At 46.0% G+C, this 288,358-nt stretch overlaps 1 protein-coding gene across 8 annotated transcripts; it reads right to left on the reverse strand.

Annotated features, from left to right (window-relative positions):
* Positions 1-4,178: 4,178 nt before the first annotated feature.
* Positions 4,179-161,934, reverse strand: ACHE (acetylcholinesterase (Yt blood group)). Of its 8 annotated transcripts, none has more exons than XM_086945926.1 (4): positions 161,783-161,934; positions 49,761-51,298; positions 38,891-39,057; positions 4,179-7,607 (listed from the first exon to the last, which is right to left on the reverse strand). In XM_086945926.1, exons 2-4 carry the CDS (start codon positions 51,275-51,277, stop codon positions 7,486-7,488), a joined length of 1,806 nt encoding a protein of 601 aa, XP_086802052.1. In that variant the 5' UTR covers positions 51,278-51,298; positions 161,783-161,934; the 3' UTR covers positions 4,179-7,485. The 8 variants fall into 8 exon arrangements, with proteins under 8 accessions (XP_086802052.1, XP_086802053.1, XP_086802054.1 ...); XM_086945927.1 differs by lacking the exon at positions 161,783-161,934 and adding an exon at positions 126,914-127,178 and having other exon boundaries at positions 5,616-7,607; XM_086945928.1 differs by lacking the exon at positions 161,783-161,934 and adding an exon at positions 126,926-127,089 and having other exon boundaries at positions 6,866-7,607.
* Between the last annotated feature and the right edge of the window lie 126,424 nt (positions 161,935-288,358).

Here is a 288,358-nt window from a genome sequence, read left to right on the forward strand (position 1 = left end):
GTGAGGGGACAAACAGACACCAGAGGACCTACAGCAAGTGGGACACAAACACCAGACCAAAGATAGTGAGGGATGTACAAACACCAGTGGATCAGCAGAGAGTGTAGAGCAGAAGAACAACAGAGAAACAACTGGGATTGAGTGGATGACCACCATACCATCAGTAGATTAGGAAGAAGAATAAACACTAAAGAAACAGCAGATAAGAATGAATAAACAATCACCAGAGGATAGTCAAAAGTAAGAGGACATTGAGACACTACAAGATGTGAAGAGTTGGGAGAAGGAAAACACCAGATGATAAAAGTAAAAGGAGATGAGGTAGAGACCACACATGATAATTAGAGAGTAAGAGGACAGATACATGCCTGCGGATCATGTAAAGGCAGGAGTACACTGAAGCAATAATGCACTGTGAGATAGTATTATAGGAGAGAGGGCGTCAGCACAAAGCTACAAAGAGAGTTAGGAGACAAAGACACACAAATGGAGCAGTAGAGATACAAAGAGAATGGAGAAACCAATGGTACAAAGAAGCACAAATGGATCCATAGAGTGAAGTTGCACACAAAGTCCAGAGGCTTGGTAGTGAGTAAGAGGACAACAGAGACACTGAATGATAATTAGAAAGTAAGGTAAAGGTGAAACATCAGAGTATCATCATAAGAGGAAGATAACAGAAAACCACAAGGATCAACAAAGACCAGCAGCACAAGAGGATTAGGAGAATGCGGCAAGGGAGAAGTGCAGCCTACTATAAATGAGCGGAGGACTGGACAAACTCTACATCAGCTAAAAAGAAGGAAGGGAGGGAGGCCTTACATGATCAGCGAGTCTGTAGGAATGAAGAAATATCTAAGAATCATCACAGAACAAGTGGACATAGATAGATCAGTGGAACAGATGGTGTGGGACAATAACTATCTAGAAGATTGGCAGAGAGGGATAGAAAGTGAAACTCAAACGTATGGCTGAGATGGTGAGGGAGTAAAACTAACAAGGACAGAGCATTGCTAGTGGCCTGATTCCCAGAGGTAACATACACTCTTGAGTAATTTACACTTTTGAGTACATTTACTACCTTTTGATATTCACAAACTGTGTAAATTTCCTTCAAAAGTAAGCTACACGTCTCCAGCAGTTTGCTTACTCTTGTGAGGATGGAGGACGTCCTTCCTTAAAGTCCTCCCCGGCCATCTCTAAAACCATCTTATCCCTTCTAATCCCATCCCTGCCCATTTTTATAAGCCACCCCTGTGTACCTCCAACATTTTCTACTACAAGAAACTATGTATGCAGGAACTCTGCAGTCATGGTGGAGAGCTCCACATACATAAGTAGGTAATGCAGAGGTATGAACTCTGCAAGTAGTTTGTGAATAGAACATTGCTGTATGTATTGTAGTACTATAGAACATACAACAAAGTGCAGTTTGTGGATCAGGCCCACACTTTTTGACAGCGACCACTGGCAAAAATAAACAAATGCAGATCACCATAGATGTATACGAGGGAAGAATACTAGAAATTCATAGAAATGAGAGAGAAGAAGCCCTAGAAGTTAGCAAGGGGTGCAGGAAAGGAGTAATATCATAGGAGAGTGCATGAAAATAGACACCATTGAGGATCTCCTCTGAATGAAGAAATGGAGGATCATCAGAGAACAAAAAAGGCAGAGCAGAGATTGTTAGAAGGGAAAACAACCAAAGTATCAGCAGAGACATAGGAATCATAGAAAAACTAAGGGATCAACAGAGGCCAAGAGGTCAGAGAAAACAAAGGATCAACAGAGACTGACAGGTTATGCAAACACTAAGGGATCAGCAGAGAGCGGGATGTCAGAGAAAACAAAGGATCAACAGAGACTGACAGGTTATGCAAACACTTAGGGATCAGCAGAGAGTTGGATGTCAGTGGGAACAAAGGATCAACAGAAACTGACAGGTTAAACAAACACTAAGGGATCACCAGAGAGTGGGATATCAAGGGAAACACATGATCAACACGGACTGAGAGGAGGAGAAATACTACAGGGCCACAGATCTGAGGGGTCAGAGGCACATTAAATGATCAACAGAGGCTGAGCAGATGGAGAAATATCTAGGGATCATCATTGACGGATGAGTCCAGCAAACACCAAAGGATCAGTAGAAACTGAGGGGTTAAAGAAATACCAAATGAACTACAGAGACTATGGGACCTTAGCAACACAAAAAACCACCAGAAGAGACTCAGGGGGTGGAGAAAGACTAGAGATCAGCAGACATTTAGGGGGTTGAGAGAAACACCAGAGGATCAGCAGAAACACCAAATAATACTAAATAAATAAGAGGGTAATCACCTGAGGCTTATTTCCACTGTATCCTTCCTGCGGAAGATGAACATCCACAGATAAAAGAGTGAGAGAAAGAAACAGATGAGGAAGAGAGAGGTGTGGAAGAGGAAGAGGGAGCGCAAGTAAGGAAGACAGCGAGGGATAGAACAAAGGGTAAGCCAAAGAAAGATGGATAGAACAGTAGAGAGGGACAGAAAGAGAGAGAGAAAAAATTAGATGAAGTGAAAGTCAAAAGCACAGGACAGAGAAGAGAGGGAGAGAACAAGGTAGAGTAAACGAAAGAGAAAAAACAAGGCACATGAAGAAAAGCAGAGTGAAAAAAATCAATAGAGAAAAAAACAGAAGGAGAAAGAAGAGGAGGGTAGGAGGGAAGGAGAGAGGGAGTGAGGTGGGAGGAAAGGAGAGATTGAGAGAGAAGAAAGAGTGGTAGATATGGGGAGATGACTCATAAGGAATTGCCTGAAGTACAGAGCACCAAGGGGTTACTAAGAGGATCATAGTCATAGTTGAGCAGGACATCATATAGAGATCGATCATAAAGAGCATCACACAGAGGGATTCCAGGAGAATTTGGAAGTATCCTGGACATCAGAATTGAAGGTCCGGGGGGGCAGGAGGACAAATTAGTTGGTCCAAGGATATCTGAATCAAAGCAATCGGGAAATCAGAGAAAACCAAATGGGATCCATGCTTGGATATAAAAAGATTGTTGGTGGACTGGGAGAAAGCAAAGGAGCCAGGCGAGTGCCCAACAGGGAGAAGTGGAGCATGGAAGGAGGAAATCAAGGAATGCATAGTGTTGGTTAGAAGGTGAGGGCCCAGGGCACTCAGAGAAATGAGAGGCAGTGGTAGAAGGAACAAAAGAGCCATGGGATCCGGAGGGAAGCGGGATGCCACTGGCGATTAGAGAGAGGGTCTGGGTGTTATAGGAAGAGAGTAGAGTGAGGAAGTGATTTGACCCCCTTGGTGTTTTGAGGTGCAAGACAGGAGCAGGAAGAAAGATGGAGGTAAAATGCATGGGGCAAGACTGTATAATGGTGAGAGAGTGGGAAGGCATGACTCGAAGCACCCATTTCCGGAGAGGAATTACATCTGCAGAGAGGCACCATAACGAGACCCGAGCCTCATGGAATCCTGGTCCTACTCCCTCCGACAGTGCTGAAGATGTGGTCATGAAGACCTTCAGCCTGAGCAGGTACCACTATCGCAGTGGAGAACGTGTGCATGCCACCACCTGCAGCGTTTCTGGCAAAAGTAACTCCGTGACTCCTGCGTGACTGAGTGCCAGTTCATAGGGAACCTTTCTGCAGAGGAGGCCAACTCCAGAGAAACCTTAAAAACATCTCAAACAAAATAAACAAATAAAGCCATCCTAGTGAAGACCAATGAGAACAGCATAAGCAGTCAATTCAAGACCCCAAAATAAATACACAGATGTTTGGAGCTCCTCCATTTTATATATATATAATATATATATTTATATAATTTCTCACAAATCTTTAAATCAACAGTATATACAAATAACCGTGCAAAGAGAGGCAGACATGTTCAGCGCAGTACTTCAAAGGGAAATAAAGAGTGCAATTGGCACCTCCAACATTTGGTGACACTGATAGCAACGAGACAAGAGGAACCATTACAACCGGTGACACTGAAGACAGTAATAAAGAGTAGGATAGTTAACCCTTGAAGGGACTAGTGTAGTGAAACGTGGGAGTCACCTCAACATACTCAGAGGGGACAGTGTGCTGAGATCTGCTAAGAACCCACATGTATAGACCACAGTATAATGAGGTGCCAGGTCCAGAGCATGAGAACCAGAAAGTACCACAATAGTTGCTAGAGTTGGGTAGGGCAAGAAACCAGGATGCAATTCAACATCTCCTGGAACAGAGTGGGGGAGGGGGAGGGGGAGAGTCAGACAGAGACACACCATCAGCAGACGCTTAGCAAATCTTTTGTCATGAAAAGTTTTCACGTCTTTTGAAACTGAGCTAAGGAAGTACACAATTAAATCCAATATTCATTGGTGTTTGCTCTACAAATTGGAATAAACTGCACATATTCTACTGAGGCCTTGCCCTAGATAGGAGCAGTGAAAATTAATGTACTTACTGAGACTCTATTGCGAATCAACACCAAGATGAAAGGGGAGCTTAGAGTATGGTCAAAAGAATTCTGTTAAGCCTTCTTAGTAAGGGGAACATTTGGCATCTAAGAAGGTTTTGTAGACCCCTTGAAGGTTGAGTCCCTGCATGGCACATGAACTGGACAGAGATTCATTTTAAAAGGCAGAGTTTGGTGCTTGGAAGCCCCATTCTGCTGACCACCCCTTACATGTAGGCCCACATACTTGAAGGCAATGACCCTGGAGGTGTCCACTGCCCCAAAGTAACCAAATAGAAGAATCCAAATGAGGGATGGTTGCCTGCTCATACCTGTAACACCAGAGTGCAGGTAGGAGGCATGGATAGCGCATGGGTCCTATCAAAGAGAAACCCATGCCCGGGATGATGGCACCTCTCCGATCCATAACACCGCAGATCATCTATAGAGACAGCGATAAATAAATTGCTCTTCTACAGTTAAAATGAGTCTGGGATGGGAGTCCCTTATAAAATCTATTTATTCTACCTCAGAAATCCGAACCTGTAATAAGTAACTGTTCATAATGCCGCTAAGCATGCTACTTCATCCAGTCTACCACAGAATAAACTGAGTCTGTACCAGGTGCAACCACCATCCCAGTCAATATTGCACTGCTTTTCGGAAAATTGCTATAGCACGGAGCAAACTGAGTGTGGGGAGAAGGCCACCTCCATCACAGCCAGCATTCCGCTTGACAATTACAATGGTGGCAGTGGTGAAATTGCTATTCCACAGATTCAACGGAGTCCAAATGCATGCCTCACAGCTCTAATACCACAGGACATATAGAATAGTGGTGGTAGTGAACCTACCATGCCACGGAGTAAACCAAGCCAGAATGCACACCGCCTACCTCTAATACCAAACATGCATACTGGTGCAGAAGAGGTGGTATTCGATCAATCTACTGCAGGAAAAAATTATGTGAGGGTGAGTGCATCCTTTTCAACATCATAGCTTATGCACTCTCTCTGCCCATACCTTCCAAACTAAACCCACCCTCTGTCCCTTTAGGGACACCATTGCAAGCACTAGGAAAATCCTTGACAAAATACACACAGCTTTGGCATTTTCAAAAGACTGGATCAACAAAAAATGTAAACAAGTTAAAAATACAAAAACATTAAAACAGATTTGTATACAAGTGCAACATGTATTTTCCTACTTCCTCCGGATGTTGCCATGTATCTGCCTCATTCAAAGAGTGCTTGGCCCATGAATGAGGTATTAGCTTAGACATGATTTGGAAATAGACATCGGTCCAGTTCTCATCACAAATCCAAATGCAGATGGTATTCTATACTCAGAATCCTTTTCAATCCCATGGTCGTAACACAGCGCTCCACAACAGTACTTATGTCCCCTGGTGAGTAGATGATTTTTACCCTCAAGATATTATCAGCACATTGGTTGGCCATTCATATAATCAGCAGATGTTGAATAAAGACAGAATATCAGAATTATGGAGGGAATTAGTTGGCCCAGTCCTCAGGCATAGGGTTCTTTGCAGACACGCTGTGGCCTTCGAGGCAAATAATGGCAAGAAAATTATCAATAGGCCAAGGTGCACTGAATATCTGGGCAGGGATCAGATTTTTGCCATAGGACCAGCCTTGGAGACCCTACACAGTCAAGGAATGGCTATCACATATCAGATAACTGGTAGCAGGCATGTAGAAATTGACCAGCCGTTAGGCCCAAGACCATGCAAAGAAGATTTAGAACACTCTAAAGATATCACTTACTAGGGTTTCATGATCAGGAGCATTACTACTGGTTGTTGGACGATCTTTGGGCTTGATGCCTTGAAAAGACAATCAGGAAACCTCTATGGTTAATGCTATGTACGTATGTATATGATATTCTATAGCACAAGCATAACCAAAAGGCAGCAGAGTGCTATACGTAGACATAGGCAAGCTTACAGATGGTGAGGCCTACTTGAGTATAACCACTAAAGTATTAAATGGTGGGTGATCATTAGGGACAAGGCCATAAATTGAAGTTTGGGAACCCCTATGATCAATGCATGCACTTCCCAGGACATTATTACCATCAGAGTAGATGCTGGAAATCAGCAACCTAAAGGCCATGGGAAGAAGTTCTGGAACTTGCAACAGTCAATACTACCCTTAACTTGTGTATTATTATCCTGCACATGCATGAGGCTCAAGGTAATGAGAAGCATCTTTGGAATCCTTATGGTAAATATTATCCCATACAGTGCTAGATACTGGGCAATCATGAGGCTCACCACCTTAAGAATGAGCCTGGGTTCCCCATACAGTTAACAGAATCACTTACTAAGGTGTTATTACCAGTAATGCTAGATGTTGCACAGTCATCAGGCTTAAGGTCACGAGAAGAAGCTTAGACATACTCTGTGTTCAATGCTATCATTTACTAGGGAATTATCATGTGACATACACTAAGGGGTGGAACTAGAGACTCTATCTTCTGATCATTACTAAATGCAGGATGGATCCAATGAGTGATCAGGGAGGTACACATGAAGGTCAAGTGACAGACGTTTCCAGGTAATGGGGAAATGCTGGGTAATGTCCCATAAATATTGGCTCAGACTTAGAACCTTCTGGCTTAACAGGGGTGTTCATCTGCAACGTATGGCTGCTTTTTGAGAAAGCTGTGGATTTGCAGGACAACGTATGGGAAGGGGTGACCTCTTGGCCACGGTGGAGTGATGAGAGGAAGACGATGATGTTTCTACTCCAGGTGTGTGTTGTGTAGTTTCTCAAAAAGGGCTGCATGCTCCAGAGATGTTCCTGGTTTCTTCGGCGACCTTCGTTGACTGGTTGTGTGCAGAGATAATTTGCACTTCCTCCAGGGCTGAAGATACACTTTGCTAAGAGGGCTGCCACCAGGGAAACAGAAGGTAAAGAAGTTACCTGAGATCTGTGTGTGAGTTGGAATGGGAGGGGCATTGGCCTGGGGAGGGGTATTGGAGCTTTGACCAAAATGGCTGTGAGAGGGCTCGGGGTCTCCTCACAGATCGGAACATCTCTCTTGCTTACTGTAGTGATCAAATTGGTTCTTCCAGTGCATCATGTAGGCGCTCCAACGGTGGAATTCCAGCTTCCACTGGCGCTCCGCCTCATCAATGTTATCTACAGAGGTAGAGAGAGAAAGAGACGGGTTCAAGAGGAAGAGAGGGAGAGGCAGTGGAAATGAATGAGAGGAGGTACAAATAGTGGAAGGCAGGACCAGGAGAGGTTGTGAGTGGAACAAAGTTGAAATATAGTGGGGAACAAAAATGACATGAGTGAAAGAAGGAACAAATTAGGGGGAGGCAGAACCACGAGAGAGTGCGAGTGGGTCAAAAAGATTAAATAAATAGGGGGAGGGGCAGGGGAAGTGAGTGAGAGAAGGATTGAAGAAGGGGAGACAGGACCAGGAGAATGTGTGAGTGGGACAAGGAGATGGAATGAAGTGTGAGAGGGGGGGTAGATGAGTGAGACAAACAGGTAGGATAAAGAGGGGGAGATAGGTGAAATAAATGAGAGAAGGAACAAAGAGAAGGAGGTAGGATCAGGAGAGAGTGTGAGTGGGACAAACACATGAATTAATGATAAAAAGTTAGGGGAATGAGTGAGAGAAGGAACACATAGGTGGAAGCAGGCCCAGGAGAGGTTGAATTTCAGACAAAGGGATAGAAAAAGAGAAGTGATAGGGGAAATTAGTGACAGAAGGGACAAAGAGGAAGAGTCACCACCAGGAGAGGGTGGGAGTGGGAAGATATGGGATAAAGAGGGTATGAAAGGGGAAATAAGAATGAGAAAGAATAAATGGGGGTAACAGGCATAAGTGTAAGAGCGACAAAGGGATGGAATTTAAAAGGAATAGACGTTGTAGGAGAGAGAGACAATGAGGGGGATAAAAATTGAGGCACATCCAATGGGTGCGGAAGGACAGAAAGCAAAAACAAGGAACAGAGGAAGACATAGCAATTTAAAGAAGGGAGGAGTAATCAGGGGAGATAAGGAAATGGAGGATATGAGTTGAGTAGAGGAGGAACACAATGGAGTGGAGGCAAAAGATGGCAATGAAAACAGAAAGATGGAGAAAAAGGGAATCAATGCGAATCATAAAGAGAAGGTGGGTGCGGGCGAGAGGTGAACAGGTGTCAGTTAGGAGGAAAGGCATGAATGAGTGGAAGGATGAGTGGACGTTTGGGGTGAGATGAGAGGGTAGTTATGAGTGAAAGAGGAGGTAGAGTTTGGATTATGATAACAGTTATTGGAATTCATATACAACTGTTAGTTCAACATACAACACAATATAGCAACCAAATAAAGTTGACTTTAGAAAAATGCATGAAAATAAACTCTTTTATTAAATCTTTAAAGTACAAAGCAGAAATCAACGGAGATAAGAACATCAATCAATAAATACTGGTAACAAAAATATATATCTGAGGAGTACAAAAGAAGCAAAATTGGTACAGAAAACACCAGGAAAGGGAAGGGCATAAAGGGGCACAAAGCCAAGGATGGAGGAAACTACATCCTGTGATGGAGGAATATATCAGAAGGGGAGGGGCATAAAGCCTTAGATGAACGGCCATTCAGGAAGGGGAGGAGCATGCAGCGTAGGTCCTTCCTACAGAAATGAGAGGGGCATTCAGCGTGATATGTAGGGCATACAAGAAGGTGAGGGGCATGCTGCATATAAAGAGCGAAGCACCAGACCCGGCAAAGTTGGGTGAGGGGGAACTGAGTGTAGGATATTCCAGACAAATCAAACATCTTGTAAAGCTGGAACATACTACAAGGGCCTTTGTGTCTCAAAGTATGAAAGAGGAGAATGGGTCTATTAGACAGCCTGGAAAAGGAAAGGATATACAGAAAAAAAGAGGGAAAACACAGTTTGTGAGGAGAGTGGAGGCCATTTTCTGGAGAGGACGGACGAGTGTACTGAAACAGGAAGGCGTAAACAGCCTGATAAAGAAGAACCTATCAGGGACGGCACACTTTCTCTATACAATTAAACATGAATGGCAAAGACAAAGCTTCAGTTAGAGGATTTTAGGATTAGGAGACATGCAGATGGTAAGGGACATCGCTACCAGGTTTGGAAGGGCCTACCTGGAATGAAGGAGGGGGCTACTGGAAGGAGTCAGTCTGGGAAAGTTAGTAAATATCTTTGGAATGATGGGGTTGCATGAAGGGTATTGGAACTTAAAAAGGAACAGCCTGCTGGAAGAGAAGAAACCTCACTGGCTGGGAATGGTGAGCAGGGGATTGGGTAATAGAAATGTATCACCAGCTTGGAAGGGTTTGGGAGGGTCTTATGGAATGGACAGTATCTTGACATGACAACATTTAGAATATTGTAACCATGTAGGATGAAAAGCAGGGTTCTTGGACAGGGTGGGGTCTGGGAAGGGGTCAGAGCTAAGAGCCTATTTCTGACCTTCCTGTCATGGATGGGGCCTGGGAGCGGGCTTCAGGTTTTGAGCCCATCATTGCCCTTCCAATCATGGAGGAACCTTGGAGTGGGAGGGGCTTAGAGCCCAAGACTGTGTCAAGAAACCTCCCACCCTCGCTCTAAAAATGTAAATGTTTTTGTTCTTCTTATCAATACCCTGGAGAGGTTGCAGAACCCCTGATGGACATGAACTGTAATGCAGAGCATCCAATCAGCTGGAAACTTACTATCTGCAGTAGTTTGCACCTCAGCTTGTGCACATTGTGTGGTAAAGGCTCTTCAAATGGTGATCCTTTGAAGTTTGCCAATAATGTGGGACTCACAATGGAACTGTGTGAGTTGGCAGTTCTGGGATTCACAGATGAAGAAGAGGGGATTGTCGGAAATAGAATGGTATCAAAAGCAGGAAGGAGGGGGCTGCATGTGGGGTAGTACCTTGAAGACAGATGGGACCTGCGGGAATTTGAGTGGTGTCACAGTCTCTGAGGGAATGACCATGAGAAATTCAGTGATGCCACATGCTGGGAAAGAGAGGCCTGAGGAACTAGGGTAGTATCCGAGTTTGGGAAAGAATGGTATCACAGGCTAGGAAAGAGGGGGTCTGGTAAATGGAGCAGTACCATAGGGCGAGAAGGGGGGGGGGCTGCTGGAAATGCAGTGAAACCACAGATTGGGAAGAAGGTGCCACAGGAAATGAGGGGCATTATAGAGTGCTTGGAAGAAGGTGCCTCAGGAAATGAGGGGCATTATAGAGTGCTTGGAAGAAGGTGCCTCAGGAAATGAGTGGCATTATAAACCGCTTGGAAGGAGGAGCTGGCAGGAATGAGAGGCATTATAAACTGCTTGGAAAGAGGAGCTTGCAGGAAATGAGTGGCATTATAAACCGCTTGGAAGGAGGAGCTGGCAGGAATGAGTGGCATTATAAACTGCTTGGAAAGAGGAGCTTGCAGGAAATGAGTGCCATTATAAACTGCTTGGAAAGAGGAGCTTGCAGGAAATGAGTGCCATTATAAACTGCTTGGAAAGAGGAGCTTGCAGGAAATGAGTGGCATTATAGAGTGCTTGGAAGAAGGTGCCTCAGGAAATGAGTGGCATTATAAACCGCTTGGAAGGAGGAGCTGGCAGGAATGAGTGGCATTATAAACCGCTTGGAAGGAGGAGCTGGCAGGAATGAGTGGCATTCTAAACTGCTTGGAAGGAGGAGCTTTCAGGAATGAGTGGCATTATAGAACGCTTGGAAGGAGGAGCTTGCAGGAAATGAGTGGCATTATAGAGTGCTTGGAAGAAGGTGCCTCAGGAAATGAGTGGCATTATAAACCGCTTGGAAGGAGGAGCTGGCAGGAATGAGTGGCATTATAAACCGCTTGGAAGGAGGAGCTGGCAGGAATGAGTGGCATTCTAAACTGCTTGGAAGGAGGAGCTTTCAGGAATGAGTGGCATTATAGAACGCTTGGAAGGAGGAGCTTGCAGGAAATGAGTGGCATTATAAACCGCTTGGAAGGAGGAGCTGGCAGGAATGAGTGGCATTATAAACTGCTTGGAAGGAGGAGCTTTCAGGAATGAGTGGCATTATAGAACGCTTGGAAGGAGGAGCTTGCAGGAAATGAGTGGCATTATAGACCGCTTGGAAGGAGGAGCTTTCAGGAATGAGTGGCATTATAGACCGCTTGGAAGGAGGAGCTTGCAGGAAATGAGTGGCATTATAGACCGCTTGGAAGGAGGAGCTTGCAGGAAATTAGTGGCATTATAGACCGCTTAGAAGGAGGAGCTTGCAGGAAATGAGTGGCATTATAGAACGCTTGGAAGGAGGAGCTTGCAGGAAATGAGTGGCATTATAGACCGCTTAGAAGGAGGAGCTTGCAGGAAATGAGTGGCATTATAGAACGCTTGGAAGGAGGAGCTTGCAGGAAATGAGTGGCATTATAAACCGCTTGGAAGGAGGAGCTGGCAGGAATGAGTGGCATTATAAACTGCTTGGAAGGAGGAACTTTCAGGAATGAGTGGCATTATAGAACGCTTGGAAGGAGGAGCTTGCAGGAAATGAGTGGCATTATAGACCGCTTGGAAGGAGGAGCTTTCAGGAATGAGTGGCATTATAGACCGCTTGGAAGGAGGAGCTTGCAGGAAATGAGTGGCATTATAGACCGCTTGGAAGGAGGAGCTTACAGGAATGAGTGGTATTATAGACCGCTTGGAAGGAGGAGCTTGCAGGAAATGAGTGGCATTATAGAACGCTTGGAAGGAGGAGCTTGCAGGAAATGAGTGGCATTATAGACCGCTTAGAAGGAGGAGCTTGCAGGAAATGAGTGGCATTATAGAACGCTTGGAAGGAGGAGCTTGCAGGAAATGAGTGGCATTATAAACCGCTTGGAAGGAGGAGCTGGCAGGAATGAGTGGCATTATAAACTGCTTGGAAGGAGGAACTTTCAGGAATGAGTGGCATTATAGAACGCTTGGAAGGAGGAGCTTGCAGGAAATGAGTGGCATTATAGACCGCTTGGAAGGAGGAGCTTTCAGGAATGAGTGGCATTATAGACCGCTTGGAAGGAGGAGCTTGCAGGAAATGAGTGGCATTATAGACCGCTTGGAAGGAGGAGCTTACAGGAATGAGTGGTATTATAGACCGCTTGGAAGGAGGAGCTTGCAGGAAATGAGTGGCATTATAGAACGCTTGGAAGGAGGAGCTTGCAGGAAATGAGTGGCATTATAGACCGCTTAGAAGGAGGAGCTTGCAGGAAATGAGTGGCATTATAGAACGCTTGGAAGGAGGAGCTTGCAGGAAATGAGTGGCATTATAAACCGCTTGGAAGGAGGAGCTGGCAGGAATGAGTGGCATTATAAACTGCTTGGAAGGAGGAACTTTCAGGAATGAGTGGCATTATAGAACGCTTGGAAGGAGGAGCTTGCAGGAAATGAGTGGCATTATAGACCGCTTGGAAGGAGGAGCTTTCAGGAATGAGTGGCATTATAGACCGCTTGGAAGGAGGAGCTTGCAGGAAATGAGTGGCATTATAGACCGCTTGGAAGGAGGAGCTTGCAGGAAATGAGTGGCATTATAGAACGCTTGGAAGGAGGAGCTTTCAGGAAATGAGTGGCATTATAGACCGCTTGGAAGGAGGAGCTTGCAGGAAATGAGCGGCATTATAAACCGCTTGGAAGGAGGAGCTTGCAGGAAACGAGTGCCATTATAAACTGCTTGGAAGGAGGAGCTTGCAGGAATGAGTGGCATTATAGAGTGCTTGGAAGAAGGAACCTGCAGGAAATATAGCAGTACCACATGCAAGGATGAAGGGGCCTGTAGGAAAAAGAATGGTGCCCCAGGGTGGGAAGTGCAGGCCTGCAGGAAATGAACACAATCGGATAGTAAAGATGGGACATACGAAACGCACTGGCATCATGCAGTCCCAAAGCGGGAGATGCAGGAACAACAGAGGTGCCTCAGGTTGGAAGCAATGGCCCTACAGGAAATGAGGTGAGACCACAGGCTATGAAGGGGTGGTCTGCAGGAAATGCAATGTTATAATAGGCTGGAGCCACACATCAGAGTTTGACTTGAGACCAGGGAATAGGTGAATCTCTTCAGTAAAGGTTGTAGGGAGAATGTGGTGATGGAACGGTCAGCATGGAAGAGAGCAATTTGGCATGCAATGGATAAAGAATGAGATGAACAATGTTCTCAGTGCAAATACAACAGAGTCTGTCTACCTGAGGTTTCATTTCTCACAATATAAAGTACATCTCTATCGGCCATTAGTGATACAAACACAGAGAGGTCACTTTGTTGGTGTCATTGTTCTAGCTCATTGGCACTTGTGATAGTATCACAGAATCACAACATTGAAATTAGAATCTCCTTACTCCTTGGCACTAGTGACAGAAATCACATTAATGGTAGCAGAATCTTCCCAGTCATTGGCACTCGTGACAGCATCATGCAGTTCACGTTATTGATGTCGGAATCTCTCTTCTCACTCGCATCAGTGGTAGAATCAGAGAAGTCACATTATTGCTGTAAGATTCTCCTCACTTGTGGGCACTGGTGATAGTGTTACACAGATCACATTGGCACTAGTGATAATATCGTAGAGTTTAGGTTATCAATGTCAGAATCGCCCTACTCACTTGCACTAGTGGTAGAATCACAGGAATCACATTATTGCTGTAAGATTCTCCTCACTTGTGGGCACTGGTGATAGTGTTACACAGATCACATTGGCACTAGTGATAATATCGTAGAGTATAGGTTATCAATGTCAGAATCACCCTACTCACTTGCACTAGTGGTAGAATCACAGAAATCACATTATTGCTATAAGATTCTCCTCACTTGTGGGCATTAGTGATATTATTGTATCATCACGTTGGCACTGGTAATACGGTCATAAAGTTCACGTTATTGATATCACAATCGCCCTACTCACTTGCACTAGTGGTACAATCACATAACTCACATTTTTAATATAAGAATCTCCACACTTATGGGCACTAGTGGTAGTATTATACAGATCACATTGGCACTAGTGATAATATCATAGAGTTCAGGTTATCATTGGCAGAATCCTCCTACTCATTGGCACTGGTAGTTGAATCACAGAACTCACATTATTGCTATAAGAGTCTCCTCACTTGTGGGTAATAGTTATATTATTATATGATCAGGTTGGCACTGGCAATAAGGTCATAAAGTTCATGTTATTGATGTCACAATTGCCCTACTCACATAACTCACATTTGTACTATAAGATTCTCCTCACTTATGGGCACTAGTGAAAGTGTTCTACAGCTCACATTGGCACTAGTGATAATATCAAGGAGTTCAGGTTATCAATGTCAAAATCCCCCTATTCATTGGCACTAGTGGTAGAATCACATAACTTACATAAATAATATAGGAATCTCCTCAATTATGGGCACTAGTGATAGTGTGATACAGTTCATATTGGCACTAGTGATAATATCATAGAGTTCATGGTATCAATGCCAGAATCTCCCTACTCATTGGCGTTAAAGGTAGAATGAAATATCTCACATTATTAATATAAGAATCTTCTCACTTATGGGCACTAGTGATAGTGCTATACAGACCATATTGGCACTAGTGATGATATCTTATTGTTCATGCTATTTATGTCAGAATCCACCTACTCAGTGGCTCTAGTGGTAGAATCACAGACCTCACATTATTAAAAAAATTATGTGCACTAGTGACAGTGTTATACAGATCACATTGGCACTAGTGATAATATCATATAGTTCAGGTTATCAATGTCAGAACCCCCCTACTCATTGGCACTAGTGGTAGAATCACAGAACTCACATTTGTAATATAGGAATCCCCTCACTTATGGGTACTAGTGATAGTGTGATACAGTTCACATTGGCACTAGTGATAATATCATATTGTTCATGGTATCGATGTCAGAATCTCACTATTCCTTGGCATTCGAGTTAGAATTAAATATCCTACATTAGTATTATAAGAATCTGCACTTATGGGCACTGGTAATAGTGTTATACAGATCACAGCAGCACTAGTGATAATATCATAGTGTTCATGTTATTGATGTCAGAATCTCCCTACTCATTGGCAATTTTGGCAGAATCACACAAGTCACACTACTGATATCAGCATCTCCTCACTTATGGACACTATAGCCTGCTTTCCTGTATCCGAAGAATGATCACAATCTTCTCATCGATACTAAATGTTTTTCGACAGTCTCTGGCAAATTCTTTCTTGAGCATCCCCTGCTGTCCCCAGGCCAGATGAACCGCCACCTGAATTAGTGCCCAGATTTTCAATGCAGCAGTAGGCATTGTGAGCCCATTCACCACTCCCTCAACACTTAAAGTGTCAGCAACACTTTGTTGCAGTCCTGAATGCCCCTTTAACATCCTGATGCATTGTGGGAGTTGAGGTAAACTGGAATTAAATTACTTGAACTAAATATTTAAATTGCAATGAGATGTAGAAGAAAACACTGGCTTGGGACATGGTGTCCCTAGGGACAGGAGGTCATAAGTAACCTTAAAATGTAATGGTTTCCTTCCTGATAACCTAATTTACAGGGGATACAAAGAAGAATGTCATGGGTGAGTAAATGTAATTACTGATGTCCCCACAGAATAAGCCGCAAATGCTTGCATGTTGACTCGTCAAGCATCTGAATGATATACTGATTTTTATGAATTGCTTGTTCTAAATGTTTTAATAATACTTATTGTGGTTTTTTAAATGCACTTTTATGAAAACTTTTGCACCAGAATAAAGAATGAATTGAATTGAGTTGACTCAGCTCAGCAAAGCTAGCAAAATATCATTGGCTAGGGGCACTCAAAGGTAGATACTGTGGGGGTAGCAGAATGAAGCAGTTCAGCGCTGGCCATGAGGCGCCTGAAGCCAGTCTCTGCACTGGCTGTTTGTGTGAAAGAGGAGTGAGTTCAAGCGCTTGTGCTTTTTACAGTGCTAATTTGAGCCGGTGGTTTCCGGTGCTCAGCACCGGCACTTAATTGTCAACACCTGCACTTATGATAGTCTGCCACAACGAGGCGCTGTTTATATAATTTAAAGACGAGTAAAATAACAGTTAAATCAATGTGCATAAACTATGACCAATACCTGTTTCCCAAGCCATTCTTATGGCTTTGGGGTCTGGAATAGTGTAAATTGTTACGCTTGTAGCCCAAAAGCTGCAGTGGCCTCCTCACAAGTGCCCGCCACTTATTTTTTCACAAACTAAGCACTGGCTTTGCACTCTCTGATTTCTATGGCATCGAACAATGTATCAGGGCAATGATATGACGCACCACATACATAGCTGGTCACTGGCGCTATGGCATGCCTCACACCTCCAGCCAGTCCTGCCTTTTACGCCTGCATTACACTGCATTGTGGGACTTGTAGTTTGACTTTTAACATTGAAAGTATTGACTGAAAAATCCCAGCTTGCAAGCTGCTTTTGGATGAAAGCCTAACACTGGTGAGATGGGGCTTTGTGCAGCTTTCAACACGCCTGGGAGATGCCGGTTTTATCCACCGTGCTGCAGCGTGGAGACTGCATGGAAGGAACATGTGACATCTGGAGGGATATTCACGGTCATATTTTGCTGCTAGAAAATGGTATTGCTTTTGGTGACCACAGATGGCAGGCCATCTCCGGTTTAAGAAAGCAAAACCCTTACAACTGCTCTGTCCACTCATTAATTGTTTGGTATCTTAATGTTATTATTTTAATTATCTGACAATGCCAAGAAGCCACTAATCGGACTTTGCATGCTATGCAGATACACGAATAGAACACAGACGTTCAAGAATTCACGTGCCCTTTAGACGGGACTGGCTAACGTTGTCACACAATGGGCAGATATTAAGACCCACTCTGAACGCTTCCCTGCGGTTTTTGGAGCAAGAGTTGAATTTCTGGAGAAAAGGAAACGCCGATATAGAAATTGTACATAGTAGAAGTGATGCAATGAGGTCCCAATTGTTTTAGATGGTATTTGTGCGCCCTCTAGCGCTAATGTAACAGACTGCAGTGCCAGAAGATCTGCTCTTAGCAGGATGTCAATAGGACACCAAGTCATAGGTTCTCCACTTGTTTTTACTCCACTTGTTTTTACTGTCTTAAGATTTATTTCAACAAACAAGAGCAACATATGAGCTGTATTCTTGGTTACTTTCCATTCAATCAATTAGAATTCGTTTTCTTCATGAAAAGTCCACAACTAGTTTAGTGGTTTCCCAGAGAAAGTCATGAGATCAGGCCAGGCAGATTTTATGACTGCATAGTGCCCATATCGGCGACACTCGCCATCCCTCCCACAGCAATACTCTGGAGAAATAATCAGACAACACATTTTTTAATTTGAGAAAATTGCTGCATGTTTATTTGCATAACAAATATGCAAACATGGTGGGTTATCTTACGGGCGATTCCAGGGCAGGCAGCCCCTCGCCGCCTGCCCACCTGGTGGCCCTCACTAACCTGTGTTTGTCTATTAGGGGGAGGAGATAGCCCCTCCCACCGGTGGACCGCCAGTCCACCCCCTTACTCACACCCCTCCTAACTCAGGGGGCAGAGAGTTGCAGGTAACCCCTGGTTGCTCAGGTCCACAACCGCCCGAAGGAGTAACGGGGCGCCGTCGCTCCTCCAGGGTCCATCGTGAGGACCTCCCTGGGGATTTTGGCTTTCGCTCCCTTACTGTGCTCCTGCAGAGGGTACCCTTCTGTACCTTACAGCCTTTGGATCGCCCTGCAACTCCGCCTGCAACACAAAATAATAAGTTAGTGAATCACACCCCCCTGCCTGTACGCCGGGTATGCGGTGGGGAGGGAAACGGCGACAGGGCAGCAAGAGAAAAGAGGGAGATCGGTGGGTGAGAAAGGTATAAGTACCTCTCCCCCGCCCTCTCCTGCCCGGAAGTGACACAGGCCTGGGGGACTCTTGAGAATCCCCTAACACAGGGAGGCAACCGTGTGCCATCCCGTGGCACTAAGGGGGGCCACACTCTTAAGAGGGCCCCCTTCGAGGGCCTGGGGCAGCCCTGCATTGTACATTTAGTGAGATCTCACAAATCCTTGCCAAGTCCTGCATATCTGGTGAGAAAAATAAAGATGGAGATGGAGGGTGCACCAGGGCCACTGACAGGTATATCAGTATGGAGTTCCACTGAGGAAGCAGCCTCGATGACGTTTCATCCAGGACCAGCCCTAAAGCTGATTGACCAGGATAGCGCCCTGGGCGACAAGAACATTTCTTGTTTGTTATTTGGGCATAGGGTCGTTGTGGTGTGACAGCAGCAGGTGTGAGGAAGATGAGAGGAGAGCAGGGGGTTGATGGTTAAAAATTACGCCGAGGTACATTATAGGCTGATTACAAAGTCTTTAACGGGCTCAGATTGAGACCAAGTGGGATGGACATGCTGCTCTTTGCATACCATTAAGTCAGGCAGCTCCATGCCACGCCCCTCGAGAATATTGCTGCCTGTGCGAAATACAGGAACACTGTCAACAAAAATGTATTCAACTAATCTTTAAAATCTCCCATGCTTTCTCCCCAATGGCCAGTCTCGTTGTGTGTAAAAGTCTTTTGATTTATATTGTTTCTAATAACAGTTAGTGAAAACCATGTGGGTTGTGACTACCAAAATGACCAAATCGAACCCATGGCAACATTATAGACAGAGTCGACATTTTCTATTGATCATAAACGTATGATATTCAATGCACCTTCGTTGTCTCTAAAACAAATGATGAAGTATCCCTGAACTATAAACAAACTATAGGGCCCAACTCAATTGGATCAATATAATCCCTTAACTGGTCAAGTAATATCAATCATAAGTCCCTGGAGTTAGATGCCAGGGGCAGTGAATCGTGTCTGGGACGAGCATATGAGCAGCTTAACTTCAAAGCTGATGCACCTACCTGCAACAGTCGCTTTTCTGCCTGGACGTCTTCTGGATCAACATACTTTGCATTATTCCGCCAGTTACTGGCTGGACCCGGAAATACCAGAGTGAGTAAAGTTTTTTCTTTTGGGGGTCATCCATAGGCAGAGTCTATAATATCCACAATAAACCCAAAATGCTCCTGTGCATTTCCTCCATCTTAAGATTCTTTGTTCTGTGTATAATTTAGTTCTTCAAATAGTTACTTTTCTTTTCATTCGCTTGATAGATTTGGTATTACCAGCCACTCACCGAGGACATGGGAGGGTTGCATGTGAATCTAGAAGAGTTGTCATTACAGATGAGAAACCAGTTTCATGCACAGGTTGAAAGTACTCTAAATTTACGTTGATTATTTAGAAGTTTCCTTCCTTTAATGGGGAAATGTGTGAATGGGAAGGAAGTACTGAATACATGTTTCAACACTGGCTGTTGGTAAGGTGTGGTGAAGGTGAATGTGGACGATGATGTTGCTGATGTACATATAGACACATTACCCACATATGCTAGGGTTTCTCCCCCTTCCCTGTAGACCGTGATCAAGGTTTAAATTCTAGTGTTTTTCCTGCCTTTGAACAACTTTTTGAATAGTTTAGAGTGTGGAAACTCGATGTTGTGTCTTTGATGTCCAACTAATGGATTTGTTCTATTTGTGCCTCCTCTGTAACCTCTAACCTCTAAAATGAGCGACCCATCATCATTGAGCAGAATGTATTCAGTCAAACTCTTGTTCTTTGCTTGGGCCATGGCACTGTGTGCCCACTGCTGCATTTCTCCTATCTTTACAGGCCTCAGTCTTATTGTGCTGAGGAAGAAAGGAATTACATATCTTCTGACATCCATTTCAGCAAACTTTCAGTGGCACTTTGCGCAAAGGTTAAATGGAGTGTCTTACATGACCCTTAGACTGAGGGTGTTGAACTGTTGTAAAGATCAACAGAACCCCTAGAATGTACATTCTCTGACCCTGCTAACGTTGAAGCTCCTTAAAAATCCTGTTTTCCTCACAGATGTCTTCGGTGTTGTCTCCTCTGGTCATGTACGTCTTTGTTCCTGGTTACGATCTTCTTTTCTCATACTTATTTGTCAAATCTTGACTCCATCTGCACAAAACTGATCTTTTCCCCACCAACACAGTGGGGAAAAAAGAATCTGAAGATGGAGACTTTGGCGTAGGGGCAATGCGGGCCTAAGTGCAACACCATAATAACTTTATTTACTCTTTACTTACTCTAGATATTTCTGGGCTCAACCACTACATTATGTAGTAATTATAAACAAGTGAATTTAAAAGACGAACAGACAAAGTACCTATCCCAGACTTGCACTAGGCCACATATATCACAAAATTATGTAGGTGCTGTGAACATGGAACCATATCCTAATCCTTGGAGGTATGAAGAGATGATGAGAGGATTAGGGCACGATGAAAGACACATGTGGCTCTCAACTGTTTCTAAATGCAGTAATTTGAAAATACTTCCAATTCAAGATGACCAGCACAATTACATGCTGCTATGAAGGACTCTGTCATCCCATTCTTTCGTGCATACATTTTGATATGGTCAAAGAGTAGTACAGCTGAGATCTACCCCACAGAAGTATTTGCTATCATTGGACACTGCCAGAGATTGTGTGACTTGGACCAAACATGCAAATCCTTTGATTCACTTCATAGAGTTCTTTGCGTCTACTTAACATTGCCATGGAGGTTACTAGTCTAGATCAAAGTATACAGCCACTGCGGCCTTCCCCATGGAGGTCTTTGCTTCTACTAACTTGTGTCATTGAGGCCACCTAACAAAAGTTAAAGAATAGCAGTTCTTTGCTACAAATGAATAAAACCACCATGCTCACCTTAGGTCAAAGGATATAGACTTGTGGTCTTGCCCATAGACGACTTTGGTACTATTGAACAATACCACAATGTTTTCTGACTAAGGTGAATGGATACAAGCCATGTGGTCTCCCCACGGAGGTAAAACATTGTGACTAGTATTTCCAAAGTAGGATCAAATCATACAAAAACTTTAGTCTTCCCTATAGAGGGCTTTGTTATCACAGAAAATTGTCATCTAAGTCAAGTGACTATATGTCAATCAAATAGGCCATGCATTCTTCTTAATAGTGAGCTTTGCTATTACTCAAGAGTGCCAATGAGAGCCTAAAGACAGGTCTGTAGTTTATGCTAAAATTGTGTTTTCTAACATTGGACAGTGCCAGAGACTCTAAATATGAAGGATCTGAGCTTGTGAGACACCCATAAAACTATGAAGTGCAATATATGGATAATAAGGCTTTCCTGTTTTCAGTTTCTATTGTTATGAATTCCAGAGATTTTTTCAGTGTTTTGCAATGTTTTCACAAATTGTAAAAATCGGAAGTTATCACGGTTTACTCTTTCTTGTTCCTAAAAAAAACCACACAGATGGTGTTTTTCCAGCGCTTATAAAGAATATAGTCTATCTTTCCTTCCTTTCTCATTAATTCCTATTGTCAAATCTTGCTTCCTTCTTTCCTGCTCCTGATTCCCTTTTCTATCCTTTTACCTTAAACTTGCTCTTACAAGTTACTTTTCATTATATCCCCTTCCTCCCTGTAACTTTTTTTCAGCAGTCCAGACCTCAACATGTCCATGATGTGCATAGATGGGAATATGTTTGCACCTCAATAATACTTGACTTCAGCTGATAACAGATTAATGGTTAGCATTTAACACACCTCCTCACCTCCTGACTTTTCGATTCTACCATAAAAAGTAGCAAAGAGCAACTGAATTAAGATTGCCTACTTAGGGCATTATATATATATATATATATATATATATATATATATATATATATATATATATATATATATATATATATATATATATATATATATATATATATATATATATATATATATATATATATATATATATATATATATATATATATATATATATATATATATATATATATATATATATATATATATATATATATATATATATATATATATATATATATATATATATATATATATATATATATATATATATTTTTTTTTTTTGAAGAAGCCAAATCGGTGAAACGCGTATGTCAGGGGGGCAGGGGGGTATGCCAATAAACCATTGTTGGAGAAAACAACAACTTGGAGTGCCGTCTTTTCTTGACCTTCGCAAAGACCACGGAGGTGTGTGCTAACATATATATATATATATATATATATATATAAATATATATATATATTTGGAGTGCTCTGTTGTTGCAAGCCGTTATCACACTGCCATGTTCTCAGTCTACAGATACCAAGAAAGGACTAGGCAAAAAATGAACATGCGGCATTAGTATCTGATTTGGGGCTATTCCTGCTTGACCTGGTCATACGTAGAGTCTGCTATCAAATTAATATTCACACTATTGCCAGTTCTGCTGCTGTAGAAAGATGCGGCTCAGGTGATAGTGAAATTTGGATGAAATGAGCCATTTGTATGGGCAGTGCACATGGTGAATGGAATTTATTTTACATTGTTTGGCTATGTGCATGGGATTTAATGACTTACTATGGCTCATGCTGGTGATGCTGGGAGCACCCACCACAGAAAAGTGTGTAAATGTAGGAGATGCAAGTATCCTGCTTTGATACCTAAGATGTACAACTACAGTCAAAGCTGATGTTTTCAGATTTCCATTGAAAATACAATCATCTCTTCAACGGTGTTTTATCAGTTATAATCAGTTTTAACTGAATACCAGAAACACTACAGATAATATATGTCTCTCGGTGAAGCTATTGAATTCAAAGGGTAACAGCCTTATTGTCTACTACACAGAGGTCTTTGTTAACATTGCATTATGCTGGAGATCATGTTGTTTATCTCATAAAGCCTCCACCTGTGCCTTGCCCCATAAAGGCCATTGCTGCATATCAACAGGCCCATGTAGATCTTGAAACTGGGGTTACATTGTACAAGCAATGTGGTCAGCCCCAAGAAGATTATTGCTACCATTGCACAGTGCCACAAAGATCATTCAAGTGAGGTAAAAATGCCCATTATGTGGTTTACCCTTTAGAGGTCTTTGCTACCATTGCACAACAAAGGGTTTCAACTCTGACATACTCTACTGACTTTGCTGCTATTGTTGGGACAGCAGTGCAGAAAACACATGGCTGTTGAAAGAGTATGGTCAAGTACAAAGAGTTCAGTGGAGCTATGTGAGAGTTATATAGCGATCATACAACAAAAGTCAAAAGGCATGAGCCCCATGTACTGCCCTGTAAGGGCTTATGCTACCATTTTCCAGTGCCTGAGGTATCATGTTGAAAAAGGAAAGGTATAAAACGTCTGGTCTGTCCAGTAAGAGTGTTTTCCACCAATGGGCAGAATTATAAGTCAAAGTACATCAGTCATGTGTTCTACCTTAGTGAAGGTCATCAGTACTGTGTGACATTACTACAGAGATCATGCGAATAAAGGCAAAAGGTAATAAACAAATGGTCTGCCTGATGTAGCAGTGGTATCTACTATTCTGAAGTGTCTGTGTCCATTTTCTGAAGATCTTAAGGTGTGGATCATGTGCTCTGTCCAATAAAAGTCTTTTCCACCACTGGACACGACCAATAGTCAAAGCATATCCTGTTGTCTACCTCCAGAGAGTTCTTTACTACTATTGGACAGAGCCAGAAATAATGTGATGGATGTAAGTGTGTTTTTCTTCAGACACCTTAATGATATCCAGAGAGCACATTGTGGGAAAGTCCTAGTATCACCTTTTTCTGATGCTCGCAGCACGGTCAGGGCTGATGAAATTTGTAGGAGACTGATATTTCTTACAGCCTGCATGACATTTCGAAGAAGCAATGCCAGAGAGGTGAAAGTGACATTTGTTACGGTCACTGTGAGCATTACGGGAGGGACCATACAACTTCAACCAGGGAGCTGCACAGTGTTAGCCATGCATCCCTGGGGACTCACTAATGGAGTTCATCTCTTAGAAACTATCAACCCTTAGGTGCCATTCAAGTTTTGATGTTCATGTAAAAGTCTTCAGTGCGCTGCGAGTCCATTTGGTTCTTAGAACAGGAACCAAAGAAAGAGCAGCATGAGGCGAAAGACGAGTGCCCAGCTGCTGTGCCCCAGGACGCAGTTCAGGCAAGGCCTGTCAGTCTCTACAAAGGAGCAAGAAACAAACAGAGGCACGTTAAAAACCCACCCGCGCATCAGTGTAACAACAAGCCAAATAGCAGGCACAGGCGGGTTGTGAGGGAGAGTCCACTGACTGTGAAGGGAACCCAGGGATGTGAATCAAGCCCATGAGGCACTTGGTGGGGACCTCAGGGGTCTGTAGGGTAAGCTCCAAGAAATGTGAGGCGATCCCAGGGGTTCGAGGAGAAACCGTGAAGTGTGAGGAGGAAGCAGTAGTAATATATGACACAATCAGCCTAATTTACAGGTGGGAAGTCTAAGAAAGTCCTAAGGATTCTGGAGGAAGTGCTAGTTCTGGAGGAAAATCTACTGGTCGAATATTCACCCCCCATAGTCCTAATATGGTGGAGGATATTCCAACACTGTACTCACCTCTGGATTAGCAAACTCCTTACAGAATCTTCTACTCAACCCAATTTTAAATCAGGTTTTAAATTAGAAGAATGAAGTCTGTTAAAAATGCTCATGTCTACTTTTGTCCTCTGTTGGTTGCATGGGGAGTAGTTTGGAAAGTTTTATAAAACAACCCTATAGGCCATCAGGATCCCCTGTGCAATTGAACCAATGCCTAGAGTCCCCTCTGAATCAACAACATCCTCAGAATGATTTTATACTTTGAATTTGATCAGGTCAGCATTTGGTTTACGAACAAACTCGCACGCGGGTGCAGCGTGGGTGTTGGTTGGGTAGACTGATTACCTTTGAATCAATAATAAAGCATTAAGCTACAAAAGTAGAGTTATTTGTAATTAACTTCATCCTTTTGCAACATGGATTTGTTAAAGCTTTACGTGCAGGACACAAAGCAACAAGTAGTATATCACTGAATTCACAGAATTCCTGTATTGAGGCATGCACTTAACCTGAATTGTTTCTAAGAACAATTTTCCTACATAAACATCTGTATGGCCTAACAATCCCAACAGTTGTGCTCACTGAATGCACGGATGGGTGGCCTTGTTGGGGCTTTGAATATCTATGTGAGTGGTATGTTCTCTGGGAATACAGCTGTAGTCACCTTCCTTTTTATGAAATGGGCTCTGGCTGTTTGGCTTTAGCTAACTATTATAAAGGGTATACTGGAGTATCGTAGTCAAATTGACCAACTACATATAGCATTCTCCACCTCTTCTTTAAGTAGGGGGCAATCAGGAAGCCAACCTTCATCACCTAAGTAGGGACTGTGAGAATAATGACTCCTATGAAGTGGATGCAAAGGCCTAAGAAAGCTGAGGGGTGACCTATGTAACTTCCGGTTTGGACTTTTTATTTGCTGCTCTTCCATCAAGAGAAACGCTAATGTGTCAAACTTTTTTAACTTCAAAACTTGCACCCGTACTACCTTGTTCCCTCTCTTGTCCCCGCAAATGGATACATTGGCACCTTAACAAAAGCATTATAGAGAAACTTACCCTCTCAACACAATCTAGAGAATCTACTTGCAGGAGTGCTTTAAAGTAGTCGTAAGTGACACATTTCGTAGAGTGCCAAACGACAATTATCAGACAACAGGGTCAAATTTTTACAGTCTTTTCTCTGTTTGATCGCCCATCCTGGATCGCCAGAGATTTGATGGTCTCTGGTTAAGCGATCCTCCCCGAAGCCTGCTGCGTGCAGGGAACCGGAAAAGAAAAAAAGGCTAAAAAGATAAGCTATAGTAAAGAAAGGAAAGTATCACTGAACATTTATTCCCAAAGGTTGGCATTTCCAGATTGAATCATTTGATGGCCATTTGACCCTAAATTTGTAATGTTTATATTTTGTGTTTCATTCAAACGAGTCATACCACATATATGGATCTACTGAGATGGAGCAAGGAGTCTCTTTTTCACTTATCTAATGCTGTGTAGTGCTACAGTATCACCACATACTAAGATATAACGACGGGGAAGAGAGCTAGACAAGGATGGAGTCCAACAGCATGTAAAGAAGGTTCTTCTATCTGACATTCCTGAATTGCAGCTCTTGAGTCACAGCTACAAAGTCAAAGGCGATCCTGATTAGTTCCATTTTCAGGATTTCTTGAATTGAAGGAGGTCGGGTTCCGCCTGAAGTTTGGGGTCTAAGTCGTTCCACTGTTTACGACCTTGAAAAACATAGTCACTCCTCCCCAGTCTTTTGGCTTTTATTACAGGAATAATATGGCCCACAGTATAATAGGCTGATGAAAGGACAAAGATTACGAGTGTGGTTTGCTTTTCTTTACCCAGGGTGGTGCGGCACCCCTCCCCAATATCTACCAGAGTGATTTAAGTACCTCTTTTTAATCTGAAGCCCAAATCAAGCTTTGTTGCTTTTTCACTATCCTTCCCAATCTTTTGCTGGAATCAGGTAGCTTTGGGAGCACCTTGTAATTCATGATGTCTGCTATCGGATTCGGTGGAGTTTTGAATGCATTTTTGAGAGTGCTCAGGGTCGCATCCTCTGCGCGAGGGAAGCACTGACCATATTTGTGATATCAGCTGCAAGAGCTGAAGAGAAGCGCTAATGCAGGCTGCCATGTAATGTGTTTTGGTGTCTTAAAGTCTTCGGTTATTTTAGAGCAAGCCTCCTAACATCCTTGGCTTCAGTGGTATACAAATGGGAAGACTTGCAAGTATATATGAGGATAGGGGACGGTGAAACAAGGATGGGTCAGGCTTTGTCCTACCGCATTAGTGGATTTTTGACTAGCAGAATAATAGAAGATCCTCACTTTGCTGATAGATTGAGAGTGGCTATTTTTTGATGATGCTTGAGTTGGTAGATTCCCTGAATATATTAATGGTTCTTTTGTTTGATTAGGGGGCTCACTTACATGTTGAGTGTTTGAGGATATTTCTTTTCGAAGGAGTGCCCTATGCGAGCCCCCTCATCACAGGTCGGCATCAGCTTGGTCAGTGGAAGGTACGGAGTTCTGCATCTTAAGGGCAGAAGATTTCTCAGTGCTTCTGAAGGGGTTGGGTTTAGTAGTTTAGATCTTTATGGGCTGTAGATTTTGTGACATTGATTATGATGATTAGGATTATGGTTTGAGCCAAGGCCTCCATATAGATGGATTTGGTGCTAAATTTGATGTTCAGGGTAAAGCTTCGGGCCAGCATTTGCATCGACCAGTGTGTGTTGATTGATGAAAGTGGTTGGTGTGCTTAATGTTTTATGCAGAAGACAGATCAGTATCCACTCTTCTCTTACCCACATTCCCAAACCCACATTAGTTTGGGTAAGACTGATCTTTTTCTCTTGGCAAACTTTTAAGATAATTCTGATAGATTAGCTGAGAGACAACATTATTTTTTTTCCCACTACTTTGCAACTCACTGTTCATGCTCTGCCCTTTCTATTGCTCCCACGTCTGCTGCAACCAAAGTCATATTACTTACTAATGTTAACGTTTTGTTTATAAAGTATTTCAGCTTTGCATATTGACACACAGAAAGACAGTGGCCGATAGTTTTTCAAATAAATCCTTAACACTCACTTAGTGAGTTAAAAACCCAGAGTTTCCAGCTTTTCTGTCACTGACAAGACCTGTTTTTTGTCTTGGTTTTTTAGCCATATTCTTTATGTTAGGCTGCTATGAATGCAGTAGGTGTAATCTTCTTAGGACAGCAAACTGTTAGTCTATACAAAATGTTTGCAGTTCAATGAACAATTTGGAGGTGACCGCAGCAATGAATATGCGTTCTGACAGGCTTCTGGGTGGTTGCAGATGGAGGTTCTGTGGGTTCAGGTAAGAGTTAGTTAAGCTACTAAAATGGGGCAGGTCATTTTGCTGTAGGAAGTTCCTCTTAATCCCTTCCAAAAGATGCGCGCTTTTGTTTTTCTAAATAATGACCAAGCGCTACATCCTTTCCTGTGTTGGACTGATGTTTTCAGGCTGGATGGGAGCACATTGTCTTGTGTGTGTTAAATGAAGTACATACAGACACACAATGCTGTTTCCATATACAGTATGACATTGTCTATATACATGCCTTCTGCCTCCATCAGGACTGCCGTGAGCTACTTTAAACTCTGGAGCTACGTGAAAGCCATACTACCCTTGTCTAGACTATCTGCATTCCAGAGAAGAATCCTACCATGCGCTCAAACGAGGCATATCAAGATGGATGCATGGGTATGGATGCAAAGGATGTGCAGACATGCGCATAATGTCTGAAGCACTGGTTATCTCATCCATGCTGAAACAATGTGGATCAGCAACAAGCCAGTTTTAGAGACACATAGCAGTGCTGTGTCTGCTATGTCATATCCATCAAATTGGCTGCCTCTCGCCGTGCTGGGCTACTACCTGATGTACTTGTCGCAATCGCAGAGGCACTAACTACACGTGATTTTGGTTATAAGCTGTTGCTTCCATGCTTTTTGAGGTCTCCAATGGATGGCATCTTTCATTACTGAAGATATTTCACGTTTCACTAGTTCGCCTAATAGCCTGTTCACATTAAATGGATGTTTACCTAATGCACCTACAATCCTGGAATAAATTCTGATATTCGGAGCCATGAATGTCTGTGCAGAAGTTTGCCCTTTCTATAAGACAGCCACAGCCCCTTCATACTTAACATCTGTCTGGAACTTTATTAGCCATGACTTTTTGTGCTTGACAAGGGTATTGGCTGTTTAGGTCTCGCGCCTAGCGGTGCAGTGCGCAGCATTGCGAGCGCCGCGCGCGAGCGCCGCAAGAGACTTTTTGTAGGGGTTTGGAAATGGACCTAGGAATCGCACAAGCTTGTGCGTGTGCGATTCCTTTTGGTCCACGCTTTTGGTCTTTGCGTGCGTCATTTTTAAAAAAGACTGCACGCAATTGGCCAAAGGCGGGCGCATTGCTCCGCCCCTGGCCTATTGGTGTCTGTTACGCATAGCAGCAGCATATGTTTCCAATTATCGTGCCCAGACACGGGCGCGATAATTGGAAACATATGCTGCTGCTCGCAACCGCGCGTGCCCACCAGCAGCTCCCGCATCTCAGGGGCGACATGTGTTTTACAATATCCAGCCCCGGTGCGCGCTCTTGTTTTTCATTACTTGGTGTGCTTACAAACATTCACAGAATGCTACACACGGTAGATGGAGGTCAATGCGTGCCACTAGGTGCGCAGGATCAGTCCACGCTTCCACCTTGTTTGGTCACGCGAAGCGCAATCTTGCTGGCCCTGCACCCTGCAGGTGTGCCAAGTCCCTGCTGGGACATACCACAGTGAATGTGGCTGAGGGGACGTCTCTCGTCTTGAGGTACGGCAGAGGCGCTGCCAGGCACCACAGATGGCATTTCTACATCACGCACGCCGACAGTCTGTGCCAAGCTGAAGTAAAATATGCCCTTCGGGGACGGTCTGTGAACCGAGGAAAGAGCTGGCAGAACACCGCTCCCCCTCCAACTAATTTACCCCGCACGAGTTTGATGCACCCCAACACCCCAGAGTTGATATAAAGGTAGACGCGTCGGCTGCTAGGTCAGGGAAGAAGCTGTGCCGGTGGCAACAGAGTTAGACCCTCCTCCTGCGCATTAACATCTCTACACCAGAGCAGCCAGGGGCTCGTCATGAAGACCCTCATCGCGGCATACTCGGGAGCCCTGGGAGGTACGCACTCTAGTCTGTTTGTGTTATATGTCGGTATTTCTATCCACTGTATCAAACCGCACTCTGTAATCCAATTGCAAATGAGGTGTCTATTTTTGGTCCCATTTTACGGGATTAGATAACAAAAAATATTTTCCTCTTATTTCATTTATATGTGATCCAGCCCCACCTCCGAACCTTTTTTTGGTCCATTCCTAACTGTCAACCTTGCATCATCCTGCTTGTTTATATTCTGCGTGGCGCTCTATTCAGGGAAGCAGTACAGTCGCTTGTAAAATTCACAAGCTTGAAGGGTGTTTTGAAAGGTATTTTTTAGAAGACTCTTTGGGTAGTTTACTACAACTAAATGGAGGGAGCGTCACCACAGTGGAGGAAGGATGCTCTTGGTGGCTGTCTGTGAATAAGTCTGTGAATAAGTAACGGGTAACAGAGCTGTTATTTTGCCATAGACTTGAGACATGAGGTGGTGTGCATCTTGAGAGCCTAAGGCCGTGGTGACCAAATTGCATGTTTATAGCGACTGGGGGTGAGGGTCTGAAAAGTTTCAGCGCCTCGTCCATCATCTCCTTGTGTTTGCTATAGCGCTTACTACCCCTGCCCGACGAGGCGTGGACGTGGAAATTGATATGTCATAATATAGAGTAGGTGCCATGGACCTGCTACCCCTTTTTCCCTGCTACCCCTTTTTTAAGAGTTGGGGAGCCAGCAGCAGAAACAGAACGGGCTTACAGTGGGCGTGCTTCATTTGGACATGGTTTTCGAGTGATGAGTACCAGCACTCTTTTTTTGAGACCCTCAACCTATTTTTTGTCAGACTTTGACCCATAGTTGGAGAGAAAGGCAAAAGGGGGAGGAATAGAAAGGAGGGGACCTGGAAAGAGCGGGAATGAAAAAGAAATTGCATGAGTGGAGTGTAGAATCGGTAAGTGGGGAAGATGAGATAAAGCAGCCTGAGGTGGGCCTAAGAATTAAGAACCTTGGCCTTAAATAGCTCCAGCAGGGGGGAACTAAAATAACTTCATGGCCATGGACCCTTTTTAGTGTTTAAAAAAAAACAAAAGTAAGGTTTTTTGACTGTGCACAGGCGTGATCAATCCACTCTTGAATTTTTGAAACGTGCCACGGAGGTATCACCGCGTCGTCCTAGAGGTGTTAATGTGAAACAATGACAAACGCGTCCCTTAAAGATTTAAGTTGGATCATTTGTTGTATTTGAACCTTGGACTCATTAGATTCTGACACAATTCGTTTAGTTCAGTACAATTGTGAAAATCGGCAGATTATTCTTGAGTGATGGTTGGTGGAAACTCTTATAATGTAATAAGTTATTCCGATCCGTTGATTTTTTGTATAAAGTAGTGGTAATTTTATTGTGTTCAATTTGAAGTAAAACATCAAGATAAGCAATCGATTTTTCATGGACTTGGTGACTGAATTGTACGCGATGATTGATTTTGTTCAGATTATCCAATTCTTGTATTAAAGTTGCGTGAGGGCCCTGCCACAACACGAAAATGTCATCTATATAACGGAAAAAGATCCGAGATGAAGTGCCACTGGCACGAAATGCATTGGGATCATGACATATTGAAATAAGAATGCATTTGATGTGATGTACAACATTTAAATGGATCTCATATACGTTTGAAATAATAAACGTTTAAGGAACTATCATGGAACTGTTCAAGTTATTAACCTCATGAAAAAGGAGTGAAGCACATATTGTTGTTAATTTAAAGAATTTCGCTGTAGCGATTGATATAGCTGCGCCCAGAGGGTCGCCCCTTAAATCTTTAAGGGACGCATTTGTTAGTGTTTAAAAAAAAAAGATTATTCACTAGCCACGATGGTAAGTTACTATTTTGTAGTTTATACTTATTCTCCGGTGGCTTCACAGCAGCAAACAGGAGGTTACAGGTGGCATAAAGGGTCAACCTTACTATGCCAGGTGGCTCAGAGCTCTCTTGTCTTTACTCTTGCCACTACTTGTTGGTATTCTCACTGTTATTGTACCACTATCTTTCCCCTAATGTGCCATTTTTTATTATTTCACCTTAATCCGGATTTTATTGCTTAGAGCTCGCATTTGTAAGAGTTTAAACTATTGTTATTGTAAATGGCAATGCCTTTTATTTATCTGTTTTAAAAACAACACATAAATAGAAGATATTGTCATTTACAATGCCAATAGCTCAAACTTTCATTAATGCGAGACCTATTGCATTGCAAATGTTTGTTTTAAGGTGGGAGAGGCTGAGCTGTGGATATTCCCTCTTGGTCTCTTTATTTCCCTCTTATTGAAACAGCAGTAGAGAGAGAGAGTTGAAAGATCTTCTTTATGCATTGGACACAATTATAGCCTTATATCACGCCTTAGCAGGCTATACCTGTCATTAAAGGACCGCTCCAGAATTAAAGGTGTGAGCTGAAGGCTTACATTCTGCGAGTCCTGGACCATATTGCAGACTTTTCGGTGTAATTTCCATTTTGTACCAGGTTTTGGTGCCAGGGGTTTGGCATCAGGCGGTGCACGACAATAGCTCATTGCTGGCTAAGTGATATTGACGACATTACAAAGCTGATGCAATTGAAGGCATAAGGCGATCTGAAGACCCTATAAAGAAGTTATTATTTATTGAAGCAGTAGCTGAAACAATGCAATGTGTTGCTGTCGCTCCCTTTATAAATACGTTACGCAAACAATTGATGGACGGAATGCTGAATAAATCAGACATTTATCCCTTTATGAATATGACAAAACTCACCAAGCAGAACATGTCTGTGATTGTGGAATATGTATTGGAGAGCTCTGTATTTGTTTGACAAATTCAATATGTTCAGCATTTCATTGACAAAGCAGCACTCAAAGAGATAATGCTTTAAATTGTCAAGGTATTCTGAACTTTTAACACTCAAGCTAAAAATGTTTGAATCGGCTGTGAAAATATTTCTACCCACAACTTCCCTCTATGCCTTTTTTTCAGGGGTGAAACCCCTATAACAGGGCTGTAGGGAGTCTGTGCATTTCATGTCTGAGATCGCTTCTGCAACCTGTGAATTACGATCTTCCAATAAATGCCAAACACCTGAGAAACCACACAAATTTTCTTTAAAAATACTGTATTAGCTGAGGCCATATTTTATGCCCATGTCAAACATGGTTGCCCAGGCTGCTTCACCTCTGAAGTATTAGACTCACCCTTTTTCTTGACAATCCTAAGAGAGGATTTGTATTTCCTAGCTCAGCATCTAAAACTTATTATGTCTGTATCTCGTGAAAAGTCCTTTAGGATGAAGCCTGAATCACGCTGTGCCTTTATGGTGCCAGCAATATTACAAACACCTCTTTAGCAAGCATTCGTTCAGCAAGCAAGTCGTTAGAACCACTTGCTTTAGGGGGCCACATTAGTGGAACGGCGTTTGATTTAAAGTCCAACACCTTCCCTACTGTTGCGCAGACTGAAGTGTGTATGGTAAGTAAACCTATTCCAAAATCTAGCGCCCCATAAAGGCAACTCGTTATAACGACTTGCATGCTGAACGAAGGCGTGCTCAAGAGGCATTCGTACTAATGACGGGTTCAGAAGGCATGCGTGCTAAATGCATGTGGAATACCATCATACAATCCTGAATCTCTTCTCTGCCTTCATGTAAACTGTGCCTCTTTGGTGCTATCTATGTTTTTCTCATAAGTAGTTTATTTAAATTTTTTAAGGCAAAATGTCCAACCCCTGGCCATGTAATGGGAGGGGGGGGGGGTGCAAACAGCTTTAGCTGCTTATCTGCTCTGAGGGGGAATATTTGAAGTTTGCATAGCGATATTGCATTTTGCTTAATAAGTATGTTCAGACTTCAAATAAGCTGGAGAGCAGATTTTCTTTAACACACTCATAGGAAAGAATATGGACTGTCAGCGCGCACAATATGGTGCGCAGATAATAAACACAAGCCTGACAAGTGTTTGGGTTTCCTCTTCACAGCTTATCCTAGCGAGTCGCTGAGATATGCTGCATGATTAAGGAAAAAGAGACAGGGCTGCCATCCAAAGAGTCAGGCCTGGCACCATCATTCTTACCACTCTTGCTTCCAGGAGGTGGGAAACAGATGGGCCTGTCAGCCCTGCAGACAGCATACTTGCAAATGGTGCTTGATTTGTAAACGAATGAGAGTTGGTGCCCAGAGCTCTGGACAGAAGCCAGAGGCTGGTGCAATTACATGTCTGTGTGCCGAATCCACTTTATGCCTGGTAAACCCAATACCAGACACTCCCTGCTCATTTATATCTCTCTTTGCTTTCTCCCTTTGTGCTGGCTGTCCTGTCTGTCTCTTCCTCTGTCTCTCTGCTTCGTTTTTCCTCTGTTGCTATCAGTAAATGTCTGATGCAGAAAAATAAGTTCCAGTTCCCACAAAGAGTGGCTGTGGCCACCTCTGGAGACCTCTGGCTCAAAATTAGCACTGCTTGCAGGGTAAACCAAGCCTGTCTTTTTGGAAAACATGTGATAAAATAAGTTACTGCAGAGATGTAAAAAAAAAAAGAGAGTGCTCTCTTATTTGCGAAAGGTTACATTGGCAGCACACACAGCACATTATGACCTACTGTGCAATGAACCAATAGTCAGGTAGAGATTGCACTAGTGATGGAAAGTGTGGCCATCCTGCATCTTGGTCAATTCACAGAGAAATAGCGTTTCACAAAATGGCGCCTAAGCGTCTGCTTAGATGTGGGTGCTCTGCGCATATGGCCCAACTGTTCTTTAAAGTTCGTAAGTACAGTTTGAATCCAGTTAATTAAGGCAGGCATCATCAGTGTATCCTGTCGGCTGAACCGCCTCCACTTCGATGAGAACCATTAAAGTAAGGATTTTCTACACCGCAAGTGCTAAAATGTGTGGCATAAACTGTTCTCAACTGTGATGCTTTCCAAGTCAACAAAGCATGTCTCCAGTGCTCTCGATTCATGCGCCTCTCTTTCGACGTCAACAGTTATTTTGTATAGAAAAGGTTGCAGCCAATGTTGAATCTGAAAGTGCTGATAAATTGGTACCTTTCTTCCATGGCTTGGGTCAACAAATGTTCAGCTTTAGATATGGTCTAAGAAGAGCCTGCGGCACATTGATGGGAGTGAGACAGACTCACTGCTGGACCCATTTTACTCCGTATTAGAACATTGGAATGTTGGGAGCTCCATTGCAGACAATGGAGTGCTCCCTGCTTCTATGGGCCGGTAAAGGCCCGCAGAGCAACATTCCAATGTTCTACAAAGGATTCTCGAAGCTAAAGGGGATTTATATCCCCTCGAGCTTCGAGAACCCTTTGTTTTATTTGTTAGAACATTCTGCCCTCTAGTGGCAGAATGTTCTAATAGCCTTATAGCCCTTCGTAGCAGGGCTATACCGGCTATTAAAGTCCCGCTGTCTCGTTAAAGGCCCTCGCCTTCGGCTCGGGCCTTTAACGATTCAACAGGCCTTTAATAGCCGGTATAGCCCACTACGGCGGGCTATAAGGCTATATTAATGAAGGTGGCTCTCACACACATGCGCCTGATTCCAGAATCGCCAAGGAAGAATCCATTTTAGGCTTGTGCGTACAAGCTGGTTCTTGAGATCCTTGGCAATTACAAATCCCCACTGGGTTACGTACACCATTATCTCCCCATCTATCTTCTTCATCCCAGTCCTTACTAATAAAGCTTCTGCCTCCAACGACGAGGAGGACAACGACTCAGATTAATGAAGATTACCGGTAAATAATCTGAGCATTCTGTCCTTCAAGCCCTTTTATTTATGGTTTCCTTTCACCTTTAGAGCATTGATTGGGAACCTATCCTAAGCGTTGACACGCTCACCATGATCTGATGACAAACAACAGGCTCTCAAGCTGATGACAACACTGATCCCATGCTTATAACGGCAGCTGTGGCACAACTTGAAAGGTAAGCTCTCTGTGGCCCAGCACCTTGGCATAATCAGGAAAGGGAAAAGAAATCACAATACACCACTAAACAGGGAACCAAAATCAGCCCTGTTAAGATAGTGAAAAACAGCCACAACATTGCAGGGGCCTGTGACGAGAATGGGTCCACGGGTTGTGGTCATGTCGCGGAAACCTAACCTGCTCTGAAAGCAGCTCCCGAACCTGCAGGCCGCAAGCAAAGTGCCAGCGTGACAGAATAGCCAGGTCACCTCTGATCACAAAATCAAATACAATTGTAGAGCCTGCATCTGCCCTCAATGCAAATGAAGCCTCTGAGGCCCATTCACAACAGCATTACGTGTACTTGAAATGGTACTAAAGGAGTAATGCCACACAAACTCGTAAACGCCTCTGAACTGGACCCAAAAAGTCCAGCTTCAGATTAGTAGAACTGTAAGGAAGGCGCAGACTTTTCTGTTTCTACTAATTGTATATGAATGTTCTCTGAATACTCCAATTTTAGATATTTAGGGGGCAGTTTACAAAGGCACTTACGAGTAATTGACGCAGTATTACTGACCTGCTACTTCACATACTTACTCATTGATGCCTTTGTGAATTGTCTCCTGTGCTCTCTACTTTTGTGATGTTCTGTTGTTGCAGAAGTAGCTCCAAATTATTTTCGGCTCAAGATCCCTTGACTGAGTGGAATGGAGAACTAAGAGACATGAGGATGTTTTTGAATCAGAGGGTGTTCTGGTGTTTACAGCAATGACACAGGGGACAATTGTAGTTTTTGCAGAACTTTTTGGCCTATTCTGCACCCAGCCACTAGATGTCAGGAGTGTTCAAATGTGTGTGCAAGACTGTGGCTAATGCTGAAACATTCCACATTGGCTGAAGGAGATCCCCTGGTGACTGTAAAAACACATACCCTGACAGTACTCTCAAGAGTTGAGCATAGGGTGTTTTTTTGGAGACCGTGAAGTGCTGAGAAGACATACACTAGGAGGTAGCAGAGACAATAAGGAGCCTGCAGTGCCAGAATCAGATAATATGCATTTAGTGCTACATGCAGAGTACTATCCCACGAGGCAGCTGTCGGGGCACAGACACACCGTGTGTAGTGTGCCATGCCGGGATGCACCTGTGTCAGTGTGATTTACTGTTTGCGTCAGCAGCCGTGTACAGGTATGCCAATCACAGAGCAAGCAAACTGTCAGTCAGTGCCATGCCCCCAAAGCGTAGAGGTTCTGCCAGCCTTCCTTTATGATGCACCCCCTTTGCTCTCCACAGACCCCTCTTTCTCTATAGCACCCTTGTCCCTGTACTCACCTGTCTAGCGTCCACCGCACGCCTACTACAGTGCAGCACTCTGTCCTCTTGCACCCATATCTCCCCGCCTCTGACATCTCCCCCTTCTCTACTTCTTTCTCCAGCATTGCACTAACACTCCTGTGTGCTGATCCCTCGCTCCCCACTCTGCTATAAAGAACTCCTCTCCCCACCACTCATGTCTAATAATCTTCTCTCTGACACGTGTCTCTCCTGCCCTCTGATATGCAGCCCTAGGTTTGCACTGGTCTGTCCTGCACTGCTCTCTCCTGCTCTACCCTGCTCTACCGTGCACTGCCCAGCCCTGCACTTTTCTATCCTGCACTGCTCTGCCATGCAGTCCTCTACCCTGCACTGCACTGCTAAGCCTTGCACTGCTCTACCCTGCTCTCCTCTGCCATGTACTCCCCTTTCCATCAGTCATTCTCACATCTGCACTGCACTGATATAGCTCTCACCAGTTACTCTCACCTGAGCTGCACTGCTCTATCACTCACCGGTCATTCTATTACCTGTGCTGCACTGCTCTATCACTCACCAGTCATTCTCTCACCTGTGCTGCACTGCTCTATCACTCACCAGTCATTCTCTCACCTGAGCTGCACTGCTCTATCACTCACCAGTCACTCTCTCCCCTGCGCTGCACTGCTCTATCACTCACCAGTCACTTTCTCACCTGTGCTGCACTGCATCATCACTCGCCTGTCACTCTCTCACAGTGCTGCACTGCTGTATATATCACTCACTAGTCATGCACTCACCTGTGCTGCAGTGCTCTATCGCTCACCTGTCATTCTCTCACAAGTGCTGCACTGCTGTATCTATCACTCACTAGTCATGCACTCACCTGTGCTGCAGTGCTCTATCGCTCACCGGTCATTCATTCATGAGAGATGCCCTTCTCAGTGCTGCACTACTCTACCAGTTATTCCCTCACAAGTGCTGCACAGCTGTATCTCTCACTAGTTAAGCACTCACCTGTGCTGCACTGGATCATCACTCACCTGTCACTCTCTCACAAGCGCTGCACTGCTGTATCTATCACTCACTAGTCATGAACTCACATGTGTTGCACTGTTCTAGCACTCACCTGTCATTCTCCCACAAGTGCTGCACTCTTCTATCACTCACCTGTCATTCTATCACAAGTACTGCACTGTTCTATAACTCACTAGTCATGCACTCACCCGTGCTGCACTGCTCGATCTGTACTGCACTACTTTTCCTGTACTCTGTTCCCCACCTGCTTCTGTGCTCCTTTACTTACACCTGCCCCTTGGGCCTCCCCTCTTTAGTCACAGAATCCTTCTTCATTACAAGCCTCTAGATCACACCTCTCCTCTATGTACAGGGTCTTTGCTTTTCTTCCACGCCTTTGATAACCTCTGGAGCATCTCAATCTGGGACAGAGCTCTACAGATGGCTATGGTGATGCAATGAGTTATGCACAAGCGGTGACATGAGATGCAAGGCATGGACCTGCCGGGCAGGTGTTGGCGGTGTTTACCTGTCATGTTCAGAAGTTTGGGGAGGAACCGGTTCCAGAAGGTGCACATCTGCACGCGCAGTCCGCTGTGGATTTGGACGGGCTTGGTGTTGAGTTCAATGAACTGCTGGTCATTCAGATTATACAAGGGCCACCTGTTCTCATGCTCGTTCGCCTCATTGGGGTTCCTATAGGAGGATAAAGCAAGTGGGTACTCACAGGATTGATCCATGCCATATTATTCTATCTCCATCCCAATCTCCCTGCCCTTAGCTTGTCCCCTCTACCTTGAACTCCCCCTTCCAAACATTTCCACCTTTAGAAAGGCAGCATCTTCTGCCACCAAAGGACCTGTCTTGTGCCCCACCTTCATCATGCACCTTTAAGGCACCAGACTGGATCCAGTGTATCTTTTTCCCTAGCAATACCTCCCCAACACCACCAGGTGGCGCTATGCAACTCCACTCATAGCTTTGTCTGCCCCAGATGTGATGACTTCAAGCTATATGGGGCGACAACAAACACACACTGGCATCAGTTCCTGTTTATCCAAAGCTTTATGGATGTGGGACCAAGACATTTACACTTGTGTGAGAACAGGAATGTTTTCAGTGTCCTACAAACAGGAAAGATGTCAGCCAGGAACTGCAGTTAACTGAAAAGAATTCCAGGGAAAGGAAAACAATTTGTCTCTTTGTCTTGCTCTCTTACTTAGAGGTTGACCAAGGAGGTATAAATGGATCTGTCAAGGAGTACACATACAATTTATTTTTGTTTAAATATATTCAGATTTTGTTGCATGTTCGGCCCGATGAACAATGCAGAGGCCTTTAAAAGCAGAGCCACTGGAATTATGCAATTTTACGGCTGCAGCTTTTCTTTTTGCATAATTATGGATTTTCAGTGTTTGCCATATAATCCATCATCTGGTGCATAATTTGCCAATTTGACCAAAGAAAAGTTGATGGTGGCTCAAACAGATCAAACTTTACTAAAAACATGGCAACATGTATTCACGTGCAGTGGAAGGCCCTGTGCAAAGGTTAACTGGTTATCTTTCTGTTGCTTTTTTCTGAATTTGGTTGTTGAACTGGTACTAATTATGTGAAATGTTTGCCCGGACAGTAAAATGACAAAATAATGAAGCAATACTATCAATAAAATTGTCAAATTATAATTCATAATTTGCGCTTTCTTGCCGCAACTCTGCTCCATAATGTGGCGCTCCCATGCCGCATAATTCCAATGGCTCTGTTTTTTTGCATTTGCCTACCAGCAGCCACTGTAATGGGGCTATTTGGGATTTTACAGTATCATGCTTCCTTAAATCTAGTAAGAGTCTTGCTGCCATATTAGAAATAATTTAAATTCTACCTATCAGCCACATGTTTGGCCAAAATGGAGAACGTTTCCAATCTGAGCAAAACAAATGCCTGATTTTTTGGCTTCTTGCTTCAGGAAAGGAAGCATTTTCCTCAAAGATTTTAATAGCAGAAAGCAGGAGACATTGCATTTGTGTGCAGAATATACTGGTACCGGTATTGTGCCCAATTCAGAAGTAAATGTCTTGTTAAACTAAGTCTCAGGAAGTTTCCCAACAATCATTTGGCCAAGACTGAAAGGAACTTTTGAAAATCAGAGGGAGCTGTGCCAGTAGAGTTGTCCAATCATACAAGAATCTGGGTTTTGTCAGAGTAAGTAAACATTGAAGGCAGAATATTGTACAATAGCAGCTAACAGTGCTGCATATGTGTTGAAGAGCATAGAGATCAGTGCAGATGCCTGGGGTGGGGGGCACATTGCCGCGCTTGAAGCTCCAGTTGGGATGGGGATGGTAAGTGGCACACTATCTGGTACCAAGACAGAAATGCTCCCACCCTTGAAGATAAGTTGTAATGCTCGTAGAATCAAGCCTTGACATTAGTGTGTACCATGTATATCGATCCCAGGATACCAATGTAACACAATATGGAGGACTAAATATAAAAACAAATATTGACAGGCAAGTAATTCTGGATTTTCTATTGCTACCCATACATATATATATACATATGCGGTACATACATCTTCAAGTCACATAGATGTGGAGTTAGCCCTGAATATTTACATTTTTCAGTCAGAGTGTATGGATTCCTCAATGATTGAATTTTAACTTTTTGGCCTGCAAACTCATGTACCAAGGAGCTGCAGGGAAGGCGTGTCTATGTAATACCTGCTTAAGAGAAAGAACAGAATGAAACCCTGATTGCACCCAGGTATGCAGATGTTCTGTGGTTACATTAGGGTTGTCACCAAGTTGCTGCCAATAATCGACCAAAATAGATTAGAATGTATCTGTAGATCGCGGAATTCATGTTCTGTAGTGATATCAGGGCTGTCTGAGGGTTGCGGCTAGAAATCAGAAAAAATAGATGCATGCCAGCTGTCTGAAATTAAATGCAGACAAGACAGAGGTCATGGTGTTCGGGAAACAGCCTTCAGTCTGGTCCTTCGCATGGCGGCCTTGGGAACTGGTCGCTACTCCGCTCCTTAAATCGAAAGTGAAAATAATGGGCATCATTTTTTGATGCGCAGTTATCATTTGAAAGTCAGATCAAGGTCACGGTGGGCATTTGTTTCAGAGTGCTGAGGCTATTGAAGAAGATTATAGGTCTTATACCAGACTCAGTTACAAAGATACAAAGATGGTAATACAAGCTCTTTTGGTGTACCAGCTTGACTATTGAAATGTGCTCTATTTGGGAGTCAACAAAGACAGACTCGGAATGCTTCAAAGAGCACAAAATGCAGCAGCCCGGATGTTACGGAGAGTTCAGAAATGGCTTACCATTAGTCTGGGTCTTGCTGAACTACAGTGGCTCCCCATTAAGCATAGAGTCTCTTTTAAAGCACTCTGCTTTGCGCAAAGGATACTGAATCAGAGGGGTCCTGGCTACCTTTATCCCCTGTTTATGGCTTTTATCTCCTCTAGACATCTCAGATCCAGAGAGGCAGCTTTGGCAGTGATCCCAAGAGTCCCCAGTTCGATTGCGGGCAGCTCTTTTAAACTACGGGCAACCAAGCTGTGGATTTTAAAGCCACTGAACCTGAGACTTGAACCTTCAGAGGCGAGGTTCCGCAAAAACGTCAAGACTTGGATCTTTAGGCTGAGTTAGAAGAACGAGTGGGCATTAACCGTTTCTGACTCTATCTGACCACGATATGGTGCTATTGCATAGAGCGGGGACACTATTTGGAGTAACCAGTTGCTCTACAAATCCTTTAAATAAATAAATAGATGGAGATTTATCTGTGAATCCAGGTCTTCGTGTATTCAAATGCAATATAAGTGTTGTCTGAGAGTTGTGGCAAGGAATTGGCTCAAATGGATTGGGATTTTGCCCAAACTCATTTGGAAGATGTTATCTGTAGATAAGTTGGTTGTGGCATCTTCACTCTGAAATAATTTGTCAAAGGAATTGTGTTAGACGGACCGGGAGGGTCGGCCGAGATTACGGGGAGAGGTCTCCAGGGAGAGCCGTCTCCAACGACTGTACAGATAAGTAACTTCCCCCCCACAGACGGACACCACACAAGATTGAAGGTTAACGAGACTTTATATGCACTTCTTAGGTTACGTTGATATAATACAAGGAGGTCTGGACTCAGGGGTCCCCTCGGTTCTGATCTCTGGTTGAGGAAAAGGGTAGCGGGACAGTCTTAGTTACCAATGAGTTCAATAGCTCTCAATCCTCGAGCTCGGCGTGGTTGCTGATCGGGCCGTGGAGGAGCCAAGCAGGTCCCGAGATGGATGAAGGGTGGTCGGCGGGCCGTGGAGAAGCCAAGCAGGTCCCGATATGGATGATGGATGGTCGACGGGCCGTGGAGAAGCCAAGCAGGTCCCGATGCAGATGACAGTTACAACGGTCCGCGGCCTCGCCAGCAGATCCGGACGACGGTGAAGGATGAAGGTTACGACGGCTGTGGCAGCGCCAACAGGCAGGATGATGGTGCACAGGACAGAGCTACGGCAGCGCCAGTAGTCCGTCCAGGATGAGTTCTTCTTTCGTCTCTCGACTCCAAGATACAACTGCCTTCCTGTTCTGGAGCTGCCCCAGTTATAGGGCTGGCGTGCTTTGATGTCCGGACCCTCGCACTTGGAGGTCGGGAGGTCCGGGATGAGGGAGTCCAGACACCCAGCAGGGGGGTGGAGCCAGCGCCCGGGGAGGCGATGGGCGAGCGGCACTGGCCGGGGGAGAACCATCGACACCTCTTTCTCCCATTGACTGGCCAAGTAGCTCGCTCGCCTCCTGGGTGGAGGGTGGTGCCGGAATGTCTGAGGCCGGGCTAGGCCCAGGGTTGAGGTCGATCGGGGGCCAGGCGGCCTCGTGGCGAAGTGTCCAAGATGGCGGCCCGGGCTGGGCGCGTGGGTCGGCCGTGGATCGGACCCACGAGGTTATCATGCTCGAGGGCAGGTGTCCCTGAGGGGACGTAGGACGTGCAATGGTGGTGTGTGGTGCTTGTATGACTGGCTCGGGCTTGGTCGAGCCGGGGGAGAGCGGCCCGTCATGTGGCCTGTCCAACATGCGTCCCCCCCAGCTGAAGGCGGGGAGAGTTACCCATCCTCTTGGGGACTCTCTTCGTCGAGGCGGAAAAACCGGGACAGGCCATCCGCGTTGGCGTGGTCAGACCCAGGCCGGTGTTCAACGGTAAAGTCCATACCTTGCAAGGAGATGGACCAGCGTAGCAGTTTTGGGTTTTCCCCCCGCATATGCATCAACCACTGCAGGGGTCGGTGGTCAGTCTGCACCCGGAAGTGGGTGCCAAAAAGGTAGGGTCGGAGCTTCTTGAGGGCCCATACCACAGCGAAGGCTTCCCTCTCTATGGTGCTCCAGCGTTGCTCCCGTGGTAGGAGTCTCCGGCTGATGAAGGCCACCGGTTGATCAAGGCCTTCGGTGTTCACCTGGGACAGGACCGCCCCAATGCCCTGGTCGGAGGCATCCGTCTGGACGACGAACTCCCGGCTGTAGTCTGGGGCCTGGAGTACAGGAGCGGAACACATGGCGGCCTTTAGCTGTTCGAAGGCCGCTTGACACTCTGGGGTCCAGTTCACCTTCTTGGGCTGATTTTTCGACGTGAGTTCGGTGAGAGGCCCCACGATGGTACCATAGTCTTTCACGAACCTTCGGTAGTAGCCCGTGAGGCCCAGGAAGGCTCGCACCTCAGTTTGAGTGTTAGGGGGTTGCCAGTTCTGGATGGCGGCAATTTTCAGTTGAAGAGGGGCCACTAGACCGCTTCCCACTTGGTGTCCGAGGTAGGTCACTGACCCTTGTCCAATTTGACATTTGCTGGCCTTGATCGTGAGGCCAGCTCGCTGAAGGGCTTGCAACACTGCTTGGAGGTGGTGGAGGTGCTCGGTCCAGTGGTGGCTGTACACAGCGATGTCGTCCAGGTAGGCGGCGCTGAACTCTTCGAGCCCCGCCAGGACCTGATTGACGAGCCGTTGGAACGTCGCTGGGGCATTTTTCATGCCGAAGGGCATGACCGTGAAGTGATAGTGGCCATCGGGGGTGGAGAAGGCAGAACGTTCTTGTGCTCGGGGTGTGAGGCCGATCTGCCAATATCCTGCCGTTAGATCGAAGATGCTGAGGTAGCGGGCAGCGCCCATTCGGTCGACCAGTTCATCTGCCCGGGGGATGGGGTGTGCGTCCGTTCTGGTGACTTCATTCAGGCCCCGGTAGTCGACACAGAACCGGAGTTCGGGTGTGGTTCCGGGGGCGGCTGCTTTGGGGACCAGTACGACCGGGCTGGCCCATGGACTGTCGGAGGGCTCGATGACCCCGAGCGTGAGCATCTTAGTTACTTCCGCCTGGATGCAGGCCCGTACCCGATCAGGTACGCGGTAGGCCCGGTGGCGGATAGGAGGGCTGTCTCCGGTGTCCACATCGTGCACACACCAGGAAGTGACACCTGGGGTGAGGGAGAACAGGCTGGCAAACCGTGATAGGAGGGCTTGGCACTCTTGGCGTTGTTCCTGGGAGAGGGTCTCCGAGAGTCGGACCCCATCCATGGAGCCGTCTTGCTCCTGGGTCCGCAAGAGGTCAGGGAGAGGCTCGGAGTCGTCCTCAACCCCGTTGTCTGTGGCCATCAAGAGGCTGAGTTCTGTTCGTGCAAAGTGGGGTTTCAGTCTGTTGGTGTGGAGGACTCGGAGCGGATTCCGGGCGGACTCCATATCGATCAGATAGGTGGCGGGTCCCTTGCGCTCGATTACTTTGAAGGGTCCCGTCCATTTGTCTTGGAGAGCGCACGGTTCTGTGGGGGACATTACCCAGACCTGTTGCCCCGGCTCGAATTCAATAGATGAGGCGTTCTGGTCATACCATCTCTTCATGTCCTCTTGACTGGCCTCTAGGTTGGCTTTCGCTAGGTCTCTGAACCGCTGGGACTGGTTGCGGAGGGTGAGGAGGTACCGGAAGACATCTGGAGGACTCTTGGCCGGAGGCAACTCCCAGCCTTCTTTGATCAGGCTGAGTGGCCCCCGTACTGGGTGCCCATAGAGCAGCTCGAATGGGCTGAAGCCTAGGGACTTCTGTGGGACCTCCCGGTAGGCGAAGAGGAGGCACGGCAGCAGCACGTCCCACTGGCGACGGAGGGGTTCTTCCAATCCCCCGATCATCCCTTTTAGAGTGCGATTGAACCGCTCAACAAGTCCGTTTCCTTGGGGGTGATAGGGGGTCGTGAAGCGGTAGGTGACCCCACACTGTTGCCAGAGGGACTTCATGTATTTGGAAATAAAGTTCGTGCCTCTGTCACTGACGACTTCTCGGGGGAACCCCACACGGGAGAAGATCCCCATCAGGGCCCTGCCGACCACTGGGGCTGTGACGGTCCGGAGAGGAATAGCCTCAGGGTAGCGGGTGGCGTGGTCCACTAGTACTAGGATGAAGCGATGGCCTTGTCTTGTACGTGGGTCTAGGGGTCCCACAATGTCTATTCCGACCCTCTCAAATGGGGTCGTGACTACGGGAAAGGGTTGCAGGGGGGCCTTTAATTTGCGGCCGTTCTTCCCACTGGCTTGGCACGTGGGGCAAGATCGGCAATGCTGGTGCACATCGTTTCTCATTTTTGGCCAGAAGAAGTGGGTCACTAGGCGGCTGTAGGTTTTATCTTGTCCCAGGTGCCCTGCCAGGGGGACATCGTGGGCCAGATTTAGCAGGAAGTCTCTAAAGCGGAGTGGCACCACTAGTACTCGGTTGGCCCCCAGCTCGGCGATTCGTTGCTCGCTGTACAGTAGGTCATTGTCCCAGTAGACCCAATGAGTTCCGGAGGTATCCCCTGCGCTTTGGGCGAGCGCTTGTTGTCGGAGTCCCTCAAGGGAGGGACAGGTCTTCTGCTCCTGACGAAATTGTTCTTGTGTGGGCCCCCCTTCTTGAGCCCACTGGTCGAGATTAGCAAGGTCGGAAGGTTGAGCAGGTTCGAGGGGGATGCCCTGGTCGGGGGTCTCGGCGGGGGCGACCGGAGGCGGAGGCGCCGGCCATTCTGGTTCTTCCGGGTGATGGTTGGCACGGGCGGCCATAGACCGGGTGGTGACGCACGCCCAGTCTGGGACGCCCAACATCCCCAAGTGTTCTTTTCGCTCCACGGCTGCCCACGGGGAGCTTTCCAGGTCATTTCCGAGGAGGCAGTCCACGGGGGCGTCGTCTCGGACCGTTACTTTCAACATGCCGGAGACCCCTCCCCACTCAAAGGGGACGCAGGCCATCCGACACAGACTCTCCGAGTTGTCGGCTGATCGTACAGGGCAGAGAATGTTCGGTAGATATTGTTCTGGGGTCACCAGATGACAGCGGACGGCTGTCACACTGGCCCCGGTGTCTCGAAGGGCTTCGGCCCGTTGTCCATTGATGCTCACCCATTGGCTGTACTTCTGGGTGTTAGCGGGTAGGGGGACCCGCGGGACCATGTCTCTTCCCCCTAAGCACGCGAGAGTCATGGCGGCTGGCTCCCACCCTTGATACTCTTGCTCGTCTGTTTCTGGTTCCTCGGAGATCTGTTCTTCCCCTAGTGCCGCGGCGGCCACCTGGCGGGGTCTTGGGCTCGGATACTGCGGGCAGCTTGGGTCATTTGCATAGTGGCCTACTCGTTGGCATCGGTGACATGTAACATTGGCTCTGTATCCCGGTCGCGCCGGGGTGCTGCCCCGGTTGGCCGGGGGGGTGGTGCTGGTAGTGGGGGCGGCCGGAGTGTTGTCTCTTCCTCGTCCTTGGCCCCCTCCTCCTCCTCTGGATCGGTGGTGACCATTGTTGTTCCTGTTCTGCTCGTAGGACCCATTCCGGCCCACTCGGGTGATCTCCCACCGGTCAGCTTCGGCTGCGAGCTGCCGGGGATCGGTTAACTTGCTGTCGAGGAGGTGTTGGCGTAGTTCAATGAAGCAGTTGTTGGACAGATGCTCCCATACCATCAGATTGAACAACTGCTCGTAGGTCGTGACGTTGTTCCCTCTGATCCAGCCTTCGAAGGCTCGGCTGAAGTACGTTACATAGTCCACCCAAGTTGTACCTGGAATGCGTGTGCAGTCTCGGAACCTCTGACGGTACATCTCGGGCGTGAGGCCATAGCGAGTGAGGAGGGCCGCTTTCATATGGTCGTAGGAGGTCATCTGGTGGTCTGGGAGCTGTAACAGAGTATCGCGGCCCTCATTGAGGAATTTGCCCCATAGGCCGGCTCCCCAGTCGGCTCTATCGATCCGGTGCGCAGTCATCGCGATTTCATATGCCTTAAACCATTGCTGGATGTCGTCTTCTCGAAAATATTCTCGGACCACATCCTTGGGGATGTGCACTTTTTTGTCCGTGGTCCCGGGGGTGGACGGTCTGTCGGGCACCCCTAATTCTTTATTCTGTTTGCGCAGGTTGATCTCGGCTAGGTTCCGCTCGTGCTCGTACGTTAGTCTTTTTTCCTCGAGCTCCCTTTGCCTCTGTTTCTCCTCTCTTTCTTCTCGGAGGCGAAGGTGCTCTAAGTTTATTTTTTGCTCGGCCAATTTGAGTTCTATGTCCATCTTGAGTCGGGCCATTTCAAGTTCGTGTAGTCGGGCTTTTTCTCTTTCTTGGATCTCGTCTTGCGAGAGACCCGTTCTTTGCTCTTCAGGGGCCGTGTTGGTCTTTTTCGCGGTGCTTTGCTCCGGGGCTTCGACATCCCCGGTCTCTGCCCAAGATTCTAGGGCATGCTTAAAATCGTCCTTGGTACTTAGTCCGGTGGTAGCGATACCTAGTTCGATGCAGAACTGCTTTAGTTCACGATGGCTGTATTCCTCTAGCTTTTCCATTTGGAACTTCTCAGTTGATCCGCTCTCTTTAGTCGACATTGTTGTTCGTTGTGGGGTGAGCTACTCTCTGTACGTTATGCGGTGATTCGGATCGCGCCGCTGGCCACCAATGTTAGACGGACCGGGAGGGTCGGCCGAGATTACGGGGAGAGGTCTCCAGGGAGAGCCGTCTCCAACGACTGTACAGATAAGTAACTTCCCCCCCACAGACGGACACCACACAAGATTGAAGGTTAACGAGACTTTATATGCACTTCTTAGGTTACGTTGATATAATACAAGGAGGTCTGGACTCAGGGGTCCCCTCGGTTCTGATCTCTGGTTGAGGAAAAGGGTAGCGGGACAGTCTTAGTTACCAATGAGTTCAATAGCTCTCAATCCTCGAGCTCGGCGTGGTTGCTGATCGGGCCGTGGAGGAGCCAAGCAGGTCCCGAGATGGATGAAGGGTGGTCGGCGGGCCGTGGAGAAGCCAAGCAGGTCCCGATATGGATGATGGATGGTCGACGGGCCGTGGAGAAGCCAAGCAGGTCCCGATGCAGATGACAGTTACAACGGTCCGCGGCCTCGCCAGCAGATCCGGACGACGGTGAAGGATGAAGGTTACGACGGCTGTGGCAGCGCCAACAGGCAGGATGATGGTGCACAGGACAGAGCTACGGCAGCGCCAGTAGTCCGTCCAGGATGAGTTCTTCTTTCGTCTCTCGACTCCAAGATACAACTGCCTTCCTGTTCTGGAGCTGCCCCAGTTATAGGGCTGGCGTGCTTTGATGTCCGGACCCTCGCACTTGGAGGTCGGGAGGTCCGGGATGAGGGAGTCCAGACACCCAGCAGGGGGGTGGAGCCAGCGCCCGGGGAGGCGATGGGCGAGCGGCACTGGCCGGGGGAGAACCATCGACACCTCTTTCTCCCATTGACTGGCCAAGTAGCTCGCTCGCCTCCTGGGTGGAGGGTGGTGCCGGAATGTCTGAGGCCGGGCTAGGCCCAGGGTTGAGGTCGATCGGGGGCCAGGCGGCCTCGTGGCGAAGTGTCCAAGATGGCGGCCCGGGCTGGGCGCGTGGGTCGGCCGTGGATCGGACCCACGAGGTTATCATGCTCGAGGGCAGGTGTCCCTGAGGGGACGTAGGACGTGCAATGGTGGTGTGTGGTGCTTGTATGACTGGCTCGGGCTTGGTCGAGCCGGGGGAGAGCGGCCCGTCATGTGGCCTGTCCAACAAATTGGTTTAGGATTAGGAACGTTATAGGTCTAGTAGCATGATACAACATATTAAATAATAATGTCAACAGAACCAAACTATGAGCAGAAATTGAGCTATAAATTTCCATAAGATGATAGAAAGCATGATATCAAACACTTTCTGTGACAAGCACTATGAAGTCTACAAACCCTTCTTTGGCCCACAGGTCCATTAAAGGCACATTTGTAGCTTTAACCACCATACCTATGCCTTTCTTCTCTTTTTTAATACTGATCTCAAAGAAAATGCCCAATTCTGTTCCTCATTCTATTGGTACCTCCAGGGTGATTGCTTCCAACTTTTTCCCTATCCAACCCACCACCTAGAGCTCCTGAATTCATCATGTTCTTACCCAGTTCTGGCAAAGTTGGCCCAGTAGCGCATTATCTTCCGACTCAGCATCTCCTCTTCTTCCGTGTAGTTGAGCGTCCTATCCAGTGGCAGTCCAAACACAAACTCGATCTCATAGCCATGAAGCACACCCATCCACTTGGGCCACATTAGATTAGATGCTTGATGAGAAAACAAATATGTGTACACTTTGTTGCCGTGCTCCACATACTTTGATGCTGTTTGTACCACAGGGCATATGACATTATGGTCTCCTACAAGATCGTCCATGGCTTTGCGGTTCTTTAAGCCGTTGTTCTCGTCTGTCCAGTCTGTATACTGGAGGACCACAGCTTCATTAGCAATTTCATTAGCTTGGGGGACGCTCATTTTAACACCTCCTAAAAAGTCCTCTCGTGAGATGAGGCTGTCATTGTCTTTGCTGAAGCCTGGAGCACCGTACACAAGGAAGTAGGAACCCTCATTCGAATTTACACCCACCAGGATATCCGTCTCCTTGAAGTTACCCAAGTTCAGCATGGATTCTGCAGGCTCAGGAAGGAAATCCCCGTCCACAACTGGGACGAATGCAAAACGAAAGACGCTTGGTTGAGGTAGGACAGACCACTCTTCATCGATGAGCTCTTGGGGGTGCTTGGTCCTCAGGCAGTTCACTAGGTCAGTGTCATTGTTCCTCTCACACCCAACCAGCTTGGCTAGCAGTTTGGTTCTCCGACGAATTTCAGTTTGAGTAAGAGTGGCCCAGGGGGCAGTGGGTCCCCCGCTCTGCAAGATCGCCCGTTGGAACAGAGACCTGCTGTTAAGTGAAAGAAGGTGCATTCCCACAGATGCTGCCCCTGCACTCTCTCCAAAAATGGTGATTGATTTTGGGTTCCCTCCAAAAAACTGGATATTGTTTTGAACCCATTGCATGGCCATCCGCTGGTCAATCAGCCCGACGTTCCCTGGTGCATCATGGCTTCCTGGAAGGGCCAGAAAGCCCAATGGTCCAACACGGTAGTTCATTGACACCACCACCACCTTTTCCGTAAAGCTGAGGTACTTTGGATCATATACATCTAATGACGTGGTGCCACTGTAATAACCACCACCATAAATCCAGACCATCACAGTTGCATTCTTAGGTCTGGGAGAGGGTACCCAGACATTAAGGTAAAGACAGTCCTCACTCAGGTTCCTGTTAGGATTCCACATTTCAGCACCAGAAAACCCCGGAAATAGGTTGTCAACATACTGATAGCATGCGTTGGAATATTCCGTGGCATCCAGTATCCCATTCCATGGCTTCTTCGGCTCAGCCGGACGAAATCTCATCTTACCAACAGGTGGTTCCGCGAAAGGGATCCCCAGAAAAACAGAAAGATGGCCATTAAGAAGTGGAACTCTGGCACCTCTCAATCTGCCAGATCTGGTGCTGACCACGAGCTCGCTGTCGGTCTGTGCCGCAACCAGGGTGGAAGAGATGACTAGCAGACAGAGCCCAAGCAGAGGGAAGGAGTCGTGTGCGGAGGCCACCATTGCTGCTCGCCTGTGGATTATCTGAAATGTACAGTGAGAATAGAAGTTAGGGGTGAAGTGAAAGAAAAAAACTAAGTACACCTAGAAAAACAGGGAACAACACAAATAAAAAAATAAAAAAACAGGAAGTAAAAATGATTACTTTTGTGTTTAGCAAAAGAAGGATGAAAGAGTATCAGAATAAAACACAAGGTGAAAACTCACCATTACACTTACATCTTGTTCCGCGAAAGCAGTACAACATGAGAACAACCCTAAGCTGACTTTGCATGTGACTAATTGAACGGCAGGACTTAGCATATGGTGCCACTAGATTAGATGAGAGAAGTTTTTTCCATGCCTGCATTTACCCTCTTATGATTTGGCATCTGGTCTCTGCAAGCTCACAAGAACCAAGAACTCAGGCCAGTTTCACAGAAGTTAGGGACAGTTTGAGAACATTCTAATTTCAACCTATATAAATAAGAATAGGCAACGCTGTTAATGCTGAATTATAACTGAAAATGCCTGGATGCCTCTATCCATGCAGTAACTCGTTTGTTCATTCATTTATTCATTCATTTATCCACACATTCACTCCTCATACTTGCTCGCAGCCACTCATCTGTGATCTCATGCCTCCATTCACTGACTCGTTGAGTCATTTTTGCTTTCACCCACTCACACAGTACAAACTCCCCAATCGAATTAAGAGGATGTGGCCTAATGGCTAGAGCGGTCGACCTCGAAGCTGGGGAACTGAGTTTGAGACTCAGAAGGGACGCTCAACATCCTGTGATTCTGGGCAAATCACTTAAACTCCCTGTACCCAAAAACAAAATGAATGTGTCCATCTGTAACTCAACTGGTGCTCATGTATAGCGCTTTGATACCTTCGGGTCAAGTTCACGCTATATACAACTCTGGAGAGAAAAAAGAGGCACTTTCAGCTATTGGCCAGACTTACTGGCTTTGCTGTTAGTTTGTTAGGGGTGGGAAAGTGCTTCTTGAAGTATGTGACTGGTAGTTTGTGAGAGTGCTTCAGGTGGTGTGTGACTACTAGTCTGTGAGAAGTGTATGTATGAGTGCTTCCAGTAGAGTGTGACTGCTACTCTATAAGGGCTGCGAGAGTGCCTCTAGTAGTGTGTGACTGCCAGTCTGTGTCAGCTGTGAGGGTGCCGTCAGCGGTGTAGGACTGCAACTTATTTAGGGGTGTGAGTGCTGTCGATAGTGAGAGCAGACTAGTGTGAAGGAGGAGAGTCCTTCTTAAAGTATATGACTTCTACTGTGAAAGGTGTGAGAGTGCTGTCAATAATGGAAGATGATAGTGTAAGAATGCTGCTGTTACTGGTACTCTGTGAGGAGCATGAGATTGCTTCTGGTTGTGTTTGTCTTCTAGTTTGTGAGCCGTGAGAGAGCCGTCAGTGTTTAGGGTGCTTTGCTTTTCCACCATAAGGGCTTTAAAAGTTGCCATGTTCTGGTTGAGGCCATGGAAGAAGGCACCTATTTAAAGATGGTTGACACTTACGAATGGTCTCTGCCGCATTATTTCATGGGTAAGCGCAGCCGTCTTCCTCTGCTTGTGAGCCTTGGTTGTATGCTTCGACTAAGGAGGCTTGCCAAAGACTAGGGGCTTGGGTGGTGCAATAAAAACCCAACCTCACCATCTATTTACTTTCGAGACTCTTTTCCCAGTGAACGCTGTCCCCACCCACCAACCCGACACATGGCTCACTGACCCACACATCATGCACACAAGCAGTTGTGTATACTAGCATCTCCCAGGGGAGAAGCAATGAGGAGAAATATCTTTATTTCTCCTAGTTGCTTCCTCTTTCAAAGTGTGCACCACACTTAGAAAGAGGAGAATGCCTCCGAGGATTGATTTTTGTGCAGAATGATGCCCCTTCCTGGACAAAAACAAACCTGCCTGCAAAACAGGTACCCTTGCACCATGGTGCAAGGCGGCCTGCATTGGTGCTAGGCGGCCATTGCAGGGCAGAGCAAGGAAAGGACAGGAATGCGCTTCATCATGTTAAATACTTCGCATTCCGGCCCATTCCCTTTATTCGGTGCAGCAAGGTGGCTTTGAGCGCTGTGTGAAATAATTATATATCTGCCCCAAATATATAATTACAAACATATACAATGAAACCCGGGTCTCTTTTGCCGCTCCGCAACAAGAGATCTATGTGAGAAGATCTGTTAGTTTTGACTCAACGTAAAGTCCATTCCTATGGTATTTTACGTGCAGTTTAGAATGTAAAACCCCCTTGAATTGTATTTGTCACAGATAAACCATGGAAAACCCTTCCTACTGTATTTGATGCAGGGTCTGTGCTAAAATGCCTATAAGTTACTAGCAACTGTACTATGCCAGGAGCCGGCTTATATTACTGTTTCCCCTATCCAATGCCCATAAAGAAGATCAACATATTAACAAGCCAATATGCCTCTTTCTATACTGTTTGTAGTGATTACATCGGCTTTGGTAGAAGGCTAAAGCTGTCTCTAGCCAGATGCAAAAAGCAGCCGCACAAGCACACAACTGAGGAACAAATATTAGCATAAACTTCCTATCCTGCACAAGAGACCCTTGCAAAACCACAAAGTGGCACAGGAACAACAGCAGGAACATTCACCTAAATATGTTCTGTAATACCTGCAAACCCATCCAAGCAAACAAGGAACAACAATCTAACCTCAAACTGAGTAAAAGACACAACCAAAACCACCCAAGTGGAGGAACAATCAAGAACCTAATGGGTTATACACTAGACTAGGCACCTGCCACCAGAAAGTGACATAGACGGAGCAAAAGAGATTGCAAAGACACAAAACTGTACAAAAGGTACTTAGGAAACCGCTCAGTCACCTAAGGATCAAATTAGGATACACTAACCCCAAGCCGAAAAAAAATCCCCAACACAACTACCTCAGCGGAGGCAGGAAAATCACTTGCACAATGGTGTAGTAAAGGATGTATGACATTACAACGAATATTTTTACCACGCATGCCTTTACAACGCGGTTTTTACATCGCAAACCTTTACAACGCATAGCGCTTTGGGGTGCTGGATAGTGAAAAGTTTAATTTTCTATTCCAACTCCAGTCCCCGTGGACACTAGGGAAGGTGTTGGATAGAAAATTAAACTTATTCCCTATCCTAGAGCGCCCCCCAGCACAATGCGTTGTAATGGTTTGCGTTGTAATGCCTGCGTTGTAATGGTAGTGCGTTGTAAAAGTTTTGTTGTAAAGGTTGTTCACCGTGTAGTAAATTATGCAGGCCACAAATAGCCCAGAGAAACTGAAAATCCATACAAGCAATTAAGGAACAAATGTGAACACACTGAGCCCAAAACTAAAAAGAAGAGACCAGCAAACCGACCAGAGCGGAGAAGGACCAACCACCTTCACAATGGTGATGCACAAACCAGAAAGTGGCTAAGGAGAAAGTGCGATTGTGCTAAGCCAAGTTGTATAAAAGAACCCTGTAAACACCAAAGCATCTAGGGGAAAAAATGAAAACATGCTGACCCAAAACTAAACAAAAGCACCATCAATCCACTTGGGCACAGAAGGAATAACCAACAGATTAATGAGTCATAATGCACCGTGGGCAACTACAAAGTAAAAGTTATTGAAGAAACAAATAGTATTGTAATACCCTCAACTTTTAAAAGGTAACCGCAAATCCCCGCAATTTCTGCGGAATAAGTCAGAAAATAATGACCCAATCCTGCCCAAAGGGGATCTGTAAAACACCAACAGTTGAAAAACACATGAATGTCAAGTTTACTTCAGTTGAAAACCACAGAACTATACAATTTAAAGAAACCTACGAAATCTACAGAGAAGCAATATGTACACTCATAAGAACATGAATAAATAAAGTTTAATTGATCTGTACGTTGTCGCAGTTGGGTCCAATTATTACATGTGTGGTGTGGCTCTAGTAAATTAGAATACACTATGGATTAGGCCTGTAATATAAGTGTACATTATTTGATAAATGTATGAATTGCACCTGCACTAATAGCACTGGTGTATGAAAACAATCCAATGAGAGTTATTACTGCAAACCTGCACTCTCTGGCAAGATCTTCAGAAATATCTTACAAACTTGGAAAAACTGCTTGGTGTGCTAAGAGAGATGAGCCAGTGTCAAAATTCAAGCCCTTCCCCCAGTCTGCAATCACAGTCAGTTTGATCTTTGGGATTCACCTGCCTTTTCCAGAATCTAAACAAGTTGGGCAAAGTAGGAAATGGGGTAAGATGGGTTATACCACTGCAAAACTGCCAGAGATAGAGGGTGGGTGCCAACCACCCCATTTCTATGTAATCTACATAACAGTAATAGGAGTGTTGTCAGGTAATAAATGCAACATACAACAACCCAACCATTGCAAGTGGAATGAATGAACAGCACAATTTGCTAAGGCACAGCAGTGAATTGGTAGAGATAGTCTGGCCCAAGTCCAATTACGCAGCAGGTGGCATGTACCAAAAGGATAAAGGTACTGGATAGCCATGTTTCACTAGCCTTCTGAACACAGGAAGGCTGCATGATCTACCGCCACGCCAAGAAAATGTTGTGAGACAAAAAGTTGGGCACAGTGATGTAAGACAAACTGATGGCCACAGAAGATGCCAGCTGATGGACTGGCAGTGATTGGACTGGTTTTGGGGTGAACACCAGAGCAGAAGTGAGACTGGTTGTTGGGCAGAAAGAAGGAAAGATGCAAATGTCACTGTTCTTTGTAGAGTTTGGCTGTCCCTAAACCATATTTTGTGTATGGAAGAGAATACCTGTGCAAAGACACCTTGGAAAGAGTTTGTCAGTGGGCAGACTTTCTGTTGGTAGAGAGGACAGACATCCTTACCCATTCTGTTGATCAGTAATATCTGCAGGTGTCAGGTCATTTATTGGGTTTGCGAGTTACATAATTTTAGACTGGTACCTGAGTATACAGGGTGGCAGGAGCGAGAAGGGCTGTTGGGCATATGCGAATGTAGTTGTGACAATGGATGCTGGCTGCAGAGGATGGGTATTTTCCATTTTGGGTCTAAAGCATGGCAACTGTGAGAGTGGCGGCTGGCCACAGAGGATGGCAAGCAAAAGGCTAGCTGTGAACCATGATGTTGGGCATGCATGACAGTAGCCTTGTGGTTGGCTGTTGAGTACAAGGGTTGGACTGGCTGCTGTGTTTGTGGAATTTCAGCCGGGGAAAATCTGTAGGGCACAGAAAATGCGCAGAATGTAGAATTTCTGTTGTGGGAGTGATTACAACTGGTAAATAAGCTGCAAAGCTGAATGTTGAGCATAATGGATGGGAGAGGTAAGATGGGATACGGGACATGGGCAGTAGCGGCCATAAGGTTGGCAGATCTGCATCTCAATGAATTGCGCAAAGGAAGACCAATGTTAAGGTGGCTCCCGGTCACTGCTGATGTTACTGTGAAGCAGGATGTTGTGTGCAAAGGATGAAGCGATACAAAAGGGGATGATGGACGGTGCGCTTGAGCAAATCAAACACTCACCCCCAGTCAACTACTCTGGGTTTAATCCATCACCATTCTTTAGCTCACTCCGCCACCCCAGTTCAGACATGGCCATATGCAAATCAGTCTGACCCTGTGCCTCATGGGAACAGTCCAGCCCAAACTGTCAAAGCCATGTCTTCCCTGGACCGGAAACAAGCACCCTGGGACCGGTTTCTGGCATTTCAGCCGTCATCAACCAGGCTTGCTTTAATTCAGTGGCTAAGTGAGCGAGGGACTCACGTCTGAGCATACCCTGCCAATTTAGGGTGAACAAAGCGATACAAAAGGGCGTTCTGAAGCTGGCTGTTGGGCATGATTGATGGTGGCTGTAAGACTAAATATGAGTGAATGGAAAATTACAACCTTGTTGCTAGTTGATTGGGGTAACTAAACGTGTCACTTCTTTTACTTCACAAAATGTTTGAGTAGGAGCCAGCTTATGAAAGAAGGGTTTTACAAACATGTACTGAAAAGGGTAATGATAGAAAGTGTTGGAAACTGGATTATAGGTGAGGGAACACCTTAGCACCCATAGAGGTGGAAGAATGTACAGAGAGTGTCAAGAGTGGTTTCCATAGAGACCAGCGTGAGTGTGTTAGTACACACATTGCCAGTGCTTAATTTGAGCCAGTGGTTTCCGGTGCTCGGCACTTGCACTTAATATTCAACACTGGTGGGTGTGACAGTATGCCACAAGGTGGCAATGTCTGGCTAATTTAGAGATGACCACAACAACAGTTAACTATTAATTCACAATACATTGAAAATGACTATTGCCTGCCGCCCAAGCCATTCCTATAGCGTTGGGGGCCTGGAATAGCCTGAATTTTCACCCTTGCAGGGGTGTGATGGTTAGTAGCTGTGTTGTTACTATCATTGGCAGCTGGCAGGGGTAATGTGGGGTGCAAGCTGCAGTGGCCTCCTGACGAGAGCCCTGACACTTATTCTTTTACAAATTAAGCACTGCATTGGACCCTGCTTCCTGCACCTTGCCACAGGCAGGGAGACTCTACAAATGGCAGACCGCGGCAAAGTGAAATCTTCATGGGGCAGCAGGCAGCATAATAGTTAGTTGTGAAACTGCTGTGAGGTACAACCAATGGCTGCTGTCAATCTGGCAGCTTGGTGTGGATTATGGACATGGGCACACTTTACTATGGGGCACAGAGAGCACATCTGACTGGTTGTTCTGCACCATAGGTAGCTGCCAGTGGGAATGTTGGGTGGCAGCAGTGAGACTGGCTGTGGGGCACCGCTGAAGTCATTTGACAGACAGCCTGTAAAATCCAGAAGACGATAACTGTGCAGCTGTCTGCTTGGTTACAGCAGTCACTTCTCTAGACAGGCTGTTTATCACAGAGAGCGCCAGTGTTAAGTCTGGCTCCTGGCTGCTGGACAAGGAGGCTGCCAGTTCACAACAGTGTGTAGGGCATAGAGGAAGGAATGTGTGGAAATGGCTGGAGGGCACAAAGAAGTCCACCATTAGGCTGGCCGTTGGGCACAGAATGCCACATGGTACTTTCCTTAAAAGCCTTGAAGGTGGAAAAAATTAGACCGGCATTCGGTCATGGGCGACGGTGATGGCCATGGGGCACAGCGACGGCAGCTTTTAGACTGGCTGCTGTTCGACTGGCTCCTGGGCACTGCAGATGGCAGCTGTTAGACTGGTGGATGGGCACAGAGAATGTCAACTGCCTTACTGGCACTCGGACACAGAGGATGCCCCCTTCCACCCTGGCATTTGAACATACAGTATAACAGCTGTGGGACTGCTTGAGAGTAAAGCGGGCAACATCTGTGAGATTGGCTGATGGCCATCAAGAGTGACAGCTAGAGTGGTCGTTGGGCACAGAGGGTGGCAGATGTGAAAGCGACTGTTGGTTACAGACCATGGCAGCTGTTTGACTGCTTGTTAACACAAAGGGTGGCACAACATACCGCTGGATGGGTTTTGGCACTAGACTTGCCAGTTAAACTAGATGCTGGGCACAGTGGCTGGCAGCTGCTGGGCTGGCACCTTTTTCTGCTGGCACTGAACTTCTGGCATTGGACTTGGAAGATACTTCTTGCTAGACTGGCATTTGGGTGTAGAGAGTGGCAGCTATTAATCCTGTTGTTGGGCACGGGGAATGGCAGAGCCGACTGTGGGAGAGGGAGTATGCCGTTAGTTTGTGAAGGATATGAATGGAGTGTGGGCACCAGAGTGACCCGGGAGCAGCTGCCTGGCGGCTATTTAGGGCACGGAAGACATGCCATGTACATGGCCGCAGTTGTTCCACTATCAAAATACACAGGGCCCAAAAGCCCTGCGTCTGGGGATATTAATATGCCTGAATCGGAAAGAAAACATGACCGAACCGACATCCTAGACGCACCTAAAATAACCCCTCGGCGCGCCCCCCGGCGCATGCGCACACGCTACTGGCGACGCAGCACGTAGGATCTCTCTTTGACCCCAGACCCCATTGGACGTCTGTGGGGCTTTGCGTGTCAACTCCAGTCGCGCGACACAATGGACGCGGGCCTCGGCTGGAGGGGGAGCCTGTATCCTTGAATTGGGGGCCCAAGATACGTAATCTCCGTAGAAGTTCGAGTGCCTGTGACATCCTAAGGGACCTAGGATCTATAACCTCAGGGGGCGGGGGGAGCTTAAAGTGACGGCGGAGGGTGGCAAGGTTTTTACTCACTACAGAAAGCAGAGGGTCTGCGGCCTCCTTTTGGTCTGGCAACAGTGACCCCAGTTGTCTGTGTGTCTGAGCGATCTGTATAGTTCGCTGGGGAAAATAGGACACTTTACCCTGCACAGTATTACTCCGCGTGCCTATTACCCTGCACAGTATTACTCCGCGTGCCTATTACCCTGCAGTTTTTACTCCTCAAAATCTTTTACAACGGAAGACTTTACACCACAAACTATTACAACGCATTCCCCTTTACAGCGCAATTTACTATTCTAACTCCGTTGTGGCGTTACCTTGGGGAATGCTTTGTAAGAGTTTGCGGTGTAAAGCCCTGCGTTGTAAAATAATTTGCGGAGTAAACACTGCAGGGTAAAGGCACTGCGGAGTAACGCATGCGGGGTAAAGAATGTTCCCTGCTGGGGAAGCCTGTTTTTTAAAACTCTATAAGGGCCGAAGCCAGGGCCTTGCCCCCTTTGGAATGTAGGATCTGTAACCGCAGGGAAGTGGTCTGTACCCATCCCTGAAGGACCCAGGGATACTTTATAGTAAGCCGAAGGTATAGGACATCCTTAGGGGCACAAGGTCAGAAACTTCTAGAGCCAGAGCGTCTAAACTCTAAAGGAGGGTGAGGGTCTGTATCCACCCTTGAAGGCTCAGGGTCTGTAACCTCAACTGGTGGGGGTGCAGTCTGACTTTTTCTATCACGAGGGTATATGTAAGTTGGGTTGGGGTCCAGGAAAGTAAGCTTCATTGGCCCATCAGTGGCCATTATCCCCATTGAGAGGCCAAAGTCCACAACCTATATTAAGAGCCCAGAGTCTGCACACTTCTGTGGATGTCCGGGGTCTGCAGCCTCCACTGATGACAGGTTCAGCACCATCCGCTGATGTCTGAAAGTAGGGTCTGCAATGCTGGCTCTGTCTCTAATCTCTCTTGCAGGCACAGATGTTACCTGTTTTTGTTGGGGCCAGGCCAGTAAAAAAGCGTTTGGGCCCACTCACACCACTGTTGCCCCCAACCCTGTCTCCAAATGCCACCTGCTCTTAAGACACAATCTGTTAATGTTGCGACACTGCGACAATCCAGAAAACCACGGTTGTGAAAACCAAGGATTCATGCATGGCCTGCCAGCTTCTAGACTGGCATTAAGAAGAGGGTACCAGACGCTGGTTGCAGACCACAAGCATACTGCCAGCATCAGTCTGAAGGGCATGAAGATGCAGCCAAGGCTGGCTTCGGCTCAGATAGCGCCATAGGTGAAACCAAATGTAGCCCTCCATCCACACTTCACCAAATGCCCTGGCATGGGTTGGGACATCAGGGACGGACCTGTGTATGCCCACTCTGAATGGTGGCGCCCTGGGCAGGGGCCCAGCTCTCCGAGTCAAAGTCTGTTCCTGCACGTTCCGCTAAGAACTTCAAAATGGCGACAGCTTAGGGTCCCTGGCGACCAGTGATCCTAACACAAGAGCTGCTGTGGAAGGTGGGCTTCGTTGAGCCCCAGCACTTTCCAGGGATATATCAACGAGCATTCAAGCCCTAGATCAAGAGAGGGGTGGAGTGCTGATGGAGCAAGGATTTGCCCGTAAACGCCTTGCTCGTATGCAAAACCCTTGTCTAAACTGCATAATAATATTAACCTCGTTATTCGTCATTTATAAAGCGGTTTTCCCAACACGCGGGTGTCCCTAGGATGCTTGCTTGTTTGTCTTTTCGTACTAAAACGAAGCTTGCACTGAAAATGGCTGCTTTGCCGAAGTTCAGTCTGCGCATGCGTCGGTCATACCCATGTGATGTGACGCACTCGCATTCTGGAGGGATTCTGTGCTCATGCGCATTGATGCTAAAAATGGCTGCTTGTCTCTCACCACGCTCTTTGCTTACTGCAGCAGCTTTAGCCTATCTGTCTTTTCGCACTAATCTTTAACGCAATAGTCATTATAAAGTAAGGGTTGGTTAAGTTTTAGCTTGGTATACAGTGCGATCATTTTTATGTATGATTTTAATTTGTTTTCGCTTACTTTTCATGTACCGCGTCTTTGTGGGCTGGGGCGATCATGAGCGGAGCCATACTTGAAGCTCTGCTGGGTACCGTCACATGACCGGAGAAAGTTCCAACTGCGCAGAAGCTAAATCTAGCCAGCTGGCTCCTGAAGCACAATGCGCCTGGGAACATCGCTGGGAATACGGAGTCTTACCTTGAAAGAAGCAATACTGTTGCTACCTATTGTAAAACTGTCCTGTACTACTGTATTCTATGCATGGGAACGTGAACCCGGGGGGCGGGTGTATAAAATTGAATATTAAACATGTGAAAGCTGAATTCTAGGAGGTGGTAATGACCGCACCACCTCTCCTGACCAATCACAATGTGGGAAACTGTCACTTGCAACATTAGTGGGTGGTCTAAGGGTCCCCAAAATAGTATAATTACCCTAGTTTAGCTTAGGAAAATTGTCCGACTTGTCCGAGTAGCAGACCTGTCACTGACCCTACGATCTCAATAGGTGCTCATTCCGAAAGCGCTGCGGAGCACTTTGTCCATACTTTCCACAATCCCCTAAGGGGTGGAAGATCCTAAGTGCTGGCGAAGCACTTTGCTGGGGAATTCGAAAATCCAATCGGGGTTTCTGGCGGATTACTTGCAGGAGGGGGTAACGCAGGCGTTGCTGTCCGAAGCTGTGGGTGTTGGTCGTACCCTGGGAGGCCCAGTCCTTGACCTGAACCTGAGGGGTATCCTGTCCTTACTGTCCGTGAGCTGTACCTGCTCGCATTCTGGCATTCCTTTTCTGAGGGTCCCTGTCCCCGTCTTCCCAACTGACCCGTGGCCAGGGTTGGTCTTCAATCTGAACTAGGTAAATATAGATTGTGGGTTTACGTCTCTCTCTCTCTCTCTCTCTCTCTCTCTCTCTCTCTCTCTCTCTTTTATCTGATACCTGTGTTATTGCTTTATTGCCATTGCAATTATATGTGACTGAATTTTAGTTGGTTCCTTCTCTCCCCCCCATCCTTTAGAAACTCATTGATTTTATAAAACCATAGCATGTTCCCGTTTTTTCCCCTTTCCTTTAGTGGTTTGCAGTGAACTTAGCAAGAATAGCTCAAATACTTAGGTTAAGTACATGTTCTAGGTCTCATCCCCAATCCTACGTTCTAGTATAAAATTGCAGTGACTAGTTTGTTCTAAAACGTCTACCTTTAGTTTCCCATATATCCTAATGGTCTTATTTTTGATACAAAGTTACCTATTGGTGTTGATCTTAATGTTTGATATATTACTCTGTGTATCGCTTATTATCTTGGCATCTTCTCTTTGAATTCCTATATAAATATTTTAACTTCATCAGGTGTCTGTGGTCATTTTACAGAATTGTGGAAAGTATATTACTGATTTTAAAGTGTATTGGATGTTAGGCCTGTCTACTGTTTTCCCTAATAGCTCCAGGTCCGTCGTAAGAATTGTGCCTGTGGTAAGTCGGGTACATGGTAAGCAGAGGTAAATCCAAACTTTATTACTCTTAGCAGCGTGCAGGAGGAGAAATCCTCACCCGGATCACCCAATAAAATTAGTGAAATAATAAATAGTGTCTTTTCACGCCAAGGGCCCAGGGCGTGTGAAGGAATTGGTAACTCGGGTGACCTGGGTAAAACTGCGCGCTCTAGCAGTAATTTCTGGTAGCCAGAGGATGGTTTGGACTAGTTAGATTAGGTAGACAGGATAGGTCATAAACAAACCGTGAAAATAAAACGTGCTGCTGATTTCTACTGTATTTTTTTTCCCAAAAATTATGAAATGTGTTTTTATATATAAATGTGCATGATTTTGCATTTCTGCTATAAATATTGCATGTTGAATTAACCCAGAATTGTTTGTAAATGTTCAGTGTAGTCCGAATCCCCGGGGAAGTATTTTAGCTAACGGTGAGTAGAATCCGGTTAGCTGTTGAAGTCACTAAGTTTGAATCATTAGTGCAGGGTTAAAGGAGTAACTGGAAGCACTAATTAGGATTTTTTTCTGGAGTGAATGATAGCTACGAGTCCATTATAAAACTTTCATTGCGATATCACCTAGTAAGGGTCGCATACGGAAGGAGTAGTAGGGTCTCCGAGGCTTGTCTGGTAAGTAAAATAGTTCGCTGGTGAAATCCTGGCTCAGTACATATCCCCGACTAAGGTGGATGAGTCAGAAGAATAACGGGTTCTATGTTACTAGTGTGAAGGGACAGGCAAAGAAGTCTATCCAGAGTGAATGAAAAGTAGACAGAAGTGGTTTACTAGTAGCGAAAGAAAAGTCTTTTCTCTCTTTAGAACACTCAGACATAGTGGCAAACGTTGTGTGTTATTGACTAAAACTTGCACTCGCACTTTAGAGAGAGTAAAAAGTTTCCGTTACCTTGTGAAGGAGGGAGTCAGTCGGAGAGCTGCTCTGACGTCACTCCGCGCCGCGCTGGTATTGGTCAAAACAGCGGGTGGGTAGCGGAGCTGAATTTGTAAAGGAGGGGTGAGTGCCGAAGCGTGAGACTCTGTCTTGCGAAAAGGCCGCGCACCCATTGGTTAACCGTAGTTGTGTTCTCTGACCTGATTGGGTGGTGCGAAATAAAAGTCGCGCTAGCATTGGAAGCACAAAGGTAAACAAAATTAATCCAGCCGAGATAGAAGCGAATCTGGAGAGTTGTATGTGGTATCCAGATTTCATACCAAATCCAAAATACCTAGGATTTTATAAGGAGCAGACTTTACGAGGTAGACCGCACATGATGTATGGAATAAAGAGAAAATTGTCGTTTTCCGATAAAGTAAAGAATTTTTTCAAAACTGACAAGCCCATTAGAACGAGGGAAGGCGTACTCATTCCCCCGCCAAATACCCCTGCCTCTTTCATGTTGTTTGATAAAGGGTATCACACTTGTGTCTGGCTAGAAAATTGGGCAAAGTATACTGTAGATGACGGAGTCCTAGCATTCCCTGTTGAAGGTACATTTAATGGTCGGATCCTGTTTAACTTAAGGACCCGCATGAACGAATTACACCCTAGACCTAGGTTGACCCAGTACGAAGCTTTGGAAGAATGGGAGATTGAGGCTGCAGAGCGAGATAAACCACGAATGGATAAGGGAGTGAGTAAGTGGTATCCCAGACTTCCAACGCCAACCAAAGAGCAGAAAATGAAACAGTGGAGGCAGTCTATGTTAACTGAAGGGCTGTTCCCCATGATGGGGGTATTAGAGGAGAAAAGAGGAAAAAGAAAAGAAAAGACCCATCACCTAGCACCTATGGGGGATATGGAAGATGAACACCTGGAAGACTTGTTAATGAAGGATCCACCTCCCTATGTAGCAGAATCAGATTCGGTGCATTCTCAAAATTCTGTTACCAATTACCCCCGAAGTAGGAGGGAAAGTGATTCAGACGGGACAGCTACAAGCAGTAAATATAGTGGAAGGGATGAGTTTTGCAGACCTAAGTCCACAGTCCCGAATTATCAGCCATTCGGGGAAAGTCCCCCTCGATTGGTCGCCCCGACTGCCCCGAGTATCTATCCGTCCTTAGTACCTCAGGTATTGCATGGCAACTCTGCTGAAAGGGGGTTGCAGGAAAAAGAGAGAGAAGCCCTGACTAAACAGCGAGAGGAATTAGTCAGAACCATTGCCCAGATGCATCCCCATCCTGATTCCTTGACCATTCCGGTAACTATTGGTCCTGCTATCCCAATGTATAAAAATGACCTGATTAGTCCCCTTCCTCCTGTTATCACCCCAATACTGCCTACTCCCAGCTTCCAGACCCCGAGGAAGGAAGTATTCATAGATGAAGATCAGGAAAGTGAGTGTGAATCTGGAAGTTTGATGGATCTGCCCATAAGGGAGTCAAGGGCCAGTGTAGTAGGGACAAGAAGTCAGCCCAGACAAAAGGAAGTGGTGATTGAAAGTGCATCTGGAATTAGGAACGCCTCTTTAGTTTCCCCTGAAGAATTAGACAGATGGACAAAGGAGATAGAGAAGGAGACCGCTCCCCAACCTAAAGCATTGGAAATATATAAATTAAGAATAGAAATAGAAGAAATGATGGCTGGGAACGTGGGAGTTGAGCGCCTGAGCTCGTATAATGAAGAAGAGTTACTATTCATCAGTAAAAATCTTACCCGGAGTGCTAGGGTGCTCCATGAAAAGATAATGGATGCCGCCACAGAAATGGGAGTTGATGTTAGTCGCTCCAAAATTCTTCAGAAACCTTACAGAGTAGACTTCTCAGACAAGGATTTAGAAAGCCTGAATGTGATGGGAAAGCAGATCCAAGTAAGAGAATTGTTGAAAATCCTGCAGAAATGGGGCGAAGTGGGGAAATGGAGAACACGGTGGGCAAAGAAAAAGGAAGGCAGCAGGGCTGGGTCCGTAACTTCAGAATTCGTATTAAAGGAAGTAACCCCAACAGAAAAATTGTGCCCCATGAGAGAGGTCCCGGGAGGAAAATATGTCCATGTCCCTTGGTCCAGACAAGACATTGTGTCATTTACAAACGACTTCCCGAAATTACGTGAAAAACCAGTTGACTGGTACAGACAGGTAGAACGTTTCATAAAAGTTCAGAAATGTCTGCTGAAAGACCTGGATGGGTTTTTCGACATTGTGGTCCCTGTAGATCTGTGGACCGAATGTAAGATAGAAATTGATTGGCCGAATGATGAATATCCCAGAGATGAGAGAACGGGGGCCCCTTCACCGGATGTAATGAGGAAATATGACCAGGTCATCCAGTACCTTAAGAAAAAGGTGCCAGCAAAGGAGACAGATTGGACCCGTATAGATAGAACCACCCAAGAACGTGATGAAACGGTGCATTCATTTTATGAAAGGTTACTGCAGGTATTCAAAACTTACAGTGGTATCGATAATGTAGACATGAAAGACATGACGCATTTCAGTTATAGGTTTGTGCTAGGATTAAGGCCTGAAATCTCACAATGGATTCGAGATAACAAAATAAGTTGGCAGGGAAAACCCATAGATGATGTCCTGAAATATGCAAAATACTGCGAAGATGAAATCGAAAATAAAAAGAAAGCCCTCAAGGAGAAAGTGATGTGGGCACAGGTGAAATTAGCTGAACAGCAAGAAAAACAGTTAAGTAAAATGACTTCTGATAATAATGTTCCGAATACCAATTCTGGGGGGGGAGGAAAGCCCAGACCTAAAATGAGTCGTGAAGAGGCCATGAAAAAGTTTCCGTGCCATGGGTGCGGCCAGATGGGGCATTGGAGAGACGAGTGTCCACACCTACAGGCCGGTAATGCCCCTGTAAATGGTTTAAATCCACAGGTGCCGAAAGAGGGGACAAGAAAAACCCAGCAACAGGTAAAATTACCTCCAGTACCTCGCGCTCCTAGACAGAATTTTAAGAGTCAGGGTCAGCAGAATGAGAGGGCGGAAGAATGGGAGGTTGAGAGTGGAAGAAATGCAGTCATTCCACAGTACTTGCTAAATGATACCTTCCTTTGTGAAGATCAAGATTGACGGGGCCTGAGAGGGGAGGATGAGGAGTGCGTGCTTGGCGCCTCCTTACCGGTAGACCAGACTGGACCATACATTGAAGGAAAGGTTGAAGGCAAAGACGTCACCTTTCTGTTGGACACTGGTGCTACCCGATCTACTGTAAGAACAGTGGATGTTCCTAACCTACCCCTCTCGGGAGAAGCAATCCAAGTAGTGGGCGTCTCAAATCAGATAATAAGTACCCCTGTAACTGAGCCAATGGAGATTTCCATAGGAAATTTCAAGGAAATGCACAGATTTGTGGTCTGTGATTCCAGTCCTGTAAATCTACTGGGACGTGATTTGTTGTGCAAGATGCGTTGTACCATTTACTGCACACCAAATGGCGTTGAAATTCAGACCCCCGATGAAGATGGCCTGTACAAACTGATGTTAGTCAGACAAGATGCCGATATCAAGCCTTTGACAATTGAGGATTTACCTGAGGAACTCCAGCTAAGAGTGGTACCAGAAGTGTGGGATTTCACAGGAAAAGATGTAGGCCTGATGGCAAATGTGGACCCAGTTAAAATAGCAATAAAAACAAATGCTGTATACCCCAAAACCAGACAGTACAAAATGAGTGCAGAAGTGAAGGCAGGAGTAGCGACTGAAATCACGAGGCTACTAGAAGCAGAAATAATAGAAGAAGTGCTGAGCAGCCCCTGTAATTCGCCTATCATTGGGATCAAAAAGCCTAGTGGGAAGTACCGGGTGGTGCAAGATTTGCGCAAGGTAAACCAAATTGTTGTGCCTTGCTGTCCTATTGTACCCAACCCTGCAGTGATACTCTACCAGATTCCCTGGAACGCAGAATGGTTCACTGTCATCGATCTGTGCCACGCATTCTTTTCCATCCCATTGCATCCCGAAAGCAAGTTCCTTTTCAGTTTTGAATTTGACAGCCATATCTATGTCTGGAATCGTGTCCCCCAGGGGTACACCGAAAGTCCATCGATTTTCAACCAGATACTGAAAAGGTGCCTTGAATCCCTAGTGCTGCCAAGAGAGTCTGTTTTGGTGCAGTACATAGATGACCTGTTAGTGGCATCTAAAACCCAGTCTGACTGTGTCACTGACACAATTGCCTTGCTGAATCACCTAGGAAAAGGAGGACATAAAGTGTCGCCTGACAAATTACAATTCTGTAAAAACTCAGTAAAATATCTGGGGCACCAGATAGAAAAAGGAATCAGGAAGGTCACTACCGAAAGGATCAAAATAATTAAAGCAATGGAACTGCCCAGAACGCAGAAAGAGGTGAGAATGTTCTTGGGAGTTGTGGGTTACTGCAGACAATGGATTGTAGGATTTGCAGCTCTAGCCCGACCCCTGATAAATATGACAAAGAAAGGAGTGGAAGACCCCGTCCACTGGGACAGTGAAAGCATGAATGCTTGGGTAACTCTGAGAAACTGTCTATGTACCGCACCTGCATTGGGTATGCCTGAGTACACTAAACCCTTTGAACTGTTCTGTGACACCAGAGAAAATTGTGCTCTTTCAGTCCTGACCCAGGAGCACGGATCAGTCAGACGACCAGTAGCCTACTTTTCGGCCACCCTAGATCCAGTGGCCGCTGGATTGCCTGGATGCTTGAAAGCCGTTGCTGCTACTTGCGTCAGTCTGGAACAGAGTGAGAGCATTGTCATGGGACATCCCGTCACTGTCTATGTTCCTCATTCTGTTGTCATCCTACTGACTAGAACTAAGACCCAGTACCTCACACCTAGTCGGCTGACTAAGTATGAGAGAATTTTGATTGGTGCTGAAAATGTAACTATTTCCCGGTGCAATGTCCTAAATCCTGCGACACTGTTACCTATCCCTCTGGATGGAGAATCTGATGAGGGCGGGGAACATAATTGCATCGATCTGACTGAATACAGCACCAAGCCCCGTCCTGACATTCGTGAAATAGCACTACGTGACGGGGATAAAACAATGTTTGTGGATGGCTCGTGTTTGAGACATGAAAGTGGGAGTCTGAGTGCTGCCTATGCTGTGGTTACACTGACAGGAGTCGTCGAGGCATCTTACATGCGCGAGGTGAAATCTGCACAAGTGGCAGAGCTCATCGCGTTAACTCGAGCATGTAAGAGGGGAAAAAACAAAAGAATTACTGTTTACACAGACAGTCAGTACTGTTTCGGGGTTGTTCATGACTTCGGCCAATTGTGGTTACAAAGAGAATTCATGACTTCCTCTGGCACACCCATCCGAAATGGGAAAATAGTGCATGACTTACTGGAAGCTATCCAATTGCCCAAAGAATTGGCTGTGGTCAAGTGTGCGGCTCACAGATCTGGAAATGATGACGTGACTGCCGGTAATAGGTACGCTGACCAAATTGCACAGTTTTGTGCCCGTCACCAGATGTCCCTGCAAATTGCCCTGTGGGATGGAACCAGCTGCCAACTTATGTTGTTTGATAATGTGTCAACGTGGGAAGAATTAAAGGAGATACAACAAGCCACAGACAGGCAAGAAAAGGGCAGGTGGGCCGCAAAGGAATGCGAATTGCGAGAAGATGGTGTGGTGGTAAATCCGGCTGGGGTGCCTGTACTGCCTGATAGCTTGATCGACCCCATGATCAGAATGATACATGAGCCAACACATATGGGAAGAGACGCGATGTGTCGGGTGTTTGAACAAGTGTTCTGTAATTCAAAGTTCAGGGACCAGGCGGAAAGGCTTTGCCAGAGGTGCCTAGTGTGTCAGCAATTCAATGCAGGAAAGAAGACTGTAGTGAAACAGAGTACTATTGGAAAGGCAGTAGGTCCCTTCGTTAGAATGCAGGCAGACTTCATAACCATGCCCAGATGCAAAGGATATAGATATGTCTTAGTCGTAGTATGTCTATTCTCCAGGTGGGTGGAAGCGTATCCAGCTAAGAAAAATGACGCTATCACCACAGCCAAATTGTTGCTCAGGGAGTTGATACCTAGGTATGGGATCCCAGAGACGATCGAAACAGACCAAGGTGGGCATTTTGCCAACAATGTCCTATTGGAACTCTGTAGAGCCTTCAAAATGAAGCAAAGATTGCACTGTGCCTACCACCCAGAGGCTTCTGGGGTAGTGGAACAAATAAATGGCACTCTGAAGTCCAGACTGGGAAAAATGTGTGATTCCACAAAAATGAACTGGATAGAAGCTTTACCCCTGGTGCTGATGAGTTTGAGAAGTATCCCGAATCGAAAGACTGGCCTAAGTCCCCATGAAGTGTTGATGGGAAGAGTGATGCGCCAGGCATGGGTACCCGGAAACAAACTGCTAAGCATTTCTGATGATATGGTGCTAGAATACTGCAAGCAGCTGGGTGACCAAGTGCGTTCTCTCTCTCAGCAGATTGGAGAGACAGAAGACGAGTGGCCAAAGACTCCAGCACACAATCTGCAGCCAGGAGACTGGGTGGTGTTAAAGAAACACACCCGGAGCAGTTGCCTGAAGCCAAGGTGGGGAAAGCGACGACAAGTGATCCTCGTCACTACCACTGCTGTGAAGTGCGCTGGTGTACCGAAGTGGATCCACGCCAGCCACACAAAGCGGGTATCTGGAGAAAACGCGACTGGAGCTGAAGGCAGCACAGCTGAAGAGACTTCCGAGGAGGAAGGTCCGGAACTAGCTGACATCGAACTGCCGAGCACAAGTCGAGACGTTGAATGGTATCCCGCCGACGAACCAGTTCATGACCCAATACGAACCAGGAAATATTCCTACTTAGACAGTGAGTGGGATAGCCCAGGTGAGTCAGAAATAGAAGAAGCAGGTCAGGTCAACGAAAGCCACAACACACCTGATCAGGACATAGGCCAAGTAGGGTCAGACCAAGATCTCGAGACTCCTCCTGAAACTCCGGAGCCGAGAAAGGGACAGTTAGAAGTTAGAGCTGACGTTCATGCAGAAGAAAACGAAGAGATCGAAGAGCATGAACAGGAACAGATAGAACTAGATCAAAGTGCTCAGACAACAGAAACAACAGTAACCAGAAATAAAAAGAAAGTGCGATTTGAATCTGAGCAGGGACAGAATAGGGACCAGGCAGAAGAAATAGACGAAAGACCTGGAACCAGTCAGACAGGCAGGGAAACAGAAGTGCCACATCAAAAAGTGAAAAGAGTACACGAGGAAGGCGAAGTCTCCTCAACCACTGGGAGGCACGGAGGAAGAAGTGAACCCCGATACGTCAAGAGACTAAGGCTCAGATTAAAGACAGTCGGAGAAAACGATAAAGACCGAAAAAGGGCTCAAAGTGAAAGAAGTGCAGCCCAAGGCAAATCGCTGAGAAAAAGCGACAGAATAAAGAAACAGAACCGACTGTATCGGAGCCCTGAGTGGACGTACTTTGTGTTGGAAGAAATTGACGAGCCACACCACAGTGGCAACAGTGACAACGAGTCCATTGCTGATCGGAGTTCGGACGAAGACCCTCCGTAAGAGAACCCCTGAAGTGAGCCTTTGGTACAAAGGAACGAAGAGGGGTAGCAAAAGCCACCTGTAAGCTAAAAATGTCTGATCCGAGTGTCTCTGGGAAATCCCGGTGTGGGTGTCTCAAAACCTGTTGTAAGATATGCTTGTGTAGTGTAGCTATGCTAATAGTAATGTGGATAGGACTAACAGTTTTTCTACCCTTTATGATAAGTAGAGATCCAAACTTGTCCCCTACTGAACCCGAAGCAGTAGATGTAGGGGTTGTACAGACTGCAGAAACACCACGAAGACTAGAAAGACGCGACAAAAGAGTAGGACTGACACACACACGACCTAATTTAGAAGCACCAGATGAGGATGGACTGCATTTTCACAAAATGAAGAACAGAACGCATCTAAATGTTTTTGCTAACTTGTTAGTGCATTATGTAGAAGCTATGGAAATAGAGGACTGTTATGTCTGCATGAAGCTACCAACATCAGTGGCTGAAGGCGTGACATACCACCATCTACCTTTGACCTATGGAATCTCCTGTAGTATATTAGCTAGCTTGTTCTATAGAAGCACTTTGCAGTACTATTATTCAAATGATGACGTAGTATTTTCTGAACTTCCTGTTAGAGGACATTTGAACCGTGTACATACTACAAGTGACGTGACCCGCTATATGGGAGAATATTTCCTGACTATAGGTAACATAGACTTAGATCAAGCAAGAGAAGACAATCTGACCTGTTCACTGCAAGAGCAGGAAAAGATGTTTATAAAGATGGCAGACAGAAGGAGAGAAAAGTTTCAGAAGAAGGCAAATGACGAGAAGGATAGAATCCCTAGGTGGGCTGAGCACATGGATAACACCTCAGAAGGCGAAGCCAGTCCTGCCTTGTTGCTGGATTTTGAAAGAAAGGGGAAACTTTGTATCCATAGGGAAAAGACAGAGTACTATAACAATGTATTCATCGGTTCCAGCGAGTGTGAACATAATTATAAGGTAATTGGAGGCTGGGGATTCAAAAATGGGTCAGAACCTGTGTTTCCCGGAATATATTATATATGTGGGAACAAGGCTTATTTCAAATTGCCAGATCACTGGTATGGAAGCTGCTACTTTGGCATTGTTTTCCCGAAAGTATACCATGTGAATAACGCAGCTGGAAGCGATGATGAAACTAATGGCTTAGTGCGTAGTAGACGCGAAAGTGTAGGCGAAATTGTAGGTGATATCTTTAGTGCACTGATACCTGGAATGGGGGTAGTTCTGAACACCCATAGAATCTGCAAACTGTCTACAGTAGTGGACCGGTTATCAACGGACACTGCTGCTGGTTTCCTGCTGGTCAATACTGAAATGGTTGCGATCAGATCAATGGTTTTACAAAACCGTCTTGCCCTTGACACCCTATTAGCAAAAGAGGGCGGAGTCTGTAGAATGCTGAAAGCGCAACATTGTTGCACCTACATTCCTGATAAAAGTATCGAATTAAAACAATATGTGAAGAACATAACTAATTTGGAAAGGGAACTCAAACCATTGGAGGTTGACAGTGCCTGGACGAGACTGACTGGAGGTCTCTCCTCTATAGGTAGTTGGTTTACTAACTTAGGTAGAAATATTTTGTGGAAAATACTGATGCCAATAGTTATAATAGGTGTGGTTGTATTGATCATTTTTATCTGCTGCAAATGTCAAAAGTACAAAAAGAAATATACAGTAAATCCGAGGGGGGTGAAAAGAAATATTGATGATTTAGAATTAGAAGAGTTGAAGAGTGCAATTTACAAAAAGGCGAAAAATGACCACTCTCATAGAGAAGCTGCAAGAAAACTAAACGACAAATTTGTTGAAATTCGGATGAGTGATGTGGATGAATGAGAAAAGTTGGCATCTGTTTCCTTCATGTAGTGATGATAGTAAATATCATCAAAGAGGGGATTGATGGAGCAAGGATTTGCCCGTAAACGCCTTGCTCGTATGCAAAACCCTTGTCTAAACTGCATAATAATATTAACCTCGTTATTCGTCATTTATAAAGCGGTTTTCCCAACACGCGGGTGTCCCTAGGATGCTTGCTTGTTTGTCTTTTCGTACTAAAACGAAGCTTGCACTGAAAATGGCTGCTTTGCCGAAGTTCAGTCTGCGCATGCGTCGGTCATACCCATGTGATGTGACGCACTCGCATTCTGGAGGGATTCTGTGCTCATGCGCATTGATGCTAAAAATGGCTGCTTGTCTCTCACCACGCTCTTTGCTTACTGCAGCAGCTTTAGCCTATCTGTCTTTTCGCACTAATCTTTAACGCAATAGTCATTATAAAGTAAGGGTTGGTTAAGTTTTAGCTTGGTATACAGTGCGATCATTTTTATGTATGATTTTAATTTGTTTTCGCTTACTTTTCATGTACCGCGTCTTTGTGGGCTGGGGCGATCATGAGCGGAGCCATACTTGAAGCTCTGCTGGGTACCGTCACATGACCGGAGAAAGTTCCAACTGCGCAGAAGCTAAATCTAGCCAGCTGGCTCCTGAAGCACAATGCGCCTGGGAACATCGCTGGGAATACGGAGTCTTACCTTGAAAGAAGCAATACTGTTGCTACCTATTGTAAAACTGTCCTGTACTACTGTATTCTATGCATGGGAACGTGAACCCGGGGGGCGGGTGTATAAAATTGAATATTAAACATGTGAAAGCTGAATTCTAGGAGGTGGTAATGACCGCACCACCTCTCCTGACCAATCACAATGTGGGAAACTGTCACTTGCAACATTAGTGGGTGGTCTAAGGGTCCCCAAAATAGTATAATTACCCTAGTTTAGCTTAGGAAAATTGTCCGACTTGTCCGAGTAGCAGACCTGTCACTGACCCTACGATCTCAATAGGTGCTCATTCCGAAAGCGCTGCGGAGCACTTTGTCCATACTTTCCACAATCCCCAAAGGGGTGGAAGATCCTAAGTGCTGGCGAAGCACTTTGCTGGGGAATTCGAAAATCCAATCGGGGTTTCTGGCGGATTACTTGCAGGAGGGGGTAACGCAGGCGTTGCTGTCCGAAGCTGTGGGTGTTGGTCGTACCCTGGGAGGCCCAGTCCTTGACCTGAACCTGAGGGGTATCCTGTCCTTACTGTCCGTGAGCTGTACCTGCTCGCATTCTGGCATTCCTTTTCTGAGGGTCCCTGTCCCCGTCTTCCCAACTGACCCGTGGCCAGGGTTGGTCTTCAATCTGAACTAGGTAAATATAGATTGTGGGTTTACGTCTCTCTCTCTCTCTCTCTCTCTCTCTCTCTCTCTCTCTCTCTCTCTCTTTTATCTGATACCTGTGTTATTGCTTTATTGCCATTGCAATTATATGTGACTGAATTTTAGTTGGTTCCTTCTCTCCCCCCCATCCTTTAGAAACTCATTGATTTTATAAAACCATAGCATGTTCCCGTTTTTTCCCCTTTCCTTTAGTGGTTTGCAGTGAACTTAGCAAGAATAGCTCAAATACTTAGGTTAAGTACATGTTCTAGGTCTCATCCCCAATCCTACGTTCTAGTATAAAATTGCAGTGACTAGTTTGTTCTAAAACGTCTACCTTTAGTTTCCCATATATCCTAATGGTCTTATTTTTGATACAAAGTTACCTATTGGTGTTGATCTTAATGTTTGATATATTACTCTGTGTATCGCTTATTATCTTGGCATCTTCTCTTTGAATTCCTATATAAATATTTTAACTTCATCAGGTGTCTGTGGTCATTTTACAGAATTGTGGAAAGTATATTACTGATTTTAAAGTGTATTGGATGTTAGGCCTGTCTACTGTTTTCCCTAATAGCTCCAGGTCCGTCGTAAGAATTGTGCCTGTGGTAAGTCGGGTACATGGTAAGCAGAGGTAAATCCAAACTTTATTACTCTTAGCAGCGTGCAGGAGGAGAAATCCTCACCCGGATCACCCAATAAAATTAGTGAAATAATAAATAGTGTCTTTTCACGCCAAGGGCCCAGGGCGTGTGAAGGAATTGGTAACTCGGGTGACCTGGGTAAAACTGCGCGCTCTAGCAGTGCGAGTCTACATACAATAACCCACAATTATCGCAGGTGCACTAAAGTTGTGAACGTCCAGCCAGAGTTATGTGATAACAGCAAAGAACCATAATATATTAACATTACAGAAGCATAAACGGTGGTTTTCAAAATGTAACTTACAGAAAATACAGTACTCAAGACAAATCTCAAGGAACGTAGAGAAAGAAATACTGCAAAGAAAACTAGAACCCCTGGCCACACACAAAGTTCGAATGGTCGGAATACACCTGGAACAGAAAGACCAACACAGAGCAGTGTGGAACCCTTAGCAGAGTTACACAGGATTCACCAAAGGCCATTGTTTGAGGGCCAATAATGATAACAACACAGGATAGTGAAGCAAAGGGACGATTACAACCTTCGAACAAAGGGGTTACTTTGTTACCAGTGGATAACATTTAAGGTTTGCAAACCTGGTGGCTGTAAACATTTAACCAGCACAAAGCAAAGACCATGGTCACAGTAATTCTAGTTACAGTACACATTGTACCTACAAGTAAGGGGTCACTGTCTTGGACTTTGTTTATCCTTACACCAAAAAGTTGACAAACATCCCTGGTGCCCACAATAAGTCAAAGTGGTGCAAGTCCAAGGGCACACAGGGCTTGTAGCTGGGTGCTGAACCACCACAAACAGCCAAGTAGGACACAAACATGAAACATAGGTGCAAGTGTGGAACTTGCTCACCAGATTGAGTTGCCGCCCATCTCACCTGCACTTGGAAGTGGTCAGTTTCTCTAGCAGCATGCCTTTGGTACTGGTGATGGGCCTGGCGGATGTCCGCATACTCCACCAGTTGTCGAGTTTTCCTTTTCAACTGCAAGCCTCTGGTCTCTTGTGCGGGCTTCGAGACTATGCTAAGCATCTCAGCATCTCAGGTCCCCTTGGACTCCCTGCGGACTTCCACACAGCTATGCGGTCTTCCTGCTTAGCCCTGGTCAGGATAAAGTGGGCAGCCAGCAGCTCCACACTCTGGACACACCACCAGCAACAGGCTTCACACAGGTCCGAGTACAAAACAACAGCTTTCATCAAGAAAAAAAGTCACTTTGGCAGATGCCCATTTCCAATCAGGGTCCAGTGCATCCTTGCAGAATGAAATTGCAGACTACCAGGCTGAATCATAGTCTCCCACCTTAGACAGGAGCCTGGGAAGGCCCATGACCCAGAATGCAATGCGGTGGCATCCTCCTTCAATGCAGACTTCAAATTAGAACGCTTAAAAGTCTATTCTTTCAGGAATGTGTGTGAATTTCCTCCATACAGACTCTCAAATAGGAACAGGGAATAAGACATGGGTAATTACTTATCCTCTAAAGTGCAAGCCACAGTTGTAACTAAAGTACTTGACCAACTAGGGGCAGCCCTAACGACACATGCACTCGAAGTGTTTGCGAATAATTTACCTTGCACATTTTATCTAACGTTCACTAATGATTACAGCAGCAACGACTGCCCGCAATATTCCCAAGCATTATCGCCAAGGTATATAATGATGTAGGGCTTCTCACCTGCCTAAATCATAAGTACCTAATTTACAGATAGGGGCCAATAGACAACTCCCTTGCTTGGCACCAGGTACCACAAAGAACAATATGAAGCTGCTGGTTCTTGTGCAGAGCACCTCAACAGAGGCTAGCGCAAAGAGACAACTGGGTAGAGAGATCCAGTGAAGGGCTCCAACATCAGAGTACACCCACCCTGAGGAGCACCAGGGTGCATTTTTAGGGGTCCATGGCCTTCAACTTTCAGGGACAAAGGAATAACAGAGGGATAGCACAGCCGCAGAGTGTTTTTGTGGGACTTCCGCACACACAATCGTTAAAATTGAGGGACAGGTCAGCTGATCGCAGGCCAAGAGCACACTGAGTGTCCAGGCTTTGGCAGCGGGCTAGAACCCGAATGCCGCTAAAACTGGTGGCAGCAGATCAGGCTCTCATTTCAGTATAAATGAAGGCATGAGCAAGACAGGGTCCATTGCCATGAAAGTTGAACATCTGCTTGTATGCAAGTAGAAGCGAGCAGAGCCTTTAACATATTTTGTACGGTTCCATCATCATGCAGTTTGTCACTTTCTGGACCAAAACCAGTTTGCAGTTGAGTATTTGCCAGTAAGAGGCCGAACCACAAGAAGTGGGACCAAGAACAGGAGCGGCTGCCAGGAGTCCTCCCTTCACCTTAGTTTCATTCGTTTCTGTGAAAGAGTCTGGCTGCAGCAACCTCATCACAAGCCAAGACTCTGCTCACAAATATCTGGCACTATCGGGCCATCGTGGGCGTGGGGTGACAGACGCCTTCACATCAGCAGAAGGCGAGAGCTTTGCAATGGCTCAATATGAATGAATAAATAACCCTAATCACCGCTCAATGAAGAAGGCAAAATGAACTGCCTCTTGGCAACCCGCAATGTTTAGAGGGTAAAGGAACTAAGGCACATGGGCATAAAGTAAATTGCTGAGGATCACTCAATTTGATGAAAGCACTACTGAGAATCCACAACATTCAAAGTTTCCGTTGGGCCTCTTGTATATCCTAGTGGCTCTGACTGCCTGACCTCTTGTCTGTGTGTCCCTGTCACATTATCTCCTAGTCCCAGTGCTCCCATGTTTTAGCGTCTTTCAGTGGACAAGAAAGATTTACACTGAGACAGGTGATAACAGACACAAGGACAGAGGAACAAAAACTGGGATAAAGAAACCCAGACTCAGAAGTTGAGATAGGACTACAACAAGACAGAAACAGGGAGACGCAATAGTCAGACCAAGCAACACAGAGGCAGTCGAAGGGAGACAGTATCCTGCTAAATAGAGCATGATCTGTAGGAAAATGTACATAGCTACAAGGCCTACCTGTTGCACAACTGTGCTATACAAATATCTAGACCTCCTGATGGGCTGCCTATGAGGTTACAGTCCCTGGCACCAACTCAGGGTGCATGACCTACCGTTTCTTCAACCTTTCAATGTTCATTACAGGCGTCTGTGCTGCTCATCTTTATCAATGTCCTATGCCTCGTGGTCCTGTGCATTTTGTTCAGGTGTCTTCCTCTCCAAGTATTTTTGACTCCTTATCTTGGTGTCTAACTGTTCCAGTGACTCTTTTTTCCAATGTCCCATACCTTTGGTTGACTGTCCCAATTTATTTCCCAGTCAGTGTTTCACTGTCCCCTTGCCTGTGTTTCCATGTCCCATTGTATCAATCCAAAAAGAACTATTGGTGGACAGAATGAAGAACAATGTCATACATTCACCCCAGTACGGAGATCTGGGCCTAAATCTATTGTTTTTTTGCTCACCATGCCATTCCAATTTGGACCCAGCCATGTGCAAATCAGTCTTAACCCTGCACCCAATGGGAACAGTCCAGCCCGAACTGCCAGACCAGGTTTTCCCTGGACTGGAAACAAGCATCCTAGGACCAGTTTCGGGCTTTCAGTCATCATCAGCCAGGATAGCTTGACTGCAGTGGCATGGAGAGCCACTGGATTCAAACTAGCCTGGCTGATGACGGCTGATTAGCCAGAAACTGGTCCCAGGATGCTGGTTTCCGTTCCAGGAAAGACATGGCTTGGCAGTTCGGGTTGGACTGTTTCCATGAGGCACAGGGTCAGACTGATTTGCATATGGCAATGGCTGAACTTGGGTGGTGGAGTGAGCTAAAGAATGAGGATGGATTAAACCCAGATCAGTTGACTGGAGGTGAGTGCTTGCAATGTTCAACACTCCGTCCATCATCCACTTTGGTTTTTCATTGTTTTAATCCACATCCCATTGTCTGTGTTTCCATGTCCCACTATGTTGTTCCACATCCCACTGACTCTGCTTCTGTGTCCCACTGTGTTGTTCCACATCCCATTGCACGTGTTTTATGTCCCATTGTATTGTTCCACATCCCATTGTCTGTGTTTCCACATTCCTACGTGCTGCTCGACATCCCATTGTCTGTGTTTCAATGTCCCACTGTATGGTTCGGCATCCCATTGTTCCCATGCCGTTAATGTGATTTTCGTTCTGTTAAGAATGTAAACTGGAATCGGATTAACTTTCCCCCTAACTGAGAATGTAACAACTGGACAACTTCTCTACCCATTACATAGATTTTGTGAGAACGCTCTGCTTTTTATTAAGAATTCGAGCTGGGATCCGATCCATTTCCCCCTCAATGTGTTTCGAACACCAGGACTACTCTGCGGTGTATTAGTAGGTTTTGTTGTGAACACTCTACATTATTTATTAATGCCTGATGAAGTTTCTTTTGCACAAGGAACGAAACGCGTTGGCTGTGGGCCGGTTTGAACATATGTTTTGAATAAAGAAGACTAATGGACACAATTTGTTCTCTTGAACATTTTCTTGGTGCACCTTCCATTCCAAAGAATCTTTTCGTAACAGTGGCACTCAACGACAGCGAGTGCTGGAAGTAGTTGCACAGGACACTTATTCCAAAAGCAACAGGGATTGAAGTGCTGAACCTTGGTCATCCGTTGTGTACCAATACATGGCAAATGCTACCGATTTAGGCAGGAAACATAATGTTTTTAAAAAAACACATACTATTATTTTACCTTTTTTCTGCTTAAAAGATCACCCACTTCACTGAATGCTAATGGAGAAATGAAATTCCCCCGCCGACGATTTTTTTCCATAAATAGATTTTGCCTGTGCCTAAACGTTGGCATCAGGGATCTCTAGCTTTCCTGGTTCATGAGGGCGCAGCTCACGCACGGCAGCTTCTTAATGTGCATTGTGGGGCATGCAGTCCTGATTTCATGATGGAATCAATAGGACTATAGCTCCCACAGTGCACCACAAATATCTGGACTGTATAAGCTCATTTACGCATGAGACTGGGGACCTTGCGAGGTCTGAGCATGCATGTAACCTCCATTGGGGCTTTTCCCCTGACCTGGAAAGGTCACACGCGTTGACTCGACTGTAGCTGGCGCTCCCAAGGCTGAAACACCGCGCCTATGTATCCGGAGGCCTCAGCTGCTCGGGCCCGGGGCGCTTATCTGCTTCATCCATGCATCTCTCGTGGCTCGTGCCTTCGTGGAAGGAGAAGTCGCAGATCCGAGGCTCCCATTGGCGCAGACTAACGCACGCGCTGCCCCGCCCCCTCCCCTCCCTCGTGCTGGAGAAGATATGAGCCTTCAGGGGGGCGGCTAATGGCCCCGCGCGCGGCACAGCACACTCTGTCTCCCCTAATGAAATCCTCTCAGATTGAAACAAACGATTGCTGGCAGTCGGCGGGCTTCCCATAAAAGGCCGTGGTCTCCCTCGACGCCCGTAGCCAGACTGGGAGGTCTGAAGGCCTGAGGCCTGCCGGGCAACCACCTCGCCGCCGCGGTCAGGGTCACCCAATGCCTGCGCCACAGTCACCTGCTGAACCATCCGTGGAGCTGGCACAGATGCCAGAGAGCCTCAAATGGACGAAGCAAGAGCTGGGAAAAAACATATGCACTTGAGAAAAATAACATTTGAGCTGGCACAAACCACCGGCGCTGGCACAAGCGTAGCTTGCACCGTATGAACTGGCGCATATCTGGCATGAACCTTAAGTTGGCATGGGAACTGTGAGTTGGACGAAAACCTGGGAAGTTGGCAGAAGCTCTCAACTGATACAAACCCTATTAGTTATAATAGCTTGTTTTTATATAGCAATTAATACCGCACGGCTAGCGTTTCCAAGCACTACAATTAATACGTCACTAGCACCCAATTTATCTTGCTCAAGTTGGCCTCCTCAGAGAGATGGAGGAGGAGTGTTCCTTGCCAGGTTCAGTTTGATGACCTCCGGAATGCCTCATTGGTTAACAGCTAATGTTTAGCTCATCGAGTCGTCCTTCCATCTGAGCTGGGACAAACCCTTGGAGCTGAGAGTTCCCATGATTCGAATGAGGTGGCATAAACCCTAGGGGCAGGCACAAGGCCTGTGACACAAACCCCAGAACATGGCAAAAAAACAAAGAGCAGCGGCGACTCCAGGAGCGCGGGTTCCCTCTGGCTCAGAGCCAGCAGCTGAAAAAGAAAACAATATTTTACTATCGTTTTATTTTTCATCTGCTGGCAGAGCCAGCGTATGTAGAGAGGGGCGGGGCTGGGCCATGGGAGGGAGAAGGAATGGAGTGCTTTGTGCACGTGTAAATGCGCATGTCTGTTTGGCTGGCCAACTTAGGTCGGCCAAACAAACATGCACACTTGGGTTTCTCGAACCCTGCTGTATTGTACAGCTGGGTGGAGAAACAGCACAGGCTCCCTGTGCCTGAGTAAGAGTCAAGCCAGCCCTCTCAGACCAATCCTGGCACTACTCTCATAGTATGAGAGAAGCTTCTGGATTGGATGGGGAGTCTGTACCAGGGACTGCCAGGAACAGCAGGAGAGTGGAGGAGCTCCGCGAGGTGGCCGCAGGATCAGGTACGTTTAAAAAAAATTGTATTCAACCCTTGCCGCCTACCCGCTCCACCGCCGCTGCCCTGCCACCCCGCCACTGCATATTGGCAGCAGCCGCGACTGCCAAGGAGTTGACCCAAAACCTATTTGGAGTGGTCATATTCACCTTTTGGGATTCACAAAACACAGAGTACTTTAATCAATAGATTTTTCTCTTTGGAGAAACCGAATCTGGTGGGCAAAACTATCCTTTGGCATCGAGATTGTGGATTGGGACGCTGTTCCACTTTGTATAACTTTCCTCAAATGGGTGTCTGGAAAGCATACATGGTTTGGCCTAATACACTCTACCTAAAATGTATTTCAGGTACAATGCAACATCACCATCCCAACTTCAGGATCTGTATTTTCTATAAACCTTGCCCTTATCTATTAAATGCTGTCAGAAACTGATGTTCAAGGTCTCCTGACTGTTGACTCAGAGTTAGATCTGAATATTTTTTCACTCACCAGCACACATTGAATTTACACAAAAGGTTTCCCTATTATGGTTAAAACACAATTAAATGTATCGTAATCAAAACAAGTAAGTAATCAGTAATTCCATCCAATAATTTGTTGTTTTATTTTCTCGTTCTTGTCTTTCTGGTAGTCAAAAAACAGCTACAGCCTCTGAATAGATCTGAATATGTTCAGGGAGGTCCATATGGCTGCACCTATAGATAATTATTCTCTGTCTGGCCATGCCCTAGGCTCTGGGATCTCCACAATTTAAGGTACACATTGGAATACAAATTATAAGAACAGCAAAAGTATATAGAATAAAATCTAAGACATTACTTGTTACTCAATATTAGCTACTAGAAACTCATTATTTTTTGCTCTGGATCACAACAGGGAATTTAGTAATTCGCTGGTTATCTAGAGCTCGGCATTACAAACACACACGAACCAACAAATCCTATAGTTTTCCCTCTGTATGTGAGAAGGTGTTGACAAGCTGTGATAGGTATAGCAGTGGGGCAAGCTTCCATCACTCAACACAGGCACCCAATGGGAAGGCTGCACATGTACACACAGCAGAGGCAGCAGAAGTGCAAACGTCTTTTGTCCATGAGCATTTTGGATTTATCAGATGACCTCAAAGTGGGTAAATAATATGACGGTCACAGGGAAAACAAGAGTGCTGGGGTGCAGAGTAAGTAATACCACTTTAAGAAACGCTAGCTTGTTTTACCACTGTAGGGTAAACACATCTACAGTAAGGCTTCACATTGAGTATTGTGTCAATTTCAGGAAGCCGCAATCGGAATGTTGTTCCTGTTCTAGTTCTCTTATCTAAATTATTCTGGCCAGTTCTGGGTGACTCATCTGGAATTTTGTGGTCCACATTTATGGGTCACTTCCAGCATAGCATAGTGTGACACGGTCTAGGAATCTACCCTAGTGCACTGCCACCAGTTCTGAATGCCACATCTGGCATGCAGTGTCCGGTTCTGAAGGTTGCATCTAGAATATTTTCTCCAGTTTTCACTGCCTCCTCTGTCATATTGTGTTCAGTTCTGGAGGACGCATTTTAAGGTTTATTTTCAGTTCTACACGTTTCACCTGGGGTACTGCTGCACTTTTCAGAACCCATATGTGTCCAGTGCTAAAAAAACAACACATTAGGAATACTGTGATCAGCTTGATGTAGGTTTACTTTGCAATGTTGTCATTAATTGGGGGAAGAGAAAGGTTTATAAGTTGGGTCAAGTAGGGTTTTCAGCCTGTGTAATACAGTTCCCTGTTTTAAATTTAAATAAAATGTTTTGCTCTCAAAACTGAAGGTTTATACAGTGTCTATTATTTAAAGAATGGTGCACTATTTGTCATAAGTTCAACCATTATGTCTTTGTCCGTCTTACTTATAATATATATATAAATCACCAGGTGTTTATTTACTATGTGACGTGGAGGCTCCATGTATTGAAATACACATTCACATTATTCAAAAGATAATGTCACAACAAATTTAATATATGTATATAAATAAAGTAAAGTGAAACACAAAAGACACCTTATTACGATTCTGTGGTTTTTCACATCAACCCATATCTGACTTTCAGCTAGTCCTCACCAGCTTCTATTAGCTCGAAAATATAACCTTGGGACAAATAAACACAAATTTCACTTTGTCATCATTTATTAAACAAAAATGGCAGACAACCTTGGCTGTCCAATGTCTGCTTTGACTGTTCTTGTCCTCATTTATAATACTAACCCCTTTGCCATGCTCATGTCCCTATTTGCCCAGACACCTCTCTCCCTGTCCATATTTATTCTCACTCACCTCGTGATGGACGGTCGGTGCACCACTAACATATACTTTTTGAGAGCAGGCAGCTACTCATTCTCCGCCTTCATATAATGTCAACGTGCCACCTTACCTAACAACTGGACTCTGGAGCCTCCCTGTGCACAGCCAAAACACACAGCTATAGACTATAATTGTGTTTTTGAGAGTGAAAGTTTCACACAACACTTGAGTCCCGGACAACAGAGCATTTAACCCAGCAGCCCATTGATCTATCCAGTCGTAAACCAACATATTAATTCAACCACTTCTCCATTCACTCATACGTTCACTTTTCAAACTCAATCTAATGAGAGGCATACACTCATCCTTTTCATTATCTACTCCTCCACCAAATCACTGGGTAACTTTCACTCACCTATCCGCCTCCACACGCATTCATGCTAGGACTTGTACGATCATCCATCCATTTACTTCAGTCTATCTCACACATGCACACATACATCTGATTCTCTAACCTACCAAGAAGCAAACACTGAATGCAGATATTCTGCTGCTGACTGGGCCAACCCCACCTTCCTCCACTTCCAATTGATGGCCCAGTAGACATGGAATCACAGCTTCCCCTATGGATTCATTGAGGAGTCCTGGGGCGTTCTGTGACAACAAGTTCTCTTGCAAACCTCACAATGCAGCAGTACTGAATACAGTGCATTTCCATCTCTGCTAGTTTTCCACAATGAGTACAGTACTTTTAAATAGCAGCCTGAAGCTGCTGCTTCAGGCTGTATTGGTATTGTGTCATCTGTACAGCACAATACATGAATGTTACCAAACTTCTGGCTATCAAAGAACAGGCTTAGTAGGATCCTTCATGTTCTAAACATTACAACAATCTTCCTCCATGGTGAAAATATCTAGGTTGGTTGTTCCTGGAGTCACAAATCAACTCTTATTTCCTGAACATAATAGAGAAATTGATCAACAGTTCTTCCTCTTGTTACTGGTCTGATTTAATAATTTCTTTTCATAATTATCTGTATCTTATGATCAAATTATTGTAATTGTAATTGCATTTATATAGTGCTTACTACCCCTGAACCCTAATCCCGACCAGGTTTATGGGTCACACTCCTGCTATCTCTTACAATACTACCCCTGACGAGCACTGAAAAGCTTTTATGAACCCATCCTAAATATACTAGTTGCTAGAATTTGTTTGGGTGACATGCAAATGGATAATATTTATGAAATCTACTCCTGAAAAATCGTAAGCGACATTGTAGCTCTTGCCACATTAAAAAAAGGATAAATACTGATTACTTTTAAAAGATATATAAACAATTAGGCCACATAGGTGGCATGGTAGGTCATTACATATTGCAAACCATTGCGTTTTTAACTTGAAACATTTATGGATGTCTCCATTATTAGACATACCTATTATATAGATATCCTAGATTTTTAGTTTTATTTGTTCATTTCTTTATTAATTTTATTTTGTATTATTCATTGTTTGTATTCTATCTATTAGCTACTCTGAGTATATTCTTATCTTTTTGAAGCCTGTGCGGTAACATCTTGAGACTATCCAGGAACTTTTAAATACAATTTAGGAAATACTTTTCTTTTTAATTCATAATTTTGAATCAGATGTACAAATAAGGTACACAAGCCATGCCATCTTACAGTGAACTCAACATAAAACTGCAGAATGGCCCCTCACACCTAAAGCCGATGCTTAGAATATGACATCAGAAGTTACTATATCTCAGCGGGGAGAACAGGAAATATAACTAGTAGCTTTTACGAGAAACTATAGACATATGACTGGTAGTAGATTACTTTACAAAACTCACATTTCATATTTTAGGAAATAAGCCAGATTACTTCAAAGCTGGCTAGAATATTACTGCAAGAAATCATCAGCCCACGTGAATTGTCATCTAACATTTTTCATATGGTTCTCACTTTACGGTTTATGGGTCATACTAATGCAATCAATTGGCACTGAATCTCATGACATAAATCCTCTATTATCCACATTTAAACAGATATTCAGAAAGCATAAATGAGTATTTAGTATCAGACTATTATCCACAATCAAAAAGACAAACGGAATGAGTTAATGTGTAGTCAATTTCACAAGCCATCAATTAAACACAATTCAAAAGACAATCAGAGTTAATTACATCATAGAACAACATTTCCATTTCTTAATTTCACAACAACAGCATTGATGAGTTCTAACATCCACACCAGCTGGAAGCGTTTACTAATGATGTGGTGGCAGCTCCCCAACATGTAAGCATCATTTATTGTGCCTCTGGAAATCACTGTTAAATGCCCATCATCAATCCGCCTACTGTGAAGTTTCCTTGAAAACAACAGAGACTACTATGTCTAGAAGACATTTATGCTCCTGCTAGATAAAATGTGTAAGAAGGCAATGCAAGTCAAGGATAATGGGAGAGTGTCATATATTGCCTACAACCAGTTTCTTGTTAAGATTTGGCTCTACAGAACAGCCTCCATAGTCCATTTTCAGGAAAACCTATACATTTTTGGGGCCTTTTCGAGTAGGAAAAATAAACAATTATTTTACCCATTGTATATTGGTTGTAAAAGGTGTGAAATTGAAATGCATCTGTCGTTACTTATCACTCCTTGAGTCAGCTGATTGTTGCACAGAATACAAAAACACATCTTTTACAGGGTGGCAAATGTATTATTGGATCCTGTGTCTTATTTATTGTATTATTCATTTGTTTGATTTGAGCCTAGCAATGCACAGAAGCCCTACATATATTACACATGGCAACAAGATAAAATCTTAGGCATATTTTACATAGCAAAATGATAAAAAGATAAAACCATTATCATATCATTCATCTCACAAACCCACCCTCATCTCCGATAGATTGACCGTAGTTTCCTTTGAAAATAGACCTAATATAGCTCAAGAGTAGCTAAACTTGATAAATAGTAAAATCTTATACACTCATCCCAGACCTAAGAACTTTGTAGCATAGTACACGTGCAATTCCAGTAAAACTGGAACCCACATATATTATATATATACAGATTTTATAAATACAGCAAGATTTGCTTCTTTTGAGATCTTACTGTTATCACCGTGAGTAGTGGTGGATGCCATTATTATAATTGACCATCGACTTCTTTACTCAGCCTATTATTTACTGTCTCTAAACATTTGCTCGCGCTGGAACATAATTTTATATTGCTACACTCCAGTATTAGGGGTAGTAAATTTTGAGTATGTCGAATCTGTAGCTCTCTATTATCCAGCAATAAAAAAAATATATATATGGTTTTAAAAGAACCACAAAAGATTACAATATGGATTTGGATTAAAGTGTACTGTGCGCAACATGGACAGAGACTTTCTGTTTGACGGTCCCTGATGAAGCTTCCATAGCTCTTTCTCCATTTTACAAATAACGGCACTTGACCGATTCTCAGCTTCAGCAGCCACTGCCAAGAATTTTGTGCTTTTAAATCTTTTAGATACGGTTGTAGTTTTACTTTGTAGTCTTTATGTATTAAATGTGCCACCTGTGGTCTTTTCCTACAATCTGTTATATCTGATTGCAGGGAGTAATTTTTAGTGTGTTTTGCATCACAATTTTACTAAGACCCAGCTTTAGTTGCTTGCGGTTAAAAGCCGAAGACAAATTTAGGGCATGCAAAACATTTCACAGATTCAAGGTCCACGGGGGGATGAATCCCTAAATCCAAAGCGACCCTGTGTCTTCTATAAATGCACTGTTGCTGGTTGGTGTTGCCCTGCCACGTCTTAAGGAAACTGGGACCAGGAGCGCTGTCAATTCAATTCAATCCAGTTAATTGTATTTGATTCAGACCTCAACTGAGGTCAACAAATACAAATACATCAATATAAGACAGTTATATTTGTACTTATAAAACAGCTTTAAAAACTCATAAACTTAAGCAGGTTATAGCGAATTGGGGTTGGCAAATATAGAATACATGACTTTAAGACTGATACATTTATGCGTTTTTAAAACAGCTTTAAAAAACTCTTAACAAACTTAAACAAGTTATAACAAACACATTCATTTGGGGGTGACTTACCCAACATAATTAAATCTTGAGTTAAAATAGCATTGTATCTAAAGCAAATAGGCTTTATAAATCGTTGCCGAGCCTCTACCAAAATCGGAATTACCTGAGGGATTTTCAGGGGAGTTCCATCGGGAGGAATATACTTTTAAAGGAAGAATTCCTAATCGCAGAAGAAGGATGCAGCGCCTTACTCTATGCTCCAACTGAAACTGTAAATAGTGCTCGGGGTTTCATATACTATATACAGGAGCGCTGTCATATACTGTCAGCTCAGTGGCAGTGTTGTGACTCAACCTTAAGTATCTTAGAGTGAATGATGATGTATCACCAGCGTAGGCTGTGGGAGTGAGAGAGATGCCCAAGAGGTAAATGTAACTCAGCCACATGGATCTTTCGACTTGACCAAAGACACATGTATACATTAATTGGGGGCATCTATATGTTTCAGAATTGCACGCACAAATGATTATGTACGGTAAGGGATTCTCATTTGGTTCCTTTAAATCTGACTGCAGTTTATGCGGGCTCAGCAGGTGCATAGTTGGCTGCCAACACTTTGTGCTACTGCATCAGTTTGTGCTGTTCATTTTGCCCTTGTCGAGAGCAGGGCACTCTTACTAGTCCTGCCTCTTACTCAAGAAAAGAAGACCCCTGCTAAAATTCATCCTGTTTGTCCCAAAAGAAATAGGCATTGCAAACGTATCCCTTCAGAAAAGTCCAGCAATGAGAACCAATAAGAAACAAGCATTGGCATAGCCAATAGGTCTCGCCTTTAGGACTTTATAAGTGTTTAGCCAGAGCATGCCTTTCCCACGTAGATGCCTTTACAACGCATGCAATGTCTTCAAGCTATGTTGTAGAGCAGTGTGGCTGTTGTACCACGAGTGTGACACAAGAATAATAAATAAACCCATTATTTGTAAAGCGGGAACTACTCACCCCTCGGGGACTCAAGGTACTGTGGGTCGTCGGCGAGATTATGTGAGCTGATGCCCAGAGTCACAGCGTGCTGAGCAGAGTTGCAGCCGGTGATTGAACCGTGAGCACTGCTATCCGGAGTCAGCCGCCCTTGCCACTGCGCCACACCTCCCCCGTAAATCACCTAACAATATTTGCTTTCTTTCCAAGATGTTTTTCTGTATTTGTTCATGCAACACATGACTCTCTCCCGTAGTGAATACTGACTCGTCATTTGTCTGAGTCATTTCAGGTCAGCATAGGTGTTCATAATGGTGCAGGAATGAGAGTTCTGAAGCTGAGGCTTCTCATGGCTCCAGTCAGTGGGTCACAGATGTGTACATACTACATGCACATCCAAATCTTGGACTCTCTGCGGAGCGATGGATCTATATATTCCAATTGTAATTATGTTTTTTTTTTGCCACAGCCCTTTTGAAGAGCCACAACTTTTTCATCCCACTTAAAGCATTGACAACCTGCACTTTGCCTTGATCATTCAAAATGCACGATTGTAGCCCCAAGTCTTCGGTATACAGTACTGACACTGCAACTACAGTTACTGTATGCGACAAAACAATAAATATAGCCAGGGTTCCACAATACTCTCCCTGCCACTGCTGCCGTTCAGTGCTCTCAAGAGATTTACCACGCCTGGGTTCTGGAGCCCCATACATCCCCGGGGGGGGGGGGGGGGGGCTCAGCAACAAGCCTGCCATACCCCCCCAGCACCAAGCCGCCCACACCAACTGAGAGAGCATGTGCAATGTCCTAGCAGAACCCCAGAATGAGAATGGGAACCACACTGCGTGCTTGTGCATAGGAAGAATAGAGGAAGCCAGGGCAGAGGAAGAGGAAGGTGACGCCCTACTGACCCCACCCAAAGCCCATCCTACTTAGAGAGAGGTTGGGACGGAGGGCTGCTGCCTGCTGAGTGTCACAGTGTAAAAGAGTCAAAGTGTGAAGCAACCACTTAGGTGTCCGTGGACTGGCCCCTGTACTGCACCCTCGTCACTGTATTTTCAAATCACATTAGTATGTTCTTTAATCCATTTCGCCTGCTTAGGATAGGGAAAGCCTAGAACATGTTCACAGTTACTTAACCAACCACAACATTAGAAGCCACTTGAGCTCCACTTTCAGAGAAAAGCTCTCTTCCTAGAGGCCTGAGATCTTGGTGGCACCCGTTTAAAATAAAAACAAGCATTTACAATGCAACGGTTTCGCCTTTGTAAAAGTTAGAGCTATTGTCATTGTAAATGACAATTTTTTTTATTTATGTGTTGGTTTTGAAAACAGATAAATAAATGGCATTGTCATTTACAATGCCAATAGCTTAATCTTTCGCAAATGTGAGACCTATTGCATTTGCACCCACACGCACACACACACACACACACAGAGCCACCCACACACACACAGAGCCACCCACACAGGAGTGAGGGCGGAGGGATGGAGGGAGAGAGCAGCGTGAATCTCTCCGAATCTAATGAAAGCCCTTCCTAAGCCTGATGTATTGCACCTGGCAGTCACTTGGTCTGCTCTAGCTATTGAATAATTGAAAGGGTCTGATCGGGGGGAGGGGGGACCTTCCCGAGGAAGTGTCTCTACACATGTACATTTTCAGGCGGACCTGCTCGGCTCCCCCTCTCTGGAGCAGCTTTAAGTGTTCCACTCTTGGTTGTGTGTCTTTCCTTCCCTTGTTTATTCGTTTCCTGTCCCTTGCGCTCTTTCTATGGCGGGCGTTTTTGCGGCGGTGGGAGGCGCTGTCTCTTCTGGTGACCAGAGAAAGCAGACACGAGGGGCACAGATTGAGCGAGGAAAGAGGAGGGGTGAGAGGAAAAGAGACGGCAGGAGGGGAGAGAGAGTGAGAGAACGAGAGAAACCGAAACTGTAAGAGGGAAGAAAGAAAGCTGAGAGGGAAAGATGTGGAGAAAGCACAAGAGAGAGGGAGAGAGAGAGAGAGAGAGAGGGAAAGGGGACGGAGTAAAGGAGTAGCAATGGAATGAGCCGAGAGGGCAAGAGGTACATTTGGAAGAGGAAAGCAAAAGAAAGATAGGGCGAGTACAATGTATCAATGGAGGATGTGAGAGGATGGGAGGGAGAAAGGAAAGAAGGGGGCATCCGAAATGGAGAGGAGTGTGTGAGGACAACGGTGAGCGGGCAGGAGGGACGGCGAATGGAGGAGGTTGAGCTGTGTAGGGTGCGAGGAGAAGAAAGAGAGGGAAAGGCAGAGCGGGGAACCAACAAGGAAATATAGGGGAAACGCGAGAGGGGACGGCTGGGGCAGAGGGGTGAGTGAGGGCAGAAGAGAGGGAAGGTAGGGGGACATTTAAAAAAGTGTGAACGGGACTGATGAATTGGGAGGAGCTGGGGAGGGAGTCTTATGGGTGAAAAAGACGCGAGGGACAGATAGGAAAGAGGACGAGAGAAGAGAGCCAACGGCGGGCAGAGGATGGGGATGGAGTGAAGACAGGCAGGAAAGGATCACCAGGGAAAGAAGAGAGGACCTCGTGACCCGTGATCATTTCCTTATTTCCCCGCACCAGAATTACCATGACCTGCCTGGGATCCTGGTTATTAGGGGACAGGAAAGTAACAGCAATTCGGAGTTTTGGAGAAACAACATACGGAAATCGGATTTACTGTGCCGATTTTACGCTTTTGCCCAGGTGCTGCATTGAGACTCTGCGCGCGAGCAGGAGGTGAAAGACCGTGGAACTCCAGTGTTGCCTCACACTTCTAACATTTGTATATATTTTCCATATGATGAGCGAGGCAACACATATCTCATTAAAAGTGTCTCGAATCGCTGCCCCCATCATATTTAGGATTATTTTCTTGCAGGACAATTTGTGCAAATAGTAATAGAATAAAATAGCCGCTATTTGTCCACAGTAATACAAAATGCTCTATACTGGAAAACAGAAAAATATGATACGATATGGTATAGCCGAAGAGTTTTATTTGTTTTTTAGGTTCGGAAAATACACTTAAATCGGTTGACTAATACATCAATTTATCGGCAATTTTTTTGTGTCAGACTAATGGTTTCAGTCCCTGTTTGTCTTTTGGCTTTGATGGTGGCTATTTTTCTCACCCAGCCCGATTTGTGACGCAGGGGTGAAATAAGCTTCTGGATTTTTTTTTGTATAGAAGGCCGCAAAAAGAAAAACGTTTAAATACTTTATTCTGCTACTAAAAATGGGGAAAATTATAGGAAGCTGCTCTGGAGATTTCGACATTAATTTTAACGTTGTAATAGCAAAGTAATGACCTTATTGATTTGTTTGTATATGTATGTACTCACGTTTGCCTTGTTTGTGTGTGTCTACTGCCTCAGTTATATACGTTTCATAATACAGTTTTGCAGCCTGTCCGTTCCTGTGATTAACAGGTGTTATTACTCAATTTAAGAATACGCTGAGAGCTGAAAGAACGGCTTTTCAGATACTGCATATTCTCCGAAACTGCATATTACATTTGAAGTTGGGATGTAACCATTTCATAAATGCAAGAAAATCAGTAAAACAACATCTTCTTAAAACTGCACTTTATGTACCAACCTCGGAAGAATGGAAGGTTGAGTTGGCCTTGCTGGGATATCAGCCCGTGACCTGCAGGTCGCAGCAGATGTCAGTGCCAGTTTGACTCAATGAGCCCTCTTGAGAACTCTATGTGGGGGGTGTACTGTGGTGTATACAGTTTGCTTGATCAAGAATCTCACCTAACCTGGATAACTTGCCCTCTCTCTTCCTCGATAATATAGATAGATATATAGTTGAAAATGAAGAGCCATGCTGTTTATTTTGGAGATGTCATGAGCCCTGGGAGGCCCTGCAGCTGCCTCAGAGCGCATGGTTGCCCCTCTCATTAAATGCATCAGAGCTTTGCTTATGTTTATATGTTTAGAACCCGGGTAGACACAGTGACCCGGTCCTGCACTCCACGACCATCCTTGCATGACCCCTGGTTAGGAGTCTTGCAGCAGGGGGGAGGGGGCTCGGCTCTGCAGAGACGAGGCCTGTGTTCCCAGGGTCCGGCCTCCGTGGATTTGTGGTTGAAAAGTTCCTTGGTGGCTGGGTTGGTGCTGGTGTAAAAAGTGATTTACACGGGTCCTGGGCACTATAGCAACGAGGCACTGAGAGCAAGATCTCCTACATGCACAGTGTCATGTTTACCTGTGTGATTGTACATGTTTTAAATCACTCGCCTCAGATCCTAAAGGTGGTATTGACCTTTTCTTTACAGAAAAAGTACTCATTTGCACCAAAACTCATTTTTTCACTCGCCCGCTTCTTTGTACCCTAGCTAGTTATATTGTTCGTCTAGACTAAATACAAATAAATTAGGATAAACTAAATATGTATTTACTATATTCATTAATATGTAGAAGTTCATTCAGAATGAATGGTCTTTAATACATCTAGGTGCCTTACATTAGTTTTAATAAAATACACAGAGTTGAACTGGGTCACGGAGGCGGCAGCAGACACGATAGATGTCCCCTTTATTTAGCTCTCTATGTGGGGGTGGTGGTGCCCCTGCGCCCCCTCCACAGGCAGGCTCGTGTGCCCCTTCTGGCTTCTGCCCCTGTTCCCCGGCAGCCCCCTCCACAGGCAGGCTCGTACGCCCCTTCTCCTGGCCATGCCTGAACCGACTCCGCTCCCGGGAAAGTGGCCAGTGATTTATTTGGTTGCATTTTCGATTTCTCTGGTCGGCTCTCCTTTCTCCTCCTTTCAGCAGAGATGTCAGCTGTTATTACTCGGCATCGATCTCTTTGCAAAGTGAGAAGTGAACTAAAATTAATGTCAATTCCACTGGCCGGATCAATAGCCGGAGTTATTTTAATCTGGATTTGCACGAAGTGCTAAATTAAAAAGATTCGGCGTGCATGACGGGAGCTGGGGTTAGCCCGTCCTTAACCCCCTGCCACATTAGAGGTGTCATGGGGGCCCCTACCCTCGGTCTGTCTCGCTGCCCTGCAGCCGGACCCCAGCTGCCCTGCTCTGAGGACCCGGCCCTCTTGTGCAGTCGGGCGGTGTCATGTGTGAAACATGACGGCCGACCTGGTCCTGCCTTCTTCAGGAAGAATCCGTGGGAGGATGCGATGGAGGCCGGTGGGTCTATTGCTGGCCTCGTGAGATTTTCTAAGTTTAGACCCCTGGTTAAGGCAGAGCCCGTCCCGTTGGGCGGGGGTGCTGAACTTAAAGGGTGTTAAACGTTTTGCTTATCTGCATACACAAGCAACGAGAGAATGCCCGTATGTCCATCCATCCATCCATCTATCTCATTCTCACTCTTTCCCTCGGTATCATTCTCTTTCTGCCTCCGTCTCTTCCTTTTTCGGCGATGTGTTTCTCAATGTGTCTTTCCTCTGTGAGAGTGTTTGCTTCTGGGGGCTGCGAGTGACCAGTCGTGTCCCCGCCGCTCTTGTATTTGACATTTCTACATCTCCCCGTGCTCCTCACAGGCGTGGATCTTACACTACTCCTGTGATCTTAGCCATAGGGCGCGCTTCACCGTCTGTCAGTGCACCGTACAAAGATTGTCACATTTGTAATCTCACCCAAGCACATGTGACGTGCGGAGATGTGTCCAGCTGCCTCCCGAATAAGCCCGTGGACAACCTCCAAAAGCGCCTAACAGAGCCTACCCCGGCAGTGGTAAAACAAGAGAAATATACCGCGTCTAAACGACGTGAAGTGCAGGTCTGATTGTGAAAAGGGAATAGCGTCTGCAACAAAACCCCAAATAAAGCAGAAGCAACGTAAGTGAAGTCATAAAGTGGATAACACGGTTTCTAAACAACAATAACACATCGGAATCAGAACATCTCCCAGCCCCTGAACGAGATCTCCGAAGATAGTGCCTCAAACAGGGCTGCTCCAAGATCTGGTAGAAACTATTAGGACATGAGCTGGTGGCGAGCAGAAACTTCTGGCCTCAGGCCCAGCTGAAAGACACCTTTAAAGCACGCGTGGCAGTTGGAAAGGCGATGCTTGAGCCGGGAATGCACCCGTTCTTCCTCAGGAGCTAGTTAAAGCGCTCATCTTTAGCAGAAGTCTGTGAGCGAAAGGTGTCGAGTTTGCAACTCGCCTCGCCTTTTGCTTGTGATTACAGGCACGCGCGTGCCAGGCTATGCACGGCCCGTGCAAGAAATGCCACCTAAGAACGAACGCAGCCTTGGCATAGAGCAGGCTGGGATGTATGCGAAGCGCCCTCTTCCCCCTCGCCCACCCCCCTCTGCTCATGCAGGCTAAGTGGCCAGCACCCCAGGACGACAGCAGTCGGAAGTGCTGCTAACATGTTGTGCTAAATGTTAATGGTTCATCGGAGGCGGCTTACAAATCTATTTAGGAGCGCCGAGTGGCACCGCAGATCCATTCTCCAGAGATGTATCGTGAGCTGTGCACCCGAGGGGGCAGCAGCGGGGGGAGCCCGGATACGGGCACACGGCAGAAAGGCTGCCAGCCCCCTGCGTGGGATCAACAGAGTGTACAAACACGCTGCACACAGCTGTGCGACTGGCTGCTGGGATCCGCGGCTCTGCGCTGACACTACTCTGCATATGACCTGCGTTTGCAGACACATCCGTACACTTCAGTGTCTCGTTGTTTACACGGTGTTCAGCTTTCCTCGGCGGATAAAGGACCTGAAGCGTGGTGAGATACACGAATCTGCCCAGGATCCCACAAAGTGGTGTCCCAGGGGAGCTGGGATTAGAGCCCCAGCCTTTGATTCACATTCCATCCTCGATGCAAATCTCCTCAGCTCCCTCGTCTGTGTAGCGGCCCTCTGTTTCTCTGTGTGCTGGGTGCCGTTTCTTTCACGGTACAGAGTGTCTGTTAACGGTGTAAGAAGCACGAACATTTTCGCAATATTTACATTACAATTCTGCTGTGTGAGTTGTCATTTAAAATACTATTTTGGTTCTGATGGCGACGCCATTACGCAACCCTTCACTCGAGTTTTCATTTCCTTTATTGATCCGACTCGTTGGCTCCTTCTGAAGCTGGTTTGGAAGGCTGGTCATTACCTTGAAAGGGGAGCTGCAACCACCACACGGCAACAGTGGTGACGCTGCGCCGCACGGGCCAATCCCGTCGCGGCGTTTGGTGAGGGGGCTCGGCTCTCCCGTCCAATCGGAGAGCAGCGGGCTCGTTTTCGGTCGCGTTGGTACCAGCAAGGTACGGGGCCCTTGTGGGCGCTCGCAGACGCCATGTTTCTGTAATAGGTGCTCGTAAGTGCATAACAAGCCTGTACCTGGAGTACCAGAGGAAGCTACGGGATACCACAATTTGTGAGGACAGGGGGGGGCGGGAGAGGACGAGGGGGGCGGGAGGGGGGCGGGAAAGGACACGGACGTCGGGAGGGAGGCGGGAAACGTGGGGACGGCGGGAGGAGGGACACAAGGCAGGACAGCAGCAAGCACGGCCCGGCCGGACCAGATTCGGGGGCGTTCCCGGCGTCGCGTGACGTCGGCAAAAGCCAAAGAATCTCGGGAACGCCCCCGAGTCTCCTCCGGCCATGACGGACGCCTCTCTGTTCCAATGGCTAGCCTCCATTTATGGAGCTAGCCAATGGGACGGGGGGGCGTATTCCAGAGTCACTACTGCAATCAAGAGATTTCTCTGGAGGCGGAGCCTAAAGGCTCCGTTCCCCAGCGAAACCTAAAAAGTAAGCGGACCTCGAAGGCGTCAATGTCCTTCCGGGGCTGCGGAGCACAAAAGCACCAGAAACAAGAGAGTGTGGCATCCATAATGAACGATGACGTGCGGCAAATAGAGCGGACACAAGCCTTTCTTTTCTTAACATGGTGCCTAAAGTAAATAAAAAGCAAAAAAGCCTAACAAAACAACAAGTGTGGTCGCTAAAGTGAAAGCGACCATGCTGTGTTTATTTAGTAACTTGATCCACGATGAGGGAGGAATGCCCTTTGGAGAAGAGGTGGGACATGCACCCGCCTTTGGCCATTTGCGTGCTTTCATCATTGAAAGACACAGGCAAAGGCCAATCCAATGTGTGGGAGGAGTCCAACCCACACAGAGAAGTTTGGAGTGCTCACAAGAAGCCTCCCATAGAGCAACGCATGCATGCTGCGCTAGGCTCGACCTTAAAAGGCATACAAAGTTCCCTGAGTTCTTATCCATCTAGCTGCACAAGTTCTCTTCGATGACTTTGATTGTTCATAAATTCTGGACTGGATTACCAGAATTGAGCCAGAACCTTCTGGTTGGGAACTTCTGTCCTGAAGAATCTAAGACACCTGTTCTGCGTACTAGTGGCAATTAATGGATCAGAAGAAGTCAGGGCTCGAGCTGGATTTTTAGATGCTGGGATCCTCAGATGCCGCAGCACCAAGGTGCCAAGGTTGTTAGCAGGGTACATATGAAAGTGGTTCTGAGCAATTTCAAGAACTTCCAGTAAAAGCATGTATTGAATTTAAGGTGTGGCCCTGAACTTTTTTGTACATCAACAGCACCTCATCTGACTATTGAAAGAGACAGACCAAGTATAACCAGGGGGTGGCTCCTCGGCTAAGGCGGAAGACTGTTGCACCACTGCTCTCAGTGCTGAAAAAATGAAAATTATAATAACCTCGTTATTGTCATTTTATTTTTTTGTTGCTGCGGGGCTGGGTTAGGGCAGTGAGGAGCTGGTGGCACAGGGAAGAGGGTTGATTCATACATGTTAAATGAGCATGACCTCGTGGAGTACCGTCTTGGGCCGGCCAAACAGTTCTGCACACTTTGCATGTCCCCCGCCAGGCTGTAATGCACAGCCTGGTGAGGAACATGCTAGCTTTCCCCGGCTGAGCATTGTTTCACGGCACTCAGACCAATCACAACACTGCATTGCAGCACTGTGATTAACTTTGGGGAGCCGGGGTGCTTCCTAATTCTGGGACTCGCCAGAAGAGAAGCAAGGATGGCGGTCATGAAAAAGTTAGTGTTTTTCTAAAGAAAAAAATTCAACCCCATCCTCTACCACCCACGTTCCCTGCTAGCCACCCCGAGTTTAACAAGCCTCTTACACACAAGAGAGATGCCTGGAAAATACATTCTTGTGGCTGCCCCATGGGTAAGGAAGATGAGTGCAGACGGGCAACATACCTTCAAAGCTCACTGTGGAAAAGTCTCTCTGAATTAATTACAAAAACAGACAATTAAGCCTTTTAAGATGTTAGACTTTTTTAGTCAAACTTCCATCTGTTCTTTAATACATTGGGAGTCGTGTCGAGAGACCAGATTTCATGATGGGTCTTGAATACAGTACCAGCTTGATTAATTTGAATTGCCGCAGGAAATAGGACTTTGGAAATCAAGGGCTAAAATCCTTGAATAAACAAACCATAATGAGTGGAAGCAGTGAACCGTCATGCTTTTTCGTCTCCCCCCCAAAACAATCTACTGACATCCTAGAATGGACCAACTCCATCACAGCACGAAACTGCTCCCCTACCATTGTGGACTTGGCCAAATCTCTTGGGATTATTTTGGACCGCAACCTGAATATGATGGAACACATCCACGTGATGGGAAAAACTGCCAGATTTCATATGAGCTACTTGAGAAAACTGAAGCCCTTCCTGCTGTGCAGGCGTTAGTTATCTCCAGAATCAAATATGGCTGCTCCACACTATCTGGCCTACCTAAACTACGACTGCCCCCTTAAAAGCGTGCCTCAACGCAGCAGCCAGACTCTTATCCAGTTCAAATTTTTTTTACCATATCTCCCCACACCTGAAGGCCTTGAACTGGCTTCCCCTTGAAGGCAGAATTCATCTCAAGCTGGCCTTCATCACTCACAAATCCTTCTACACGAACTCCCCGGCATATCTTGCCCAGAAAATCGTGGTATCTGGGAGATCCAGAAACTCCAGATCCGCCAGAGAACGCATGCTTCGCCACCCCACTTCTGCAAGGCAAATAAATACAATTGAGCATTCTCCAGAGCTGAACCAAGAATCTGCAACTCGCTTCCTTCCTCCGTCAGAAGAATACCGTCTCTGGCGCTCTTCAAAAAAGAAGCTAAAACCTTCTTAATGAGCAAATTCCTCCAATAACGCCCCTTGGTGCACTTTTGTGTGACCGGCTACCTGCAACAACTCTTTCTCCTTCCAATGTTCCCTGTTCCTGTTTTTGTACACATCGTTTTCGTCCTATTGTAATTAAATCGCTCGCCGATATTGGAACTGTATTGACCCTTGTATATTTCCACTGCTTGTCCTACTTTTGCCATTTCCCCAACTCCCATCCATGTATTCTGCCCACGCCACCCTGTACTTGGACCTGCACCATTTATTGTATATATCTCCTCCTTTTGCTTTTTTGCACTCAGTCATCGCAAATTATGGAACTGCATTGACTCTTGTATATAGCCACGGCTTTGTCCCACTATTGACTTTTCCCTATCCCTGTACTTTGCCCCTGCCTTCTTGTACGTATCATATCTTTCCTTGTAAAGCGCTCTGATACCCTAATGGGTCATGTTCGCGCTACACAAAACTTTAAATAAATAAAATAAAATCAGATATATAGCCTCACAGCAGCGAGCATCCTACAGGAAAGCTCAGCCCAATGGGAAGTCACGTTGGCTTATATCTTTTTAACCCGTTGCGTGCTCATGACGAGCTCCGCTCATCATGAGGCACCGTTGAGCTGCACTCATGACGAGCTGAGCTCGTCATGACCGTTGGAACGTTCACACACGGGGATCATTTCCCCTCTGTGCTGAACGTTCCAAAACGGGTGTGGTCGTGACGAGCTCAGCTCGTCATGAGTGCAGCTCCACTGTGCCTCATGACGAGCAGAGCTCATCACCAGCACGGCGGCGCCGCGCGCGGCCCCCCCTCCCCCCGCACAGCAGTTGAAAACGCCCGCAGCCAAGGGGTTAAGGGTACGCTCTAATACCAGATTGACATGGGAACACACACTGGCCTTTGCAAACAAGAACTACCTCCTTGTGTGTACTGTACTCTTGTTGGATCTCATCCTGCCACCTCCACAAACACGAGGAATCTCCGCCATAAGCAGAAAACCCTCAAAAAGATAAGCATCAACTGGGTGTAGCCATCAGGGCACAAGTTGGAGGTGGTCTTGGGTGGATGGAGTCCCTCCACTATTTCTTTATTTATTTGAGAGTTTTATATAGTGCTGGCAAGACCCGATAGTATCAGAGCGCTTTACAACTTATAATATATACAGAAGGATCCGTAAGGCAACACAGTATAGCGAGAGGTAATCAAAACAGTGTTACATAATATATGTATCTCAAAAGTAACAAATAATCCAACACTGTCCATCCACGTCTGAGTCAATAGTGATAGATTAAACACTGACTTGGGTCAGGCTACAGTGTCAAATTATCCAGCTGGTATAGAAAGCTTGGGGAGAGGATGTAGCCTTACGACTAGAGCGGTCGACCTCGAAGCTCGGGAACAGGGTTCGAGTCTCGGCAACGACGCTCAACATCCTCTGATTCTGGGCAAATCACTTAATCTGATACCTGGTGTCTCGGGTTTAGTTTACGCTATATAAAACTTAAAAAAAAAAAGCTTCATTGGGCAGGCTGAGGTATTTATTCAGCAGTAGAGTTTTTAGATTCCTTTTGAAATGAGACTAGTAAGGATTGAGGTGGAGGTCTTTGGGGAGTGAGTTCCATATCGATGGAGCGTTACCCTAATTTTAGAGTGAAGACGCTGGCAGGCTCGCTGTGCTCTGATGCAGCAAATTGGTTTTCATTGGGTTTACCCCTTCAGAATATGTGCTGCTGCTAAGGGTCCTAATCACAAAAGGGCCACAATATCCAGGTGGTTCTATGTCCTCTGGGCTTTCACTGTTCTGGGCAAGAAGGTTTATTTTAGCTCCCTTTGTCGAAAGGTGTATTAAATTCTGCACTTCAGTGCCATCGCCTCGCCCATCCTTGTCTGCTCTGCAGGTGATTTCCCTGCTCCTCACATCCACTGGATTCCTGTTAGAGCAGGGTCCCAGCAGTAGGCACAGCTAGAGAGCATGGGTAGTAGTAGGGTGGTCACCAGGAATATTATCAGGGTTTTTTTTATACCAAATTGCAAACGAATGGCGTATTCCAAATAAAATGTACATATTAGTTGGTGGAGGAGGAGACAAAACGCATCAAAGAAAAAATAATTTTAATTTTGATTTTTGTACTGATGCCAAGTAGCTCCACGTTTACAGCGACACCTGACTTTTCAGCCAACTGCATGTTGGACTCTGGGGCCTGTGGATTTTCCTTTAACACTTGAATTATGGTATGGTATCAGAAATGTTATTATGCAACGCGATTTTGGCTAATAAGCCAGGAATGGCAAGGTTTTCACACGTAAATTTGATGACAGTGATTGCTTGCTTCATGTGCAACAGCAAACTTTGTTCACGTTTTGTGAGACTTACATTTTTTCATCATGCATTGAGGAGAGCATTCACGATACCAATAGTTTTTCCATTTCAACGCTAAGGGTAAAGTCAAGCTTCATTGATACACAACATGGGTACTACTAAACAGGCATCAGACAAGCTTCCCTTGCACATAAAATAGGTACAGAATAGACGTCGGCAGTACGAGTTATTAAAATACAAATGTTCTTAACTAGGAAGCCATCAGCTATTTGTATACAAAATGGCCAAATCAATCAATATATTATTTTTCAAATTTATGTTGCATTGTTCCAAGACATGTAGAACGTGGCACAGATGCAGTACATTTGATTCTTTAATATTTGAACTCATTTAAAAATGCATGTTTTATATTTGTATATATGTATACAAGGATGTTATGAGACTTCATAGATAAGACAGGGTGCTACTTATGCTTGTATATTTTGTAAAAAATGTTGTGCAATGAAATATTAAAGAATCAAATGTACTGCATCTGTGCCACGTTCTACGAATGTCTGACAAAATATAGAAAGACATAATATCGAAGTACAAAAATATCCCAGCATTAATATCGATGTCAACAATATCGACATCCTATCTACAACAAGGTAAGTACAACAATATCGAGAAAAAAAATATTGATGTCAAAAATATTGTTTAAAAAAAATTCGTTTTTTAAATAAAAAAAATGTAAACTAAACTAATTATTATTAAAAATATAATAAACAGTCAAAAATATTTTATATTATACATAATTTAATAAAATAAATAATTAAACATATACATGTAATATATAATATATACTTGCTTAATAATTTTTAATAGTTATTGTAATAAATTATAAATAATTACAAATATAATACATTACAAATGTATCTATACACATAAAATATCAACATAAATAAAACAAATAATTATGCAAAACAAATTACAAAAATGAAATTTACTTTTAATATTTTTTTTTAATTAATTATATACTACATTAGCTAAAACTATACAATATATATTAAAGAACAGAGTAAATAAAATACTATTATAACTCCCAAAAAATCAACAGTAAGTAAAATGTTGGATAGCGTAGGGGTAAACATTACTATTCCCACTCCAAAGAGTGCAACAGTAGGGAAAGTGTTTGATAGCGTAGGGGTAAAAATTACTATTCCCACTCCAGAGAGTGCAACAGTAGGGAAAGCGTTGGATAGCATAGGGGTAAAAATTACTATTCCCACTCCAGAGAGTGAAACAGTATAGAGAGTGTTGGATAGCGTAGGGGTAAAAATTACTATTACCACTCCAGAGAGTGCAACAGTACGGAAAGCAGGGAAAGTGTTGGATAGCGTAAGGGTAAAAATTACTATTCCCAATCCAGAGAGTGCAACAGTAGGGAAAGTGTTGGATAGCGTAGGGGTAAAAATTACTATTCCTACTCCAGAGAGTGCAACAGTAGGGAAAGTAGGGAAAGTGTTGGATAGCGTAGGGGTAAAAATTACTATTCCCACTCCAGCGGGTGCAACAATAGGGAAAGTGTTGGATAGCGTAGAAGTTAAAAATACCATACTTAAAAATAAATTATTATTTTAAAATATTTAAAAAAGTAATTATTAAATACATCTAAACTATTTACAAATACGAATACATAATTATTAAAAACATAATTACCAATATATAATTAAGAAAAAATTAAATACCAATTAAAAATAATTATTAATTAATCACCAATATTATAATTAACAAAAACTGGTAATTAAAATCATTAGTACCTAATTACATTTAAATTACTTCCCACCCTATTCCCCATAACACAATAACCCCCTACAGAACATAATTATAAGTTAATCTATTAATTTAAATTAATTAGCAATTAATACAAATGTATTACCAATTAATTAAAATTATTTTATAATTCATAAAAATTATTAATTAATTTAGTATAATTAAATTACTTCCCACCCTTTTCCCCTATAAACCCACAACCCGCTACATCACATATTTACCAATTAATCAATTAATTTAAATTAATTACCCATTAATACAAATTAATTCAAATTAATTTATAATTCCAAAAAATTAATAATTACATAAGTATAATTAAATTACTTCCCACCCTATTCCCCTATAAACCCACAACCCGCTACGGTACTAAAATACAAATTTTAAATAAATTACATTAAAAAAAATACATATTAAATACATAATATACATAAAAATAAAAGATCGATATTAGTAACATCGATATTACTAACATCGATATTACTATCATCGATATTAGTAACATCGATATTACTAACATCGATATTACTAACATCGATATTACTAACATCGATATTAAAAGTTTCGATATTACTTACCTTCTATATTCTGTCCCTTCGATATTTAAACATCGACATTATTGTATGTCGATATTTAAAAATCGATATTTTGTCTGCCTACCGAGTTCAAATTGCTGGTAGCAGAGATTCTTTCTCTTTTGAAAAACTGATGATTTTTGTCTCTTTAACTGGCTAATCTGAGTCTGTTTTTGATGTATTTGACTGCCCCTAGAGTAGTCGACGTCTTTCAGCCCCTATGTCAATCCCGGGTCTCCTGCGGCAAAGCTAACAGGACATTAGCACAGAGAGTGATCCATTGTCATGATTCTAAGATCCCTTTGAAGTAGTGGTTCACGTATGTTTTTGATTAAAATCCACTCAACAACCCTGGATAAGGACACTTAGAAAGAAATAGCGTTGGCACACCAAGCCAAAGAGATTGAAATGCCAAGGAGTTCACGGCCACGGCTATCCACTACGCTACCTTTGGCGCAGACCATGGGTGTGCCCCCCATGCATCTAAAATTATGACCCCCTGGAGGTCTGGTACTGTGCTTCACATTCAGCGGAGCTATTAATAGGGAGAAGGTAGAGTGGCATAAGCTGACGTCACACAGAATAGGGACCCTACAGCAATAGTGCAAAATTCTCTTCATCACGAAAGAGGTGCACATCAAGCAGGAGTCATTGCGTTCTTTCTCTATTGAACGAGTAAAGCAGTAACAGTTCAAGGTTCTCGCCCTTCTGTAAATCCGTCTGTGGTCACTGCGTCCACCCCCATTGGGGTAACTCCCATTGTTGGAGTACTTAATTTGTAAAAGAATAAGTGCTGGACCCTTGTCAAGAGGTCACTGCAGCATGCACCGCCCATTGCCCCTGCCAGCATTGCCAATGACAGTACCATCACAACTGCTGCCCTCACAGCCTACTAGTGTGATAGTGAAGACTATTCCAGGTCACAAAAGCTATAAGTATTGATTGGGCAGCAGGTATAAGTCATTTTAATGCATATTGAATTAATAACCAACTGTTGTTGGGGTAATCTTTAAATTAGACAAACAACGCCACCATGTGGCCGTATCATAAGTGCGGGTGTTGGCAATTAAGTGCCAGTGCCGAGCACCGGAAACCACTGGATCAAATTATGCACTGCATTGTTATCATATCATGCCATCTTCCCACTGTCACTGAACCTGCTGTTGCAATTTTACTGATGTATATTTAACCAATTAGGTCATTTTTAATTGGAGCAGTCCTGCAATGTCCTAAGTAATTTATCTTACGTGGTGCACACCCACACCAAACTCTTCAAAAATGTTTTAAATGAACGTGCACCATGTAATCCCTGCCTTGGTGTTGCACTTTTTCAGATTGTTGAGAGCCACCTCTTAGGCTACAGGTTTTGTCTTGATAAAGGTTACATAGCTGAGAACTAGTAAGGAAAACTGGCCTATCTTGTTAAAAGAGAAGGATTTACTCTGTGCAACATCATTGTACATAGGTTCTGCTATTTAGTCTCCCCACTATTATTTTTAGGACTTGTGCCCTGGGCACCATGTAGAGTGTGTGCAAACGAGACACGTTAATGCATTGATGGGGCTGCTCTTGTTTGTGTGTGAGCCCAAAGAAATAACTCTAAAATGAGTACATAATCATCCTTTTGCATATCATGGTTACCCACTTCCTGTCTGTTACTATGAACCCCAAGAGAAAGTACAAGTATCCCTGCAAAACCGGTGTGACAAGCCTGGAACCAGCCATGCCGAGACGCTGAAACCGAACGTCTTCTGATACAGTACCGCAATTACCCTGAACGAATACGGCCAGGGACGGGTCAAGCAGTGGATTACCGTAACTGATTTGTGGACAAGATATATAGAGTCCATGAAAACGTGATAAGAGAAGGGAAGACAGATACTGCAGAATCTTAAGAACCATGCCGGAATGAATAAACATATGGCATTAAAAAAACTAGTGTGATTATACAAGGAACCCTTGAACACAACACACCAAAAAGATTTGCATCGCCCTGAAGAAACTCCTTGGTAGGGAGTGAAACGCGTTGGCTGAACTCGTGACATATTTTACTGATGACGTGTATTTTAATGGATAAAGATAAATAAAGAACATTTTTCTACTTATTTCTTCTCGGACTTCTATTTTGGTGCGCCCCCATGAACAGTAAAAAATTGTTTAGAAAGTACAAGTATCCCTGCAAAACCGGTGTGACAAGCAAATCTCTATCCCAGATTGCAAATGCATACACCAATCCCTAGCAACTCAAATCAATAGAGGGCAAACCAGGGCGAACAATAACAGAACCTACCTTTCTATCTAACCGGGCCCCTTTTTAGGTCTCGACTATTACATCCCACAGGGGTAGATAGGTGAGATTATAGTAGGCAGTTCAAAAACTCTACCAAACATGCAGATCGCGTACAGTTCATGTGAGTATGCGCGTGCACGCCATCGCCAGCCATGTCACACCACCATTTGTCTGTGTCTCGCATCAGACTTCAAAGGCTGCCGCTCCCCCCGGCCCCCCGCGTGCACATCTCACACCACCATTTGTCTGTGCCTCACATCAGACTTCAAAGGCTGCCGCTCCCCCGCACACCCCGCCACAGCAATGCCGAGAGCTTGTTTTCCTCTGTCCCTTTGTCCCCCACCTGTCACGTTCTTCTCTTCCTTGTTTTAAAAGGCGGTTTTATGATGCTTTAGCATTCTTGTCCTTGCATGCTTTTTTTTTATTTCCCTGCCCTTTAAACAATGCCTTGATTTTGAAATATACCCAAGCTGGTTTCAAATATTAACAATCTAACGGTTTATTTGCTTTTTATAACATCATTGTAACTGACTATACCCCGATAGTGTGCTTGGTGTCTTGGAGTACGTATCTTTGTAGCGGGTGCACTGTAATTACACCATGATTATGATCCCCCAGCCCCACTAAAGAGGCTGAAAAGATGCTTTTTTTTTTTGCGTAGGATGTTCGATAGGAAAAAGTCATTTTAAAAACACTATCAAGCAGAGTACGAATAACGTTTCCTTTTTTGTGTGTGTTTTTTCAGTCATACCGTGGCTTAAAATGTTCTGCACGTTTGGGTTTAAGTACAAGAAAAGATAAAACGTAGGAAAGCAGCAAGAAAGGTTATACTTAAAAGGACCGAAGCAAGAAGGTGTCATGGTATAAATGTTCACACAGCACCATCATCTGCAGTCTATTCAGCTTAAGATGTTGGTAAGTAAATCAGTTTGCCCTTGCAGTGACAAAACAGACCAGGCCCGTGCAGCAAGTCTTACTGTTCACACCCGGTAAAGTCCAACTGTGGGCAGTAAAACTATTCGTAATATTTCATGGCGCTATGGTGGATACAGAAATGCCTTTTATAAACATTCTTTTCCTTTTTTGTTTGCATACGATTTAGGCGAGCCATTTAATGATGGGCATACTAGTATTAAGGCACACTATTAGAACTACATCGCTACCTACTCGTCCAATTTGGAAAATGAATTACTACATTTTCATTTTTCCGTATTTTAGCACGGGTGTAATTTCCTTTTACGTTGTCCTCAACTGTATTACTAGCCACAGTGAGGCAATCCATGACATCCTTTCGCCTTGTTTCGAGCGTCCTTTTCTGGACCACTGCAATGGAACATATCCAACTCAACACATTTCAGCAAATATGAAAATATTACAGCCAACAACTTGGTTGTGGGATTTCCAACTTACATTTCCCTGCCTCTGGGGGAGGGGTAAGAAAAGTACCTTTTTCCCTACTGGAACTTCTTTTTTTGCAGTAGATGGGTTGGCAAACTCGTTCCTTGTTTTTGTTGCAGTGACTCCCATGTAAGTCCCACACTATTGTGCATAGTCCATTGTCCCCAAGTTTCTGTGCAAATTTCAATACCGCATTTCTGTGCCTCATACATTTATTCATTTATTTTTCGTTGCAGTTACTCCAATTTTTATCCCCACTTTTCTGTGCACTGTCATTGCAACTATTCTGTGCCTCGTACCGACAGAGCCCACCTGCAGCCCCTTGGAGTCTGCTTGTTTTTCCATCATAGCAGATGCTGTGACCTGTGACCTCACATGCTCTCCACTCCTACCCCACTGTGACTGTCCCGGCAGGCACGCGCATTTAGAAATTCCATCTTTTCCTTCCACGTTTCTATAAGACGCGCTTTCACAGTCCGCAACTTCATTCAGTGGCCCCTCTCCCTGCGCCAAGCCTTTGAGGACACAGCGCTGCAGAGCGCACCTCTCAGCCTTCCACCTCCTCCAAACACTCCCAATGTGGAAGAGCTCCTTTCCTGCGACCACTACCCCCACCCCCCCACAACCCCAGCCCCCAGCAGGAGGCTTATGCAGCACTGAGGCGCTCAGGTAGTGCAACCATCCTGCACAACCATAAGCACAGAAATACATGTTCACTTGGGATCAACGTTACTGACAAACGCTGCTTTCTTTATAATTCACCAGCAGTAAAGTAATCTTCAGGTCTCAACTTTAGAACACACAATGCTAGCCATGGTAATGCAATCTAAGCCTATACTTGTACAATTGTAAGGGAATGAGGAGTTCTGATAAGTAATGAAGAGTACTAACAAGCAGCAATGCATTTACCTCCTCGTCGTCTGCCTTGTTATTATGTAGTATGCCCTCCCCCACCACATATCGCGGCCGCTCGCGCGCGCACGGCCATTGCTAGTCTCAAATGTCACGGCGCAGTGTGCAATTAACATCAGCTGGTACCTTGGGGTAGTGACGTGCGCTGTGGGGCTGCCCCATCCTGGCCATTTGTTACCACATAGAAAGACTCCTCTGACCCCCCCACCCCTGGGCTTCTTCCGAGTTAAGACTGCACCTCCTGTAACTTAAGTGTGCTGAGGGAGGGACCCACTTAAACAATGGAAGCTTCAGAGGATGCTAAAGAACTCTTAAACTGCACGTGTGTTTAGGCGCTCACACTTATTCACTGACTAACACTCTATCTATCGCTCTCACTCTATCTATCGCCCTCACTCACTCTATCGCCATCACTCACTCTATCGCCATCACTCACTCTATCTATCGCCATCACTTACTCTATTGCCCTCACTCTATCTATCTATCGATCTCCCACTATCTATCTAGCGCCCTCCCACTATCCATCTATCGCACTCACTCTATCTATCTATCGCATCACCACAGCATCACTCAGCACCACCAGAGCATCACTTAGGGGCACCACAACATCACTATGCGCTACCACAGCATCACTGAACGCCACAGTATCACTCGTCGCCACCACAGCATCAATCTTTGCAACCATTTGAACAACAACTGGTTCAAATATGTTCTCTCAATGTTTCAAGCTTTGTTACAAATGTCACAAAAAGATGTTAATATTTCACTTCTGTTCTTGGATTTTCGTCACAATAAAATACACTGAACATAATCTTCACAAAAGTAATTTACAAACGTTTAAGCTATTGCCATTATAAATTAAGATAACTTTTATTTAAGTATTAATTATTTAAAAAAATTAAAAGCCATTGTTATTTGTAATATCAATACATCTAAGCCACGTAAATACAACACATATTGCAGTACAAATGCAATAGGTGTCACATTTGCGAAAGTTAAAACTATTGGCATTGTAAATGACAAAGCTATTAATTTAGCTATTTTCAAAACCAACACATAAATAAAAGAAATTGTCATTTACAATACCAATAGCTCAAACTTTCCTAATGTGAGACCTATTGCATTGCAAATGCTTGTTTAGGTCTCCTATTCTTCAGACTACTCTTAGCCATCTGTTGTTGAAAGAACTCTTGTGGACCAAATCAAAAAACCTTACAGTGAGTGTTGTGTCAGACCATTGCTTATTATTAGTTGGCTTTCTTGTCCCTTTCATTTAATTTCTTATTATGCTATAGCTTTCCTACTACTTCTTTTGTTTTTTGATGCCCTTAAGCATAAGTTTCTTTAGCCTCATTTTGGTTGGAGACTGTATTCTTCCACTGCTCACATTCAGGGAACTATGTTTTCATTTTCATTCAGCACTCCATGAGAGTGCACGCATTTCCTTGTTCTGACCAACGAGATGCTTCTGCAATGCAAATGCACTCCATGTTCTAAGTGTTGGTCCCTTTCCCTCCCAGACTGTTTGTAAAAGCACAGCAAGAGGAATATTTTTGCCATGGTATGAGTAGACTTTAACGGTTCTTCATGTTTTATCTCCTGCATTCAACATATTGCAAAAAAGCATAGGCATTGGCATGCAAAGGCACGTTGGCATACAAAGGCTTTTATTGCACTGGCGAAGGGGCCGGGTGCTGCTCACTCATTTGGCGTTTGAGGCAGAAGGTGTAATTAGCATAACTGAAAAGGACATGTCTCTTCCACTGAAGGCCAATACATCTGCTCCCTGGGCTGCTGCAGGGGACCAAATGGCTGGAGCAGGTTTCATTTCTCAGTCCTGTGGAAAGCAAACTAGGCCTTGACAAGTGTTCTCCTTTAAATTTCCACAATCTTTTTTAATTATGTTAAGAATTTTCTTGGATGAAAAGTATTTGAAAAGTAAACCATTAATAAAAAAAAGTGAACATATTGGATTCCGTTTACAGATTTGAGACTTAATAAGATATGGGTTTGCTCTTTATCCAGCATTTTGAATTTTTAAATTTGTTTTCCAATCAATGCTTACAATCGAGCATTGGCAGAGGAAATACCTTGCTATGCTCATTATAAAGACAGGACCTATTGACTTTGCCAGTGCTTGTTGTGTGACTCCATTTTCCACTGTCCTGCTTTTCTATGATCTGTTGCAGTGTCCCTGACCTGTGTGAGTCTGACCTGCTTCTCGATACCTGCCTCTTTCGACTAGAAGCCATGCCTCCTCGCTTCACTTCTATTCCTTCTACTCTCCAAGTTTGCACTCTCGCCTAATTTCCGCTAACCTGCCCTGACGTCTCCCTTCTACTCCTCTTTCCTTCCCTGCCCCTTGGGCTCCATTTTGCCTCTCCTCCTCGGCCCATTCTGTCCTTCTCCTGTTTGCCATGCCCATCTATTTCACTTTGCCTTCCCTACTTTAGTCTGACTTCTCTCCTCTGCATTATGCACATCTCTCCCTCATTGTACATCTTTCTTTCTTCTGACCCACATACTCCCTTCTGCATCAACATCCTCAAACCTGTCTGTCCCCACTGCCCCTTTCTGCTCCTCCGTTCTGCCCCTTTCTCAGTTCCACACTTAGGGGCCCATTAGGATGGCGGGCGGATTGCCCCCGCCATGCTGGCTGTAGTCACCGCCAGCCTGGCGGGAGCAATCCGCTCGCCATCCGCACCTATATTCCCCCCCTCCATATTAGGATGGTGGGGGGACCGCGGCGGATGGAAAGACCGTCTGCCGCTTTTCCGCCCCGGTTGCCTTGCGACCGGGGAGGAAAAGGTTTAATATGGTGGCGGTGTCTAATAGACACCGCCAGCCATATTATGATGGGCTGCTTTGGATGCCTTTCCGCGGCGACGATGCCGCCATGGAAAGGCAAGTTCAAGTTCGGGCATTTGTATAGCGCACTGCTCACCCAGAGGGTCTCAAGGCGCTTGGGGAAGGGGTTCATTATTTGTCGAATAGCCAGGTTTTGAGATCTTTTCTGAAGGAGATGTGGTTTTGAGTAAGGCGGAGGTGAGTGGGGAGTGAGTTCCAGGTCTTGGCGGCAAGGAAGGATAAGGATCTGCCGCCCATGGTGGATTTTCGGATGCGCGGGACAGCGGCAAGGGCTTGATTTGACGATCTTAGTTGGCGGGTGGGTTTGTAGAAGGACAGGCGAGTGTTGAGGCATTCGGGTCCTAGATTGTAGAGGGTCTTGTGTGCATGGGTGAGAAGGCGGAATGTAATTCTTTTGTTGACGGGAAGCCAGTGGAGGTCTCTTAGGTGTTCGGTGATGTGATCTTGGCGAGGGAGGTCTAATATGAGTCTCGCTGCTGCGTTCTGGATACGTTGGAGTTTTTTCTGTAATTTAGCTGTGATTCCGGCGTATAGTGTGTTACCATAATCCAGTCGACTCGTGACCAGTGCGTGGGTGACAGTCTTTCTTGTCTCGAGGGGGATCCAACGGAAGATCTTTTTGAGAATGCGAAGTACGTTGAAGCAAGAGGATGAGACTGCGTTGACTTGTCTGGACATTGAGAGAGAGGAGTCTAGGATGAAGCCAAGGTTGCGTGCATCTTCACTCTGCGGGCCCCCTGAGTGAAGGAGAGGTGGGTGGTGCACACGGGGGGTACCTGTGGTACCCCCCTGCATTTGCAAAGACAAAGCAGCAGGCACCACGCTGTGCCTGCCGCTTGTCTATGCAAATGCATTAATGCATTTTTAGCATTGTGGCGGGCGTTGCTGAGAGCACCGCCCGCCACAATGCTAAAAATGCAGGATGTGCCCGCCACCGTGGCGGGCACATCCTAATACCCCCCACGGGACCCCTGCCCTTATGGCGGGCGTTCCCAATCCCCGGTAGGATGACGGGCGGACAAAGTCCACCCGTCATCCTAATAGGCCCCTTCCCCTCTTTCTCAGTTTTATCCCTCTCCCCTACCCTCCGTGCCTTTCATTCTTCATTGCCCCACGTTTTTGATCCACTCTGCCATCTTTCCCTTACAACTCCACGTCCCCCCCACACTTTTTCTCTTGACTTTCCCTCCATCTTACATTGTGTCCTTCTCCCCTTCACCCCTCCCTCCCCCTTCCCTCTGTCGCTCTCTCCTACACTCCTCCCTCCCTTCTTCATCTGTCCCTCTCTTCTTCCCTCCCCCTCCCCGTCTCTCTCTCCTTCACTCCTCCTTGCTTCTGCCCCTCTCTCCTACATTCTGCCTCTCTCTCCTTCCCTCTGTCCCTCTCTCCTTCCCTCTGTCCCTCTCTCCTTTCCCTCTGTCCCTCTCTCCAACATTCTGCCTCTCTCTCCTTCCCTCTGTCCCTCTCTCCTTCCCTCTGTCCCTCTCTCCTGCATTCTGCCTCTCTCTCCTTCCCTCTGTCCCTCTCTCCTACATTCTGCCTCTCTCTCCTTCCCTCTGTCCCTCTCTTCTACATCTGCCTCTCTCTCCTCCCCTCTGTCCCTCTCTCCTCCTCTCTGTCCCTCTCTCCTTCCCTCTGTCCCTCTCTCCATCCCTCTCTCCTACATTTGGTCTCTCGCTCCTTCCCTCTGTCCCTCTCTCCTACATTCTGTCCCTCTCTCCTTTCCTCCGTCCCTCTCTCCTACATTCTGCTCTCTCTCCTTCCCTCTTTCCCTCTCTCCTACATTCTGCCTCTCTCCTTCCCTCTGTCCCTCTCTCTTTCCCCCTGTCCCTCTCTCCTTCCCTCCGTCCCTCTCTCCCTCCGTCCCTCTCTCCGTCCCTCTCTCCTTCCCTCTGTCCCTCTCTCCTTCCGTTTTCTGTATTCCTCCCTCCTTACACGCCTATTGCGTCACTGAGCCCGCGGCCTTCCAGCTTGAATTAGATGCTCTATTTGGGGGACCAGAAGGGGTGGGCCCCGGCCTTGGGGAGATTGAAGGCCCCTCCACATACACACAGCTGTTTACTCTGTTACCCCACCCTCCTCCCCCTGTCCTACATCAAAGAGATTCCAGGACAGACAGCAGCCGAGAGGGAGCCGGCAGGAGGTAAATGAGATGGAGCTGAGGAAGGCGGAGGTGGGGAGGGGGGGTCACTTCCTCCAGTCCTAGGTTTCACCACCTTCAGAGCAGCAGGGACTCTCCGACTCCTCCCGGCATAGAATATCTGCCTACTCCGCAGACTGCCCTTCATACTCCGGGTGACCCCTCCACATCCGCCTTCAAGGAAGCCCCTCCTTCCTGCAAGTAGGTGTCCACTGTCATTTCATCATGGTTTATGCCCAACTAAACCATCCCCAAATACAGCAATGCGCCCTTGCGGAAGGGATTATTCTTCACTAAATATGGGGCTCCCGAGCCTTACAGCTCCTTCTCTCAAGGAAACGCTCACAGACAGACAGACACAGGGACAGACAGACACAGGGATAGGCACAGAGTAACATTGTGCAGTCAGGGACCCACTTCCAAACAAGCATTTGCAATGCAAAAGGTCTCGCATTTACGCAAGTTTAAGATATTGGCATTGTAAATGACAATGCCTTTTATTTATGTTTTAATAAAGAAAACAAAAATAAAAGGCATTGTTATATACAAATTTCAATAGCTCAAACTCGCGTAAATGTGAGACCTATTGCATTGCAAATGCTTGTCAGATTAGTGAGTAGAAACGCTCCCTTTCGGTCAGTGCGTCAAATTAATTAAATAAACAAGCGCAACCGCTAAAGTGAAAGCGGACTGCACTGAAAATTTAAAAAACATTGTGCTTAGGGCAGTGCTTAATTTGTAAAATATTAAGTGCCAGAGCTCTGACCAGGAGGCCACTGCAGCTTGCACCACCCAGCACCCTTCTCATTGCTGCCAAAACATCTACTTATCATCTCTCTCGCATGTAAATGCGACAGTTCAGATTATTCCAGGTCCCCAAAGCTAAAGGAATGGCTGGGGAGGCAGGTATTAGCAATTTTTTAATGTATAATGTTTCCTAAACAACATTTGGACTGCTCATCGTCAAATGATATAGGCAGCGCCACCTTGTGGCAGACTTCCCAATATGTGGTGTTGACAATTAGGTGCCGGTGCAGAGCATCGGAGACCAATTAAATGCCGGTGCTCATCACCGGCAAGTACTGGCTCAAATTAAGCACTGGCTTAGGGACTTATGAAGGAGACTGTATAACGCCACAAGTAAAAGATCCAGTTCTCATGGGCTGTAACAAATGACGACAGGGCGGTAACAAGAAGGGACTAACAAGCCTCATTATCAATCGGAAGCCAGCATTTACCAAGGACAAGGACACCAGCCAATCAAAAATATGGGCGGAGAAAAGGAGAGGCTTCTACGTCGACTACTGCATGCCTCGCAGAGCATGCACGCTGCAGCTAGGCTCGACCTAAAAGGCCAGGTCAGAGACAAGGGGCTCTTCAAATTCATACCTACTGTCCTTCCTCCCTTTCACCCCCTCACTCCCTTCTCCCTGCACCTCTTATCTCCCACCAACCTCCTTCAACCTCCCCACCCCCAATCCTTCTATCGGATAGCTGCATCCTCTCATATCCCCCACCCTCCTACTTCTCCCCTTCGCACCTTACCCTCACTTCCACCATTTCTCTTTAGCACCCTTCCCACCTCTCCTCCGACCCTCAATTACACCCTTTCTCACCTTACCTCATGTCCAGCATCTTTCTCCTAAGCCCCCAATCCGGTCCTCTCTTCCTACCCTTAGTTTCACCATTTCTCCTTAACCCCACTTCCATTCTTTAACCCTGCCACATATCCACCCGTTAGCTTTAGCCCCAGAGTCCTTCCTTTCTTAATTTGCATGCAATACCTATTATCTGCCAATCTTCGACTGCCCTGCTCACCCCCACCTTCTGTCTGCCTCTGACACAACTCCCTCTCTCGACACACCATCTCAAACAGCCTTCTCGTCCTGCATCTCCCCCTTCCGTCAACCCCCAACTAGCAGAAACACATCTGTAAAGCCCCTAAGATGGTGACACGTGTTAGGCCTGGAAACAACCTTTACAACGCAACTTTTACAACGCAACATCCATTACAACGCATACCATTACAACACAACCATTACAATGCATGACACTACAACGCATACCACTACAACGCATGTCATTACAACGCAATCATTACAACGCATACCATTACAACGCATAGCATTAGAACACATAGTACCCTTACACTATCCAACACTTACCCTACTGTTGCACCCCCTGGAGTTAGAATGGTAATTTTTACCCCTACACTATCCAACACTTACCCTACTGTTGCACCCCCTGGAGTTAGAATAGTAATTTTTACCCCTACACTATCCAACACTTACCCTACTGTTGCAACCCCTGGAGTTAGAATAGTAATTTTTACCCCTACACTATCCAATACTTACCTTACATGCAATGTAATGATATGTGTTGTAATGGTATGCGTTGTAAAGGTAGTATGCGATGTAATGAAATGCGTTGTAAAAGTAGTTTTTAAAAATTCGTTGTAATGGCATGCGTTATAATGGAATGCGTTGTAATGGATGTTGCATTGTAAAAAATGCGTTGTAAAGGTATGCGTTGTAAAGGTATGCGTTGTAACGTCATACATTCGTTAGGCCGGATTCACACCATAAAGGAAACCTAACCCGGCAGACAACCTTCAACAAACCTAGGCCTGTAGACACAGAAGCAAATGTCCTCACCTGGATAACAACAGAAGATGCATGCACAGAAACGTAGTGGAAGATCACAAAACCTGATCTGCTGCCGAACGCTTGTTTTAGGGAAACCCACACACACAGAGCGGGCTGCACATCAAGGAATGAAGGTACCAACCATGGTAACTGGATGGGCACAAGACTTGACCCTTCTTCAGAAACCCACTTTTTCAACCGATTGCAGACTGTACACCGAGACAACCAACACCATTAAGAGGCCAAGGAACTGACAACCATGCCCCATATAAAAACCTTGTACCATAGCATAACATAACATAGCATAGTATAACATAGCATAGTATAACATAGCATAGTATAACATAGCATAGCATAACATAGCATAGCATAAAGAAATGTAACATACCATAAAATATGCCAAAATTGAACAGTAAGAGACCATTTATGACAGAATGGGGCTTATCGGTCGTGCACGACCGCCAGCCTTACCCTTGCATACCAATACTGGGCCTTCTTTGGAACTTCTGCCAGGAGTTGTCCATCACATTCACTACCCTTTCTATGAACAAAAAGTGCTCTAATGTTACTTCTCCCTTGAGTACCGTCACCGGCCTCTGGTCTGGATGCACTTATCTTTGGTTGGAAGATTCTGCCTTTAGTAGGACATTTGTTCTATTTGGAAATGTTAATGTCTCCACCATTGGACACACATTCATGCCTTGACGTACGATCCCTGTTATATGATGTGATAATCCCTCACCTGGGACATAGCATGACCACAGATTGCGGTATTTAGCCGCTGCCGTATGATCACATCTTTCCAAGTTCACATCTCTGAATGAAGGATAACACAGAAATACCATGTATGACCCCACTGCAAAGTGCAAATACTAGAATGTTTAGTATTTTTCCTCGCACAAATTCCATTGTAATTTCACTGGTGAAATTTGAATAGTGAAAAAATAGCTGGGCGGGGACTCTTTTGGAAGGGCAGATGCAAGACACCCCCACACAAGCCTTTGTGGCGTCTTGGTTCTGCTGTAGCTACCAGCCTGCAGGGTAAGAGAATATGTGCTGGAAGGAAAGCCTCCCCTGCTTTGACCACCCTGCTTCCACCCCTCCCCCCCTCCAAACCATTGCATCGCCTCTTACCAATTTTCCATTCAAAAATTACCTTCTAATGGTTCACCTACATTGGTGACAATACCCCTTGCCCTTTTTATTGTGCTGGTTTGTTGCCAGTATTTTGGCCACTGCCTTGACTAACTGCCTAAACAGGTACAGCCATGATGACGTCTGTGCTGGGTCATGTCAGCGCCAGCGCCTTGACTGGGCAGCAGGAATAACCTGAGTTGAAAACTCAGACGTCAGTCAGTGGCATAGCAAGGGGGCCAAGGGCCAAAATGCAAGTATAAAAAACACCCCCCTTAAAACAGTTTAGTAAAAAAACACCCATAATTAAGCTGCCTGACCCCTGAGACCTCTGGGTCCCGGTGCCACTGCACCTACTACCCTAATAATAGCCACGTGTTGGTCTACAGTGCAGGGTCAGGCAGCCTTGACTTGACCTTAATGTAAGACTCTTGTAAACTTTACTGTCTGCCCTGCCCAAGGTGTAGACAAATCATTCTTGAACAACAGCCTCCACCTGCGAGAGGCATCTGCAGACCTGCCCTGCTGAGAAGCTGCCTTGCTTGTTTGTGTCCTGATTCTTGAAGGTCAACCACAATATTTTCCATCTCCTTTAAGGACACCAGGCATCACTGTTATCTGAAGGCAGAGTAACTTTTGAGTGGTATTGTAATGGTGTTTATATGGAGCTTTCTAGGACATAGTGAGGCCTAATGTTTTACATTTAAACAACAAACACTGGTAAAGCCACTATGTATGGTGTACGCTCCCAGCATTTTGACTTTGTCAAAGCTTGTTTTCTCAAGGTTTTTGAAAAACGTTACTTTGCAGAAAGCTTCTGTCTTAAAAAAAACATTTTCTAAAAGCAAAAATATGAATTTGGCCTCAAAAAGCACATATTGCCAACATACTCCCTGAAGCTTAAAGGGAATGCTTTGAATATCCAGGTGCTGTGGTGAAATGGCAGAACGCTGTCACTCACAACGAAGTTAGCCAATAGCTGAACTAGGCTGACATATCGCCCCATGGTGTATGTAGTGGTGGGCGGAAGAAATATATGAATGACACAACAGACAAAAGGGTGAAGAGGGCTGACTAACAGCCCTTATAAGTAATTACATTATATGTATCATTTTAGTAAAATCAAAAATTCTTGGCTACTGATGATTGGATTGCTTTCAAAAGTTTCGGCCAATGGAAATTGCTCAAGCCACAACCCAGTTTGTTTGCTTTTTGCACCGTTCCAGATAAGGTTTGCCATATTCAAAACAATCTTGGTCCTGATCCAATAGAAATGGTCAATCTAAACTGCCAGGCAATGTCCCCTCTGAGCAAAATGATAAGCAAACGTGGATTGGATTCATGCTTGTTGGTCCTCAACAGTTAGGAGGATCTTAGATCGTTTAGTAGAGCGGGCCCAGGACTGGGCATTTCCGCCCCATTTCGAGAGTTGCAGTAAAACAATATGGGGTTGAAGGTCTGCAAACTCTCAGCCCTTTGGCAATCGGAGGGATCACGGTCGAGTCCATTATTTTTTTCCCTACTGCACCACTCTAAATAGGGGAGAGTCATATGCAAATTAGTCTTGGTCGAGCAATTGGTTGAATGATTACCATTGGCTGAGACATTAGCAAATCTTTAACTCATCACCTTTTGTTGCATTTTGTAGGGACAACACCTTGGAGACCCTTGACAGATCCAAGCACCACTGAGGAAATTCAGTGAAACATGCTAAGTAGCGGTAAAGCATGGTGCGCATGTATGTTCTTGTGTGTTCAAAGTACAGACAAAGCTGTAGAGCACAAGCCTTTTTGAGAGGGGTCGCAGCCCTGAGATTATGACTCATGTTGTGTACAATGTGGTAGAGGATGCTGGGAGTGGAAGGGTCCTTCTCTTCTCTGTGCACCCGGAGGTCTCAATGACTGAAGATAGACAAGTGACACCCTGAGGATGTGCCTGGAGGTCTATAGCGACACTCCAACGTATGGCTTTACATCCACGGCCCACTCTCTGCCCCTTCACGAGTGAAAGGCATGAGGCTGTATAGAGGAAAGCAGCTGCTGATCCCCTTTCAAGCCGTGCTGCTCCGAACACCTACAATATTATGGGAAACAACACTTACAACGCAACTTTTACAACGCACTACCTTTACAAGGAAACTTTTACAACGCAACATCCATTACAACGCATACCATTACAACGCAACCATTACAACGCACGTCACTACAACGCATGTCACTACAACGCATACCACTACAACGCATGTCATTACAACGCAGTCATTACAACGCATGCCATTACAACGCATACCTACACTATCCAACACTTACACTACTGTTGCACCCCCTGGAGTTAGAATAGTAATTTTTACCCCTACACTATCCAATACTTACAATACATGCAATGTAATGGTATGCGTTGTAATGGTATGCGTTGTAAATGTGGTATGCGTTGTAGTGGAATGCGTTGTAAAGGTAGTTTCAAAGAATTCGTTGTAATGGCATGCGTTGTAATGGATGTTGCGGTGTAAAAAATGCGTTGTAAAAGTATGCGTTGTAACGACATACATCCCAATATTATACATCAGCACCTTGGACAGGACTACCAATTTCTGACTATAAGACAACCTGTAGAGGCTACCTTTACCTTCCAGTGTGGGACCCCGTTTTGTCAATTTTTATGCCTATTAAATGTGGTATTGCATCTCCAGTCCTGTTAAAGACCAATAAAAGCCCCGCAGAAAGCCCCACCATGGGGTGAATGTTTCTGACAGGGGTAAGGGCACGCTGCACCAAAACTGTAGCTATTTGGATTACCGTTCCCCTTGCTTGCATGGGTGCAAGGGCGGCTTTGCTTTCTCGCCAAGAAACTGTGTCTGATGTTCGTCAATGTTTGTTGTCTGTGCCTAGTAGAGTGCAGTCTTGGCGCTCAGTTCAAAAGTGCTTTGTGTGAGTAAGAGGACGGCGTGTCGCTTCGGTGTCGGGGCCTCTTTGAAAAACAAATAAGCATTTCAACACTGGGCCGCCTCGTTCCTATGGTCCAACACGGAACCTCCCAGATCCTGGCCCGTTGGGTGCCCTATAAATCCTGGTTCCTTACCTCCTTTCCTTGACGGTAGGGCAGGGCCCGGCGCCCTCCACACGCGCCTCACTCACCCTCGCGGGACATTCCAAGGCCCGCTCTCCTCCCAGACCGGTCTCGCAGCTTTACAAAACCAGGTCTCACCTGTGTCACTCCCTCTAGGTGTCAACCCGGTGACAAGTCTCTCAGTCACAAGCAGTGACGTAGCAACAGCCCCCGTGGTGGGATGGGGGCGTAATCCAGGGGCCCCCTCCTGCACTGTGCTCGAGCGTGAGAGCAACGGGCTGGGTCCGGAGAGTGAGTGAGTGAGTGAGAGTGTGTGTGTGTGTGTGTGTGTGTGTGTGTGTGTGTGTGTGTGTGTGTGTGTGTGTGTGTGTGTGGTTGAGGGGAGCTCCATGTATTTGTCAGTGGAGGGGCTTCACATTTTGTAACTCCACTGATCACAAGTTAACAGGGCTACCCCGCATCCCATCTCCTCGACAGTGGTTGTTCATTTAGGGCTGAAGACCGTCCAATGGAGAAGGGATGAAGGTGGTACCCAACGTGTCTTCCCAGACACCTTTCCTTCGCCTCTGAGTGACCCCAGTTGAGCTACACCATCTGCTGTCCATGCTCAGTCACTTCATAACCCAGAATGGAAGTAGGGCTCCCAGGTTAACATTGTGGACAATGTGCCATGTTTTTCCCCCCTGGTCAAATACCTCAGGACAATAAATGTCGGGCAAATACATTGTTTATAAAAACAATGGAAAGGGTAATAGGGGATAGATGGTAAGTAGAGGTGCTATGGAGAACACCCCATTTACTTAAAATAACAATTTAAAACAAAACGTGAAGGGCACACTTAGTTAAAATAAATGGAAACATAAAAGTGGGGTTGCTGGTAAAGAAAACAGGGTCCTTTCGTAAAAAATAGGTACTTAATATTAAAAAAAAAATAACAACAGGAATTAAGTTATTAAAATTATAATTCCATGAAATAAAAGCCTCGTTGTTAAACAAAACCCAATAAAAAAAAATGAAATCAGACATCAATCCTTCTGAGATTAGTCACACGAGATTAATGAGCAAAGGAATACATAACACAGGTAGCTGTTTGCAAGACTTCTGTGTGTGCACGAAACGCTTCACTCGTGTCCATGCCTAGCACGGATACTGCATGGGCTTGAGCTACATGTCTTGTCCTGCAACCATCGCAGTCCGCCATTGATAATCACCCCCTCGTGAAGCCCGGTGGTCAAGGGTCCGGTAAACAATTCAGTGATGGGGATAGACCAGGGGTCTCCAAACCGGTCCTGGAGGGCCGGATCCATGCCAGATTTTTTGGATATCCCCATTGAGATACATGTAGTAATTTTAAAAATCTGGCATGGATCCGACCCTCCAGGACCGGTTTGGAGACCCCTGGGATAGCCTATTCTGTCCTATTATGTCCATGGATGTCCGGCAGACATGTGTTCCTCCTCTTCCGCTTCACTGGATCCCAACTAAATCTGGATTTCCATAGTTCCCTTCAGCCTCGTCAATAACGTCACAAGGGTATCAATGCAGCTGCCACCACTTTCATAAGGACTAGCACCCTGAGATACCTCCCATCTGCTCCCATTGATTAATATCCCCTAAAATGTGCCTGTTCAGGCAGGGTGCGTACCCTGATAATCAGCTAGACACCGTCAGGCTGCGTACTTTGATAATTGGTTAGACCCCAACACTTCATGTGTTCTTCAGATCATCTGCGGCCTTCCACATTGATCTCTATTAGGAAAACCAAACAAAACTGACTGCCCTTTTTCCGGTTCTGCACACATTCCCATTCACCATTCCAATATCTGGCCTCCGCCTCACTACAGCGTCTCTGGCATTTTCTGAAAATACTTCAATATGTTTTCTCTACTTCCTTCATGGATTTTACACATTTCTCTTTGGTTTAATTAGGAATTTGTAGAGCCCAAACTATCAATCTAACCTCTTCTAGGCACATAATCACTATTCACATGTCTGATAAGGCACTTTTGATGCAGTACCACAGAGGTATGTGCTTTACATTTCCCTTAACCCCTTCCATGCTGGTGACGAACCCCAGCCGTCATGCACTACGGTGCTCGTGTGCTGATGACGGCTGGGGTTCGTCATGGCCCGCCCGTGTTCGTCCGGCGGCCGCACACGGGAAAAATCGCGGCCGCACGGAAGGGGTTAAACACAGTAAGCTTTTGCAGGATTTTAATTCAGATGGGAGCAAGGTCCGCAATTGTGGGGAGGCGAGAGAGAGAGAGAGACCTGTGAATCAGTCAGAGAGCAAGAGGGTTATTGTTTTTTCCAGGATATACAGGAGGCAGAGCATACGTAAGTTGACAGGCAAACTTCGATTTAGGCCCAGATGCATGAAGCTAAAAACCGCTCGCAAAGGGGCAGATTCTCAGAATCTGCCCCTTTGCGACCGGTATTTTTGCATTTGGGATGCATCATCCCAAATGCAAAAATCGCAAATTAAGAAATCGCAAAATTGTGATTACTTGCATTTAATCTCAAATTGAGATTCCTTAAATGCAATGCATTAAAGTTTAAAAAATAGCAATTTCGCTAATAGGGCTCGCATGGTAATTTGCAAAAACTTTGAAAAATGCACTAAAGTGCATTTTTCAAAGTTTCATGTTGTGCACACACATGCCCTAAGGGCATGTGTGTGCGCAACATATGTGCACAGATCAATTTCAGGGCCCATAGGAATGAATGGGGAGGTATTCCTTAATTGCGACTCACAATTTGCGAGTCGCAATTAAGGAATTTTAAGAAATCGCTATTTTTAAAGTGATTTCTTCTTGCATAGCATTTTGCTATTCCTTATTAGCAATTCCTTATTTTTTGCTAATAAGGGATCGTAAAATGGATGCTTGATGCATCTGGGGGTTAGTCTTCTAGGATGACTGCAGCTTGGCCATCAATTCATTTGGATATGATCCCATTGTATCTGAAGGTTTTAAGAGCTACTATTGGTAGCCAAGGCAATTGTCTTAAGGTTGGCCAATTGATCTAGAGAGCCAGGGCTCTGTATAGTTTACAGTTAATGTATGCACTTGTGAACAGTGATCGGATGGGGGGGGGGGTGTTACACTAGCTCATTGATTAATTAATTCATGACTGTTTAATAGGCCCTCTTGCAATAATTTACACAAAGTCTGGAAGAAAAGGCAGAGTTTTATATTATACTCTGAGACAGAAAGGACAATATTTTCTTTGTGTTTCTAGAAAAAAGTAATTTGTTGCAATCTGAATTCTATTTTGCTGTGGGTGCTGGCTGTGCAATCATGATGAAGATTGAGGGAATGATCCGGAGACCGATGATTTCCGAGAAGGTCTTTTGGGGCTACACATCCATTTGGGACTAATTATTATTTTAAAACTTAAGTCTATTCAGACATGTTGAAATGGTTGTTTGTGGCTGGCTGTCTGGGCTGGGATTTGGAAATAAATGTGTACATGAATTGGGATGCTTTGGGAGAAAGGTTGGGAGACAATTGGCCTAGTACAAATGTTGAATAGAATTGGTGCTGCTGAGAGACTTGTTTGGTCCTATAAGTGCACCCTATAAGCTCAGAGACGTGTTGGTCCAGTTTTACTGTTGGTGACTCTTCAGGGCAGTGGAAACCCTCCTTGCTGTCCTCCGCGGACACACTGACCACAGTTGAGGCCAGCTGCCTGGATGAGGCTGGCATGATCATCCATATCAAAGCGGCAGATTAAATTGGGAAAAATTAAGATGGCGGAGTAGCCTCACAAATCTGCAAAGAGAATATTCCCAGGCAACTCTTTGCCATTTCATCTCTTTGCTGCACGGTTGCTGTTAGTCGTATTTGTTTCTCGCATCACAGACATTAGTCATTGTAACGGTATTGGCTTTGTTTTTTCAGACGTCACTTCACAAGTGGATCTGCAATTTCTATGACAGATCAGAGTATGTGTTGCATCCTGCTTTCGCTTTCATTTCTTCTCAGTCCTTCTTTAGTGTTTGTCATTACTTGCTCAGCAGGCATCTATGATGTCACATAGTGTTCCAATTGTGTATGCTTGAAAGCATGGACAGTTACATTTGAGGCTGAGCTGGAGTCCATCTGCTCCTGGTGGGGTTTCTATTATTGGATCTACTTTATTCTATTTTATCTACCTGACCTGATTCTTATGTTTAATAAACCTAATCTGTTTCATATGCTGGTCTTAAGCACTTCAATTTGTTACAGTATAGTTCACTGAATGGAGAGGAGCAGTCGGTGGGGAAAAGGAGTGCGCCTCTGCTAGGCGACTGCCTTGGAGAGCTGTGAGTTTTAAAAGGTGAAGCCTGGGGGCTGTTCCGGGGAACTTACAGATCTTCTACTTTTCTCTGCCCGCTTCTATGGATTCACCTTGTGCGAGTGGACTACAACCCTGGACCTTTCCTGTGTCCATTTCTGTCTCCGCTCCACAGTAAGATAAAGAACCCTTTTCCCCTTGTTTTATTTGTCCTGCTGAAGGCCCAAGGAACGGAGAATCCTGTGCTGGAAGGGTGAAACAAAATGATGTGTGGAGAGAGGTCCTTAAGATCCCAGCATCCCACAACTATAAATAGGATTTAGGATGACAGAGGGGTCCCTGAAGGGTGACATCCACATGCATAGGGGCTCTAGGGGTCTATTTGAGGGGCAATGATACATATTTGAAAGCTCCCCAATTTCCTCTGCTCCACAGTGTTATATGTAGGTTTTGGTACTTATAGAGGAAATGCACACCACCCGCACCCCTGCCCCCACCCTCGCTGTAATGCTGCATCCCTCCTCCACCACATAAGCAGCTACTTCGACTTGCTTTGCCCTAGAACTCTCCTTGGGCATAGAGGCATCAAGCTGCTGCATTAATCTCTTTAGGTCAATAAAAATAAGAGGACTGAGGACTGGGTGGCAGAAGAAATCCTGCGTCCATCTTGGGCATTGGGAGGAATGAAGGCGGCACAATTAGTGTTCCAGATCTAAACTATTATTTTTTTAATTTGAGTGCAGCATTCTAGAAAGTGAGGCTCCCGCTAGAACGGCACTTCGTTCCCCTTGCCCTGCAAGTCCTGCACTTGGATAACATCGAAAGTGCCCTGTGAGCCCTTCTGTGATGATGAATGCCATCTTGTGATCTTAGTGGGCGTGCACTTTATTTCAGGTGGCCATGCCTTCCTGCAGTTTAGGGAATGGTGCCTGCCTGAGTGCAGGCTTCCAGTACAGAAGAATGCACAGGAGGCCCAGGAGGCATGTCAGAATGTGGCATGCTGGGTCCAAAGGGCCACCATTAGGAAATGCAAACACCCTTCAAGTCTCCACTCAAGGTCAGAGAGGTCACATGCACACACTCATGGAGTAGATCACCTGCCTCAATGCCATGTGCCATGGTCTGTTGCACAGCCCCCCCCCCCCCCCCCCCTGCAGACTCTTAACGTCATTGCACTTGAGGGTGCTTGTGATGTTACAGGGGCTCACTGTCCAGGTGTGTATGCAGCACTACCATTATGCTTGTGAGCATGCACACACAAGGGATGTTGGCAACATTGAATAACACAATCCCAGAGAGAAACAACCTTTACAACACGGTCATTACACCGCAATACTTTTAGACAACTGCGTTGTTGGTACGTGATGCATTTACATCGCAAGTCTTTACAACAATTTCCACTAGGGGGCGCGGAGGTATTAGAAATGAATTCCAACACCTTCCCTACTATTGCACAAACTGTAGTAGGTATAGTAAATAATACTATTCCTAAGTCCAGGGCGCCCCCTAGTGGAAGTCGTTGTAAAGACTTGCGATGAAAATGTATCACGTACTAACAACGCGGTTGTTGTAACGACTGCGTTGTAATAGCACGCAATGTAATGCATTGCATAGTAACATGCTTTATTGGTCCCAGGGGACCTTCAAATGTCTCTTGTGTGTCTGTCGCCAGACACAGAGTGTCACATTCCAGGAGAAACACCCAACGGTCTATTCCCCCTTCGGGTAGAGTTTGGGGTTTACTCCTACAAATGACGGTGGGGTACCAAGGTCAAGCAGAGAGTCGTCACACGCGACTCTTCATGAAGTCTGGATTTGGAGTAGACAAACGGCGTATTTTTGCCACGACTAATATCTGCAATTCTCAAGAGGGCTACGAGTGTTGCTTAAGTTACAAGTGCAAGTGGGAAAAAGGAACACGAGGTGAGCCCTCAAAACTCACGCAGGATAGCACATCACAGTATTGCCCAAACAGTTTCCAAAGTCACGTGGTGAACATTAGTATGCGGCGCACGTGGCCCCGGCATCACCCACCTTCACACTTCCTGCAGGACATGTATTTTCTTCGCAAACCAGGCCACGAACATGACACAATCACGGCAGACGAAGGGATTCATAAACGGCCTGTTCCATGCACAGTCCAATAATCGTGGTTTACACCAGATCACACTCACCTATGCACTCACCTATGCAGAATGCGCAGCGCTAGGACGGAATAAAGCCCGTTGCTCAGACTTCGAAGGCCTAAGGGGTTCCCTGCGCAGTCTCCAGGGGCTTGAGCTGCCCCCCAGGCTGGTGAAAGTAGATCCTGGCCTGGGATGGTGGAGAGAGAGAGCTGAGCCGAAGCCCCTCAGATCAGCCGCGCCGCCTGCTATTCCCCTCCCTTGACAGGCGATCTCTCTCACCGGAAGTGCGCGACGCCCTGAGAATAAACTCCCTGACACTCGAGCCGAGTCCGGCTTATTTATAAGCAGTGTTTGAAGTAAAGTTTCCTGGTAAATCACGTGACCAAACTTCCACCGAAGAATGAGGTAACCAGGGGTCACAAGTGTGCACACTGCCTGCACGGCGCACTCTACCGACACTATGCGACGTGCACGACTGCCTGCACTGCATAACACCACGCTGCATAATATAGCAATATGTCCACTGTGCGCCTGCCGCCGTGCCTGCACTGCGTGCCCTGCACCAGCTGCAAATGCTGTCGTCCTGCACAGTATCCTGTCTGTTTCAACAGGGCACCCTGTGTAACAGTAAGTACAGTGTGGTCACATCGTGCATTCTGCCTGCACTGTGTACCCTGCCTCTCCCACTGCACACACTGCCTGCTTCCAGAGTAGATCTTACCTGTTTTTCAAGCACATCTGTACTATTTCCCACTGCGTTCAGACCGCGCTATGCGCACTGCTATGGCTCGTCCTGGCTGGATTGCTTAACCCATCCGTTGCCACTGAGCAACCTGCCAGCAATGCATAAAGTACGTCACTCAAATGTGCACTCTGGCTGCTGTCACTGGGCATCCCTGACCTTGGGTCCACAGCGCCCCACCCCACTTTAATACTGTTGCCACTGCACATACTGTTTCAATACACACCCTGCATTCTTTCAATCCACACCCTGCATTCTTTCACTACACACCCTGCATTCTTTCACTGCACACCCTGCATTCGTACACTGCACACCCTGCATTCGTACACTGCACACCCTGCATTCGTACACTGCACTCCCTGCATTCTTTCACTGCACACCCTGCATTCTTTCACTGCACACCCTGCATTCTTTCACTGCACACCCTGCATTCTTTCACTGCACACCCTGCATTCTTTCACTGCACACCCTGCATTCTTTCACTGCACACCCTGCATTCTTTCACTACACACCCTGCATTGTTTCATTGCACTCCCTGCATTCTTTCACTGCACACCCTGTATTCTTTCACTGCACACCCTGCATTCGTACACTGCACACCCTGCATTCGTACACTGCACACCCTGCATTCGTACACTGCACACCCTGCATTCGTACACTGCACACCCTGCATTCGTACACTGCACACCCTGCATTCTTTCACTGCACACCCTGCATTCTTTCACTGCACACCCTGCATTCTTTCACTGCACCCCCTGCATTCTTTCACTGCACCCCCTGCATTCTTTCACTGCACACCCTGCATTCTTTCACTGCACACCCTGCATTCTTTCACTGCACACCCTGCATTCTTTCACTACACACCCTGCATTCTTTGACTGCACACCCTTCATTCTTTGACTGCACACTCTGCATTGTTTCATTGCACTCCCTGCATTCTTTCACTGCACCACTGCACCCCCCACCCCACCAGGCCATAATCTCCAATCACCAGCTGATTTCAGAAAGTCGGTTTCCATACATAAATACACTGCACACACGAGTGTGAGACATTTTGACTCTAGCCCCAAACTCGCATGTGACATGTGTGTCAATGAAGTGGGAGGAGTGGACAAGGACAAGGGAAAATGGCTGATTTGCCAGTACTCTGAATGTCCTCACACTGAAGCTCCTTTCCACACAGGATCACACGCTGCACCGAGGAGGCGCCTATGCCATGCACGTGCCCCATTCCCACTCTGTTGCTTCTGTCCGGGCACGAGGAGAGGCAAGGCGGCAGTCTGAGGTTGCCACCGCTAAGTGACTCTGCAAAGAAACCAAAGACAGCATTGTGCCAGCTTCTGCTACTAAAGTAAGTGAGACCCTTCCTCCCACAAAGGGACTTCAGAACTGCTGTTCAAGCCCTTGCACTCTCACATCTGGATGGTGGAAACGCCCCTCTCCGTGGCTTCCAGACTCCACACTGGCGCACTGAGAGCATGCTCCACGCTGTGTAGCATGTCTCATCCACTGCCTGAAAATATCACATAAGCCAACCCGGACTGAACTCTGCGCACTCCCTTCAGCGGTCCACACATCTTCAAACCCACCTGCATCATATACAGAGCCAGCACACCATGCAGCCCCGCATCCGGACACCTAAGAGACCTGCACTGGCTCCCGGTCAACAAGAGAATCACCTTCCGTCTCCTCACCCACGCACACAAAGCCCTTCACGATCAAGGCCCGGGCTACCTCAACAACCGCATCAACTTCTACGCTCCCAAACGACACCTCCGATCAGCCAGTCACGCCCTCGCTGCCGTCCCCCGCATCCGAAGAGCGACAACAGGAGGAAGGTCCTTCTCCTACCTGGCCGCCAAGACCTGGAACTCCCTCCCGACCGACCTGCGCCTGACCCAAGACCACCTCGCCTTCAGGAAGAAGCTCAAGACCTGGCTGTTCGGGTAGTAGCAGCACCCCCCCCCCCCCCTAGCGCCTTGAGACCCTCCGGGTAAGTAGAGCGCTATATAAATATCTTTGATTGATTGATTGATTGATCTGGCTGACGAGCTCACCATCGGTGGTCGCACTGGGAGGAAGCCCGGATAATAAGAAAATATCCCATAGCAGCAGCTTGGGGCACAATGCTAATACAGTTCAAAGAGAATAATACAGAGAATCTCTCGATCACATCACATCAGTCTACTCCCCCTGTGTCCTCTTCTGATAGGGAATAAAAGGGCATATGGTGGATTTGGCTCCGCACTACTTGTTCATGGCCACCTAATTAATATTTTGTGGTGGATCTGGCCTCACGCTACTCACTCACAGCCCCCTAAACAGTATTGCGAAGGACCTGCCCACACACTACTTACTCATGGTCCCCTTACCAGTATCCCCTCCATACTCTCATTTGCCTAATCATGCTTTCAGCTCGTATATTCCTCTTTGTTCTACGCTTTACAAGTTGGTCTTCTCAAACTTAAATTTCTTCTTATCTTTATAAATTTCCTCCTGCTCCATGATGGAGGATCGAAATATTTGCTGTTACAGTCATAGTGCCACAGCTGACGAACCGGAACTACTTAATACTAATGGGCCGATTAATGATGTCGGTCGGAAAGCCCCAATCGGTAGTCGGAAGCTTTCCGACCGAAGTCGGAGGCTTTCCAAATGACACGGTCGGTTTGCGGTCTGACTGCTGAAATACAATGTCGGTGGTCAGGGCGTAAACCGTCCAGTCATTCCCAAGCAGTTCTGACAGGCTCTCGGAGTCTCCCGGCCAGTCAGAACCACACCGTAATCCGCTATCGACTGAGTTTCTGCCGTCAGGATTAGGATGTCGGATTCCAACAGCCTTTCCATGCCGGCCTTTCCGACATGGAAAAGCTGTCAGAAAGCGACTTTGGGGAGGGGGGCCCTAGCAGGTGCCCCTTGCCTCCGTGGACAACGGTTGGTGGCTGAGGGGATACCTAGGGTACCCCCTGTAAATCTATGCACTGTGTGGCAGGCACCATGAGGTTTTACATACACCCCCATTTCTCTATGGGAGCCTGTATTACGGCCAGTTTAAAGCCGTAGCACAAGCTTCAATAGAGAAATGGGAGTATGCTACTGAAAAGTGTTCGGCCGCATCTTAATCAGGCAGTTGGAACCACCGACCGGAGTTGGGTCTGTCCCGATTCCGAGAGGGCGTTGGCCAAAGGCAACTCCAACCAACATCGTAATGAGGCCCTTAATGTTTTTTAAGATGATGAATCAATCTCTCTTAATGTATGTATAGCAAAAGTAGCTTGTTCCGTTGTATTACTTACTACATTGAATAATTAATAAAAATGCTTGAATCGCCATCTTTGCAAAAGAAACAATTGATGGACGGAATGCTGGACAATGCGAATATTCACCCCCAGTCACAAGGATCTGGGTTTAATCCATCATTCTTTTCCTCACCACACTACTCCAGTTTGGACCCAGCCATATGCAAATCAGTCTTGACCCTGTTCCTTATGGGAACAGTCCAGCCCGAACTGCCAAGCCAGGTCCTCCCTGGACCGGAAACAAGCATCCTAGGACCGTTTTCAGGGCATCACCCTTCATCAGCCAGGCTAGCTTGAACCCAGTGGTGTAGTGAGCATGGGATGGGACCCACGTCTGGGCATACCCTTCCAACTTAGGGAGACATATTCAAAAGAAACAAGAATCACCATCTTTGGTCGCTCTCAGAAATATTCACAGCCAGGACATCATTAAACTAGAGACAAAGAACTGTAAAAAAGAAGAAAAAAAACAAGTCTGCATGCTTTTCCATCTATGTAATGGGGATCTGTAACAACATTCCGGTATCCATCCGACCGCCCCAACCCGGTCTATTTTAGGAGAGAGTTGGAGATGCACCTCTTTAAAGAACACCACATCACAATGAAGCAGCGTTCCACTTATGCCCCCAGAGACCAGCCACTTCTCGAATCACCTTATTAACAGCATCATGCCTTTGACCGGGTAAAACACAGAGCTACATTTTCACTAAGTCTGCGCTACGTAAATAACACATACATTCAAATCATAGCCCTGCTTCGTACCCTAAACTGCCTGATAACTGATCACAGTATCTATCTATCTATCTATCTATCTATCTATCTATCTATCTATCTATCCATCTATCTATGTGGTGCCCCTTCTGCCTGTCATTTCGTCATGCTGGCGACGTACTACAGCTCAGGATAGCCCGCTGGAGAAGTGTGGCTCAATGATTAGAGCGGCAGACCCTGATGCAGAGGTCTAGCCCGGGACCAGGGTTCAATTCCCCGCCTCGGCGGGTCTTGGGCTCAAAATTCCACGGACCTGATAATTCTCCCCTCGGTGCCTATTCCAATCATGGGTCCCACTCTGCAACTCTGGGCAATAGCTTGCTTAATCCCCACAACAGCCCCCACAACGCTAAGGATGCCTGGCCTCCACCTTGGGGGTGCCCAGGAGTGGACGCCTCACAGGGAAAGCCAGGATGGGTTCCACAGACCCTTGCGGGTGAGTAGTGCGCTATACAAGTATCAATTTACAATTTACAACCCACTGATTGTTGCCATTGAAATACAGAACCTGGAGTCAGAGAATGGAGAGGCTGCTGGTAAGTATAAGAATTCGGATAAGCTGTGAGTTTGAGTTACTGAATCATTGACTTTCTCTTGTGCATATGTCTGCATATGATTGCATATGTGTTTGTGCGCATATGTGCATATGCTTGCGTCTGTCTCCTTGCATGGTTTTGTGTGTGAGATTATGTGCATGCATGTCTGCCTGAGTGCGTGCATGCAAGAGTGTTGAACATGTGACTGTTACACCTAAAATGCTCACGATATCTGTCATTTCATGGCAATATATTGCATAGGATATTGATACATATCACATTAACACCTTGGGTGCTACGGGCAATTCCCGCTGGGCGCTGTTACTCCAGATTTCCCATTATTCATGACAAGGTCAACTCGTCAAACGCACAGCGCAGGTAAAACCCATGACGAGTTGACCTTGTCATGAGCACTGAAGAGGTTAAAACACTATGTGTGTATGATGGCAATCGTTAACATATGAAACTAATCCCAGGCATTTTAAAGCAATAGCAGGCATATGAAGCCAACCCGAATCACACACAGTTAATCCAGAACCTATGAAGGCCATCTCTGGCTTGCTAACACCTAAAGACCACAGAAAGAGTCTAGGTGTCTGGCTCGATAATAAACTTAATATGAGGTTTTAGTCAAAGAAAGTTGCAGGTGCTGCTTTGGAATGATGAGAATGGTGAGAAAAATTCTTCCTCTTTTATCCTTCTATGCGAGGAAGCTGCTTCTCCAGGCTCCGATAATGTCACGCTTGGACTATGCAAATGCGCTTTATCTCGGAGCACCTCAGTACACGATAAACCTTCTTCAGAAGGTACAGAATTGTGCAGCAAGAATGCTCCTGCATATTCCCCCGAGAGAATCAGCGAGGATAGCGTTAAACCATCTCCACTGGCTTCCAATTGCTGAGAGAATTCAGTTTAAATCTCTCTGCATCACGCACAAGATTCTAACTTCCAATGGTCCACCAATACTTCAGTCGATGGTTTCCCCATACTGTCCTAAAAGAGCTCTTCGATCCGAAAGTAAACGCATAGCCATAGTACCAAAAATTAAGAGGGCCAGAAGTGGAGGTCGACGTTTCTCTTATGTTGCCTCCAAGAAATGGAATGATCTTCCGGAACATATTCGGTTGGAAAAAGATAATCTTTCCTTTCGAAAAATGTTGAAGACTCATCTATTCCCAGCCAGATAATCGGTCCATACCGGTCCGCTCTTTTCTTAGCGCTGGGAGGCCTACGGGTAGCTATGCGCTCTACAAATGTCTTTCATTTCATTTCATTTCACTAATGCAGTCCATGCCAGAAAATGGCAACCTTTGAGAGATCCTTGAAATCCCAGGCATATAGAGGCGGTGCCAAGCAGATGGAGACAGTTCCTGGTAGGTGGCAACTGTCTCTGGTTTATGAAGACAACTCCTTTCCTATTGTACTTGGCTTGCATAGACCTTTTGTGCAAACATTCCAATGTTTGTCTTCTGTTTCTCTCTGTTTATTTGAGAACATTCTACCCTCTGTGAGCGAGGTGCTCTAATAGCTTTATGGCCCTAATGGTTCCATCAATATTGGTCCCTAAAGGCCTTCTCCATGCAGCTCTGGCATGTATCCTGCCTCGAAGGCCTTTTACAACTGGAATAGCTCTGGGCATGAGCTGGCAGGGCTATAAGAAAGAATCAAATGCAAACTCTACCATATGAGATGGACCCTTCAAAAATGGTGGCTATCTATACTACTATAATAAAGGAGAAAGTTTCAGGCTTTGAGGCGGGTAAACTCCGGAACCACTGCGCCAATCTACACACCCGATACACCGTAGAAAACGTCAGGGTGTGTAGATGGTTATAGGCTATATAAAGTTTAAAAATAAACCTTTTTTAAAAAACTAATATTTAAAAAAAAGTAGTCCCCCCCCCAAAGTAGTGCCGGCCGCGACGTGCGTGCTCACGTCGAGGAGCGGCGTCAGAGTGGCGTCAGAGGAGCTCTGGCCATGGCGCGGGGGAGGAGTGGTCACGTGAAGAGCAGCACGGAGAGGCGGACATGGCGCGGGGGAGGAGCGGCGGCGGACAAGTGGTGAGGAGCAGAGCGGCGAGGAGCTGTGAACTCAGGAGCGGCGGAAAAGGTAAGCAGGCGGGTGTCGGGCAAGGCAGGGAATGGCCAAAAGGCAATGTCGGGGCAGGCGGGGGTCGGGGAAGGCGGGGAACGGGGACGGGGATTGACTCAGGCCACGAGAGGGTCGGGCCAGGCGGCAGGTGGGGGACGGGGCGGGCGGGGGCACGGGCTGCTGGCGGGGAATGGACAAAAGGCAATGTCGGGGCAGGCGGGGGTTGAGGAAGGCGGGGGACGGGGATTGACTCAGGCCACGCAAGGGTCGGGCCAGGCGGCAGGCGGGGGACGGGGCGGGCGGGGGCACGGGCTGCTGGGCAATGTCGGGGCAGGCAGGGGTAGGGGGAAGCCTGAAAGCTCCCGGACAAGGTCGGGACGGGCTGCTAGTTCCTTATAATGGAGAAAGATACCAAGCATGCAATGTTTATCCTTAATATATAAATTAGATTTTTGTCATATGATGGCAATCCCTTGCATATAGTGGTGTTACTTAATTTATGATTGAAAGCCCCCTACCTGCAATCATTGGCTTAAATTAAGACTGACTCAACTGTGCACCCCATGTTCTTTCACTGTGTACCCTACTTGAACTGGAGACTGTGTGCTTCCACTGTATATTATACTTGTATTGGGCATTCTGCATGCTTTCTATGTGTATTACACCTTTATTGTGCACTCTGTAGGATTCCCTATGTATCATACTTGAACTGTGTACTATGAGTGATTCCCTATGTATCTTACTTGTACTGTGCACTCTGCTTGCTTTCGCCGTGTATTTTATCCAGAGTCAAAACAAACAATTGATGGACAGAATGCAGAACAATGTTGTACATTCACCCCAGTACAGAGATCTGGGCCTAAATCCATTGTTTTTTTGCTCACCATGCCATTCCAGTTTGGACCCAGCCATATGCAAAGCAGTATTGACCCTGTGCCCAATGGGAACAGTCCAGCCCGAACTGCCAGGCCAGGTCCTCCCTGGACTGGAAACAAGCATCCTAGGACCGTTTCGGGCTTTCAGCCCTCATAATCCAGGTTAGCATGACTCTAGTGGCATGGAGAGCATGGGACCCACGTCTGGGCATACCCGTCCCACTCGGGGTGACAAATGCAAAAACAACAATTGATGGAAAGAATGCAGAACAATGTAGTACATTCACTCCAGTACAGAGATCTGGGCCTAAATCAATTTTTTTGCTCACCATGCCATTCCAGTTTGGACCCAGCCATATGCAAATCAGTCTTGACCCTGCGCCCAATGGGAAAAGTCCAGCCTGAACTGGGGTGGCGAATTGAGCTAAAGAATGATGATGGATTCAATCCAGATCTGTGACTGGGGGTGGGGGAGTGTCTGAAAAGTTTCAGTGCCCTGTTCATCATCTTCTTTTGTTTGCTTTGTATGCCCTAAGTTGCCAGGGTATGCCCAGACGTGGGTCCCTTACTCATTTTGCCACTGGATTCAAGCTAGCCTGGCTGATGAGGGCTGTTAGCCCGAACCCGGTCCCAGGATGCTTGTTTCCAGTCCAGGGAAGACATGGCTTGGCAGTTTGGGGCTGGACTGTTCCCATGAGGCATGCGGTCAAGACTGATTTGCATATAGCTGTGTCTGAACTGAGGAGGCGAAGTGAGCTAAAGAATGATGATGGATTCAACTCAGATCTGTGACTGGGGGTAAGTGTTTGAAAAGTTTCAGCTCCAGATTTATGCGTCAGGGAAAGGCCAAATTATGCAGCAGCTTTAAATAAATTATGCGTTGAGAAACGCAAATTATGCAGCATTATATGGCACATTTTGTGATAATATTACATCTTTATTTAGTCATTTTTTTAAACGCTGTCTGGGCATTAGTTGCAACACAGCAACGTGTCACTATGTTTTTAGTAACTGTGAAACCGTTTGATGGAATATGGGGCAAATACAGCAAATCTACAATTATGCGAAAATCATCAAGGACACACAATCGCATAAGTCAAGTATCCCTGATCACACTTGTGCACTCTGCGTGCTTCCCCTGTGTGTCCTACTTGTACTGGACACTCTGCATGCTTCCACTGTATTTCATACTTGTACTGGGTGTTCTGCGTGCCTCCCTTATGCATCATACCTATACAAGGGAAGCCGCAGAGTGCCCAGTACAAGCATGATATTAAGGGACGCACGCAGAGTGCCCAGTACATCATACTTGTACAGTGCACTCTGCGTGCTTTCAATGTGTATTATACCTTTACTGAGCACTGAACATGCTTTCACTGTGTATCATATGTGTACTGGTGTAACATACTTGTACTGGGCACGCTGCGTGCTTCCCTTATGTATCATACTTGTACTGGGCACTCTGTGTGCTTTCACTGTGTATCATACCTTTATTACGCACTCTGCGTGCTTTTACTGTGTATCATAGTTGCACTGGGGACTGCGTGCTTTCACTTTGCATTATACCTTTATTGGGCACTCTGCGTGCTTCCACTGTGTATTATACCGTTATTGCGCACTCTGCGTGCTTCCACTGTGTATTATACCTTTATTGGGCACTCTGCGCTATACATACATACATACATACATACTGTGTATTATACCTTTATTGGGCACTCTGCGTGCTTCCACTCTGTATTATACCTTTATTGCGCACTCTGCGTGCTTCCACAGTGTATTATACCTTTATTGCGCACTCTGCGTGTTTCCACTGTGTATTATACCTTTATTGGGCACTCTGCGTGCTTCCACTGTGTATTATACCTTTATTGCGCACTCTGCGTGCTTCCACGGTGTATTATACCTTTATTGCGCACTCTGTGTGTTTCCACTGTGTATTATACCTGTATTGCGCACTCTGCGTGCTTCCACTGTGTATTATACCTGTATTGCGCACTCTGCGTGCTTCAACAGTGTATTATACCTTTATTGGGCACTCTGCGTGCTTCCACTGTGTATTATACCTTTATTGGGCACTCTGCGTGCTTCCATTGTGTATTATACCTTTATTGCGCACTCTGCGTGCTTCCACTGTGTATTATACCTGTATTGCGCACTCTGCGTGCTTCCACTGTGTAGTATACCTTTATTTCGCACTCTGCGTGCTTCCATTGTGTATCATACCTTTATTGCGCACTCTGCGTGCTTCCACAGTGTATTATACCTTTATTACGCACTCTGCGTGCTTCCATTGTGTATCATACCTTTATTGCGCACTCTGCGTGCTTCCACTGTGTATTATACCTTTATTGCGCACTCTGCGTGCTTCCACAGTGTATTATACCTTTATTACGCACTCTGCGTGCTTCCATTGTGTATCCTACCTTTATTGCGCACTCTGCGTGCTTTCACTGTGGATCATACCCACGCTGTGCACTTGAAGAGAGCTTTAGGGTCGCCCTGCAGCCACTCAGGTGGTCTTTTCTCAATGATGCACACATTATGAACCACTGCCCCCACCCCCCTTCACTGAGAGACACGTGGGGTGCTTAAGTCTGACGAGCAGCCAGAGTGAGAGCAGAGGTGAGTGAAGAGAGGCAGGCGCGCCTTTTTACCCAGCAGCCCTGGAGCATCTTGCATTCCAGAGGTGGCCCGGCTGGTGATGTACTCTCCGTTGCCATGGCAACTGGCCATGCCCCCTGCAGCATGTGGACAGCCCTGAGTGATGCTCGTGCCCCACCTGCCATGGCAGACCTCGCCACGGGAATAAGGAATGAGCGCCGGGAGTGCCCGGGTCGCAGGCTGTCCTAGACCTCCCCCCACCCCCCTCGCCCCCACCCCCCTGCTCCTGGGCCCGACAGGGCTTTTTAGGTAGATGAAAGGCCGTGATTTAGCATTGGAGTGGGGCGCATGCCCTTCTAGAAGTGGGGCAGGCGTGCTTGCGCGGGCACGCGGTACGTTTCCACCCTCCCAGTACAGTATCAGTGAACCCACAACATCACAGGTCTCTAGCCACATACACAACATCCAGTGGTGTCACAAAACCTCATGGGCCCCCCTGCACGGTAGGATGAGGGGGCCCCTTTACCTATTCCCTTACTACCTTGCTGCTTCTGAGTGTTTTATGTGTTTGCAGCTGGCCAGCCCAAGGGGCCCCCTTTGAGGTGGAAGGTGATGGGGCCCTGCCGCACCACAAGAGTGGCGGGGGCTCCATTACGCCCCTGACAACACCTGGCACACATTACATTAGGCAAAACATTACACACATATTTAACACAGCATAGATATGCCATGGTGCTGGCTATCTCTGTGCTCACAAAACGACTCACTCCCCACTGGAACACACCATGCACTGTCATACAAGCAAACACATGAAAACAGAACTCCTGAAATACATCCAACGGAGCCCAAATGTGCCACAAATTGGCTGTTATGGCACACAACAGAACTCACTAGCACCAGTTGTCACAGACACACACATACATCTGTATATCCACTTGCTTGCATACTCTCCCAGAAGATACACAAAGGATGTGGTGCCGCCCTCTGGTTCTTCCCATTAAGGACCAAGAACATTCAAGGACGGAATGCAGAACAAATCAAAACATTCACCCCCAGTCAAGAGATCTGGGTTAAATCCATCATTCTTTTGCTCACCATGCCACCCCAGTTTAGACCTGGCCATATGCAAATCAGTCTTGACCCTGTGCCTCATGGGAACAGTCCAGCCCGAACTGCCAAGCCAGGTCCTCCCTGGATCAGAAACAAGCATCCTAGGACCGGTTTCAGGGTTTCACCCCTCTTCCGCCAGGATAGCTTGAGTCCAGTGGTACAGTGAGCCCAGGACCCACGTCTGGGCATACCTGGCGCACTTAGGCCGAGAAAGCAGCAGGCACAAAATTGATGGACGGAATGTAGAACAAATCAAAACATTCATCCCGCCAGTCAAGAGATCTGGGTTAAATCCATCATTCTTTTGCTCACCATGCCACCCCAGTTTAGACCTGGCCATATGCAAATCGGTCTTTACCCTGTGCCTTATGGGAACAGTCCAGCCCGTACTGCCAAGCCAGGTCCTCCCTGGACCGGAAACAAGCATCCATAGCACTGTATAGGAAAGAACGCCGGTGTGCATCCAGGCCACACGAGGGAGACAAGTGCTGCTTGCCAGGGACGGCCCTCGGTTTCTGATGCTATGCACGGGTATGCAGACTGTGCAGTAGCTGGCACCTGACCACTAAAATTTTTGTTCAGCTGAGTGTCATGGAGGATCCATGACACTGGTCCTCCACTTCAGTAAGAAGTACAAACTGTTTTCACAAAACAGGGAGAGTCACCCTTCAACGTAAAGGGACAGGGTCGTTATCAATATAGAGCAAGCATTTGCAATGCAATAGGTCTCGCATTTACAAGAGAGTTTGAGCTATTGGTATTGTAAACGACAATGCCTTTTATTTAGGTGTTGTTTTTAAAACAGATAAATAAAAGGCATTGTCATTAACAATACCAATAGCTTAAACCCTCGCAAATGCGACCTATTGCATTGCAAATGCGTTCAGCAACTGTGCTATAACATTTTTAAAAAGCATTAGGAGCAAGCATGTCCTGCCTGCAACAGCAGGCAGGACAAAGCTAGTTGAGAAAATGGTGCTCAGAGGCTGTAGCTAAAGTCTACTGAGTAACAACACAAATAAGAGCGGGTGTTGCCATGGGAGGTTACAAAACGAGGCAAGGCGGTGCTAAGGAGGGACAACTAAGCCTTTTGACCAATGAACAGCCATAGTTCACAGTGGACAATGACGCAAGCCAGTAAAAAATATGGGTGGAGAGTGGGCGGAGCTTCACATCCCTACCTCAATACAGCATGCCTCGCAGAGCAGCGCATGCACTGCCCAGGCTCGGCCTAAAAAAGGATAACCTTTTGTGCAACTGTACTAAGTGGGATTCGGGTTTGCTTACCAAGAAACAATGAGAATGCACTAAAGAGTAATTTATACATTCTATAGAAAAAAGTAAGCAATCTGTCGCACTCTGTGTTGGAATATATCACTCTTTATTTTATAATATCAAATTTCATATTGTGCACAAAAAAAAAACATATATTAAAAACATGCTTTCCACTTTCCGCCCATTTCTAATACATCTTTCAATCCTAAGAATATATGTGGACATTTTTATTTAAAAAAAAAAAACTGGTAAAAACAATTCACTAAACAATTTAAAAACAACTCAAGAACAATTCTAACAATGCAGCGTTTCGGTGGTACTCGGAATGGTTGACGCCTTCTTCTTCAGCACTAAATAATTCAAATACAATTTATTTTTCAACTTAATCTGGCGCTCATTAGTCTTTCATGCCATAGTGGCTTGATTATTCCCTGGCTGTACTCCCAGGGATGATGTACATCACTAGATTCTGCAGTCTTTCATCTGCAGTATGAGGGTGTGCTAATTCTGTCTTTCCACTCTCCCACATACATTTTCAGGTGACATTTCACGCTCCCTGAATTTACCTCAGCCTTGTGATTCCTCTCGTATTTCTATAGAAATTAGTACCAATTGAGAAGATGGAGAACATAAGAATACATCTTTCAGGCATTAAAGACTGAAGAGGAGGAGGTACTTCTATACAAATGTGAGAGGAATCACAAGGCTGATGTCAAATTAAGGAAGCACAAAATGTCACCTGAAAATGTATATGGGACCACAACAAGAAAGAATTAGCACATCCTCGTACTGCAGCTGAAATGCTACAGCCGCCTAGTAATTCCCATAGTCCCCGAGTACATCCAGGGAATAATCAAGCCACTGTGGCATGTAAGACTAATGAGCACTGCATTCAGTGGAAAAAGAAATTGTGTACGAGTTGTTATTTTGTCCTAAAGAAGGTGGTGTGAACCATTCTGAGTACCCCCAAAACCCTGCATCAAAAGAATTGTTCATAGTGAATTGATTTTAACAATTTTTTAAGCCATAAAAAAATCAGTGTATATTCTTTAACCCTGGGCGGTGACTCCGCTCTGCTCATGGAGTTTGCCACACTCCACGTTACGCGGAGTTCCGAAAGAGTTTTTTCCTCGCTCGTGTTCCTCTACGTCAAGTTGGTGAGTGCGAAAGAGGAAGCACAAGCGTGGAAAATCAACTTCCCGGCGAGATTTCTGAACGCGGGGATCAGATTTCTCATTAAGAGTGGTGCCGTATGCTCGCGACCACTCTCGTTGAGAAACTGCCCATTTGCGTTGAGAATGCTGCTACTCGAGTAAAAATCTACTTGAGTGGCAGAAAGGAAAGCCAGTGCCGGCTTGCGCTATGCACGGTGCCGTTCGCTAGGATTACACAGTGCGAACAGCATTTATTCAACAAACTCTGCATCTTGCGGAGCTTTCAAAGCGTGGCAGCATTTTTTTTTGCACTTCCGCGTAGTGGAAGTCCGTGAACTCCGCCCAGGGTTATTATTCTTAGGATTGAAAGATGTATTCAAAATGGTCAGAAAGTGGAAAGCATGTTTTTAATATATGTGTATGTTTTTATGCAGAATTTGAAATCGGATATTATAAAATAAACAGTGATATATTCCTACAGACAGAGTTGATAGATTGCTTGATTTTTCTACAAACTGTTTTCAGTAATAAAGCAAGTGGAAGAGAAAAGATGAAAGTTATTGTGAAAGAATTGGAAAAGGACAGGGGCAGCTGATGAACAGGAAGATGATGGATCATTGCAGGATGGGAGACCACAAGTCACCAATGGCAGTGGTCCCAAAACAGTTCCAGCAAGATCCAGCAGGGCTCCCAGCTTGGTTTGGATAATCCAGATTGTTATTTTTTCTACCTCATGTTCTTGGGCACGATACATGGAATGGGCAGATTATCTAGAGGGGAAGGAATCATGGGTTCCCTGGTGCACCAGAAAGAGCCAATTCTTTCACTTTTTATCTTCACCCTCATGCTGCGGGGTCATCTGAAAGTTGCTGCTGTTTTTCTGTGACTTTGTATCTTCACCCTCATGCTTAGAGGTCTTCTGAAAGTCGCTAGTGTGATTTGGTAACTTTGTATCTTCACCTTCATGCTGCAGTCTTCTGAAAGTAGCTGGTGTTCTTCTGTGGCTTTGTATCTTCCCCCTCAAGCTCTGGGGTCTTCTGAAAGTCGCTGGTGTGTTTCTGTGACTTTGTACCTTCACTCTCATGCTGCGGGTCTTCTGAAAGCTGCTGGTATGTTTCTGTAACTTTAAATCTTCACCATCATGCTGCTGGATCCTCTGAAAGTCACTCGTGTGTTTCTGTGACTTTGTATCTACAGCCTCATGATGCAGGGTATTTGAAAGTCGCTGCTATGCCTCTGTAACTTTGTATCTTCACCCTCATGCTACAGGGACTTCTGAAATCCACTGGTGTGCTTCTGTGACTTTATATCTTCACTCTCATTCTGCTGGGACTTCTGAAATCCACTGGTGTGCTTCTGTGACTTTGCATCTTCACCCTCATGCAGCTGGGTCTTCTGAAAGTCGCAGTTGTATCTTCACCCTGTTGGTGTGGGGTCATCTGAAAGGTGTTGGTGTGTTTCTGTGACTTTGTATATTCGCCCTCATGCTGCAGGGTCTTCTTAAAGTTGTTGGTGTGTTTCTGTGACTTTGTATCTTCGCCCTCATGCTGCAGGGTCTTCTGAAAGTTGCTGGTGTGTTTCTGTGACTTTGTATCTTCACCCCCATGCTGCAGGGTCTTCTGAAAGTTGTTGGTGTGTTTCTGTGACTTTGTATCTTCGCCCTCATGCTGCAGGGTCTTCTGAAAGTTGTTGGTGTGTTTCTGTGACTTTGTATCTTCGCCCTCATGCTGCAGGGTCTTCTGAAAGTTGCTGGTGTGTTTCTGTGACTTTGTATCTTCACCCCCATGCTGCAGGGTCTTCTGAAAGTTGTTGGTGTGTTTCTGTGACTTTGTATCTTCGCCCTCATGCTGCAGGGTCTTCTGAAAGTTGTTGGTGTGTTTCTGTGACTTTGTATCTTCGCCCTCATGCTGCAGGGTCTTCTGAAAGTTGCTGGTGTGTTTCTGTGACTTTGTATCTTCACCCCCATGCTGCAGGGTCTTCTGAAAGTTGTTGGTGTGTTTCTGTGACTTTGTATCTTCGCCCTCATGCTGCAGGGTCTTCTGAAAGTTGCTGGTGTGTTTCTGTGACTTTGTATCTTCACCCCCATGCTGCAGGGTCTTCTGAAAGTTGTTGGTGTGTTTCTGTGACTTTGTATCTTCGCCCTCATGCTGCAGGGTCTTCTGAAAGTTGCTGGTGTGTTTCTGTGACTTTGTGTCTTCGCCCTCATGCTGCAGGGTCTTCTGAAAGTTGCTGGTGTGTTTTTGTGACTTTGTATCTTCGCCCTCATGCTGCAGGGTCTTCTGAAAGTTGTTGGTGTGTTTCTGTGACTATGTATCTTCGCCCTCATGCTGCAGGGTCTTCTGAAAGTTGTTGGTGTGTTTCTGTGACTTTGTATCTTCGCCCTCATGCTGCAGGGTCTTCTGAAAGTTGTTGGTGTGTTTCTGTGACTTTGTATCTTCGCCCTCATGCTGCAGGGTCTTCTGAAAGTTGCTGGTGTGTTTCTGTGACTTTGTATCTTCACATTCATGCTGCGGTGTCTTCTTTAAATGCTGTTGTGTTTCTGTAACTTTGCACCTTTATCCTCAAGCTGTGGGACATTCTCTGGCCAGCTGCTTAATGCGCACCAGTGTATTTTCCCTGACGTGTTTCTTTTCCTGTAGCCTGCGTATATCAGATATGCGGACCCCTTTTCTTGTAAATGTTCCAAGAGACTCTCTGGTAAAATAAACTGTTTGTTTATAAATATAACAGGCTGTCCCTCTTTTTTATACAGTTCAGTAATCATTGTGGTTCAGGGAGTCCTCGGTTTCTGTAAATATGAAGCCCTCCGAGAGTTGTGAAACATTAGTTTTTGTTTATTTCGTGGTTTTGGTTGTAAGAGTTGTGGAACAGGAGTGATGATTTATTTTGTATTTATTTTTACAGACTTGCTCAGTTGGAGTCAGTCCAGTTTAGGCCTCAGAGCGCTATAATTGTTCTGTGAGCCTCACACACAGCTGTAGATGTTCGGGTTTTGTAAATCACCATAACTCACACTGTGGCAGAATCGGAGTGCTTCTGTCATCATAGCTGGTTTATTGTTTGGGTGACCAGGCACCCCGGATTTGCAAGTTTTCTATGTTCAGGCGAACTGTCAAATACATCATCCTGTGCCCCTCCTCCCAGGAAAAATTGCTGTCCTACTTCTATGTTTGTGGAATTTCTCTGTTTGTGGTGTTCAATATCTAGGCACCCTAATTAATCCACTATATAGCTATTTAACCCCTTGGGCGTGGCCGCGATTCTGTACCTGTGCGGCCGTTTTAATGAGTGGGCGGGTTCATGACGGCCCCAGCTGTCATCAGCACACGGCCACTGCGATGCATGACGGTCGAGGGCCGACATCAGCATGTAAGGGGTTAATACTTAACCAATGTGGTTTTATAAAGCGTGCCCCAGGCTCCAGGCAGCGCCAGGGCAGTAAGTCAATAAGAAATGTATTCATGATCGATTACTTAAAATCATTACATGTAAACACCTAAAATCAGATTTGGCAAGGTATCATATTAAAACACATTAAAAAACTCTTAAAATGTTGACTTTCAATACTGAAGCAAGATTGATATAGTGCTCTACTGCTCCTTCCAACATTGTCGTGGAGGGCTACGGCTTGCTAGTGGATGTTGGTGCTTTTCTTGTTTTTGGAAGGGCAGCCTGAATCGCATCAATAGATTTCCCCATCCTGGCCAAAGTCTTTGTTGTTTTGGAGGAGAAGCACAGAATGGAGGCTGCTCTGCAGTGTCTGGGGCAATTGGTCCTGCATAGCGGGGTTAGCAAGCGGCGACATTCACTTGCCATCTTTGGGCAGCAGCACAGCTGATGAAACCAAGATTCGCATTTGTGACTGCATAGATGGCAAGCGGCTGAATGGTCCCACCGTGCACAGGATGGAGTGAAGTCCATGATGGGCAGTGCAAGAAGTCTCATATAGGTGATTTTCCTTCGTGCTGGGCTGTCAATGCTTGCTCAAAGTATAGCTGGGCTTTGGCCAGGATGTAGGTGGTGTCCAGTATGGTGAAGCTGGATCTGTGGTGTAGCCTTTCAATGTCACTTTCAAGTGAGAGTTTCTTGACCTGTAGTTTCACTGTGGTTTTCCAAGTTGTAACCGGGATGTCCCGGTTGAGCAGATTGGAGGATTCGATTTCGAGGAGGCGTGTGGCCACTGTCAGCTGTGGCTGGCATGACGAGCTTGCCTCTTCAAAGATGGTTTTTAATTTGTGCTTTGAGTGAGGGGCTAGGGCTCGCAAGGTACTGATGTGATATTTTATGAGGTCCCCTGAGCATATAAAATCCGGGCAAGCGTGTCCCAGCTCCAACCTCGCCCTAGCTCTCCTTGCCTGCCGGGAAAAAGTAAGAATTTTTTTATAAGCGTCGGGGCAGTGTGCATACTAAACCCTACAATTACCTAAATATATCTGAGCATCTAGTGAGTCATTGTACCTCTCTGAGTCTTCAGCCCAGAAGGAGCACTGAAGGAGCATTGGCTCAGTGGTGCAATCTTCAAGGTCCCTCATTGGCAGAGGCCAGGCAGGAGGAATTCTCCATCTCCATAGAGAGTCCCTTCTAGACTATTCAAACTGATGCGTGGGTGTGGGTCTTACTCAGGCGGGGGAGGGGAGTACACCTGCACAGTGAATGATCCTATGTAGATTGTGGAGTAGTGTGGCTCAATGGTTAGAGCGGCAGACCCTGATGCAGAGGTCTAGCCCGGGACCAGGGTTCAATTCCCGCCTCGGCGGGTCTCGGGCTAAAAATTTCCTCGGACCTAATAATTCTTGCCTCGGTGCCTATTCTAATTCATGGGTCTCACTCCGCAACTCTGGGCAATAGCTTGCTTAATCTCCACAACAGCCCCAACAATGCTAGGATGCCTGGCTTCACTTCGGGGGTGCCCAGGAGTGGGCACTTCACAGGGAAAAGCCAGGAAGGGTTCCACAGCGGTATGCGTACAAGCGCCGAGTTGCCTCATGGGTGATTTGTGTGCTATACAAGTACTACTACATTTACATTTACATTGTTAGCGGTTGTGGTCCATCAGGAGAGGAATTTTGCTGTATATGCACTGATGCATAAGGACCGGATTCACAAATGACCTCCGCACTTGTGGCAGAATCTCTGTATCGAGAATTCTCATTGTGGAGATTCCGCTCGAGTGCGGAGACTCCCCCACGACTGCGGGACCTCCACCACGAGTGAGGAGGTCTTTTGTGAATCAGGTCTTATGTATTTTGCAAGATACAATGATGTACTGCTTGGTAATGCCTTGTGGGAGTGTGCTTATGAGGGAGCATTGTGTAGTAAATACTAGAAATATGTTGCATTTTGGGGATATTCAAGATTACTTTGGATGGACCTTTTCAGCTGATGGAGATTTACCTTTGTCCTTTGCTAGCTATTTTTTTAAGTTCATCTTCTGAGTTCATGATATATATTAATACCCCTTTAAACATTTTACTTTAAAATAGGGGTTCTGCTGTTCTCAAGCTGTAGTATTCGACCTGGGGAAGAAAACAGGAAGTGAGATCATGCGGTTTATGTGAAAGTCTGAGATCCTCTGATGAGGGGCTTCACGCTGTGGAGGTGTGCTATCACGCTGTGGAGGTGTGCTATGCTTTGAGGGAAGGCTATTGTGGGTTTAGATACCAGACAAGTCACTTCATGTTGTGTGTTAAGATTTAAGTGTCAGCTCAGATGTTCACCAGGTCCAAAGTGACTCCTCGCTAACCCAAGAGCAAGGCGTTGACCTCTGACATGAGGTGACAGCTGCAGAAGGCATTGAAAGTGATGCCAGCTCATTTGTCATCATTAACGCTTGGCCTTCAGAGTTCAGGCGCCTTTGCAGGAAGAGTGTGCAGGCGAGGCTAACCCAGGGTAGCAAAGGGTCTGAGCGCCCTCAAAGTCCAGGAGGCAGTGCTTCATTTGAGCCAGTGGTTTCTGGTGCTCAGCACCGGCACCGAATCATCAACACCGGCACTTTTCATGAGCACCAGTTAAGGAAACACTCATCTTTGTTGGCACAGGGAGATTAAGTGAATTGCCCAGAATCACAGGATGTTGATCCGACCCCTGGACTCGAACCTGGTTCCCCAGCACCGAAGGTCTGGTCATTACACCACATTCTCTTCCCACTTTCATGATTAATAGTTGGTTCTTTTTTAGGTGGAGCTAAAAAGAATAATAGGCTGGGTGGGGCAAGCTTCCTCCTGACGAGAACCCCAGCACTCATTTGTTTTTACAAATTAACCCCTGCCAGGAGGTCAGCCGACTAACTTCAGAAAATAAATAACAGAGTCATAACCATATCTCACTGAGGTGGAGTTTACCCTGCAGACTTCAAGGCTGGTAATTAAAGGCTTATTAAAATGTTGACAGAGGAGTTTACAAGAGCGGTGGTGGAGATTCAAGGATTTGGTGCAGAGAGACTGCTGCCTACTCAACACCATACCTGTGACGGGGGGGGGGGGGGATAGTTAGATCCCGCCGGGTACCCTTAGCTAGTTGTAGAACCCTTCATAAGGGAGGTCCCTGCAGCAGGCAGAGGGGGTCCTGCTCTTCAAGCTCTCCTGAAACACCCTCGCCTCAGACCTCCCATCTAGGGTTTAACATTCTCAACTCCCACCTGCCCACACAGCACGTTTCCCCTACCCCCGCAGATGCCCTAACAGCACGATGCAGGTTAACTCGACCTCAAGTGCATGTAAGATTATCACATGGCTCCATGTCACCAAGGGTGCAAGACTCCAGCCCAGGGCCCCTCTTTTCCGAATCAATGTTTTCAGGCATGTTAATTCGACTGAAGTGCACCTGAACTACAACTCCCAGAATTCATTAGACTTAAGTGAAAACCTAGGACTGGATTACTCCATATTTGATGCATGGAGTCATTTGGTAACTTTAGCACATGGGCAGCGCCCTGGTGCGCTCGTGTCTCGTAGACTGTGAGGTATTACTCGGCGTGCAGACAATTTGCCTAATCTGATTTTGCAGAATTACAAAACATTTCCTGAAAATGACTCGAAATGACATGAATTGCAAATATGGATTTAACACTATATTTTAGCGTGAAATGCAACACAAAAAAATAGTGCAACAACACAAGTACTGTGATCTGCAGCCACTGCACAGCTCCCTCCCCTGACTTAACATTGACACCCTATTTACCCAGTGGGGCATAATGAATATCTTTCTCAATTTCGCATAACAAGCATAACTCACAATCCACAGAAGTACTCATCAACACAATTGAAATTTCACCCAGGCTTATGTATAACAGCACCTGTGTTAGAGGGAGACCTGATGGCTCCATGACAGCACAGTTGTATATGTGGACTTTGTTTTGACGTCACTCATTATCAGGTGTGCAGGTCCAATTGCCTCAATTAAAATGAAACAAAACTACAACTTTCAGAATGATTTGCTAAATCAAAAGACAGACCTGGGAACGCTGTGAGATGATAACATGTGACATCTGGGCAATCTCTGTGGACAGAACACCAACAAACAACAACACAGTATCTGTAAAGCGCAAACTAATCACCCCTAAGGGTCTCAAGGTGCAGGGGGCGCCGGGGAGATTATGCCAGACATTGACCAGAGTCACATGGTGCTGGGCCGAGCAGTCGCTGTCGCCAGTGATTGAGCCGTGAGCCCCATGCTCCGGAGTCACTCGCTCTGGCCACTGCGCCACACCTCTCCCCTATCAGAGGCGATACTCTGAGGTATGTGAAAAAGCCTTAGGCCCAGGCCCCTCCCAAACTGTGAAGTTACAGAAACCATGGTACACAGATACCGAGCAGGCTATGAGATTATGAAAGCCCCCCTTGTAGGCATACAGCAAATGGTCTTTGCTTTGCATTTTGGGACTTGTAGTCTTGTCTCCTCATTACAAAATCAGAACCAAAAGTCCCAGCATCAGAGGCAAAAACTTGGCTTGGAATCGATCCACAGATACAACATCACATATTGTGAAGAGACACTTCAAAGCAAATACACCCTATAGACTGAAGTACATAAGGCTTGGGTGCACTATTACTGGCCTGGCTGGGAGGTGAACAAACATCACAACGTAAAAGTCTGCAATAACCTGTCGGGAATCAAACGTGATAGTTGGGTGAAGCCCAGGTCACGACAGTCGATGCGTTAGACTTCTGAGCTACCAGAACCCAGCCTTGCAGGCAGCAAGGTCCATAAAAACCCTGGTGCACCGACATTTGACAGACAGTGAGGTGAGTAGACGGTGTAAATACAAAACTCATGAGCTGTGAGGTGGCGGAAAACTCATCCAAAGGTATATCTATCTCAGTGTCTGTGATGCAGCGGTGGAAGTGCATTAACAAAAATTATGGGAATTGTGATCATGGGTGCAATAGGGGTGGGGGGTCAGTGAATCTGGGGAACAGCCAGAGACATGTCTAAAAAGAACAAAATATTCAGCATCTAGATTTTTTGCTTTAGACCTTGAGGAAAATACATTTAAAATATAAGGCACGCACATTAAATGAAAAGTAAATGAAAGTTCAAGTACTATGTGAAAAATGTATTTTACACTATGAAAGCTCAGGTGGTTAATGTGCTTACTGCAGAGGTATGTGTGTGTAACTGGAACCGCCACAGGTAGTGCTTAATTTGAGCCGGTGGTTGCAGTTGGGGCTCACTGGCGCACATTTTAGAGGATCATTTTTTAACAGACTTTTACTCAGACCAAGAGAGGGAAAATACATAAAGGAAATAAGAAGATGAAAAAAACTGTGACAAAAAAAAAGAAAGCCTGGAAGAAAAAGAGCACAATATAGGTGGAGGGAGGTTCTGGTGGTGGATGAAAGAGGTATGAGGTGGAATCAAGCCAACGCAGGCCTGGTATTCAGCACCCCAGACATTCAACAGCGCCCGCCGCAGTCTTCTAAGCAAAACTTTGGGCGCCGGCACTTACTCTTTTACAAAGTAAGCACTTTTCAGAACTGAACCCTGTTTGGTGCAGTGGAGAATATTAACATATATGAATAGTGCAGTGGGGTTGGGTCCCAGCCTGTCAGTGGAAGCACTGAGAATTTGCAAATCATTATTTTAAAATTGCATTACACACATTATAAGAGAGGCCGTCACAAATTGTGAAGAGATTCAATATTTAATATAAAACACGTTTTCAGAATATACATTTATAGTAAAGCACAATCAGATTATATCTAGTGCAAATATTGTTTTATATATATTTCCATTAAAAGGACTCATTCCACAGCTCAGCACGAACACCACTGCACTACCTCTAAAAACAAAATAAGGTGTTGCCACCATAACGCCTCTCATGGTGCCATCACTTAAACCACACAGCCTCACAAGTAGCCTTTAGATTTAGTGATTAACCAATTCCACACATTTACATTTCTTTGTTAGCAGGCACCCTATCCAGACAACATGTGTCTTCTTTCCCTGCCTGCCTCTCCCAAGGCTCTGCACTACTGAAGCCCCCTTCAGCCAGAGGGACCTCAAAGTGTACATTAACTGTTCAAGAAAGATTGTTTTTTGACAAAAATTAAGGAAATTCTTTTTATAAAATTAAAAATTGTTTGAAAACATTGTTCCCAATAGATCCATCCCATTTAAACCAATGAGGTGACGTGAAAAGAAGAATCAATGCACGGATATCTCGTAGGTTTTGAGGTGATGGGAAGCCATGTTAGAGGTAGTGAGGCAAATAGAAGGCATGATGCATTTATACCTCATGGGTTGTGAGGGGATGGCAGGCGAATGTCAAAATATGGATATTTCAAGGGTTGTGAACTGAAGGGGGACATTCAATGCATGCATACCGCACAGGCTGCCAACTGAAGGGAAGTCTTATTACATAGACACTTTAGTGATGATGAACTGAATAGAAAACTAGGTAAACATGTACCTCAGAGGCCTTGAGGTGACAGAATCCTCACTTCACCGTGTGCCTGTCTTTCAACCTCTCCGGTGAAGTCAGTGCTTAATTTGAGCCCATGGTTGCACATATTTTTCGTCAACAGAATTTGAACCAGAGCAAGAGAGAGAAAAACACAAATTGGGAAAAAAGAGGAAGGCAGAAAAAGTGACCAAGGGAACAAACAGGAAACAGAGATGAAAAAGACCCAACAGGAGTGAGAAAAAGGGGCAGGAAGTGTCTGGTAGTGAATTAAAGAGGCATAGAGTGGAATCAAGACTAAAGACTACGCAGCTTTAATAAGCATAAGCACCGACAGTGGGCTTCTGAGGTGAAATTGGGGCCCCAACATTTATTCTTTTATTCGGTTAGATAAACTTAATTCTTTGACTGTGGAGGGAAAGTTAGAATGGCCGCATGAATAGGGGAGAGAGAAAGATCTAGAAAGAAGAAAAAGAAGGAGCATGATAAGGTGAAACAAAACCGAGAGACATGGGGAAAGAGGGTAAGCGAGAAGGGTGTGAGTGTGTGATGGAGGGAGAGAAGGAGTATGAGGGGTGGAGAAAGGAAGGAGACTGATGAGACAAAGGTGATAAAAACAGTGAGCGAGAGAAAGATAGGTAGAGATCAGAGTATGTTGAGGATTGCGAAAGAGTCATTAGAACTGGGAGGTAAAGACAATATGTTCAGGTGAGAGACTTCACTTGTTTCAAAGCAACAAGAAAAAAGTGGTCCAAACCTCGCTCAAAAACACAAACCTGGATGTATTTGAACCCCAGGTTTCACCAAAAGCCAGATTAGTCAGACCTTAATCAAGGAACACATTGCCAATAAAGCGGGCAACCTGGTACCAGTACCATCTACTAAAACAGTGACACCATTCCTTCCAGGAAGTGATTTCAGACCTGCTGTTTATGCCTCTGTATTCTTGCATCTGGGCAGTATCAATGACGTGTGCCGTGGTCCCCTGCACTCCTCATTGGTCCTCTTATGGACTAAGCATGGGCGAATTTTGCGAATCTCGCGTTCGCGAATTTGCGAACTCGCAATTCGCAAAATCCGTGAATTTGCTGATTTTTTTTTGTGTGTTCGCGCGGGTTTCTGCCAGTTCGCGAGGGTTTTGTACAATTTCGCAAACGCGAACTTACCTGTCGGGTCGCAAGTTTCGCGAACTTGTTGTTTCTACGTGTCCAGCCTGTTTGGGACACTCTTCTTCATCACTGCCACTCTCTGTCACCACTGCCACTCTCTGACTACTCATGCCACCCTCTGGCCCACCCATGCCACCATCTGTTTCATCACAGCACCCTCTGGTTGTCCAGTCAGTGTACATTATTGTGGCAAAGCAAGCACACCTTCCCTGCCTCAAGTGACCTGAATTAATTTGGGGCTGATTAATGTGTCACAGAATATTTTTTTAGCTGGCACCTGCTTCCTTAGTGCTTCCTGATTAATGATCTTTTGCACTTGCTAAGTGCTTTCATTGTTGCAAAATTAGTTACAACACCTGCCCTGCCCCAACTGACAATAATGAATTAGGGGCTGATTAATGGATTTGAACTTCCAGCCTGGCTCCTGCTTGTCTCCCTTAGCTGTAATTCAGGACCTTTGTGGCATATGTGTAACTATTCTGAGGTTCAGAGCAGGGTCACATAATAGTTGCAACTGGCAACTGAACTCTGGAGGGGCCCCTCAGGAAGCACTACAGGAAATGGCTACTAATGATGAGCCTGAACTTTTGAACCTGGTAAGTAGTTTCAGTTTTGCTAAGATCGTATTTCTGCAATTTTGCGCTTATTCGCGGGGCGCGAAGTTGTACTGGGAAGCCGCGAACTCACGCGAACAGTGCGAGCAAGCCATAAAATCCGCTGCTCGCGGATTTGCGGATTTTGCGGGAGATTCGCGAATCTCGCGGATTGCGAATTTACCGAAAATCCGCAAAATCCTCGAGCGAAACGGATTTTCCGCCCATGCTTATTATGGACACAGTATATGTCATAGCACACCTTGCCAAGCCCACTATTCTAATATAATTTCACTGGCTCCCCCTTCCAGCCCACACCATCTCCATAACCAGCTACATCATCTCCAAAACCAGCGACATCATCTCCAAAACCATCAGGACCGTCAACCTGTACATCCGGCTGTCAGGCTCACCACCTCCTGTGGCTCTCGGAACCTCCAGCCAGGACAAGATCTTGAATAGTGAACAAGAAAAAGAAGCAACAGGCCTTCTCCATATATGCAGCAGGACTTGAATCAACACCCCATATCCATCAGGACCACCCCAACCCTGCTCCTATACACCGCTTTAAATAAAACGACATCATGGCGACGTAACTAATAGTTCACCTCCACTTCCGGCATCCGGCTATCCCTCCAGTCACTCATTGACTGCATCTTTGTCTTTGACCCTGTACACAACTCTGATGCCTTTCGGCTTCGTTTACCCAATACAAATACCACAAACGATACATAAATACAGGCTTACCAAATCTTTCAAAACAAAGCAGCACTATGGAAGGAGGAAAATAAACTTCAACGTGAGGTGAGTACAGAACATGCAGGCAGGTGCTCTAAAACCAGGAAGGCCCAGTGACCCAAGAAGAAAATCCCTTCTGGTGCCACTGGGCCTACCGGCAGACTGGATCCAGACCAAAATGTAAGATATTCCCGGAAGTTAAATGCGCATGCAATAAATATAAATGGAAATCATTTAGAGAATCTGGCATGGATTAGTTTCACTCCCTTGCAATTGTCTACAACCTCTTTAGATATGTGAATTCATGAAAGTTTTTATCAAAAGACATATACAACCTATTACCCTCCTGTGTGTGTGGCTGGAGGGAATCATATGGACAGCCCAGGGCATATGATGTAGATCCAGGGGGTCCAGTGTTTAGGGAAGCCACTGTCTCTATAATTCCCTTAAACATTGTCTTTATATAATTCCCTAAACTACAGGCACTATAGTTCTCTATAATTTCCCTATAGACTTGCTACTTTGAAAAGTAAGCCATTTTCATAACAAACAAAAGGGTGATTTAAATATTTACCCACTTAAATTCCTTGTGAACAGTACTGCTACCTTATGTTTATGTGTGAGTGTTTTTTTCCAGCTGGCACTCGCCAAGACCTTTTAATTTGACTAAAGTTATGTGTGTAATACACCTTGTCTCCATTAACAGCACGTAACAAGGATATTGCCCAGCGCTCTTCTCAGACCCCTTGTTATCCTCCCAGAGCCCTTTCCAGGGCTACTTCTTATGTATAACCATTCACTCAAAGCAGTTGTCTGAGATAATGTAAAGTATAGTTTACAGGTCTTTGCTTTTCAAATAAAAAAACTGGTTGGACATTCAATTCCAGACTTTCAATTCAAAATATATCTCCTTGGTTTACATCAAACTGTAATTCCAAAGTAAAAATAGCCATTAAACTGAAATTCCCAAGTAGTAACAGTTACAAGAGTGAGGAAGCAAGGTTAGGAAAAATGTGAGAGACAGAGAAGTGCAAGGCAAGTAATGAGTAGGGGTGGGTGGTAAACTCCGCTCTTCCGGCGGAGTTTGTAGAGTTTTCCCACTCCGCGCTCCGCTTGGAGCGTGGAGTTCTGCAAAAACTCTGTCAACCACCAGCGGAGCGGAGTTTACCAGCGTGCGCTCACCCCTAGAGTTGAACAGTCTTTCAATGCCATATCTTTAAGTGAGCTTTGCTTAATTTAAGCTTATTTTGTAAACAGATTGCACTTGCTTACCAAAGAGTGCCTGGCAACGATTGTTGTAACATTCCATAGATACATTCTTGTCTCAATTTTGCGCACTACACACATTCTGTCACACTGTGTCACTTTATTCAGGAGGAGAATGGAGAGGAGGCTTCAGAGCATGGGGAAAAAGAGGCAAGGCTTGGAGGTCTAAGTGCAGGACCCAGGAAAGTGCATTTGTGCGCTGCAGCTCCCACTGAGCACAGACAATCGCACTGCTTTGGGCCCAGACACTACGGGCGCAGAAGAGGCAGGATTTCCCCCAGCTGTATGTAAACCCCAAGGCTTGTGGTTCAAGCGCCTAGTTCTGGCAGATCAGACCATATTCCCGTTCTGACATCCCTGCATGGCTTCAGTTTTCCAATCTCTCGATCAGCACCCCTTCCTTGTTGGTGTCTCTCTGGGACGCTGCATCTTCTCTGCAGGTTCCAGGGGAACGATGACACGTACTGAGGACCCAAACCTGCAGCCCTTTTGGAGACCTTAGAGGACAGATCGGACCTGCAGACGGAGAGGACAGATGCCTTCCATCTTCACTCTGGCTAAGTGAGTGCAAATGTCGCTTACATGGTCTTATAACTCTCAGAAGACAACAATCTGGGATGACTCTGCAAGCAGGGCAAATTTCCAACACCGGGAAGGAACATAAGTATAGGTGTAAAGCTGGGAGCGCACTGCACTGCACCTGTCTATCAAGAGTGGGCAGGCATAAGGGCAGGTGGGTGCCATCAGGCCTTGCATGGCCCTTGAGTGACACTGGTAAAAACAGGCCTTGCTTCCTCAAGCAGCCCATTTGCTGTCACAAGAGGACAAAATCTCAACTTTAATTCTATAGGGGCGGCTTTACTTCCATAGTACCTCAGAGATGCCTGAGCGAGTGTCCTGTCCTGCCTGCTACCCTTTCGCCTCAGGTGCTCACCGAGTCCCCAGCAATGCAGTTTATCTTGGCCCAGCAGTGCTACCTGCTGTACATTTCCGCCTCACTGCAAAGATAAGCCAGTGCTGTCAAAAGTGCTTATTTCTCTTCTCTGTCTTTTCTTCGACCTGCTAATTATGTAATCAGAATAAAGGGCTGTGAGCGGCACCCGCACCCGCCACACCTTTAGCTAGCCGGGCATGTCGAGTAGGCCAAGCGGTGAGTGGCTGGCACCTTGTGTGATCTTGGCACAAAGCGGGGTCATGCTGACCCCCAGCGTACAGTGGTTCCAGTTGCCGAAGGAGCCCTAGTCGGTACCTGTAACACCTAGGGGTTTCATGCACACAATATTACTCTGTCTACGCCTGGGTGTGAGATGAGCAGTTTGTGAAACCATGAGGCAGTTTTCTTGCCTTTGCATCGTTTTCTGCTTGTGTTTGACTCGTCTTATCTGCATGCCTGAAAACGCATTTTTATTCATTTCGTTTCCCTTCCAGAGTCCATTTAAGGGACATAAGCTGTTTTCTAGCCCAGCAGCACCTGTCATTATCACCTTTACACGCATAAGTAAAAACCTTGGGGTGGCCGAGCAATACTCCACCCTCTGCGGAATTTGGCAGAGTTTTTTGGTAACTCTGTGGAATTCTGCGGAGTGAAACTCCGCGAGCTCCACCCAGGCCTAGAAATGAGCTACAGAGAACATTGTCAACAAGATGGGAATATGATAGTGGGTTGGCATGGAGATGCCTCGAGCCGCAGCACTGAGTGGAGGACATATTTGGCCTATATTGGCTATTTATTTTTGGCAATTCATTTATTGGTGAACATAATTGCCAGCTCCATCAGATACTCAGAGGGGGGGGGGGGGGGGGGGTCGAGAAGGCACGGACAACGGGAGGGCAAGGCACAGACAACAGGAGGGCGGGGAGGGGAAAAGAAGGCGCAACAACGGGAGGGAGGGGAAGTAAAGAAAGCACCAATGCATGTTGTGCCTGCAGTAGGAGAACCTCATTAAAGAAAATAGGGCTCACAGTCTAAATAACATGTACTGTGAAACAACCGAAGTAAAGTGGCCAGTCGCCATGGGAGGTGACAAATGAAGAATAGGCGATACTAAGGAGGGACTAACAAGCCGATTACCGAATCAGAAGCCAGCATTTAGGAAGGACAATGACACAAACCAATGGCAAATATGGGTGGAGGGTGGGCGGGCTTCTATTCCCTACTCCTCTGCAATAAGTCTTGCAGAGCAGCGCATGAGTGCTGGCTCTAGGCTCGAAATAAAAACGTCCTCAAAGGATTCCAGCTCACCAGAGAAATACCAGGAGCAATAAAAGGCCTTTCCGGACCTGCTCTTCCATTTACCTCACCTCTCTCAGCCTCATCTGGCCTCTCCATATCCGTCTCCATTTCTCTGAACCTCACCGCTCTTTGCCTGTCTCTCATCCTTCTCTTTACATGACTACACTCAAACTCACCTCTTTCTCTACTTATCTCCTGCACCCTCCCATTTCTCTTACGTGGAGCTGGTGGTCCCTGTCTAGCTAGAGAAGTGTACACAAAGAAAGAAGACAGGAAGGAAAAGACAGGGGAAGAGAATTAAGGAAGTTAGTATAAGATTCCACCCAATAGAGTGGAGAGAATCTAGATAGCAGTGCTTTGATGTATCCTGTTGCAGTGAGAATGCCAGCTGTGAAGAGCAGGGGTTATTTATGATTACGCGGATTAAGGTCCAATTTTAAGAGTAATCCGAGTATAGTTTATTTAGCATTATGATCTAACCCACTAACATCCACCGAGTCACCTTATTTTGTCTTTTGTACGAGGGTAAGCACAGGCGGTTAGACATTGAATTGCAAGTAAAACTGTTGCTGTGAGACACAACATGTAAACATAAACACAGTAAAATGGCCCAGGGCAATGCTTGTTCAATTTTTCTTTTAGTCCTATTTGGCTGGGTGATGCCAGGCAGCTTGAGCTGTGTCTGCCCCTTAATGAAAGTTCCTTGTATAATTTAGAGTAGTTTTGCATCAAAAGGGCGAAAATTAGATAATACAATTAAAGTTTCTCTGAATACGGGGACCCAACGTAGGACTTGGCCGGGGCCTCAAAGATCCTTCAGATCGCCTTGGTGATCACAGACACCGTGTCTGCTGTTTTAACCTATGAAGCGCTGCTGTCAGGTGTGTTAGTCCAGCGTTTTCAGTAGACGCAAACAAGGCTACAAGTCACAGAATGCTTTAGGGTGCCACTGGAAAGCCCAGGACTAGATCAGTGTCCATGATGCCAACATTGAGGAGAGGTGGGAGCAGCCTATTTCAAATGTCCTCCTTTTGTGTCTTTTTCTCATGACCGCCAGTGTCACCGCTTTTTGTGCAGCTCACTGCTACTGTCCACACCTTTTGCCTTGTAGCTCAAATTTTAATTTAATTCATGTTTACGATTAATAAGAATCATTAACAAACTTCTAAAAACGACATTGACTAGCAAGAGAGCTGATTGCATGTCCCTTACAGACTGCACAAGAAGGCTGTCGATGACAGTCAAGACAAAGCGTTCTTTGGCCACCTTGAGATTCTTTACGTCCATATTATGCAAATGTCTAAGAATAAAAACTGCACGTAATCCAATTAAAACACGCATGTTGGTACACACCTATTAAATCATGAGCATCAAGACATACAAATCAGTGCATACGATTTCCAGGTGAGCCGCCAGGGTTCAGTGCACTCAATAAGGTGTGAAAGGTGCTCCGGTCGGCCGGGAGGGACAAAGACCACTCGCACAGGCCAGCTGAGAGGAATTAGCCCCTTCAAATGTATAAACGCTTTGTATTGTATACAGGCGCCCCTTCCCTTCTGCACAAACTGTCGGCCTCCTGTGCACTTTTTAATGCACTCACAGGCCGCCTTCTGGTCTCTAGAGCTGCCCTTCTCATTGCACACAGGCCCACCTCACCCAGCACAGGCCTGTCTCATCGCTGCAGGAGTCGCATTGAATATAGGATTTTTCTCTCTCCTGTCCACAGGCTGTTCCTTTTCTACAGGCTGTTCCATGTATAGATCAGGGCTTCTCATGTACACAGGGCGCCCCATGTATACCGGTCGTTCCATGTACACCCGAGGCTGCTTCTACCTCTTCCTGACAGCTGCTGTCTGCTACAGCCCTTCGTCTCGCACCCCAATGTCAGACTGTGCAACGATTCTTGGAGGTTACCCATAGCTCCAGACCCCAGAAATTATCCCCTCATTACAACAAGCCCCCAAAGAACCCAATACTAGGATATTTTATGGAGTGGTGTGGTGTGGTGCAGCGGCCAGCGGAGCTGACTTCGGAGCACAGGGTTCAAGGTTCGATCCCCGGCTCCGGTGGGAGCTCAGCTCAGCACCATGTGACTCTGGGTAATAGCTCTTAATTACACGGGGCCAGCCCCCAGCGCCTTGAGGCAGAGAGGGGTGAGCAGTTCGTGCTTTACAAATATAAATGTATTTATAGTATTTATAAATCACGTTTTTAATTTTCTCAGCATCTTGGCGCCGACGGCTGTCTCTTGGTTACTCGGTAGAGTGCCCCCCACTAACATTGCGTTACCTTGGGGGGGTGGGGGGGCGACCAGGAGGGGGTCTTCCCACACACCAGTGTGTGCGGGACGGGCGGGGGTGGACAGTGGGATTCAGTTTGGGATCGCGGTGGTATCCTCTTGTGCGTAGGCTGCCCATGAAAACGGACTGCCCCTCCTGCGTAGGCCGTCCCTTGGAGGCTGACTGCCCAGGGTACGCAGACTGACCCTTGTACACAGTGTGCCACTTGAAAAGAGGTTGTTTCCCTTTTGCAGAGATGGTCGCGCGCGCACAGCCTGCCCCTCGGCGCACAGGGCGGCCGCCCTCTGCAGCCTGCCTCATTTGCATACGAGAGGTCAGCGGTGCATAGATTGTCCGCTGGACACGGGCTGCCCAGTGAACACGGACCGACCTATGAACACACGCGGTCCCTGGTGCATGGCAAAGGGCGTCCCTGCTTGAAGGCAGGCCGCACCATGCAGGATAGATTCGAAACCAGGGACAACACCCATCTCGCCACACCCTACATGGCATGGCATGCTTCCTATGTGGGGAAGCGCTACGGGCCCCACGCAGTGATAGCGCTATATACATCTATATAAATGATGCAATACATGCCCATGCTGTGTTAGGCCCAGGCTGCCCGTGTGCAGAGAGCGTTCGCAGGTGGCCCTTTGCACACGGGCTGCCTCATGGACCGAGGCAATCCTTATGCACAGTCCGTACACTCACCCAGGCCGTCCCTGCTTAATCCCGACAGTCTCTAGCGAACCCTGCCCTTGAACATCAACCTCCTGCTCAGACAGCGCTCAGGCGCGCGCCGGTGGCAGGGAGGCTGCACCCCACACCCAGAAGGGCCCCTCCCCAACTCACACCCAAACAAGCAAACAATCCAACCAGCGAAGGGAGACATCTTCTAAACCAGCATCACAAACAAACAGAGAATGAATGAAGGGGTGAGCATTAGAACATAACAATCACCCCCCTCTAATGTCTACAAATTGCACTCTGTGAACTTAGTCGCCTCAGCCTAGATGTGTCCCTGTGGGGTCTGCAGCCCATATTATGCCACGATGTCCTCTCAGCTGCCACAATGCACACTGGGGGTCGGTTCAGCACCCCTAGAATGCGCAGGTGTGCTACCCTCAATCTGTAAAATACCACGCATGTTTCATTTCCCCCCAAAATGCCAATGTGCTCTGGATTCACCCCATAACATGTCCGGGGTGCTGCGCAGTGACCCTCCAGTGACTGACTCCCCATTTTAATAATGGGTCTCTCGCCCCGAGCCACTGCGCAGCCTCGGTGGGTAGCAAGGGTAGCTGCGTCATCCCGTGGGGTAGCAAGGGTGCCACGGGGTGCTGCGTCATCCCGTGGGGTAGCAAGGGTGCCACGGGGCGCTGCGTCACCCCGTGGGGTAGCAAGAGTGCCACGGGGCGCTGCGTCACCCCGTGGGGTAGCAAGAGTGCCACGGGGCGCTGCGTCACCCCGTGGGGTATCAAGGGTGCCACTGCCACTGCCGCTGCGCCACCCCGTGGTCTTAAAGCACAAAACAGTCACTCATTTTGGTAAAGTGGGTCCTGGCGCCACTGCACCGACTGCACTATTGATGTCTACGCCACAGAACGCCATTCCTAGTGCTTCCCGCACTTTTTGCCCGCATTGTACCCTCTTGGTCATTACCCTCATTGGTGCCCCTTAAGGTACCCACAGTCTTCCGCCCTCGCTGCTCCCTGGAGTGCCCACTCTGCACGTGCACCCCAGGTCTCTCCGATGCATCCAAAGTATTGCCCTCTCTGCCCACTGCAGTGCCATCTCCACGCCCCGTCCTCACTTTATCACCCAGCATTGCCTCCTGCAGTGCCCCTTGCCCCCAGCACTTCAGCTGCCCCACTGTGCACTCACTGGCGCACCCCACGCAGGGACTTCTCTATGCAGGGTCATTGTGCCCCCTGCAGTGCCCCTCCAGTACCAAATACAGCAACCACGCAGGGCTCCGTCCAGCATACAGCGCCCCTACCTCCCAGCAGTGAACCGCAGCCAGCCCCCTGCTCCGTGCAGCTCTCCCGTCAGAGTGCCAATCTCCACTCCCGGCAGAGGCAGCCCTCTCTCGCGCGACCACCCCCAGCAGTTCCAGTGCGTAATTTCTATGGCTCAGCTGGCAGTGTTGCCCCCCACCCCGACTTTGCAGTGACCCCTACCTCCGTCTGAACCTAGGCAGAGCCCTCCAGTTCCCGACGAGGCACCCCTTGCAGCGCCCCACCCCCTGCCAGCCACCTGCAGTGCGCAGCGCCCGGGGCTCACCTGGCAGCGCGGCCCCTCTCTCCGCTGTCAGCTCCTCCAGTGCCTCTCAGCTGCTGCTGCTGCTCAGGGCTCTCCTCCCCCCGCCCCCTCCCCACTCGTCCCCGCAGATCTCGCGAGCGCCCTCCCTGCAGCACTCACCCCGCTAAGAAGCACAGCACAATCCGAGATGGACGAGGCGGATGGAGATAAGAGAGAGGGATGGACGAGGGAAGGCGGGGCTCAGGGGGGAGGTGGGGAGAGACAGGAGGAGGGCTGGAGAGACATGAGGAAGACGGGAGACGTGAGGGATTGACCACTTTTATTTTTTTATTTATTTTATTTTATGCGTTTTTATATAGCGCGGACTTTACCCGAAGGTGTCAGAGCGCTTCACAATAGGAACAATATTGAATCATGAGAGAAAAAAACAAGTCAGCATGTTACAAGAGCCAACGTTACATTACATAAGGCAATAGTGACAATTGTGCATGTATCAAGAGCAAACAAAATACAAGAGGTATATAGCAGCTACGGGAAGATTTGGGGAGAGTGGTGTGATGAAGAGGCAGGGAGAATAATGGCAAGACACTGGCAGGGGGTGGAGGGGAGGGGAGAGGAGAGGACAAAAGTGCAGAGGGAGCACTAGAGGGGCAGGGTGACCTAGAGATTTATTATTTATTTATTTATGCATTTTTATATAGCGCGGACTCTACCCGAAGGCGTCAGAGCGCTTCTTATTAGGAACAGAAATGAAACATAATGAGAAACATTGCAAAAGAACAGATTACAAAAGCATACATTACGTTACATAAGGTAATAGTGACAATTGTGAGCAAACAAAATACATGAGGTAGTAAAAATTGTGAGCAGCCAAAAATACATGAGGTAGTAAAGGTAATAGTGACAATTGTGAGCAAACAAAATACATGAGGTAGTAACAATAGTGAGCAATCAAAAATACATGAGGTAGTCAAAGGTGCACAAGAGGAAAAGTGACAAGTGTGCAGTTATAAGAGAAAACAAAGTATAATTTGAGGTATAATACTGCAATAAGTGCTAGACACTCAGGCATAAGAACAAGCGTTACGTAGGCAAGGTAGCACTTGTGCAAGTATCAAAGGTAAAAACATGTGAGAGGTAGCAACCGTGTGTTACAAGGGCAAAGTGGTGTGTAAGAAGTGACAGAGAGACAGGAAGTGTGACTGACAGGGAGCAGAGTGAGAGATACAGGGGCTGGGGAGGCTGAAGGGGAACTAGAGAGACAGGATATGGTAGGACTGAGAGAGAGAGAGAGAGAGAACGAGAGAGGAAGAGGAGTAGAGCGGGTGAAAGATAGGAGGCAGGGCAGTAGAGACTGAGTTAAGGGAAGGGAGTAACTGAAAGGGAGGGGCAGGCGGACAAAGTAGAGGTAGGCCAGGAGGGAGGAAGAGGCAATACTCAAGGAAGGGAGATGTGCTGATTTGGACAGTATAGGAGTGAGGCATGGAGTGACGGGAGACAACCAGGCAGGGATTCCCCAAAACCTTTGTTTGCAGCCTTTTCATTTCAGTAAATTGTGAGGAATTCCAAGATGGCGGACCGGTAGACATGAAAGTCTGAACTCTTGGGTTACACCTGTGACCCTATATTGATAGTATGGCCTTTTCAATCGGTCTAGCTTATTTACATGGCACTTTAGATCAGGCGCGGCTGGTACAGGTAAGAGTATTGGGCAGGAAGGGGGTGGGGGAGTCGACTGACGACCGGGTAGGTAAAATTAAATAAAAAAAGAAATAAAACCACTTACCTTGCATTTGCCGCATGCGTTTAAAACATTTTTACATTTAATTTTACCTATCCCGTCACTGCCGTGCCGCTCACCGCTCTTACCTGTGCCGGTTGCGCCTGCTTTAGAGTTCGCTCCTTTTGTAGAAAAAACACTGGGCCTGATTTACAGTTCGGAGGACCCTCTCTGCTAAACTGAAGTTCTGCCCGCCTCACTTAGAGGTGGGCAGAACTTATTACAAAATATTTTTACAGTGTGAGGAAGTGGAGGGGCCTTTGAGGGGGCAGGACCTGTTGCCAAGAGCTAACTAAGAGGCCCTCTACCCCTCACCACTCCCCCCCCACTCCTCCAAAGAAAACAAAAAATAAAGGGTCATCAGGCTGTTGCTGATATCCTGGGGTGTTTTGTTTTCACACCTTTTATACAGGGCTCGAATCGGGGTACCACGCGGTTGGACGGCGTCCCCCCACTACTTTTAACGGTAGCTCGATAACTATAAACTGCAATTGAGTGCAAGCCCCCTTTCGTGACGTCACTTCCTATCGTGACATCAGCGTCCCCCCACTTCTTTTTTGGGACTTGTTCCCTGCTTTTATAGACATTGGCTGCTTACATCCTCCGAAAACGAGCTGGAAATCCACTATTTACAGTTGTTTTACAGCTCGATTTCCCTGCCATCATGTGATTTCGGCGCTTCAGCGGGTGAGCGGCGCTGAAATCGTGTGACACATGGTGGCACGGTGTGAGTTGGCGGGTCTGTAAGTCAACCACGGAGACTACACCAGCTCTGCTGCTGACGTACACCCACAATGGCCCTATGGAGTAAGGGCTGACAGAGGTTTGGCCATTTGACGACCAGCCGGGTTTAGATTGTCTGTTAACACCAGGTAAAACCTGACAAAAACGGGAATTGGAAACTGCAAAATGAACCCTCACAACATGGGAGACAACTCCCATGTGACGGGGATCGTTCGTTTATTTATTTTCAAAAACAAAATCCTGTTTTGGGGTTTTATTACTGAAAATACAAAAACAGGGTAAAAGTTTGATGGATGATACCATCCTGTTGACGGAGTTATCCATTAAACTTTTAATACATTGACAGGAACTGCCGTAATAGCAGTACGTATGTAAGAGATGGCTGCTGGGCCGGTGGACATATCTAAATTCGGAAGACGGGTACTCCATCAGGACGATTGAGTATTTAACTCCTTTGCCCTGACGGTGTAAAAATTGTCCTCTGTGGACAAAATCACCCCCTCTGACTTCAAGTTTTGGGATGAGTTTGAAAAATACTGTAAAAAGAGATATGTGAATCGCAGAGCAAACTGACACGGACATCTAACTAACACTTGCAATGGGGGCTAGCTCCCCCAGGCAAGGCAGAAGTTTCTAGTATAAATCACATACCTTGAGGTTTTACTATGATAGAGGTGGTGCATGAATGAAATCAAAAGAGAGGATGCAAGTGTCCTTCGGAAAGTAAAGTTTCACCTAAACAAGCTGGAGTCCCCTTGGGTAGCAAAGCACTTCCCATCTCACTTTGGAGATGGATACAACCAATGCACAGAGTTAGCATTAGCAGATCACGGGGAACATCCTTTACAGCGCAACTTTTACCACGCAGTGCCTTTACGACGCAACTTTTACAACGCAAACCATTACAACGCATTGCGCTGGGGGGCGCTCTAGGATAGGGAATAGGTTTAATGTACTATCCAACACCTTCCCTACTATCCACGGGGACTGGAGTTGGAATAGTAAATTAAATTATTCACTATCCTGCGCCCCAAAGCACTATGCGCTGTAAAGGCATGCGTTGTAAAAACCGCGTTGTAAAGGCATGCGTGGTAAAAGCATGTGTTGTAACGTCATACATCCGCAGATCACCTGACAGCTATGGCTACACTTATCAAGCATTTTACAAAATAGTGCATTTCATACTTTCTTCAATCATTTGATCTTGTTCTGCATCTTGGGACACCAGGGTGCCCTGCTTAATGGCCGCTCCCATGAGCCCGCTGTGAACATGTTAATATCCATATACCACTCCCAGCAATATCTTATGACACCAAAAGAACAGGAAAGGCATGATTAGAAAAGTTTAACTCAAGGTTCATGCTTAGTAACACTGAATTCAGAGAAGACACCACATTTATGGTCTTTGAAATAGACATTTTCAAGGGTCAGACTCCTACAACTATACCTTAAAGTGTTTGGCCCTTTATGCCGACAAAAAAAATCACAAAAGAAATTGGAGAGACATTTTATGTGGGGAACAGGCCTGAGAGATTTGTGTATCATTTGATAATGGTAACTCTTGGGAAACATCCTTTACGATGAAACTTTTACAACGCAGTGCCTTTACAACGCGGTATTTACAACGAAAACCATTACAACGCATTGCGCTGGGGGGCGCTCTAGGATAGGGAATACGTTTAATTTACTATCCAACATCTTCCCTAGTGTCCACGGGGACTGGTGTTGGAATAGTAAATTAAACTATTCACTATCCAGCACCCCAAAGCACTATGCGTTGTAAAGGTTTTCGTTGTAAATACCGCGTTGTAAAGGCATGCGTGGTAAAAGTATGCGTTGTAACGTCATACATCCGTAACTCTTCTTCTTTTCTGAGCAGTCTCTGCAAGATGAGTCTAGCCTTCTAACTTTGACCCACCAGGTGGGTGGCAAGTCGTATAAACATCTGAAACACAGTAAGCTGACTGCTGTTATGATGCAGGGAGTTAAAAAAAGTGTTGCTTCTGTGAAAACATGTCACATAAGTAGAATTACCTTTCTTTTCAGGCCCGATAATTGTTATGTACATGCTGGAGGCTGAAATCAGCCACTGACTCCACGTGCACAGCATGGGAACTGGCAGCTGTAGGCTGAGAAGTGTTAGAAGTCTATTTGTTCTTTAGGGCGGCTGGGTTAGACAAACAGGGCAAGGTGTGCAGCCTGGAAAGAGTTTTGCTCTAGGGAGCTTGCACTTCCCCATCTTGGATTTGGTTATGTGAAAAGGTCTCTGGGAGATTTACTTCAAAGGCACACTTCTTTGGCTTAATTACACAATTTCACACTAAGGATCCCACAGACTGTTGAAGTGATGCAAGCTTCTTCAGGTGCCTATTGTGAGGCTTTTGGTGTGGTCCTACACTTCTGCCCAAGTATGTTAATGGGATCCTTTGCCGCTGACCTGTGAGTGTTAGAGTCTAGCCGCCTGAGGGTCTTTGGAATACGTCTACAATGGTCTAATGTGGTCAGTATCTGTTCAGACTGACCAGAAAACAGCAAGAAATGATGACCACGTTTTTATTTTTCTTCAAATCGAGCCCCTTCATCAAGAATTAAAGCTGTCTCGTTGGAGACTGAAACACAGTTTGTTTGCAATGCAATAGATCTCCCATTACTGAAAGCTTGAGCTATTGGCGTTGCATTATTATTAGCAAAGCCAATAGCTCAAACTTCAGTAATGAGAGATCTATCTCATTGCAAATGCTTGTTATGATTACTGACTATTCAGCTTTCAATCCAACTTAAATCATTATTGCTGGATAATCTCTTCTGTGTACACTTTCTTAAAGTTAGTGAAGTGAGTGGAAAATAAGTGGTGCTCCACCCTTTATGACAGCATCAGACACTATCATAAGTCCACTGTCTGTGCAGAGCAGTGTCGAGAACAAAGATTGGTAAAAAAATCCCTAAAAGTGGATTTTCTCACTAAGTGAAACAGCATTGGCATAGCCAATAGGTCTCGCTTTTTTAGACCCTCACTCTAAACTGGTGCATGCCTCCTGGTTTACAAGAGGCAGCACCAAACCTCAGGATGATGGCAGTCTAATTTCTGCATTTCAAGATTGTTTTTCAAACTTGCCACCACAAATGGTTTTGGAGTGAAATGGTAATCAGCAGTAGAGTTGACCAGCTATAGACTAGGCAGTGATAGCAAAGAAACCAAAATCCTGGAGTGACGCCTTGCTAGTTGAAATTTTGATCTGAAAATGCCTGGTAATAAAGGTATCTGTCTGACGCAGGCTAAATATAGTAGGCGAGTAGAAAAGTAGCATAATGGCACTGAAAAGGCAAAGAGGACCATTTGGAAATGAAAGACTAGGAAATCTAGAAGAGTGGAAGAGTACACGCTAAGGGGTAGGCAAGGAGAAAAATGTGAAGCAGTGGTGAGCAGAAGGACAATTGAGGAGGCTTAGATGAGCTGGAGAGGTTCTGTACTGCAACAAAACTAACCCTGGGAGGCCAACTACGCTACGCTCGTGAAGTTTGCGTAGTTTGTGTTACTTCGCGCTACGCGAATTGCATGTAGCACAGTGCAAAATCACGTAGCATAGCGTAGCTGGCATTTTATGCTTGCTCGCGGTCCTCAACGTCAAGTTGGCAACTGCGAGCGAGCAAAATGACATCTCGGCGAGACTTTTTCCTTGTTCGCGATCAGCAACATCAAGTTGGCGATCGTGAACGAGGAAAATAATCCTCCTGGTGAGATTATCAATACGGGGAGGTCAGGTTTCTCATTGCAAGTGGTCGCGTATGCTTGTGACCGGTCGCGATGAGAAACTACCTGTCCGGGTTGAGAAAGCTACTGCTCGAGTAAAAATATACTCGAGCGGCAGAAAACGACAGCTCGCACTGCCCGAGATGCCGTTTTCAATGAATGCACAGTGCGGACAAGCATCCTGCACTGTGAAATCATCGCGAACAGTGGACTACGCAGTTCACGTAGCGCTATGCGTATCTCACGTAGTGAGAAGTGCACTTCGCGTAGCTACGAGTAGCGCAACTATGCGAACTACGCCCAGGGCTAAACAAAACGCTGCAGAACACTGACAGTTGGAGCTAAACGCCTTTTTAAGTGTACTGATACTCAAGCATGTTCAAGTGATCAGAGTTTTCTTAAAGGCATTTGCTGTACTCCGTTTACTGACAAGAAGGCATGTGCAAGATAACAGCTAATTCTGTGCTTGGTGTGGTTGCTGATGAAGGCAAAGATTCCATGATTAAAAGTTGCCAATGAGAGGCTACAATCTCTGTGAGCCCGTAAGAATGTGGGATCAGAGCCTGACAACTACCTTCCTCCAGATGAGGCCTTTTTTGGGTGTCATCTATTTAGTGCTGAAAGTCCAGTCCAGTTGAAAGTCATCCATATACCCTTTAAAAAGCAATTGATAAACTGCAGAATCTTGTGGCAGAGCAAAAACAAAGCTCCCTCACCATGGTATAATTATTTTAATCACTAAACCCAGTCTAAAGCTGATTACAGCCAAACTGTGTACTTCAAATCCGTAGGGAAAAGATCTCCCTTTCCAGAAGAGCAGAGTGATCTATTGTATCATAGGACACAGACAGGTTCAAGCAAAGAAATGACTGTCTCTGTATCATGCCCCAGTTGAAATCCTAATTAACATTCACTGACCAAGTAAAACTTACCAACATGCTTCTGGATCATTTCATGTACCACTCCCTCCGACACTTGGTCGATACCATCAAATAAGAACTTGGTCAAAAATTGGCTGACATCCATAGGAAGACCTTCTGTTTTTTTAATGTGGGGAGTCACAACAGCTGTTTTAATCTATTGTGGGACCACACCTTGCCATATCAGGGACAGATACCACAACATGCTGCTGGGCAAGGACTCAACAGTGCCTCACCCAGTGAAATAAGGAGAAAACATTTTAGTTCCTGACTAGAGATTATTCATATTTTGTGCTGGATTATAATGATCTTGTGTTGAAATGCAAGAGTCCCTGTTGGTTACCATCCTCTGTGAAGGCAACGCCATCAGGAAGAGGCCTGATGGATGAGTACGCTAACTGAACCCCCTAGAAGAATGATGTTAGGGCTTCCATTATAGTAGTAGTAAAATACATATTTTGCCTTTTCCTGTTCCTAATGGAGCTGCAGATGCTTCCTAGAGCAAGCCCTGTTTTCATTAAATTCTCTCTCCCTCCATCTTCTTCTGCTGTTCTACACATCTGTATTTGGGGATAAATGGACAAACTAAATCAGGGTTTAGACTTATGCCTCTTAGATAGACTGGCTGCTTCAGACAGAGGCACCAACATCTTCAAACATGTGATTATGGTTTAATAAAAAGCTTTAAGGTTTCTGGCTACCATTTCCCCAAATCGTGAAACAAATTATTGAGCTTGTCAGTACTCAGTGCTTAGAGCTTTTTGTGTATGCACTACATAAGCTTCCTGATTGAATGATTTTCATTCTTGTATGAAGTTGTTTTGTTTTCTGGCTCTGCCATTTCCTCACTTAAATAAAAGCTCCTTTTAGATATTCTGATTTCTCTCTGCCAGCTCCAGCACTGCATACACTAAGAACAATAGTAATTTGTCTAAGATGCCTCTCTGTCTTGTATCAGTAACATACCTACGCCCCAGTTTACCACCCATCTGGTTGATGCCATTTAGTTTGTGCAGCCTATAGGCCTTTTTAGGTTTCGCTGGGGGACGGAGCCGTTAGGCTCCTCCTCCAGAGAAATCTATTGAGTACAGTAAGCACTCTGGAACACGCCCCCCCGTCCCATTGGCTAGCTCCATAAATGGAGCCTAGCCATTGGACGAGGGGCCTGTCCATCAATGCCGGACCAGACACGGGGGCGTTCCCGAGATTCTTTGGCTTTTGCCGACGTCACGCGACGCCGGGAACGCCCCCGAGTCTCCTCCGGCCGGGCCGTGCTTGCTGCTGTCCTGCCTTGTGTCCCTCCTCCCGCCGTCCCCACGTTTCCCGCCTCCCTCCCGACGTCCGTGTCCTTTCCCGCCCCCCTCGTCCTCTCCCGCCCGCCCCCCTCGTCCTCTCCCGCCCCCCCCGCCCCCCCCCCGTGTCCTCACAAATTGTGGTATACCGTCCCGCCCGGGGGTCAACCGGCAGCTGCTCGGCACCTTGGCCGAGGCACGAAGGGGCTGCGACCGCATTGGTGGCTTTTCGGAGGCTCGTCGGCAGAGGCGCGCTCTGATTGGCCGCTGCAGTGGGCCTGTCCCCGTGAGCTGCGCCGCCGTTGGTTGGAGCCTCGCCGCGTCATCAGGATCTGCCCCGGGAGCCGCGCTGGGTCGAGCACACAGCAAGAGAGGAAAGGTGGAGCGTGTGTGCCCTCGGTCCTCTCGAGTTGGGTCGGAATGCGTTTTTTAAATTATTGTTTTTTGTTTACATCGGTTCTCATGCGCGCAGGTACGGGTGGGGTGATGTCGGCACGGCGTGTACAGCTCCGACCCGGCTTTCCGGGTTTTTGCACTCAAGTGAGTCCCTTGACGACACAGGTTTCAATTTCCAGTCCCGCGAAAGGCGCCCAGGCCAAAGTCGAGGTGCAGGCGCTATACCTCACTCTCGCTGTCCAGCCGCTTTAATCACGGGTGTGTAGGCGAGTGTGTGTCCGATTCGCGGAATGATGCAAGTAACACTTACTGTGTTGTGTTTGTGGGGGAGCTACATATGTATACAATGAGCAGAGAGGTGACGGACAAATAATAGGCGAAGAAGTCTGCTAGGGCAACCAAATCGGTGTATCCAGGAGGAAGCAGAGCCTGCGTGCCTAGGAAATGAACACGCGTTTCACATTTTAATTATCCTTGGAGGTGTGTTGGTTCCATTTAGTGGACCTGTAGCTAGCATGTCAGCTCAGAGAAGCAGACTGCGCTATGAGTATACCAGATAAATTGGTTGGGAGCAGGGGCTTTCAGTCGGGTATTTGAGGAGTTTGTCAGATTTCACCAGGAATTGTTCTATACACACAAAAACCCACACCGACAAACTCTCGCCCTCTCCCTGCTTTAAAAATCTTAAAAATGTTGGCTATTTTGCATTTATTGAGGTTTTTTTTATCTTTAAGTACCCAACACTCTACATACCTTGCCCTTTCCACTGCCCCTTTAGCTCCCTATCGTGGGCCCTGCTTGTTGTTGTAGCATGTATTTTAACATATGTTAGCGTGCTTGTTGAAAAATCTGCGTTCACTTCGCCACAAACCTTACCGACCCTGCTACGCCCCTAGGTGAAAGTCGGAAACTACCAGGGCTGGGCCAAGCACAAGACAATTTTAGCACGTGGCAGTGTGAGTAGTGAAATACCGCTTGACTTTAAGAACACTCCTACTGTTGACAGCACTGTCCATTGTTTCTCTTTCTATAGCGAGTAACCCTTTCCAATATGCATTCCATCTATAAATAGTCTCTGCAGTGGTGTACATTTTATTTTTGAATATTTACTTCAGTGTATGCTGTATGTATTTGTGTTTCATGTTTTGGTACTTTTATTGCAGGAACCATAATGGTATCAGAATCCATATTTTGCTGTGACCTATGACATATGCACAGTTTTACCTTTGTTTGATCAATATTCTATTGCTGAAAGGTAAAGGAAATGTGGAGTTTCTAGTTTCATGCACAGTTGATTGTTGCTTATTTAGGGGAGAATAGATTGAACTATTTTTGCATCTATAGTTAGAATGTGTATTTTTTTTAACACAGAAAGGTATTTTTTTGTTTTGTTCTTAAACTATAATATTTCAATTGTCTAAACACACATTTTCCTGTTTGAAAGAAACATTTTCAAGATAACTGCTCCAATATAAACGTAATTTAAAAAATGCTTTAAGTAAGATGCAATATATGGTCCTAACATGGCCCTCTTGAATCTTCTGGTGACTGTTTCATTTCTCTCTCTCTCTCTCTCTCTCTCTCTCTCTCTCTCTCTCTCTCTCTCTCTCTCTCTCTCTCTCTCTCTCTCTCTCTCTCTCTCTCTCTCTCTCTCTCTCTCTCTATCTATATATATCTATATATATATATATATATATATATATATATATATATATATATATATATATATATATATATATATATATATATATATATATATATACACACACACATGGGATGCTAAGTATGGCCAATCTCTTTATTTCGATAAAGTGCACTAATTAATGCACATTCACAATTTTAGTATTGCAGGGCAAAGGTCACAATACACATTATGATCATAGTACTGCATTACTGATGAAAGAAATTACGTATTTGTTGTATACAGAATGCTCCTTACAATAATTTGGCAGAGGGCAACATCTCTGCTAATAGACATATGGTCTAATCAGTTTGTTTTCATTGCAGTGTTGGATTTACCCCTGCTACCCAGTTACCGGATAAATACCTGTATGTATCTTTCTACACATGCCAAAGCAGCTGAGCATAAACCATACATGCACAGACTGTATATTGACATCGTAGGGCAGGTGACAACTGCCTGGAGTGAGTCATGCCCCTCCCTTCACTCACCAAGAGTTATAAAGCAAATGTACTAATACACATGCGTGTATAAATTAGAGGCTTGATGACCTTTTCCATATTATTAACATAGTACAGTATAACGTGATGTAATTGATGACTTCGTCAAGGATTATGTTACTACTTTAAAAGGACCCTTGCTCACAAGGCCCGAACTCGAGTTAATGGCTGTGGTTATATACGTGTAAGTGTGTGCGGAGAATACCAGTTTTGTTTTCATTATTTAGTCCACTGAATGTACCGCAATTACAACGGTACATAAATAAATGTGTGTATAAAGCCCTTTTAAATGTCAGTATTTACTTCAGTGAAAGAATTTGTATAAAAAAAACTTTAAAATGCCTGTTTTTACTCCAGTGAAAGTGCGTGCATAAACCCTTTTTGTCCATATTTGCGCCAGTGAAATTGTGTATAAAACACTTAAAGTATCTGTTTCTACTCAATTGAAAGTGCGTGTATAAGACCCCTTTATACATAATTATTTACACCAGTATAAAACCCTTTCAAATGTCATTTACTCCAGTGAAAGTGCGTGTATAACAACCATTTGAAAATCACTGTTTACGCCAGTGAAATCATGTGTTTAAAACTCTTTAAAATATCTGTTTTTACTCCAGTGAAGGTGCGTGTTTAAAATCCATTTAAAAATCAGTATTTGCTCCAGTGGCTATATGTGTATAACACCCTTTAAAATACAATTTTTTACTACTGTGAAAGTGTGTATATAAAACCCCTATAAATATCAGTATTTACCCAGTGACTGCATGTGTGTAGTATAAACCCCTTTAAAATGCCAGCTTTACTCCAGTGACTAGTTGACTCGCGTTGTGGTGTAAGCAGCCGTTTTATTTGTATTTTTGGATGGGTACATCATGCATGATTTGCAGAGGAGAGGGTGGCATTAAATGCGGGATATATATACAGTTTGAAATCACAGAGTATGTGCAGAAATGTAAGATCAGGGAGGTGTCAAGATTATTTATCTGTTTTCAAAACCAACACATAAATAAAAAGTTTGTCATTTACAATGCCAATAGCTCAAACTTTTCCGAAGGCGAAACCGTTGCATTGTAAATGCTTGTTTCATTTGTGGTACATCACAGTCTCAATCCACAGCCTGAAGATTTGTGTAATCTGGGAATAGTTCTGCTGAAAATGTCTATAGGTTGTGAGGTTTAGAAAGTCCTTGCAAAGGTGATAGGTGAGAGACATAGATTGCATGTATTTGAGCAGGGCCTCTTCATCGCACCTTGCAGGGGGCCCCTCTAAGCTTTTGTTACGCCACTGAGTTGCGGCAATGGGCCAGTTCTGCTTGGTGTTGCCATGTTCAGCAGAGGAGATGTGCCAGTTCCACAGGATCCACTGAGGCTGGCAGAGCACCTTAGGCCAACTTCCAAGTGTCTAGGACTGGGGTGGTATAACTTGGCAGGCACTCACAGATGGCAGAGTCCAGGTGCTGAGATCTAGGTCGCAGGAGCCTTTTATCGCTGAGGCCAAAATCAGGAGACCAGCCAACTAGCCTTTGAAGTTACTCTGGGTTCCTGGGTTCAGCAGATGAAATTTCTGTCCTTCTCACTAAAGCAAGAGGGCTGCAGGCAGCAGGTCAGTGGGACAGCAGTTCTTCAAAGCAGCAGTCCAATAGATTGGCAGTCCTTTCAGCAGCTTAGTATTCCTTCTTCCTGGCAGAGTATCATTAGGTCCAGAAGTGTACTGAAGAGTTGGTGTCTGAGGTCCAATATTTATACCCAGTTCTGCCTTTGAAGTGGGAGAAGCTTCTAGAGGCATGCCTTTGAAGTGCACAGGTGCCCTACCTTCCTTGCCCTGTCTCCAGACTAACTACACAGGGTATGCGGCCCTTTGTCTGGTGGCAGGACAGAGCCTATTCAAGTATCAGTGGGACTGTGCCTAGCTCCTCCTCCCAACCTGCCAGTGATGGCCCATCCAGACACACCTAGCTCCCTATTTTGTGTGGCTGACTAGGAAGAATACACAAAGCCCAACTGTCAACTACACCCGGTCATATGATCAAGAGACAGGTTGCAGGCACCAAATGGCTAAAGCAGGAAAATGGCAACTTTTTTAAAGTATTGGGTAGCCAGTCCGTATTTCCAGGTTTATTATATGTAATCAAAAGAGGACTAGCCTATTAATATGTGATACAGGACTCAGGGCTGTATGGGGAAGGGGGAGAAACTGTTTAGTTTCCTTATGAAGCCCTCACCCACCAACCTAGTTGGTGGCATGCTCCATCATTGGACCCACCCAGTGACACCGAATGTGTCCCAGGAGTGCTTCAACGCCTGTATTACAGCAGAGCAGGTATTTTACTGAGTGTGCAGTGATGTTGATGTGAAAGTGAAAGTTAAAAGCTATACAGTGGTTCTAGTACCCAAGGGGGTTATCTTTAATATCTGGGCCTCTGTTAGCGATTAAAGCAAGGCAATGGATGTAGGTGGAGTGATTGTTAGGAACTCCTGCATCCGGTGGGTGGTCTACATGTTTCAGCCAGGCCTTTCATTAATACTGGCTTTCCTCAGGACCTCAAACTATGTGAGAGTGAGATCTATACTTACAGTGAGTGTTTGATCTATAATGTGTTGAAGGCGCTAAGGGGGCCACACGTGTGGAAGGGGGATTCCCTCTTCAAGCATTAGCTTGCGATTTGCAGTAAATGCCCCTATAGAGATGTCCGGCAGAGGTTCTGACTGACTTTGTTGATCAGGACCCTTCTGAAACCTGTTGTGCTGCGGCAGATCTCCTACGTATGGCACCTTAGCGCGTGCAACACATTATAGATCACACACTCACTGTAAGTTTAGATCTCACTCTCACATAGTGAGAGATCCAGCTTTCATGTGCTAACGCATGCAAAACAAGTAGATAGAAAATGCTGTTGGAGTGAACATTACAAAAGAGGTGGGACATGCACCCGCCTTTAGCCATTTGCATGCTTTCATTATTGAAAGACACACGCAAAAGCCAAACCAATGCGTGGGAGGAGTCAGGCCCACACAGAGCAGTTACAAGAAGCCTCACAGAGCAGCACATGCGTACTGTGCTAGGCTCGACCTAAAAAGGAAGGTTTGGGCAAGGCAAAAAGTTTATTTTGCCAGGTCAACATGGCAGTTTAGAACTGCACAAAATGGCTACCTTAGTCTGTGACACAACCAGTGCTGCAGGCCCACTAGTAGCATTTCATTTACAGGTCCTGGGCATAGGTAGTGCCACTTTACAAGGATTTACAAGTAAATTAAATATTGCAATTGGGTATAAGCCAATTCTACCACCTTTTAAGGAGATGGCACAAGCACTTTAGCCCTGGTTAGCAGTGCTAAAGTTTGCAAAGTCCTCAAGCCCAAGAAAACAAATTCAGCAAAAATAGGACGATTGAAGCAAAACGTTTGGGGATGACACTGCAGAAATGGCCAAGTCCAACACTATAGCAGTATTTCTACCTATCTCTTCTTTCATTGCACAAACCAGATGGATGTGCACACGTTGAAATGTAAATCTACCTTGCATTATGATGGGAGTGAATCCCTCAGAAAACCTACTAATGATGTGATTGGTCCACTTGCACTCTAAAGTACCAGTTGCAAGAGTTTTAATCTGGTACTTGTTTCATATGTTATGTTATTTTTTTGCTATTGGTATTTCTGTAGTACACAGTCACACATCAGTGTTACGTTGTAGTGCTGTAGGCTGTCAGAATACAGTAGCGGGGGTAGGGGAGCGTAGTGCCTTTCAACATGGCTTCCACCACAAAATGAAGTCTGATTTTGCATGCAATATGTGATTATATATTTTATGATAATCACAGATCAGAGTCTCAATTTCTTTGTGAATATATACTTCAGGTATTGTCTTCTGGTTATCCATGGAGTCATTAGTGCTTGATTTTGCCTTTTTGGGAGGTGTGGGCGGCGGGCTATGAATTAATCTGTTTGGAAGCTGAACCGCTCTGCTGTGGCTAGATTCAATGCTGTGTGTGGTCAGAAGGGTCGACCTTGAGCTCTAGTGGTTTTGGACCTTTGCTAACAGATCCCGGAATTCCATATGCACACCTTGTGGCATGCAGTTGGGGATAACTAGCCTTTGAAGCATGAGATATTACCCAAAAGCAAATTGACAAAGAAAGTTTAAATAATACCTTGAGGAGCATGTTGCACATCTTGATGAAAAAGGAGGCAGCACAGTGGAAGAATGATTCCCTCTCGCTATTCCCCTCACGAGAAAGCAGAGAGATTAGTCTGAGTTTTTACATGGCAGGTATCCAAGTGGCATGTTGGCTCAGACTGCAATGACATACATTCTGACTTTTAGGCATCACTCAGAAGCATTAATGCAGATCTCTATGGAGCACCCGAAGGCTGCCAAACAGAGCTGGACTGGGAACCCAAAACAGCCCTGGCACTTTTGACGGACGAGCTCCCCTACTGCTTTTGTTACTGGGGGCTGATATAGCAGCACCGATGCAAAACCAGCTCCCAGTAACCAATACGGCCCCCACCACTGTAGAATCGGCCCCCACCCTTCCAGCCTCCTGGGGAAACGCCTGATGCTTGCTATGGCCAGTCTGGCACTGCTGCCAAATGAGAACATCACACTTGATGTGATGGAAATGGCAGGCAGTCACTTATGGGAGAGGAACATGAGTTGCGATGATTGGTGCTAGCAAAGGAAGACGTAAGCTAGATAGATGAGGAGAAAGACCACAAAGAGTGCTTAAGGGTTGCCTTTTATTCTGTGTCACACACTGTCTTAATCAACACGCTTTGCTCCCTCGGTATTCGTGGGTCAGCGTTGGAGTGGCTCATCTCCTCCCTAACTGGAAGGACGTTTCAGGTCTTCTCGCATTCAGCATGCTCAGATGCACATGTTTTTGAGCATGGCGTACCCCAGGGCTCCATATTAAGTCCCCTTTTATTTAATTTATATATGTGCCCCCTAGCTAAGGTAGTTGAAGTAGCAGGTCTACTAATGTATTCATATGAGAATATGGATGCCCCATCCACCCTGAAAAGCGGCTTAATGAAAATATCTGGTTGGATGCAGGACAACTTCCTCCAACTAAACGAGGAAAAAACGGAGGTTATAATTCTAGGTAAAACAAAGGGCCCGATTCACAGAATGAACTTAAGACAAAATCCTAAACTTACTCCAATTTGGTATTCACAGAATGCACTTACTACTATTTGGTATTCACAGAATGCACTTATTACTTTCGGGATTCACAGAATGAACTTACTACTTTCGGGATTCACAGAATGAACTTACTACTTTCGGGATTCACAGAATAGACTTACGACTACTAACTTTACGTCCGCCGCCGGGCCGTAATTAACGCCGCCGGGCCAGAATTTATGGCACTTTGGCGGACTTTACGAGAAAATTCGTAGACTCCGTAAATTACGATTACGGGCCGTAAATTACGATTACGGGCCGTAATTTACGATTGCTGGCCGTTGGTCATGTTAGCTAAGGGGAAACACCTGGCCAAGGTCCACCCATCCCCCAACATGGATCAGCTGACACACAGCAGCCAATCCCAGCCCTGCAGCATGTATGAATGCAGAGCAGACACAAACAATCCCTTTTCAGGATGTCACTGAACGTGTTTGTAGCACTACCCCTTGCCATGCGGCAAAACTACTTGAGGAGGAGGAGGAGAGCAGAGAGGATCTACAGGCAGAGGATCAATCTATTTGGAATGTCCAGCCAGGATGTAAGGGCCAGGTACCGTTTCCCACCTGAAGTAATCCTGGAAATGGTATGTGAGTGGGAGCAGGAACTTTACTCTGTAACCTGCTGCTCACATGCAATACCAGCATACCTCAAGATCCTTTCTGCCCTCCACTTCTTTGCTACTGGGTCCTTCCAAAGGGTCACCAGTGACCATGTGGGCATTTCCCAGGTGAGCCAGTCGCGGTGCCTGCATCAGGTACTGAGATGCATCACTGATAGAGCCCCCAACTACATCAAAATGCCATATACACTGGCCATGAGACAAAGGGCAGCAAGAGATTTTTATCTCCTTGCACAATTCCCACGTGTGCTGGGTGCAATTGATTGCACCCATGTGGCCCTTCAGCCACCCCGCCACATTGCACACATCTTCTGCAACAGACACAGATGGTATTCCATCAATGTCCAAGCAGTCTGTGACGCCAGTGGAAGGTTCATCAATGTGCATGCAGTGTTCCCAGGCAGTACACATGACAGCTTCATATTCCGCATGTCACCTCTTGCTCGGCGTATGGCTGCTGGAGAATTTAGTAACATGTGGCTACTGGGTAAGTACCAAGCACTGAAAATGAGTGATATGCGTCATTGAAATGTCTGAATGCCCCCCAATAGTAACGATTGTACAATAACAAACATGGCCCAACAGACACTGCATGTACGAACGTATAGATCATGTTCTGTGAAAGTCAAAGAGTGAAATGTTAACAACTGCCCATTCTTCCTTCCTCAGGCGATGCTGGGTATGCACTCTCTCCACATCTCCTCACCCCTTACAGGCGTGCTAACACTGTACCTCAGCGTAGGTACAATAGGGCACACATACGTACTCGAGCCATCATCGAGCACACTTTTGGTCTGTTGAAGTCGCGATTCAGATGTCTCGACCGTACAGGGGGTGTGCTTCTGTACTCCCCAGTAGTCGTGTGCAAGATCATACTAGCCTGTTGTGTTTTGCACAACATTGCTCTAATGCATGGCTTACACATGCCTCTCGAACCTCGACTAGCTCTGAATGTGGGAGACCGGGCTATTGCACATGACCGACGTCAGGGCATGCAAGTCCGTGATCAGCTTGTTGCCACGTATTTCGCATGAGCAACCTGTAGTGTCACGGACAACATGTGGTTTGCTGTCTGTTGTCAATGATGAAATGTGTTCAAAGGTGTAGGATATCTAACCAACAGTTGGGTAGATATCCTACACCTTTGAACTCTTTTTCTGATTCTAGACCCTCTGGTACTTTTTGTTATTATCATATTCATTGGGGATTGTACTCAGAGCTAGGTCTATACATTTTCCCCTAGGTCCTCAACCACCGTAGTGTTTTTTTTTTAATGATGAAATGTGGACAGACACAACAGTGTCCATAAATCCCACCCTGAGACGACTTTGCAAACCACACTAACTGCATGCAAATCACAGCTGCTGACAGAAGTCAAAAGGTGGATTGTGCCTCAGGTCGCGTGCCCATGTCAGCGATCAGCGTAGTGGACATCCCTTAAACAAACTATTCACACTGATGACAAACAATACATGTCCTGAGAGACATACCTGGACCTCATAAGGATGGGTCACCAAATCACAAAAGGTTGCATACTCAGGCCTATGACCACTACAGAATTGACTCCCCCACAAATGATGGGCCCAGAATGTGAGTGATAATGTCATGGTAGAATCATGCACCATGGGTCAGATTTACAATAAGAGTTGCATCTCTGCATATCAGCAGGGATGCCCCAGTAATTGTGCCTCACAGCAGACATCCCTTGCGCCATAATGGCTGTGCCGCATTTACAAAGCTGTGCGCTGTGGGCCAAGTATAGACAGAAGCGTGAAGCATATGCTGTCATAAAGGTGAAGCACCACTGGAGTTGGGTCGCAAGCGCAACGCAGATCCAGCAAGGCAAGCGGCGAGCCGATGCCCAACATGCTGCATCAATTCTCAGGCCTCCTACAAGCAGGTGCAGGGTTGGGACGCAGCATGGCCATGAAAATGACTGAGTGTAATTTTGTACATTTCACGCTGCCACTGTTCGGAGGTGTTTGTGTGCTGGAAGGCCCCTCCCCGTGCAGGAACGCACAACTGCGGTGCAGGGCCTTACAATATGACACATTTCACAGATGCGTCACGTTGAAGATACCCCACAGCATGGAGTTGGTGTAGCGCTGCTGCGCCACTAAAGTTACGCTACTGTGGCGCAATTGGGGCACACAGGGGTCATATAGCTGCCCCATATGTATCTGACATATCCACACTTCTCCACACCAATGTTACATAACACTTCATTCAACTCTGATACTGAGTACTCAATATGAACTACATGTCCCATAATGCAAAGTATGAGAATAGGAAAGTGGAATGGATGTTGTCAGCCCCCTACCCCCTGTCAGTGTATAAATGACATGAAATGATCTATTCCCCCTTTTGATACATATTCATGAATCACACCTGCATTGTCATTTCACTTTCCCCTACATCAGTACAACAGGATGGCAGTGGATTTGTTTACTGAATGTGGATGGCCCAGGATGAATACAAAATGGCTGCAAAATACTTCCTGTGATGTATTTCCTGTCTCCCACTACTTGGATAACATTTCCTGTATGATATAATGTGTTCCTGGTCATTTTCGCAAGTTACGGCGCAAAATCGTAATTTCCAGTGTCGCATCGTAATGTGCGTGCGCGTAACCTACGCTCCGGAACCGGAAACTACGAAATCGGGCCGTAAATTACGAAAATAAACTAGAACACATCATTTCATACCGGCAAGGTAATACATGAAGTGGGAGACAGGAAATACATCACAGAAAGTACTTGGCAGCCATTTTGTGGTCATTCTGAGTCATACTCTGTTAGACCTGTCTGGCCTTTTTGCGTAGCCCCTCCTATTAATTATTCATTTTGTCCCCTTTTTGCCCCTCATACCCTTTTTATCTTTTTGTGTCCACTAGATTTTTATGGTGTTGTCCTGGGGGATAGATGCTCTTTTGCCCTCATAGTCTTTTACCTCAGGCCCAGGTGCCTATCTTGACTAGAATTCACCCAGACCTACAAAATGGTGGCCATCAACTGCCACAACTGCCATCCCCTGAGGAAAATCCCATAGGGTAGCATTGAGGCCTTCTAGAATCTTCTGGATTCTGCTGGACCCTGGGTGGCCAGCCTATAAATAGGGCAGGGGCAAGTAAGCCATTTTGTGTAGACAGTGACCAGAGGGAGTGCGAGGCAGACAGGGATAGGAGGGAGGCGACTTTGTAAGGAGGTCAGTGCTATTGTAGGAATAGACCGTCTTGTGGGCCGGCTGTTTCCTTCAACCGACGCTGCCCCTCGCGAATTGACTGAACCCTGTCCTGAGTGTTCTGATACCCAGTCGTGGAAGGAACTTTGCATCTGCCTCCCCTGAGTCTGGTGAAGGGAGAACTAGTACCCAAGGACTGACCGGCGCTGTAAGGTCATCACCGGGAGAACGCTGTGGTCTCAAAAGTAACTACCCACCCAGAACTGGCTGTGGAAAGTGTCCATTAATCGGTGAAGGTTGCGCAGTGTGCGCAGGCACAGAACTCATCAGCGGGTGACGTTAGGTGACAGCTGTCGTCACTTCAGTGAGCTGGTTGCCCCATCGCGTCGAGTCAGTTCCTGACTGCGGAGAAGAGGAAGGCGCAGCTGGGCGGAAGCCGCCTGTGAGGAGGTGGAGTCCCGCGGTGACGTCGAGAGTCAGAGGCGGAGAGACGCCGAGTGTAGCCGAGCGGAGTCTGGGACCTGACCCAGGAAGTCTCCGTCATCGCCTGAAGAGGTGGAGCCGACATCGGAGGAATCCCCGGACGTGAGGCAGCGTTAGCAGGGAGATGCGGCCCCCGAGAGTCTTAGAGGGGCCTTCCCAACTCTGGCGGGAAAGCGAGTGACCGGAGCATCGGGGAACCTCAAGCCGAGCCAGTTCCTTTGTGAGAAGTAAGCTGGGAACTGGTGGGGAAGTGGGAGGCGGCACAGCGCATGACCGGGGACCTGTAAACTGCCGGTGCCTAAAGAAACTGCCAACAGACTTACCGGCTTGGGACTTTGACTGCTAGTGAACGGGTCTTTTGTAAAAACGAGCGGCACAGTGACCTGTGTGCTCCGAGAAACGAGCCCTCCCCTCCTCTTCCATGAGAGAAAGGGATTTTTGGATCGTAGGATTACATCAGAGATCATAGAGCCGCAATTTAGTCATTCCCCAAGTGGTTAAAGTGCTCCGAGGAGCCAGAGTGTCCCCTCTTTAAATTAAGTTTAAATAAAGTCATAAGAATTGAATGAGTAAACTGTTTATCTTCTTTTGATTGTGTAGTTGGCTGTATCTTCGGCTGGGGACGCTGCTGGGGGTAGAACATGGTACTGCTGTAATCAAGCTAACTTGGCCCCTAAGCTCTTGTGGGTAATGTACTTAGCTGGCTACTTGACAAAGAGCCTTAATCTAATGCTGTGAATTAACTAGACTATATTATTCAGGATAAAAAGAGATAGTCAAAACTGTGAATATTGCGGTTTAATCTAAACTGAATGTTTACTTTAATGAGGTGAAGTTATTGATGAATATTGCCAATTGATGTTACAATTCGCCAACGAACTGAATGTATGTACTTAACCTTGAACTGTGAAAGAAAAGAAAAGGTACAAAGAGAAACTTTTATAAAAGGTACTGGTATTTTTCTACAAAGGTGTGGTGTCTTTTATTTTTAGTGGTGGGTCATTGAGTCACTGTGAGTGAATTGTAAGCATTACACTAAAGCCTCGGAGGTTAGCTGTTTCCACTCTGTGCCAGTCTACTCTATGTGACCTGGGTGTTCCCTAGGTCCAACATACTCTATCACTGATCAGATCCTCAGGCATCCTGCTGCTCTCATCTGACCTATTTCCCCATAATGGCTGAGGAATATGAGGAGAGAGCCCCCCCTTTCTCAGACAGGGAATTGGACATCTTGGTGGAGGAGGTGCTGGAGAAATTCCCTCAGCTATATGGGGACCCTGAGCACCAGCTGAGCACTGCAGCCCGGGGCAGGCTATGGGCCAACATCGCAGAGCACTGCAGTGCAGTGGGAGTGGCCACCAGGAGGGCTAGGGCGTGCCGCAAGCGCTGGGAGGACCTGAAGCGGTGGGCCCGTCACAAGGCTACGGAGCTGGCTGGCCTGTCCACCCAGCACCATGTACATCGTCCTCGCCTCTCACCACTGTACAGGAGGGTCCTGCGAGCAGCGTGGCCGGCCCTACATGCTCAGCTGGAGGAGCACAAGCAGCATAGACCTAGTAAGTGCATCATATGCAATATGAGTCTGGGAGTATGATGTGAGTGAAACAGTGCTGTACCATTGTGTGTCCCATGCCTCCATTAGCCAATTCCATGTCCAAGCAGCAGTCACCAGGTTTCTAGAGGCACACTGTGGCATATGGACTATACAGGCCAGAGTGCATTTTGGGAGTCGTAGTTTTCTCATTACAACTGGGTTAATGATCCACACTCATGCATCCATATTGAATTCTGCTTTGCCAGCACCACTACAATTGAACCAAGTCTATCATAACGGATGTGTGCATTGGATGAGCGATGGTACAGAGACTGTCCATTCTGCACATGGCAGGCCATAGGGGATTGGATGTTGTGATTAGCATTGCACCTGTAGCGTAGTGTTCCAATTGAGACAGATCATCATGTGCCTTGGAGTCAAGGCAGATTTTGAGATCCTTGCATCACTCACAAGTTTTCATAGGTTTGCAAGGTGTGTCCATTGACAGACGTCTCACCCTCAGTGGCCTGTATGACATTTTACATGTACAGGTAGCTGTCACAACCGCCCACCACTGTTCAGCGGTGTACTGCACTACCTTGTTAGTCAAGTAAGCCACTATGTGGCACTGGATTGTCCGAAGATGTGTGGGGACATCAAAAGGCTAGACACACAATGTGGCTAGAGGAGTACTCCAGACCCCACGTGGATGTGTGACCCACATTTGTCTTGTCCCATACAATGCTACAAAGCAGATGACACTTGTCCAGATGTTAAATAGCTGCAAATCCATATCAATGGCCAATATCTATAATATCTGGACTCTTCATGTTCTCCTCTGGTGGACTTGTAGTTGAACTGGCACATGCAGCAGTGACACAACACCCAGATCACAACAATGCCAAGGTTGAGGTATGGATAATGCAGTTGTGCAAGCCACAATAATACACATGAGATGTCCATGTCAAACTCAAATCAGTATATGACAGTGTGCATACATGTAATGTAAGTGCATAGACAGAATGGGGGTTGGGAGCACACTGCCTCACAGTCCCAGCACGGTTTGTCCCTTTGCATCCTGGTAAATGCAGTACACATTCCAAACTTACTTTGGAATAATCTGGAGTCATACACCAAATTTGCTGCTGACTTTGCTGTATATCCCTAGACACGTGTTCCTGGAATGAGCGCTACATCAGTAGAGAGCAGCAGTTTCAGAGAGAGCAAAGTAAATCATCTGGGTTTGCTGTGTGCCTGTGAGTGTTACTGTGACCTGAGAGGAACTTGGCAGCATTCCCAGCAAACACAATTGATTCAGGAGTTAGTTAGTACTGTACACAGCATTTACCCGGATGCAAAGGGGCAAACTGTGCTGGGACTGTGAGGCAGTGTGCTCCCAACCACCATTTAGTCCATAAGGACAGATGGGCAGATCAACAAGGCACTTGCGCCTCTTTGCACCGCCATTGGGTCACTTTAGTGACGCAGCGGCGGAGCACACAAACCGCCATGCTGCTGGATTATTACAACGTGACGCATACGGTGCAGGATCGCATCCTAAAAGTGGCTGAGTGAAACTACAAGATTTCACTCAGTCACTATTAGGGCCAAGCGGAGTCAAATCAACGCACCTGCTTGAAGCAGGTGTAAGGATTGCCACAGCATGTTAGCGATGGTGCACCCCCGACCCTTGCTGGAGGCGGGTTCGCACTTGCCACGCCACTCCAGCAAAGCCAGGCTATTCCACCGGGGATGCATCACACATCTGCCCACCCAAGCGCCACGATGTGCTGCTTTGTACATGCGGTCCATCAGGGGTGACGCACGGGTGGGCTGATGCGTTGCAACTCATCAGACACACCTCTGCTGATTAGCGGAGATGCTCCAGAAGTTGTAAATCGCCCCCTGATAACTGTACAGTGTGATCAGAGATAAACACATTCGGACCTAGGCTATTCTATGTATGTGTAGCGTCATGCATTGAACAACCATCACATCAAGATTTTTCTTACACTTCTGCAGGCACGTTTGGTGAGACAGGAGATCGGCAGGAACAAGTCCGGAGAAGGAGAACATCAGTTCGGTGGCGGCTAAACCCTCTTTTCACCAGCGATGAAGGAGAGGAGGAGGAGGAGGAGGAGGGGCCCTCAACATCTGCAGGCCACGGGGTTTCACCCACCCGGGATGATGAAGAACACGACACTGGTACTATGTCCCGGGTGGAGGCTGTGGACATTGAAGGGGGGGGTGAAGGACCGGACACCTCAGACCATGATATGGTGGATAGCCACTCCCCCACACATACATCACCAGTGGGTCACAAAGAGGTGTCCCCGGGGCAGGCCAACGTTCAATCTGGGCCTGCCATCTGCCCCTCCCTACCTCTAGAGTCCCCCATGCAATCGGGGGCTCCTGCTCAATCCCCTGATACCTGTCCCCCTCCTCGTAGCCGCCAAGCCAAACCCATCCACTCCGGACCTGAGGCACCACATCCCTTCTGTGTCCCCCCCCCCCCCAGTGCCGGTGCTGTTCCTCCTGTGGCTGTGCCAGGGGACTTGAGTTGGATGGTCGAGGGTCAACCTGACATGTCCGCTCGCATCTTGCTACAGGTGTGTCTGGAGATACGCTCGATGCAAGCGCACCTAGTCCGATCTATGCACAACATCGGCACCCAAGTCCAGTCCCTGAACACAGCCATTACGTCTTTCATCTCCCAAGTTCCTTCCCATACCACCGTCAATGTGTCCCCCTGTCCGTTGCCCCACACTGTTTCCCCCCATACTCATCGTGTGTCACGTTCCTGTGTGGTGCCTGTTCCTACATCAGCCAGCCTTGTGGAGGTGTCCGACCCTGAGGATTTAGACATTGTGCTCCTGGATGATGACCAGAAAGACACTTGACTGTTGGACTGAGACAATGTTTTGGACGAAGATTTATTTTGCCCCTTGTGAATAGACTGGTTCCCATGACGCTACCTGACGTATTATATTTGTTTTGCCACACCCAAATCCAAGTTCCCTTCTCCTTCTGCATTAAGATCATCATTTGTTTTCCTTTCTCCCTTCCAAACGGACGGTTTGTTTTTGTTCCTACATAAAGAACTTTGCAGAATTATACTTTGCCTGACTTCATTTTGAATGTCTATTCCCAAATATAGACACATAGTTAGTAAGTCATATGCTATGCACACTACAACGTGTTGCTATGATGTGTTACACTTGTACCTGTCTCACACACACACACACGCCTACATCGTCAGAAGAGACATGGTACACAACAGGATATTACTTTGGTAGATATTTATTGTCAAAATACTCCTAAGGAGCCCAAAACAAATTGGCCATTTCAATGGCAGTCATGTTTGCGTTTCCGCAATAGTGGGGGGGGGGGGGGGGGGGAACGCGGTGAGGGGTGAGGTTGAGGTTGTCGCCTTCGTGTCTGTGGGTGTTGTCCAGGCTGATCAAGAGGTGCAGGTGCCGATGGTGTCTGCACATTAGGTGTCTGTGGCTGGACAAGGGCTGGTTGTTCAGGTGGTTGACGTGACTGTGCAGAGGTTGGTGGTGTTTGGGCAGGTAGTGGGGGTGGTGGGAGTGACTGTGCAGAGGTTGGTGGTGTTTGGGCAGGTAGTGGGGGTGGTGGGAGTGACTGTGCAGAGGCTGGTGGTGTTTGGGCAGGTAGTGGGGGTGGTGGGAGTGACTGTGCAGAGGTTGGTGGTGTTTGGGCAGGTAGTGGGGGTGGTGGGAGTGACTGTGCAGGGGTTGGTAGTCTTTGGGCAGGTAGTGGGGGTGGTGGGAGTGACTGTGCAGAGGTTGGTGGTGTTCGGGCAGGTAGTGGTGGTGGTGGGAGTGACTGTTCAGGGTGCGGGTGTGTTTGTGTACCTTGGCTGTGGTGCTGTGCAGTTTGTGTTACAGGTGTGGGGATGTGCTGTCCTACAGGCCGAAATGATTGTTCCCCTCCCTGCGTTGGCCGTGAAGGTAGACTTTGGATCACTCTCACCATGCCCTCCATCATCTTCATGGCCAAGGCATGGTGTCTTGCACTCTCTTCCCTTTGGATGGATATCAGGTCTCTCATATTTTTAGACATTTCCTGCCAAGTGCTATCCATCCTATCCAAAGCTTGGCCCACCCTGTCCACCACCTGAGGGAATTGGGCCATGTCCTGCAGGGACCCAGAAATGTCGGACAGGGTAGCCCCTATGGCCCGAATGTCCTGCCTCACATCTGCCTGCTGTCGGAAGAAGTCCTGCTCCCACTGGCTACCATCGTCATGTGCAGGCCCCCTCTGCTGGTGTCTGCCAGGGATGAGATGAGCAGGTCCAACAACAGGGGGGTTGGCAGGTAGAAGTCTGTGGGTAGGAGAAGGGTTCCCAGGGGATACCTGGTCCACAACAGGGCTGGTACTTCCCACAGATGGTGGAGAGAATGGCAGGGATTCACTGCGTAGGGAAGAGTGGGTAGGGGAACCACCATGTTGGTCCCGGACGTGAGGGCTGTGAGTGGGTGATGTCTGTGAGTGGATGTGTGGGAGCCGTGGCTGGTTTGATATATACCGAGGTATTGATGGTTTGAGAGGAGGCAGACGGGCGTTGCTTGTCAGAGGATGTGAGGTGGGGACGTCAGTATTGTCATCCCCGGAGTCAATGAAAATTGACTCATCATCCTCCTCAAAGGCAACGTCCTCTTGATCTTGATCCTCCTCCTCTCTGAATCGTTTTTGGCCACTATAGGTGTGGCAGGGTATACTCAAACATGAGTCCCTTTCTCACTGCACCATCAGGATTCAAGCAAGCCGGGCCGAAGAAGGCTGAAATGCCAGAAACCGGTCCCCGGTAGCTTGTCTCCTTTCTGGTGAAGAATTGGCTTGGTAGTTCAGTCTGCCCTGTTCCCATGATGCACTGGGCCAGGGACAGACTGATTTGCATATGGCCAGGTTCTGAGCTGGGATGGTGCAGTGAGATAAATAACGGTGATGGATCAAGCCCTGATCTTTGGACTGGGTAAGAGTGGTCTGCTTAATTCAGACACTCTGTTCATCACCACCCCCTTTTCTGAATCGTTTTTGGCCACTATAGGTGTGGCAGGGTATACTCAGACATGAGTCCCTTTCTCACTGCACCATCAGGATTCAAGCAAGCCGGGCCGAAGAAGGCTGAAATGCCAGAAACAGGTCCCCGGTAGCTTGTCTCCTTTCTGGTGAAGAATTGGCTTGGTAGTTCAGTCTGCCCTGTTCCCATGATGCACTGGGCCAGGGACAGACTGATTTGCATATGGCCAGGTTCTGAGCTGGGATGGTGCAGTGAGATAAATAACGGTGATGGATCAAGCCCTGATCTTTGGACTGGGTAAGAGTGGTCTGCTTAATTCAGACACTCTGTTCATCACCACCCCCTTTTCTGAATCGTTTTTGGCCACTATAGGTGTGGCAGGGTATACTCAGACATGAGTCCCTTTCTCACTGCACCATCAGGATTCAAGCAAGCCGGGCCGAAGAAGGCTGAAATGCCAGAAACCGGTCCCCGGTAGCTTGTCTCCTTTCTGGTGAAGAATTGGCTTGGTAGTTCAGTCTGCCCTGTTCCCATGATGCACTGGGCCAGGGACAGACTGATTTGCATATGGCCAGGTTCTGAGCTGGGATGGTGCAGTGAGATAAATAACGGTGATGGATCAAGCCCTGATCTTTGGACTGGGTAAGAGTGGTCTGCTTAATTCAGACACTCTGTTCATCACCACCCCCTTTTCTGAATCGTTTTTGGCCACTATAGGTGTGGCAGGGTATACTCAGACATGAGTCCCTTTCTCACTGCACCATCAGGATTCAAGCAAGCCGGGCCGAAGAAGGCTGAAATGCCAGAAACCGGTCCCCGGTAGCTTGTCTCCTTTCTGGTGAAGAATTGGCTTGGTAGTTCAGTCTGCCCTGTTCCCATGATGCACTGGGCCAGGGACAGACTGATTTGCATATGGCCAGGTTCTGAGCTGGGATGGTGCAGTGAGATAAATAACGGTGATGGATCAAGCCCTGATCTTTGGACTGGGTAAGAGTGGTCTGCTTAATTCAGACACTCTGTTCATCACCACCCCCTTTTCTGAATCGTTTTTGGCCACTATAGGTGTGGCAGGGTATACTCAGACATGAGTCCCTTTCTCACTGCACCATCAGGATTCAAGCAAGCCGGGCCGAAGAAGGCTGAAATGCCAGAAACCGGTCCCCGGTAGCTGGTCTCCTTTCTGGTGAAGAATTGGCTTGGTAGTTCAGTCTGCCCTGCTCCCATGATGCACTGGGCCAGGGACAGACTGATTTGCATATGGCCAGGTTCTGAGCTGGGATGGTGCAGTGAGATAAATAACGGTGATGGATCAAGCCCTGATCTTTGGACTGGGTAAGAGTGGTCTGCTTAATTCAGACACTCTGTTCATCACCACCCCCTTTTCTGAATCGTTTTTGGCCACTATAGGTGTGGCAGGGTATACTCAGACATGAGTCCCTTTCTCACTGCACCATCAGGATTCAAGCAAGCCGGGCCGAAGAAGGCTGAAATGCCAGAAACCGGCCCCCGGTAGCTTGTCTCCTTTCTGGTGAAGAATTGGCTTGGTAGTTCAGTCTGCCCTGTTCCCATGATGCACTGGGCCAGGGACAGACTGATTTGCATATGGCCAGGTTCTGAGCTGGGATGGTGCAGAGAGATAAATAACGGTGATGGATCAAGCCCTGATCTTTGAACTGGGTAAGAGTGGTCTGCTTAATCCAGACACTCTGTTCATCACCACCCCCTTTTCTGAATCCCCTCCTCCTCTCGGGCATGAGTTGCAGCCGACATTGCTGCCTGGAGGATCAGGGGATTCTCCCCTCGGATTTCCCGTCGGCCAGCACTGGTTGTCGGTCTGTCAGCCTCTCCCTCAGCATCATCTGAAACACAGAGGTTGCAACTGTATTGGTGATTGACCAGGTATTACATGTGCAGCAACGCCAGGGTTGTATTTACTGCACCTTGCATCAGCAGATGAGGATCATGTGATCAGGTTTGGGTACCACCACAACTGGCCGCTCACACCATAGCCCTGAGGTGTTACCCCGAGATCTACATGATACTAGCAAACTCACCAGTTCCAGCCACAACTCTCTGTCCCTTTGCGTTCCCTCCTGGTGTATCCTGCTGCACCTGTCTCACCATAGTTGTAGACATAGCTGTAGAGGGTAAAAACAACATTCTCAACAATCTGCCTCACCAAATGACAGACATGCATATGTGTTACTCCTGGTCTGTATTTCACTTTGTAATCAACAACTGTTGATTCCATGTAGAAGGGGATCTCGATCTATGTAATGGCTTTGTAATCTAAGTTGTTGACACTCCTCATGCCCGATTTACCTGAGGGACAGGTGCGTGACAGTTTCACAGCTGCAGCCAGGAAGTCATGCATCCCCCGGGATGGTGTCCACTGCAGTGGTCTCATCCTGTCAGCACCTGTGATGAGAAATACATGTCCATATTTTCGTACAACATATTGTAGCTATGAGAACAAATTACATTCTCATTAGCCATTTGTGGATAATCAAGGACGCTGTGCAGCATGTGTAGCTCATTGACTTAACATGTGGGCACCTGCTCACAAGCAGCATTTGCAAGCTTACAGCCATGCAGCACTGACATCAATAAGATGACACATCAACTGACGGACTTGTATGAGAAGGTTACTGATTTCACCCTTACCATTGTGACTGACTATTTTCATGGGTGTAATGTTGTCTGTTGACAAGTCAGAAAGGAGTTCATGTGTGAGATGTGCAATTGTCAGGGGCCTGATGTTGCCCATTTGTGCTTCCCTACCCATGAGGTCACACAGCTCATTATTGAATGAGAGAACACAGATTACTAATGTCCATCTTTTGAGTGTCCTCTGTTCCCATTCTCCATTTCCAACATCATGGTACTACTTACATCACAACAGATAGTGTCTTGTGTGTGCAGCAGACATCCAAACCTCATATTTCATACACTCACCTGTACATGTGAATATGGTAGAAGGGAGGCAAGCAGAAGACAACATTTGGTTTAGCATATACCACAAAAGATACAGAGTTCCCCGGGGGAAAGATAAAAAGTGTGCGTTTGGAGAAGGAGAGCAAGGGTAGGGAACAGGTTGTTCCCTTGTTGGAACTAGAAGACCTCACACACCCAGTAAGGTAGATGTCATGCTTCATCATTGGTCTCCTGCTCCTCGTCAGACTGGCGCTGCAATGTCCGACGGGCGCCAAATAGGCGCTCTTTGTTGGAGTTCTTTTGTTCCAGCCAATGGTTGAGTGCGTGTGAGGGGTCAAGTGGAGGTGTAGTCGTGAGGGAATAGTGGTTTAAAAAAGGTGGGTCAGTACACGGGGACCTTTATTCACATGGCGGACTCCCTTGGTTAAAAAGGTGGGAGGGGAGATAGAGACTGTAGGGGGCACAGCGAACTAACTCAACCCTCTAATAAGGTCGACATGTTTCATGCCCAACTGGCAATTCTTCAGGACCTGGGGTGCATCAGTACTACGCGGTGAAAGAACAATATAGAAAATAAAATAAAAGATACGACCTCTCTGGGTCAGTATGGGGCAGGCCAGAAGGTCCTGCTCAAGCGCGATGACCTAAAAGAGATTGTGTAGAAGTAAGCCAAACATCGCTAGTGGCGTACTCTCATCAACAATCAGTCACCACAGCACTCCAAAATACACAGACAAAAAAATATATATAGGAAGCACAATCAAAGGGCAGCTCTGACGTGTATGCCCATGATCACAGCTATGCAAGTTTAGCAGGATAAAAACACATAAGTGGGATGAAGATGTCACAAGGTATATAATGAAATATATAACATAAGGGCTAAACCTTACCCAAGGAGTGTCCCTAAGGGGCCCCGCAGTCTGTTCCCGTGGGGCTGCACAATAAGGTACAATGCCTGAAAAAGAGAGAGACAGACACGCACGCGCACCGGGTGCCAGGTTTAAATTTGGGAAGGAAGGGAAAGGAAAAGGAAGATAACATAACGTTGTGGAACTAATTTAGTAGTAGGTACAACGATGTCCGGATACTGGGAGCCAAGGCATGCTCTTGATTGGTGCTCACCCCTGCCTCCAGGGTCATAGCGAGGCCAACAAAACCCCCCAAAAAAAGGTTTCCTGATAGATTAGCGTCTAGTGAACCCCATGAAGTGTGAATAGGCGGACAATCAGGGAATGCAAGGCGGCCCGCCCGACATCAAACAAAGCGAAGGCCATGTCATTAACGCCCCTTTAGGTAGGCGAGGGGATGTGAGAAATGTAGCCAAGCTCCCTCGCACTCCCCCATGACTCGTCCTACCCCATCCTTGGGGTGGGGTAGGACGAGACCGCCCTACCCCACCCCAAGACCGCCCTCATCGCCGCCACCGATGACATCCGAGCCCTGATGGACAAGGGAGAAACAGCGGCCCTCATCCTCCTAGACCTCTCCGCGGCATTCGACACGGTCTGCCACCGCACCCTAACACGGCGCCTCAGCAACATCGGTATCCAGGACAAGGCGCTGGAATGGATCATCTCCTTCCTCGACGGAAGAACACAGCGAGTCCGCCTACCACCGTACAAGTCAGAGGCCTCCGAAGTCATCTGCGGCGTCCCCCAAGGATCATCACTGAGCCCCACCCTCTTCAACGTCTACATGAGCCCCCTCGCGGCCATCGTACGCAAACACCACCTCAGCATCATCTCCTACGCCGACGACACCCAGCTGATCCTCTCCCTGACCAACAACCCCGCCGCCGCCAGAGCCAACCTGCACGAAGGGATGAAAGAGGTAGCCGAGTGGATGACGACCAGCCGCCTGAAACTGAACTCGGACAAGACGGAGGTCCTCATCCTGGGCTCTTCACCCTCCGCCTGGGACGACTCCTGGTGGCCTCCCGCCCTGGGCACCGCACCCAAACCGACAGACCATGCACGAAACCTGGGCTTCATCCTGGACTCCTCCCTCTCCATGACCAGGCAAGTCAACAGCGTCTCCTCGGCGTGCTTCAACATCCTACGCATGCTACGAAAGATCTTTTGGTGGATCCCCGCAGAGACCAGGAAGACCGTCACCCAGGCCCTCGTCACCAGCCGACTGGACTACGGCAACGCCCTCTACGCCGGGACCACCGCCAAGCTCCAGAAGAGACTCCAGCGGATCCAAAACGCCTCAGCCAGACTCATCCTCGACATCCCACGATCCAGCCACATCTCCGGTCATCTGAGAGACCTTCACTGGCTCCCCATCAACAAGAGAATCACCTTCCGCCTCCTCACCCACGCACACAAAGCCCTACACGACCAAGGCCCGAGCTACCTCAACAGCCGAGTCAACTTCTACGCTCCCAAACGCCACCTCCGATCAGCCAACCACGCCCTCGCCGCCGTCCCCCGCATCCGAAGAGCGACTACAGGAGGAAGGTCCTTCTCCTACCTGGCCGCCAAGACCTGGAACTCCCTCCCGTCCGACCTGCGCCTGACCCAAGACCACCTCTCCTTCAGGAAGAAGCTGAAGACCTGGCTGTTCGAGCAGTAGCGGCACCCCCCCTCCCCAGCGCCTTGAGACCCTACGGGTATGTAGCGCGCTTTATAAGTGTCACTGATTGATTGATTGATTGGGGAATCACTTACACAGATAGCCAATCTCAGAATCGGTATTGCGAGGGCATGTCAAAAACTCGAGTAGACCTCCGAAGTATGTGGTAGAGCACTACCAATGGGATGCGAAGAAAGCCTGCATACCGCACCGACCCTGCATTTCACAAACAGACACACTGCTTACCTCTAGTGCGTGCAGCCAGGGCTCGAAAACCTACCCCCACGTGTAGCGCTCCAAAGGTAGCGCGGAACAGCTGGTAGCGGTATCCCGATGTAACCGGAGTTATAAGCTGTCCGTATTACCGCAACGAGGGCTCAGCCGGTGGGCGTGGTCCCCGGCCCTCATGTCTGCGCATGCGCAAAACCGGTGTGTGAGTGTCGTCGGAGGCTGCTAGTGTCAGTGGGGTAAATGCGGCGGCCATTTTGAGAGGGGGTTCTGGACAGGATCCACGTTGCTCTCTACTCTCGTGCATGAGGACATTGCATCTAATGATGCTGACAATATAGTTGCTTCACCCCAGTGCCTCTGCAAGAAGTATATATAGGTATTTAAGGGGTTCTGTTGACACTGATGATCAAGGTGTAGTGTGTAAACCTCAAAAACAGGGTGTCAGTCACGGGTAAATAGACTGGATCTTACTTAAAACCAAACCGGGGATAAAGGACAGAATTTGGAAACTAATAGTTGTCTCACAATCCAGTGAAGTAGAATCTGCTGAAGCAGATGGGGATCATCTAGACAGTGGAGCCCAAGGGACGGAGTCATTTAGGCCCAGTGTATCTAATCGGAGCTGTGTACCCATCGCTGTTCAATCCTGAACAGAGCTTGTTGTGAAATTGACGGGTGAGACTCAAGCACTAGCCATTTGATGCTATCCGCCTGGTGGCCATGTTGGATATAGTGTTCATAAAGTCTTGTGTGTGTTCTAGAACACCGGATGTTGCTCTTATGCTCCATGATCCTTAACTTGACCTGCCTCATAGTCATGCCGATGTAATTTTTTCCGCAAGGACAGATCAGCATGTAGATACATCTCGGGCTATTGCAATTTGTGTGTTTGTTCATGTGCCAGGTGAAGGTATCTGACAGTTTGATTTCTTTGCACTGTACTTTCTGTGGACATACAACACAGCCCCCGCACTGATAGTGACCACCCACTGGTGGAAGACTCCACAAGGTACTTTGGACAGAGGTTGTTTGTTTTTTAGGGCATGTGTGAATCAGGGCGTCTTTGAGATTGGACGTGCGTTTGAAGGCAAAACGAGGGCGTGGAATGTCTAGGCCCCCTGTGTTCAGTAACCCCCAGTGTCTGTTCACAGTCTTTTTCATAAATGATGAGTTTTTTGTGAAGCAAGTCACGCAAGTGATCAGATTATCTGGTTCTTTGTGATGTGTCTCTAAAAGGGCCTCTCTAGGGTTATTAAGGGCCCTTTTGCGTGAGTTGTGAATCAGTCTAGTTGGATACCCTCTATCCTGTAGTTTGTGTTGGAGCAGGACAGACTCTTTTTTGTAGTCGGAGTTAGTAGTACAATTTCTACGAATCCTAAGGAACTGGCCAAAGGTCAGGTTATCCCTCAGGGATCAGGGGTGGTGGCTTTTGTAGAGGAGAAGACTGTTCCTATCTGTCGCCTTGCGATAAAGGGAGGTGCTCAGTCCTTCTTGACCCAGACAGAAAGTTACATCCAAAAATGGTATTGTATATCATCACTATACCTTCGCCAGAGTATTATGTTCAGAACATAATACTCTGGCGCAGGTATATTGATGATATACTGGTCCTCTGGCGAGGGGACCGGGAGAGCTGCGACGCCTTCTGTGCCTGGATCAACCATCAAAATCCTTTCCTAAAATTTACAGGCACAATCTCAGATACTACAATACCATTCTTGGATTTAACTATCTGTCTGGGCCAAGAAGGACTGAGCACCTCCCTATATCGCAACTCCGAATACAAAAAAGAGTCTGTCCTGCTCCAACACAAACTACAGGATAGAGGGTATCCAACTAGACTGATTCACAACTCACGCAAAAGGGCCCTTAATAACCCTAGAGAGGCCCTTTTAGAGACACATCACAAAGAACCAAGAAGTTAGTAGTCGTAAGTCTATTCTGTGAATCCCAAAAGTAGTAAGTTCATTCTGTGAATCCCGAAAGTAGTAAGTTCATTCTGTGAATCCCGAAAGTAGTAAGTGCATTCTGTGAATACCAAATAGTAGTAAGTGCATTCTGTGAATACCAAATTGGAATAAGTTTAGGATTTTGTCTTAAGTTCATTCTGTGAATCGGGCCCAGTGACCTGTGGGGCCCAAAACATTGGCCAAATGAGATGGGCAGGCTCCCTGTTCCAGTTTCACAGGCGCGTAATCTAGGTGTCATCATTGATGACTCTCTTAAAATGCACAAACAAGCTGAAAGAACTGCAACCATGTGCTTCGCCATTTTAAAATGGTTAAAAAAGATATGCTGGATGCTGCCTGAGCATACAAAGAAAACTGTGGTCAATGCCCTGATTACTTCAAGGATTGACTACAGGAATGTCCTATATTTAGGTTCTAACAAAGCAACCACCCGTAAACTACAGGAAATCCAGAACTCAGCGGCTCGGCTAATATGCAGGATTCCTAGATATACCCCCACTAGAAAATATCTTCGAGACCTTCACTGGTTGAAGGTTGAAAATAGAATCAAGTTTAAAGCGTTATGCTTTATGCATAAAATTAACTCCACTAAAGCCCCGAAATACCTTCTGCAGCTTGCCCGCCCTTACTGCCCTTCTCGCTCCTTGCGTTCCACCACTCAAAGAAAGTTTGCCATCCCTAAAATCAAGTTGTCCCGTATGGGTGGTCATTCTTTCGGATATCAAGGGTCGTGTTATGGAATTCCCTGCCTCTGTTAGTACGTAGCGAAGACAACTACTTTAAATTTCGCAAAATCTTAAAAACCTGGCTATTTAACATCTAGGCATTCTCCTCTCTCCGACTCAGACTTTTTCACAAATTTCGCGCCGGGAAACCCTTTGTGGGTAGCTGTCGCGCGTAACAAATGCAATAATAATAATAATAATAATAAGGGTCATATAGGGTGCTGGGTCTAACACAGACACAGAGGCATGCCTGTTGTAATGCTGAAGTTCAGTCTACCAGGCAAGCTGATGACCGTAAACAGTAGCATAACGCAAAATGATGGGCCTGCAGAATGTAATGAGGAGCTCCTGAGTCTTCCATATCTCACAGATATTTATTGAACTTGGTCTGCATGGGGACCCCCTAAAGAATTAGGGGACATCTGAAGGGGTGGGGGACTCCTTGTACTGCAGGGGCTGCAGGGGTCTCACTAAATGTCATGGACTTTTCACTTGGACTTAGGTGAGGGCGTTCCAAGGCTGATGCAGACAGCGTCACCCGTCTACACCGGGCTGTAGTATCCTACATGGTCCTTCAATGGACTTGTTAAGGAAACAAACGACACATCAGGTGTTACCTCAGCTTTAATACAAGACGTCTGCACATCGCACAAAGTGGCACAGATGAATAAGGCGAGGAAGGTATAAGAATGATATAACGATCCTGTTTTAATACCAAACAGACAAGGTATAACGTCCTCAACAGCTGCTCTGGTGAGGACTCATCTCTGCTTACCTTTGACCTTCCACAGTCCAATCGGCCTCTTCACTGGCCTTGCATCAACAGATGCCACTTTACATTTTATGTCTACCCTCTCTGCTGCTTCCTTTACTGATGCATTGTGGGGGTTTGAGCCAGGTCTGTGGGTATACCCCAAGGCTTGCTGTGTATGTACTGAGATACAAATAACCTGTGGGTAGTTGATATGAAATGTCTATTAAAATTATACTCCTTGTCAGGAGTTAGGGTGACCAACCGTCCGTAAATTTCACGGACCGTCCGTAATTTGGACCTCACATCCATTGTCCGTGAGGATCCCTTTTACGGATGCCTTTTGGCTGTAATTTTGGGCATTGCAGGGAACAGCACTGTTCCCTGCATGAAGCTTCAACACCCTAATTGGTCCGCCTCGCACTCTTCCTGGGAGCACAAGAGCAGCCCCACCCCACCCATTGTCATTCTGCCTGCGGCTGATTGCCACATACCGAATGACAATGGGCCAGTTTGGAGTGTTACTGCGTGTGGTTGTCTCCTCCTGCCACGGTCTCGGACAAGGCATTCTGTCAGATGGAAGGAATGTGCAAAAACGCCAATGCTGCTACGTGAGAATCCGGTTCATTCAAAGAAGCTGGTGAAACAAGTTAAAAAGAAGGGGCTAGAGTTCTTTCAGTGTCATCATTTTAGAAAAGTGTATTTTCAATATTATATTCGACGCCATGTTTGCTGTATTTTTATTTTATGCAACTAACAACCATTGACAAAGCCGATAGTTCCGGCTTGTTGTAGGTGTAACGTTACTTGTTGTGTTATATATCTGGATGCAATGACTGAAGAGGCAAAATACCAGTCTGGTGGCACACTATGCTAAGCACAGATTTTTAGCTTAGGTGTTTTAAGCCATGCCCTTAATTACATCAAACACCTCCTTTGGAGAGACCCCCCCCCCCCTTTTTTCAATTTAAACAAAAAAACAATGCCTATGGTAAACTTTTTTTATATATTTAGTTGTCGAAAAGACACCATTAATTGCCTTTTCTTAACCTGAAATCATGGTCATAATGAAAAAATCTAAATAAGATCAAAGCCTCTTGTTATCCTATATGCATTTAAAGCTACATAGACCACTCACTCGTAGGAAAAATATTGAAACTATATGTTATTTGGCTTATTTATTCTTTTCTTTTTAGTACCTCTTATTTTTACTAAACATATATACAAACTACATAAACGCACTTTATACAATAAATACAAAAGACAATTCCATGGTAACCAATTATGTTGGTCTAAATGACCCACAATTATTTCAAAATCGAAGGACGTAGACATATAATTATGTCACAACATTCCCTAAAAAAAGGTCATCAACACAAAACATATATAGGAGCTTCAAAGGGTAAATTATTTTCTCCCTCCAACAACAATATATTTACAGCTCCTAAATCATATAATGGCATCTACTCTGTCTCAATTTTCTTATGTTGATGCCTATTCAAATATAGTCGACGCGTTTCAGCCTTTTTCCACTTCAGGCCTCTTCAGGACTTTAGGGCAATTCAACCAATATATTCCTTAGGTCAACCTCTATTGAAATTAAATCCAACCGACGGGGTCAATTTCAAAATGTTTTTATTTACTGAAGATACGTGGAAAAATCACTTCGGTCCACCTTATCACCACCTCCCATTCCTAGGGGGTCGGAGTACACATATCCACGTAGGGCAGATATATAATTGTAGTATTATAGCTCTCTTTCCAGAAGTAAGGACCAAGTTTCCAACTCCTTCTGTGCCCTCGGACACGTCGATTCCTCCGCTTAAAGCCCTGGAAACAACACCATGTCACAGTTACCTCATGGCATGGCACTGTGCATCATGTATGACTCATGACTTCCACTTTTTCATATTGCCTATGTGCAGGGGCATAGTGAACCCTACCCCCACCCCACCCCACCCCTTGCTTTAGGGACTACAGCAAGGGTGAAATTCTTGATGGGTCTCTTCTGTATGCAACTCTGCAGACAAAGGCTCAGCTCATAATTAATATGAAAAGGTGGGCGAGTGAGTAAGTGAAGGGATGGGTGGATGGATTATTGAAAGGGTGAATGGATGAAATAAAGGGTAAATGGATAGATAATGAGCGAAAGCATGGATGAGTGAGTGGAAGGATGGATGGATGAGAGAAAAGGTAAATAGATGGATGGAAGGGTAGATGGGTGGGTAAAAGGGTGGATCGATGAGTGAAAGGATGGATGGAAGGATACATGATGGATAGGTTTGCAAATGGATGAATATGTTTGGATATAGATGAGATTACTTATATACTATTGCGCGACCTCCTCTGATGTATCTGTAAAATGTACCTTTTGTCCCTAAATTTTGTCCAGAATTTTGACCTCCAGTCCTGAATTTTTGTCCTGAATATTATTAACCCTTTCTCCTGAATTTTTACACTCACCGTCCTGAATTTGCACCCATGCCAGTTGGCCACCCAATCAGGAGTACTGCTGCTCGAGCCCTGCCCCATCGTAAAAGGGACTAGAAGGTTATTGGAGGGAATCCGTGTCCTTAAGAGCCTGGGGGAGCACATAACAAGACAAGTCACTTTTGGGTGCCCTTTAGGGTGACCAACCGTCCGCAAATTTCACGGACCGTCCGTAATTGGGACCTCATGTCCGTTGTCCGTGAGGATCCCTTTTACGGACACCTTTTGTCCGTAATTTTAGCCATTTCATGGAAGAGGCACTGGTCCCCTGGTGAGAAGCCTTAGCCCCTTGATGCTGGCGCCTCGCACTCCTCCTCAAGTACAAGAGCAGCCCCTCCCGCCCATTGTCATTCTGTATGCCGGCTAATTGCCACATACAGAATGACAATGGGGCAGTCTGGGCTTCTATAAGGACTTCCCGAAAATTCTGAAATATTCAAATTGGTGGGGGATTTATTCTAATAGACGAATTTTCGCTTGTTTTGCTCTATAAGCAGATACAATCTCAGCTCGGCCTGGACACACACGTTTTTTGTTGCACAAAGTTAGAAATGCTGAATTCATTTAAATGGTTCCTATTCTGCACAGAATGTTACCAGTATAGGCGGCGACCCGTGGGAGGGGGGGAAAAACTCCCCACTTAATAGACATTTGGCACAGCCATGTGGGAATTGGTTCCTCTTTCTGAATCTAAACGTGCCCCTTTTGAGTATGGAGCGGTTGTAACTCACTCAAGTTTAGATAGCAACGAGTGCTCTCAACTTAAACGGGCGACTTTATTGACACCATACCAAGATGCTGGAGGATAGCTGCCAGCCACTAGCATCTTCAGAGGGGGCCAGATGGTGCCCTGCTCTATTTGTTTAGCCTTAGAGAATGCAAGATGGCTCAAGGAGTTCCATGCTCACTGCTGGCACTTGAGATGGTGTGAACGTCACAAGTCCGAATCCCAACAAAGCTGACTCAGCCTATCATCCTGCTAAGGACGGTAATATGAGTCATATGGCGGCCTCCTCCTGCCTCAGTGTACAGCATGGCCTTCTGTTAGATGGATGAAAGGTAAAACTCCCATGCTGCAACGTGAGAAAACAGTTTATATAAAGAAGCTTGAGAAACAAGTTAAAAATAACGGGTTATAGTTCTTTCAGTGTCGCATCATTTTAGAACTGACCCGTTTTCAATATTATATTCAACAGCCATGATTTCTGCTTTTTCATTTTACGGTACAAAAGGGGGTGGTGATGGACGGAGCATCTGAACCAATCAAACACTCACACCCAGTCAAAAGATCTGGGTTGGATCCATCACCGTTCTTTAGCCCACTCTGCCACCATAGTTCAGACATGGCTATATGCAAATCAGTCTGACCCTGTGCCTCATGGGAACAGTCCAGCCCGAACTGCCAAGCCATGCCTTCCCTGGACCGGAAACAAGCTTCCAAGGACCGGTTTCTGGCATTACAGCAGTCTTTTGTACCACTTTTGGCCGCCATAAGTGTGGCAGGGTATGCTCAGACGTGAGTCCCTAGCTCACTTTGCCACTGGATTCAAGCAAGCCGGGCTGAAGACGGCTGGAATGCCAGAAACCGGTCATCGGAAGCTTGTTTCCAGTCCAGGGAAGACATGACTTGGCAGTTCGGGCTGGACTGTTCCCATGTGGCACAGGGTCAGACTGATTTGCATATAGCCATGTCTAAACTGGGGTGGCAGAGTGGGCTAAAGAACGGTGATGGATTAAACCCAGATCTTTTGACTGGGTGTGAGTGTTTGATTGATTCAGATGCTCCGTCCATCACCACCCCCTTTTGTACCGCTTTTGGCCGCCATAAGTGTGGCAGGGTATGCTCAGACGTGAGTCCCTTGCTCACTTTGCCACTGGATTCAAGCAAGCCGGGCTGAAGACGGCTGGAATGCCAGAAACCGGTCCTCAGAAGCTTGTTTCCAGTCCAGGGAAGACATGGCTTGGCAGTTCGGGCTGGACTGTTCCCATGAGGCACAGGATCAGAGTGATTTGCATATAGCCATGTCTGAACTGGGGTGGCAGAGTGGGCTAAAGAACGGTGATGGATTAAACCCAGATCTTTTGACTGGGTGTGAGTGTTTGATTGATTCAGATGCTCCGTCCATCACCACCCCCTTTTGTACCGCTTTTGGCAGCCATAAGTGTGGCAGGGTTTGCTCAGACGTCAGTCCCTTGCTCACTTTGTCACTGGATTCAAGCAAGCCGGGCTGAAGACGGCTGGAATGCCAGAAACCGGTCCTCGGAACCTTGTTTCCAGTCCAGGGAAGACATGGCTTGGCAGTTCGTGCTGGACTGTTCCCATGAGGCACAGGGTCAGACTGATTTGCATATAGCCATGTCTGAACTGGGGTGGCAGAGTGGGCTAAAGAACGGTGATGGATTAAACCCAGATCTTTTGACTGTGTGTGTGTGTTTGATTGATTCAGATGCTCCGTCCATCCCCACCCCCTTTTGTACCACTTTTGGCCGCCATAAGTGTGGCAGGGTATGCTCAGACGTGAGTCCCTTGCTCACTTTGCCACTGGATTCAAGCAAGCCGGGCTGAAGACGGCTGGAATGCCAGAAACCGGTCCTTGGAAGCTTGTTTCCGGTCCAGGGAAGACATGGCTTGGCAGTTCGGGCTGGACTGTTCCCATGAGGCACAGGGTCAGACTGATTTGCATATAGCCATGTCTGAACTGGGGTGGCAGAGTGGGCTAAAGAACGGTGATGGATTAAACTCAGATCTTTTGACTGGGTGTGTGTGTTTGATTGATTCAGATGCTCAGTCCATCACCACCCCCTTTTGTACCGCTTTTGGCCGCCATAAGTGTGGCAGGGTATGCTCAGACGTGAGTCCCTTGCTCACTTTGCCACTGGATTCAAGCAAGCCGGGCTGAAGACGGCTGGAATGCCAGAAACCGGTCCTCGGAAGCTTGTTTCCGGTCCAGGGAAGACATGGCTTGGCAGTTCGGGCTGGACTGTTCCCATGAGGCACAGGGTTAGACTGACTTGCATATAGCCATGTCTGAACTGGGGTGGCAGAGTGGGCTAAAGAACGGTGAAGGATTAAACTCAGATTTTTTGACCGTTTGTGTGTGTTTGATTGATTCAGATGCTCCGTCCATCACCACCCCCTTTTGTACCGCTTTTGGCCGCCATAAGTGTGGCAGGGTATGCTCAGACGTGAGTCCCTTGCTCACTTTGCCACTGGATTCAAGCAAGCCGGGCTGAAGACGGCTGGAATGCCAGAAACCGGTCCTCAGAAGCTTGTTTCCGGTCCAGGGAAGACATGGCTCGGCAGTTCGGGCTGGACTGTTCCCATGAGGCACAGGGTTAGACTGATTTGCATATAGCCATGTCTGAACTGGGGTGGCAGAGTGGGCTAAAGAACGGTGATGGATTAAACTCAGATCTTTTGACTGGGTGTGTGTGTTTGATTGATTCAGATGCTCCGTCCATCACCACCCCCTTTTGTACCTGTTCCCATGAGGCACAGGGTCAGACTGATTTGCATATAGCCATGTCTGAACTGGGGTGGCAGAGTGGGCTAAAGAACGGTGATGGATTAAACCCAGATCTTTTGACTGGGTGTGAGTGTTTGATTGATTCAGATGCTCTGTCCATCACCACCCCCTTTTGTACCGCTTTTGGCCGCCATAAGTGTGGCAGGGTATGCTCAGACGTGAGTCCCTTGCTCACTTTGCCACTGGATTCAAGCAAGCTGGGCTGAAGACGGCTGGAATGCCAGAAACTGGTCCTCCGAAGCTTGTTTCCAGTCCAGGGAAGACATGGCTTGGCAGTTCGGGTTGGACTGTTCCCATGAGGCACAGGGTCAGACTGATTTGCATATAGCCATGTCTGAACTGGGGTGGCAGAGTGGGCTAAAGAACGGTGATGGATTAAACCCAGATCTTTTGACTGGGTGTGAGTGTTTGATTGATTCAGATGCTCCTTCCATCACCACCCCCTTTTGTACCGCTTTTGGCCGCCATAAATGTGGCAGGGTATGCTCAGACGTGAGTTCCTTGCTCACTTTGCCACTGGATTCAAGCAAGCCGGGCTGAAGACGGCTGGAATGCCAGAAACCGGTCCTCTGAAGCTTGTTTCCAGTCCAGGAAAGACATGGCTTGGCAGTTTGGGCTGGACTGTTCCCATGAGGCACAGGGTCAGACTGATTTGCATATAGCCATGTCTGAATTGGGGTGGCAGAGTGGGCTAAAGAACGGTGATGGATTAAACCCAGATCTTTTGACTGGGTGTGAGTGTTTGATTGATTTAGGTGCTCCGTCCATCACCACCCCCTTCTGTACCGCTTTTTCATTTTAAGCAACTAACAACCATTGACAAAGCCAATAGTCCTGGCTTGTCGTAGGTGCAATGCACTATATATCTGGATGCAATGACAGAAACAACATAATGCCAGTCGGGCAGAACACTATGCTAAGCACATATTTTTAGCCTAGGTGTTGTAAGCCACACCCTTAATTACATCGAAGGCCCCCTTTGAAGAGACCCCCCAGTTTTTTTAACCCACTTAAGGCCCTGGAAACAACACCATGTCACCGTCACCTCACGTCCTGGCACTCTGCATCATGCATGAATCATGACTTCTAAGTTTTCAGATTACCTATGTGCAGGGGCATAGTGAACCCTCCCCCACCCCACCCCTTGCTTTAGGAAGTACAGAAAGATGAAGTTCTTGATGGGCCTCCTCTATCTGCGACTCTGCAGACAAAGGCTCAGCTCATAATGTGAAAAGGTGGGTAAGTAAATAAGTGAAGGATTGGCTGGATGGATTAGTGAAAGGAAGAATGAAAGGGTGAATGGATAGATAATGAAAGAAAGGATAGATGGATGAGTGAGTGGAAGCATGGATGAGAGGAAAGGTAAATAGATGGATGTTTGGGTGGAAGGATAGATGGATGGGTAAAAGGGTGAGTGAAAGGATGGATGGATAAGTGAAAGGGTAGCTGATGGGCGAGTGAATTGGTGGATGGATGAGTGAAAGGATGGATGGATTGATGAATTGATAAGTGAAAGGGTGAATGAACGGATGAGTGAAAGGGTGGATGTAAGGATTGATGAGTGAGTGAAAGAGGGTAGATGGACAAAAGGATGGATAGATGAGTGAAAAAGTGAAAGGGTGGATGGATGAGAGAACGGATGGATGGATGAGTGACTGGATGGATGAGTAATAGGGTCAATAGATGGATTCATGAATGGATGAGTAGATGGGTGAGTTGGTGGAAGGATGGATGATATGTGAAAAGGGGATGGAGAGAGAAAGGGAGGATGAATGACGGAAATGGTGAATGGGTGGAAAGATAAGTGACTGAGTGGATGGATGAGTAAGTGAAAGGATGGCTGGATGGTTGAAAAGGTAAACGGCTGGATGGAAGAGTAAATAGATGGATGGGTGGAAGAGTGGAAGGATGAGTGTATGGATGGACAGGGTGAAAGGGTGGATGGATGAATAATGGATGGATAAGTGAAAGGGTGAATGGAGGGATGGATGAGTGAAATGATGGATGGAAGGATACATGGTGGGTAGGTTTGCAAATGGTTGAATATGTTTGGATATAGATGGGCACATAGATGGAAGGACAGAATGAATTGTGAAGACTGAATGATAGATAAAAGAATGAGTACACCTTGTAGCACCCTTTATCTTAAGTAACATTTCCTATACATTGACTTTCACGTTTATATGAGTCATTGTCTCTATATGATGTGTGTGTGTTGTAACGTACTCCGACACCCTGCCCTACATACTTGGAATGAGTAGCACTATAAAAAAAATTAAATACACATGAGAGATGGTCTATGTGAAGATGAGGGGCACCATTGGAGGGTATAGCAATGCTTGACTGGTTGGACCGGGTATCAATTGTTTCCCTGAGAGGCTGGAAAGGGGGGGGGGGGACTGCAAAGTTCCTTGTATATCCAGTAGTTATCAGTCAACAATAAAAGCGTCCCCACTTGTATTCAGGTATGGTTCACCATTTTCTGGTGTCTAATACCTACTGGAGCAAGATGAGAGTTTTGAATAGTCTAAATTAGCAAGCTGCGGGCATACTGAAAAACCATGAAGTGCACAATTGTCTCAACCTAATAGAAACTTATTTTGACTTGTACTTAAATGGTTGTCTATTTACTTACTTTTATACTATTGCACGACCTCCTCTGACGTGTCCATAAAACCTACCTTTTGTCCCAAAGTTTTGTCCTGAATTTTGACCTCTTGTCCTGAATTTTTGTCCTGCATTTTGACCCTTTGTCCTGAATTTTTACACTCACCGTCCTGAATTTTCACCCATGCCAGTTGGTCACCCTAGTGCCCTTTCCCTATTCATTTACCGACACCCCCTCAAATCTCCCAGTTTTCCTGTCTCTTTTCCTCACACGCACATCTTGTGGACTGTGTCCCCGTGGCTCACCCTCTGTCCATCTACTGACCCTCCACTTTCCTATTCATTCCTTTTCCTCTTATGCCTCCCCCTACTTCCCCTCTGATTTGCTCTCTGTTGTCCAGCTCTTCCTAGTCCCCCCTGTACCCGCGTTGGTTTTGCCCTGCCTCGTCATTGACATCCCTGGGCCTCGCTCTTCGCTCCTTCCAGGTCTGCCTTGTCCTTCCAGCCTGCCAATCTTCCTCTTCGTGTCTCTCCTGCCTCGTCCCTTCGCTCCCTCCATTCCTCCTTTGGCAGCCCTCTCTGCCCCCGCCCTGCGCGCTCCCAGACACCCGGCCCTGCCCGCTCCCTCCTCAGCAGCACTCTGTCTCTGCCTGCCGTCTCCTTCCCTCAGCAGTTTCTTGCCTCCAATCAGCAGCTTCTTGGCAGCTGACACTTATGTTAACGGACGGCTCCAGGCCTGCAGCCGCACAAACTAATCTGCAAATGCCCCGATCGATAAGCCAGCTCAGCAGCCGCACGTGCCGCCCCCGTTCATGAAGGCGACTGCACTGGGGCTGGGGACCCCCGCTCCTGCAGACAGACCCCCGAGGAACGGGATCCGCGGTGCCGGGCACCCGGGGGCGGAAGCGTCGCCCCCCGGGGGCTCTATTTAAAGCAGGCCGCCCAGACAGGCACCGGCCAGACCGGCGGGAGGGCCTTTAATACCCAAGGGCAGGAAGAGGCTGCCAGAGTGTGCGGGGGAGAGCCTTCGGCCTCCGTTGTCACCATCACTGCAGGGGGGCAGCCCCTCCCTCATCATCGTCACTGCAGGAGGAGGCCTCCAGGCGCTCCCTCATAACACTCAATGAAGGGGGCAACCATCAGCCTCTCCCGCAACACCATCACTGCAAGGGGGGGCAGCCCCTGACACGCCACCGTCCCAGCAGGAGGAGGCCTCCAGGCACTCCCCCTAACCATCAATGAAGGGGGGGCAGCCATTAGATATTCCCTCATACAGGAGGCCTCGGTCACTCCCGCACCATCAGTGCAGGGGCAACCATCAGCCTCTTCCCACATCACTGCAGGGGGGCATCCCCTGGCACGCCACCGTCCCAGCAGGGGGCCTGTAGCCTGGCCTTCATCTCCACCCCTGCTGGGGCAGTATTCACCTCTCAGTCATCAGCATCAACATGGCTGGTTGCAGCCGCGCCCTCATCCTCGTCACTGCAGGGGGAGGCCACCAGGCGCTCCCCATAACCAGCAATCAGGGGCCTCGCCTTCATCGCCATCCCAGCAGGGGGCAGTATTCAGCCTGTTATCAGCATCACCGCAGGGGGTGGCAGTCTCCCGCTCACCTTCACCACTGCATGAGGAGGCCTACTACCCCTCCTACCCCCCCCCCCCCCCCCCCCCCCCACGCTGAGCTCATGGACACTGGGGCTATGCAGGCAGGCGGGGGAGCACCAAATCATGCAGCAGGGGCTCTCTGGTACCTCTGAGCCGGGTTGAGAGTCGGTGCCTTGCTCTGACCAACGCGTCCCATTGGATGTTGCATTGTTATTATAGTCGGTGCTTGTGTGATCTCAGTTATGGCTCACCACCTGGAGTAGTCTCTGACCTGTGCTCAGTGTGTTCTGCTGGCTCAGTGTACTGTTTCACTCTGAGGGCGGTGCTGTGCGCATAGCTACATCTCAGGTCCTGTCCATTCTGCTGGCCTCTGCACTGGCGTGGCAGCCTCGCCCACAGTGTGAAGATGTGAATGTTGTTCATAGTCCTGCAGGTATTTGAAAGCTCATTGATACCAAACTGTATGGGGGTCTGGACCCGCTGGGTGCATGCATGATGTCCCTTCACATGTTTCCTTGGATGCAGGGTCTGAATGTCAAGATGACCTGATTATCAGTAACTGTTGGATTCAAAGCTGTCCTATGGGAGAATAGACCAGGACAGGCAGTCAAGGGTCACACTTCCAGACACAGACCCAACAGAGTCCTTCATGCCAGACTAAAGACATCAACACATACCGACCACGCACACCCCACCATGGCACACTCAACTCAAGGCAAGGACCCCAAGACTGGGGGACTAATAGGACTTCTGATGTCTCATTCCTGCCCATCACCCCCCTCAGCACCACCCTCACTGGAGGAGGGGACCTCAGACTGTCCCCCATCAGCATCACCGCAGGAGGCAGCCTCAGAACCCCCTTTATCACAATAGCAGCAGGGCTCGAGTCGGGGTACCACGCGAGTAGACGGCATCCCCCCACTTACTTTACCGGGGGGACGCCATCCCCCCTGCCAAACAGCTCGACTTCACTCTTTGGCCTCTCTGGGACGAGGAGCTCGGCACCTTTCGTGACGTCACTTCCTGTTGTGACGTCACTTCCGGTGACAGCGTCCCCCCACTTCTTTTTTCAGGACTTGTGCCCTGAATAGCAGGCTTCCTTCAGCCTCACACTCATCACCATCCCTGCAGGAGGCAGCCTTCACCTCCATTCTCTTCACCATCACTGAAAAATCCAGCCTTCAGCCTCTCTTCCTGTTGGGGAAGGCGGCCTTCAGCCTCGCCCCCATCACATCACTGAAGATTTGGCCTTCGGCCTCACCCCCTTTGCTGTGTTGAAAGAAGCCTCAGCATCTCTCTCATCAGCACCACTGAAGACCTTTCCCCTTCATTGTCAGGAAGTCAGCCTTCAGCCTCACCTTCCTCACATCACCAAAGATCCGGCCTTCAGCCTCACCTTCCTCACATCACCGAAGATCTGGCCTCCAGGCTCTCCCATTCAGTGTGGGGAAGGCCGCCTTCAGCCTCTCCCTCATCCACATCACTGCAGTGCCCGCAGCATTGATTCCCTGTCAGAACAGATAAAAAATGCATCTTCAGTTCTGGCCAAGTGCACGGGGTGGGGGGTGAAATCCCCCATGCATTTGCTTAATTAAGTAGAGTAGACATGAAGTATTGCCGGTGATCACACACTGCTTCACGAGCAGGACCGCCGCCAGATTTACATCCATCCCTTATGGGAGAGCGGAGGCAAGCATGTGCACAGGACATTAAGTGGATCCTTCTGCAATGCTGAATTGCACTTGAGAGAAAAGGGAAGAGATGCATGATGAGGGGCGGCCTTAGGCATCTGCAATCTGTGCACCTGCACAGGGCCGCCAAACCCCAGGGCCCGCCACGCCAATATGTATCCTTAATATAATAATCCTCTGAGGATGGATACATATTTGCCTGGCGGCCCCTGGCAGGGATTTGGCGGCCTCCGGCTCTGTTCCACTTCCAAACACCCTGACCCCCCCTCTCTTCACTGGCCTCTGCGCCTGTGTTCCTCCGGGGCCCCCCTACCTACGCTCCGTGCCCAGGGCCGCCATGAGCCTAGAGCCGCCCCTGGAATGACTAACCCTCCAGGATTAGTTAGCCATGTGTACCCACTCCAATACACGTCTGGGTGTGTGTGTAATAGGCTGTGTAAGAGTACACACCATCATGGGTCTGCAATTAGTGGCCCAATAGTCTCAAGCTTGCAAACATCCTAATATTGGGTGCCTAGCTCACAAAACAATGGTAGGGATCTGAGTTTGTGGCGATCATTAAAGATGACCAGTGTGGCGAGCCAGGTACCAATGTCATGTCAGGCCTACTGATGTACTGCATAAAATCTAAGGTTATCTTCTGCTTCATAAATCAGAAGAATTGATTAAGTTAGATGGTGTAACTTCTAAATTCCAAACATGATCTCCGTCCAAGTGGAGTACGGTGGACCAGGTGTTTTACCTAAAGATTATTATCTCTAAGTGCGTTGCCCTTAAAAACAAGCATTTGCAATGCAATAGGTCTCGCATTAGGAAAGTTTGAGCTATTGGCATTGTAAATGACAAATGTTGTATTTATGTGTTGGTTTTGAAAATAGCTAAATTAATAGCTTTGTCATTTACAATACCAATAGTTTTAACTATCGCAAATGTGACACCTATAGCATTTGTAATGCAATATGTGTTGTATTTACGCAACTTAGATGTATTGATATTACAAATTACAATGGTTTTTATTTTTTTTAATAATTAATACTTAAATAAAAGTTATTGTAATTTATAATGGTAATAGCTTAAACTTTTGTGAAGATTATGTTCAGTGTATTTTATTGTGACCAAAATCCGAGAACAAAAGTGAAATATTAACATCTTTTTGTGACATTTGTAATTAACACCTTAAGTACTGCGCCTATTCCAATGGCCGACGGCACCACTACCTCGGGAGTGCTGCCGTCGGCCGTTGGACGTTCCAACTGCACCTGCGCAATGGAACGTCCAGCACTGGAGCTGGACGTTCCATAGCTGCTAAGGTGTTAAGCTTGAAACATTGAGAGAACATTTTTGAACCAGTTGTTGTTGAATGGTTGCACAGATTGATGCTGTGGTGGTGCTGAGTGATGTTGTGGTGGCGATGAATGATGCTGTGGCGTTCAGTGATGCTGTGGTAGCGCATAGTGATGTTGTGGTAGTGCTGAGTGATGCTGTGGTGATGCGATAGATAGAGTGAGGGCGATTGATAGAGGGAGGGCGATAGATGCACGGCGATAGATGGATAGGAGGAGGGAGATAGAAAGGTAGAGGGAGGGTGATAGATAGAGTGAGGGAGGGCGATAGATAGAGTGAGGGAGGTCGATAGATGGAGTGAGGGAGGGCGATAGATAGAGTGAGGGCGATAGAGTGAGGGCGATAGATAGAGTGAGGGCGATAGATAGACAGAGTGAGGGCGATAGATAGATAGAGTGAGGGCGATCGATAGATAGAGTGATGGTGATAGAGTGAGCGCGATAGACAGATAGAGCGAGGGCGGGAGATAGATAGATAGACAGATAGATAGAGCGAGGGCAATAGATAGATAGAGTGAGGGCGATAGATAGATAGACAGACAGAGTGAGGGCGATAAATAGATAGAGTGAGGGCGATAGATAGATAGATAAATAGATAGAGTGAGGGCGATAGATAGAGTGAGAGCGATAGATAGAGTGAGGGCAATAGATAGATAGACAGATAGATAGAGTGAGGGCGATAGATGGCAATAGATAGACAGATAGAGTGAGGGCGATAGATAGATGGACTGAGTGAGGGCGATAGATAGACAGAGTGAGGGCGATAGATAGATAGAGTGAGGGCGATAGATAGAGTGAGGGCAATAGATAGATAGGGTGAGGGGGATAGATAGATAGATAGATAGATAGATAGATAGATAGATAGATAGATAGATAGATAGATAGAGTGGGGACGAAAAACAGAGTGAGGGCGATAGATAGATAGATAGATAGATAGATAGATAGATAGATAGATAGATAGATAGATAGATAGATAGATAGATAGAGTGAGGGCGATAGATAGATATGTAGAGTGAGGGTGATACATAGATAGATAGATAGAGTGGGGGCGATAGATAGATAGATAGATAGAGTGAGGGCGATAGATAGATGGAGGTGTAGAGAGAGAGGTAGAGAGAGGGGTGTAGAGAGAGAGGGGTGTAGAGAGAGATGTAGAGAGAGAGGGGTGTAGAGAGAGAGGGGTGTAGACAGAGAGGGGTCTAGACAGAGAGGGGTGTAGAGAGAGGGGTGTAGAGAGAGAGTGGTATAGAGAGACGGTTGTACAGAGAGGGGTGTAGAGAGAGAGGGGTGTAGAGAGAGAGGGGTGTAGATAGAGGGGTGTAGAGAGAGGGACATACAGAGAGGGAGGGATAGAGAGAGAGGGGTGTAGAGAGAGAGAGGGGGGTGGAGACAGAGAGGGGTAGAGAGAGAGGGGTACAAAGAGATAGGGGTGTAAGAGAGGGGGGTGTTGATAGAGGGATGTAGAGAGATAGGTGTGGGTAGAGGGGTGTAGGGAGAGGGGTGTAGAGAGAGGGGTGTAGAGAGAGGGATGTAGGGAAAGGGGTGTATAGAGGGGGTGTAGAGAGAGTGGTATAGAAAGGGGGTGTAGCGAGAGGGGTGTAGAGAGAGAGGGGTGTAGAGAGAGAGGGGTGTAGAGAGGGGAGTGTAGAGAGAGGGGTGTAAAGAGAGGGGTGTAGAGAGAGGGGTGTAGAGAGAGGGGTGTAGAGAGAGGGGTGTAGTGAGGGGGTGTAGAGAGAGTGGTGTAGAGAGGGGGGTGTGGAGAGGGGGTGTAGAGAGAGAGTGGGGTAGAGAGAGAGTGGGGTAGAGAGAGGGGTGTAGAGAGAGGGGGTGTAGAGAGAGGGGGTGTAGAGAGAGGGGGGTGTAGAGAGAGGGGGTTGCAGAGAGAGGGGTGTAGAGAGAGGGGTGTCGAGATTGAGTGGTGTAGAGAGAGGGGGTGTAGAGAGAGGGGGTGTATAGAGAGGGGGTGTAGAGAGAGGGTATAAAGAGAGAGGGTGTAGAGAGAGAGGGGTGTAGAGGGGGGTGTAGATAGAGGGGTGTAGAGAGAGGGGTGTAGAGAGAGGGACATAGGGAGAAGGGTGTAGAGAGAGATGTGCAGGGAGAGGGGTGTAGAGAGGGGTCATAAAGGTCGTAGTTCTGTTACGATGTTGGTAACAGCGAACCGTAAGCAGTGAGCTCTGCAAGTATGAGTGTTTTTGTCATGTTACACCAATGGATTCACTGTGTATTTGAAGTTTTCGTTCTGAACCCTTGGGTTCCATTTTGTGCATGGCAGCCATTTTGTGGTTGCCCTCACATAGGCCGATGACTTTAGCTGACTTTTGGATGACCTGAGTGAACTGACCCTGTTACCTGAAGCTGACCTTGTTAGACCAGTTTCTTGCCCAGTAGCTGATCAAGATTAAGGATCAGAGCACAGGAGAATTTAAAGTTTGGTATACACATACACACCCCTTATCCTACCTCTCATCTGTTTCTGTTCCTTCTTTTTTATGACCTGTTTACGATATGGGTTGTGGTGTTTTATTATGGGTTTGTCCAGCTTGTGTAAGAAGGAATGTTGGGTTTTTGCATGCTTGCAAAAGCTAGGACTGCCCCCTTTCTTTTATGCTGAGTTTTGTAACTCTAAAACATATATAAGGCCTCTGTTCTCTGCAGTGGCGGTTTCCCTTTTAGGGCGTTGGGGCTCCGCCCCGGGTACATTTTTCACATTTCGGAATCGGAAGGGATTATTAGATAACATTTATTTTATTAAAGCAGCATGTCAAATATTCCCAAAAAACGAACACGGGGCACTGCCTGGGTCAGCAGCAGTCTACCCCACTCTCAGTCCTTTGCTCCCTGTCGGCCAGACCCAAAAAAGCCTGCTATGTGTTTGCCGGGCCGACAACCTCACAGCCCTGAAGGCTGTGACGTCATCGGCTCGTCAAAGACATAGCTGGAAGGCCCAGACTCCACCCCCTGATGGCGTGGAGGTTAAGTTAGCCCCGGGCGTTTAAAATGCAAGCCCGGGATCGCTAACTCTCCACGTCCATCAGAGAGTGGAGGAGAGCTCCTCACAGTGTCACCACACCCCTTTCCCACTCCTAACAGTGCGTGGGGAGGGACCCACCCTATGACGAGTGGGAAAGGGTGTGTCAGCGAAGGGGAGTCGAGCCGTGACCGTCTACGCAGGCTCGATGACGCAGATCTGCCTGCTTCCCGCGCGCTTTGTGGAAATTTGAGAAATTGATGTACATAAACAGCGTTCATTTCCCTTTTTCCCACTCCTCTCCCTGTAAGCACCATGAATACCATAAAATATTGACCGCATCACTCCGCCAGTAAAAGCCCGTACCCATATGTATGTGACAGCCATTCTAGGCACCATGGCCTTTTGCCCATTGGAATCCCCGGCCTCCCTCCTGCGCGTATCTTAAACCCCCCCTACCCTGCTATGAAAGGCAACCCTCCTGGTTGATCCACGCAAACCCCCCATTTTCCTCTTGAAGAGGCATCCTTCGTCTCAGCTGACATAACCCCCCAGCTGTATCTGACTGCCCCTGTTCTCTCATGTACAGGTCACAAGACCTTTCTCTCTGTGCGACTCTGTCCCCGTGCGCACCCTGGCTCCCCCCCTCCTCCCTCACATGGACAAGTCATAAACGTTCCTCTTCTGCAAGACCCTGTCCTTGGGAGTCACGGCCGCGCCTGACCAGCACCTCCTTTCCTTTCATGAATAACCCCTCTGTTAGTAAACCCTCCCTCCGCGATGGACTGTCCACACATGTCCGAGGCCATCGCCTAAGCCGGAAGATACTGTTTATTGCCCCTTATGGTATGGAGTCACTCCTCTTCAAAGAACCCACTATTGATCCTGGCTTCCCCACCCCTTGGGATACGATCAGGCACGCATCCTAAACAGTTGACGGAACACTCAGCTGCGTGATTGCCCTCCCCTCTTATCAGCAGGTCAAGGGTCCCTATTGTGAACACATGTGGGGTAGGATTGACACGAGGATTATGGTGATGTCTTTTCCTTGTTTCACAATGTCGTGATTGTAATGCCAAGTGTTTTGTAAAGTATAAAAGACGGAGTCTCAGCTCACTTGTTAGAGCACCTCCCGAAAGACACTGTGTTTCGTGTCCGAAATGACAGGCTCTCCTCATGAGTAATAAACTCTGTTCTTGATTCCTGCTCCCAGCGCCCGTCTCTTTATTTGGTAATTATTCAGCATGGAAACTAAGAGGCGTCTTGCGCCAGCAGCCTGGGCATCAAGGGTAATTTGGGCTCACCTTTTACAATTGGCGTCCCAACGCGGGGTCCATCAGTGACATGGGGTCCAGTAAGAGAGATCCAGACGATGAGGTGAATATCTAAATGATCGGAGTATACCTGCCTTGAGAGGGCCCTCGTCCGGCTGCCGATCGAAAGAACTTCACCGATTCTGAACGGACCTCTCTCGAGTGACCTATTGTCCTGACTGGAATCCCACAGGAATGCTGCATGGAGAAAGAGAACAATCGGGCGCTGGAGGAGGAAGACGAAGAACTGTCCGTATGGTCCGGTCCGGGTAAGATTAAGTAGGGCGTTTTGCGCCTGATTGGTAGGATGGTTTCATCCATCTGATTGTTTGATTGATTGTATTGGAATCGGTATTTGAATACTGATATTGTTTGGTTATTGGTTCATTTAGCTTTGGATGCTACTTGAAATATTGGTTCTCTTCTTGAGAACGAGACATTCTCTGTTTACAAACAGCGGCGAATAGGAACGTTCGTCCCTCTTTGCAGATAGAGAAGGGTAGGTAATGCAGACTTTTGTCCCCGTTGTAATCCGTCATGCCTACTTTTCTCCCCACTGATTGTTTGAAATCGATTAATAATCGATTGTTGCTCTTTGAGATCTTCCCTGTCCACAAACAGAGACGAATAGGAATATTCTGTTTCCCTTTGCAGATAGCGAAGGGCAGGTAATGCAGACATTTGTCCCCGTTGTAATCCGTCATGCCTGTTTTTCTCCCCACTGATTGATTGGTTGCCTGGACATTGTTGTTCCAGGAATTGTTTCGTTTGAGGTATTTTCTACCTGCAAACAACGTGGAATAGAAATATTCTATCTAGTCTTTGCAAGTAGTAAAGGGTAGGTTATGCCCCTTTGTGAATTCGTCAGTCCTACCCACTCCCCACTGATTGTTTATTTGGGGGGTAGCTCGCATGGACCGTCCAGGAGACTACCCTTATGGAGGACATATGCTCCCCACTCACGGGCCATTTAGTGGAAGTAGATCATCTGGTCCGTCCAGGAGGCTACCCTAGTAAGTGGAAGTACATCCTTTGGTCTGTCCAGGATGATACCCTAATGAAGGAATATATGTTCCCCTTTTGATTGATAATCTAGTTCCACCCGGACCATTTATTGGAGGTAACTCACCTGGTCCGTCCAGGAGTACCCCTAGTGAAAGGACATATAAAAATGAAGTGATCACCGTACCCTACTAACAGAAAACTTTAGCTCGAAACACGCTAAGGAAAAGAAGGAAAAATAAAAAGAAATCGGGCTAAGTCAGTAACCCCCTGATGAGCTTTCGACTTCACTAAAAATAAGAAACATTAGACAGAGTTCGTAATAAGAAATATAAAATGGCGAAAAGTTTGACAGCACAAATAGCCACGAGGTAGCTAGGCTCCGCTGCCTAATCCCGCTCCCAACATGTCTGCCTCATTGCCCACCACGCCCAAATAACGGTCACATGAAATAGATACAATTGAATAGGTACCTACCCCCATCCCGGAAGCTCCCGAAGTGCAACAGGTCCGCGGTTACGCCCATCCGGAAGGCGAGGCCTCGATGCATCCAGGGCTCGGCTGGCCACGGTCGAAAGGGGAGGCTGTAGGGCGGACGGCCCGAGGAATCATGGAGGTCTCCCCTTTCCCTCTTCTGCTGCCCTGCAGGCCACGGGGGGAGGGGGGGCTGTCTTGCCTCGGCCACCGACCCCCCCCCCCCACACTCTCACCCGATCCGGCTTTCGTCGAAGGCCGAAGCCAGAGCGAGGATGGCGGCATTTCTTTGAGCTATAATGGCTGCAACTACACTCAACGCCTGACAGTTGCAGATAGTCCCGCCACATGCCAACGCCTGAGAGTGACAGGTAGTCCAGCCACACGGCAACGCCTGGATAGTTGCAGGTAGTCCCGCCACATGTCAAGGGGGGGGGGGCTGTCTTGCCTCAGCCACCGACCACCCCCCCATCTCCAATGGCTGACACGGCCAATACCGAAGCGCTGGAGCCGAAGAACGGCGCGGGGTCGCTGGAAGGGGGAGGCGGCGCGAACGACCCTCCCCCACCTCCCTCCAGGTGGAGGCTTCCAGCGACACCCCAATGCTCTTGCCTAAAGAGGGTCAACATCGAAAAGCGGTCTTTTGCCCAGGACGGGCACATGCCCCATGCCTTCTCTCCTCAACTTTGAAGATTCTATGAGAGCCGGGGGGCACCCCGATCCCTCCACATGGGCGCCCCCGTCCCCTTCACTGGGAACCGCGACATCGGCGCACTCCTGCCAGCGCCAGCCTCAGTTTGGAAATGGCTAAAATACAGCCAAGACACAGACTTGTTCAGTTCCGGAGGAACACCAGAATGACCCGGTAGGAAAAATTGTTACCGCCCTCCCCACTCTTTGACTGATGGTCCATATTGCTAAACTGTTAACCCATTGCGAAAAACTTTTGAAACCACCAACGGAAGGTTCTGGTCCTACTACGAGTCAGTGGAGGCAATCTGACTATGCAGGGACTTGCCTGACCTCGCCCAAAATGGCGCCGACACAAAATTAGACTTTTAAAATAAACCTTGTTGCACCCTGACTGCGCAGCTCTGATGCCCCGAGATATGTATGCAGTTTTTGGACAATGAAAGTAGATAAGAAGGATATTGAGTATGTGCTTGGAAAAGGAAGCGATATAAGATGGATATTGATTATGTGCTGGAACAATGAGCTGATTTAGAGTGGGTACTAATTATGTGTTGGAAGCAATGAATTGGTATGAAATAGGAACTGATTGAGCATTTGGACAATGAATTGGTAAATATTAGATCCTGAGTAATCGTTGGACAGCGAGATAAAGTTATTGAAAATTGAATTATTGGCATGCATCATACTTGCAGTATAGGAAAGTTCGATATGATTTTATTTCACTGCTGCACTTTACAAAATGAATGACCACCAACTTTATTCTCCGTAGCCGGCCCACTGGGTTGTGGGCCCGCATTTTTGTGCGCCAACCTTTTTCATTAAAATCTTTTTGAACACGCAAATATTATTGTAGCGTTTATATTTATGAATGTTGTTGAAATGTATGACCACTGTCATCGGCATAGGCAAAATACATGCAGTATGATTAAGGTTGAAGGTTAAAAAGGCCCGGTATTTAGCAGCTACACTATGTATCGCAGGCAGCCGAAAAGGTGTTTTTAGACGCCCTTGAGCGATATCACGGAAATACCACCTGACCGCCACCCTTGCACACGACCTATAAGGCCACGATCGTGTGATGCCTGTAGATCCGCAGACCATCGATGATTATCTATCTGACACTGCTGGTCCCTCTGGGCTTAAATGCCGAGATAGTAAAGAATGCACCACAGGGAGATAGATCGAGTATGTGGTAGGTAAAAACATTTTCGGATTTATGCGCGCTGATGTGTTTTGAATGCTGCCCCCACCCCCCTTCTTCTCCTCCCTTCTGCAGGTCCCGACGGCTGAAGTATGGAAAGACGACGATCGAGCGACCGACAAAAGGAGAACAAGGGGATCTGAGCATAGTACTTATGCTAACAAGCTTTGACAGACGTAGACGTAGATATGACTGTTCCTCCATTAGAACGTAACGACTGGGAGGATGGACTGACATAGAAACCTGACGGGTACTGTATGACGGAAATTGACTCGACATTAGCACGCTAGATAACGCGATTATGACGTTTAATTAGATAGGGAAGGGACTAGGAAAAGTCCTGAGGTAAGGGTACCCAGGCACCACCCGTCTGGGGAGTTAGAAATATTGTTGATGTTCGAAATGTACCACCCCCTTCTCACCCTCTTATAGATATAACCAAGCTGCCTGACTGTTCTCCTGATCAATACCCTCTGTTGCCTCAGCCTGGAGAACATCCAACCAAAGGAAGAAAATCAAAAGTGGTTTAAGATCCACCTATGGGCAATAGCCCGACCAGGGTAATCTCTGACCGGCTGACCGAGGTGTAAGTATTGGCAATTGGGAGCGCTCGCAGAAGTAGTAAACGAGAAGAGAAGGAGGAAAGGTAAAAAGAACTCAGCCCATGGATAAATAGGATATTAAAAATGCGCAGTATGCGCAAGGAGATTTTCGTTTGGCCAACAACTGTTTTGTGTTGAACGCTTTTGTATGTAAGACATGTACTGTCTTCCCTTGTCTGAGTTTGTGTGTATGTAATGTACGAATTTATGTCTTCCCTCTGTCTGTGTTCGCGTGTTACCTGACCCCTGTTGTTCTGTGTTGTGAGCGCACTAAATGACCTATTACCGTACACGTCTCTCTCTCTCTCTCTCTCCCCTCGATCTCTCTCTCTCCCTCTATCTGTCTATCTCTCTCTCTCTCTCTCTCTCTCTCTCTCTCTCTACATGTCATATGTGTACTGAATAGCTCGTTTAGGTTGCGGACGACTCTCACTCTCTACGAGAGTCCCCCTGTTCCATCTTCCTTTGTGTATATACTTTGTGCCCCGCTGGCACTAGTCTGATTGGATACTCTGTGAGCACAAAGGTGTTCAGTGAAATTGACAGAAAATAAAATAATTGTGATTTGCCATATTACTACCTCTCCTTTCTACAAAATGAATGAACTCGAATTGGCTAAGAAAGAAAGGACAGGTGAGACGACTAAGGTTCCCTAATCTGGCCCCCTTAAAAAGGGAACTATATGTCAATGGCACCTTATTTGTCGGCGCACCGGAGACAAACGCCAACGCCTAGATCGACCCCCAACGTCCAGATTGCCCCACCCCCTTTGCACCCAAGCGCGAATGCCCGAAGCGTCCCAGCCCCATTTGATAAACGCCAGCTGCTGTCCCGGATATAAAGATGATAACCATGAGTAACTGTCGTCCCTCGAGAAAAACATGTTTTACCTGACTCTTGATGATAGCGCCCCTGCCATATTTGAAAAGGTTAGCCAGCCTTGAAGGGAAATGTTAGACTGTTAAGGCTATGGGTAAAAAGACGAGTCTCCCTGGAGGTTCCGAAATGTTGAGTTTGATGAAATGCACAGTTGATAAGAGTCTGACTTTTCTTTATATGTGGCATGTATAGACGATGAATAAAACTTGGCATGAATTCAGTAGGAATGCTGACATACGCACTGCTTGGTAAATGAACTTCTGACTGTGACCAATGGGCATACCTCCCAAATGCGAAGGACTGAGGGAGGAATTCACGCGCATAAAATGTCTTCCCCTGACCAGTTCTCTAAAGCTTGTTTTGTACCTATTTCAAAGATATACGATCACCGGAGGAGAAGGGTCGGACGTGACACACAGCCTGGCCGCAGATCATGGGACACCTGCGACATCGACCAAAGGTGGAGCCCCAGCACGACAGGAATACGGGACGAGACAGCACTCTCCAATGTGGTAAAATGAAAGGATGAAGGGCTGTCCTGAAGCCTTTTGTCCGCCTACCCACACGTGCCTGAAGCTTCCGTCCCCCTCTTCAAGCCCGGTTGATGGGCTTGCTTGCTTGTTATCATTTGCTCCCTTGGTCCCTTTGGTGTGTCCCAGGAAAATCTGCTCCCACTCCGCCCTCTCACTCCCATCGACTATCGAAACCACACACCCTCTTTTCCACATGACTTCTTGTCGAAAGGAAGAACAACATCCAGGTGGAAATAGGGTACGCCGCAGGAATATGGGTGCCGAGCATAAGGCGCCACTAAAAGGATTGGTTAGGGAACAGGACTGTGGTCTAAACAGCAGAGGACTGACCGCACCCTGCAACACGTAAGGATGGACCCGAGCTGGACCTAAAGCTCCACCGACGGTGCTCAACAGCGCCAACGAAAGGACACGGACTAGAGCCTACCAGTGATGGCTCACTGCTAAAAAGACACTGTGACGAAGAGATCTTGTGTATTGAACTGAGTTCCGCCCTCAACTACTTGGTCAAAATGTTCATTGGTCACATTTTTTAAGTCAGAAACATTTATGCTATGTAGTGCTTTTGAAATGATAGGAACTCGACAAATGCAATTTCCTTTGTGCTGCATTCCGCCCATCACATCAACTGTCCATGATTATATGTCAAATGTTAGTATCGACAAATGCTAATTCTTCAACTACGCCTGTTTACTTGTACCCCTATCAAGTACAAAAATGAACGCTGTAATGTAAAAAGGGGCGACTGTGGAAATTTGAGAAATTGATGTACATAAACAGCGTTCATTTCCCTTTTTCCCACTCCTCTCCCTGTAAGCACCATGAATACCATAAAATATTGACCGCATCACTCCGCCAGTAAAAGCCCGTACCCATATGTACGTGACAGCCATTCTAGGCACCATGGCCATTTGCCCATTGGAATCCCCGGCCTCCCTCCTGCGCGTATCCTAAACCCCCCCTACCCTGCTATGAAAGGCAACCCTCCTGCTTGATCCACGCAAACCCCCCATTTTCCTCTTGAAGAGGCATCCTTCGTCTCAGCTGACATAACCCCCCAGCTGTATCTGACTGCCCCTGTTCTCTCATGTACAGGTCACAAGACCTTTCTCTCTGTGCGACTCTGTCCCCGTGCGCACCCTGGCTCCCCCCCCTCCTCCCTCACATGGACAAGTCATAAACGTTCCTCTTCTGCAAGACCCTGTCCTTGGGAGTCACGGCCGCGCCTGACCAGCACCTCCTTTCCTTTCATGAATAACCCCTCTGTTAGTAAACCCTCCCTCCGCGATGGACTGTCCACACATGTCCGAGGCCATCGCCTAAGCCGGAAGATACTGTTTATTGCCCCTTATGGTATGGAGTCACTCCTCTTCAAAGAACCCACTATTGATCCTGGCTTCCCCACCCCTTGGGATACGATCAGGCACGCATCCTAAACAGTTGACGGAACACTCAGCTGCGTGATTGCCCTCCCCTCTTATCAGCAGGTCAAGGGTCCCTATTGTGAACACATGTGGGGTAGGATTGACACAAGGATTATGGTGATGTCTTTTCCTTGTTTCACAATGTCGTGATTGTAATGCCAAGTGTTTTGTAAAGTATAAAAGACGGAGTCTCAGCTCACTTGTTAGAGCACCTCCCGAAAGACACTGTGTTTCGTGTCCGAAATGACAGGCTCTCCTCATGAGTAATAAACTCTGTTCTTGATTCCTGCTTCCAGCGCCCGTCTCTTTATTTGGTAATTATTCAGCATGGAAACTAAGAGGCGTCTTGCGCCAGCAGCCTGGGCATCAAGGGTAATTTGGGCTCACCTTTTACAGCTTGTGTCAGCATTTGGAGTGTCACTGGCAGTAGCAGCCTTTTATTTTACACTCCAGGCAGACTGCATTAGCGTTGGTGTCGGTGAGCAGAGGAGGCAGGTCTATGTTGACTGTGTCCTGAAGAAGTATCGTCGCGGGACTCGTGGTTCGTGCCTACCATCAGTGCCAGGTAGTCTACGTGGTTGCTGGCTGGAGTAGGGCAGTAGAAGGAGGAAGGACTCACTGTGAACTCAGTCAGTTCAGTTCACCAGGTAAGGCCCAGGCGGGCACTTTTTAATTTCGTTTATAGGCCGGCTGCGAGTTGGCTACGGCTTTGCTTCAACTCGACTACTACAGATGTGGGCACCCACTCTCTCCCCCACACCGGAAGCTGCGGAGTCATATTTCTTTACACATTACTTGCCTGGCAGGGTTGGAGGAAAGATATGCTTAGGCTAAGAGGCTTAAAATATCAGATAAAGCCGAGGTTCTGTTGGCGAGAATAGAGCAAGAAAGTGTGCGTTTCTGCTGCATTGGCGAAGGACTGTTAGGGGGTGAGCTGAGGGTTTGACTTCAATTGAATCAGGCTGGAATTAAACATAAACATGTATCCGGCTGCTGTTAAGCAAGGACTGACCCTCTGGGTGAGTAGTGCGGTATACAAATTCCTGAACTTGAACTTGAACTTGAACTTGGTGTTTTGGTTTGGCAGAAACATATTCCTAACTGTCAGAGGTTACACAATTTATGAATATATAAACCTCTCCCGTATCTTTGCATTTCCTGTAACTGAACATACTTCTCGTTAAAGTTAACAGCCCTAGCCATCTACACACAAACAACCAACCTACCCGTAGCGGCTAGCCTCTTTTCTCACCTCTCCTCATAGTTCCTCGCTGACATTTCATAGCTTTCCAATCACAAGGCGCTTACCTTTTTTTCTAATACTGCCTGGAACACTGGGGCATTTGGTACAAAATACAATTTATGTTTGAAAAATCAGTGCTGCGCGAAACGGAAGGCTTTGTGGGTGCAAAGTCCCAAACCCAAATGTACTAACGTAAAATTACAACTCGCAGACGTGTTTGGCATTCAGTTGTCTAAAGTGCCAACCTTTGCAGGTCACAGAAGAAAGGGATAGCAAAGGGGTAGTAATCCTTCTCTCGCAGGGACTCGCAGAAATGTGTGAATGTTCTGTGACCGTTTCTCTGGTCTCAAAACATTGAACTGTTCCTGACTGCAAAGACAGATAGTAACTCTCCACAAAGTCGAACCAGTCCATGCTTCCATTGATAATCCAAATCTCACTGATAGTGGCTTGTCACCGACCCCCGCGCCCTTTTTGCAATAAAAAATAGGTCACAGAGCTGGCACATTGTGAAAATAAATGCAGGGATTACGGTTTATAGACCCTTGCAGGCCTCAAACTCTGCTGCATTCACAGCCGCTGATAAGAAGTTGCAGAACTCACCCCCCTTTATGATTATTAATGAGGCAGATGTTTTGAAAGTGTTTGTGAAAAGCCCCTTTGAGTTTTACACAGGCATCAGTACATCCATGGCAGTGCAAAAACTTGGACCGGTGGCAGTAGAGACACAGTGCATACATAGTTACATCCCAGTCTAGTAGTGCCATATCCAGGGAAGGCAGAATGTGAGATCCTGCCTCAGGAATCCTCAAATCAGAGGTCACAGGTGCGGTGCTACCAAAGCACCTACGACTCCAGACGAAATAGTGTCGCTACAATATTCTTTGAAGTTGAGAATGTTTACTATCCATCTACTCACATCAACAATAATGTATACAATATCCAGTGCTTAATTTGAGCTGGTGGTTGCAGGCATGACACGCCTGCACTCATTTTTCGGGGTCCATCACTTATTTTTCCTCATAACTACCCGCCTTTAGCCAAAGAATACAGTGGACAAACCTACAGCAGACGGCACTCGCTGTGCTGAGCTGGAGCAGCGCAAAAGCGTGGTCAGCGTCACACACACACAAAGCACTTTTAGTGCGAGCTCAGGGCGTGAAGTCTATGGAGCACGTGGTATTGTAAATATGGCGGGGTGCTGCATCTGTTGTTTGCTAAGTTTTGGGTACAAAGTGTTCTTGAGTTCCAAAGAATGAAGTCGCCGGCTGGCCTTTGATAAAGATGCCCGTTCCCGGTGGGATCTGCCAGTAGCGGGCACTGGCGCCTGGTGCCAGCTCAGGTCGTCGTGCCCGGAAGGCTCCAGAGACTGATGGATGGAGCATAGGTTGGGCCCTGGCTGCAGCGGCCCAGGTGTGCCCCGCACCTTTGTTTGCACAGTTGCGCAGACCTGGGTACGGCTGTTCCCTGTGACACGTGACGTAAGACTCTTACATCAGCCTATCAGCTGGATTGACCGCAGGGGCCACACTGGACACAGGGCCCTCTTTTAGATATATGATGCTTTTTGTGACTGGCCCTTACATTGAAGCTGCTCCTTCAAAATGTGACCGGTTAGACAGGGCAGGTGATGCATACCTGCCGAGTCTGTCTTTGCAACTCCGAGGAGCTGTCTCTGATGAGCAGAGCTCTCAAGAATCCCCCTCACACATGCACAAGTAGCTTACCCAGTCCACGTGTGTATTCATTTTAAATTAATGCAAAGTAAGCTGTGAAGCAGTAAATTACATTAGTGGTTAGGAGATGATCTACAGTGTCATGCTTTTCATGTGCTCGGGGCAGCCAGTCAGTCTGCAAATGTCCTGATAAATATGCACATCTGCTGACTGGGGAGTACCGCTACTCGGGGCTGTGGAGCCTCGAGCTTTCCATGAGAACCTCAAGATGGGGGGACTGCATTGGGATGCAGGGAATGGTCGGATTAAGCGCTGTAATGCCAGGCCATTAGCTTTTAATTCCAATTATAAACGATCATTACAAGAGCGGGTCGCTGGCCCCCCCAAATAATTTTTTATTAATGGTGCAAATGTTTGCATCGAAGGGGGGGCAACTCTCCTGGTATCGTCGAGAGTCCCGCACTCTGCAGTAGGTTTCACAGCCAGCCACCTCTTCCCTTTAATGGGGTGGGGTGGTCCTCTCCCTCTCCCAGACTGAGAGAAGGCACCGGCATGACTGTGCCATTACTGCCTCCCGGTGCAGGAGTGCTACAGTACCAACAGTCACACCTTTCATCTCTTTCCCTCCGCTTACCCATGACTGCTATCACGCACAACTTCCCGAAAAGACTGAACATTTCTACCCTTTTATAAAACCTGATGGGATTGGTAGTCAAAGTTCCCTCTATTTTTTGTTGTATGTTTCAACAGCACTCCAGCGGTCACACCATTTCCCTTTGTGTGCAAATCTGAGATTGGCAATGAGTCCCCCATTTCCACAAAGAAACCAGTCAAGCTAGTGGCTTCTTGAGTGGTGTTGGCGACTGGAGGAGGCAAGTTTCTCACAAAAGGTTTGCTGGAAGGTTGTAAGGGATACAGATTGTCTTGAAGATAACATGTGCCTTAGGCGGGAGCCACAGAACCTCCTTCGATTTCAGGGAGATGTGGTTGAGACTTGAGAGATGTGAAAGACAGGAGTTGATTGCACTAGTGACTAAACCCTGTTAGCTTCCTTAAAAACGTGTTCGCCTCACTGCAAAATATGTTGCACTGGCTGTTGTTGTGGAGCAGCATATCTTACTCATGCAGGGTCTGTTAGCGTGTTACTTCTATTTATTTCCGATGTGGTGGATAACCCTGTGTACTTCGGAGGGATAATTCACCTTGCAATAAAATATTATTATTAGCGTCGATCAGCTTGTGAGGTTTGATGTAACACTCCAGAGCAAAGGTTAGAAGTTATTGTTGTGATGTATAAAGCATAATTTATTCATAGGATGCAAACGTTCTCAATCAGTTTTACATTGCTTCTGTTCTACTGCCTTATTTTGAAAGATTCCACCACATTTGACTGCGTAAAACATTTGTACCTTTAATTATTTATTTATCTAGTTGCAACTTTTGTGTAGTGCTACACGTTGCCTTATGAATACTTGGGAGCTGAGTTGCATTTAAAAGTTTATTTTCAAATCAAAATCATGAAGAACTCAACAAATCAGTTCACATTAAAGATGCAGAGACGTTGGCATGTAATGTTTGACATAGAAATGTGTTTTAAAATAGACTATCTTTTGAAATTAAGTGATGTTCCCTGTTGCACTCCTGCGTACACTGTGAGCGACCTTTCAATCATAAATATAGAAGTGTTCACATTTGAGCCGCAAACAAGAATAAGGGAATAGAGAAAAGGAATTTGATTTGTCCGTGCAATACAAGAGGGTGGTTAATAGTTACCCCATTCCCTGATTGAAGTTTTATTTCAGTCTCACCCTTCCCATTGTCTGCAAAAACTCCTCCATTACCTTCACTTGTCAGTGGCATACCTCCTCCATCCACTGCTTACTTGAAGTGCAATTCACAATTTGGTGCAGCTAACAGCATTTTATTTTAGCAGTGATGGACAAAGTATTTAAATTTAAAGTATATAAAACATACTTCTTGTACTATTAAACTTTCTCTACACAAAGGGTTTGGTCATCTTTCTGCTCCTAAGTAATAATTTTTGAAAGGATTTTACCATACTTGATTGTTTAAATGTAAATCTATATAAAGCATTCTACATTACTGTTTGAACAATTGGCTTTGGGGTGATGGATATTTACGTTTCCTATTTCAACTGCAAAGCTATCCGGCTCAAAGTTTGGTTGACAGTCTATAAGATTGAATTATTTTTTTCTTCAAATGAATATTTCTATCTGTAGCCTATCATATCATATGAAGATTTCATTCATCTCCTGTGTACTTGGCTTTGAACAAATGATTCATAAAGGAAACAGACAAGCACAGGTAGGGAAAACATTTTATGTGTTGCATGTATATATTTTATCTCTGTATGCTTATGAAGACTATTCAATATGATATTCAATTTTATGTGGAAAAAGTAGGCATTTTACTCTAATGGGCCATCTTGAATGCCACTTTATCTTACGTAGGTACTGGCTCAGTAGACAGATCCAACCTATTTATGCAACATTGTTGAAACTAATTGTGGTTTATTGCAATTTAGAATGGTTCATTCATGGGGCCTTGGAACTGATGATAGTTTGAGGGGAGGCAGTGGCCTGTTTCTGTTAAGCACAGTGGCTTCCAAAAGTCTTGAAAATCCACCATTTGCCTACTAATTTTTCAAAATTTTCGGGGGGGGGGTGGGGGGGGGGGGGACCCCCCGAACCCTCCCTAGGTGGATCGGGCTCGCTCGCTTCGCTCGCTCGCACGGTGTGCTCCACCAATAATTTTACGCCTCACCGCTTTCAAATGTCACCAGCCGCCACTGGTTCTCTGTATTCCTCAGACTACCTAATTCATTTGCTACGGCTTCTGTGTGACGTGGCCTCACTTATTAAATTTAATAAAGATGTCTTTTCATATTTCAGATTCTGTGCCAAGTTCTTTATTGATATTAGTAAGACCCCTGAGAATGAAGATTTTCCATTTCCTCAAATGGCGCAGCCAAGGCGGGGCTCATCAGAGAAGTGACTTTCTGTGGGAGTGATCTTGTCAGGAGACTGAAATCTACTGAGGAGGACAGAACAGGATTCTACTAAGAAGGTACTCTGTGCACAGGGATTCTGGAGATTCTTTGTTTCTGCAGCCCAGTATATTTCTGATCTTCCTGATTTTGATCCTCCACGTGATGTCACTCCTGACTGAGAACATTTTTGGCGTGAGTATTCTAAAAAGACAGTTAGAATTTGGATAACCTTTTGTTTAGTAAGAGTTAAGTATAAGTGGGTCGCTCCCAGTCTTTTGGTTTTTTGGTTCTTTGGGTCTTTGATTTGGTTATTGCAATTACCAAAGCCGAGGGGTTGGTTTTTGATTTGGTTATTGCAATTACCATAGCCGAGGGGCTCGTATATTTGCGAGTGTATTGGTAGAGATAACCCCTTGAAGTTTGAAGCTAGATTAGTGAGCTAGAAGATGCCTAATCTTAGCAAATTTGGAAATGTAGCTTTGGAACTTTGGAATTTGTGTTGGCCAACTTTTGGTTTGTATAGGTTTGGATATGCGAATTGCAATTTGTGTAGACAGGTAATGAGGAGAATTTTCTCCATTTGGTCCTTAGGAACGGTGCACGTATGAAAAGTACCTTAAGCACTACTTTGATTATAATACTTGCGTATTCCGCAGTATTTTTGGCATGCCTGTTTTTTTTAAGCCCACATGGAAAAATGTGTTGCTTTTTTGGAAGGTACCATAGTATGATGTGAAGTAAATTAGCCGGCTTCCCCTAAAGGGAATATCTAAATAGGTTAGATTTAAAAACATATTTCTTCCTTGGTGATTTTGTATCCCCAGGGATTTAAAATATGACATAATACAAAACAAGGATCCTTTGTTCTGGGCAGTTTTATGAATGAAGATATGCAGAACGATTTTGCTTGGTGCTCTGCTGGCCAGAGCTAGTGGAGTGAGTGTATTTTCGCTTCTTGGACATACATCAGTCTGTTGGGCTGTTTTTGCAGTCTTTTGGAACACTATTGAGAAGCGTTTCTTGTAAATATGACTTACAACTAGTATTTGCAAATGGTTTGGTTCAAGTACAGTCTGTGGGCTGTTCTTCGTTTCTGTCCTGAGTATTGATTTGTGGGTCAAATGTGTGTTTAAATGTCTATGTGGATTTCCCATTAGTGCAACTTCTGTAAGTGAATAGCGATGGCGCTATTCACGAAAATACATGGCTAAAGCGCGCTGTATTGTGTGTCCTGAGTGTTTTGACCCCTTTCTGTTTATGTCTGAAATGAGCTCAATGTCTGTTCGTGGTTTTCTTGATGTTTTCAGTCTATTAAGCAAAATTTCTAAATGCTTAAAAACATAAAATTAAAATTCACATTCACTAGGAATGAAAAAAAGCCTCAAAAATGAAAATGTTTGTGTTATGTAGAAAAATAAACTTATAGCATTTTCCTTAGACACATTGTATTAGATATTAACAGGCAAACACAACATCTGAATAAATTGGACCTTGCTGTATTGCACACGCATTTTGAAACTTGAAATGTTTTAGTTTTAGTTTTAAATAGACAGCCACCGTGCTTATGTTACAAAACATTGAGAGACAAGCTAAATAAACAGGAATATTTATTCAACCAGGACTTTGCCCTTAGTTGCACGGGTGAATCTTTGCATTTCAGAATGTTGTTTTAAAAAGGTTCCAAAACTAAGGTTCATTATTTTGTATTACAGGAAGGTATTTCAATTGAGTGTTTCCTCTCCTTTAAGCATTTCTGTAAGCATATTCTTGGGTCTGTTGCTAATTAAAATTGTCCTTTTAAAGTGGCGCAAACATTTTGTCATGTTATAAGTTAGGCTTCTGTGCTTAGGCTTATAAATGAATGCGTCTAAAATGATAGGCAAGGGATGCAGCTTGCTTTTATATGTGGAATTATCAAAAATGATTGGGTTTATTAAAAATAATTAATACATTTTGAAAAATAATTATTAAAAATAAGTGCTACAAAATTCGTTTTTTACTATTCATGAAGCTTAATGCTCATACTGTGACCTCCTAGCATTATAATTTAATTTAAGTTGTGTTACACTGCATAATGAAAACATTAGCATATGGAATTTCACTTAGCGCAGGCGAACAAAACTCATTTTTCTAAGGATTTACATGAGATATGTCTAATGTCCAATCTCTGCAATTTGTAGAGAACATTCTGAGGATGATTAATATGTAAAACAATTATAGGATATTTATTTTTAAGTGCCCCTAATATCGAAGTCGAATTTGGGTAACATAGATCATTTAAAACAGCATTCTTGCCATTTATAATAGCTTTACTGCCTAGTTGAGTTGGGACTTGCTTGCCCCCCAGGCTTTAAAATCATCCACACCCCTCGGCTGAAGAACAGAGGTGGTGGAATTGGTATCATCTATAGAGAAAAGCTGGGTCTTTTTTAGCTTAAAATTGGTGAGGTGTCGGGTTTTGAACTGATGGGGTTCTCCATTAGAGTTCTGGAGAGAACGCTGCTCTCAGGTGTACTCTGCTATCGTCCACCGGGCTCGGCACCTTCCCTATCAGATTTTCTTGACCTAATATATGACTTATCCAACACTCACTCTAAGCTGCTGGTCCTGGGGGACTTCAACTTATGGCAGGGGGGTCCACTGGATGGGGCGTTTACGACACTTTGTCAGGCCTTTGGTGACATTCAGCTGCAGCAACTGGTTTGCTCAGCGACTCATAAGGGAGGTCATGTCCTGGACTTGATTTTTGCTGATGCTCAATTAGCAGTGGTCACCGATATCTTACGCCAATGCTGGACAGACCACGCACTTGTGGCCTTCTCCCTTCGTATAGGTGATTACTCCTCTGAGACAGCCAGGGTAGGAGTGGCGAAACTGGGTAGACCCTGGTCTCGACTACTCAGCCTATCTCCTCTGCCTTCTCTACTACCAGACAATTATTGTCTGAGTAACTCAGTGGAGGAAAGCTACTTGACTTTGTGCCGGTCGATTACTAACACGCTGGACAAGGTTGCTCCTTTTCGTAAGTCTCGTGGGAGAGTGAACCGGGCTTCTCCCTGGTATACGGAAAAGCTTCGACAGCTGAAGTTGAGCTGTAAACGTGCTTAGAGGGCTTGGAGGAAGCAATATTTACCATCTGCAAAGGCCTCGTTCAGGCTCGCATTGCAGGGCTATAAAGCACAGATTAAGCTTGCTAAGGCGGCTTTTTTGGAATCCACCTTGAATCAGGCGCCTAATAAATCACAAGCACTGTTTAAAATCGTCAGGGACATGTCCCACCCTATATGTGTGGCTAATACGGTCCCCGCATCGCAGGCCCTGTGCGATTCCCTGGCGGGTGCTTTTGCAGAGAAGACTGCTAAGATCTTAGAGGGCTTAAAGCACCCCCTGCCCGACTCTCTCGGGCTGGGAGCTCCGGTTAGCCCGCTCAGTCGACCCCGGCCAGTCGGCTCTAGTCCTGGCTTGGGAGCTCCGAACGGGTTATCCAGTCGACCCCAGCTGACCGAATCGCGTCTTCCAATAGCAGCGCCTGACCTGGGAGCTCCGGTTGACCTGTCCAGTCGACCCCAGACAGGTGCCTCTGGCCCTGGTCTGGGAGCTCCGGACGGCTCATCCAGTCGACCCCAGTTGAGTATCCCAGCTTTTAGTTTGGGAGCTCCGGACCTTCTCTCCAGTCGACCCCAACTAAAATCTTTTCCTCGTCCCTCTTTTGAGGAATTCTGCAGTTTGGCAAACACGGTATCCTCTGGTTCTCCGCGTGATCCACTGCCTCCCAAATGTTGGAAGGCTTTTCAGGCGGAACTTTTTCAACCGTTGTATTCCATCTGCCTCCAGTCTCTGGAGTTGGCTTCTGTCCCCGAGTGTTGGAAGTTAGCAGTAGTGTCACCTCTGCTCAAGAAACCAAAACTGGACCCGACCTGTCTTTCCAACTATCGGCCAATTTCCTTGCTCCCTTTTCCTATTAAGATCATGGAAAAATGGGTGACCCGTTCGCTCCCAGGTTTCCTGGAAAACATCGGTTGGTTCGATGAGGCACAGTTTGGCTTCCGCCCCGGGCACGGGACGGAGTCCGCGCTTGTAACCGTATTGGACAACCTTCGCTCGCGTGTCGACAGTGGTCGGGCAGCCTTTTTAGTGCTGCTCGACATGTCGGCCGCGTTCGATACGGTCTGCCACCGGACCCTTATCAGGAGACTTGAAGAGTGTGGGGTCACAGAGGATGCAAGAGACTGGCTCATATCCTATCTTGGCAGTCGGCAACAGCTGGTCTCGCTCCCTCCATTTTGTTCTGAGCCAAGGAAAGTAGGGCAGGGGGTGCCACAGGGCTTGGCCATCAGCCCAATACTTTTCAATCTGTACCTCCGCCCCTTGGTCCAGCTTATAAAATCTTTTGGTGTCTCGGCTTTTAATTACGCCGATGACACCCAGCTGGTCTTCTCCTTGGAGGGCAACAATGCGGTCTCGCTGGAGACATTCCATCGCTGCATGGCAGCCACAGCGGACTGGTTACGGGCCAACTCCTTACAATTTAACAGCGCTAAGACGGAGGTCCTCTACTGTTCCACAGATCGAATCTCGCGGCCACTTCCAGAGAACTTTTGGCCTGCCTCCTTCCCCGAGCCAGTATCGGCTGCGGTATCTGCTCGCAACTTGGGGGTGATCTTCGGCCCAAATTTACAGCTTGACATGCACGTCAATAAAACCACGTCTACGTGCATGATGCTGTTACGCATGCTGCGTAAAGTTCTGCCCCTTCTCCCCGCCCAAGCCAGCCGGAAGTAGTTTGCGGTACCATACTAAGTCGCTTAGACTATTGTAATGCGCTACTTCTGGAGGCCCCAAAAAATCTGGTGGGGAAGTTACAACGAGTGCAGAACATGGCCGCCAAGTTGGCTCTCTCACGCCCTAGGTCTAGTTCTTCTACCCTAGCTTTGGGAGAGTTACACTGGCTCCCGGTACATCTGAGAGTGCTGTACAAAGCCGCTTGTTTGGTGTTTAAAGCAGTACATCATCTGGGCCCGATACCACTGCAGAATATGTTCACCTGGTATTCTGCCCAGCGACTTCTCCGTTCCTCTTCGGCGCATTTGCTGGTAGTCCCGAGGTTTCAGAGAGTCAGGATGGGTGGCCGCTCATTCAGTGTGGCAGCGGCCAAACTTTGGAACTCCCTGCCACTCTCCTTGAGAAGCCACAGTGACTACCTTCCGTTCAGGAAAGCGTTAAAAACGCATTTGTTTCCTAAAATTCCTGTGTGAGTGAATAGTGCCCCCGCTCAAGTTCAAGCGCCAGGATGCCCTCTGGGTGACAGGACTGCGCTCTATAAATATACTAAATAAATAAATAAATAAATAAATTTAAAGTGCTTTAGGCTTCAGTAAATGCATACATGTAGGTATAATACAAATTTGCAGGTTGTCCCCATTTTGGAGTTTTCCTTTTAAATGACCCAGTGAGATCCATTTAAGGTAGATGAAATGAGTACCACTGCAACAAGCATTTGTTCTAAAAACTGGTATGTGTGTTATTAAGGTTCTGTGAAGTCACGCTGAGATGCTATCTTTAGTTTTCCTGTAAACAATGGAAGGAGGCTCTCGTGTTGACATTTGTGACCTTTCAAATTAGGGCCTTGTCTCTGTGGAATGCAGAATGACCTTGCTAAACAGGCCTCTAAAAGGTGGGGTTTCAGGTTTCTCCATAAGAACATCAATAACATTAAAGCACTTAATTCCAAAGGGAAATATAAAAAAAAGGTTTCTTTGAAAGTCCCAACATCATGTTAAATGCTCTGCAGGCAAAACTAAGGTGGATTGATGTTGCAAGCTGACTGACAAGATGGTAACAGTTAAGTAAGAGGAAATTCATTTTTGTGTTTGTTAATGTGTATCATGTTTTGTCTTCTGATTAAAAGTTATAATTGATATTTGTTTGTTATGAGAAATGTTTCTCTTTTGTGTGTTGTGTATGTTTTTTTTTTGCTTCTGCCTACAGATCATTCATGGATTGTTCTGGGTGATTTAAAGCTGTCAAGACACGTGAGTTTGGTTAGTTGAAAGGAGATGTGTTTTTGCGTAACTCCTTTGGAAAGAAATGTTCATGTGTTTTTTTTTTTATGTTTGTGTATTTGGTCCTATCATGAATTGTACTTGCTGGTCCTGTATGTTAGAAAGTTGTATTTGACAGCAGATATCCACTAACTGGTGATCTACTGTCAAAAGGAGAGTAAGGATTTTAAACCTGACAAATTAAGAAGGCCCGAATGGCCCGAATATTGGGTTTTGGGACATGGTATTGTGCGTCACCGCTCATTTACATATGTTATTGTTTTGTCTATGCTTTTCGTGCTTGATATACAGCAAGTATATCTGATGGCTTGACATGTGCGTTATGCATGTTTTTGTTTTATGTTGCTGCTTTTGATACTATTACAAGTTTACCTGTGCTGTGAAGGGATATACATGACGATGTGTGTCGCTACTCTACAGTTGGGTTGATTTGCTAAATTTCACAAATATGATATTTTCATTTTTGTGAACACGACACAGACAACACTTCACCAGTGTATGTCAAATTTGGCATTAAATAGTATTCAAGAAAAATAAAAGAGATATACAGGATCAAAATGTGTCACTTGCCCCCTCTTCCCTTAAAGGAACAGGCAGCCCTAAAATTATGTAGCCTGATTGGACGTAAGGATACAATTATAGATCTGTGACTCTTGTACATGGTGACCTAATTTCTATATTACATTACTCAGTTTTGTTCTGCTTCCTAAGCAGTGTATGGCTTTGTACCATAAAGGAAACCAGGTTTCACCGATGTCGCATCATGCCTAGTTATTGGGGATTTTAGCTGTGACCTAGTCCCATTTCTCTTTCCATATTTCTTTCACTAGTCAGCTTTTTATTATTATTGATGTATTGTTCAGGTTCACACTTCCAGATTGCAGTAATGTACCAGAGACCCCCATATTATGTATAATTCCCTTTTGTATGACCAGACTTTTTTTTAAAGAATTTTCTTTAGGCCTACTTTGATGTTTACCAGTCTGACTGTCAGGGTAGTGATGAACTGGTTAACTGACTCAATACTCTCTTTTGAGATGTTTTAGGTAAGGAATTTAGGAACACCTATACGTAATCATTCAGAGAAAAATGTGTTTACCCGATTAGACAATGCCACCATGTGTGAGGACATCCATTCAGATAGAATTCCCATGGCGTATAGCCACTCCTTTGAAGATTGCATGCCACCTGTTTGCAGTCCCTTTGTTAAATGAACTGTTTTTGTACTTAATTGAAGGAAACTAACAAATGTGTCACATCCCCTGCGTCACTAGGTTCTGCGGGATTAAGTCATAATAACCTGCGGAACTCACCCACAATCCCATTAGTGACAGCTAACAGATGAAAAGTCCAAGCACCCAGACAGCGATCGCCAGCGTGCCATCAATGGTATCTCCAGAGTATTGTGCTTGCTTCATCAGAAGGCGTTGAACATCAGAAAAGAAGGAGGAGCTGGTTTTGCCACAGAACCAGAGTTTCAGTGCAAAAGAGTGCCTGTCATGTGCTGGTTACCTCTGACAGTGTGCAGTCCCTTGAGCCCCTTGGCCTGAGTTTTGGCCACACGCACCCCCCTTTTTCCTTTGCTCCAACGGAAGTGCAGTGCACCGGAGGATCCAAGATTGGCAAAAGACATTACATTCTGGTGCCCATGAAAGAGCAGCCTGAGCGTACTCTGACACTGAGTAATGAGTGTTGGAGCCTGAGAATGTAGGCCCGGATCTGCATAAAATGATCTGTGCCCTTGATCAATGGAGAGCAAACTACCTGTAGTGCCTGCCGCACAGGAGAGATATTAGTGCACTGCCTTGAGATATTGAGACTTTCGAATGAGCTATGAGTGTTTGCCAGGAGGGCACTCCAACGGATACTGAGACATGAAAGGCCTGAATGAAGAGGCCCATGCGGAAGAAAACAACAAAAGAAGATTTGATGGACAATAGAAGCCTGCCAGAGAGGCTTGGACGGACTCTGGGTATTTCCTGTGAGACTACATATAATGGGTGTTAGGAGACTGATTCTTATTTTGCTGGCATTGTTTTAAAGTACTATTCTGTTTAGTAAAAGCAGAATAAAGTCCATTTTCTGTGGAAGAGTACCCCCTTTTCACCTCAGAGCATTAATGAGGGTCACCACTGTTTCATCTGAACACATAATAAATTACTTAAAAACATAGGAGCCCTAAAAATGTTACTAGATAATTTTAGGATTTGCTTTTTGCTTAGGGTTGTAAAAAATTATAATTTCGTTTGTAATAGTGGTCATTACTTTCTCCTGTTGTCTATATGTTCTTAAAAACGTGTTTTCTAGTGTTTTTTAAACATGACGTTGTCTTTTATGGGTGGGATTGTTTTTTCTACTCAATTGACATCTGTACCCACCTCCCAACCTATGTCTCTTCCTACTACTACTTCTTTGCATTCTTTCCCTACTCTACCTGAAGATGAACTGGTTAGGAGGTCAGAGTTCACTAATATATCCTTTGTACAGCGTCTGCACTAACACCAGTTAGTAGTGAACATCACTAATTGTTGGGTGTGTGGTTTTATGCCACATACTACAGATAGAGGTATTCCCTATTTGGTCCTGCCATATGTGGCCTTTGTGCTACTACGTGTGTAAGGAGACCTGTCCCGAGAGAGTTGCTAAGTAATAGGATTATGCTCCAGCAACATCTTGATGATCTGATGAATATAGACCTGGATTCAGATTGACATGAGTTTAGGTTATTGCCTATGTAAGGGCAAAAGGAGGGTCTGAGGTTCTGTAAATTCTGAACCTGGGTCATAAAGGTCGTGGTTCTGTTACGATTTTGGTAACAGCGAACCGTAAACAGTGAGCTCAGCAAGTATGAGTGTTTTCGTCATGTTACACCGATGGATTCACTGTGTATTTGAAGTTTTCGTTCTGAACCCTTGGGTTCCATTTTGTGCATGGCAGCCATTTTGTGGTTGCCCTCACATAGGCCGATGACATTAGCTGACTTTTGGATGACCTGAGTGAACTGACCCTGTTGCCTGAAGCTGACCTTGTTAGACCAGTTTCTTGCCCAGTAGCTGATCAAGATTAAGGATCAGAGCACAGGAGATTGTAAAGTTTGGTATACACATACACACCCCTTATCCTACCTCTCATCTGTTTCTGTTCCTTCTTTTTTATGACCTGTTTACGATATGGGTTGTGGTGTTTTATTATGGGTTTGTCCAGCTTGTGTAAGAAGGAATGTTGGGTTTTTGCATGCTTTCAAAAGCTAGGACTGCCCCCTTTCTTTTATGCTGAGTTTTGTAACTCTAAAACATATATAAGGCCTCTGTTCTCTGTATTCCTCAGACTACCTCATTCATTTGCTACGGCTTCTGTGTGACGTGGCCTCACTTATTAAATTTAGTAAAGATGTCTTTTCATATTTCAGCTTCTGTGCCAAGTTCTTTATTGATATTAGTAAGACCCCTGAGAATGAAGATTTTCCATTTCCTCAGGGTGTAGAGAGAAGGGGGTGTAGAGAGAGGGGGTGTAGAGAGAGGGGGTCTAGAGAGAGGGGGTCTAGAGAGAGAGGGGTGTAGAGAGGGATGTAGAGAGAGGGGTGTAGAGAGAGGGGTGTAGAGAGAGAAAGGTGTAGAGAGAAGTTGTATAGAGAGAGGGGGTGTGTGGAGAGAGAGGGGTGTAGAGAAAGGGGTGTAGAGAGGGGGGTGTAGAGAGAGGGGGTGTAGAAAGAGGGGGTGTAGAGAGAGAGGAGTGTAGAGAGAGAGGGTTGTAGGGAGAGGGGGGTGTAGAGAGAGGGGAGTGTAGATAAAGGGGGCTGTAGAGAGAGGGGTGTAGAGAGAGGGGTGTAGAAAGAGAGGGGTGTAGAGATAGGGAGGTGTAGAGAGAGAGGGGTGTAGAGAGGGGGTTGTAGAGAGGGGGTGTAGAGAGAGAGGGGCGTAGAGAGACGGGGGTGTAGAGAGAGGGGGTGTAGAGAGGGGGGATGTGGAGAGAGAGGGGTGTAGAGAGAGTGGGTGTATAGAGGGGGGTGTGGAGAGGGGGTGTAGAGAGAGAGTGGGGTAGAGAGAGAGTGGGGTAGAGAGAGGGGTGTAGAGAGAGGGGGTGTAGAGAGAGGGGGTGTAGAGAGAGGGGGGTGTAGAGAGAGGGGGTTGCAGAGAGAGGGGTGTAGAGAGAGGGGTGTCGAGATTGAGTGGTGTAGAGAGAGGGGGTGTAGAGAGAGGGGGTGTATAGAGAGGGGGTGTAGAGAGAGGGTATAAAGAGAGAGGGTGTAGAGAGAGAGGGGTGTAGAGGGGGGGTGTAGATAGAGGGGTGTAGAGAGAGGGGTGTAGAGAGAGGGACATAGGGAGAAGGGTGTAGAGAGAGATGTGCAGGGAGAGGGGTGTAGAGAGGGGTCATAAAGGTCGTAGTTCTGTTACGATGTTGGTAACAGCGAACCGTAAGCAGTGAGCTCTGCAAGTATGAGTGTTTTTGTCATGTTACACCAATGGATTCACTGTGTATTTGAAGTTTTCGTTCTGAACCCTTGGGTTCCATTTTGTGCATGGCAGCCATTTTGTGGTTGCCCTCACATAGGCCGATGACTTTAGCTGACTTTTGGATGACCTGAGTGAACTGACCCTGTTACCTGAAGCTGACCTTGTTAGACCAGTTTCTTGCCCAGTAGCTGATCAAGATTAAGGATCAGAGCACAGGAGATTGTAAAGTTTGGTATACACATACACACCCCTTATCCTACCTCTCATCTGTTTCTGTTCCTTCTTTTTTATGACCTGTTTACGATATGGGTTGTGGTGTTTTATTATGGGTTTGTCCAGCTTGTGTAAGAAGGAATGTTGGGTTTTTGCATGCTTTCAAAAGCTAGGACTGCCCCCTTTCTTTTATGCTGAGTTTTGTAACTCTAAAACATATATAAGGCCTCTGTTCTCTGTATTCCTCAGACTACCTCATTCATTTGCTACGGCTTCTGTGTGACGTGGCCTCACTTATTAAATTTAGTAAAGATGTCTTTTCATATTTCAGCTTCTGTGCCAAGTTCTTTATTGATATTAGTAAGACCCCTGAGAATGAAGATTTTCCATTTCCTCAGGGTGTAGAGAGAAGGGGGTGTAGAGAGAGGGGGTGTAGAGAGAGGGGGTCTAGAGAGAGGGGGTCTAGAGAGAGAGGGGTGTAGAGAGGGATGTAGAGAGAGGGGTGTAGAGAGAGGGGTGTAGAGAGAGAAAGGTGTAGAGAGAAGTTGTATAGAGAGAGGGGGTGTGTGGAGAGAGAGGGGTGTAGAGAAAGGGGTGTAGAGAGGGGGGTGTAGAGAGAGGGGGTGTAGAAAGAGGGGGTGTAGAGAGAGAGGAGTGTAGAGAGAGAGGGTTGTAGGGAGAGGGGGGTGTAGAGAGAGGGGAGTGTAGATAAAGGGGACTGTAGAGAGAGGGGTGTAGAGAGAGGGGTGAAGAAAGAGAGGGGTGTAGAGATAGGGAGGTGTAGAGAGAGAGGGGTGTAGAGAGGGGGTTGTAGAGAGGGGGTGTAGAGAGAGAGGGGCGTAGAGAGACGGGGGTGTAGAGAGAGGGGGTGTAGAGAGGGGGGATGTGGAGAGAGAGGGGTGTAGAGAGAGTGGGTGTATAGAGAGGGGGTGTAGAGAGAGGGGGTGTAGAGAGAGGGGGTGTAGAGAGGGATGTAGAGAGAGGGGTGTAGAGAGAGGGGTGTAGGGAGAGGGGGTGTAGAGAGAGGGGTGTAGAGAGAGAGGGGTGTAGAGAGAAAGGGATGTAGAGAGAGAGGGTTGTAGAGAGAGGGTTGTAGAGAGGGGATATAGAGAGAGAGGGGTGTAGAGAGAGGGATGTAGAGAGAGGGGGGTGTAGAGAGAGTGGGTGTAGAGAGGGGGATGTAGAGAGAGAGGGGTGTAGAGAGAGGGGTATAGAGAGAGGGGGTGTAGAGAGAGGGGGTGTAGAGAGAGGGGGTGTAGAGAGAGGGGTGTAGAGAGAGGGTGTAGTGAGGGGTGTAGAGAGAGGGGTGTAGAGAGAGGGGTGTAGAGAGAGCAGGGTGTAGAGAGAGCGGGTGTAGAGAGAGCGGGTGTAGAGAGAGGGAGTGTGTAGAGAGAGAGGGGTGTAGAGAGAGGGGTGTAGGGAGGGGGGTGTAGAGAGGGTGTGTGTAGAGAGAGGGGGTGAAGAGAGAGGGGATGTAGAGAGGGGGTGTAGAGAGAGGGGTGTAGAGAGAGGAGTGTAGAGAGAGGGGTATAGAGAGAGAGGGGTGTAGAAAGAGTGGGGTGTAGAGAGGGGGGTGTAGAGAGAGGGGTGTAGAGAGAGAGGGGTGTAGAGAGAGAGGGGTGTAGAGAGAGGGGGGTGTAGAGAGAGGTGGTTGTAGAGAGGGGGATGTAGAGAGAGGGGGTGTAGAGAGAGGGGGTGTAGAGAGAGGGGTGTAGAGAGAGGGGTGTAGTGAGGGGTGTAGAGAGAGGGGTGTAGAGAGAGGGGTGTAGAGAGAGCAGGGTGTAGAGAGAGCGGGTGTAGAGAGAGCGGGTGTAGAGAGAGGGAGTGTGTAGAGAGAGAGGGGTGTAGAGAGAGGGGTGTAGAGAGGGGGGTGTAGAGAGGGTGTGTGTAGATAGAGGGGGTGAAGAGAGAGGGGATATAGAGAGGGGGGTGTAGAGAGAGGGGGTGTAGAGAGAGGAGTGCAGAGAGAGGGGTATAGAGAGAGAGGGGTGTATAAAGAGTGGGGTGTAGAGAGGGGGGTGTAGAGAGAGGGGTGTAGAGAGAGAGGGGTGTAGAGAGAGAGGGGTGTAGAGAGAGAGGGGTGTAGAGAGAGGGGGTGTAGAGAGAGGGGGTTGTAGAGAGGGGGATGTAGAGAGAGAGGGGTGCAGAGAGAGAGGGTTGTAGAGAGGGGGGTGTAGATAGGGGGCTGTTGAGAGGGGGGTGTAGAGAGAGATGGGTGTAGAGAGAGGGGGTGTAGAGAGACGGTTGTTGAGAGAGTTAAGGAGGTCCATTATCTAAGATGACTTATTCATTGCACTTCCTTAATTAACTATGCTGGACCCCAAGTCACAAGAGCCTGTTCCGATTTTTTAAAATAAAATGTTATGGGAAAGAGAAAACACAGTAGCTCCAGTCTACACCACCAACTAATCATTTCAAATGCATCAGCTGACATGAAAAAACACAAAATGCTAGCTTTGAAACCTATGCATACACAAATTTTATAGCACAAGCACCAGTGCTGTCAAAGCGCAGGGTCTGAGGAAAAGAGCCTCTTTGGCAGCCCTAAGCATTAGTGCTTTCAGTGGGATGAAAAGTTCACGAGCCCACAGAGAGGGAAGTGGCATTATCCGTTTATAGCGCAGGCGGAAATGCAACGAGGTATCATGATCTGCGCACAAGCTGTGGATACTGTCCGTTCTCACTTTAAATTAAAAATAAAAGGCTGGTAAAATGTCATCAGGCAAAGGTCAACTACGGGATATATATTTGCAATGGTGCATTAAAAAAAACGTTTTGCCTCATTGCCTATTAATTATATATTTTATTATTATATAAACTGACACAGGTTGTGATTTGCCCAGGAGTGAATATAATTTACTAAATTCCTGTTACACAAGCAGAAAAAACAAACAGGAAACAAAAGTACACACACAAATGCTCTGCAGAATCTTCAAATGGATCCCTCCGACACAAGAAAGACCGTCACCCACGCCCTTGTCACCAGCAGACTGGACTACGGGAACGCCCTCTACGCAGGAACAACAACCAAGCTCCTGAGATGGCTCCAACGCATCCAGAACGCCGCAGTCCGACTGATCCTCGACGCCCCACGATGCTGCCACATCACACCCCACCTGAGAGACCTGCACTGGCTCCCCGTCGACAAAAGGATCACCTTCAAGCTCCTCATCCACGTACACAAGGCCCTCCACGACACGGAACCTACATACCTCAACGACCGACTCAGCTTCTACAACCCCACCCGCAGCCTCCGCTCGGCCAGCCACACCCTCGCCACAACCCCTCGCATCCGGAAAACCACCGCTGGCGGCAGATCCTTCTCCTACCTCGCCGCCAAGACCTGGAACTCTCTCCCTACCCACCTACGACAGACCCAGGACCTACCGACCTTCAAAAGACTTCTCAAGACCTGGCTCTTCGATCAGTAGCATCCCCCCCCTCCAGCGCCTTGAGACCCTCACGGGTATATAGCGCGCTTTACAAATGTATTATTCTATTGTATTGTATTGTAACAGCATGTTTAATAAGTCTTATTTTAAATGATGGTGACTCTGGAAAAGTTAAGTTGTGTCTCTGTAGTGGTACGAGGGCCGGGTGAAATGTGAACCTGGTATTGCAACATCATGGGGGCATTGGCCTGCTCGCCGGACATGAAAAAGTTGCCGGGAGAGAGGCGCTTAATTACCCATGACAAAGGAAAGGCAGATGGTTGCACGTGCACTTGCACGTGCACTCAAGGTTGTAGCCAGCAAGCAAAGGCTGGGTTGAACTTTTAAGATCCCCTTTTACTAAAAGTCGAGCAAGCTTGACCTAAAAAGCATGAGCCAGAGAATGAGGTTAAAGGAATTAGACAGACAGAGAGAAAAAAAATACAATAGCGAGAGTGAGAAAAGAATAAGTATTACCAAGAGACCTCGAAGAAAAAAGCATGAGTCAGAGAAGAAAGTAAAATGTGAGCCAGAGAAAGACAGGAAATAAGTAAAGAGCCATCGAGAAAAAAAAAAAAGCTCTTGGCATTGCTGTGGCGGGGAAGTGCATTCCTTTCAAGTCTGATTCGGGGGGCGGGGGAGCGGCAGCCTTTGAAGTCTGATGCCGAGGCACAGACAAATGGTGGTGTGTGATGTGGCTGGCGATGATGTGCACGCGCATAGCTCACATGAACTGTACGCGATCCGCAGCTAGGTAGACTTTTCTTTTCCGCTTACTATAATCTTGCCTATTTTTTCCTGCGGGATAGAATAGGCGAGATCTAAGCACTGCTTTGTAGGGGCATTCTTGGACATCAAGTGTGCTTTTGATAGCATGGCCAGGATTAAGCCCTGGCTGTGCAGGAAGAGCTAGGTGCCTCAGTTAAGTAGTCCCAGTTACCTCCTTGCGGCTATTAAATTATTGTATTCCAAAACCTTTGCAAGTGTTAGATATTTTGCATGAGAGGAGTTAGAAGTAGAACTCGGCGTCCTCAGCGGGGTTTGGCAAGCCTGTGTTCCTGCTTTCGCTTTGTTTACTTTATACATCAATACCATCCCTGCTCATCCCTGCCAAAAATACTGCAGATGTTCCAACACTGCGGTGCAAAGATATAACCTCTCTATTATTTGCAGATGACACAGCTATTGTATCCAAGGCCCCAATGTGACTCTCTTACTCTCTAGACTTGTGGAATTCTGCAGAGATAGAGGGCGCACCAGAAGTAGAAGCAAGAGCACATTTCAGCGTTCAAGCCCCAGAAGTCATTCTGTTCCACATTAACATTAGATCAATTTATTTAGAGAGGTCTGGAAATTGACTATTTGGAGGTGGCGTAGAATAGGTGCCAATGGCAAGTGGATGAATGAATTTAAGACGAGTCAGTCTATCTTTTGCCTTAAATTGGGCCTAGTTAATTGATTCTCTTTACATTTTATTAGCAGAGGATCATTGCAGACGCTAAAAGTTTACTGTACTAAAACCCTGACTGCATTGACATAGTACAGAGGCATGAGACATGTCACGTCTCTAAAATAATAACTTTAGAAAATGCATTTTTGAGCGGCCAGTCGGCCTTCCTAGTCAACCCTACTTCCAAAATTTTTATATATATACTCGCTTACCCATTGCTGGTTGCTGCGATCTCAGAAGAAAGGCAATTTAAGGAAACTTGTTATGATAACATTCAAATTACATTGTGTCATTTTTACTGAAACATTCATTTTAATATGGAAAACATTTTAAAGTGTTGTTTTAATTCTGTTTATTTATTCGAGTGCTTGTGGATACATGGTATTTTTTGTTTTTCCGTCGGGTGCGTACACAAATAAATCAGAAGGTTTTTCGACGCGTGAGCTGGCCACATACAGATGTCCATGTGAGAAGCACGGATTCTCCAAATGTAGTCCACACACTTGCAGCGATTGTCCTTGTGCTTTGTTGATGGTCATTGTAGAAGCGAGTCGCACCGTAAACTGTAAACGTTCAGTATTGGAAAGATTATGAGGGCCCTGGGGGCCGATATTTAACAAATGTTCTTTTTTTTTTTTGCCAGAAACCTTTTAACAATTTTTTTTTTTTGCCAGACATACTTTTGTGTATATATATATATATATATATATATATATATATATATATATATATATATATATATATATATATATATATATATATATATATATTTTTTTTTTTTTCTTGGCATTCGGAACCAGCATTTTGAGCGACACAAATTCATGAAGTGTAACCTCAGTCAGGAACAGCATTAACCCAGAACAAAATAATAAGAATGCATTTTAATCTCTTCACGTTAATTACTTATTATTGGAATGCAATACAACTCTGCACATTCACTAGTGCTGAACTACCCACGTTTTAATACAAGCACGATGATGCCGATAGTGCAATGATGTAAATTGTAAAAATCGATTCACTTGTTACTTTGTTTAAAATTTCCTAACATGGTTGTATTTATAATTTAATTGCTTCACATCACTATAAGGGATCGTGAAAGCATTTTTAAAATTTTTTAAAGTGGCTAATGCGATATGTACTCGAGGAGTGCATTTAACTCTTCTATGTTCATTGCCGATCATGTCATGGCTCAGGGTAACCAGGGTGACGAACAGCCAGTCACACCATTGCGTTTTTGAATGTGTTGGAATGTATATAATTGACAGCGTCACTTTTGGCAGATGAAGTGAGCAAGGCGGAGGCTTCCGCCGAAATGCGTCTTTTTTGCAGCATGATGGAATAAATCACCTTTCTTGAGTTGAATTTCACGGTGTCAGTGCCTTCCTTGATCGGAGTGGATGTGGACTGGCAATCAATATATATATATATATATATATATATATATATATATATATGACACAACCTCCAGCATGAGCGAAGGAAGGAACCACAAACGGGGATTACTCGAGAGGTTCTTTATTTGTAAGCAGATACGGCGTGATGCATTTCGGCGTGAGCCTTCCTCAGACGCCTCTGCTCAACAGAAAGTTCATGCGTCCAGCTGATGTGAGTCTCTGCAGCACTCTTGAATGCTGAGTGCACGCCCCTCCCCAAACCATGTGGTCGTTGGTTGCATCGTAGAACTACTGGCACTGCAACTCCCAGCATGCTCCAGAACTGGGTCAGTGTAACGTGGGGAAACCAAGGAAAATCCCAGTGTTTATGGCGTGTGCAGAGCTGGGCGAAATGAATTCAGTCACTATAAACATGAGAGCCACTCGAGTCCCCGCAAACCGTTTCAACCTTCAGCACACGGGTCCGCCAGGTCGTGGGCTAGTAACAGTGTACCAGCACCATCCGTGCAGTCACAGTTTGCCAACGAGCAACGTCCCATGCTTTCCCGTTTTGCTGCCGGTGAGCTGCCTGGTGCCAATACCTTGACTGTGAACAAAACTGCTTGCGCAGACACCAGAAAGCAGGCAGCCAGCTTGAAGAAACGTGAGCTCCTTAGCGCGTCTCTGGTCGACGCGAAACAATCTGACACAACCTCCAGCATGAGCGAAGGAAGGAGCCACAAACGGGGATTACTCGAGAGGTTCTTTATTTGTAAGCAGATACGGCGTGGTGCATTTCGGCGTGGGCCTTCCTCAGACGCCTCTGCTCAACCGAAAGTTCATGCGTCCAGCTGATTTGAGTCTCTGCAGCACTCTTGAATGCTGAGTGCACGCCCCTCCCCAAACCATGTGGTCGTTGGTTGCAGCGTAGAACTACTGGCACTGCAACTCCCAGCATGCTCCAGAACTGGGTCAGTGTAACGTGGGGAAACCAAGGAAAATCCCAGTGTTTGTGGCGTATGCAGAGCTGTGCGAAATGAATTCAGTCACTATAAACATGAGAGCCACTCGAGTCCCCGCAAACCGTTTCAACCTTCAGCGCACGGGTCCGCCAGGTCGTGGGCTAGTAACAGTGTACCAGCACCATCCGTGCAGTCACAGTTTGCCAATGAGCAACGTCCCATGCTTTCCCGTTTTGCTGCTGGTGAGCTGCCTGGCGCCAATACCTTGACTGTGAACAAAACTGCTTGTGCAGACACCAGAAAGCAGGCAGCCAGCTTGAAGAAACGTGAGCTCCTTAGCACGTCTCTGGTCGACGTGAAACAATCTGACACAACCTCCAGCATGAGCGAAGGAAGGAGCCACAAACGGGGATTACTCGAGAGGTTCTTTATTTGTAAGCAGATACGGCGTGATGCATTTCGGCGTGAGCCTTCCTCAGACGCCTCTGCTCAACCGAAAGTTCATGCGTCCAGCTGATGTGAGTCTCTGCAGCACTCTTGAATGCTGAGTGCATGCCCCTCCCCAAACCATGTGGTCGTTGGTTGCAGAGTAGAACTACTGGCACTGCAACTCCCAGCATGCTCCAGAACTGGGTCAGTGTAACGTGGGGAAACCAAGGAAAATCCCAGTGTTAGTGGCGTATGCAAAGCTGGGCGAAATGAATTCAGTCACTATAAGCATGAGAGCCACTCGAGTCCCCGCAAACCGTTTCAACCTTCAGCGCACAGGTCCGCCAGGTCGTGGGCTAGTAACAGTGTACCAGCACCATCCGTGCAGTCACAGTTTGCCAATGAGCAACGTCCCATGCTTTCCCGTTTTGCTGCCGGTGAGCTGCCTGGTGCCAATACCTTGACTGTGAACAAAACTGCTTGCGCAGACACCAGAAAGCAGGCAGCCAGCTTGAAGAAACGTGAGCTCCTTAGCGCGTCTCTGGTCGACGCGAAACAATCTGACACAACCTCCAGCATGAGCGAAGGAAGGAGCCACAAACGGGGATTACTCGAGAGGTTCTTTTTTTTGTAAGCAGATACGGCGTGATGCATTTCGGCGCGAGCCTTCCTCAGACGCCTCTGCTCAACCGAAAGTTCATGAGTCCAGCTGATGTGAGTCTCTGCAGCACTCTTGAATGCTGAGTGCACGCTCCTCCCCAAACCATGTGGTCGTTGGTTGCAGCGTAGAACTACTGGCACTGCAACTCCCAGCATGCTCCAGAACTGGGTCAGTGTAACGTGGGGAAACCAAGGAAAATCCCAGTGTTTGTGGCGTATGCAGAGCTGGGCGAAATGAATTCAGTCACTATAAAAATGAGAGTCACTCGAGTCCCCGCAAACCATTTCAACCTTCAGCGCACGGGTCCGCCAGGTCGTGGGCTAGTAACAGTGTACCAGCACCATCCATGCAGTCACAGTTTGCCAATGAGCAACGTCCCATGCTTTCCCGTTTTGCTGCCGGTGAGCTGCCTGGTGCCAATACCTTGACTGTGAACAAAACTGCTTGCGCAGACACCAGAAAGCAGGCAGCCAGCTTGAAGAAACGTGAGCTCCTTAGCGCGTCTCTGGTCGATGCGAAACAATCTGACACAACCTCCAGCATGAGCGAAGGAAGGAGCCACAAACGGGGATTACTCGAGAAGTTCTTTATTTGTAAGTAGATACGGTGTGATGCATTTCGGCGTGAGCCTTCCTCAGACGCCTCTGCTCAACCGAAAGTTCATTCGTCCAGCTGATGTGAGTCTCTGCAGCACTCTTGAATGCTGAGTGCACGCCCCTCCCCAAACCATGTGGTTGTTGGTGCAGCGTAGAACTACTGGCACTGCAACTCCCAGCATGCTCCAGAACTGGGTCAGTGTAACGTGGGGAAACCAAGGAAAATCCCAGTGTTTGTGGCGTATGCAGAGCTGGGCGAAATGAATTCAGTCACTATTAACATGAGAGCCACTCGAGTCCCCGCAAACCGTTTCAACCTTCACCGCACGGGTCCGCCAGGTCGTGGGCTAGTAACAGTGTACCAGCACCATCCGTGCAGTCACAGTTTGCCAATGAGCAACGTCCCATGCTTTCCCGTTTTGCTGCCGGTGAGCTGCCTGGTGCCAATACCTTGACTGTGAACAAAACTGCTTGCGCAGACACCAGAAAGCAGGCAGCCAGCTTGAAGAAACGTGAGCTCCCTAGCGCGTCTCTGGTCGACGCGAAACAATCTGACACAACCTCCAGCATGAGCGAAGGAAGGAGCATGAGTCATGATCCAATATAGTACAAGGTGGGGTTAAAACTGCGGTATATGCTTAAATTCTGGTCTTCTGCGCATATCTATAGAGCTAGCCTAATCAAATTAATGGAGGATTCCACGTTGAGGTATTTACCTTGGCATTTGCATGTTTGCTACTCAATGTAGGTTACTCTAACCTCTGAGATAAGCACAACTTGATTCCCAAACGTTTGACACCCAGAATAAACAAGCATTGGAAATGCAATAGGTCTCGCATTAGAAAAGTTGGAGCTATTGGTCTTGTAAATGACAAATATTTTATTTATTTGTTTGTTTTTAAAATAGCTAAATTGATAGCTTTGTCATTTACAATGCCAATAGTTATAACTTTCGCGATTGTGACACCTATAGCATTTGGAATGCAACATGTTTTGTATTTACGTGGCTTAGATGGCAGCTCTGGTCGTTAGGCCACATCTCGAGAGAGCAGGAGAGTGCAGCAGGGGAGAGAAGCACAGCAATGCAATAGGTCTCGCATTAGGAAAGTTTGAGCTATTGGAATTGTAAAGGACACATTTTTTATTTATGTGCTTGTTTTGAAAATAGCGAAATTAATAGCTTTGTTATTTACAATGCCAATAGTTTTATCTTTCGCAAATGTGACACCTATTGTAACACAATATGTGTTGTAGCACTGAGTGGTGTGAGGGGTGTGAGGGTGAGGGGTGTGATGGTGAGTGGGTGGGAGGGTGAGGGTGAGTGGGTGTGTGAGTGTGTGAGGGTGAGTGAGGGGGGTGAGGGTGTGTGAGGGTGAGGGTGTGAGGCTGAGTGTGGGTGAGAGGGTTGTGAGGGGGATGAGGGTGTGAGGGTGAGTGAGGGTGTGTGAGGATGAGGAGGTGAGGATGAGTGAGGGTGTGAGGGTGAGGGGGTGTGAGGGTGGGTGAGGGTGGGTGAGGGTGTGAGGGTGGGTGAGGGTGAGGGTTTGTGAGGGTGAGAGGATGTGAGGGTGTGTGATGGTGAGGAAGTGTGAGTGTGAGGGTGACTGAGGGTGTGTGAGGGTGAGGGGGTGAGGGTAAGGGTGTGTGAGGGTGAGTGGGTGTGTGAGGGGGTGTGAAGGTGTGTGAGGGTGGGTGAGGGGTGTGAGGCTGAGTGTGGGTGAGAGGGTTGTGAGGGGGATGAGGGTGTGAGGGTGAGTGAGGGTGTGTGAGGATGAGGAGGTGAGGATGAGTGAGGGTGTGAGGGTGAGGGGGTGTGAGGGTGGGTGAGGGTGGGTGAGGGTGTGAGGGTGGGTGAGGGTGAGGGTTTGTGAGGGTGAGAGGATGTGAGGGTGTGTGATGGTGAGGAAGTGTGAGTGTGAGGGTGACTGAGGGTGTGTGAGGGTGAGGGGGTGAGGGTAAGGGTGTGTGAGGGTGAGTGGGTGTGTGAGGGGGTGTGAAGGTGTGTGAGGGTGGGTGAGGGGTGTGAGGGTGAGTGAGGGGGTGTGAGGGTGAGTGAGGGGTGTGAGGGTGAGGGGGTGAGGGTGGTGAGGGTGAGGGGGTGTGAGGGTGAGGGTGTGAGGGTGACAGGGTGTGTTGGGGTGAGGGGGTGAGGGTAAGGGTGTTTGAGGGTGAGGGGGGTGAGGGTAAGGGGGTGTGAGGGTGAGTGAGGGTGAGAGGGTTGTGAGGGGGGTTGAGAGTGTGAGGGTGAGTGAGGATGTGTGAGGATGAGTGGGTGAGGGGGTGAAATGGCCTTGGTACTGTGTGAAGCAACATCTAGGTCCCTTTTAGGTAAAATTCTATACTTTAACAACAAACATTTATGGTTTGAAATCATCACTCCGTCGTTTTTGAAGAACCAAATGGCTTTCGCAATACCTTTAAGGATTGAATATGATCCTCCCCTTCCCCCCGCTGAAAATCAACAGTACATTCGGCAACTGAGATTGAGTAATGTACACGAGACTCGTTAGGAGCAGAAAAGTGCGCTCTATCACTACATTAAAATGGGTTCATATTGAATTGAAGAGGGTGAATATCTGCGATCAAATTTGGATACACAATGAAACTTTTTACATGTGTATGAATTCTTCAATTCATATTTTGTTTAAGCAATAATTAATGTAGCATGATGTACGTACTGTTATGCTTTTGTATTTTTTGATTCAAGAATCTTATTTGAAATCTTTGCTAAGTTGTACAGGCTGCACCAACTTCCTTTAAAGAAAATTTAAAAGAATTTGAAAAAATACACGATTTAAAAGCAGTTTCTATAATATTCCGATTAAAAATAAAAGGCTTTAAAGGGCTCGGCAGGGCTCAAATGTGTGACCTTCAGTTTACGGACGGACAGGTTGCTGGTGTAGAAATAACACGTTGAACCCATATCACGGAGTACGGGGTGTATGGAAAGACGCTGCATTAAACAGATGGAATTCTGTGAAATCTCATATCGGTAAACAGTTCTACTTTTACCCAATAGATGGCCCCCTTGACTTCTTCTGGAAACCAGTGCTGGGAAAGCACATTTAGCTGGGAATATAACGAGAGCACAAGAAAATAAATAAAAACTGCTGGTTTACTTTTCGGATTTATTAGAGTGTGGTTATACTGTACGGCACACCGTACCAGCACGTGCTCAGCAAATTCCACAGGGGCCTCACAAATTCTAGCGCTATTAAAAGCAGAGAAAGTTTCACAGACTTTTGGATGGTGTCCATGCCTTTGTTTCGTTTACGTCTGCAGCCCTGTGTGTGGAAAAGCAGCTTTTTATTCAAGATTCAAAGTTGACGATTTACCAATGATGTAACTGGATGAGTTTGAGAAGAACACGTTACAAACGTGATTGCCGTGTCGATGCTACTGAAAAGAAGTAGAAACGTTCTGCATTTAAATCCATGGATTATAAATTATTGCTTGTTTATTATTTGTTAAGCTTTAGTTGTCCACTGTCACTCTTCGTCCTCCATTAGCTATGTGCTAGCAATACAAAAGAGTTTTAAATTATACAGATAAAACAGTTTCGCTTGTAGCTTCCTGCAAAACAAGCAAAAATAAAAGGAGACACGGCCTGAAAGTAAACTGAAAGTACGGCCGGCCTGCCGTGAATAATTAGGGGATGAGCGCATGCTGAGAAGCTGCCTTAGATGTGGTAATGCGAGGCAGGCAGGCAGGCGGCTGGTGGCATTGTGCACGCGCTTTTTAGGGCTTGCGCTTGCGCAATGACCTAAAAAGCACATGCACTGCAAGGAATCGCCAGTGGAATCATGCTTGGTTAAACCCTGAATAAGCCACTATAGAGCTTCGCCAGCTATGTGCTATGCGCATCAGCAGGCGAGCCCTAAAAAGACTAGTTTTATTGGTGGTATAATGACAGGCGTTGCACGATTATGAATGTACATTTTCCTGAAACAATTTTGAGATAATCAGATTCACTTGGAGTGTGAGCCATACTTGAACTGGATATGTCCTAAAAATGCAAATTTACTGTTTATTAGGCTGCCATTATGGAATTGTCCCACTCTCTTTGTTCAGCTTAAAATGTGGTGGATTATACCCTTTTCTGTTTGTTCAGACCAATTGATATTAAAACGTGTACAACTACCCTAACATGTTTTAAGGATGACTTTCTAATGGGGTGACCCAGTAAACCTAAGGATCCTGGATAACAGTTAGTATTAACAACAAAATCCTGTTGGTAATCAATTACATACAAGACCAAAGTGAATTAATGATCACATGAAGAACTGTTCAAAACAGCACAAGAAAACAGACAACATAACCAGGGAAAGTGTATTACTTGCAAAAATGTATGTATTGTTATAGATCAAGCACATGAAGATATCTGTGTACAACAGATTTAAGGTTTCTTCAAAAAGTATAAACAATGTAACGCAAGATTCAATAAAACAGGAGATACTGTTCTACAGCAGCCTGCAAGCTGTGTGCCCAAAACAAAATGAACAAATCTTTATCAGAAGGGGGATTATTGCTTTGGTGCAGACAATGGATTTCGTCGACATTTTGACCCAGATAATAGTGGCAGTCTGAAAACATCTCAGAGGGTGTACTTCAATTAAGGCTCCTTAAACTAATTATGTTTTGTTTAAAGTTGAGTGCTCCTTGGGAATCCCTAAGTGGACACTCATTATTGAGCTTTTAATTGTTGTCTTTGGAGCCCATTCCTTTACTTTCATTGTTTTGAAGGGCATATATCAAGTTCAAAATATCAATTTATTGATTTTGTTGAGTGCATATTTATTTACTCACTTTACCGGTAGGTCACCTTTGAGGGGCCTTTATTGATTGGTTAATTCAATTTTGTTTAGAACCCATTAAAGACGAGCAGGCTTGCCGTCTTAACACACTCCATAGGATTTCCATTGGAGGGCCCTTTCATGCCACTCAAGGTGAGTTTTTGCATGAAACCCACATTGTTCAGAGAAAACACACCAGCCATAGTTTATGTAATCACACCCTGTCCTTACCACACAGGTTTCCCCGCCTCCACATCCGGATGAAGACCCACTGAGATGGTTTCAATCTGTCACTATTATCTGAGTCGAAACAGCGACCATATCCACTGTCTGTATGCAATAATCACCCATGGACTACTAGAAGCCCCTCTGGATGAGGATTTTTTCTTTTTGTTTTGGGCAGACAGCTTAACCCTTTCCTTGCTCCCGTCGGCCAACGGCCGTCGCGAGCACTACCTTCGTAGTGCTGGGCACGTCCGTCGGCCGCCGCGGCCCCGCCCACACAATGGAAAGCCCTGCACCGCGGCGGAATTGCCGCGGTTAAGGGGTTAAAGGTTGCTGTAGTACTGCGTCTCATGTTTTATTGAATTCTACATGTACAGTCAGTTCATTCCTTACATGTTCATTCTGCACGAGCACTTATGTCACATTGTTCCCACTTTTTGGAGCAACCTTAAATCTATTTTACATAGATATCTTCATGTGCCTGCACTATAAAAATACATTCATTTTTTTAAAAGATATTTTTTTATTGAGATTTTACCCGTTTTATGCAAGGCAGCAAGTATACTGATGGTAACACACGGTTATGATACAATTCAGACAAACAAGAGAATACATACGTTTTCATAAACAGCACACTAAAAAGCAGATAAACAGAAAGCAACAATATCAGAAATATATAGATGGGCAGGGTTTTCCAATATAACAACACAATAATAATACAGGCTTCCCACCTCAATTGGTATCCAGCCCTGAACAACTCCAAACCCCAAATAAATCTAAATCCATTCAGATATCAGAGACCAAATATTCACTCCCATTGCTCTTTTCCTTCTCTCTTTAGTTTTATGAATTGATAGCTCTAAATTATACATTGCTAGCATCCTTGAGCGCCAATCCATACAAGTGGGTGGATCAGGACTAATCAAATAATTAGTGATACAAGCACGTGCCACCGCCATACTTATGAATAAATAAGAGATTGTAGCTCTGGGTCTTGTATTTGCCACATTATCCGACCCTACCCCAGTTAAAACTATTATCACAGGAGATCCTATTATTATTCCCCAAAACGACTCAATTTCCCTAAAAAATTCCCCTAACTTTGGGCATGAAAAAACATATGAATTGTGTCTGCAGCACATACGCTGCATCTATTACATTTGACTCCAACAGATGCCCCCATTTTGAAATCTTCCTTGGTGTATAGTATAAGTCATACAAGGCCATATACTGTTAACTACAAGTTCTCCCTGTCATCAAAACTTTGTTAGCAAGCTCAAGAGATTCCTTTATATTAACATCGTCTCCTCCCAATTTTCTTTCCCATTTCATTTTACAAGAATCTAAATTATCAGGAAATGTTTCTACTATTTGTAAATAAAATTGGCCGATTGGTGTTCTTGTTTTCATTTTTTCAATTAACGGGATCTTTACAAACTGTTGTTCATTTCCAGACCCTTGTCTAGCAAGAGAACTACGGATTTGGAGATATTTAAAAAATGAATGTTTGCCTAATCCATAACTCTTCTGTAGAATGGTGTTTAGATTTGAGACCCGTATCTTTCTTTTAACTTGTTTCCAGACTATATAAGCTGCCTTAAGTATTTTTTTTTTAAATAACTAGGAATTCATTAGTCTCATCCCCCAACCCAAATTCATATATTGATGGTCTATGACATGGCAAAAGGTCAGCCCTATCCCAGACAGACTACCAAGGGGCTGCTATATTGCATCATTGCTGCCCAGTAATACAACATAAATACCACAGCCACTGCGATGTCTTGGTAGCACCCTCTTCGTAAATGCCCTTCTGTGTCTGCTGTACCCCCATAAGAATCTAGAGAAGATCCTCTCTAATTTGTTAAAACATGACAAATAGAACTCTAGGGGGATTGTTCTAAACATATATAAGAATTTTGATAATACCAGCATTTTTAATACGTTACATCTCCCATGAAGGGATAAATGAAGATGGTCCAGCCTCTCCAGTGTTGAATTCACCTTCTCCATCACTGGGTTAATATTCAATTCTGGATTATTACTAACGGGCGTTGTAATTTTAATTCCCAGATATGTTACTTCTGGGACTATTGCCATATTTGCCGGTGGGTCAGCACCTGAGTAGAGGATTTGAGTTTTTTTGAGTTTTTTCTATATTTAATTTATAGCCAGAAAAACACCCGAACTGGCTAGCCAATGTCCTAATTGCGGGAAGTGCAGTAATAATATCCCTCATGACAACGATGATGTCGTCGGCATAGGCTAACGCTCTATACTCCATATGCTGAAGTTGGACTGGTTTTATATCTATATGCTGATTTAATTTATAAAAAAAGAAAAAATCAATATATAATGCAAATAAAAGAGGGGAGCACGGGCACCCTTGTCTTGTGTCCCTGCTGATATTAAATAAGCCAGACTCTTGTCAAGAAATTTGTGTAATGGCTTCCGGGCAAATATACAGTGTCTTAACAGCTTGACAGAACTGGGGGCAGAATCCCTTCAATTGCAAAACTTCCCCCATGTATAGCCAGGAAACCCTCTCGAATGCCTTCTGGGCATTCAACAGGATTATCCCCAATGTAGTCTCAGTTGCTTGTGCCCAGTCAAGGAGGGATATTACTCGTCTCACGTGGTCTGCAGTGTCCCTTCCTGGGATAAATCCATGTGGAAAGTTAGAAACTAAGGCAGAAATAACTAATCCTAAACGCTGAGCAATAACCTTAGAATCAATCTTGCTATCAGAATTGATTAATGAAATTGGTCTATGTGATGTTGAAAGTAAATCAGGCTTATCCTTTTTTAAAAAGACAATAATAGTGGTTTTTCGCCAAAACTCTGGCGCAATTCCCCCTTGAGCAGCCAAAAACAGCGTCATAAGTTCTGGTCTTAAAACTTGACGAAAGGTCCTATACAATTCAAGGGGTATGCCATCCGGACCCACAGCCTTACCTGCTGCAAGTGAGATTATTGCCCCTTCTACTTCTTCCCAGGTTATATCTGCTGCTAATTCCTCAGCTTGATCTTGTGTAAGCTTTTTGACTTCAATATCTGAGCTAAACTCATTCATTTTCTCTTCTGGCTCTATCATTTCACCTTCTGAATATAATTTGAGATAACATTTGTGGAACACATTGAGCACTTCCCCTGGGGTAACTTGTACCTGGCCAAGATGATCCTGAATCCTATTGATCCTATTTACAATTTCCTTCTGGTTTAATCTTTTCAATAGGATCCTGCCAGAGTTTTCACCAGCTTCATAAATTTCGGATCTATGCATAGCAATTTTTGTGGCTAATTTCATAGCAAAATGTTGATATATCTTCATTTTTTGAACTGCGATGTCTTTAAAGATTTTTTCCATATTTTGGTGCCTGATTACCGCCCCCATTAGTTCTGTTTCTAGTAACCTTAGCTTATTCATCCCATCCTGAATTTTTCCACACATTTTACGCTGGTTAACCAGAGAATAGCATAGTGTTTTCCCCCGGACCCTGGCATTAAATGTATCCCAGACGATAGGGTCAGAAGACGTACCCCAATTAGTTAAAAAAAATTCCTTAATTCACTTACACACATGCTCACAGTATACGGGGTCCAATAAGAGTTTGCGCTCGAAAGTCCATGCCTTTAGCGGAGGTCTAAGACTAAAGCCCAGTTCTAATACAACCGGGTTGTGGTCTGAAATGATCTTGGGTTTAATCTCAATCTTAGCACTTGTTACTTTTTCAGCTGGTATAACAAAATAGTCCAATCGCACATGTTCTCTATGGGGTGCAGAGAAAGTTGCCCCAGGGGTACCTTTATCATTAGCACACCATACATCCTGCAACCCAAATTCTTTGACTAACTCTCTAGTGGCTTTAAAAACTTTCGTTTTTTACCCCTCATATAAACGATCGCTGGTAATATCGAATCCTCCCTCCAAATGAAGATTAAAATCACTACAAAGGATTAATGGGGATGGCCAAGCCGCTAATTCAATACTTAAGAAGTGCATCATCTCTGGATCAGCCAAATTTGGACCATATATCGAGCATATTGTCATTGGGGAGCCATTAATCAATTATTCAATAATAAACCAGCGCCCCCAAGCATCCTCCTTTACCCATTAACAGACCCCCCAAGCCATATCTCTTCAAAATTACCACCCCTCTAGTGGTCGAGCTCTGCCTAGTGCAACCAAGTATCTTCATACCCAGATCATTCAACCACTTTAGGTTGTTCCATACAATATGTGTTTCTTTACACATAGCAGATCCACCTGTATCGTAGTTAAAATTTGTGCCATTATCCCCCTTTTCCTTTTATCATTTGAGCCACAGATATTCCATGAACAAACAGAGAATTTACTAATCGTTATTGGACATTAAAGTCGAGCTTTCCTTGTTTACTCTGCCCAAACCATAAACTATGTTTCAAAAATAAAGAAAACATTATTCTGACCATAAAGATAATTACCATAACCTTGATGCCTAAAAAACACCATATCCCAAACGTGCCTTCCCTCGCCCCCTCCCTCCCCCCTCCCTTGCCCACCCAAGGTCGCCCTCACCCCACCCCAACTCCCACCCAAATGAGGCATCAGGACTGAATTAGTCCTTTTGTGATGGAGAGAGGATTAGGTACACTCCTCCGACCCCCCCTCCCCCCCGAGGAAAAATATACAAAAAACCCAACAGTGAGGCGAGACCCTGAGCCATTGGGATGGGAGCAATCAAACTACTAACGAACACAGTGTTCTCTAAATTACTAAATACATTGCTAAATTCCGTCTATATTGTGATAAAAAATTCCTTCGCTACTATGTCAGAAACAAAAAAATGTGTTTTGTCTTTATAAATGATTTTCAGTTTAGACGGATTGAATAGGAAGGCCTGTGCACCTTTAGCTTGAAAAAGTGGTATCATTTGGCGCAGATGCCATCTCTTTTGGACCGTGGCCTGACAAAAATCAGTTGAAGTGATCATGATGTCCCTAGATATATGATTGAGGACCACGAGGCTCTCACTCAAATCTCAGCAGTGCCCACCGACACTCACGTTGATTATAAGAGGGTGCCTGCCTTAAGAAACTAGTGAGCTATACTAGCCATGGTAGATGACACATGTATTAATTTTAACAGGATTGTCGAGGTTCAATACGATTACTGCTGGGCCAACTTTGACTAAAAGTAATCGAATAGGGAAATTCACTAGGGCCTTATCACCTTGCAGGTTAATGACAACACTGAACTTGTAAGAGTAACAGTCGGGGACAATCTCTTTATGGATTGTGTCCCAGGTATTGACCCAGTGGAGGGTGGTGGTAGCTGCCTTGGTGAAGGATCAAGGTGTAGGGTGTTACCCGTAACCCCATAGAGTTGGGGAAATCAACTAAAAGCAAGAAAGTAACCTCAAGGAGAACAATTGTGAATTGATATAAGATGGATTGTCTGTTATTAACAATTTCCTGTGAAAACAACACTAGCAAAAAAGTATGCATACATTGAGTATACCAATACTGAAAACAAAGGTAAATCAAATGATAATTATTTATTTATACAAAACAATGTATAGAAGCAATTCCATTTATGTATTGTACACCCATTAATATTGAGGTACATTTCAGAAAGAGCCCATGCTCAGCAATGGAACCAATTTAATACGAGAAAGCCAAACAATGTAATGGGGACAAATCAAAAGCGATAAATCATCTTCAACAACTGAGGGAGGAATCCAAAGGGATATTTGAGTGTTGTGAGTGTTGTAGGATGCAGTCAGGGATGGGAGGGGTGGAAAAGGAACCATAAGAAAGGGCTTAAAGCGTCACCGTCAAAGACGCAAAGTTGTGAAGTGACCAATGGCAGACGGTGATTAAAAGTTACAAAGGCATCATTTAGGTTGAGAATATTGAAAAGAGGGTCATATAGTTTCCCCATATCCGCTCATCTTTGTATTGGTGAAGAATGTATGTTACAACGCATACATGTACACCGCATGCCTTTACAATGCAGTTTTTACATCGCAACATCCTTTGCAATGTATTGTTTTACATCGCATGCCATTACATCGCATTTTCAGAAACTACCTTTACAAGGCATTCCATTACATCGCATTATACCTTTACAATGCACACCATTACAATGCATACCATTACATCGCATTTAAGGTATGTGTTGGATAGTATGGGGGTAATAATTACTATTCTAACTCCAGTGAATGCAACAGTAGAGTAATTGTTGGATAGTGTAGGGGTAAAAATGACTATTCTAACTCCAGTGAGTGCAACAGTATGGTAAGTGTTAGATAGTGTAGGGGTACAACATTACTATTCTAACTCCAGTGAGTGCAACATTCTAACTCCAGTGAGTGCAACAGTTGGGTAAGTGTTGGATAGTGTAAGGGTACTATGCATTGTAATGGTATACATTGTAATGACTTGCGATGTAATGCCTGTGTTGTAGTGACATGCATTGTAATGATATGCGTTGTAGTGACATGCTATGTATTGGCTGCGTTGTAATGACATGCGATGTAAAGGATGTTGCAGTGTAATGACTGCTATGTAAAGGTAGTGCGATGTTATGACTGCGTTGTGAAGGTTGTTTCCCATTGGTGAACAATTACTTGGTTTGTAATCAGGGATTTAAGTGGGATGAAACAACTGGGATGTCCCTCAAAGGGGCACAGCTGATGAAATTAAGAGCGTGGCTTAAAAACATGTAAGGTCAATTTCTGTGCTTAGTATAGTGTGCCGCCCGACTGGTCTTTTGCTTCTATTGTCATTGCGTCCAGTTATATAATACTAGTAACATTACCCCTACAACAAGCCAGGACCTTTGGCTTTCTCAATGATTGTTAGCTGCGTAAGATAATTAAGCAACAACTATAGATTTGTTGTATATCATATTAAAAATGTTTCAGTTCTGAAATGATGAGAATGTGAAAGTACTACAACGAGTCTCTTTAAAGTTATATCAAAGGCAGTGATGGGTGGTACTGCTACAGATTTAAGATTTTTTTTCCACCCTGAGGGCAAAAATGTAGAGCCCGATAGGGACCCGTCTTAGCACCTGCTTTTTAGAACTAATGGTGCTGAGCACCGGTAGGACCCGGCCCACTTAAACCCTGTTTGTAATTGATATCACTCCTGAAACTCATAGCTCCCAAAACCTTGTCCAGGTTTCTGTCAGGTGTCTTGGGGATTCCTTTAAAATCTTCATTGAGGCACCCAGAAAGGAGGAAGACAAACCCACTGGCAACAAGATGTAACAGTGTGAGAGCAGAGATCGACATGTTACTTCTTTAGTTTAAAGATTAGCTGCTGTGTAAATAGCTGTTCACTTCAGGTGTGTGTTATCTATACATTACAGCCATAAATCATGGGTGAAATGCGTCTCTTATGAATTATTGCCTCTGAAACCACTAGTGAACAACATTCTTCAGATAAGATAATAAACTGCCAATGCAGCAAAGCACGACCTCTCCTGCCACCATGTCTGAGAAGAAAAAAAACACAAACAGGCATGCATGGTGCCCCACAGTGCCAAGTGTGTCTGGCAGTGCTTCATTTGAGCTGCTGGTTGCATGCAGGTCCCACGGCATCGGCACTTATTTTTCCTCTTCAGACTTTGACCCAGGGAAAAACACAAAAGGGGCAAAGAAGGAGGAAGAGAAAGACAGAAAAGGGTGACCAACAAAGCAAGGATGAAAAAGAACCTGAAACAGTGAGATAAAGGCCCAGGTAGTGGTAGTGCCCAGGTAGAATTAAGACTACGCAACCTTGGTATTCGGCACACGCGGCATTCAGTAGCACCTGCTACAGGTTTCTGAGGAACTGATTCTTTCCCACATTAAACACTGCTGTCCTGAAAGGGCTCCGACCCCCAAACCTCTCAAATGTTTGTCAGTAGGGGCTGCTGCCCCTCAGTCCTCACTTTGTCAGCAATACCGCAGATCCCACCTCTTCTTCCTTGGGCTTATCTGGCTGCCACGCACAAGGATTCCTACCAAAGAAGCCCCATTGGGCTATTCTTTTGTGTGAGGTTACACAGACAACCTTTGGGGTAATCTCGGTTAGGTGCATGTACAAAGAAGGTTCCACTGTCTGTTTTGCTCTAGTCAACATGTGCAGTTCACTCCGGGAGCAAACAAACCTTTTGAGTAGGTAAAACCTGGACTCTAGCATTTCAAAGAGGCACGTTGAGCAAGACACCTGATGTGGTGCTGCGTAAATGTGGATTTAGGACCTGCCCTGCGCTAGTGCTATGCCTAATGCTCTGCTGATGTTAAAGCTTACTGTGTCCTTCTGATGCTCCTTTGGCCTTCCTTGCTGCGGATTTTGCTTCAATAGAAACCAGCCGAATGCATCCAGAGTATGTCATACACATCAATTTAGTAAAGTCAAAGTGTTTTGGCTAACAGAGACCTAAAAAGGTACATCCTTCTGCCATTGGCTGACAGCTTCTTGTCTTTCAGAAAGAAAGAAAAGGAGCAACAAAATGAAAGAAAAGAAACAAAGAAAGAAAGGGAAATGGGAAGAAAGCAGGAAAGAAGGTAAGAATAAAAGAATGATCGAAAGAAGGACCGAAAGGTAGAAAGATGGAAAGAAGGGAGGAAGGGAAAAAGAAAGATGGAAAAAAGGAAAGAGAAAGAAAGAAGGAAAGAAACAAAAAAGGAAAGCAGCAACAATGTTAATGATCTTAATGAAGAAGGGGGGGAAGAAAGAAAGAAAGAAGGAAAGAAAGAAAGAAAGAAAGAAAGAAAGAAAGAAAGAAAGAAAGAAAGAAAGAAAGAAAGAAAGGAAGAAAGAAAGGAAGAAAGAAAGAAAGAAGATGGTAGACAAGAAAGACTAAAGGGAGAACAAAAGAATGATAGATGGATTGAAAGAAGATGGTAAAAGGAAAGAGGAAAAGAAAGAAAAAAGGATAGACAGAAAGAAAGAAAGTAGGAAATAAAGCAAGAAAGAAGGAAACAAAGAAGAAAGGATGTTAAGAGAGGAGAGAAAAGAAGGAAAGAAAGGATAGAAAGAAGGGAAGGAAAGAAATAAGGCAAGAAGGAGAGAAAAGAGAGAAAGAAGGACAGAAAGACTGCATAAAGAAGGAAGGAAAGGAAGAATATGGAAAAAGACGAAACAAAGAAAGAAATAAAGAAGGAAAAATTGAAGGAAATAAAGGAATAAAAAAGAATGAAAGCAAGAAGGAATGAAAGAAGGACTGAGAGAAAAATGACAGAAAGAAGGAATGAAAAAAAGAAAAAAGAAAGAAAGGGAAAGAAAAATAAAAGAAAGAAACAAGAAAGAAAGAAAAGATTAAAGGAATGAAGGAAAGAAGGAAAGAAATCAAGGTAAGAAATAAAAAAGCAAGAAAGAAGCAAAGAAATAAAAAAGAAGGAAAGAAAGAAAGAGGGAAGAAAACAAGGAAATTTTAAAAAAGTGTTTCAAGAGCTGCAAATTAAACACAATAAAGGCACATTTTCTCCCTGGGCAAAGTTTATTAAAGAATCATTGTTGAAATTGAGTCGAGTCAACCAGTTCTCAAAAATAGTTTTTTTATGAATTCACATATATAATATTGAAGCTTTTGTTTTGTGTACTTCATGCTCAGTAAAAAGAGTATATCTTAAAACAGAACAGTTTTAAATGGACGCAATCAGTCATGCTCTGAAATACTAGCAGTCAGGTAAACAAAGGAATTTATAACAGCATTGGCAGGAGACAGAAACCAATAAAGTGTGGGATGCGGCTTGAGCTCTCATGTGGTAGAAAGGTCCTGCTTTCACCTCAAATCTAAACATAAAGGCAAAACTAAAGTAATTATGAAGTAAAAACTAGGCCTGGGTGGAGTTAGCGGAGCTCCACTAGGCATAACTCCGCGAAGTGACCAAAAAACTCTGATGCGCTACGTGGAGTTCCGCAAGCGCCCGAATGCTTTTGTTTATACCGTTCACATTGATTTTCAGCACCGGGTGTTTGATCTGTGCTGTAAAATCAGCGCGAACTGCACCATGCTCAGCGCAAGAGAGTGCTGCTTCTTTTCTTGCTGATCAAGTAGATTTTCTACCCGAGCAGCAGCTTTCTCAACAAAAACAGAAGGTTGATGTTGGCAAGCACAAGCAAGGAAAAAATTCTGCTCCGCTACATGGAGCGGAGTTTTCTGGAACTCCACCTGCTCCGTGGAGCATGGAGTGCGGAAACCTCCACGGATGGGGTGGAATTCATCACAAACCCCCTGGCCTAGTAAAAACAAAAACACTGGCACTTAAAGGAACTACTGTACTCATTGTGAAAGAGCACAATTTAGTCACTCAAAGTGAAGTTAACCAATGGCTGAAGTAGTCAGACTTATTACCCCATGATGTATGCTGTAGTGGGCGTTTTGCAGAGTCCAAGAAGAAGCTGGGGTCTCAAAACTCATTTTTCCCATTCAATTTCCCAAAGCAATTTTAGACACAACTGCAGCCTGAACCGCTGAATGGAATTGTACACAATTCTGCAGAATGCTTATCTTGGTCCTGAAAGAGTGCTTTTTTAATTTGGTGTAAATCTGTTCAGCAGTTTTGGAGTTATTAAAGTAAAATGTTTTATGTATATCTAGAGACATGGATCTGCTGTGGATCCTCTGTGGATGGGCAGATGTGCGGATCGATGCGCCAAAACAATGCTGTGATTGGCTGGCCACAACATGAGAGGAAATGAAAAATAATAGAAGTGGTCAATGTTGAGGTACCCTGATCCCATGGGACTTATGGAGGGTCTGAGAGGGACCACTCATGGGCAAAAAAATGACAAGAAATGTGTATTTGTTAGTGTGTGAGGATCTGGGATCCTCATGAATTTGAGCGAAGTTGCAGATCCAGACCCCAATTAAAAAGAAACACATACACCCACTCACAGACCCACTTACACACCCACACAATCATTCACACACTCATATAGCCACTCACACACCCACTCACAGACCCTCAAAATCACTCATACACCCACTCGTAGACTCACACAGCCATTTCCACACCCACTCACACAACCCCTTACAGACCCACACACTCACTCACACACTCACTCACACACCGCTACAGTCACTCACACACCCACTCACAGACCCACAAAACCACTCACATACCCTCTCACAGACCAACACAGCCTCTCAAACACCCACTTAAACACCCACTGAACCATTCACATGCCTATTCACACACCCATACAACCACTCACACACCCACTCACACACCCACAGAACCACTCAGACACCTACTCACACCCCCACACAGCCACTACTACACACACTTACACACCCACACAGCCACTCACACATCTACTCACATACCCATATAGCCACTCAGACAGCCAAACAGCCACTCACATACCTACACACAGTGATACACTTATATAAATTGCAATAGCATATGTTTGTATTAAATGTGTTGTTGTTTTAGTATTGAATGTGTGCAATATGACCAGCACAACCCTTGTTTGTCCGTGGATTCATGATAGATCCACAGATCCATAAAATTAATTAAAAAAAATAGAAAGACTTGATGCATTTAATTTATAGAAAGACTACACTTTATTTTTGTACATTTTTAGTTTGAAAATATATTTATTTATTTATTAAGTTTTATAAAATAAGAATGAATGTGTACTAGAGAGGTGGCGGTCTCCTCCAGACTACGCCTCGTTCAATTTAAAATACTACATATGACTTATTACACGAGGGTGATGATGTACAAGATAGGTAGAAGCCCAGATCAGTACTGCCTGTGCCATTGTGAAGGCTTTGGGACATTCTACCATACTTTGTGGGAATGCCCAGTTATTACATCATACTGGACAAGGATAATGGACACCATCACAGAGGTCTCCGAGAATGTAGTCCCGCTTGCTCCCAAGTGCTGCCTCCTCAATATATGGGAACCAACAGACCTCAACCATGAGTGGGCATCAACAGGAATGATAGTAGCCAAGCGGAACATAGCTCAGAAATGGGGAGCGTCCCAAGCCACAACCCTAACGGAATGGTGTAAGGATATGGACATGATCATGGTGCCCGAAAAAGCTACATATATTCACAGGGGCTGTGTGGGACAAATAGAATGCCTATAGAGACCATATCTGTACTCCCCCTTTTGTGGATCACGGCTCAGACAGTGAGGTATGAAAGACAAGACGGTATAACATGTTCGTTGTTGTGTATGTTACTGATAATGAGATGCTACCTGACTGTTATTTTCAGTGTGAAGAATGTACCAGCAGATCTCCTGTTAAATGCAATAAAATGTTTTACAAAAAAAAAGAATGCATGTGTGAATAAAATGTATTAATACATTTGTGAAAATGTACGTTAGTAAATTGAACTTATAGGTCAAAACGTAGTACAATGTATATGAAAACTAACTGGTGAAACTCACAAAAAACATAGGTTACAGTTATTTTATAGTTAGGAAATAGCATTTAAAATTACTTCGAAATTCAATGAAACAAACAAAGGTTACAGGGACGTTGTAGTTAGGTTCAGATTTTACACACACAAAACCACAAAAATTCTGCAGTTATAGTTATATCAAGTAACTATAGCTCGTTCTCTAAAGTAAACCGAACTCGCACCCTCGCCATGCACTGCTAATTACCACACATATTATATCAGTCAGGACATGTTTAATGACATCATTTATGATATCACTGCAACACTTGCAGTGAAAATATTGATGAGAAAACTGTGCATGGCGGGGGCGCTGGGGACCAAGGCCTACCTAAACTCACTTAGTGGCCCATGTATCTAGAAATGCATCAAGAACATATAGAAAGAGGAAAGAACAAGGTGAAACAAAAGTTATCCTCATTACGCCTCATCTGGGTAGGCGCAGCATTTTGACGCATGTCCAGGCTTGACAGCAAGGGTAAATCTGGAAATGCATCAAAACTCATGGGAGGATGCATGGAAACACCCATGCTTCAGCCATGGAACGCCTTCCTGGGGCAGATTAATGCAAAGCAGCAATTTTCACTACGTTGCATTACTAAAGATTTATCGAGCCATGCAGGGCCATGCAAGGTGGCCTTACGTGGCTTGATAAATTTAACTTAGAAATTGTGTTGCCCTTGCGCTTCCTTACACGGTGCAAGAGCGACACAACTCTTTGACAAATATGCCCCTTAACCCTTTCTATGCTGATGACGGAACCGCTCCGTCATCAGCTGCGGTGGCACTGTGCTGATGACGGAGTGGTTCCGTCATGGCCCGGCCGCCGCGCCTGCGCTGCGCTGATTTCGCGCCTGCGCGGCGCGTTCTATTGAGCGGGCAGGGCCATGACGGAACCGCTCCGTCATGAGCACAGCCCAACCGCGGCTGATGACGTAGCGGTTCCGTCACAAGCATGCGGCCGCCGTGGGGCCGCCCGCCCCCTTAGCACTGCGGCGGAATAGCTGCCGCAGTGAAGGGGTTAATGTTTGAGAACAATCCTAACATGCAGAAAGTGCTATTGTTTGTGAAGTTGGTAAAATACCTCGAATAAAGTGCAGTTGCTCAAGCTCTCTTCAGCAGGGCAGGGCTCCTTATGCTTTCCACGGGCAAAACCACTGAATGGAGACGAACCTTGCAGACCTGCTTTTTCTGGGTCAAATTTTGCAAAGTAATCCATTTTCTATGGGGATTAAGGCTTCCGTTGCTGTTTCTATTAGAAAATGGGAGAAGCAGACTATGTGGGGCGGAGGATATGAGGACATCATAGGCTGGGGAGGATGGTATGAGGCAGCAGAAAGTGTTTTGTACTCCTTCTGTACTCCCTGCTGTAAGTCGGGGTCCAGGGTCACGTAACACTTGCAGTGAGCCTCCTACGATTTTACCAGCCTTATTTTCCATCTGATAACACTTGGGGCCATATTATCAAGAAAGAACGATACATTATCGCCGCTTTTATCGGCAGGAAACTGCCGCTAAAGCGGCGATAATGGGCTTGATAATAGGCCCTTGTGAATTCCCATAGAAGCCCAGGTTAACACCAGAACCTGGCTTCTATGGGAATTCACAAGGGCATATTATCTAGCCCATTATCGCCGCTTTTAGCGGCAGTTTCCTGCCGATAAAAGCGGCGATAATGTATCGCCCTTTCTTGATAATATGCCCCTTAGTTCGATAGGCCATTTATAACAGATAACCAGGGTAAAAAGTGTTACAGCACGATATCCAGCGGGTTTTGCACTTAATTCAAAGCGTCCTCACTATTAAAGGGAATAACAAATAGCAACTGACTTTCTGACTGTTTTTTCCCAGGGCTGATAAAAGTTTAATTACAAAGTGAAATCTGCAAAATTTCGGGTTATGCATTTTGCAAATTTAAGTAACTTTTTTAAAGCGTACTCCTCATTTGAAACATTTTTTGAGAGATACAGCAGAAAATTGGTTCACACACAAAATGTCTTGCTGCGGGACATTTTCTGGACTGCTGTTTTTCAAGGTGTGCTCTCGCTTTAAAAAGTCACTGACATACTGGCAACCAGTGTTTGATTTGCAAAATAAAAATAAGTGCCAGGACCCTCGTCAGACCGCCACTGCAGCATGCACCACCCATTGCTCCTTCAAGCTCTGCCAATGACAGTACCAACACAACTACTAACCATCACACTCCCACAAGTGTGACAATCCAGGTTATTCCAGGCCCCCAAAGCCATAAGAAAGGCTTGGATGGCAGGTATTAGTCATTGCTAATGTATATTGAATTAATAACAAGTGTTGTTGTGCTCAACTCTAAATCAGACAAACAGCGCCACCATGTGGCAAACTGTCATAAGTGCTCGTGTTGACAATTAAGTGCCGGTGCCGAGCACCAGAAACCCGCGGCTCAAATAAAGCACTACCTGCAACCATATTTCGCTATTAAAATGTAATTTTGCGTAGTTGAATCTAGTTTTGCATACTTTTAGCTTCGATGCTGCATATCCTTTTCAATTCTTCAACCCATTATGCAACCATTGCAAACCTAGGCTCAGCCTTTCATATTGTTCCTTGTGATTTCCCTTGCGAATGGCTGAATGACACTTGAATGATAAAACTGTGTCCTGTTATTTTCACTTGAATAAATGTATCCTCTGGTAAGGGGGGTTGGTGGGGAGTGAGTGGTCATGGGGTAATAGACTCTATGACTGTAATCACAAATGGAAATGTAGACGTTTGAAAGTATTGACTAACTCCTCTTTGACCCATTTCCACTCTTAAACACGCCTGAGACTTACTCCTGGCCAGGGCAGACGTAAATCCCTTTTCAGGATGGCAAAGGAATCAGAACACTACCAGAATTGATGGCGTAGCACGGAAGAGCTTTCTCAAATGGAAAAATACATTTCTAGTGGAGACAAAAAAGTTAGGGCCTCATTTATGAAAAGTGACGCATCGCTGCGTGAAAACAGCGATGCGTCACTTTTCATTGCGCCCTCCTTGCGACACCAATGATGCGTCATATTTACAGTATGACGCATCATGTCGCAAGGAGTTACAGATACGTCAGTATTTCTGACGTATCTGCATGGCGCAGAAGTGACGCATTGCTGGAGTGTGTCACAAAAGTGACGCAACTCCAGCAATGTGTCCTTTCACATGGGGCAAGCCTCATGTGAAAGGGCCTGTGTCAGTCTTACGCCTGCTGTGAGGCAGGCGTAAGATTTTGACGCATTTGAGTCCTAGAAGTGGCGCAGTGAAATCTCATAGATTTCACTGCGTCACTTCCATGACCCTTTCTTGCGTCAATACGCCCCGCTTGCATACATTATACCTGGTGCAGGTATAATGTGGCGCAGGGTTTTACAAAGTGACGCATCTACCTAGATGCGCCACTTTGTAAATATGGCGCAACTAGGCGCATTTTTTACGCCACTGGTGCGTCAAGAAAAGTGACGCACCGGCGGCGTAAAAGTGACGCACAGCCTCATAAATGAGGCCCTTAGTACTTTGCTTGTCAGATTTCCGTATGAGGAAATATACATATGTTTATTTGCTAGTGTAAAATAATAAGGTTTTCCAGGATCTTGGCTGGAAACCTTCAACTGTTTCAAGCTTGCTGTTGTACTCCTAGGAATTTTAGTGAACTTCTTCAAGTTGCAAAGCTGCACATGTGTATTGTCCTAAACCTTTGGTTGCAGGTTTCAGAGTTTTTTTTTAAAGAATTGGGCAAACATTCTATTTTTTGTTTATATATCTCTTTTTATTATCTCCTCAACCTATGATCCTGCGATACACAAATTAAGGAAAGCTCTTTTCAAATCCTTATTCACAACCTTTTCATCTCTTTTCTATTGTTACCCAACTTTCTAATACCACCTCCCCGCTATTTCTTTCTCACTCTTGCCTTCCTTCTTCTGACTTGGATTATTTTCTTACCCCTACAATCTATAATTTCCATTCAGCTTTTACCCTTGATGACCACGCTACGACTACATTGACTCCACTATTTATTTAGTTTCTTTCCTAACTCAAGCTCTGAACTCCTATCTTTCCACAGCATGCTAAACCCACTGCCCCTTTCTCTAATCCCATGCCTCCACTACTCACTCCTCAACTCTTTCCTCTTCTTTCCCCAATTTCCTTTGAAACTTTTGTCATCTTTCTCTTTCCCCTGGTTCTCCCCTACCTCGTTACAGTATGCCACAAATCTACCACTTGAAAAACAAATACTATCTACAGCATCTTTGATCCCTATGAAATTTGTTGTGTGTCCTTTACCACCGCCCTTTCTTTTTCAAACTTTTAAAATGCAATTTACTTCATCAACTATCAACTTTTCTGGATTCTGACTCTTTCCCCAGCCTTGCAATTTGGATTCTGCCCTGCACTTTCGATGAACCTGCTCTGTTAGCCCTAAACCTGTATTTAGGGCCTATATTTGATTTTCAATTCCAACTTAACACTCACCCAGGACATTTCCCATGGTCGCTTGCCTCTGTCATTTCCGCCTTTATAGCGTAGAAGATCTACCGACCTTACTTTTGCTGCAACTAAAATCCTCACCCGTCATAGTTTTCCCTCATTTTGACTAGAAATGCACAAAGTTTTGATTATCCAAGCAAAGTCTTGGGAAGATGCCAATTATTGACCTAATTATAGGGCGCAGATTTTTTGGCCATTCAGACGAATATGGCCTCATTTGTATTTTCAATACAAACTGGCAATATTTCCTTGCAAGTGCTAGGTAAGGCTGAAAATACAGGCGTTAATTCTAACATTGTTTTCCTCATGACTTAAAAGTCAAAAAAACCTTTTCATTTCAATGTGAAAATCCATTTGCAGAGTGCATTGTAAACCACAGGTAGTATCAAGTGCTCATTTTCATTGCTTTTCCCGCTCCGCTTTAGTCCATCTCAGTCTCTTAATTCTGCCATCAATCTTCTCTGCAGCTTTTCTTCCACTGCTCACCCTTCAGTTAATCTCAAATCCCTGCACTGGCTTTATCTCCTGCAATACTCAGCTTCTCATTTCGTCAGCATGATCATCAACTGTGCCCATGGACTTGTCCCCCTCATGTCTTCTCTTGTCCAGCTCTGTGCTCTGCCAGTTTTCAATCAATCATCAATCAATCAATCAATCAATCAATCAATCAGGATTTATAAAGCACAGCTAATCCCCCGATAATGTATCCAGGCATTTGCAGGCCCCGGAGGCTTATTCGAACAGCCAGGTCTTGAGGACCAATCTCTAAGTAAGGCAGAAAGACTTTGAAAATACTCTTTTTGCATGTTATGTTATGTTATGTTATAGGTTTGTTGAGCGCGACAGCTGCCCCAGCAACGGGACGTCCCGGCGCTAGGAACCATAGCACAACCTGTGGGGGGGGGGGAGAAAAGGTTTATAGGGGTGGGAAGAGGTGAGTTTTGATTGCTTTGCGAAAAGCGGACAGGTTGTCGAGGCAACGGATGTGGAGGGGAAGGGAGTTCCAAAGTCTTGCTCCCAGCAGTCTGAAGGAGCGGCCCCCTATGCGGCAGAACTTCGTGCAGGGAACCACTACTAAGTGCATACACAAATACTTTAAATGTAGAGTTACAAATTGCTTACAACAATGTCAATCTTCATGTATTAACTAAATTAGCCCTGGGCGTAGTGGGCGTAGTGGGGCTTCGCGGAGCTACGTGAAGTGGGCGAGAAACTACGCCCACCTCCGCACTCCGCGTAGCCCCACTACGCACCACAGGCCTCCCTCCCGCCCTCCCTAAATACGTTAAATTAAAAGTATAAAATAATTAAAAAGGCACTTACCTTGCCCGCCGCTGCCCGCCGCGTCCCCGGGGCTCGCTATCTTCTTTGCTGCCGTCTTGTTTACTAATGCGCATGCGCGGGCGGCTGCGCATGCGCATTTTCTCGTGAGAAATGCGCATGCGCGGCCGCCCGCGCATGCGCATTAGTAAACAAGACGGCAGCAATGAAGATAGCGAGCCCCGGGGACGCGGCAGGCAGCGGCGGGCAAGGTAAGTGCCTTATAATTAATTTAAACTTTTAATTTAAAGTATTTAGGGAGGGCGGAAAGAAGGCGGGTGGCGGCCAGCTACGCTCCGTCTGCGGAGCGTGGGTAGTGCCGCCTGGCTACGCCCGCTACGCAAAATGCGGAGTAGACGGCACTATGCACACTCCGTGCACGGAGCGTAGCTGGCCGCCCACCCCTAAACTAAATCAGCAAAACATATTTCTATCCTATTTTGCAAACGGGGTACTTTAGTATTACTATTCTATATCCAGTCCCACTGTCTTTAGTAGTGAGTGGTGCAAGTACCTGACCGTGAAATTATATACAGGAGACCATTTCTATAGGGGCACATTTATGTAAGGTTAAGATTTTGTTGGACTGCGTTTTTTTGTACAGATTTTTGTAGAATACATTTCTCCATTCTAGGTTTTGACATGTTCTTTGGTTTCACAGAACTTTTCGCTCAGGTTTCTTTCCAGAGCAGTTACAATACTAGTGCCACCTGTCTGTGCCAGAAGCATTTAGCAGCCGGTACTATACGAGAAAACATGCAAGGAGGTTTTACAACTATTATTTATTTTGCTTAAATTTAAGACAAACGATTGTGGGGCTAATTCACAAAGAGTAAGTGATAAATGTGTAACCATAAAAGTCACCCTACATGTGCAAACAGATTCATTACTTTTTGCAGTTCACATACATTCTGAGCAGTACTACTGAAAAGGGAATGCCATGAGAAATGCAAAGGTATTAGTGGGAATTACGTCTGGCATCTCCTTGTAACCTTTTGGGTAATTCTACATGATATACAATTAGCTTCAGGGGGGCTGGTGCCCCCTCTGCAAATTCACACTATTAAAATATTTTTATTTTCTCTGTGGAGGAAACATTTTAGCCTGTGGAGAAAGCCCGTCCACCACAACTCCGCAAAATCTGGTGGTGATCTGCTCCAATTCTCATCATAGAAAGGCAGTTACTCCAGGCCTGGGCTGAAGTACATCACCCACTATTTTCAAGGTGGGGATGGGCCGGACACGAGCCTGTGGGTGCAGAAGCGGTCAATGCAGGTAAACGCGGTGGGGTGGGGCGGGGATGCCGAGAGACATCAGAAAAGGAATTATTTATTTATTTAATTTTCCCTATTCCGTAGTCTGTCATCTCCCCCCCTCCCACCCTGCCCTGCCCCACCCCACCGGGCTTACCTGTGTGGACCGCCGCTGTGTGGGTGTTCTCAAACTTTCAAGGCAAACCACACTTTGGGGGTCATTAGGATGGCAGGCGGACTTAGTCCGCCCGCCATCCTATCAGTCTTTGGGACCGCCCGCCATAAGAGCGGTGGTCCCATGGGGGGTATTAGGATGCGCCCGCCACTGTGGCGGGCGCATCCTGCATGTTTAGCATTGTGGCGGGCGGGGCTCTCAGCACCGCCCGCCACAATGCTAAACATGCATGAATGTATTTGCATTAACAAAGCGGCAGGCACCATGCGGTGCCTGTCGCTTTGTTATTGCAAATACAGGGGGGGTACCACAGGTACCCCCCTGTGCACCCCCCACCTATCCTTCACTCCGGGGGCCCGCAGGGGGCCCCTGAAGTGAAGACAGCATGCCTTTCTGTGGCAGCATCGCCTCCACGGAAAGGCATCTATCCTGAGCCATCCTAATATGGCTGGTGGTGTCAAATAAATGTATAGCAATGAGGCAAGTTTACGCCCCAAACCAAGTGCACTGCAGAAAAGTGCCTACTCGGCTCCAATTTTCCACAAGTAATCCATAATTTTTTCCATCTTTACAAATTACTCCATAATTTCAAATATACTCCGTTTTTCAATCCTCTTTATCCACTTTCTAGATCAAGGCTCTACATGAGGCGTTTCTTATGGCAATTTCCCATGCTTCTTATGTATAAACTGTGCCTATCCAGGCCTCTAGCTTAAACAAGACAGATGCCAGGGTTCGTTGCAAGCAGTGTTTATTTCTATCTAAATGCATTTCGGGCGGGATAGGTCCTTCGTCAGGGGACACTGTAATATAACAATAGAAACAAAGCTATATTATAAACTGATTGATTAATATTCTTGCATTTATAAAAAACATATTATTAATAAAATGTAACATGTCAAATAGACACCGCCACCATGTTAGACCTTTTCCGCCCCGGTCGCAAGGCGACCGGGGCAGAAAAGCGGCGGACGGTCTTTCCGTCCACTGCGGTCACCCCCGCCATACTAATATGGCGGGGGCATTTAGCTGAGGATGGCGGGCGGATTGCCCACCGCCAGGTCGGCGGTGGCTACCGCCAGCTTGGCGGGGGCAATTCGCCCGCCATCCTAATGGGCCCCTTTGTTCGGCCCACACTCCATCCCTAGCTTGAGATTTACTGCTGCATTTTTTTTATACTTACAGGGGAGGAATTCTGGAGAAGTAAAACCTTTTTCACCTGCCAGGAATGCTTTTATGGATTCTTGGCTGCCATAAAGGGAGCTATTTCTTGCTCTAAGCGGATGTAAATTTAAAGCCAACATACCTTTGTGAATTAGGCCCTGCATACGTCAGTAGGATTTGCCTTTCAGTTCAAATTGCTTTGCTAGGTGGACTAATTCAGTAAATGTCTAGTTGGCCAGGGGAATGTGCATGTTGCTGGGTTTTCGATCTGGCCTGCAGTGTAAATCCATACTATTTCATTAAGCTTTACAAGTGGGCGTGGCCATTCTTAGCGCAATGCAGCCGTGCTTATCATTCCGCAGACTTAATTTGTGCAAAATGGCAAATTCTCTGCAGCATCCTTTGTTTATTTTATGTTTGTGCTGTTTGCTGTTAATCCTAATGTACGCAGAACTGGACTCACTGATCCGCAGTACTGGTGCAAGCTGATACGTCCCCCAGTGCCAGGGCATAACTTCCATTGGTGCAGCAGGTGCAGTGGCACTGGGGCCCAAAGCCCTGAGGGGTCAAGTGAAGCCTGATTATTGCTATATTTCACAGTTCAAACAGCAGCCATGGGGCTGCCTTGCACTAGAGCCCAAGACACACTCGCCACGCCACTGCCCCATCGCAATGAGCAATACGGATTTCCTATATCATTCATGTACAGACAGACAAAGCAAGTCATTTCCAAATCCATTATCATGGCCAGATGCTTCTCTAGATGGACTGAAAGAGCCCATTAGGCTGCACTTTTGGTAGGACAGGCCTGATGTATTTCATGCTTTCAGGTCGCAAAGCCTGCGCTGTGCAGTGCTGCATTCTTTGCGAGGGTGAACAATCAAACTGAAATGTGTTAACCCTTTCGATGCTCATGACGGAACGGTTCCGTCATGAGCATCGGTCGCGCTGTGCTCATGACGGAACCGTTCCGTCATGACCACACCCATTTACATTAGGGCCCAGCACCGGGGGTAAATCTGCACCGCACGGATGAAGTTAAAATGATTTTGCGAGTTGCAAATGTCCTATAGTATATATTACATTTTTGTGTCTGCATATGTTACAGTGTTTCATGACACTGTGTCTGTTAATGTGTATAGTTTAGATTCATGTGTGTGTATTAGTGTTTTAGAGCATCTCTCAATGACAAAGTGTGTCTGTTAGCATTGAACTACATATCAATACATTTAAAGTCATCACAACATAACAAGGGTCCTCATTACGATGGCAGTCAGACAAGCGTCCCACCGCCATCGCCATGGGGCAGGTGTTCATCCGACAATGTGTCAGTAGTCCCACCTGCCTGATTATGACAGGACCACCGTGCAGGCAGTCATAGAAGGCCTTTTTTACAGCAGCATGTGCTGCGGCCTCGGAAAAGGGCAGCAGCACAAGCTGCTGTAGAAAAAGGCACTTTGGGCACATCCATGTACCGTGTGTCAGGCACATAGTTTGTGGATGTGTGGGGGGCACTATATACGCTCCCCAGGCCAATTAGCAGTGGCCCTTGGGGATGGGGGCCCTGCTTGGTACCCCCAAAGTCTGTTTCCGTCTGCCTTTAACCCCTCCCCTGCTGGTGACGGAACCACTCCGTCATCAGCCGCAGTCGCGCTGTGCTGATGACAGAGCGGTTCTGTCACGGCCCGCTCGGAATGCCTGCGCGGCGCGGATTCCGCGCCTGCACTGAGCGTTCCATTAAGCATGCGCCCGCTGCACGGCCCCCCCGCCCCCTTAGCACTGCGGCTGAATAGCCGCCGCAGTGAAGGGGTTAAATGGTGGTCGGACCGCTGTGTAAACGCTGAGGGAAAGGGACATCCTAATCCCTATGGAAGTGCCTACACAGGCACTGCCCCATGGTAGGGATAGGACCGCTGCCCCGACGGTATCCTTGATCCTGTCAGAGGCATGGCAGTCTTTACCCTCGACCACTGCAATCTGACCGGCGGTATTGTAATTCGGCAGTCCGACCTGACGGCCTGTCGGTGGTGGTCCCACTGACTTCCAAATTAGGCCTAAGGTTATGCTCCACTGAAGAGCTTTGAACAGATTGACAAAGGAAATGAACGATGTAAAGACTACATCTCCCACAATGCTACTGCACCTTACAGGAGGCAGCGGTACTGAAGATACACACCTGTAGTAAATTCTCTGCTGCTTTGCATACCACCGCAATCTGTGGCTATATCAGGTCACATATATTAGCATGTGCATCTGTCAAGGTTCGGTGATGCTTAATCCTTAGAAGTGTTGCAATTAGGTCATTGAAATGTGCCCATAAGTGTTCACTAGTGTGTTAAAGTGTGTGTCACTCAACACGTATCTTTTTTGCCAGCTTGCATAATTCAGCGTATTTTAGGTTACCTGTATGAAGTATATGTTAGAGTGCACAACTATGACAAATTATTGCTGGTTTAGCTTGTGTCTTGTAGGAAGTGGTGTATAAAGTTACACAATCGTTAGAATTACAAGTGTGCAATTTTTTAAAGATTTTGGGCCATATTGTCAAGAACGGGCTCACCATTATCGCCGCTTTAGTGGCAGGAAACTGCCGGTAAAGCGGCGAAAAGGGGCTTGATAATATGCCCGAGAGAATTCCAATAGAAGCTCAGGTTTGATGTCCTTCTCACCAGAACCTGGGCTTCTATTGGTATTCTCTAGGACATATTATCAAGCCCCTTATCGCCGCTTTAGCTGCAGTTTCCTGCCGCTAAAGCGGCGATAAGGTTATTGCCCGTTCCTGATAATATGGCCCTAAAACTCTGCGAGCTTTGCAAAGTGCAAGACTGACAAAGTACAATAAGTACATGAAGATGGCTCCTTCATAGCAGTGATAAGTTGTTCCTACTGTCGTAAGGGAGCACAGGGGCAGGAGGTGGACTGTGGAGCTATGGAAAGCGCCCCCTACACAAATGCTTCTATTCCACTGCTTGCAACTCATGTAACTCCCCGGCCACACCCACATTCTAGAGGCAGCAATCCTGTCATGTAGCTGCATTGGTCAGGTCTATGACAATTCCACTAGTTATGGGTTTCGATTTGTAAACATCTCCCAGGACCAAGGATTTGAGCGACTGCTCATTCGGTCGACTTCAGGTACCAGTTCTCAACTTTGATCTAACCTAGTACATTCCTCTTATTTGCCAATTTCTTATACTATTTGGTATGACTTCTCCGTCAACTGTGTCCCACATCTTGTTGGGCCTGATGAGGCCGCAACCATTCAAATCAGGTCGAAACGTCGTTGACAAAATGCTACTCACAAACTTAATCAACTCATGTTTCTAAACTGGCCTGCAAGCAAGCAGAAACCCTGTTAAATACTAACCGAAGCTGTGTGTTTTTGTTTACACACAAACAATATGTGCCTTATGCACATTCTTTTATCTTTTCTGTGGGTGATCACTGAGGCACAAACACACATGACTGCTGTTGCCAATTTCTCTGTGCTAAATATGACATTTATATTGTGAGACTAAAACCCCTTTGTGAATTATGGAAGTATGGAATTATTGAAGCTTCAAGCCTAGATATTAGAAGTCCTGTCCACATTCAGTGTGCTCAGTGGCTGAAAAAATTTAAGTATAATTATGTCCCAGGTGAACCACAGCCTAGTGCATAAGCTGCTAACGGTGGGGCATATTATCAAGGGGGTTTATCTCCGCTTTTTTTGGCTTTAAAAGCCAAGAAAGCGGAGATAAAGTTATCACCCTATTACCTAGCTGTCGCTAACACCAGTTAGCGACAGCTAGTAGGAGATAGCGACCATCTTGGGCCCCACTTTGCATGTCAGTGATATTTATCACTAATGACATGCAAAGTGGGCGTGCCAAGATGTTAGCGACTGAAAACAGTCGCTAACATCGCTATCTCCTATTACCAACTTTTGGAGATATTCGCGCTAAGGGCGAATATCTCCAAAAGCTAACACCTGCCCTGAGCAGTTCTTAGCCATGTTATCCAATGGGAGGTGGATAACATGGCTAAGAGCATTAGCTCGGTAATGCATGAATATCGCTGACTTTTCAGCGATATTCATGCATTGCGGTGATTTTTATCGCATTTACGATAAACCTTGGTAATACCAAGGTTTATTTGCGGTAAAAATCGCCGCAGCTCAGCGGTAAATGTTTGTCTCTAACCAAGCAATAGCGATAATTATCGCTATTGCTTGGTAATATGCCCCCATATTCCCACTAGCAGACAGCTCGCTATTATATGCCTTAATATTACAACTTGTAATCAGGACCTAAGACCTCTCCCCTGTTTTCTTTTGCTTCGGCTCTTTTACATTTATTGATTTTAATTACAAGTAATATAGATTATGCTTTGCTCTTCTAGACCATGCTGACAATTAGCATAGCATGGGCACTTTATAAAGTGATGTTTTGCGCCACAATATTTTTATACTCCTGAATATTTAAGCCATCATGACAAATTGAGCAGAACATGGTGAGTTATTCATCACCTGTGCTAAATACCTTCTATTCCTAGTTTTTAACTTCAAAATGAAATTCAACATGTTTTGCCTCTGTTACAGGCCTTCTTTTCCTGATACATTAAGGCAGATTTGATCTACCGGGATCAATAAGGGTAAAAACGATGCTAATTGTCACACAGCTCATGATTTTAGCCCCTGTGCACACACTCTTGTTTACACAGGGGTCAGAATTTAGCCCTTAAATTGTAATGGCATTTATTTCAGCTGAAATACGTAGACAGTGATTTTACTCTTTCTGAAAAAACATGTGGTTGTGGTATTTTTAATGTTGAAAGAGTTGGGCGTGTGCCTCTGGCCCTGCAGGATGCCACATAGTGTTTACTTCAACCAAGGGTAGGAATGACCAAGGTTGTGTAGGGCAGTGTTGTTATGCTTCAGAGTCAGCTGTCAACAGCTTATGGTCACCTCCTTAATGCTGCTGTCTCAGGTGAGATGCTGAGAGAGTGAGACTACAGGTGGCCACAACAATGGTTCCAAAAATGGAATTCCCTTAAAAAACATATCACAGAAACTAGACAAGCAGGACTGCTTTGTTGTTGGATTCAATCACTTGTGCTTTTTTTGGTGAGATGCTGCCAATTCCCGAAAAGCCATTTGATATGTTTGTTCTGTATGGTAAGCGACCAGCTGGCTATTTTTGAGACTTTTGATGAAGTCTGAGTATATTGTGGCCAAGAACACAAATGTGAGACTATTTAAAGCACTCCTGATCCACATTGCAGATTAGGGCCCAAACCCCAGCTGCAGACGCGATATGTGTCCACTGGGAACCACGTGGAAACAGAACTGAGCAGAAAGGAATGAAGACGAAAACCAGAAACCATGGAGTTGGAAATGCAAAACCCAGAGGATCCTGAGACACTCTATACAGTTTCGGATCATTTGTTTGTAGAGATAGCATTAATTTCGGGATTTCCAGCCAACAACAACCAGGGAAAGGCACAGTGAGCTCAAACGGAGGCTTTCACCTATTCTCCGAAAGGAGTCCCAATATTGCTGCGAAACATCCAGCAGCAAAAACAGACTCATTCAATACAGATAGGAAAGGGACTGGAAACTGTGGAAGACTGAGCAATGGAACCTGGTAAAGAGTCGGGTCAATAGTTCTCTCTTTCCCTTCCCTGTTTCCCCTTTCTCCTGTGAGGTATTCAAATCCTTGAAACCATCAGAGATACTCTGGCACGATCGGGATTCTTAGTATTAGCCAAATATTTAGCTTTGCCAATGCTTGTTACCATTACTTAACTGCACAGACAAAAAAAATCCTTTTCTTACAATTTTGTTCCGCATCTGTATAAAAAGTCCAAAACGCAGCCCCAAGCTTCATCATGCATGTGGACCTATGTGTCAGGAACACTGAGGGCAGCCATTTTGTAATTCACCGTTTCATGATGGCAGGTGCTCATCTTGGAGGGATGAATTAAGGAATAAAGAGACACATGTACATTATTATGAAATAAGCAGAACAGGTATGCTGGATCCATCGACCATCCTAAGAAGAAAAAAGAAAACTAAAAGTAAAAAAAAGTCAGAAGAATGTAACAGGGAGGGATGGAGCATGGCGGAGAAGCAAGTAAACGCTTCTGAGTGGCGGGAGCATCAGGGAGCAAGAGAGGTGGGGGAGAAATTGAATGGCTGGGTGTGGTTTGAGAAAGTTAAAGAAGCCTGCGTCAAAGCCCAGAGGAGACTGGGCTGGACCACCCCTCTTTCGTGGACCCCCATCTTTAGGTACTGTGCCTGCCCCCATCCCTATCCCTCCACTGCTTGTTGTCCCTGCGCTGCTTGCTGTCCCTATCCCTGAGCTGCCTGCTGTCCCTGTTCCTGCACTGCCTGCAGTCCCTATCCCTGTGCTGCCTGCTGTCCTTGAGCTAGCTGCTGTCCCTGTCCATGTGCTGAATGTTGTCCCTGTCCCTGCTCTGACTGCTGTCCCTATCCCTGTGATGCCTGCTGTCCCTGTCCATGGGCTGACTCCTCTCCCTGCGCTGCCTGCTGTTCCTATCCCTGCGCTGCCTGCTGTCCCTGCACTTCCTGCCATCCCTGCCCCTGTGCTGCCTGCTATCCCTGTGCTGCCTGCTGTCCCCGCCGCTGTAATACCCCCTCCAGAACATTGCCAGCACCCTGGTCCACTAGGATGTCCTACCAGGACCACAAATGAAGTCCACTGCATGACCACACAACAGTCCCACTCAACAGACGTATTCAGCAGACGTATGCAGCAGACGCATGCAGCAGTCACACCGCCAACGCATCGCCGCTTGGCCCCCCGGCCTCCAACTTTAGACCACCAAGGAACTCCTGGAAGCAACAGCTGCCTCTCCTCCTCCCCACGATCCACCAAAGGACCCTTCACCTGCAGACACTGCCAATTTTCCTGCAACACAACCTACGAAAGATCCCGCACCACTCCCGCCCATAAGACCAAGAACACCCTGTAACCACTCCAGGGTATCCTGCTCAACGCCCGCTCACTCTGCAAACATGCCACGGAAATGTGAGACACCATCACTACCCTCTCTACGGATGTCACTTTCATCACCAAAACATGACTCAACCCCCTCCCCGAACCCCGACATCACCATCACCACTCCTGAAGGCTACAAGTTGATACACTGAGACTGCACAAACAAACAAGGTGGCGAAATCACCATCAGATGCATCATCACCAACGACAACCCCATGCATCTCATGGAACACCTCAACTTCCTAATACAAACTGAAGCCAAGACCCAAAAAGAGACACCCTCACCTACAGACCCTCGGGACCCCGAGCAACATTCTGCAACACCATTTGCAACCTAGCAATTGGCTCTCACCACTATGTCCTATTCGGCGACCTCAACTTCCACATCAACTACCCCAACGACGCCACATCCATCACCCTCATGGAGAACCTGAACAACATTGGCCTCACCCAACTGGTCTCCGAACCCATGCACAAAGCCGGACACACACTCAACCCCATTTTCACCTCCAGCAACAGACTCAAATTCAGCCACACCACAAAACTCACTTGAACTGACCAGACCATTGTACACTTCACCATCACCAATGCCCAGCATACCATCACCAGGAATAAGATCTACGCAGCTGGAGCAAGGTTCCTGAAACTCAGTGTTCTCAGGCCCTCACCACCTCCCAACCAGAGGCCTCAACAGACCTCAACCAGGCAATCCAGAACTTCACCACCTGGATCACCGACAGCACTGACAGAATCGCCTAATTGAAACCTACAAAATCCAACAAGACCTCCAAACATGCCAGCAGGTACACCTTAGAACCCAGGACCACAAAGTGCAACTGCCACCAACTGGAGAAATGATGGTGTGCCACCAAGAATCCTGCTGACAGAGCAGCTCACATAACAGCCCTCAGCAACTATCACTGGCACATCAAAGAAGCCAAGAAAGCAGCCATCACCACCCGCATTGACTTCGTGGCCAACTGCACAAAGGAACGCTTCAAAATAGTCAAAGAATTCTTCTACCCAACAGCCATAGAGAACACCATCCACCCTCCCCAGAACTCTGTGAGACCCTCTCAGATTACGTCCACAGCAAGATCACAAACATCTACAACAATTTCAACCTCCAACTCGCCACCCTCAACCCCAACGACCTCAACCAACCAGAGACCATAAGCCTAACCCTTTCCCCCAGGTCTCTGATCACCACTCTGACCACCTCAGCCATCATGTCTTCCATCCATTCCAGGATACACACCGACCCCTGACCCATAACCTCTACAACCCCACAATGAACCCAATCAGCATGCAATTCACTAGCATCCTCAACACCTCCTTCTTCACAGCAACCTTCTCAGACAGGTGGAAACCTGCAGAATTTAGACCCCCCTAAAGAAAGCCTCTGCTGACCCCAGTGATCTCAAACATTATCATCCAATCTCCCTGCTCTCCTACCCGGCCAAAGTACTCAAGAAAGCCATCAACCATCAGCTCACCGAATTCCTTGAACAAAACTACCTACTGGATGCCTCCCAATCAAGACTCTGTGCCAACCACAGCACTGAGACCATGCTGATTGCAGCCACAAATGACATCAGAATACTCCTCGACCTTAGAGAAATGGTGGCCCTGATCCTCCTCGACCTCTCCGTGGCATTTGACACCGTCTTCCACAACACCCTCATCAAAGGACTCTACAACATAGGCATACAGCAAAAAACCCCTCAAGTGGATCGCCTCCTTCCTTACAGGATGCAAACAGAGCATCCAACTGCCTCCATTCACTTCTGCCCCCCAAAGATATCAAATGCAGCGTACCACAAGGATCAACCCTCAATCTCACCCTGTTCAACATCTAAATGAACCCCCTCGCAGACATCGTCAGATCCATGGTTTCAACAGAATCTCCTACGTAGATGAGACTCAACTGATCCTCCCACTCACCGAGGACCACTCCAATGCCAAAACCAACTTCTGTGATGCCATGACCATTGTAGCCAAATGGATGAGAGACAATTGTCTCCAACCCAACTCTGACAAAACTGCAGTACTGACCTTCAGGAAGAACACTTCTGCATGAGACCACAGCTGGTGGTCTACAGAACTCAGACCTACACCCACACCGATCAACCATGCACTAAAACTCGGTATCATCTGCGACAGCCAACTGACCATGAAAAAGTCAATGCAATCTCCTCCTCCCAGTTCCACACACTTCGCTTGCGCCACAGAATCTTCAGATGGATCCGAACCAACACCAGAAAGACCATTACTCAGGCCCGCGTCTTCCAGCTGCCTCAACTACGGCAACACCCTCTATGCATTTCCACCCAGCTCCTCAGAAGACCCCAAACCATACAGAACGCTGCAGTCAGACTCACCCTGGACCTCCCCAAACAAATCCACATCGCCCCCAACCTGAGCGGCCTCCACTGGCTCTGCATCCAGAAGAGATGCCAGTTCAAGATCCTCAGGCATGGCTACAAATCCCTCAATTACCTAGGACCTGCCTACATCAACCATCGGCTAAACTTCCACCAACCCTCTAGAAAACTGCACTCCTCTTCACTCGACCTTGTACACACATTCGCGCATCCACCGCAGTCGGTGCCATGGCCGCTCCTTCTCCCACATCGCTGCCAAGACCTCAAACAACCTCCCCCCCAGCTCCTTTCAGCCACCTTGTTGGCAGACATCAGAATGAGACTCAAGACCTGGCGCTTCGATGGAGACACAGATACCCCTAGGAGTGACACTGATGCGTTTTGCAAATGCTGTTTGATTGAATGATTTGATTGAGGTATGGGGAGAGCTGTGGAAGCAACCACAAGATGGGCAACATTGAGATAGTGGGGGGTGGTGAGATTATGACGGGGGAAGTAGCATATAAGGAAGAGAGCAAGGAAACACATGCACTTCCATGGAGTGCTGAAAGAAAAAGAAAAAAAAATAGTTCCCTGATCTGTAGCTGTAAAAGAATATACGTTATCCATTCAAATAGATGAATTCGAGATATGCTTCAGGGAGGGACAACAATATAAGAAGAGTAAAGAAAGCCATTGAATAAAAAGCAAGCAAATGAAGCTTACAAGTATGCCAACCAGTGATAAGCAATGGCTGACCCAAAGGCCACCCTAAACATTAGCACTGTGCACACTAATTATTTGATGACAGACTTTTAGGAGCTGTGTGTAGGGGGTACCTAATGATATGTAGAGCAGTGTTCCGTTTGTTCTCAAGCAAAAGCTTCTCATATTAAAGCAGCTGGTTTCCTTCAACTAATGCCTGCATCTCAACAACCCTAATCGAAATTTTATATGAACTTAATTGTTGAACTACCAAATTCACAAGGATTTACAATGCTTTAATTCGGTGGTCAATGACTAGGGGCTAGATGTAGGTAAATTAGATTTACCGATTCATAAATACCGAATGTTACCGATTTGGTATTCATGAATCGGTAAATCTAATGTAGGTAATCATTCGGTATCAAATACCGAATCGGTAGGATTCGGTATTTACCAATTCGGTAATTACCGAATTGGTAAAAATACCATATTGCCAAGGGGGACAGGTTGTCACTTTGACACCCTGTAGCACCCCTGTTTCTGGCTTGTGTGCCATGTGACACACATACATGCCCTTAGGGCATGTATGTGTGCCACATGGCACAGGTGTACATGCACAGATGTGCTTGTACACAGGAATTCGTTATTTACCACCCAATAGTATTGGGTGGTAAATAACGAATTCTTAAGGGCCTGTGGCACTGTTTACTGTGCCACCTACATCTGGATTTACAGAATCGGTAAATTTACCGATTCGGTAAATTTACCGATTCTGTAAATCTCAAGCCCCCTACATGTCTCCTACATCTGGCCCTAGGTTTCTAAATATGGGAACTTCATTATTGTTAAGAAACTTCCCACAGAAGTAGAATTAGCTCAGGGTTTCATGTAATGAAAATTCTCCACCAATCTTATTTCACTAGTAACCCTATCCACAGCCCGAGTTAGCTAGTTATCAATTGTAGAACGAGTACGAGGCAGTGGTAGCGCACTGGAGATGGCGGAACTACCAAATTCACAAGGATTTACAATGCTTTAATTCGGTGGTCAATGACTAGGGGCTAGATGTAGGTAAATTAGATTTACCGATTCATAAATACCGAATGTTACCGATTTGGTATTCATGAATCGGTAAATCTAATGTAGGTAATCATTCGGTATCAAATACCGAATCGGTAGGATTCGGTATTTACCAATTCGGTAATTACCGAATTGGTAAAAATACCATATTGCCAAGGGGGACAGGTTGTCACTTTGACACCCTGTAGCACCCCTGTTTCTGGCTTGTGTGCCATGTGACACACATACATGCCCTTAGGGCATGTATGTGTGCCACATGGCACAGGTGTACATGCACAGATGTGCTTGTACACAGGAATTCGTTATTTACCACCCAATAGTATTGGGTGGTAAATAACGAATTCTTAAGGGCCTGTGGCACTGTTTACTGTGCCACCTACATCTGGATTTACAGAATCGGTAAATTTACCGATTCGGTAAATTTACCGATTCTGTAAATCTCAAGCCCCCTACATGTCTCCTACATCTGGCCCTAGGTTTCTAAATATGGGAACTTCATTATTGTTAAGAAACTTCCCACAGAAGAAGAATTAGCTCAGGGTTTCATGTAATGAAAATTCTCCACCAATCTTATTTCACTAGTAACCCTATCCACAGCCCGAGTTAGCTAGTTATCAATTGTAGAACGAGTACGAGGCAGTGGTAGTGCACTGGAGATGGCGGAAGTTCCCTTGCTTTTACCCATACTCAATACTGCAGTAAGAAAGATCAGTGTAAAGGGGACAACAGGAATCCTCAGACCTCAAAACAGATGGCACGTGAAAAAGAATGTACACAGTACCTCTGATGGAAGAAAAATCTTTAAGTGTCCTAGACCATGCGACGATAACTCCAAACACAAATCTTAGAGGGGTGGACCAGCCCAGCTTCTTCGGGTCTATGACGGGCAAAGACGATTCCTGCACTGCAGGACATCTCAGTTGACTTTATGGTACTCCTGCACCTTTCAGGCAACGTCAAGGCCCCTCCTTCTGGCTGGGAAAGAGAGTGAAAGCTGGTGCGGCGGTGCAGGAGGCTCCTAATCCTGCATGTTTTGCCTTTTATCCACATAAGACCTTTTGTAGGTTTGACTGCCGATACCTTTCAAGGGAAAACAAGTGTGTCAAACACACTTATAAGGACAAGCTACATTTTTAGTTTAAGAAGCTTTATTAGATCAAATATACGAAGTAAAACATCAGTACAAAATACAATTCACAATGCAATGAGAAAAAGGAAATAAAAAGGTATAAAAGTTGTTCCCACTGTATTGATTCTGACCCATTGCCATCTATCAGCTGTGACTGCTCCTCTGAGGAATACATCGTCTTCCAATTTAATAGGTTTTGGCCTACTGGTAGTGTCAGGGTAGTCTTGCTTTTACCATAAAGGAAAATTGAGTAATTGTTGCAAATATGCTCTTTAATGCCTATCATAGCCCAAGATAGAGAAAAGTCAGCTCAGCCTCAATGGGTGGGCACCAGTACTCATTTGTTTGGAAATCGATTCCTATTATTAATCAACAGACTTTTAACCAGAGCAAGAGAGAGATATGCAGCAAATGGAAAAAAGAAGGAGGAAATTAAATATAGGAAAACAGTGACAGGGAGAAACAGCAGTAATGAAACACAACTTGCAAGAGTGCGATAAAGGCACAGGAAGATTAGAGTGGTAGAAGGAAGGGGCATGAGATGAGATTAAGGGTGGGCAGTTTTGGCATTTGGCAGCCCTCGCATTCCGCACTGACGTTGGTGGGCTCCTTAGGAAAACTTTGTGCCCCAGCACTAAAGATTTTGTTTTAATTGAGCACTGATGTTAGTATTCTATCACCTTCAGCAAGCCCGAGCCAGGACAACCAGTCTGAAACACAGTGGCAGCCCCCCATAGGGGCGGAGAAGCGTTGCCCCATACATCCAGTGCAGCAAAATTGAAAAATAAAATGGTAATAAAATTAATTACCATTTTATTTTTCACTGCTCCCAGCTCGAGCAGTATTTGAGGGCAAGGCACTGCTGCAGCAGAGGAGTGGTTCTCACTCCAGTTTACTTTGAGCATGTCACTTTGGCCAGCCATCTTGCAATGGCCAGCCTGACATGCACTGTGTAAACATCTCCACCTACCTGTCTTAGACAGCTGGGTGGAGAGCAGCCACAGGCACCCAGGGCCTGCAGGAGAACCGAGGCAGCCCGCTCCAGCCAATCCTGATGCTGCTCCCATGCTGCTCATCTGCAGCATGAGAACAGCATCAGGATTTGGAGAGGGTTGGCTGAGGCTCCAGGAGGATTTGAGCTGACTGCAGAGGAAGCGTGAGCAAGTACGCTTTACTTTATATATTACATTTTTTAATCCACTTACAGGCACTGTGAGAAACTTGCATTGCCTTATTTAAGGGCTCACAGTCACGGTCCATTATAAAATCTGTTAAGGAGCCATGATTGAGAGCTTTGGAATGTGAGCCTAAAGGCATTGTGAAATATTACAGTGCCTGCCACTCACTTCGGAGCTCCGCTTGGCGATCCGCCACTGCTGAGGGTCACCAGCCGCCACGGCTGAAACATCAAAATCATGCTATGCTCTTATCATAATTAGCTGCACCAAAATCAAGATGTGATCAATGCGAACCATTATAGAAAATTCCAGTTTTTTGTTTGTTGTAGGATTTTTATCTCTGTTTAAAATGTGTGAAGTAGAGATGTCCAATGTTTTTTTTTAGTACTTAGTGTATAATATGGGATGCGCATTCCTGTTGATACATTGATACATACATTGTCAAGCTACGCAGATGTGGAGTAAAAAATTATATATCAATACTTACCTATATAAACTGACTAAGAGTGAGTCAAACTGCATAATGTTTTTTTCTTGAAATTTCACATAATTCCATAAAAAAATATTGCAAAATTACAAATGCAAAAAGTTTCAAGTTCTCATCTACTGGCGGTAAAATGATAGGACAGGAGTGAATGAATTTGTAAACCATTAGAGTGAACACCAGATTCAAAATCCACGTATTCACTGGTTTTCCGCTGCTGTGAAATCACAGGGAACCTGTCATTTCCCTAGGCTCCCCCTGCATCACCCTGACCATCAGAGACACACACAAGACTGTGGATGGCTGATGAAAGCCACCAATCTCCCCTACCTGGCCGCACCTCTGTCGGCACCTGCAGGGAGACTCAGGAATGGTGGTGGAATTGGGGTGGTACTCTGACACCCCCAGTAATTCTGCCGCTGGCCTGCGCACACCTGCGTCTAACATATTACTTCCTAGCAACACATCTGTATATTTATTTTTATTGATAAAGTTTTATATAGCATGAACATGACCTGTGAGAGTATGAGAGTGCTTTACAGGTGATCTGCAGTAAGAAACAAGTAAGAAACAGGAGAACAGCCACATACACAAGAGAGGTACAAACTGTGTAAAAAGT

This window comes from Lissotriton vulgaris, chromosome 12 (assembly GCF_964263255.1).
Source record: "Lissotriton vulgaris chromosome 12, aLisVul1.2, whole genome shotgun sequence".
In the NCBI taxonomy this organism is placed as follows: domain Eukaryota; kingdom Metazoa; phylum Chordata; class Amphibia; order Caudata; family Salamandridae; genus Lissotriton; species Lissotriton vulgaris.

Excerpts from the sequence above, each read along its gene's own strand:
- ACHE (XM_086945921.1), bottom strand. Across the intron at positions 39,058-49,760 it reads GCCAACTTTGCCAGAACTGG|GAACCCCAATGAGGCGAACG; the intron begins GTAAGAACATGA and ends ATCCTCCTATAG. Across the intron at positions 18,192-38,890 it reads CAAACTTCTGAACATGACAG|GCGGAGTTGCAGGGCGATCC; the intron begins GTAAACACCGCC and ends TTTGTGTTGCAG.